General features: G+C 40.1%; 1 protein-coding gene and 1 long non-coding RNA gene across 11 annotated transcripts; one reads left to right on the forward strand and one right to left on the reverse strand.

Moving 5' to 3' along the window:
- The first annotated feature begins 18,830 nt into the window (after window positions 1-18,830).
- On the forward strand, window positions 18,831-187,800 carry KCNQ2 (potassium voltage-gated channel subfamily Q member 2). 9 transcript variants are annotated; one of them, XM_072643707.1, is made up of 17 exons: window positions 18,831-19,126; window positions 109,939-110,029; window positions 113,763-113,889; window positions 116,312-116,487; window positions 119,869-119,994; window positions 141,684-141,794; window positions 143,292-143,387; window positions 147,143-147,237; window positions 149,348-149,377; window positions 153,884-153,952; window positions 155,556-155,585; window positions 161,594-161,647; window positions 171,553-171,776; window positions 174,640-174,748; window positions 176,105-176,236; window positions 185,002-185,125; window positions 186,962-187,800. In XM_072643707.1, exons 1-17 carry the CDS (start codon window positions 18,831-18,833, stop codon window positions 187,694-187,696), a joined length of 2,625 nt encoding a protein of 874 aa, XP_072499808.1. In that variant the 3' UTR covers window positions 187,697-187,800. The 9 variants fall into 9 exon arrangements, with proteins under 9 accessions (XP_072499808.1, XP_072499791.1, XP_072499823.1 ...); XM_072643690.1 differs by lacking the exon at window positions 161,594-161,647 and adding an exon at window positions 178,753-178,848; XM_072643722.1 differs by lacking the exon at window positions 161,594-161,647.
- A 1,815-nt stretch (window positions 187,801-189,615) lies between these two features.
- Window positions 189,616-240,770, reverse strand: LOC140519843 (uncharacterized). Of its 2 annotated transcripts, XR_011972300.1 has the most exons (6): window positions 240,668-240,770; window positions 206,587-206,700; window positions 200,564-200,643; window positions 199,192-199,324; window positions 193,179-193,602; window positions 189,616-190,183 (listed from the first exon to the last, which is right to left on the reverse strand). It is a non-coding gene; the product is annotated as an uncharacterized lncRNA (long non-coding RNA). The 2 variants fall into 2 exon arrangements; XR_011972301.1 differs by lacking the exon at window positions 206,587-206,700.
- Window positions 240,771-282,356: the final 41,586 nt, after the last annotated feature.

The following is a 282,356-nucleotide window of genomic DNA, read 5'->3' on the forward strand; positions in this document are numbered from 1 at the left end:
CAGTCAAATTCCAGAACTATCAGGTCAAGGAAATACAGCCAGATAAGAAACAATTCAAATATCAAGGAGCCATAGTCAGGATTACACAGGACTTAGCAGCTTTTTACATTAAAGAATCACAGGGCCTGGAATATGATATTCTGGAAGGCAAAGGAGTTTGGATTGTAACCAAGAATCAATTACCCAACAACAATGAGCATAATCTTTTAGGGAAAAGATGGACATTCAATGAAATAGGGGACTTTCAAACTTGCCTGATGAAAGGCCCAAAGCTGAACAGAAAATCTGGTCTTTAAATTCAAGACTCAAGAAAATTATCAAAAGGTAAACTGGAAAGAAAAAAAACCTCATGGTATTCAATAAGGTTAAACTGTTCACATCCCTGCATGGGAAGATGATACCTGTAATTCTTAAGAACTGCATCTCTATTAGGGCAGTTAAAAGGAGTATCCTTAGACAGAGAGTGTGAAAATAAGTTGACTTTGATGTGATGATAAAAATATTAATTAAAGGGTGAAAAAAGGTGTATTGGGAGAAGAGTAAAGGGGAATCAGAATGGGGTAAACTATATCACATGAAGAGGCATGAAAGACCTATTACAGTAGAGGGAAAGAATAAAGGGGGTGAATATTGTTTGAACCTTACTCTCATTGAATTTGGCTCAAAGAGGGAATAACAAGCACTCAGGTAGATAGAGAAATCTGTCTTACCCTATAGAGAAGTAGGAAAGAAAAGGAGAAAGAAAAGGGAGGGTAGTTGACGGAAGGGAGGGCAGACTAGGGGAGGCGGTGGTCAGAAGCAAAACACGGTGAGGAGGAATAGGGTGAAAGGAAAGAGGAATGCAAAAAAAGGGGAAAATAGACAAAGCAGGAGTGCTATAAAATTTTTTTTATGATGAAAATATGGTGCTGATACCCAAATCATGAAGAGCCAAAGCAGAGAAAGAAATAAACCAATTTCCCTAATGAATACAGATACAAAAATTTTAAATACGATATTAGCAAAGAGATTACAACAACTTATCATGAGGATAATATACTATGATCAAGTGGTATTTATACCCACTTGCAGTACTGGTTCAGTATTAGGAAAACTATGAGCATAATTGACCACATCAATAACAAAATTAACAGAAATCATATGATTATCTCAATAGATTCAGAAAAAGCTTTTGACAAAGTACAGTGCCCATTCTCATTAAAAACACTGGAGAATATAGTAATAAATGGAGCTTTCCTTAAAATGATGAGTAGTATCTATCTAAAATCATTAGCAAACATTATCTGTAATGGGGATAAACAAGAAACCTTCCCAGTAAGATCAGGGGTGAAACAAGGATGCCCATTATCACCATGATTATTCAATATTTTACTAGAAATCTTAGCTTTAGCAATAAAGGAAGAAAAAAGAAATGGAGTGAATTAGACTAGGCAATGAGGAAACAAAGCCATCACTCTTTGCAGATTTTGTGATAGTATACTTAGAGAACCCTAGAGAATCAACTAAAAAACTACTTGAAATACATAGCAGCTTTAGCAAAGTTGCAGGATATAAAATAAAAAATCATCAGCATTTCTATATATTACCAATAAAGCTCAGTAAGAAGAGATAGAAAGAGAAATTCCATTTAAAATAACTGTAGACAATATAAAATATTTGGGAGTCTACTTGCCAAGACAAACCCAGAAACTACATAAACAAAATTAAAAAACACTTTTCACACAAATAAAGTCAAGTGGAAAAATATCAGTTGCTTATGGACAAGCTGAGCTAATACAATAAAAATGACAGTTCTATGTAAACCATTTTGCTCATTCAGTTCCATGCCAATCAAACTATCAGAATTGTTTTATAGAGCTAGAAAAAGAATAGTAAAGTTCATCTGGAAGAACAAAAAGTCAAGGCTCTCATTTCTTAATGAAAAAAATACAAAGTTAATTGACCTAGCTATACCAGATCTAAACCTCTATTATAAAGCAGCACTTATCAGAACTATTTGGTACTGGCTAAGAAATAGATTGGTGGATCAGTGGAATAGATGAGGTACACAAGGCACAATAGTCAATGAATATAGTATTCTATTGTTTTAAAAACCCAAAGATTCCAGCTTTCTGGGAGAAAGACTCACTATTTGAGAAAAACTTCTGGGAAAACTGGAAAATAGTATGGCAGAAACTAGGCATAGACCAATATCCCACACAGTATACCAAAATAGGTACATGATTTAGACATAAAGGATGATACCATAAGCAAATTAAGAGAGAAAAGAATAGTTTACCTGTTTGATATACGAAGAAGGGAAGAATTTATGACTAAAGAAGAGATAGAGAACATTATGAAATGCAAAATGAATAATTTTGATTACATTAGATTAAAAAGATTTTGCACAAACAAAGCCAATGTAACCAAGATTAGAAGGAAAGCAGAAAGATGGGAAACAATTTTTACAGCAAGTGTTTCTGATAAGGGCCTCATTTCTCAAATATATAGAGAACTGAGTCAAATTCACAAGAATGCAAGTCATTCCTCAATTGATAAATGGTCAAAGGATATGAACAGTCAGTTTTTAGGTGAAAAAATGAAAGCTATCTATAGTCATATGAAAAAATGCTCTAAATCACTATTGATTAGAGAAATGTGGATTAAAACAGCTCTGATGTACCACCTCACACCTATCAGATTGGCTAATATGACAGAAAAGGAAAATGATCAATATTGAAAATGTGGGAAAATTGGACACAAATGCATTTGTCACTGGTGTTATGAACTGATCCAACCATTCTGGAGAGCAATTTGGAACTATGCCCAAAGGGTAATAAAACCATGCAATACAATTGATACAGCAATAAATACTACTACTAAGTCTATATCCCAAAGAGATTATTAAAAAGGGGAAAACACCTACATGTATAAAAATATTTTATAGCATCTCTTTTTGTGGTGACAAAGAATTGGAAATTGAGGTGACACTCATCAATTAGGGAATGGCTGAACAAGTGGTGGTATATAAATGCGATGGAATGCTATTGTTCTATAAGAAACGATGAACAGGCAGATTTTAGAAAAACCAGGAAAGACTTACACAAACTGATGTTGAGTGAAGTGAGCAGAACCAGGAGAACATTGTACACAATAACAACCACATTGTGCAATGATCAACTATGACTGGCTTAGCTTTTCTCAGCAATATAATGATCCAAGACAATTCCAAAAGACTCACGATGGAAAATAATATCCACATCCAGAGAAAGAACTATAGAGTCTGAATGCAAATCAAAGCATACTATTTCCATTTTTTTTGGGGGGGGGGCTTTTCCCTGTTGTTCATTTCTTCTTTCACAACATGACTAATGGGGAAATATGTTTACGTGATTGCACATATATGTTGGGGAGGGAGATGGGAGACAGGAAGAAAAAACTTGAAACTCAAAATCTTATAGAAAACGAACGTTAAAAACAATCTTTACATGTAATTGGAAAAAAATAAAATACTATTTGCCAAAGAAATTATTATTAAAAAGCCCCAAAACAAAATGGACATGTTCAGTAGACAGTTGTTAACACAGAACTGAAATTCACTTGTTATATAGATTTTGGCATAATTTTCAAGGGAATAGTTTTTTAATCTCTGGGAACTGATGAGATTATCAAGACAGAATATAGAGAAAGAATAGAATCCAGAAGAGAGCATTGGGCTGGGCCTATGAATAAAAAGTAATATTGGGACATGGACAATGATCCAGCGTAGAAGACAAAGAAGGAGCAGCTAGCCAGAACAATGATGAGATAACAACGTCATTAAAGCCAGTAAGGAGATAGTATTTAGGAGGAGAGGATGGTCAAAGACTATGCAGAAATAAAAAAAAGGATGATAACTGAGAAAAATGCCATTACATCTGATAAAGAGATTGTTGTTTGTGGGAGGTGAAGAATTGGAGGCAATAAATGTACATAGTATTTTCTAGGAATTTGGTTATGAAAGGGAAGACAAGTATAGAATCAAAACTTGAGAGGGCAGCAGGGTCAAGCGAAGAGTCTTTTTTAGGGATGGGGAAAGATTTGGCCACGTTTGTAGCTAGAAGGAAACATGCCACTGTTTGAAGGTAGGTGTGTGTGTGTGTGTGTGTGTGTGTGTGTGTGTGTGTGTGTGTGTGTGTATGTGTCTGTAGTTTATGGAAGACAAAGAGAAAAAGAAGGAGCAGAGATTATTGAAGATGCATACTCCTGGAGGAGAATACTTGTTGGTATGATGTAGAGATATAGACTGCAGAGGTATGGAATTAATCCAGAAGAGAGAACCAATAGCAATGGGTGGAAGGCACAAAAAAGTAAATTTAGACTTGATGTTAGGAAAAGCTTCCTAGTAATTAGAGCTCTCTCAAAGTGGTGGGAAGTTGCTGTTCATTGGAGGTCTTCAAGTGGAAGCTGGATGACCACTTATCAGCTATATCGTAGTGGGAATTTTTTTTTTTTTATAAATGAATTGGAATAGATTTTTTTTGAGGTCCCATACAACTCAAAGATTCTGCAATTTTTTCATAATGCATAAGGAGGACCATTTGAGATAATAGGTATGGAAACATTTTGAAAGTAAAGGCTTTATTGAAAGAGAAGATATTGCAATTATTATCAATAATTATAATAATAATGTTATGCTTCTTCCTTTGATTCTGGATAAATGGCCAGAGCAGGTAAATAGAGCTATAGATACACTCCACATAGGATGAAGAAGGAGATAAATACTTTAATGACATAATGAAAATCTACTAAATGCTTTCTGTGGTGTATTTCCTTAGCTAGATTGATATTGGTTTTTTGACATGTTGTACTGGGTTTCAGCTGTCAACGTATTATCAATAGCTGAGAAATGCAAGACAACTCACTCATGGAATTAGCTGGGTTGCTGGAGGCTGGGGGGAGTGCGTTGAGAGCTCTGTTCCCTTTTAAAAGCTATAAATTAAATTTTTATTGACTTCAGTGTAAGATGTTTAAAAAAATCAATTTGTCCATCTTTTACATCTTTTCTTCACTTTCCTACTCCTTAATGAATTAGATAAACACAACTCTGACTCCTCTATAAAATCTGAGAACATTTTGCATAATGGGTGGGACCTTTATGTTTAGTTAGTAGTTTTCTGTTATCTGTTTTATAGGATCATATGAAATATAATTCTGGTTAAATGATGGAGAACCCATATTTTCTTATTTTTTTTCTCCAAGTAAAAATTCTCTGACAGGATAGTTTTATTTCCCTCATTAGGATGTAAGCTATTGTGAATAAGTATTGTTTTATATTTTGTAGCTGTATTTCTAGAGCTTAGCATTAATAGGAGCTTAATAAATTACTGCTAATTGGTTTTTATGTTTCCAGATAACACATCCTTTTCTCTGTTTTTTATTTGATGAGGGGCAAATATCATCCACTAAATTTTTTTCTGATTACTCTTTCTAATATTTGAGACTATCTTTCTGCACTCTTATAGACTATGCCATGGGGGCATAGGCTCTGGAGGATCCTATCAATCTGGAAAATACAGTTTGAATAGACTGTATGTCTGTCACATGAAGCTCAGTTAAATACAGATAAGCTTATCCTTAGAAGACTGACCACTAGGTGATAAATTCTTTGCTCATGACAACTAAAAAACTCTCCCTTTTTGAGTAATGGATGGAGGTAAGAGTTGGTGGAGGTCATACCTGCATTGATGAAGTTATGGTTATCCTGAAGCAGTGAGGATGATGACATTTGAGTTCTGAAAGCTAATATGTAGTTTTATATGAAACTGCACTGGTTTTGCACCAGTCACATGATTTTGCTGTAATTAGTGTAAATGCTAGAATTATTCTAGACTGCAAGCTAGGATGAAGTATGGGACAGTGTTTCACTAATTTTTATATGTTCCTTCTAATTGACAGAAGAGCTATACACAGAAAGTGCTCAGAAAATATTTGTTTAATTAAATATATTTTTGAAGAGAAAAAATGGATGTCAACCCAATTATCTAAAACTTTGAGATGAGACATAATAAAGGCTTAAAGGATTCCTGCCTACCTCTAATTCTGGACATAGAAATAAATTCATGAAACTCATCTACCTGATTTTTGTTTTACGACTCTCATTGTCATATCAAAACACCTATCAAAAATCATGCTGATGATGTGGAGGAGAGAGTAGAGTTATGTACACCTGAAAATTGCCTGTGGGATTATATTTTGGACATTTTTGTTCAGATCATTTGGCCACCACCTAATTTCCCCTATGCAAGACCTTATATCTTCATCCCTGGTCTCAATTTTTCATGGCTTTCTGAATTGGACTTTTATTATGGTTTTCATCATATAGATCCAGCCCTCAAATATGAATATTCAAGGGAGGAAATTGTGGAGTAATGGATGGAAAGCAGGACTGGAAGCCAGGAAAACCTAGTCAAAATTCCACTTCTGACCTATTTTGGTTGTATTACTCTAAGTCACTTAGCTTCTCAATGCCCCAGCTAACTCATTTGCATTGGTACAAGTTTTCTCATGATCACTTCCTTGAACTAGTGAAATCACAAGTCTGATTTAAAAAAAAATGCAACCTATCATGTAGATAATGCAAAACAACAAGCAATCAAAAAACTACTTCTAGTTGGCTTGAAAGTCATATTGTTACTTATAAGATTATCAAATCTCTCATTGATAAGAAAACAGCAGAGATATATTTTACTTATTCTGAAAATATATTACTTGGAGCGTATGAAAGCTAACCAGGAGTATTTTGGAGGTTGGTGGGGAATGAGAGAAAAGGAGAAAGAAAGCTGGCATTTTATTTGCAATGGATAAACAACCCACATAATTGAAAAATAAGTACTGTGCTAGATTTTTGTGGTGCTGAAGGACAGCTCCCAGGCTAAAGAAAAGGCATAATGCGGGCCCTCATGCTGTTATATATTCTGTAAACTTGACAACACACACACACACACACACACACACACACACACAAGTACAAACCTAGTGAGAAAGACTGAAACTAGACTGCTGACAAGTCATTATCTACATAAACAAATCATAGTGTCTACATAGACGTAAGGTGAAAATATAAATGATTATCTGAGTCTTTTGAAGTGACTGATTTTAAACTGAGGAATTGAAGAGCAATTAAAGACTTAACTTCCTTGAGTCACAGAAAGATGTTATGTGAATCTCTAAATATTATTCAAGTGAACATTGAATATGAAGTTTGACCTAGCTCCCAGGCTGGTATTATTTTCAAAATATTCTGTGAAGGACAGAAACAGAATCTGGGAACCCTCACATCCAGTAACAGTCAGGAGACTTGAGAAACTGGTCTGAGATTTTCAAAGGTATCAAATTAATGAGAGGGGTGTTGGCTTCTCTGAAAAACAGAACAGGCTTTCCCTGAAGAGTCAATACTAGACTTTGGAAATTAAAGACCAAATAATTCCCTAAAATTCATCTCCCCATCCAACATCAGAGGTGCATTGATGAAGAGGCACACTAGGCATCTTCAGACAGGTTCCCAACAAAGTCTAGAAGTTATTTAGAGAAAGTCAGTGCTTTGGTCTTTGTTAGCCCAGCTGCATAGAAAAATCTTCTAATTGGTTATGTATGTGCAGAAGAAGATAAAGGACCATTTTAACATCTGACACTCTTCTAGGAAATAAGATTTCTGGTTATTGACTTGGAACAAACACATTTAATTCACATGCTTTGGGACAATAACCTTTGGGTTTGCACCAGTTTGGTTTCTGGGAAGTTCTTGAGGTTTTGGTCACTTTGTGTTTTATTTTATTAGGATTTCCTTGTGAAGTTTACATTTAATTTTAATTTGATTTCTGGTCTTTGGTACTTGGGGTCTGGCATTTAAGAGAAGATGTGCCTCCCTAATTGAGAATGAATTGTTTATAGCACTTAGCAAACATTTCCATAGAAAATACATATAGTAATATAATGATTTAGATAAATATTGTTCACAGTTTTATTTGTGTACTAACTACCATTTCATGACAAATAAATTGGGTCAAGTATTAGAAATTTATATAATGTCTATAACTATACTTCTCTTTTTCACTCTTTTCTTTCTTGGTCTGTATTTATATCTGAGACTATTATACTGTGTTACTTCAGTGGTTACTACTTTCAATAGTAGCATTGATATGTTCTCATCACTTCACAGTTCCTGTCCATCTACTTCCATGAAACCTTCACAGGGGATGCACCCCAAATTATGGGACACTTCTTATATGTTTCATTTCATTGTATAAATACCAGTGGAACAAGCTAGGACTGTCCCTCATGGATAAATGACTAACTTACCTCCTTTTGTAGTTAAACATATTTTTAAAAATTTAATTTATTCATTTTCAGTTTTAGACATTCACTTCCACAAAATTTTAAATTCCAAATTTTCTCCCCATGTCCTCCCTCCCTCCACTCCAGGTAATTCTGATTACCCTTCCCTCCATTCCATCCTCCCTTCTCTTACTCTCTCTTATCCCCTTACTTTCTATTTCCTGTGGGGTAAGATAGATTTCTATACCCCATTGCCTATATATGTTATTTTGCAGTAGCATATAAAAACAATTTTTGATATTCATTTTTTAAAAAAATTCTATTTTATTTATTTTAGGTTTTCATCATTCATTTCAACAGAATTTTGAGTTCCAAATTTTCTCCCCATTTCTCCCCTCTATCCACCCCAAGCCAACATGGATTCTGATTACCCCTTCCCCCAATCTGCCCTCCCTTCTATCACACCCCTCCCTTCTCTTGTTCCCATCCCCTCTGTTTTGTTGGAGGACAAAATAGATGTCTACACCCCATTGCCTGTATACGTTATTTCCCAGTTGCATGTAAAAGCAATTTTTAACATTTGTTTTTAAAACTCTGAATTCCAACTTCTCTCCCTTTCTCCCTCCCCATCCATCCCCACTGAGAAGGCAAGCAATTTGATATGTTATACATGTGTAGTTATGCAAAAGACTTCCATAAAAGTCATGTTGTGGAAGACTATATTTCCCTCCATCCTATCCTACCCTCCATTTATTCTGTTCTCTCTTTTGACCCTATCCCTCCTCAGAAGTATTTACTTCTAATTACACCCTCCTCTCATTTGCCCTCCCGTCTATCATCCCCCCACTCCCCAATTATCCCCTTCTCCTCTACTTTCTTGTAGTGTAAGAGAATTTCAAAGCAAATTGAGTATGCATGTTATTCCCTTCTTAAGCCAAATGTAATGTAAGATTCACTTTTTCCTTCTTACTTCCTCTCTCTTCCCTTCTATTGAAAAAGCTTTTTCTTACCTCTTTTGTGTGAGAGATAACTTGCCCCATTCTATTTTTCCCTTTCTCCTCCCAATATATTCCTCTCACCCCTTAATTTTATTTTTTAGATATCATCCCTTTCTATTCAACTCACCCTGTGCCCTCTGTCTACATGTATATATCCCTCCAACTACTCTAGTACTGAGAAAAATCTCAAGAATTATAAATATTATCTTTCCATGTAGGAATGTAAACAGTTCAACTTTAGAAAGTCCTTTATGATTTCTCTTTTCTGTTTACCTTTTCATGTTTCTCTTGATTCTTGTATTTGAAAATCAAATTTTCTATGCAGCTCCGGGCTTTTCATCAAGAATGCTTGAAAGTCCTCTATTTCATTAAATGACCATTTTTTCCCTTGAAGTATTATACTCAGCTTTGCTGGGTAGGTGATTCTTGGTTTTAATCCTAGTTCCTTTGACTTCTGGGATATCATATTCTAAGCCCTGTGATCCCTTAATGTAGAAGTTGCTAGATCTTGTGTTATCCTAATTGTGTTTCCACAATACTTGAATTGTTTCTTTCTGGCTGCTTACAATATTTTATCTTTGATCTGGGAGCTCTTGAATTTGGCTACAATATTCCTAGGAGTTTTCCTTTTGGGACCTCTTTCAGGAGGGGATCAGTGGATTCTTTCAGTATTCACCCTCTGGTTCTAGAATATTAAGGGAGTTTTCCTTGATAAGTTCTTGAAAGATGATGTCTAAGCTCTTTTTTTGATCATGGCTTTCAGGTAGTCCCATAATTTTTAAATTGTCTCTCTTGGATCTAATTTCCAGGTCAGTTGTTTTTTCCAGTGAGAAAATTCACACTGTCTGCTATTTTTTCATTCCTTTGGTTTTGTTTTATAATTTCTTGATTTTTCATAAAGTCATTAGCTTCCATCTGCTCCCTTCTAATCTTTAAGGAATTAATTTTCTTTAGTGAGTTTTTGGACTGCCTTTTATGTCTGGCCATTTCTGTTTTTTAGGGCATCTATATATGTATATAGGGTTATCTTCTTTGACTTTTTGGATCTCTTTTGTCATTTGGGTTAGTCTATTTTTTACAGTGTTATTTTCTTCAGGATATTTTGGATCTCCTTTGGCAAGCAGTTGACTTATTTTTCATAATTTTCTTGCATCACTGTCATTTCTCTTCCCAATTTTTGCTTTACCTCTCCTACTTGATTTTCAAAATCCTTTTTGAGTTCTTCTATGGCCTGAGACCAATTCATATTTTTCTTGGAGGGTTTAGATGGAGGAGCTTTGACTTTGTTGTCTTCTGTTTGCATGTTTTGGTCTTCCATGTCACCAAGGTAAGATTCTCTAGTCTGATTCTTTTTGCAGTTTTTGCTCATTTCCCCAGCCATTTACTTGACTTTTGAGCTCTTTGTCAAGGTAGAGCTCTGCTTCCAGTGGGGGTCGGGAGTGTACTGTCAGCTGCTCAATTCCCCCACAATCCTAGACCTAGAGCTAGAGAAACACCTAGACCTAGAGCTGCAGAAACAGCTGCTGTCTCTGCCTCTGCTGCTGATGTGACTGCTATGGGTTCCTCAACCTCTTCTCCCTCAGCCACCCTGGGACTGGGGTTGAACCACTCCACTCTCCCATATTGGTCCCACACGTTTTTTCCACTGACCTTCCAATTTGTCCTTGGAGTTTTGGTGTCCTGAAGTCTGGAAACTGCCCCAGGTGCAAGAGATTCAGTCTTCCCAAGGCCTGCTCAGGTGCTGTCTGTGCCTGCATGACTCATACTGGATTGCTTCTTGCCCCCTACATGGCATGATAGACGCTTCCTGGTGACCTTCCAAGTTGTCTTGGGGTGGAGATTTGCTTCACTCCATCATTCTTGGGTTCTGCAGCTCCAGGATTTGTTTAGAGCCATTTTTTTTACAGGTATTTGAATGGGCTTGGGGGCAGCACTCTAGAATGTGTATGCTGTTACTCCACCATCTTGGCTCTGCCCCCTTTAACATTCATTTTTAAAGCTTTGAGTTACACATTCTCTCCCTTCCCTCCTCCCCATCCACCCTCACTGAGAAGGCAAACAATTTGATATAGGTTATACATATATAGTCATGCAAAACACTTCCATAACAGTCATGTTGGGAAAGACTGTATTTCCTTCTGTCCTGTCCTGCCCTCCACTTATTCTATTCTCTCCTTTGACTTGTCCCTCTACAAAAGTGTTTGCTTCTAATTACCCCTTCCCCCAATCTGCTGTCCCTTCTATTATACCCCCTCTCTTATCCCCTTCCCCCCTACTTTCCTGTAGGGTAAGATAAACTTCCATACACAATTGAGTGTATATATATATATATATATATATATATATATATATTATACCCTCCTGAAGCCAAATCCAGTGAAAGTAAGGCTCACTTATTCTCTTTCATCTTCCCCTTTTTCTCCATTTAAAAAATTTTTTCTTGCCTCTTTTATATGAGATGGTTTACTATATTCTGCCTCTCCTTTTCTCTTTCTCCTAGTTCATTCCTCCCAACACTCAGTTTTCCTTTTTAAATATCATTCCTTCATATTCAGATCATTCTGTGCCCCCTGCCTCTCTCTCTCTCAATATGTATGTACATATATATATGTATACCCACATGTACATATATATATATAAATGCACATACACATGTCTGTCTATCTATCTATCTATCTATCTATCTATCTATCTATCTATCTATCTATCTATCTATCTATCTATCTTCCCTCTAACTATCCTAACACTGAGAAAGGTCTCATGAGTTACAAATATCATCTTTCCATGTAGGAATATAAACAGTTCAACTTTAATAAGTCCCTTATGATTTCTATTTTCTATTTACCTTTTCATGCTTCTCTTGATTCTTGTATTTGAAAGTCAAATTTTCTATTCAACTTTGGTCTTTGCAACAAGAATGCTTCCAAGTCCTCTATTTCCTTGAAGTTCCATTTTCCCCCCTCAGGTATTATACTCAGTTTTGCTGGGTAGGTGATTCTTGGTTTCAATCCTATATCCCTTGACTTCTGGAATATTATATTTCAAGTACTCGGATCCCTTAGTATAGAAGCTGCTAAATCCTATGTTATCCTGATTGTGTTTCCACAATACTTGAATTGTTTCTGATTGCTTGTAATATTTTCTCCTTGACCTGGGAACTCTGGAATTTGGTTCCAATATTCCTAGGAGTTTTCCTTTTGGGACCTCTTTCAGGAGGTGATCAGTGGATTCTTTCCATTTCCATTTTACTTTCTGATTCTAGAATATCAGGGCAGTTTTCCTTGACAATTTCTTGAAAGATGATGTCTAGGCTCTTTTCATGATCTTGGCTTTCAGACAATCCAATAATTTTAAAATTATCTCACCTGGATCCATTTTCCAGGTCAGTAGTTTTTCCAATGAGATACTTCACATTGTGCTCTATTTTTTCATTCTTTTGGGTTTTTTAAATATAATTTCTTGATTTCTCATGAAGACATTAGCTTCCATCTGCTCCATTCTAATTTTTTGGGAATTATTTTCTTCAGTGAGCTTTTGGACCTCTTTTTCCATTTGGTCCATTCTACTTTTTAAGGCATTCATCTGCTCATTGATTTTTTGGACCTCTTTTGCCATTTGGGTTAGTCTAATTTTAAAGGTATTATTTTCTTTAGCATTTCTTTTTGGTTTCCTTTAGCAAGCTGTTGACTTATTTTTTGTGTTTTTCTTGCATTGTTGCTCATTTCTCTTCTCAATTTTTCCTCTACTTCTCTTACTTGATTTTCAAAATCCTTTTTGAGCTCTTCTATGTCCTAAGACCAATTCATATTTTTCTTGGAGGTTTTGGATGAAGGAGCTTTGACTTTGCTGTCTTCTTCTGGTTGTGTGTTTTGATCTTCCTTGTTATTAATGATGTAGGAAAATACCTCTTCACTGAGAAAGTACAAATCTATAATCTGTTTCTTTTTCCTATTTGCTCATTTCCCCAGTCAATTACTTGGCTTTTGAGTTCTTTGTTATGTGGAGGGCTCCAGAAGCAGACTCTGCTTAAGCAGTGGCTGCCATAGTCCTGGGGCTTGGACTGGGGATGGGATGGGACCACATTCCCCTCTCAGTCAGGTGAGAGACCCTTCCCACTGACCTTTGAAGCTGTCTTTTGTGTTTGTCATTTGAAAAATGTGAAAACCACAGCAACCACCAGCGATTCAGTTCCCTAAGGCCTGCTCTAGCTTGCAAACTGTGCTCTGCTCCCAGCCCTTTGTGATAGATCCTTCCTGTCATTTTTCCAGGTTGTCCTGGGCAGCAAATTTGCTTCAGTCTGTCATTTTGTGATTTCTGCTACTCTAGAATTTGTTTGAGTCATTTTTTACAGTTTTTTTGAGGGGTTTGGGGGAAGAGCTCTAGCTTTCTCCTCTGCTATCTTGGCTCCTCCCAGTTAAACATATTTCTAATGACATTCTTTTTAATACTTCTCCTGTAGAACTTTCAACTGGCAATATTCTTATAGCCTAATCATGACAACCATGTACCCCTCTATTTTCCCTTGGGTGACCTGCAAATGTAATTGTGTGACTATGTTATAATATGACCAGAAAAACATTTTTACTAAAGATATAGACCTTTACTTGAAGAATAAGCCCAGGTTCATTATTACCACTGCACCATTTCCCAATTATAGCCAGTTCTCTGTTATTTGATAAAAGATATTATTTTGTTATTGTTTTATTTAATTTAGTGATTTGGACACATTTACAGAATTTTGTTTATTAGAAGGACAATACCATAATTCAACTTAATTTAATCAGTTCAAGAAACATTTATTAAATGCTTATTTATACAAAGTGTTCTTTTAGATACAAGAGGTACAAAGCAAAAATGAAACATTTCTTACCCTCAAAGAGTTTATATTCTACTGGGAGTGAGGGAATACAACACATACACAATAAGTAAATACCAAACATATATAGAATAATATAAAGTAATTTCAGGAGGGAGAGGAGGCTAATTATTGGAGGTAACAGGAAAAGTCTTGTGGAAGAGGTGGTTACTGAGCTGTCCCATCATTTGTTGGTGACTTGGGTTCCTGAAGTTTTTCTCTGAAGAGTGAAAGCTATATGGGCCTAGAAATGGATGGGAGGATTAGCCTGGTTACACAATGAGAGTAAATTCCCAGAGTGATGGGCACCAGGTAATAATTTTCTCCCCAGTATTTTTGTGGAACAAAATATAAACAAAACATAATATAAACAAAATAAAATATAAACAAAATATAAAAACAAAAACATGGAAATGAATGAACTGTGACCCACAGAATAAGGCTGAACCTGAGACTTAAGTTTGTCTTCCATTCTTATCTTTATTCATAACTTCTTGAATGATCTTTTCTCATCTATAAAAAATCCACTAAAACTCATAAAGACCATTTACTAAGGCCTGGAGCAGTTATAGCAATAATAGAAGGCATTTGTATTTTGCTATTGTGCAGTTGTTTCAGACCCCATTTGGTGTTTTATTGGCAAAGATACTGGAGTGGTTTGTCATTTCCTTCTCCAGCTCATTTTATAGATGAGAAAACTGAGCAAACAGGGTTAAGTTTCTTGTCCAGGATCATACAACTAGTAAGTGTCTGAGGCCAGATGTGAACTTAGGTATTCCTGACTCCTGGTCCAGAATTTGTATAGCATTTTACATATATTAACTCACATTTTCACAGCAACTATGTGAAGTAGGTGCTATCATTATCCCCACTTAGTAGATAAGGAAACTAAGGCTGAGAGAAGTTAAGTGACTTGTCCAGGGTCACACAGCTAAGTTTCCGAGGCAGGATTTGAACTTAATGACTCCGCGTCTAACACTCTAAACATTGTCTGAGCCAGCTACATTTTTTTGGACCTATATCAGTGGAATGGTGGCCACACAGATGAAATCATGCATTCGTAAAGTTCTGATATTGTAAGTATAATTTCATTCAATCTATAACAAATCTACAATCAATATAATTTTTGTATTTTCTTAACCTAGTTTTTCCTTACCAATTTCAAAAACTGTTTAAAAAGAAAAATAAAACTTTATTAATAGCTTGTTTTCAATATTAAAATATAAAAAGATAAGAATAACTTTAACATTAAAAATAATACTCTAGTCAAACAGCCCATTTTCCATTTAAAAAGTGCTAAATAGTAAATCTGAGCACTTTTCTTTATAGCATAATAATTGTTTTTTTTTTTAAATTACAAACCATGAAGAAAAGGATTTTAAGGAATTCATTGTCCAGTATTCAACATGTGTACATGTGGAAACCAGGCTTTTCCATATACATGATTGTCTTGTATTATCACTTAAATGAAACTGTTCACTTGGGTGTGTGTGTCTGCTCACTGAAACTGCCCCTAAGCTTCAAGTGCTTCCAGAAAGCAAGCAGAGAATAATTTCTTCAATGAGAAAAGATAGTCTCATTGTAAGAAAGGCATCTTTCACTTATGTGCCTTTGGTTCCCTCCAAGTTGCTCAGTTTTCTCATCTGTAAAATGAGCTTTATGTAAATGGGCTTTATGAGTTTTAGATTTTTTTATAGATGAGAAAAGAAGATCATTCAAGTAGGTATGAACAAAGATAAGAATGGAAGACAAACTTAAGTCTCAGGTTCAGCCTTATACTGTGGGTCATAGTTCATTCATTTCCATGTTTTTGTTTTTATATGGTTCCGCAAAAGTACTGGGAAAAAAATCATTACCTGGTGCCCATCACTCTGGGAATTTGCTCTCATTGTTCTTGGTTTTGATCTTGGCATCAGTCTCATGTTCTCTCATAGGAACAAAATCAAAACCAGAATAGGCTTATATTGTATATGTTTGATTGGTGAAGCCACAAAATTAGGGTATCAGTAAGTGTCCAGAAACAGAAGACTGTTGGCTTTCTGTTCAACTTTCTTTAATTTTTCTTCCAATTATGGAGATGTTTGCACACTTTTGTGATAATATATAGAGACAAAAATATGTAAGTGGAAGAATAGTAACCCACAGTATAAGGCTGAATTGGAGACTGAAGAAGCATGGCTTCCATTCTTATTTCTATTCATATCTTGCTGGGTGATCTTGGTGTAAATGTGTGCCTCAGTTTCATTATCTATAAAATGGAGATAATGGAAAAAAGAATCTGAAAAGTTCCTTTTGATGCAGACTAAGAATATTCATGTAGATGGTCCATGTCCTTTTATTATTACTCAATAAAAATGCTATTATAGGTACCATATATTTGATTTTCTGAGTTCATAGGATCATAAACTTACAGCTAGCAGGAACCTTAAAAATTTTTGAACCAGTTACAGAATTTTACAGATCAGGAAACTAAGGCCCAGAGTGTTTATATGACTTGCCCCAGGTCATGCAGGTAGCTCACTTTGATAAAGATAATCCCAAGGGGACAGTTGTATTTATGTCATGTCTGTGTGACTCTGTGTTCAACAATTAATAATGATAACAGCATTTATATAGCACTTACTATGTGCCAGGCACTGTGAAAACTTCACAACAACCCTGGGAGGTAGATACTATTATTATTCCCATTTTACAGTTGAGGGAACTGAGGCAAACAGAGGTTAAGTGATTCGCACAAAGTCACACAGCTAATAAGTGTCTGAGGCTAGATTGGAACTCAGGTCTTCCTGACTTCAAGATCAGGGTGCCACCTAGATGCCTCAGCTCACCAATTTAAATCAAATATTTATTAAGTACATACCCTGCTCAAGGCACTATACTCTGCATTGAAAATACAAAGACAAAAATAAAAATCAGTCCTCAAGAAGTTTATATTCTGTGAGAGCCTGTGTATGTACGCATGTGTAGGTCTATGTGTACAATTTGGTGAGCATGTACATATTTTTAATTGCTTATATGCAAGTACATTATCTTCAGTGGAATGTTGGATTCAGTGACTTTTTAGATCCCTTCCAATTCTATGAGTTTAAAAGTCTATTTCATGCTTCTGTTCAAAACCTTGCATGTCACCCTGTCACCTTCTGAACAGAGTAAAAAAAATCCCTTAGTTTGGCATTCAAGGCTCTCCATGCTTTGGTTACAACCTACTTTATTCATCCTTATTTTTCACGGTTCCTTAAACCTCACTCTCAGCTCCAGTCAAATAGATCTAGTCACTGTTTCAGGAATCCAGCTTGTTTTCTCATCTTTGTTCAAACCATTTTTTCCGCTTAGAACGGTTTCCTCCTCTCCCCTCCCCCCTATCTTCACTAGTCAAACACTTACTCATCTTTCTAAGCATCCTCAAAAGCAGCCTTCTCCCGGAGGCTTGCCTGATCACCTCAGGTAGACGGAATCCCTGCTTTCTTCTCTAGGATCTCATAGAGCTCTTTGTTCCTTATTCACCTCTCCCTCCTGGTGCTTATCCCTCTCAGTCTTCCATTGCTGTCCCTTCTTATTTTTCTTACCTTCTCTAGGCTAGCTAAGGGCAGGGACCTAGTCTCATTGTTTGTGTTCCAGCACAGGTCTATGCACACATTTGATGTTCAGCAAATGTTTGTTAAATGACTGATTTGCTTCTAATTATCCTTGGTGAACACTGCTTCCCCTTCCTCCGCCCGCCCCCCATTCTCCGCCCCAGGCTTTCTGGGTGGTTCATTGTTCCTTGCATCCTGAAGCTCTGAAGTTCGGGTGTCTGTGTGAAGATTTTGGGGTCTTCTTGCCTCATACTGAGGATTTGGGGAGGGGTTAAGTCCTTCCTCTTCCTCCAACTGCAGGCAGACTTGGGAGAGGGTGAGGCCAGAGAATTGAGTTGTTCTTTCATTTTGGTGTATTGCGCACGCGACGCGTGGGTACGGAGGGAGGGAAGATCAGAGGGGATTTCCTAGGGGTTCCCTTTCAGGGGTCTGCCTTGATTTTCTTTCTTGAGGGACTACCCTGGACCCTTAGCTAAGGCACTCCTCCACTTCCTCAATCACTAACTCCCACTTAGGGCATAAACCCCAGACCCTCTCTCAGGGTTCCCAGCCGGGGGACATCCTCATTTTTTCTCCAACTCTTCCTCTGCCTGAGTCGCCAGGCAGGCTGGCGAAGGGTTAATTAAGGGGAGGGGGTTGGTAGGGGGCGGGAGGGGGGAGCGGATGGTGGCCGGGAGGAGCCGTGACAGCCCTGGTAGAAGCCTGAGCTGCGGGCTCCTGGTGAGTGATAGAGCAAGGGAGTGAGTGGGCTGAGCTGAGCCAAGCTGAGCGGAGCCCAGGCGATCGCAGCTTTTCCTTTCTCCCAGGCACGTTGAGAGGCTGGGGAAGCTGCCGCAGAGCCTGCCTCCGGCCCTAGAGCCCCACAACCCCCCAGCCCAGCTCTTTCTCTTGCTCTGTGCCCCAGACTAGCCATGCTAATCCCGGGCCGAAGGCTTCGGTGCTGTCCAACCTTTCCCAGCATGCGCCCCCGCTGAGGAGCCCCTTGCCCGCGCCCTTGAGCACCAAGGGCCCCCTGCCCTACGCTCCCCTTCCCTCACCCTCCCCAGCCTTGTGGGCCCTGCGCGCCCAGCCTCCCAGTGAGTTGGGGCGCAGCTCCGGGGGGCCAGGATGGTGCAGAAATCCCGCAATGGGGGAGTCTATCCGGGGCCCAGCGGAGAGAAGAAACTCAAGGTGGGCTTCGTTGGGCTGGACCCCGGGGCCCCCGACTCTACTCGGGACGGGGCGCTGCTAATCGCCGGCTCGGAGAGCAGCAAACGCGGCAGCATTCTCAGCAAGCCCCGCTCGGGCGGCGCCGGCACTGGCAAGCCCCCGAAGCGCAATGCCTTCTACCGCAAGCTGCAGAATTTCCTCTACAACGTGCTGGAGAGACCCCGCGGCTGGGCCTTCATCTATCATGCCTATGTGTGAGTAAGGGGCAGGTGGACTTTCGGGCGGGCAGGGCTGAGAGGGTGGAGGACAGCTGCGTCGTATGGTTGTGGGGCTGTCTGACCCAGGAGAGGTATCTCCAGGACCTAGTAGGAATAGAGGTGGAATGAGGAATAGAGGTATGAGTCCTGTGGTATCCATGTGAGTGCGGATGTTGGGGGTGATAAGGACAGATAGCATGTAAATGTGTTGGTGTGGTGCTGCGTGATTGTGTGTCTGCGTGATACTGGTGCGAGTGTATCTGTCGGTGAGAGCTGGTGATTGTGTGTTCGTGGGTGCTAGTGTGTGACTGTCATTCTGTATGATTGTGAATCTGTGGGTCGTACTATTTAGCTATTAAGTCCGTGTGTGATCTCTGCAATTAAAATGCAGAATCGAACAATTATCAGGATAAATCAGGCAAGAAGATTCTGCTTTGAAACAGTCCCTAGGTACCCCAGAAAACGCATCTCTGTGTTGGAGGAGATAAAGATAATGATGAAATCTGATTGTGTTGGTTGTAAGAATGCTTTTGATGCGCAAACTCAGATGTAGGTCCCAGGTCAACTCTCCCGGGTTTGGGAACTTTTACCCCTATCTTTCCTCTCTCATCCCCACCCCCATGCAACTTGGGGCTCCTTTTCCATCAATATTAATTCTGAATTTCTGCCCTCTCTCTTCATCTTCCCAGCGAAAAGAAGTGGAAATTGGTTTCTTCATATCCACTCCCCATATCCTTACCTTAGGGGTCTTCTCAGGCATTGCCCACCTGCCATTAATAGCCTATCTTCTTAATCCCTAATCTTCTTCTTCCGTTTTTCTATGGGGGTGGGGGCAGGAGCAATTCTCTCAGCTAGAACAAAGGCCCAGACATCTGGAGGAAGCTAGATTTTGGGGGGAATTTGCTTTCCCTCAGTCCTTTCTTCAGGTTAGACTTTGTTAACATAGCCCCACAGATATATCTTAGTCAAGACCCTCCCCTCCACTGGCAGCTCTGAACTGATGGCAGAGGGTATTCCCTAGCAGCAAGGTGGGCTGGGCTATCCCCTCTTTATGGAACCAGATTTCTCTCACTGGGGGCTTAAGCTAAACCTCCGTATTTGAGGGCTGCCTATTGTGTTCAAGAGGAGGGACTCAGAGATGGGGAGTCCACCTCAGTCACACTCAGGGAAACAAATGCTTATGCAGTTAACCGTTATCATTTGTCCTTCCTGAATTGTCTCCAGGAAAGGTGACTTACTGGGCAGAAGAGCTTTAATCACTATAATGCTCAGGGGATCTTAGGCAGGAAAGAAAAAAAAAACATAGATCAGAGTGTGAGAGCTGATAGAGAGGATGTGTTTGTGTTTATGTTGGGGGTGGGGGTGGGAGGTACAACAGGAGACAACTTGACTATTTTTAATAGGTTATATCACCTCCCTGGGCCTCAGTTTCTTTGCATGTCAAATGATGGCATTGGACAAAATGACCTCTAAGGTCCCTTCTAACTCTGATTCTTGTGATCATTTTTTCTTTTTTTTATCTTTTTTCCTTATTTTAAATAAAAAAGTAGAAAATGCAGTTTTCCATATTGCATCTACAGACATCCTCAGCTCAAAGCTACAAACCACATCCAAGAGTGACTGGTATTTCTGTGGCTCTGAAATTCCCCACTGTCTCAGAGCTTCTCTTGTTCCAGGGCCTGTTTTCCCAGTTAGAGTCAAATGTACATGCTCCCTTTGTGTTTATTTGCATATGAGTAGGTGCATGTATGTGTGTTTGTGCAAGTAAAGAATACAGATTCTTAATATACAGGTGTGTTTCTTGCCATCCTCTCCTGTCACTCAGGACCAATACCAAACAAGTCTGACCAGAACACAGCCATTTTGTGAGTTAAAGCATTTGAGAAAGAGAAGAGGGAAGGAGAAAGCTTTGAGTAAGCATAACTTAAACTAAGCATATACTATCTCCAGGGGGGATGAAATGGAGAAACCAAAATATAATTGATTCTCTCTCTCTCTCTCTCTCTCTCACTCTCACTTTGCTAATACTAGTATCAGAAGAGGTCTGCATAAAGCTTGTGTGGGAAGGATGAGGGGTTGAGAAGATACAGGTATGATGTGAACCCTCACAGAAGATACCACAAAGCTAGCCAAAGCCCATGGAGCTCTCAAGAGTAGTTTTGCAGAGGTTGGGGTCTGAGAAAAAATTCTTTCCCATAGATGGGATGTCAGGGGAGTTGTGGCAAATGGTTTACCTGTCTTGGGATCCCACAGGGGCTCCATTATCCATGAAAAAAAGATTTCCTCTCTGTCTTATTCTTGAATAGGTATCAGAGTTTTATAGCAGAAAATAGCAAACTGAAACAAACAGAAGGTAACATGGCTAGTTATCCCCTGACTAAATGATTAATCTGGTTACCTTCCTCATTGAATACTCTGACCAATTAAATCCCCTTGAAAAAGCATTCCATTTCATTAGGATGAATGACTCTACAGTAATGGCCTGGATATTAGTGCCAAGGGAGACACATGTATCACAAGAATGCTTTCAGTACACGACTGAATTTTGTGTCCCTGGGTTTGTTCTGGGGAGAGAGATAATTACTCTTATTTGCTTTGGGTTCTTGCCTATGGAGGAGGGGGGTAGAGAAAACTTTGAAGATGGGAAAACTTGATTTTGTGCCAGATAACTTTGGGGATATATGTCTATATAATATCTAGCGTTTATATAGTGCTTACTGTGTTCTGGGTACTGTGCTAAGTGCTCAATAAATACAATCTCATTTGGTCCTCATGAAAGCCTTGGGAGGCAAGTGCAATTACTTCCATTTTACAATCGAGCAATCGAAACTTAAGTGACTTGCCCAGGGTGGCATAGCTAATATGTGTCTAAGGCTGGATTTGAACTCAGGTCTTCCTGACTCCAGGTTCAGTACTATGTATATGTCTTTTCACGAAGAAACAAAATAAAACAAACTTATTTTATATTTGTTCTTTGTGTTCCATTTATTTGAATTTTTATCACTTGGTTTATCAAGATTCCATCTTTTCTCACAGGATCGTTGGTGTTATGTTTTCGTTAACATGACTCAGAGGGTCTTAGCTAGGCTGAGATTCTCCCTTGAGAGGATGTGTGACGATATGATTTCTCAGCAGAAAATGGTAATAGCACCGCATATTTCTGTAATGTTTGGAGGTCTGCAAAATACGTTATATACATTTACTAATTTGAGTCTCACAGCAGAGCTATGAGGTAGGCAGTGCAAATGTTATCACACCCATTTTATAGATGTGGAAACTGAAGCTCAGAGTGCTTAAGTGATTTAGTTATGGTGACATAGTTAAGAAATATCAGAGCCTAGATTTCAATCTTGCCCTCTCCTCATTCAACACTTGCTTTGTCTTCATGTGTTAGAGACAGTGTTGTGTATGGACAGTCAATTTCAACAGGCATTTCTTAAACATCTATTATGTACAAGGTATTGTACGAAGCCCTGGAAAACTAAGTTGAAAAATGACATAGTCCCCACTCTCAGTTATCTTACCTTATATTGAATAGCTTTCCCATCAGTTCCTCTTTGGAGAAAATTCAGTGTGATTCTCCAGTCTCCACAAGGGCAAGTCCTTGGCTGGGTGTTTATGCTGTGGCCACTATTGCTCTTACCCTAGGAAAGGGCCAAGAGGATAGATTCTCCATCTTCCCTAGGGAATATAACTCTGTTTTGTAGTATAGGTTGAAGTAAAGTAAGAGGAGTATCTGTGCTCAGGTTCCAAAAAAGAGGGAAGTCCCATGAAAGACTGATCTCAGTGCAGAGAAGCAGCCAGAGCCTTGTTGTTATTCAATTGTGTCCAACTCTCTATGACCCCATTTTGGGTTTTTCTGGCAAAGACACTGGAGTGGTTTGCCATTTCCCTCTCCATCTCATTTTACAGATGAAGAAACTGAGGCAAAGACTTGCCCAGGGTCATACAGGGCCTGAGGCCAAATTTGAACTCAGGAACATGGGTCTTCATGACTCTAGGCCTGGCACTCTAACCACTGCACTACCTGTTTTTGCACCCTGTGCCTGTATTTATCCTGGATTTTCTTAAGAAAATTTCTCAGCGCTGGGCCCAATACTCAATTCTGGGTAGTCATGGACATAAAGGGAGAGAAAATGCACTGTTATTTGGCGTAAATTCTAAATTTCCCATGAGTGGGTGATTTTCCTTTTGTGATCCTAGTATGAATTCCTATATTTAGGGAGCATTGGGGATTTGAAAAGATATTGGGGTTTATAGGACTGGAATTCCAATTACTAATGGTTCCTTCCTCAGTCATTTCTTCCCTTCTTCCCCATGGGCTTTATTCACATTTCTGTGACACTCAAGATGCTTGCTCAGACATATTTCATCAGCTATATGGTAGATGATGGTTTTCCTGCAACCCTAAAAAACATGTTTTGAAACTTAAAAGACTCAACCAACAGCCATACCTGGGGTAAAGGGTATCCATGGATCTGGACAGAATGGAATAATCTTTATAAGTGACATGTACATATCACTTTAAGGATTTAAAAAGCACTTTTCATATTATTCAATTTGTTTTCCTAACTGTAAGGTAGGTGCTATTATTTTCTTTATTTTACAGATGAGGAAACTGAGGCTGAGAGAGGTTAAGTAACTTGCTCATGATCACATAGCTAAGGAATATATGAGGCAGCATTTAAACTCAAATCTTCCTGATTCCAAGTCCATCACTTTATCTACTATGCTACCTAGCTATACAGGTAGCAATGATAGTTTTGTTTGCATACATGCCTATGTTGTCTCTCTGACTAGACTTTGAGCTCCTTATGGGGAAGGGGGTCCAGCAGGCACTCCATAAGTGCCAGTTGAATTGAATTTATTATAAGGCTGAAGGTTGAGTTTGCTGTGTGTTATTTGCTTCCAAGTTACCACATGAACACTGGGAAGATTATGATGTGCTTCTTCCCACTCTCATCTCATCTCTAGGAAGAGATGTTGCAGTCAGGAAATCAGAAACAAGTTGGGGATGAGGTAGTGAAAAAAGGAGGCTGTGCTCAATATCTGGGCTCAAAATGGAAGATAATAGTAAAAAGAGGGATGTCAGATAGTTTTTGTCTTCTGGGTAGCATAAACAGCTGGAAGTTCCTATCTCTTTATTGAGCATCCTCTGGATAGACCAATGTGCTTGGATGTAATGACACAGCACCTAAGATGCAAATTTCACAGGCATGAATCCTCAGCCAGCCCTCTGAGAGCAAACCCTGCTAGAGGATCTCTGTTTGTTAGTCTATAGAGAGCAAAAGCATAAGAGAGTATCTCCCCGCCATTTTCCTCTTTTCACGAGCAAAACTGAGCTGGCCTGAGCCAGGTTGGAATTCAGTGGGAATTGCAGGAAGAGTTTCTGATGATTCTGAGTATTTCTTGTGAGTCAGAGGTGAATTTCAGGCCAGTCCGAAGGTGAGGGAAAGTGTGCAGTTACTAAAATGATACATTTTAGTCATTGGAGACAAGGGACTTAAGTGTTGCGCTAGAGATCTAACCTTCTCCTTTCTTGGAATTTATTTTTTCCTTCTAAGTTTGACTTTAGGGCTGAGATACTATGGTTGGTAACTCCCCAGAGGAGTTTATAGTCTAGAGTCAGTCCTCTCTCAAACTGAATAAAGCTTCACTTTTTAGATCATTATTTGTTCAGGATGTATGTGGTGTTTGTGTATTCTGGTTGAGCTGCAGGACATTTTTGTTGTAGAAAGGAAGTACACGAACAAGCCTGACTGTGCTGGTCATGAGCTAGATTTAAAACTCTTTGTTCAGGAAGCTGAAAGTTTGGACAGCTCCAGGTCTCTTAGTCCCAGTGCATACACAGGCATTCTGCCAGTCACTATTCAGATCCCAAGCTGAAAAGGAGCGTTACCTGGAATCACACAGGCATACATAAACTCCTTCACACAGCACTGAAATAAGCAATTGGGCAGTTTAGGGCATCTTTCCTTTTCTTTCCTTTTTTGGTATGGAAAAGTATCCTTTCCTCATCCTTTCCTTTTCCTTTGTGATATCTGAAGCCATAGGCTTTAACTGAAAGAGATTACAATATGAAATTTGGTGCTTTATAATACTTCATTAAAAGCATATGAAGATAATGCTGCAGATTCTATTCCCTAACCTAGCTTTCCCGCTGCTACTCACTTCTGTTCTGAGTGTTTGCTCCTCTGCTTGTGGGACTTTTCAGATGGAAGCTTGGGTCTAAAAACACAAAACAATGTATTTCAGTACATCTAGTGCTTGTATATCATTGCTATGAAGGGGCAGCTAGGTGGCACAGTGGAATGAGGAGGAGACCTGGAGAAATGAAGACCTGAGTTCAAATTCAGCCTTAGACCTGTACTAGCTTTGTGACTTTGGACAAATTTAGTTAACTTTTGTTTGCCTCAGTTTACTCAACTGTAAAATGGAGACAATAATAACTGTCTCCCCCTCCCCAAGGTTATTGTGAGAATCAAGTGAGATAATATTTTAAAGTGCTTAGCACAATGCCTGGCACATAGTATGTACCATATAGGTGCTGGCTACTATTACTGGAATCACTATTGTACTTGTTCATTCTTGCACTAACATTTCAGGAATCTCCTTGGAGGTCTGAGATGAGTTTGGTTTTAATTCCAGTAGATAACATCACTAGTACTGTGTTGTTGCCATACAATTGTGCTCACATAACAGAAGTTCAGAAAGTCATCCTACAACTGAAAGAGAAACTATTTTGCCAGTATTAATTTATTGGCAATAGCTTGAACTGAATTGATAGTCTAGCCGTGGTAATTGGTTAATTCCAAATTGGGGGATTGCCTGAACTTCTCATGGGCTAAGCACCATTTTTATTTGTTGAGATGAAATTACATTAAATGGGATTGATGGAAAGGGCTGGAATTGATATTGAAGGGAGCCATTCATTCTTGTTGACATTTAAAGCTATAGCTGGTTTAATTTAATGAACATATAAATTGATATTTTCTATGAGGCTAGGTCAATATCACTCTTTTGAATCCATTTCACCTTCAGATTGTGTTCCAGATGTGACTCTGGGGTAACCATCTTTACCATTTGGAGAATGGTGTGTAGGAGTGTGTGTGTGTGTGTGTGTGTGTGTGTGTGTGTGTGTGTGTATGATGGCCATTGAGCCATGTTATTTAATTCAACAAATATTTATTAAGCTCTATTTGCCCAACACTGTGCTAGGCAGTGGGAAAATTTAGATAAGATGTAGCTCTTGCCCATGTGTGTTTGTGACACAAATACTGATAATAATACTTGATAAGTACATTAGATACCAAAGACAACACTTTGAGGTTTAAGAGGAAATATCATTATTGACTAAAAGAATCAGAAAAGGCTTCATGGTAGTGACTTTTGAGGTGAGCTTTAAAGGATGGCCTCCAGTGATATAAAATCACTGCTAACAGAGGCAGTTCATTTCACTTTTGATAGCCTCTTCCTAATTTTTTAATAGAATTCTTACATCTAGCTGAAATCTTGCTGAAACCAAACTCTCTACAATTTCTTTTCAGTGTTTCCAGTTCAGGTCTATGTGGCCAAGCTGAACAAATAAAATTGCTTGTCCACATGATTTCCCTTCAAATATTTTTAGTTGTTTACCCAGATCTAGTCTCTTAGCCAGGCTAATCAGTTCCAGTTTTTTCATATATGCTCATATGACATGATCTCCAGTTGTCTCATCACTATCTGGATGGGGAGAAGCTCTCATCTGGACACTTTCCAGTCTGTCAATATTTTTGCTCAAATGCAGCAATAAGAATGGGGCACAATACTCAATAATTACATCCTTTATACCCCATTCAATGAATAATACTCCAGGGGTGGTCTAATCAGGACAGAATATAGTGAGATTATTACTTTACATGTTGTAGCCATTATATATCTCTTAGTTCAGTTTAAGATCTCATTAAATTTTTTAGCTGCTATAACATACTGTCAATTCATATTGAACATATAGTCCACTAAACTTCCCCTCCCTTCCAGTTTTTATCATATGATCTAGCCATGTCTAGTCCATTTTATGTACTGGGGAAGTGGGATTTAAAAAAAATTCACTGATATGCTTTTAAATTTATCTCTATTAAATGTAATCTTATTTAATTTGACTTATCATCATAGGCTGTTGAGGCCTTTTTGACCTTGACTCCTACATTTCCCTCCTTAGCTTTTCATAATTTCAAAATTTGAAAAACGTGCCATTTTTGCTTTTATCCCAGTCATTAATAGGGGGATAAGGATAGAAACTGGGACCTGTGATTTCATTTGAATAGGAAACTTTCAGATGAGGAAAATTTATTAATGCATATCAGCACCTTCTCTATAAGTAACAATTTAGAGAGTTGACACTGAGAGGTTAAATGACTTGCCTAGGGTCACATACTCAGGGAATATGTGAGCCCAGATCTCTTTGGCTCTGAGGTCTACTCTATCCAATATCACAAGCTGCCTCTTAAACCATGAATAAAAATTAAATAGTATAAGGCTGGGACAGATCTCCAGAAAACTCTACTGGATACTTCCTTTTAAGTTGACATTGACCTGTAAATGACTACTTATTGGGATCTAGTCAATAAATTTATTCTGAATTGACTTGGCTATACTATCATCTAGCCTACCTCTCCACCTTGCTCGTAAGGATAGTCTGAGAGACCTTGTCAAAGGCTTTGTTGAAATCTAGATAAACTATTTTTGCCTGTAGTTTTCAAGAAAAGGAAATGATGTTAATATGGCATAACCTGTTTTTAGTGAAAGAGTCCTGGCATTTAATCTTTACTGTTTCTCTTTTTCTATGCTCACATTGAACTTGAAATGAGGAAGACCTCAAGAACTGCTTCAGGCCCTTGCTAGCTCTATGACCCTGGGCAAGTCATCTTTGTCAATCTCAGTTTTCTCATCTATGAAATGAAAATATTACCTAATATTACTTACCTAATAGGGTTATTGTGAGTATCAAATGAGATATATGCAACGTGGGAACTGCTGCTGCCAGTGGCTCCCTGAAGCCTGTCCTGGGTCCTGTGCCTGCCACACCATGTGGTCCACGCTGCGCTCCGCTCTGGTGCAATAGACCTTTCCTGTTGGCTTTCCAGGCTGTCTTGGGCTGAAAATCTCATTCACTCTGTTGTTTTGTGGCTTCTGCTGCTCAAGAATTTGTTTAGAGTCATTTTTTTACAGGTATTTTATGGGCTACGTGGGGGAGCTTCTACAGGTTCATCTTTTTACTCTGCCATCTTGGTTCCATCCCCCTAATTGAGATAACATATGCAAAGCACTGCAGACTTGAAGGAACTATATAAATGTTAGTTGTTATTAGTATTATTGATGATGATGATGCATTTTATATTTTTGTCAGGAATTGAAATCATTGGCAACAAGCAATCTATAATTTTAAGACTTCATTCCTTTCCCTTTTTGAAACCTGGGAGAACATTTGTCCTTCTCTAGTCGTATAGCCCTATTCTCCATAATCTTTCAAGGCTCACTTCTAGTGGTTCAGCAATCAAATTTCCTGATTCTCTCAGTACCCTGCAACATCGTTCATATAGCCAAGGAGGTGGACTTATTTAGGGTATATAGATGTTTTCTTATTGTCATTTTATGTTTCTTGGGGTTCCACTTTATAATAACAATTTTTGTTCTGAACTTTCAAGAACAAGGATTTTTTTCTTGGAAGAGAAAATAGAAACGAAATAAGAGAGGAGCAGTGTCATATTCTTTCCATCTTCTGTTATTGTCATATTATCTTCCACAAGTAACAGCCCTTTTTCTTCTTTGATTTTCCTTTTTTTACTAACATATCTTTAAAAACATTTTTTTTCTATCTGTGGTGTTCTAGTGCTATTGTGATAGGCTTATAGTGTTCTTTTGTATTCTGCACTGAGTTTCTCTGATAAGGCTCTAAACTGATTCAAATATATAAGAATAAGAACCACCTGCAACAGATAAGTGGTTCAAGGACATGAACATGTAGTTATTAAAATAAGAAAAGCTAGCTATCAATAACTCTATAAAAACACATTCCAAATTACCAATGATAGAAGTACAAAATTAAAGCAACCTTTAGTTCTATCAAGATTAATGAAGATGACAAAAAAGGAAAATGACAATTGTTGTAGGACATGTGGGAGGACAGGCACACTAATACATTGTTGGTGGAGCTGTGAACTGGAACATCAATTCTGGAAAGCAATTTGGAGGTATAACTCACCCTTTCAAGGCACTGAACTGTCCATTTCCCTTGATTCCATGATACCACCATTGGGCATTCCCTGAAAAGAATTAAAAGCAAAAAGGGAAAGGCCCAACTGATATGGACAAAATTAGTGACAGCAGGATTTTTTGTTGTAACATATAAACTGGAAAGTTTTTGAAGGTATACATTTATCTAAATCACAGGAAAACAAAGATCAGTGAAGGTATAGAAAGAAGACTACATATTGGACTATAAAGAGTGAAAGAGCTTTCCCATTGGGAGTGAGATAACTCAGCTCAGCCAAATGAGAATATTCCAGATCTCACTCAAGGAGAGTACTCTCTGAAGTCTGTAGAGCAGCAAGCTTGAAATAGGGATATGATGGAGATTTCCTGTTCCTTTCATGTTTTTCCAGAGTCTTTGTCTTCAGGAACCCAAGGGAAAGTTGGCCTTTTCCATCTTCTCTCTTGAAGCTGAAGCCAGGAGCTCTCCAAACAACTTTGATACTTGCTGAATTAAGAAGACTTAAATCTCAATGAATTGCCAAAGGTGATTTGAAGGGAACTGGTGAAGGCTGGTACTCTCTCACCTCCTCTCATCAATTCTGCCCTCCCCCACATGCAGAAAAGGGCATTCATCTCCATCAATTAGGAGACAGACCCATACTAAAGGGCTGTGGGAGAGGAATTACCCTCTAGTATGCCACCATAACAATTTTGTGATCTACATTTGTTTTGTCTCTTGCTTCTTTTCCTCCTGGTGGTCTGTAGTTTTTACTCTTCATTCATCATCAGCCTAGTGCTTCTCTCCTTCCCCCAGTTTTTTTCTGTTCTATGTATTTCCTCATAGAAGTACATCTTAATATGAAATGCTACTATATATATGTATATATATATTATATATATGCATTTTTTCTTTAACTCTCCTTTCCAACTTAAATACTTCTTGGTCAGATTTTCAAGAGCCCAGGCAAATATGTTTTTAATAATTTTCTAGTGTACTCCATTCCCTTGACTAATAGCCCATCATTCTTAGAGATTGAGCTAAGATCTTGAAACCTGAGTACATTTTTAGATTCCATCTTTATAACTAACTCTTTGTGTCCCAAACATGTCTTCCTCTTTTGAATTGCATGCTTACAGTCAGCAGCAATGATGAAAACACCGCCTTTACTATTAAGGTCTTCATTCAGTTTCTTGATCAGAATTTCATAATCCTAAGCAATACTTTCTAAGTTACTTCTGTAGATATCACTTGTCTCCATGTGAACTGCCCAAACTGGGATAGTGACCATTAAGTTCTTTTCTTGATAGTATTTTATTTTTTCTCAATTACATGTAAAGACAATTTTCAATATTCATTTTTGTAAGATTTTGAGTTCTAAATTTTTCTACCCCCCTTTCCTTCTTCCTCCCCCAAGACCGCAAACAATCTGATATAAGTTGTACATGTGCAATCATGTTAAACATATTTCCACATTAGACATGTTGTGAAAGAAGAATCAGAACAAAAGGGAAAAATCACGAGAAAGAAAAGACAAGAAAAGTGAAAATAGAATGCTTCAATCTGCATTCAGATTCCATAGTTCTTTCTTTGGATGTGGATAGCATTTTCCATCATAAGTCCTTTGGAATTTTCTTGAATCACTATATTTCTGAGAAAAGTTAAGTCTATCAAAGTTGTTTATCATACAATATTGCTGTTACTGTGTACAATGTTTTCATGGTTCTGCTTACTTCACTCAGTTTTGGTTCATGTAAGTATTTCCAGGTTTTTCTGAAATCTACTTGCTCATGATTTCGTGTAGAACAATAGTATTCCATTACATTCATATACCACAACTTGTTTAGCCATTCCCCAATTGATGGGCATCCCCTCAACCCCATTTCTTTGAGTGGCCATTAGTTTTGATAAAACTTGGAAGGTATGCCTTTGCATCCTGGATATGCCAGGAAGACAGTCAAACCTTCTATTGTTGATGTTAGGTTGACAAATAACTGTCTTGGTATACTTTAGTAGGAATTTTCCAACAATCACTGCATATCTCTTCTTCCTCTGTTATTAGATGTTTTCTCTTCTGATACAACCAGTGGAGAGATCTCATCTTTCCTTGGGGGTGAAAGTAATTGCTTTTCTCTCACAGTAGTTCAACTTCTTCTTTGGAAAAAGCTTACATACTTTCTACTTAGCTCCAAGTATTTGGTAGTCCTTCCTTTCAGTCTCTGTCACATTGCTCTACCCTCTCTTCTCCCAACATAGGCCATTATTCCCTTTTGCTTCTTTTAATTCTTTTTCTTCTTTTAGTTTTTTTAAGGAAGTGATTAATACAAAATGTGTTAAAGTTCTTAAAGAATAGAATGAGGAGTACTAAAGCTCAGGAGGAGTTTTAATTTCAATAAGGAAGTTATATGAGGAAAGTTAAGAACACCAAAATGAGCTTCTTTATATTGAGAGAAAAAGGATTATCTAAGAAGGGAAGGTGGATGTGATAATGATAACTAATGAGAAAGAGAAAATAGAGCTACTTAATTCTGATTTTGCTCTTCTTCTGCCCAGGAGAATAATCTTTGTACTAGAAAGGACAGAATATGGTGAATAGCTGCTTTGTGTGACTTCAAGTCACCTCCCCTCAATGAGTAGCCTGAAAAACCTGCTAAAGATGATGTCACTGATTTTTGAAAATTTACAGAAAACAAGATGAGTGGTACAGAACTGAGAACAGGGAACACAAGAAATGTCCCAATTGTTAAACAAGGAAGAAAATGGAGTCTTTGAACTTTAAGTTGGTGAGCTTCAATTCATGGCAAAATTCTAAAATGGTATTTACATTAAAAGGATAGTTAGTTAGCATCCAGAAAAGGAAGCAGTGATCACAAAGGCCAGCATGGCTTCATTAGGAACAAAACATTCCAGACTTTCTTCAGTATTTTTTTTTTTTGGACAGAGTCTGAGAGACCAGGGAAATACCACAGATATAGTTTACTAAGATTAACAAAGTATTTAGTCAAATTTTTCTTGTTCTTTTTGACAAGATGGAGACATATGGGCTAGAAGAGAATAAAATTAGATGGATGCAGAATTATTTGAATGACTGAACTCTAAGAATGGTCAGACCCTAATCACTTAATGTCAAATTGGGAAGAGGTATGTCTGTATACAAATACACAAAATATCATTAATAAACAAGGCTACTGTATTGGAGAGATGGGAAAACTGGTTCTAATGTGAAAGAATTCACTTAGACCTTCTCTGTAGCCATTGGGAGCTTTATTGATCCAAAAGCAGTTAGCCTGAGATTTAGGAAGGAGCTAAACAAAGGCAGTGATATAGGAAAAGCACCAGACTTACATAGGATGATTTTAGGGTTTCCTTATGGGGGTTGGAGATCTAGGGTAAGTCTTGCAAGATAACGAAAGTCTTGCATGATAAAGACAAAGTCACATGAAATGACACAAGATAGGGGAGACAAGGAAATCCTATTCCCCAGGATAGGGGAAGGACAAGGAATTTTATGGTTCAGGATAAGAAGAAGTTTTGTGGTAAGGGAAGACTTTAGGGTGCCTTCAGGTTAGAAAATAAACCAGGGGCTTCACAAAGTCAATCCTTAATATTATTTTTAACTCTTAGTGCAGTGTTTGTATCCACATCATTTCCCACTCAACCACTAGGTAGAATTCTTTCAGGGAAAAGGAGCGAAGATCATTGTCTTCAGTGGCTGCTTCCTGCTGAACAGGGGTGAGGAGTTCATTTCAGGAGCTGAGAATAGGTTGAGAATGGTCAGTTTAGGGGTGCAGAATGCAGTGCCAACTGAATCCAGGGTGGAGAGAGGCCAACCACTTGGAGTCGTCAAGGGAAGGATTGATATCTTAAAAGTTACTGTGGGAGAGAAGACATAATGTGAACCAGGAGGTTAAACAAGCACAGACCAAGTATAAGAGCGAATAAAATGACCAAAAACTGGGTCAGAGTGGGGGAAAGAAGGGAGAGAAACTGCAACCTCCAAGAGGAGGTTAGGGGGAGATATCAGGCTGCAGTGGATATCTTGTATCTGTGAAACTGCCAGTAATATCTTTTGAGTGCTCAAAGGAAAAATTCCATGCAGGATCCTCAGGGAATAGGGGGAGTGCTATGGAGAGTAAGCTAGTATCCTGGGCATAATGGTGACACACCCACACCCCACAGAGTTCCCTATTTGAATTAAGGCCTTCCACTTCCAGTCCCAAGAAAGCATGTCTAACCCTAGGCACAGGGTGGGAATTAGGAAGCAGGGGGCTAGAAACAGAAGTGGTTTAAGGTGGGGTCCAGAACACAGCATAGCTAGAAAGCATATTGGCAAGTCCCCAAGGTGAGGGGCTTCGATGCATAGTCTTCTTTGATCACTTTTCTGGCTAATCATTCCTTGCATCTTATCTCACATCTCACATCCTGCCTCCTGCTTGTTTCTCTGTCTGTCTCACCATCCACCCAAATGCTTTTGGGAGAGGGACAAAGGAACTGTCCCTGTCTGCGTGGGGGGTGGGAAACAGAGTAAAATGAGGCTGAAGCAACGTCCAGGGGATGAGGAGAGTGTGGAACAGGTATCCTCCTTGCATGGTCAAGTGCAGCATAGTCTAGGAGACACAAATCTGAGACACATTCAATATGCAGGCCCCAAATAGAAGGAGCATTAAAAGTGATGTCAGAAAAGAGGAAAAACAAAGAAAGAAACCAATAGCCCCACAATATTATTATTTATTTTTGACATGCCGGATTTTCTGATTTTGTTATTTTCTCACAAGTTTCCACTCTAATTCCAATTCCTTTTGGAGGAACAGATGCTATTGAGGATCAACGTCTATACATGTAAATATAAGTAACAACACTTTGTAGGTAGAAGCTTTCTACTCTTAAGTTCAATAGATATACCGATGAATTTACTTACACTCCAGTTACCATAAAAGACTTGGGAGGATCCATAAGTAATTAATTCAAAAAGAGTGCATATTAATAAGTTGCTTATAATAAAACATATTTGTACATGAGGTATTATTTCCACAATAGTAACAAACTTTGAATGAAGTTGACTTTTTCATTAATAAAAAAAATTCCATGTTACCTCCCTGTAAGTAAATTGCACTGAAATTCTTTTCCTCAAACTGAAGATGTTTTTGATCTAGTTTCAGTAATTAATAGAATAACAGCTAGGTGCCTCAATCAGTTGTCTCAATACTCAATTATCCTAACATTATTTTAAAACATTTAAGGACCTTATATGTAGACATATATCTAGTAACAGGCAGATGACTAGGCCAAATATCCATTTACTGGTAAGGTATAAAAAGGAATGTAATCTTAGGCTGAATAGCCCAAATCTTAAACCCACACTTTAATGTAGTAGCTCAGATGCATTCCAGCCTTAGTCTATGGGATAAAGATTCAACATTGTGTTTGTACCTTTGTTTCACAAATTTCTTTTCCCTTTGTCTGATTATTTCTTTATCATTCAGAAAGAAAGTTCTCTCACAAGGATTTAATCTTTCACATGGCTATGCAGGAGAAATAATTTACGCCAGTGAGGTATAAAATAACTACCCATTCAGATTGACCACTTGCCTTGATTAAAGAAATTTGCCATAAAAAGGAAAAGCAAGGACATGACTAGATAAAACATCACAGTTTTGCAGACACGTAGTATCAATTCCACCTCATAGCCAGACTCAGGAATATTCAAGAGGGAAACATTCCTTTTCAAAGGAGCACAATGGGGAAACTAAGCCAGGATGATCCCATCCTAGGCAGAGGCTAGGATTGTCCCCTCAGCTTTTCTAGAGGAAGATCTTCACCTGTAGTAGTCACATTTTCTCTGAGTAGCTTGTAGCATTTCTCTCAGATAGTGGATTACTGATTATTGACTATTGGATTTTTATGATCCATCAGATAACTCAAAACATAGTTCGTTATAGTCCCAAGATCTTTTATCTCAGATGGCAAGTTTCACTAATCAAAAATTTACCACGACTCACATCTCAAATTTTAAATTTGTCCTGGTGAAAAAGCCATTTACTAGAGATCATTTCTATGTATTTTCAAATTCTCACCAAAACAAGTTCCTTCTTTAGGAACTCCATCACTCAAACAAGCTCCTTAGAACTGCTGGGGCTGTACTTTTGACTAGCCTGAGGACTGCTCCTTTCCACACATATACATAGTGTACCTGCTTTAGATTTTAGCATTAAAACTATAACCAGCAAACTTACAATTTTCATGAAGTGATAACCAAATTGTTTTAGCTGTAAACACAAACAATAAACTTCAGATAACATCAATTGCATTTCCAGATCATATAAAAATTACTGACCGAAGGATGGGCTGTCTTACCAAGTGCAGACGGTGACTGGCTGGCTTCTCTATCTTGACCCATCTCCCTTCACTGTCTCCCCAGGGCTGTGGCTATGTCTAAACCTGGATACTTCCAGGCTGTAGATGCTGCCCCTTTCCTCTCCCTTCTTTTTCCATTTGGGAGAAGGTGAATTTGCACATGGGGGAAAAGGGTGAAACTCTCTTTTCTTAATCTGATCTGGCATGAGAGGTTTCAGTCATGAGATATCATCTTGACTCAAGGGAAGGGAGTGGGGTAAGAGACTGACCAGAGTTATAAGGAGGTGTTTCAAAACTCCTTAATGATTTTCAAAATTCCTTAATGATCAATGACAAAACGTCCAGAATCTGCTAAGATTCTAACTTTTCACTTTTATGTTCATCCCTCAAAAATTTAGAGTGGGGCATTGAATCTTTCAGACCAACATTCACAAGAGTGCCCTTTTTTAGGATACCTGAAGAATGAAACAATGACTGTTTCTCTGAAAGCACCTATTTAAGACTGATCCAAGGACACAACAAACCTAGGAATGAAACTTAGAAAACTCACAGTATGTTAGGATGTAATTTGTATCAGTATCAAGTTATCATGTTAAACAAATTAGCTTGCAAATGGAAATTTAGCAGGCCTTTAGAATCACACATACAAAAAGATTTTGCAAAGTATTTCTTTGTAAAAAGTATTTCTCTTTCAAAAAATGCTCACAATTAATCCCAATGCTAAAAGTGATGACTAAACTTTCATTAAATAAATTAGCTAGAAACCTTAAAGATTGGGATTTATGTAAACCAAGTTGGTGCAAATGTATTTTAAGTATCACAAATTCCCCAAATACCATAAAACCAAAAATTCTCAATAATCATAAGTTCCTAAGTACCAAAAGGTGTTTATCTTGATGAGAAAGTTTGGTTTTTTTTTCCTAAGGCAAGAATATATACCCAGTTGAACTTATCACATAAGTTTACTAGGCCTTTAAAAATTTATTCAGTAGGAATTCTATTACACAGAAGACTTTACATAAGCTTGATAAGAATTTGTGACTAGATGGTTACAGAAATTCTTGCTTTAGTTAACTTCATAATCTGATAGTACAATTCTCGATCTAACAATATCTATGTTAGAAGAGAAATTGCTTTTCTAACAACATAGGTAATACCAAATTATGCAATATAAAAAAATTCAGAAATACAACCATACCACAAGCAAATATCATGTATTTAAAACTTGAAACAGAACCAATCAGGTGACTGCAACTTGGGTGAATGAACAAATCAAATCTGGATTCATTATCACTAGTGGTAACATTTAATTTCTAAGCCCCAATACTCTCAGCACTTTAAAAGAAAAGATTGTTATCCATAAATTCATATTTTTTGCTAACTTAGAGACAATTCTCAGGGAGGTCCTGCTGAGTCCAGCTGCAAGGATTGGTTTTGGTGGCCAGCAGATCAGAGGAGAAGGGCAATCCTGTAGGCATGGGTGTGGGGACAGGCAGTATTGGGGTGCAGAGGGAAGGGAGCACCCACAGCTTTCCAAATTCTCTAGCAATGAGGATTGTACTTACCCTTCCAGATAGGGCTTTGGAAGGTGTTTTAACAAATGTTAAAACAGCCTTGTATCTATCTGCTCTAATGGGATCTGAGAGGTCAAAAGGCACCTGCAAGCCTTCCCAAGTGCTTAGAGAATGACCCCAACTGCAGGGAGAGAAAGGGTTAGGGAGAGAGGGGAGGCTTCCATACATTCCAGTCTTGACTGGAGAGGAGCTGTCGGTCCTTGTCTATTTTACCTTTGAGAGTTATCAGACTAGAAAATGCATATTACTCAGGGAGGGGAAGAAAAGGATAGGGATAGAGAGGGGGCTTACATCTAGGCAGTTTTTCTAGGCTCAGAGGCTCACTGACCCACCTCCCCCAACGTTCCCCAGGGGAGGGGAAGAACACAGGGCATAGACACCATGAAACTGGGTCACAAGGACCCGCAAAGAAAACCAGGTGCAGAGACCCACTTACCTACTTCCCCCAACATCCCATGGGGGAGGGGAAAGAACAACACAGGTAAACCAAGGTGCAGGGGGAACAACACTGGGTAAAAAGTCTGCTCCAGCAGAGCAAGGCGTCTTTTCTTTAAGTTTTGGAGACTGTGAGAAATGAGTCTAACTAACAAGCTCCCAACCATGAACAACATGCTCACCTTAAACAAAGAACAATACCTGTTGTTAAATCAGGAAAGCTTTTGTTAAGCTTTACGTCCATTCCCCCTGAATGGACGGATAGGCTCCCCAGTAAGGTTATAAGAAGACTACAACATGTTCAGAATGATGGAAGCTTCTTCTACTGGTCCGAATTTTGGACCTCCTGCGACACTGGCCATTGCCACATGACTTCATGTTTTTTTCTCTGATAGACTTTCCTTCCAACAGCTCGTCAAGCCTGTGCACAAGTTTCTGGCCTCTAACTTGACGGTGTTAGGTCACCACTCCGATCACCCAGAACTGTGGAAACGGAACTTCCTTGTTTCCCACAGAGACCATATTTCTGACTAAGCTTGTTTTGTTTAGAAACCCCCTTCACAAATTACTTTTCTAGATTATATTGAGGTCAGGCTGTGTTACAATGGAACACTAGTCACTTTTCCTTAAGTTTTTCTCCCCACTTCCCCCTCCAGCAGTCTCCAAACAGCCTCTCGTCACTTTTCTCAGAGTCCCAGGAAGAGGGGAGAAAAAAAAATATGATGCAAGGGCATCGCCTTATACGAGGGTCCATGGTCCAACTGACCACCCAGAAGTCAGTGGAGCTATAGACACGGCTGGCACTATCTGGGCACTCCAGGGGTCTCACTACTAGGGAGACAGTAGGAACAGAAAGTTCTGGGGAAGAGGACAAAGGAAAGGGTGTTTACCTCTTATCCCAGCATCTAGGAGAAGATCACTGGAGTTCAGTTGTTATTTGGACTCCCAGGTTTGGGCACCATTATGTTGAACAAAGAGAGAGATGGGAGAGCTGGTTCAAATGTGAAAGAATTCACTTAGACCTCTGTAGCCTTTGGGAGCCTTATTGATGCAAAAGCAGGGGACCTGAGATTTAGCAAGGAGTTAAACAAAGGCAGTGATATAGGAAAAGCACCAGACTTAGATAGGTTGATTTTTAGGTTTTCCTTAGGGGTTTTGGAGTAAGTCTTGTAAGATAATGAAAGTCTTACATGGTAAAGACACAGGATGAAATGACACAAGATAAGGGAGACAAGGAAATTCTCTTCCCCTGGATGGAGGAAGGACAAGGAATTTTATGGTCTAGGATAAGGGAAGTTTTGTGGTAAGGGGAGACTTTAGGGTGCCTTCAAGTTAGAAAATAAATCAGGGGCTTCACAAAGTCAATCCTTAATATTATTTTTAACTCTTAGTGCAGGGTTGTATCCACATCAACTGGATCATAGATTTAGAACTGAAAGGGATCTCATAAGGCAATAAATTCAACCCCTCATTTTATAGATGAAGAATCTGAGACCTAGAAAGGCTAAGTGACTTGTCATAGGTCACTCAGTTATTTATTGGTGTGGAACTGGGATTGGAAACCATCTAAATGAGGAAGATTTCCTCATCAGTAAAACGAAAGGGTTAGGTTAGATTGCTTAAACAATACTTTCTAGATCTAAATTTATGATCCTATAATTTTATGACCATGTAGATATATCATTGGGACTTAGTGATATGTATATATATATATTATATTATAATATATTATATATTATATATATATTCATAACTTGAATATGGTTACATAATAGATTAAAAATGTGGTAGGGGTAACATTGTATTTTAAAAAGATATACTTAAATGAGAGAATCTAGGAGTTCTATCCTTAGCTTTTATTCTTGGGTTACCACTTTAATGTTTCATAAGTTACTCACCTAGGATTCCATCTCCCATTACCCTCCCTGATATTTCATGGCTTTTGATCAGCAAACCCACTACCCTTAATTACCCCAACCAGCCAATTTCTTTGTTCTGGCTCCAGGTTTTCTGAGGGTCCATAGACAAAATAACAAAATTGATCTGATATCATCCTTTTCAGTATAAGTTGATAATAATTACTCATGTTTACTTTCTTTGAGTCATAAAATGCTTGGTATTATTGTATAAATTATTGTCCAAGTTCTGCTTACTTCACTTTGCAACAGTTCATGCATGTCTTCCTAGGTTTTTCTGAAACCATCTCTTTTCATCATTTCTCACAGCATAGTATTCCGTCACACATATTATATTATCATCACTTGTTTAGTCATTCCCCATTTCATGGGTATTCCTTCAGTTTCTAATTCCTTGTCACCATGAAAAGAGTTGCTATAAATATTCTTCTACATATGGCTCTTTTCCTCTTTCTCACATCTCTATGGAACCTAGTATTTGTATCGCTGAATCAAAGAGTGTGCACAGTTTAATAGATTTTGAGGCATAGTTCCAAATTGCTTTCCAGAATGGCTGGACCACTTCATGGTTCCACCAATAACACGTTAAAATATCTATTTTCCCATAGCCCCTCTAGCACTTGTCATTTTCCTTTTAGGAAGTACTCTATATAGATATTATCTCATTTGGGTAAAAGTGATAGACTTGTAGTCAGGAAAACCTGGGTTCACATCTGACCTCAAACTCTTACTAGCTTTGTACCACTTAATGTAACACTTTGACCCTAGGAAAGTCATCTAACCTCGTAGCCTCAGGATTTTTTATTTGTAAAATGTGGAGATTAGCCCCTACCTCAAAAACTCTTTGAGAAGATAAATAAGAACTTTAAAAGGCTATATAAATGCTAGCTATTATTATTATCAACGACTTCCATGTGGAAGGAAGTGCAAGTATGAATATTTTCATTTTGCATATGAGGTATATAACTATAGTGGCATCCTTGGTACTGCTCAACAATTCTTTCTCCTTACCCCTATTTCATCCACAACTATACCAAACCACCTTTTTTCTTCCATCACCACCAGCTGTCTTTTCCCTTTCATCATCAAAGCAGATGTGCTAGCCTCCTACTTTACAGAGAAGACTAAAGCTACTCAACAGGAATTCTTTCAGCTTTCAGCTTTCTCCCTCCATTAAAAACAACAACAAAATTTTTTAGCATTGTCATCCAACCACCTCCTTCCTTTCTTACAAAGAGATAACCCTCCTCCTCCCCAAAGCTAATAATAACATTTCCTGCATCCTTGATTCTATTCCCTCCCATGTCCTCCAGGAACTTGCTTCAGCAGCCAGTCCCTCTCTTTTATAAATTTTTAACCTATTCTTCATCACTGGCTCCTTCCTAGATGCCTGAAAATTTTCTCAGTCTGCCTTTACTTTTCTTTCATTTCCTTTCATTTTTTTTATTTTCTTTTATTCCATCTCTCTGCTTCTTTTCTCCATTAAACTTGAAAAAGTTGACAATGTATGATGGCTTTCCTTCCTCCTCGCATCAATGATGATTCCCACATCTTTATTTTCATTTTTGACCTCTCTTCTGATGTACAGATTTTCGTTTCCTATTGTCTTCATGATACCTTTACCTGGATGTCTTATCAACACTTTAAATTCAAGATGACCAGAAATGGAACTCACTATCTCCTTAAAGCTTTTCTTTGGGATCTCATTATTTATTTGTGACAACACCACTTATCTGGTTTCACGTATTTATAATTTTGGGGTTATCTCTGGCTCTTCCCTCTCCTCTCATGACTAACCAGTTACTTGAAACTGCCAGTTCCATTTTCCCATATCTCCTGAAAAAAAAAATCACCCAATGATATTAAGAAATTCCTAAAGAAGTCCCCTTCCCCCTTGAACTCTCCTGGAATCTTCGCACTTAATGTGGTTTTTCATAGCCCAAATCTGTTAATCTAGTTAATCCTCAACCTAGTCTGGCCCTCCATGGTCTGCTGTCTTCAAGTTGCCTCTGGCTGCTTCCCATCATTGATTCCCTAAAATTAGCCTAGCCTTCCACGTCTGTTACCTTCCCATTGCCACCAGCAATTTCCCACCATTAATCCTATCAGAGTCCCACTCTCTTGGTTCTCTGAGCTCTACTCACTGCAGTCCCATCAAGATCTTCTTTAGACTCCTCCTCAAGACCCTCCCTAAACTCCTCCTCCCATCACCCCAGAGTACTAGGCCACCCCCAGATCCCTCCCACACTCTTTCTGTAGATAGGATCCTTCTTGCCTCCATGAAAGTGCTCAGATTCTATATGGCCCACTCGCTAATACAAGCATCACATATGGTGAGACTTCTTAAGAGTCAACCCAGTATGGTGAATCTTAAATAAATTTTGTTTTATTGGCTGTAAGAAGGCTTGGGATGAATGCATTTAGGCAGAACCCAGTATTTTGGGGCCCCAAGCACCCCAAATCTCAATATATGGTTCCCTGACCTCAACATCCTATCTTAAATATTATAGAAGAATGTAAGCCCCTTAAAGGCAGGAATTGTTTTTATTTTTTTGTCTTTGTATCACTAGCACCTAGCACAGTCCCGTGTACACAGTAGGTGTTTAATAATTGTTAAGTTATTTTGAATTTAAAGTCTTTTACAACCACATGCCACCCTCCTTTTCCACCTCCTATTACTCCTCTCTGTGTTCTCCATATTGCATCTCAATAGGTTCATTCTGCCACTGAATACATACAGCACTTTCATACCTCAACTTTGTGTATTATTCCCTAAACCTAGAATTTTCTTTCTTCATTTTTTTCCCTGTTGCTCAGAACTCTTTCCATTATGCCATGTTGCCTCTTAATAAATGTACAAAATTGTCAGCTTCACAAGTAAAAAGCAAAAATGTTGTGATTAGAAAACGGTTCATAAAAAAATAAGAGGGAATGAGTAAATAACAAGTTAAATATAACTTAATGATGTGACACGGCAATAAAAAAGTTAATGTGATCTATGCTATGTCAATAGGTGCTCAGTGTGCAGGACCAGGGAGGGGAGAGGTTTGCTTCCTGCGGTCAGACCATATCTGAAGTAATGTGCTTAATTCTGGGCATTGGATGTTAGGAAGGAGCTTCACATTTTAGGAAGGAAGTTGATACCCTGCAATATGTCTAGAGAGGGTAACTGGAAGAGTGAGAGAACTGGAGACTGTGTAGTCCAAGAATTGGTTGAAGGTATGTTATGTTATGTTATGTTATGTTATGTTATGTTATGTTATGTTATGTTATGTTATGTATGCATGCATGTATGTATGAAGGTGGCTGGTTGGTTGTTGTCCTTTGTTCTTGAAGAGGGACAAAATGACATCACTATGCTAGAGTCAAGCTATGGTGTGTCCGATTGTGCCTGATCAGACAATACTAGCTTGTGTGAGAAATAAGCCCAGTTAACAAGCCCCCAACTATGAGAAACATGTTCACCTTAAACAAAGAACAATACTTGTGAAATCAGGAAAATTTTTATTAATTTCTATGTTCCTTTCCTCTGAATGAACAGGTAGTTCCCAAGTAAGGCTACAGGAAGACTACAATTTGTTCAGACCAATAGCAACACTTTATACTGTTTCAAAATTTGAACTTCCCACCACACCATCCGTTGGCCATGTGACTTCATGTTCTCCTCTCTGATAGGCTTTCCCTCAAACAGCTTGTCAAGCCTGCTCGCAAGTTTCTCACCTATTACCTGACCATGCTAGGTCACAACTCTGATCACTTAAAGCAGGGAGTTTTAACCCTGTGGAAACAATGCCTTCCTTTATTTTCCACACTTGAAATGTTCAACCACAGGTCAGGCACAAATAGTCCATGTGAACATTTGGGGTGGATTCTGTAAATATGTGAATTTTGAGCTGCTTAAATTCTACTTGGCTCATAGAGCACAGCACCTTCTCTGACGAGGGCACAATATGCTAAGTGATCCCGTGCCAGTGTCTCCTATGTTGCAATATCAAATCCAAAGTTCTGAAAAGAGACTTTGAGAGTGTATGTAAGTATGAAGGCATATATGGTTTAATGGGATATGTTTAGTCTAAAGAGAAGATTATGTGGGAATACAGCAGGTTTCTTCAAGAATCTGAAAGATTTATATGCAAGAAGAATTAGATTTATTCTGCTTGGTCAAGTCAGCAAGCTTTTCTTAAATACCTTTTATGTGCCAGTAACAATGGTCCCTTGAGGGTAGAACAGGAACCTATATGTGGAAGATAAGGAGAAATAGTTTTAGTCTTTATGGAAGGAAAGACTTCCCATTAAAACAGTCTAAAAGTAAAATGAGCTTCTTTGAGAAATAGCATATCCTCTGTCAATGGAGGTCTTTAGGTGAAGTTTGGATGGGTACTTGTTGGAGATATTGTAGAAGGGATTCCTGTTCAGGTGTAGGATGGACTACATGACTTTTGTGATTTCTTCCAATTCTAGATTCTCTGATTCTGTGAGAGAGAAGGCATAGTAGCAATAGTAGAGCTGAATGTTTTTTAGGATTGAGGAAACTTGAGCCTATTTGTAAGCAGATGTGAAGGAGCCAGTGGAGCCAATATCTGAAGATGTATTATTGAGGTGGTGGCTGCTGGGACAAAGAACTAAAGAAGTAAGGAATGATTGGAATCAAAGATACAGGTAGAGTGATGTCTTAGTGAAGACTAGGAACTCACTTTCTTTAGATTATTTTTGTTTTTGGGTCATTTTAGTCATGTCCAACTCTTTGTGACTCCATTTGAGGTTTTCTTGGCAGAGATATTGGAGAGGCTTGCTATTTCTCTAGTTCATTTTCACAAGCAGACCAACAAGATGAAGTGGCTTGCCCAGGGTCACATAGCTAGTAAGTGTCTGAGGTGGGATTTGAATTTATTCCAAGGCCAATACTGTATCTACTGAGTTATCTAGCTATCCTTCTTTAGATCATAGAAGATTTGAAAGAAGGTGATGGTCCATTTTGATGAATGGAGGAGGGAACCAGATCATTATGACTTCAAGCTACTTAATAAAGGAGGAAACTGGGTCATCTGCTCTAAATGTAGGCAGTAGGGAGAATGAGGAAGAAGAGAACATGAAGGCTTTGAATAGCAGATGTGGAGAGTGAGATCAAGTCAGTCTACAAGCATTTATTAAGTTCTTACTCCATGCTAGGCACTGTCCTAAGTGCTGAGCTAAACACAAAAGCACCTCTCTCGAAGAGTCTGCTTTCTAATGGAGAGATAGTATGCAAATAACAATATCTCTACAAGATACATACAGAGCAAATGGAAGATAAATTCAGAGGAAAGGGGTTGGCTGTTGAGGGGAGGGGTGGAAACAATGAACGAGGTTCTGCAGAAAATAGAATTTGAACTGAGTTTTAAAGGAAGCCAGGGAATCTCTGAGGCCAAGGTTTAGCAGCAGTTGGGCCTGACTGAGGTTGTGTGCCATAAATTTACAGTGGGTAAAAGCAATTCAGTGTTATTAAGATGGATAAAGTGCTTTATAAGAGGCATTTGCTCCAGTTAAATACCCTGAAATCTGTGGCTGAATGGTTTCCCTTGTGCTTTTCCCACCTTTTACTCCATTGTCTGTGGAGCCATATAATGATGGCGAACTGTGGCTAGAGGCCAGGCAAGAACATGATTCCTTCTTAACCCCAAATAGCTGGAATCCTATGATTTCCTATTCAACTACTGCAATTAAAAAAAATTCCTAATCCCATTTGAGGCCCCTGGTGAGCCAATTCATTTCTCTAGGAGGGATAGTGAATAGGTGTTTATAAATTTGATTGAAAGCTGTGTCTTCTGTTGGTCACATGATATTATTGAGGAAGGAATGTTGCCAAGGGTCCCATTGTCTCATTACTTCCATTAGATATGCATTAAAAAAAATTCTTCCACAACTCCAAAAAATCTTATCCTATCTCAGATTGAGAAATTTGAAATCCATTCATTCTCAAATTCTGTCAAGTTCTGAAACTCTTACCTTTTCCTCCTGGAGACAAAGAAGGATTCATATTGGTGGACACATTGGAAGATTGGTCAGAAAGATTCCTAGAAGGTTAAAAAAAACATAACAGAAACAGTGGTCCCCATGGTGACCACAGGGATGTCACTGACTCCCTATCTCAGCTGTATTTTCTGGAAAGTGCTTAGGAGTTGAGCAAGAAGATTGCTAGATGGGGTGTTTTATTAAAGACATGCAGAAAAAATTGGTTCTTATCTGGTACTCAGTTCTTTCCTACATGAACACCAAAATTCATGAAATAATTTAAAGTAAAATTGCTCTGTGATTATAAAAGATTTTCTAATCACAATGTATAATTATAGAGCAAAATAAATCTCTATAAACAATCTTAAGTATCTGCAAGGTAATAGAAAGAATAATTAACAGGTGGAAGTTTGTTTCTTGATAGTGTCACAAAAATTAGGGCAGAGAAAATTTAGTTCTCACTAGAAATCTATAGAAAATAGATGTTCTAGTCAACATTTATGAATCCTGTGATGTTTTTGGGGCTCCTCAGTTCATACAATCATAGATTTAGAGGTAGAAGTGAACTCCGAGGTCATTTACTTTTGTCTTTGTTTCCATAGTGCCCAGTATAAAGCCTGGCACACAGTAGGGCCTTTATAAATGTTTATTGATTGATGGATTGGTTAGCTTCGCACAGTTATATAAGCATCAAAACCAGGATTTGAATTCAGGTCTTCTTGTACCAGCTCCAGTATTGTCTCTCCTGCACCATACCAGGTATAGAGAAGTCCTTAGGCATTTAATATTGATAGAAGCAGTTTTAAAATAAGTCTTTTTAAACCTCTCAAACTTTGACAATTTCTGTTGGAAGCCAGTCTAAATTAGTTAAATATCTAAGTTATAGAATATTTTTGAGTAAAGTTTGTAAAGAAGGAAATGTCCACAAACAAACATTTCCCAGTTAATTCCACTGAGGCTCAGAGGCAGGGGTGATCAAGGTATATTTATAGGACCGTGAGTAAGACTAATCTCGACGGAGTATAGGGTGCCATTAGAGGTATAATGGGAGATTAGGTTCAAAAGGTAAAAGTCCGTAGAGGACTTTGAATGACTAGCAGACAAATTTCTCCTGTAGGTAATGAAGAGTAATTGAAGGTTTCTGAGTATGAAAATGACAATAACAATGCAGTAAATTAGGAAGAGTAAAATTATGTATTATGGTTATTTGCATTTGTATCTTATATTTAGCCTGTCAGTCAATCCATAAAAATTTTTAAAGTAACTACTATGTGTCAGGCACTGTGCGAGGAACTAGAAGTAGAGACAGGGAATAGTCCCTGACCTGCAGGTGCTTACATTATATTGGTGAAGATACTGTGATCTCCATGAGGTCAGTAACCATCTTTTAATCTATGTGTCCCCCCAAAAGAAAGAGTGTAGTGGGTGATGAGTGTCCTTCAGAGTTGGGAAGACTTGGGTTCAAATCCTATCCCTAAATCTTCCTGGTCTCATGTGACCTTGAGTAAAACATTTAAATCTCTCAGTACTGAGCAATTTGAAACTATGCCCAAAGGGCTGTAAAACTGCATTCCCTTTGATTCAGCAATACCACTATTAGATCTGTATCCTGAAGGGATCATAAAAAAGGGAAAAGGACCTACCTGTACAGTAATATCTATAGCGGCTCTTTTTGTGGTGGCAAAGAATTGGAAATTGAAGGGATGTCCATCAATTGGGGAATGGCTAAACAAGTTGTAGCATATGAATGTAATGGAATACTATTGAGCTATAAGAAATGACAAGCAGGGTAGATTTCAGAAAAACCTGAAAAGACTTACATGAATTGATTCAAAGTGAAGTGAGCAGAACCTGGAGAACACTGTAAACAGTATCAGCAACACTGTGCGATGATCAACTATGAATGACATAGCTCTTCTCAGGAATACATAGAAATAAGGCAATTCCAAAGGAATTTCCAAATGGAAAATGCTGTTCACATCCAGAGAAAGAACTGATGAGTCTGAATGCATATTACAGCATACTATTTTCACTTTATTTTTCATAGTTTTTCTGTTTTGGCTTGTTTCTTCTTTTACAACATGACTAATATGGAAATATGTTTTACATGATTGCACATGTATAACCTATATCAAATTGTTTGCTGTCTTAGGGAAAGGGAATTGAGGGAGGGAGAAAATTTGGAATTCAAAGTTTTTACAAAATGAATGTTAAAAATTGTTTTTGTATATAATTTGAAAAAAATACTATTTAAACCTCTCAGTACTCTAGTGCCCTGTAAATCTGTAAATTGCAGGGCATGTGCTTCAATTCATAGAAGGAATTTCTTCCTTTGGAGTTGCATCTAGCAATGGAAGCACTGCCCTTTGTATTCAATAGATGTTGCAGAGTACCTTGAAGTTGTCATGTCTGATAGAATTGAAGGGAGAGATACTGGAGTGTCAGAAAACTTGTTAAGAGAAGCATTGCAACAGTCCAGATATGAGGTAATGAAGATCTTAACTAGGATGAGGAGGGGCAGTTCCACTGGAGAAGAAAGAAGAGTTAGAATTGGCTTTCCAAAGGAAGAACTTGGGAACTAATTGAATATGGACTGAGAGGGTGAGTGAGGAACTGCAATAATTCTTAAGTTTTGAATTTGAGTGGAGGAGATATAAAATACTAATTGATATATCCCCATGACCCGCGTGCTAGAATCCTTAGAAACAGGTTATTCTTTAAAGTAATTAGAACGCTATATGGAATCTTGTTTATTCACTTGCTTAGGGAATTATTTCTTCATAGAGCTGTAGTAGGGAAACCGGTAAAAGTTTTAGGGACATGCTGCAGGTAGGAGAGAGAGATTATAACTGTGACATGCAAACATATTTATTAAACTTGCCACCAGGCAAAACCAGACACAGATGCACATGATTTATTCTTATATGTCACGATGTGACAAGTTATGGATATATCACAAATAAATATGAATTATGCTATACAAAGATTTTTTGAAGACTGAATATGTGTTTGAGTGTATGTATGAGAACCAGGTGAAATTCCATTTTCACCTGACTGAAGCCTGGCCTGTGCATTCTGACAATTTACTCTGATGGATCAGTGATCTTTTGGTGTGGGGCACTCCCTCCATTCATACCACTGAAAATCCATCCATGCCTTCTTAGAAGACCTGCCCAGCAACGCACAGGCCTTCATTTCATTCATTTAATATTTGATAAATACCACTGGGGCACTTGGGATGGATGTCTCCTATTTTCCTCTTATTCTTGATGCATGACTGTCTTATTGCCTTTTTGGTTGAATATGTCTTCAATTGTGTATGCTGCTTTTTCCATTTAAGTCATAAATGGTAATATATTGCATCCTAGTATATCCTTATCTTTTCCATTGAGTCTCCTGTAATTTTCATTCTTCTAAGAAAATGTTGCTTCATGATTAACAGTTATATAGCATCTCTAGGAAAATAATAGTTGTTAAGAAAAAAATGATGGACTTTTATGCCAGAGGGTGACTTGGAATCATGACAAACATTGGACAGTTTTCCCAAATGTAATCTAATCCTATCTCCTCCAGCTTTTTAATTTTGGGTGCAGGTCTGAGTCCATTGTCCATCTTGGCACACTAAATAGAAATGAATCCCTATGGGATGTATGTAGGAAACCCGTCCCCCCCCCCACATCAAGAAAACCTCAGATTAACATATTTTTAAAATTTATTTTGTTAAACATTTCCCAATTACATTTTAATCTGGTTTGGGACACACTTGGGAGTTTTTTGGGAGAGTTCAACACCTTTGAAATATTGCATCTGCCCAACATATATAAACACTGATAGAATAACTCAGTGAACTGACCATCCAACTATATGTTGTAATCTGAGAGAAAAGCATTCTTCATCCACTTAATTTTTGCTTTGTGGATGGTTAGGCTGATCAGTTTTAAATGAATGTAGAACTCTGAGCAGGTGCTATAGCATTTTGGGACCATGCAGTCAATACAGCATTATCTTTGAACAGCAACATCTGGCGAACTCCTTTAATGGGGATTCCACTTATATTTGGACTATCCTCCATAACAATGGCAATTAATTTTGATAACTATGTGGCTATCCATTTTACGTTTTGCTTGACATAGAAGATTATTGAGTAAATTTACCTCCATGGTACATTAATTTAACTGCTGATACTCTGAGTGCACTTTAAGAACAATTCCTTGGGGAAGAGGGAGAGAACAGAAACAAGTATTGTGCTGTAAATACCAGCTTATACAATTACATTCATAGATCATGGAAGGATAGAGTTGTGGAGTTATTTGTTGCCTCTGAGGTCTTCTAGTCCAACTCTTACACAAAGCATCAACTCTATTTGTGAAATCTCTAGCAATATTCCCAACAAGAATACACCTTCAAGATCTGCTTGAAGATTTCCAGTGATAGAAAATTCATTACTACCTAAGACCACACGTCCATTGTGGGGTAGCCCCAATTATGAGGAAATTATTCCTTACGCTGAACTTAAATCTTCCCCATCATATCTAGTTCTTTCCTTTGTGGAACAATTCTGATCTCTCTTCTCTGATCCATAAAATATCAGGAAATTATTGTACATTCTTTAAATATTTTTCTTCACTGTTTGATTAGAAGTTCCTCAGTCTCAGACCTTATGTTTGTTCATTCATCTCTCTCTCTCTCCCTCTCTCTCCCTCCCTCTCTCTCTCTCTGGCTGTCTCTGTCTCATACCTCTCTTTGTAGACACAATATCTAAGCTATGCCTTTCTCATATTAGGTTTTAAATAAATATGTAATTAATTAAATTCTCTCCACAAGGTTACTCATCTCATCTTCTTCAAATGGTCATTGTAAGGAATGATTTCTAACCCTCTTGCCATCCTAGTCACTGTCCTCCAGATGTGCTTTAGTTTGCTCGCCTTTGAATACCTTCCTTTCCTCATCTCCTTATGGTAGTCCCATAGTAGGAATGGAGATGCTGAAAGTAATCATGTCTTGGGTTCAAAATGACTGACAGGCTTGTGGAATTGTTGAGTATGCAGGCTCAGTGACAGTTCTAGAATCCCATAGAAAATGATGATCCAGCATAATGGATTGAGATGGATAATTACTCTTCTGAAGAAAAAGGAAATAGAGATTTTTCCCAGTGGTGAGGTCCCAACCATGCTTTTTTTTAATATTCCTGATATGCTCTGATATTGATTTTCATTTACTCAATTGGTTCCTTGGCTTGAAGAAAATTGCATTTTAGATTAAAAAAAAAGATTAGAGTGTGACATTCTCCCTCTCAAGATATGGGTATAATTTAAAAATATACAGACACAGCAACTGTTCCAAAGAATCCCATCAAGAGCCTTGTTGTTTCTAAAATGGCCATTAGTAGACTTTAGGTAATTGCAAGTCATCATCCTTCAGGACATATATATATGAGAGTCAGGGGCTAGGCTTGGATATAGAAAATACCGGAGATGTCTCCTGTGGCATTGAGAAGATTCTTTGCAAGATAAGGGAGGGACTGTATTTACTCAACTTAGATGCAGAGCCTCAATACTACGCTTTCTTCATTCCCACTTCATCATCTACTGCCCCTTATTCTCTGCCTCATTGCATGCTTTTCCTTGATCAATATTAGATTTTTCTGATATAGCTAAAGAAAGAGCCTATAGAGTTAGAAGATCAGATTAAAATCCCTACCTGTGAAAACTTTGGACTCAAACGTTAAATATTTATTAAGAAGCTACTATCTTCTAGGCACTGGGCTAAATGCTGGAGATAGAAAAAAAGCAAAATAGAGAGAAAAACAATCTAGTGCAGGATGTGAGGAACAACAGGCAAATAATTATGTACAAACAAGTATATACAGGATAAACTGGAAATAATCAACAGAGGGAAAACAAATAGAATGAAGGGAGATGGGGAAAAACTTCATAGAGAAAGGGGATTTTAGCTTGAACTTGAGAAGCAAGCCACCCAGGCCTTAGTTTCCTCATATGTAAAAAAAAATGAAAGCTGCAAATAGATGACTTTTCAGGTACTTTTCACCTCTAAGTCTATAATCAATATTGGTCCAAATAGAGGTTGCCTTCAAATATAGGTTCTACCCCTTAAATGGGAGCTCTTTCAAAGAACAACATACACAAACATATATACATATATTATATATATGTATGTGTGTATATGCAGGAAAATGATAGTTTGTAGACCATGTCTGAGATTTATATAAGACATATTATGGAAAACATAGCTTGTGTTTAGAGCAATGCTATATTTATTTTGTACCTACATTTTATGTCTAATGATAGAATGTAGCAACCACATCTCGTGTCTTCTACACAGGGCACTCAGTATATTTGTACAGAAGGATAATCGTGAATTGCATCAGAATGAAGGCAGCTTAGTCATTATGGATTGTACTAAGATGAGTAATATATGGAATCCTTACCCCCAGGAAACTTCATGTCTAGCTGACGAGAGAAGGCATACATGCATAAGCTAAAACACTAAGGCAACATTGATGTGCTAGTCACAAAAACGGCTACTTCAGTGCTCAGGATTATTGACTTCAACTCTTCCCTTGATGGTTATATAGTCCATTTATTCATCCCCTAAAGTGCTAGCAACATCTGGTTGGGGAGATCAGAGAAAACTTCATAAAGGCAGTGGTGGCATTTTGAGATTGGCCTTGAAGAATAGGTAGGATTTTGACAGGTCAAGATGGGAATGGGAATGGGTGCAGTGAGTAGCACATTCCAGACTGAAACTGAATGTGTAAATAAAAAGATGTTTAATATTTATACTGTCAGTTTTCTATAAAACGTGACTTTATTAAAATAATATTGATTACATTTTATGCTAAATGCCCTTATACATAAGCTAGCATCATATAGGGAAGGAACACAATGGTTATGTCAATGTTATCCTACCATATGTCCCATTCATCAAGTGATAAGTCAAAATTTGAGGCGCATAGGCTAGGGAAACTCAAGAAGAAGCTGGTATATTGGAGATATAGACCTATTAAGTAGCAAGTATCATAGATGAACATATCCCTGCTGATCCATATTTATTTTGGCTTTAATATTTTCCTGTTGTCCATGTATCTTGTAATGAATCAACTTTGCACATAGATGAAGTAGACAGTTAAACAAATGGCATGATATCTGGGTCTCCAGGAAATTTTTCTTCCTCGAAAATATTTTAAAGCAATTTTTAAATTGAAATCTTTTGCTTTTTATATTACTATATCTCCCAAAATATATACCTCCCTTCTCCTAGAGAGTAATGCCTTATAACAAAGAATAAAAAAGAAGAAAAATAGTTCAGAAAGATATCTAACACATCAAAAAATTTTTTATTATTTGTTGCACTTCCCAGTTTTCCAAAGAAGTCAGGGAGGTTTCTTCTCATATCTCTTTTTTGGGGGCAAAGCTTAGTTATTATAATCTCTTAGCACTGTTTTGATTAGTTTGTTGTCATTCTTTTCATTTATATCACTGTAGTCACTGTTTGTATTGTTTTCTTGGTTATGTTTAATTCACTTGCCATTAGTTAATATCTTCCCATGTTTCTCTGTATTTATCATATTCATCTTTTGTTTTCTGTGCAGCAATAATCAATTATAGTCATGTCCCACAACTTGAGAATTCTCCAATTGAATTGAAGGGCATATATTTTCTTTCAAGTTCTTTGCTACTACAAAAAAAATCACTATAAATATTTTGTACGTATGGGGCTTTAAAAAAAATCATTGCCCTCCCTGAGGTATATGCCTACTAGTGAGATGTCTGGGTGGAAGCCTTCCTGAAAATATTTAATCCATACTTATTGAAATTCTTTACTTGGCTCTGGTATACTGCCTTAAATAATGCCAATCAGACAATCATGTGTCATACGAGTCTCTTTTTTAAAATGCAAATATCCTTGGTTATCAGACAGTTGGAACTCTGTGACAAATTTGTTCCTTAATGTGAGTTAAGTTAAGCAGTTAATTTCCTCTTAAGAGCTAGTTGAGATCCTATGTCCTGAGAGATGGGAAATTTCATAGCAGGAATAGTTGGAAACAAGGAAGGAGAACTTTAGAACCCCATATATCATTTGAACCCTACTGTGTTCCCTTTAAGTGTTTTTTGGGTAGCTGGAGAGCAGTGAATGCTCCAGAGGTTGTGGTAAGAGGCTGCTAAGAGATAAGAAAAGTGAAGGGACACCAAAGAAGATGTAGGAGAGTGCTCAAAACAAATTTCAACATGTTGCTTAGTGGTATCACTTGTGCTGCACATGGGTTTGCATAATTGCATCTGTTTTATAAACCTGTGAGAATCAAGATACTCTCTTTGCACAGTGCCCAACAAAATGTAAGGTACAAACGAGGCTTAGAAGTGGTTGTTGGTATGATGATGCTAACTTTTTGGATGCAGTATGTCCCTGTCACTCAAATGTCACGCCTGGGTTGGCTTCTGCCTACTCTCCTCCTGAGCGTTTAGTTTATTAGGACTGTGATGCCTTTGATAGATGCTAATAAGGAAGCCTTGTTGGGGCAAAGGCTTGCAAGACTGTTGCCTAGGAAAGAACAATTGGTTCTCATCTAGACCACTTATTTAAACCTCTTATTTCAGAGACAACCTTAAAACAAAACAATGCAAAACAAAACAAAAAGTCAGACCAAATGTTCTTTCCTTTCTAATTAACATTCTAACTGGGTTATATAAGATGGTTCACTCTGAGCTGTTGCAGTGTTAATTAGCAATGAACTGAATTAATATTATGCGGAAGATAATCAACTGTTTTGATTCAAGTGGTATATAAACAGGTGCGGCAAAGTGTGTGCCAGAACAACACTGTTTCCTCTGGAGGAGTCTTTATTTTGTAAGAGACATGAAACCAATGCAGAGGAGAGTTAAAGGGTTCTTTCCCTCCTCTCTCTCCCTTTTTCTCTCTTGAGGTCTTCATTATGTTATTAAGAGATGTCATTAAGGAATTTGAGAGAAATGATGTGATTTCCCTGAAATTGATTTGAAATTCAGTTAAATTCCATCTGTACTTACTGAGCATCTGCTAAGTGCCAAGCTCTATGTTGGGCACTGTGATACAAGTGTTTAGGAACAGAGAGTGTTGGGGGCAAGGTCAAATATAGAGGCTGGGAACCTTAAAAAGATGGTTCATAGGGAGAAGACCTGAAGTTGATTTTTTTGTCAAGGTTATTTAAATTAAAAAAATTGAGTTCTGAATTCTCTCTCACTCTTCTCTTCCTCCCTCACTCACTGAAAAGGCAAAAAAACACCCATTATAAATATGTTTAATTGTGCAAAACAAATTGGCTCTGTCCAAAACAAAACAAAAAAGATGAGAAGAAAATATGCCTCAGTATTCATGCTGAGTTCATCTCTCCATCTTCATCTAGATAGAATATTTCACCATGAGGACTTTGGGATTGTGGTTGATCAGAATTCCTAGGTCTTTCGAAGTTAGTTATTTTTACGATATATCAATGAATGTATTAATTATTCTCCTGGTTCTCCTCACTTCACTTTGTATTTGTTCATACAAATCTTCCCAAACTTTTCTGAAACCATTTCCTTCATAATTACTTCTAACCCAATATTATTCCATCACATAGATAAATCATAACTTGTCAAGCCATTCCCCAGATGATGGGCATCTCCTTGATTTCCAATTCTTTACTAGTACAAAAAGAGCTGCTACAAATATTTTTGCATGTGTAGGTCCTTTTCCTCTTTAATCTCTTTGGGATATAGGTCTAGTATTACTGGGTCACAGGGAATGTTTAGTTTTAATAGTTTTTTGGGCATAGTTCTGAATTCTTTGCAGAATGGTTGAATTAGTTCATAGCTTTGCCAAAAGTTCATTAGCGTATCTGTTTTCCACAGCCCCTTCAACATTCATCTTTTCCCTTTTTTTGTCTTCCTAGCCAATCTCACAGGTATGAGGTGGTACCTTATAGTTGTTTTAATTTGCGTTTCTCTAATTATTAGTGATTTAGAGCATTTAAAATATGGCAATTGATAGTTTGGATTTATTCCTCTGAAAATTGTCTATTCATATCCTTTGACCATTTGCCAATTGGGGAATGACACATTCCTATATACTTGACTCAGTTTCCTATATATCTTAGAAATGAGACCTTTATTTGGAAAACTTGCTACAAAACTTGATTTCCTGCTTTTCTTCCAATTTTAGTTGCATAAACTTTATGTTATAAAACCTTTTTTTAATTTTGTGTAATCAAAATTATCCATTTTACCTTCTGTGAACCTCTCTCTCTCTTATATGGTCATGAATTCTTTCCCTCTCTATACATCAAACAGGTAACTTGGTCTATGCTCCATTAATTTGCATGTGATATGACTCTTTCTGCCCCAAATATATACCTCTTTTGAGCTTTTCTTGCTAAATGGTGTAAGATTTTGATCTGTATCTAGTTTTTGTCAGACTACTTTCTAGTTTTCCCAGTAATAGTTTTCAAATAGTAATTTCTTGCCCCAATAGCTGGAATTTTTGAATTTATCAAATACTAGGTTATTATGCTCATTTGTTTCTGTATGCTAAGTACCGAATTTGTTCCAATGATCAACCTCTCTGTTTCTTACTCAGTACCAAATTATTTTGATAATTACAGCTTTTTAATGTAGTTTGAGATACAGTACTGTTTCCCCTTCTTTCCCACTTTTTCATTGATTTCTTTGATATTATTGACCTTTTCCCTCCCTCCAAATGCATTTTATTATTATTTTTCTAGCTCTTTAAAGCAAACTTTTGGTAGTTTTATTGGCATGACATTAAATAAGTAAGTTAACTTAGACAGTTGTATCCTTTTTGTTTTACCTTGGCTTGCCCATAAGCAAGAAATATTTTCTCAATTATTTCAATGTCTTTATTTGCATAAAGAGTGTTTTAATTGTGTTTGTATAGCTCCTGTTTGTCTTGGTAGATAGACTCTCAAGTGTTTTATTCTGCCAGTAGTTTTTTTTCAATGGAATTTCTCTTTCTATTTCTTCTTGCTGGATTTTGTTGGTAACGTACAGAAATCTGGATGATTTGTATGGGTTCACTTTTTTAATATCCTACAACTTTATTGAAGTTGTTAACTGTTTTGATTAGTTTTTTAGCTGACTCTGTGGGATTCTCTAAGTAAGCAAACATATCTGCAAAAAGTGATTTTTCCCCCCCTTTTTGCCTACACTTATTCCTTCCATTTCTTTTTCGCATATTATTATTACAGCTAGCATTTCTAGTACAATGTTGAATAGCAGTGGTGACATGGACATCCTTGCTTCACCGCTCATCTTAATAGAGAGGCTTCTAGTTTATCCCTGTTATGGATAATGCTTACTTTTGGTTTTAGTTGGATACTAATTATCACTTTAAGGAAAACTCCATTCATTCATATGCTTTGTAGTGTTTTTTTTTTTTTAATAACAAGAATGAGTATTGTGTTTTGTCAAAAGCTCTTTCTGTTTCTATTGAGATAACCATATGACTTTTCTTGTTTTTGTTATTAACACAGTCAATTATATCTATAGTTTTCATAATATTGAACAAGTCCTGAATTCCTGGTATAAACTTAGCCTAATCACAGTGTGTGATCTTTATGATACATTGCTGTAAATATTTTATTTAAAATTTTAAAAATCAATACTCAGAGAATTGGTTTATAGTTTCCTTTCTCTGTTTTTACTCTTCTTCGTTAGGCATCAAGGCAATATTTGTTTTACATTTGCACCATATTTTGTCATAAAAGGAATTTAGTAAGATGAATTGTTATTTAAATGTTTGGTAGAATTTTCTTGTAAATCCATATGGTCTGAGGGTTTTTTCTTTGGAAATTCATTTATGCTTTGTTCATTTTCTTTTTTCTAAGGTAAATTTATTTAAATATTCTATTTCCTGTTCTGCTTACCTGGGCAATTTATATTTTTGTAAATATTCATCCATTTTACTTAGAGTGTTGGTTTTATTGTCATATAACTTGGCAAAACATCTAATAATTGCTTTCACTTCTTCATTGGTTGTAAATTTGTCTTTAAGATTTTTTATACTAGCAATTTGATTTTCTTTCTTAAAAAAAAACAAATTATCTAATGGCTTATCTCTAAAACTGTTTTTTAAATGGCTTCTATTTTGTTAATTAAAAAGGTTTTTTTGCTTTGAATTTTGTTTAACTCTCCTTTGATTTTTAGATTTTCTATTTTGGTATTTAATTGGGGATTTTTAATATATTGTTTTTTCATTTTTTTAGTTGCATGCTCAATTCATTGATCTATTCTTTTCCTCCTCTTTTATTGATGAAAGAATTTAGAGATAGAAATTTCCCTTTAAGTACTAAGACTTGTGGTTGTTGCTGGTCTTTGAGACACAAAACATTGTATGTGATTCCTCAATTATTCTGGGAAAATTGATGATGTCCAGAAATAGTGTTTTAAGTGCCTTGGAGATCATCTATTCCAGACCTCTCATTTTGTAGTTGAGGAATGAGACTCAGAGAGATTTCTCAATCTAGAGCTATTTTCACTCTGTTGCATAACACTTCAGAATATCATTAAGGGAGACTGCTATGGAAAGGCTTTATCTGGTTTGGTTCCTGTCCTTAGAAAGATGGCACTAGGTTATAGAATGCTGTAGGTTGTGACCTTGGTCCTAAGTAGGCTGTTCAGGCCTTGATGAATGGCTGATATTATGATCCAGGGGGAAAGTAAAGGAGGAGGAAGCAATAGAGGCATAGATGGAATTTTTTTCTGGACTAAAATCCATTGTTCTTTGGAGAGGGTGGAGATGGAGTGGGGAGGGAAGGGGACTTGGAACTTGATGAATTTTATTCAATAAATCTCAGACTCAGCATGTTTCCCCCTGAAGAGTTCCCCAGAGCTATTGCCAGAGAAGGCAACTAGCAACTGTTAACTCTGTCAACATGATGCTGCTGCCTTTAAAGTCACTAAAAGTCTAAAGTCACATAACAGGGAGATTTGGGGAAAAGGATGTTGTGTTTTTAGGGTTCAATGATTATTCTTTTATCTATACTAAGGATGGATGTACTTTGATGTTTTAATGGATGCATAAACACAATGGTGTGGGCACTCTTTTCCCTGATGTAGGTCATTGAAGTGGATCAATCCACCTATACTGTCTTTCCCTTTTTACCTTGTTTGTATTATCCCATAAATCCTTTGTAGAAAATTTACCGAAGTGTTAGAGGCCTTCTAAATTATGCATCTCTATGTGCCAGGCATTTACTTTGTTAGGCACTTACGATACAAAGATAAAAAAATGCCCTAAAAATGCCCCTTTCTTCAAGATGCTTACATTCTATTACAGTGTAACCTATATAAACTTTGAGGATCCTTATCTTAACTTCTACTCAAACTAATGAGACAGTTCCCGAGGGGAAAAGTTAGTTACAGCTCATCCTCAGGGTTCTAGGTGTACCTCTAAGGGTCAGTGGGACTTTTTCTGATATTATTAACTTGAGCCTCAATTCTAGTGTGTTTTCTCCAATGTTAACTGTAGGTGATTTGTGCTCAGTATCATTTAGCTAATTAACATCAATGAGCTTTTACAACAGGATGCTTAATGAAAAGAAATAGCAAGAATAAACATTTTAAAACATTTATTCTCCCAACATTTTTTGGGGGGGGCCACTCCCCTATACCACCTCAGTCCCTGAAGTATAGACTCAATCTTATAGTGGTCATTTCAAAGCATTTCCCTTACAAGGTTCTCTTTCTAATGAGGCATAGCCAATGGATGAATTGCTGTCAGTCTTCCTTGGCTGTATTTAATCTATTTCTTTGTTGGTACTTTGCTCTTCACTGGGCTTGGCTGTCTGAAAACTCTTGCATGGGCTCTTTCTCTTCATCTAGTGATTTACTCTTGTAAGTTTTCAAAGATCACAATATTCCAATAATCCTTCACCTAATGGCAAGGAAGAACAAATTCAGTGGGGTAACTCAGATGTTCGTGGTCACAGTTAACATGTTTGCCTGGGTGTGAACGGCCACTGAAGTTGCTCCTCACTCAGAGATTTACAGCATATTTTCCTCACTTGAATCAGATAGACAGAAAAAAGATGTGCATATGTGCATAGTGTGTGTGTGTGTGTGTGTGTGTGTGTGTAGATGTCCCTGTGAAACTCTTTTGTATGCCTCTCTTCCAGTGTAACCATCAATCAAAGAGACCCTTCTTTACTACTAGGTAGTTGGACCCAAAGTCATTATGATACCAGCACATGGTTCGAATCAGAAAGAGTCCTCTTCATTCTGAGTCATCAGGAACTTCCCAAAGCAGGCTTCCCAAAGGCATATGCTCAGGACTCATTGACCAGGCTCCTGTTACAGGAGAAAACAATGCATATGCTAAAGATTAAATGCAAAATCTATGCGGATAGAAACAAAGCAATTTTTTTTTTGTGGGAAGAGAGTCTTAGAAATTGGCATGATAAGGTAAGACTTCTTGCAGAAGGTGGCATCTGAGCTGAACGTAAAGAAATCTAGGGATTCTCACCCCCCTCTTAATAGTATTTTATTTTTTTTCCAATTGCAGGCAAAGATAGTTTTCAACAATTGCTTTTATAACATTTTGAGTTCCAAGTATTTTCCTCCATCCTTCCCCTCCCCCTCCCCCATATGGCATACAATCTGATACAGTATCTCTCTTTATATATATATGTATGTATGTCATATTAAACATATTTCCACATTAGTCATGTTGTGAAAGAAGAATCAGAACAAAAGGGAAAAATCACAAGAAAAAACAAACAAAAAAACACAACAAAAAAAGAGAAAATAGTATGCTTTGATCTGCAGTCAGACTTCATAGTTCTTTCTCTGGATTGGATAACATTTTCCAGCACAAGTCCCTTGGAATTGTCTTAGATGATTGCATTGCTGAAAAGACAAGTAGTCTATCAAAGTTGGTCATCGCACAATGCTGCTCTTACTGTGTGCAGTATTCTCCTAGTTTTGCTCACTTCACTCAGCTTTAGTTCATGTAAGTGTTTCTAGGTTTTTCTGAAATATGCCTGCTCATCATTGCTTATAGAACAATAGTGTTCCATTACATTCACATACCACAACTTGTTCAGTTATTCCCCAATTGATGGGCCTCCCCTCAATTTCTAATTCTTTGCCACCATGGAAAGAGCTTCAATAAATATTTTTGTATATATGGGTCCTTTTCCCTTTTTTATAATCTCTTTGGGATACAGACCTCAAAGTGGTATTGCTGGATCAAAGGGTATGCACATTTCTATATCCCTTTGGATACAGTTCCAAATTGCTCTCCAGAATGGATGGATCAGTTCACAACTCCACCAACAATGCATTACTATTCCAATTTTCCCACATCTCCAGTATTTATCATTTGCTTTTTCTGTCATATTAACCAATTTGATAGGTGTGAGGTAGTAACTCAGACTTTTTTAAATTTGCATTTTTCTAATCAGTAGTGAGAAATTTGGGGATTTTATAAGAGAGAGGTGAGGAAAGAAGACATGGGTGATGTGAGGTAAAATATAATATATGGGGGACAGCAAGTAGGTCAGGTTGGCTGGGACACAGAATGAATTAATCAAGAAGAGCAATAAGCCTAAAAGATAAATTAAGGACAGATAGTGAGGGGTTTCAAATATCCAATAGAAAAGTTTTTATTTTATGCTAGAGCTAATAGAGAGCTACCAGAATTTCTTGAGCAGAGGAGTGACATGGTCAGACTAATGCTTTAGGAATATTACTTTGACTGTGAGCGATGGATGGGACAGGGGAAGGACTAGAGATAAGTAGAACAATTAGGAGACCATTGCACTAGTCCAGGTAGAATGTGATGAGGGACTGAATCAGGGTTGTGGCTGTGTGAACAGAAAGATGAGGACAGTTGTGAGATATATTGTAGAAGCAGAATTAACAAGACTTATAAACTGGTTGGATATAGGGTTAAGGGAGAGGAAGAGGGAAGAGGCAAGGATGACTTGGAGATTATGTGATTGGAAGAGTGGTGGTGGCACCTTTGACAAACATAGAGAAGTTAGGAAGAAGAGAGGGTTTGGTATGTTTTAATATTTTGTAGATGTCAGTGTAGCCTTTAGGTTATCATATTTCCTCTGCTTCTTAGTGTATTATTGACCCACCTCCTTTTACATTTATATATGTCCTTGATGATGGCTTTTCTAATATTTCTCATGCACAAGTCATCATGGGTGACATAGTGCAGTATTTTATGCCCATCATGTGTTTTTATGATCATTTTTAGATTAACAACCATGATGCTAAGACTAGGACAAGGGGAAAATGGACTTGGTGCTGTGTGAGAGGGATTCAGGTAAGACTAAGTCAGGAATTCCTAAAAAGAGTTGCCATTGTAGTATCTCTTTTTAAAATAATCAGGAAATGTGAAAAAGGACCCATATATACAAAAATATTTATTGAAGCTCTTTCCATGGTGGCAAAGAATTGGAAATTGAGGGGAGGCCCATCAATTGGGGAATAACTGAACAAGTTGTGGTATGTGAATGCCTGAAGATGGAGAGCAGAGTAAATGACCTACTGTTCTGTGAGCAGACTTTTATTGTTTATGGCTAGATGAGTCTATCTGATCCAGGCTGAGGATTGAAGTCAAGATAGAGAAAGAGAGAAGAATGTTATTTTGATAAGATGATTGTCTCTATAAAGCTTTTATTCTTTGGTGCCCACTGGTTTCTTCCTTTCTTTTATCCTTCTGTTCCCCTTCCCCACTTCTCTCTCTCTTCCCCATCCCTCCTTTGCCCTCTATTTCCTTTCTTCTTTTCACTTTTCCTCATTTCCCCCTCTCTCATTTTGCCTCCCCTTTCCCTTTCTCCTTGTCTCCCATTTTCTTCCTGTCTTTCTCTCCCCTTCCTCCCTTCTACTTTCTCTCCACTCTTATGCTCTCCTTCCCTCCCCTCTCTGTTTCATTCTCCTTCTCCTTATCTGCCCCCCTCCCTCACACATTCCTTCTTTCATATCCTCTCTCCCTCAGTTTCTCCACCAAACACATCTCTGGGAGCTTTCAGACAAGGGAAGTCAAATCATCTCCTGTCAGCACTGAAAGTATTGGTATTATAGAAATTATATTGAAAGTATATGGCTTAGGTATTTGATTGATAACTATTGATTTATAGCTATAAGAGAAGAAAGTGACATTTTGCTTCATTTTGATGTAACACTTTTATTGATATATTTTGTATTTACATCACTTTCATTTCTCAACATATACCTCTTCTTCTCTCATATGGAAAAACATCTATTAAACAAAGAATAAACAAGATAGAAAAATAGTTCAGCAAAATAAATAATAGTAATAGCCTTGAAACATCAATTTAAAGATTGCAAACCATTTAAATCCATTCTCATTTGATCCTCACAGGAGCTTTATGCGATTGGGATCATTATTATCATGTGGAAACTGAGACTAAGAAAGTTGAAAAGACTTGCTCCAGGTCACATCTGGTTTCAAACTCGGATCTTCCTGACTTCAAATCCAACACTCTGTCTACCATACCCTTAAAAGTCAGTTAGTCAGCAAGCATATATTACATGTTTACTATGTGTCAGGCGTGTGCTAAACTCTGGGGATACTAAGAAACACACACACACACACACACACACGCACACACACAAAACCCAACCAAACAGATAAACCCCACAACAAAATCCAAAACAAAACCAAAATGACCCATAGTACCTTCTTATAAAGAGCTCACATGTTAGTGGGGGAACCAACATATAAATAACGAGTTACATACAAAATATATACATAGTAGAGGAAAGGTCATATGAAAGGCAAACCTCGGAAGCCCGCCTGCAAAAAGTGGGCTTTGAACTGAGCCTTGAAGGAAGTAAAGAAAACTCAAAAGGCAGAGTTTAGTGGGCAGAACATTCCATGTGTGGGGGATAGCCAGTGCAAATATATGGGGTCAGGAGATGGAGTGCTGCTTTTGAGGAACTACACGCAGGGTAGTGTGGCTGGGTCACGGAGTGGGTGGAGGGGAGTAAAGTGTAAGAAGAGTGAAAGGATAGGAAGGGGCCAGGTCATTAAGAGCTTTAAATGTCAGACAGAGTTTTTATTTGATCCTGGAGGTAATAGAGAGCTACTGGAGCTCATCAAGAAGGGGAGGCTGGCATGGTCAAACCAATCACCTTGGAGGCTGAACTGAGGAGAGATTGGCAGAGGAGAGACTTTTGAAGCAGGAAGGGGAGAAAGTAGGCTATTGCAATAGCCCAAGTGAGAGTTGATGGATACCTGCTCTGGGGCTGTGACTGTACGAACAGAGAGAAGAGGATACACATGAGATACTGTGAAAGCCAATATAGCAAAATTTGTGAGTGGATTGGATATGTGGGGTGAATTAGAGTAAAGAATTGAGGATGATGCTGATATAGGCCTGTTTGTTTGGGAGGAAGGTGGTAGACTCCACAGTAATAGACAAGTTTGGAAGGTGAGGAGATTTTAGGGGAAAGATAATGAATTCTGAATTGAGCATGTTGAATTTAAGATGGGATCTTTGAGATTTCCAAGAGGCAGTTGGAGTTTCATGACTGTAGCTCAGGAAAGAGAAATTATGGTTGGATATATAAATCCGAAAATCATTTGCATACATATAATAAGTGAACCCTCTGAGATGATGAGATTTCCAAGTGAGATAATGTAGAGTTAAAAGACAAGGGAGTCCAAGTCAGAGTCTTAGGAGACACTGATGATTTGTGAATGTTGCATGAATGAAGAACCAGCAAAGGAGACTAAGAATAATAGATTAGACAGAGGAGAACCAGGAGATAGTAATGTCATGAGAATCTCCAGAGAAGAATGTCCAGGAGGAGAGGGTGATCTACAGTGTTGAATGTTTTAGAGAAGTCAAGAAGAATCATATTTGAGAAAAGACCATTGGATTTGTCAAGTAAGAGATCGTTTGACATCATATGTTCCACATCTCTGCTCCTGCACCTCTGCAAAGAAGGAAGAGAGATACATTTGTTCTTCATTGTCAAATTCGGTCATTACAATTGCACAGAATTCAGTTTTGATTTTTCAATATTGTTTTTCTTTCTGTTTACATTGATATAAATATGTAGCAATATTGAATGTTGTTTTTCCTACTTCTTATTTCCCTTTGTCTTAGTTCATGTCATTCAATACTTCCCTGTATCTTTAATATTCATAGTTTCTTATGTTGCAGTAATATTCTATCACATTCATGTGCCACAATATGTTTGGCCATCCACTAATTGATGGACATCCACTTTGTTTCCAGTGTTTTGCTGTTAAAAAGTGTTGCTACAAATATTTTGGAATTTATATCATTGACCTCCTTAGGATAGATGCTTAGACGTGGAATTAGAGTGATATTGAAAGAAACAATTGCAAAGTGGGCAGAATTTAAAAAAATTTAAAATCTAAACAAGTAATTCAGTATTCTTACTTTCTAGAAAAACTCCTTCTTGGATTATGACTAAGTATGTAGCATTCTTGGTTGTGGCCCAAATAATGGTATAAAATTTCCCAAAATAGAATTTGGAATGAATTCTTACCATCTATTCAAATTTCCAAACAATGTCCTTCTGTTTTGGGGCACAATCCTGAGGGCAGTTTTGGTGGGACAGCTCTTCATCCATGAGAGCATGGTGTAGTGGTAGGGAAACTTCCTGCTCAATGTAAGGTCATTGAGTAATAGATTTAGATCTAGAAGGGGATACAAATATAAACACAAGCTAGCAAGATACTCCGTACTAACAAGGAATTTACATTCTAGTAGGGGGACTGGAAAATAGGGGTTAGGGATGAAGGGAGAGAGACAGGGGGCACTGAAAAGGAGATGGAAAAATCTAGAAAATGAGGAGTAAAGTTAGGAGTGAAGTGAACATAGTCTAAATACCTTAAGATGTGGTGGTCTGTGCCAGAGGCTCACCAATCAACAGGATGGTCCACAAGGAGTCATCTGGTCTTGACTTGAAGAACTATAGGGAGGTAGTTTACTCTTTATTCCTATTAGAATAGTATTATCAAAGCTAAATCTCATAAAGCTGATAAAGAATACTTAAGGCCAACAAATGTATTTTTTAAGCTATGTTAGGGAAAAGAGGAGGATCAAGCTGGAATAGGACCACTGCTTAAAGTGGATGGAATCATGATAAAGGATAATGGAGATAAATGATAGAACTATTTCATTCTAATTTTACTTTTTTTTTCTCTGCCAAGAAGAAAATACCTTTGGTTTGGAAAAAACAGAACAAGGACAAATAGAATGGGCAGAGCTCCATGATGAGTCAAGAGATAGGAAGAGGGTACATCACTGATCTTGATGAATTGTCACCAAGGCCAGATGAACTGTATCCTAGGCTTTTGAAGGAGATGGAATTACCCAATTATTTAGACAGTGACCTTTGAAAGACCATAAAGAATGGAAGACATGCATTAGTGCTAGGAAAGAGCATGGTACAATGGCAAGAGCTCTGACTTTAGAGTGACAGGATCTCAGTTCAAATCCCAGGTCTGCCACATGCTATCTGTGTGACTTTGGACAAGTCTTGTCCCCTCACTCACCTTTAGTTTCCTCATGTATATAATAAAGAGATTGGCCTACATGATGTCTATGGTCACTTTCAGTTTTATACCTGATGAGAAAAAGGCAAATAAGGAAGAGAGCAGAGTCTGTCATCTATAAGCCATTTAGCTCGATTTCCATGCTTAGCCCTTTGCTGTTAACTGACTGGACAAAGGCTTAGTTGGACTTGTTCCCAAATTTGTAAGTGACGGAAATCTTGGGGTAATGTTCAACATTTTTAATTCAAGATACAAATATATATTGATAGGTTAGACAGGGGTGGGGAAACCTGTAGCCTCAAGTGTGGCCCTTTGACTAAATCCAAACTTCATTGAACAAATCCCCTTAATAAAAAGATTTGTTCTGTAAAACTTGGACTCAGTCAGAAGGCTGAACCTAAGGACCTAGAAGGCCACATGTGGCCTCGAGGTCACAGGTTTCTCATCTCTGGGTTGGAACATTGGGCCTAATGAAATAATATGCAATTTAACAGTCTTCATCTTAGGTTCAAAAAATCAAGTCCAAATACATGATGGGCAAGATGTGACTAAACAGCAGCTTATCTACATAAAATTTAATGGACTTCAAGCTCAATATGAGTCAGTAATATGATGTGGCAGCTAACATAACTCATGTGATCTTAGAGGGCATTAAGAATGGCAGAGCCTCCCAAGCTAGGGAATTGATGGTCTTGATACCCTCTACTCTAGTCAGTCAACATTTGGAATATTTTGTTCAGTCCCGGGTACTGTATTTTAGCGAGGACATTGCTAGTCTGAAGAGCTTCCAGAAAGATGGGGTGAGGATGCCTTGAGATAATGCCATATGACGATCAACAGAAAGACCTAGGTCTGTTTCATCTGGAGAAGACTTAGGGGGACATGATAGCTATCTTCAGGTATTTGAAAGGCTATCACAAGGAGGAGTGACTAAATTTTTTTTCTACTTGGTCCTAGAGAGTAGAAGTAGGAGTAATAAGTAGAAGTTGCAAACAAGCATATTTAGGCCTAATGAAAGAAAAAAAACCCACTTCCTAACAATTGAAGCTGACCAGAAGAAACTCAGGAGATACTGAGTTCCTTCTCATTGGAAGCCATCGAGAAAAGGCAGAATGATGATGTGTCAGGTGTGTAGCAGAGGGGACTTATGTTCACTTTTGTATAGGTTAGATTAGATGGTCTCAGAGCTTCTTTTCAGTTCTGTGATTCTATTCTCCAGTATTCTTAGGGGATGAGATGTGTATATGCATGTGTATATGTGTATGTTTTGTGTAGTATTAACATGTGTGTTTCAGTTAGAGCTGGAGATAATTGCATTTCTGTAGGATAGTTGTAAAGAGAGCACTTTTTCTGATGGTCATTCCTCACTCTGGGGGGAATGCATATTTTGTGGAATTTACAGATTTTCTGGTACAAAATAGGGAGTATTGGCAGTAAAGGTATTTTTATCTCCATTTTACAGATAACACAGATTATATCAGGGGTGGGGATCCTGCAACCTCAAGACCACATGTGACATTCTAGGTTCTTAGGTGTGTCTTTTTGACTGAGTCCAAGCTTTACAGAACAAATCTTTTTATTAAGGGGATTTGTTCTGTGGAGTTTGGATTCAGTCAAAGGGCCACACTTGAGGACCTAGAGGGCCACATGTGGCCTTGAGGCTGCAGGTTCCCCACCACTGGATTAAATCCTAGGTCACACAGCCAGGTCATTGATAAAATAAGGATAATAATAATGATGATAGCCAGCATTTATATAGTGCCTTAAGGCTTACAAAGGACTTTGTGTATGTTATTTCATTTGGTCCTCGCAATCACTCTATGAGGTAGGTGCTATTATATTTCCGTTTTATAGATTATAAAATTGAGACTCAGAGAGGCTGGGTGATGTACCTGGGGACATATAGCTATTCAAGAGGCTAGATTTGAGTTCAAGTTTTCTGGACTGCAAGCCCAACATACTATCCACTATATCACCTAGCTGCCTGGTGATGAAACTGGGACCACCTATGTCACAGAGGGCTTGAGGAAAGTTAGGAAAGGATTTGGGAGCAGTGGGAAGTCCCTCAGGAAGCTAGCTCCATGTACTGGGAGGCAACAAGTATTTGTTGATTCCAGCACAGACATTTTCTCATCCTTTTTTTTTTTGTGCTTTTCTTTATGTGATTTCATTGTGGATTGAGCGCTCCCTCCTGCATAAACTCCTTCCATCAATGTTGCTTGGCAACTTCATTACAAATTATGGTTTTTTAGAGAGTTCCCTGTTTTTGTTTTATGTACCTTAAAATAACCACACCAGGTGGCTGGAGTTCAGAATAAAGAGCAGGCAAGTCTACCTTCAAGGGGGTCCTAGTTAAAAGAAGACAAGGCAGAACACATGGAGCTTCAATCTAAAGGAGCACACTATGCTTAGATAAAGAATAGTTTAAGCTGTATGGCAAGAGGGACTGTTTTCTAAATTTTTCTTGCTTGATATGGCAAAAAACAAAAATGAAACAAAAAACCTTTCCATAAATGGATAGGAGACAGTAGCCTGTTGTAATGGATAGAGTGTTGGATTTGGAATCAGGAAGATCGGAGTTCAAATCTTATCTTTGAAATTTATTAGCTGTATGACCATGAGCAAGTCTCTGAGCCTCAGTTTCCTCATCTGTAAAATGAGGGGTTGGACTCTATGATCTCTAAGGCCCTTTCTAGCTTTGTTCTATGATGCCATGATAAAAAATACCAAAATTAATTTTAGTTGATCACAATTTAATTTAAATTGATCAAATTTAATTGATCACAAATAAAGAAATGTCATGTGACCTTAGGTTGCCTTCAAAGCAAGTGAGATGATTGCCTCACTGCACTCTGTCCTGGTCAAATCACATTTGAAATACTGTTTAGTGGCAAAATTTGTTAGTGGATTGAATATGTAGGGTGAATTTCCAGAGGGATACCAGTATAGTGAAGGAACTTATGATCATGTCATAGACATTAGAGCAATCTTGGAGAAAAGAACACTGGTGGGATGATCCCATACTTTCAACTATTGCCTCTATTCAAATAATAGTCAAAATAACAATAGCTAATATTTATGTAGAGCTTATTGTGTGTACTAATACTTTACAATTATTATCTCACTTGATCCTCACAATAACCCTGGCAGGTGTGTGTTATTATCATCTCCAATTTATAATTGGAGAAATTGAGGCAGGCAGAAGTGAAATGACTTGCCCTGGGTCACCAAGCTAGTGTCTGAGACCAAATTTGAACTCCGATCTTCCTGATTCCAGGCTCAGCATTTTATCTACTGTGCCACCTAAGTCCCAAACTCTTTTTTGAGCTCCAGAACTGCTCTCTACTTATCTCCAAGAATAACTACCTTTTCAATTGTAACATGAAACAGTAGGACTAGATGGGTTCTAAGTTTTCTTCCACCCCCATATCTAAGTGTGGAGCTTCAGACTCAACATGTTCAAATGTGATCTTCTTTTATCTCCCCCAACATTTTCTTCCTCTCTAGGCTTTACCACTTTGTTCAAGCTGAAAGCTTGGCTACCATCTTTGAGGCTTTCCTCTTCTTCAGTTATCGCATCTAATCAGTTACTATGTCCTATTGATTCTACCTTAGCAATATATTTCCCATCTCTCTCTTCTTTCAGTTCTCAATGTCAGCATTCCATTACAGGATTTCATGATGACTCATCCACCTCCCTTCATTCTCTCCCTATTCCAATTTATCCTTCATCCTTCCCCCAAACCAATCTTCCTTAAGTGGAGACCTGGACCTGCTGTTACTCTTTTGCTAAACAGGGAGCCGCTGATGATTTTTGCCTAATGAGTCAAGTTCAGGGTCTTTTCATAAGATCAAGGATTTAGAATTGGAAAGGCCTTTGGATATCATCTAGCCCAAACTCATTTTGCAGTTGAGGAAAATGACACCCACAAAGACGAAGTGACCTTTCCAAGGTCACAAGGTAGAAATGGGTATCCTTAGACTACATATTTAGGGATCTTTCTACTCTCCCACATTGCCTTGGCCTAGCATTCATGACCTTCTGCCATCAAGTATCACCCTACTTTTCTACTTTTAATCTCATGATACTTCTATTTATGTATTCTATTCTCTACGTCAACTAGATTGCTCTCTACCCTAAAAGAGGGAGCTTTCCTGACTCTGTGCATTTGCTTGTGCTTTCCCCAAACCTAGAATACCCTCCTTGTGTCTTTTTGTCTGATGAATTTCTTCTAGTCCTTTAAAGGATCATTTCACATGCTACCTCCTCTGTGAAGTCTTTTCTGATACCTCTTAGTTAATAACTCTTCCTTGTATCTCCCCAGTCACTTTGATTTGCACTTCTTGCAGTTGTCTCACATTCTTTTGTATTTAGAGCTTTCTGTGTATGGGTCATATCATACCAGACTGGTAGTATGGTACAGTGTAAAGAGCATTGTGTTTGAAGTCAGAGGACATGAATTCAGATCAAATTGTATGACTAGGCAAATCACTTAACCTCTCTGTTTCCTCCTGTGAAATGAGGAGATTGTACTGAATAGAATTTGTGGTCCCTTCCAGCTCTTAATTTATGATTCATGAGGGTAGGTGGCAGGGACTATATCTAGTCCAAATTTTGTATTTCCTTTGGCACATCCATTGTATACTGGGAGCCCTTAATGATTGCATGGGCAATTGCATTATGTAGGGTTGCTTCCTGCATCTAATTGAATGACTTTTATGCAGAAGAGGGATTTTAATCCTCTTGTATGTGTCCACACGGCAGAACTAGAACCAGGAAGCTTCTGTTCTAATTTCATGTGAGAGAGAAGTTTCTAATAATTGGAGCTGTGGTCAGGGGAATAGACTGCCTTCGGAGGGAGTGAGTTTCCCATCAATGGTAAAGTTCTAGGAGATTATGGATGATTATGTCAGGGATGCTGTAGAGGAAACTCCTTCACTGCATGGAAGTTTGTACTAAAAATTACCTCCAAGCTCCTCTCAGCCGAGAAAGTCCTTGACTAGTTTTTGTCGTGAGATAGGAATGGATTGAATGCTCTGGGGATATCCTACCTGGAAGAGCCTGCTTCTTTATTCAGCACTTCTGGCCTTGTTGCGGAGGGCTGTGAGGAGTGGGGGAGGAAGGACCTTAATGGGAGAGCAAATTAGCACCATTTGGAAAGTCACTGATGCCAAGGATTTTTAGCTTGGGAGGTGCTAAGTCATGAAAATGTGTGCCGGGGAAAATAGCCCTTTAGCTCTTTGCTGAGTGAGATAATTTTTGCTTGTTGCTATTAAGGGGGATGGAAATCTCTTCTGGTTATGGTCATTCCCCACACCACTCCTTTATTTTCCCTTCCTCCATCCATTAGTATCAATGACCTAGACTCAAGGGGATGAGTTCCTACCCAGTTTGATTTTACCATAGACTCTGTGATAACAGGTTTCTAAGTAATGAATGGGTGTGAGGTGAGATGTCCCTTGAGAATATTGGCTATTGGTGGATTTTCTGAGGTGGTGGCATAGGGTCCTATTCTTTTTTTGTCCTTTTTAAGGGGCCCTGGGAAGATTTGAGGAAGTTGTGACCTGATTTACTTCAATCTAGTTTGTGTAAGTATATAGGATCTTACCCTCCAGCTCTCATTTGGTTGTGGCCACCTCTGCTATCCTCTCCTCTCCTCTCTTTCATCAGCCTCTGTTGAGGCTTCTGAGGCTAAAGATTTAGGATACCCTTGGTGCTTTGGTTCCCTTGAGCTGGAGGAGGAAGGTGAGAGACATTTGTAGATAATTTGGAAATGGTTTTGCTCCTTTGGTTTTGTTTTCCTAGAGCCTGGAGCTAGTTCATAGCCACAGGACATCTTCACCTCCTACCTGAATCTTGGGTAACTTTTCCTAGGAAAATGCCCACCAGGGTCCAATGGCTATGCAGCATGGCATACATCATCAGATATTTTTGAGATAGTTATTAGTTTTGCTGAATGTTTTTCTCGTTTTCTTTTTTGTAAGAAGGGATTCTAGATAGGAGGAGGCAGGGTAAGGATAAAGAAGGAAATGGAGGAGATATAACAACAAGAACCATCAATAAAAAATCTAATAAAAAAGGATTCAGGTTGAAAGAACATGAGAATCACCACATTTGATCAGCCCCAATCACCAAGAACTACTTTCTATATAAAACATTTCCTAATTCTTCCCAACTGCTAGTGTCCTCTAGTCCCAAACGATGGTGCATTTTATTCTGCATAGAATATATATATACATATTGTCTTCCCTCCTTCCCCCCTGCCCCCATAGAACATAAGCCCCTTGAGAGCAGGAACTACCTAATTTTCATAGTGCAGTGACAGGCAATAAGAGGAGCTGAATAAATGTTTGCTTTCTTGATTTAATTTCAAGGTTTTAAAATTGTGGACATTGAGAAGGAAGCTCAGAAGTCATCTAGTAAAACCCACTTTATAGAAAAGGAAAACTGAAGCCCAGAAAGGGAAGTGACTTACACAAGATCACACAGATAAGCCAGGGTCAGAGCTGTCTGGAACTGAAACCTTTTAAACCAAAGCTCTTTTCACCTCACTCTATTTCCTCTCTGTCTTTAATAAAGGAAGCCTGACTCTATATACACTTTCCCAGGAGAGTATTTCTGATCACCTCATCTCATGGCAAACAACAAGCTTCCTGAAGTGTGAGGAAAAGGGCACTCCTGGGTTTGTTTCCCCTACAGTGGAGCAATTTCTTCCATCTCATCTTTAGACATAGGAGGTCTGGGATAAGGCACTGATGTTCTGTGTTCCTGGGGATTCCTATTTGAAATCACTGGACAAAAGCAATTTGAGTCAGTATGCATCTAGGAAGGATGATGAGAGGATCAGTCTGGAGCATGGGAATTTTCCCAGACATCAAAGATACCATAGTGGGTGGGTGAGTTTGTGGTCCTGGGCAGCCTTCAAGATGCTGAATGTTGAATAGTAGGGGAAGTTGGGCATCAAGAATGGTGGGGTGTGAAAGTCACATTTTGTCCACTATGCTGGGCCCTCAGGGAACAGTGCTTTGGTATTTCCATTAGATTTTTGTTTTGTAAGGGAACTTGGAGATGCTGGCAGGGTTCTTTTTTTTTTTTTCCAGAAGTACCTTTTTTGCGACTATAACTCAGACAGCCCCATTTATCTTCCTGAGTTCTGGCCTCTGGCCTAGATCTTCCAGATGCAGGGACATATTTATAGAGTCAGTCAATGTCTTCATTCAGTAGTCATGCTGAGGTTATCATGTGTGTGAAGGCTGGGCATTGGGAAGAGGAGGGGGGAGCTTGAACATGGACAGGTTGAGACCTTTCAGTGAGAAGGTCATTCCCTTCAGCCCAAGGTCATCCCTCTTCTCTCTCTCATCCCAGAGTAACTTTGGATGTAGTCTTTTCTTGAGCAATAAGGGGGCCTTCACAAAGAGGCAGCATCTCTGAGAGGAAAGAGGATTGACCCTGAAGTTGGGTCACTTGGGTTCAAATCCTGCTTCTGACAGTCTGCTCAACTTTGTGACTAGGGGCAAGTCATTTAGTTTTCTGAGCCTCAGCTTCCTTATTTGTAAAATGGAGATAATAATACTTGTGCTAACTATTTTCCAGGAGCATTGTGAGGAAAGTGCTTTGTAAACCATAAATGTTTCATAAATGGAAGATGATATTAGTAGATATTTTAAAGCCTTTTCCTTTGGTCTTAATTTGCACATTACAGAGAGCTGAGGAAGTAAGAAGTTTATGTGAGGAGGGATTATTTCTCCTCATCCATTCTTTCTTTCTCTCACAGATTTCTGCCTTCCATCCTGCCCTTCATTTTTACAGCTTGGCACCTTTCCCCTACCCAATTCTTGGTGAGGAGGAAGCACAATGGTCTTTGTAGGTCTGTGTTCTGATTCATGTGAGTGACACTGAACCAACTTCTCCCCCTGTCCCACTATGAAATATATTGTTCTTCTCACCAAGACCAGAGTCCCAGAAGTACCATTTTGAAAAAGGAATTGCATTTGCATTTTCTGCCCGAAGGACATGGTTGAGAGATGAGACTGCTCTTAGATGATTGAATGTGGCACCCAGGAGTCCAGTTCTGAGGACAGAAGTCTATTAGATTTGGCCGAATGAAATTCCAAATCAGCAGCACAAACTGTCAGACCTGATGAACTTGGAAGAATGAGTGGCTTTTGCTTGCTTGAGTGTTCACTGCTGTTCTGTATCAGGAGAGCTATGGGTCATCCTCCTTCAGTCAGTCTTTGTCTTATCAAGAGTGGGAGGGGAAAGGGGGAGTGAGGTATTTACTCATTGTGCCCCAGCTTCCCTACATGCAGCTTATAATATATTCCCTAAATGTGTGGATGGGATTTACTTTCTTATCTCCCACAGGTAACCTAGCTAATCACCAGGGTCCAGGGAGTAAAATTATCAAAGCCCAGGAGAAGTAACTGGCTAATGGGAATATCAAAGTTACATGCCAGTGAGATGAAGCCAGATTCTGGCATGAACTGAATGCCAAGAACCTGACTCCAGAACTAACCAAGCAGAGAATTAATCTTCTAGTGAAGCACGGTAGAAATTGTCTTGGGAAAGGAAAGCAGGAATGGGGTTAGAGTGACTGAGGTCTTGAAATCCTCTACTAGAACCTGCAACCTCATTAGGATGGAAAACATTGAATAGCCCTGGTTCTAAGCCTTTCCAATAAGCCTACAAAACTCCTAAGCAGGACAAAAGAACACGAAGTTCAAGTGGAAAATAACAATGCTGGAAGGCTGTTTCTCTCTCTCTCTGGTGTCTCCACTAATTATTATTAGAAGTATTGAAGAAATGAAATATTATCATCATTAATGACTATTATTTTGCAGAGCAGTGAAGGAACAGTGTTGCCTTTGTTGCTGTCACTTTAAAAATGCTTCATTAAGACCTTACTTTTTCTAAAAAGTTTTATGGATGCCCTTTGTTTATATGTCCTATTCATTTTCCACTCTCAAGGCCTCCCCCCAAGATTTAACCTAAGTTGTGACAAAGAAAAAAGATCAGACAAAGGCATCAGATACGGAAACTCTGAATGATGCTGTGTGTGCTCTTCTGGGTTACTATCACTTCTCTAGGACCTTCATTGGTTTTTCCATTACTCAGAATTCAAGTTTCCTTTCGGTACTTTTGTTCATTTACATTGTTGTAGTGCTGATGTATATTGTTCTTTTGACTTTGGTTATTTTGATCTGCATCAGTTCATACAAATCTTCACCTGTTTCTCAGAATTCTTTACCTTCGTTACTCTTTATTGTACAATGGCATTCCATTAAATTTTATAGGCTTTTTTTGTGCTGATGGTGGTAGTGTTTTTGTTTTAGTCATTTGTTCCCTGTTTGATGGGCATGCATTTTATTTCTAGTTCTTTATTACCACATGGGGCTTCAATAAATATTTTATCATATGCTAGACCTTGGTTTCTATTTTTTATTTCCTTGGGGTGTATGTCCTCTTTTGGGAGGAAGCTTAGTCAATCAGTCAGTCGTTTAGTTAATAAACATTTATGAAGTACTTACTCTGTTCCAGCCACTGTGCTAAAAAGTCAGTCCTTATTCTCAAGGAACTGACAGTCAAATTCAGGAAACAATGTACATACAACATAACTATCTTGTATAAACAAACTATATGCAGGATAAATGGGAAAACCCGAGAAATTAAGAAGAGGAGATGAGGAGGGAGAGCATTCCATACATGGTATCAGCCAGTGAAAAAGTCTAGAGTCAGGTGAGGGGAGTCTCTTATTTGAGGAAATAAGAAGGAGGCCAGTGTCACTGGTCATGAAAGGGTTTGAATTCAAAATAAACAATTTTATATTTGATTCTGGAGATGATAGGGAGCCAATGGAATTTATTAAAGCAGGGAAAGGGAATAAACATTTCTATAGTTCCTATTGTTGTTGTTGTTGTGTTCATCCTTCATTACCGAAGAAGACCATGCCATCAGAGAAATAATGACATGACTTGCACTTGACTTTGTTCTGAGTGAGGGAGGGCTGTGCAGGTCACCAGTGTCACTTCTCCTCCAGAGCCATCTGGATCCAGTGACCACATATTCATTAGGATGACTGAAGATGGCCCAGGATGCAATAAGAGACCTTGCCCCTTTAGGCCAAGGTCTATTCAGTGAATAGGCCTGTTGAAGAAATTGTCAGAGGATGGCCCCTTTAATGAGACAAAGAAAAATTACTAAATCAGGCTGAGAGGGAAACAGCAACAGTTACTATTGATAATCACTTTTAATTGAGAGGGGTCCAGAAAACAGCCCTTTAAGTGGAGCTTGGTTGTGCCAAGCACTGTGCTAAGTGCTTGTACAGATGTTATCTTATTTGACCTGCCCTACAACCCTGTGAGGAAGGTACTATTATTATCCCCATTTTACAGTTGAGAAAACTGAGGTAAGCAGAGTTTAAGTGTCTCACAGCAAGTAAATTTTAAAGACTGGATTTGAATTCAGTCCATCTTGACTCCAGGCTTAACACTCTATCAACTGTACCACCAGTAGTCTCTGCATATATTTATAAGGTAGGAGATATGATTAAACCTGTACTTTAGGAAGACCACTTTGACTGAATGAGGGATGGACTGGAAGTGGGGAGAAATTTGTGGCAGGAAGACCAACCACTGGAGGACTGTCCAGGTGTGTAGAAATGAGAGCCTGCTCCCAGGTCATGCTAGTATTGCAGAGAAGTATTTGCAGATTTTTCAAAGATAAGATAAACAGGCATTGGCAGCAGATTGGATCTGGGGGGTGAGAGAGAGTGAGGAGTGGAGAATGACATATGCTTAGGTTTTGTGCCTGGATGGCTTAATAAATTAGTTAAATTTAGATTCAAGAAGAATTTGAATCTAACCTTAGACCTTTCTGCTGTGTGACCTTGGGTAAATTGCTTAACCTCATTCAACTTCAATTTTCTTATCTATAAAATAGGAGTAATAGCACCAGTTTCCAAAGTTGTGAGGACTAAATAAGATAATATATGCCTTGGAAACTTAAGAGTCCTATATAAATGTTAGCTTCTGACTACTTAATGGGCTTTCTGGGTTGCAGGGGACAGATAAGTTTATTCATTTCTTGCACAATTCTAAACTGAAATGCAGAAAGATTAGATCATTTCACAATTTCTCTAATAATGAATTTTCCTACTCCTTCTCTGCCATGACCCATTTAAAAAAAGTTTTATCAATATCTTTTTAATATCCTGGTGATCTTCTTATCGCTACCACATATTCCTTTATAACAAATATGAAGAGTTAAGCAAAAACCAACAAAATAACCACATCAGGCAGATTATGCGACATCTTATACAGGACTTCAAATTCCATGGGAGAGAAGTGTTTAATCCGTTTGTTTCTGGGACCAGCACTGGCCATTGCATTTATTCAGTGATTAGTTGCCTTTTAATTTTGTTTCTATTTATATTTTGTAATTTGTACATTATGCATCAGTTCATGCAAATCTTCTCATTTTTCTCTAAGTTCATCATAATTGAACTAATGAAGGCATATGCTATCCACATTCTGGCAGAGAGACTATGAACTTAAGATGCAGAGTAAGACATACATTTTTTGCAGAGGGCCAGTATGGGAATTTGTTTTACTTGGCAGTATATTTGTTACAAGGACTTTGTTTTTATTTTTGTGGAGGTGGAGGGGAGAGATGAAAAAGAGAGAAGGGATAGGGTTGCCCCCTCCCCACAAAAAAAAGACGAACCATAGACAGCTTTGAAAGTTGCATTTATTATTTATTTAAAAAGAAAAACAAGCTCTACATCTTGGAGACTAACAGTTTCAAGTACATTCCTCTTCTGTTTTACAGTGTATGTGGAAATAATGATTTCTTAGGGGTTTGTTAAATTTAGGATAAAAAAATTAAGTGAAAATGTAATAAAAATAAATTCCTTATAATTATTTCTTAAGATGATTTTTATCTGTGTGGTTATATTCACATAGCACAATTTGCTCAGTCATTCTCCAACTCATGGGCACCCACAACATTTCCAGCTTTTTGCTAATGCATACAAGCTCTTTATAAACTTTAGAGCAATACATAGTTATGAGCTATTGTTACCAGTGGTATTATTGTTAGCTTGTTCTCATCTTTTTTGGTTACTCTTACTAGTAATACTACTAGTACCACAAAAATTTCTGCTATAAATATTTTGGCATATTTGGGACCTTTCTTTTTACCTTTGACCCCTGTGGGGTATATGCCTAGTAATGGAGTCAAAAGGTATAAACATTTTAGTGACTTTTAGCAAATAATTCCAAATTGTTTTCCAAAACAGACCAATCCACAGTTCCAGGAATAGCATATTAGTATGCCTATCTTGCCACATTCCCTCCAACATTGACTATTGACTCATATTTATTGTCAACTTGATGGATATGAGGTGAAACTTAATAGTTATTTAAATTTTTATTTCTCTTATCAGTGAATTGGAACATGTCCCCCATTTGGTTGTTAATAGTTTGCACTTTTTTGGAAAATTTTGTAGCCTTTGATAGCCTATTATTTGGTGATTTTCTCATGAAGACTTTAATACTTTAAACAATTGAAATTCAAACTTGTCACTTGAGTACAGTGGAAAGAAAGGGAATTGATTCTGTCTAAAAATACAATGGTTTGTCTCAAGAGGTGAGATCAATCGAGATCAATCTTCATGGTGAGATCAATCAATCTTCCAATAGTGACTGCGTGATCAGTAGGGGATGTTATGAAGAGGGAATCCTGCTCAGGGACAGGGTAGACTACATGCTCTCTGAGGTACTTTGCAAGTGTTCAAATTCTGTGCTTTTTTTGGGGGAAAAAAGGACAGAGATGAGCTACTGTACATTCAAAGAGGTAGCCTACATTCTCAGGTGGCAGCAGAAGGGGCATGATTGCAGAGAGGATCTATCTAGGCCACATCACATCAGGAGTGAAGAGGATACTTCTCTATAAGGGAAAAATTTGGGAAAATTAGACGAGAAATCATAGAATGTCATGATGATGGAGAAAGATTTTGAGAGATGCGGACCGCATGGCTTTGCTTGTGACCCCCCAGATAACAAGGTATATAGCCAGAGTGAGGATGACTCCTGAATGAGAATCCAAGACAGAATCATAGATAGCAGAGGTAGAATAGACAATCTCAAGTTCAAAGCTTTTATTTTACAGATCAGAAAACAACAACAGAAACATGAGAATGGAACTTGACTTTTGAGGTCACTCAGTAGACTAGTTGTAGAGTTGGGACTAGGCCCCAAGTCTTTCCTGCCAGAATTAGTAGATTTGAGAAGGAGCATTGTCTACTTTCCTCTTATAATAGTGGAAATTGGCAGCTAATCAAAATGAAGAGAGGAAAAAGCAGGAAAGGAAGCATTCATTAGCATATGTTAAATGCTTATTATACACAAGGCATTGTGGTGGGTGTGAGAGATACAAATAAAAAATGTGAATTAGTCTCTGCCCTTAGCATTCTACCAGATAAATATGTGGTACAGTGGGTAGAACACTGGGCCTGAGGTCAGAAAAACCTGAATTTATATCTGCTCCCAGAAACTTATTAGCTATGTGAGCCTGGGTAAGCCATTCTGCCTCTACCTTTTCTGCCTCAGTTTTCTCAAATGTAAAATGGAGGCATTAGGACCTACTTCCTGAGGTTGTTGTGAGGATCAAATAAGATAATATTTGTAAATAGCTTAGCACAGTGGCTAGTACATAGTAAACACTATGTAGATGCTCATCTTATTATAGCATGCAAGCATGCCCATCTAGGGCACATGAGTGCATCATGTATATGTACACATCTGGAGCACACATGTATATCACATATAGACATGTGTCATGTATATACACACACCCTGAGGCATACCAATGTATCATGTATACATACATACATAATCTCACCAAGGACACGCACATTTGTCATGTATTTATACTCAAGGAATATGTATTCATCAAACACACATATATCTAGATCTAGGGTACTTTTGTGTTATCTTATGTACACATACATTCAAGGTATAAACACAAAAATGCACACATGTGTTAATAATATACATGCACATCCAGGGACCTCAAGCTATCCAGTATACATTTATACTCAGGACACACATGTATTGTGTTATATACACAAATACCTATAACACATTTTCATCATATAAACACTCAGGTAACATATTATGTATGCATACCCAGGGTACTCATGTACATTATACAATACATATATTTGTATACCTCACACTCTACATTCATGCAATACAACATGTCCTGAAAGTCTTAATGCAGTTTAAAGCTTTAATAACTTAAAATTGAATTAAGCCTTTTAGGTCAAATTATGTATACAAACATATATACATAACTGGGATTTACAGTGCCTCATGTGTATACACATACACATATGGAGCATCCACATCTTTATCATGCCCACATACCCAGTGTATGTGTACAGTACATGATACAATATATGAATAATATATTTGTACTATACAGGTGGGCATGTGGAAGATGTATACGCTGAGTATTTAAACACACCCACAAAACCTTCCAAATTCTGTCTTGTAAGCTTGGAGATAACTTAGTCTAAAGGCCAGTGGATTCCATGATGGGTGCCATATCATAATGGAAGGGACTTCAAAGCTATTTCAATGGCTTCTACTTCAGAGACTTTGGAATCCCACAACTGGCTGGCCCTTGTGACCTCTTGAGGACATGGAAATTGAACCCCATGGGAGCATGCTCAGTATTGGTAATAGCCAATGTCTGGGTTATTTTGTGAATATTCAGGCCTTCATGAACCCCAGCTTTCTGGTGGTATTTTTGTCCCTTTTGGGTTTTCCAAACCAATCCCATTACATTCCAACACATCTTTCCTGTCCCCATACTTTCTTCTTTTTCTTTGTTTCTCTTCATCAATTCATCAATATTTTCTTAGCTGGGACCTAGATCATGTTATTCAAACTATATTAGCATTCACCCTCCAAGGAAGGTGGTGAGTCTCTATCTGCTCTAGGGTTTTGACATCTTCAGGAAATTCATCCTCCTGTTGTATAAAGCCATTTCTTTTTTATTCCATAGTCTTCTCAAAATAACTCTCACCAAGCACCAGCCTTGGGATACCCCCCCCCCCCCCGCCCAATCCTGATTGTCTGTGATCCTTTCCTCAGCCTAGGCTGATTGCTGTGTTAAAAGAAAAATAGTTATTGATGTTAACTGACACCCAAGGACTACTAATGCTCAAGGATTTACTTACTAATATAATTCCTTGAGAGCTTTTGCTTGCAACTAGAAGAGAATTTCTGAGCCCTATCTTTGCCTTCCTTATTGCGACAGCCCCCAAGTATCTTAGCTGTCTCTTCAGACAGCTTCAGCTTCTCTTGTGATGGAAGGTTTGGGCAGTAGCAGTTTGAGATGTAGATCTCCTTGGCAACTAGCACTCTGTGAAACATTCTGAAGTTGATTTCATTATCATAATTAGTCCTAAGAGTACTTTGTCTTGAAAATTCTAGGCTTCTTTCATCATGACAGACATCTCTTGGCTATTTCTCTTACTTTCACAGTCTACTCAGATAATTCCTGAGTGGTGCCAGAGGACGGGAACAGTTTTTTTCTTTAATTTAGTTTCCATTATTTGGCAGTGCCTGTTCTTGGGAGAGTTGGTTAATGTTGATAACAGTTCAGGATATTGGATAGGGAAGTGACCCAGTACTCACTCTTTTGAGTTTGACACAGCCTTGCAACTAAGTATCTGAAATTTATCAGCATGCGTATTTTTGTAGCACCCAGGCCTCTTCATGGAAGATACTGTAGTTGGACAAGCTCAGGGCAAAAGAACTCAAGAGGTTGTTTATTGAAATTAACATCAGAGGTTCCATTCATATCCAGTGGGTGCAGGGAAGGTATGTAAGCTCATTTTGCACAATTTTCGGTGCTTGGACAACCCTTGCACAAGTACAATGTGGTGGGCAATAGAAACGGAGTAGTGGTTGTCAGATAAGAAGAATCCCAAGCAGCTCTGTCATGGGTTTTCCTGTTCTGTTTTTCTTGGTGGTGGTTGTCTGGAAAGTAGTCAGTTTGAAATTCATATAATCTAGTATGGGGTCTACAAATGGATAGCTCAGTCGATAGAGTGCTGGGTCTGGAGTCAGGAAGACTTGAATTTAAATCCAGGACAAGAAAAAAAACTTGCTGTCTGCCTCAATTTCCTAAACTGTAAAATAGGGATAATAATAGTATCTACCTCCAAGGATTGTTGTGAGGATCAAATAGGATAATATTTATAAAGTGCTTAGCACAGAACAAGGCCTGGTACAAAGCAGGCGCTTAATAAATACTCATTCCTTTCCCCTCTTTACCCTAGTATTTGGGAGCCTAGACATAGCATCTGAGAGGAGGGTGGAATGGTGATGGCATGTTTTGCAGGTCAGGTTTAGAGCGATGTATCTGATCCATCGTGACTGAATTCAATTTCTTATCCCTAGGAAAGATTTCTCAGTGGTGGACCCTCTTTGTGCCTATCCAAGAAGGTGATACATAAGTAGGAAATGAGTGAATTTGGTGTTTCTCTATTTCTACTGCTCCAGTAAGACTTGCTGTTCTGCTAGGGCAGATAGTAGGAGCTAATTTCTCATCTTCATTTGACTTGATTGTCCATTACAGCCATGTCCTTGATGAATCGATTGCTTTTTCTTTATGCTTTGGTTGATATTATTAGATCAAGGTCTTAGATATGACTCATGATGGAGATGTTGGCTCAGCTCTCTGTAAAATGGGGTGAGACAAGTGAAGTTAAACAGAGCTGTTTTCTGTGTTGTCCCCAATGCACACTTTTCCAACCCTTTTGTTCTCTCTCCTGCTATAGAGAAGGAAAGTGAGGGAGATCGTTCCATTTGCTCAACAGCTGACAAGTTGTCTAAATCTGTCGCAAGCATGAAAGATGAATGACAAAAAAAATCTGATAAGAAAAGAAAGCTCAAAAAGGAAAGAAAAAAAGAAGACACTGTTATGACCTTGTTTCCTAAATGCTCACAACAATTGTTGTTCCTGAGTAACTGAAGGTGTCTCACCCACTTGGGAAGGTGGGATAGAAAAACAAATATTCAGTTTTGTTCCCTCTTGGCCCTTGGTAGGTTGCATTCTGGGCAATTTATTCTTTGGAACTGTAAGAGAATGACTCTCACAGATACATAAAATGTTAGAGCTGGAAGGAGCCTTAGAAAGCCTTAGGACAGTCTTTTCTTTTTATAGTGGAAGAAGTTGAGGCCTGGAAAGAAGAAATGACTTGCCCAAAGTAATGTAGGCTCAATTACAGAGCTTGAATGGAACTGAGGTCTTCTGTCTTCTGACTTTAGCTCACTTGGCACTGTCTCATAGTACCATACAGTACCTTTAGGTACCATTCTTACATTCTACCCAGAGACAGAATTTTTGTTTTGGATGAAATAGGAGCTTTATTGAATATTTGCTTAAATTTTCAGCCAAGGTATGAGCCATGACCAACATGGGTGGGTTATTTAGCCCCTCTCATCACCATAAATTGAACTGGATAAGGGGACCAGAAGGGTAAAGGCCAAGCGTGTCACAGTCTAAGATGCCTCTCAAGTCAGAGGCTGTACCCCATTGCAGATTAGGGTTCAATCCCCTGATTAGAAGAGACATGACCCTTAGCTATCACTATAGGTTAGAGATTGTCCAAAAGGACAGGTGGATAACATGATAGAGGAGAGAACTTCTTCTACCATTCTGTAGGTGGGCATTAAATAGATAGATAGATAAATTGATAGACAGATGGACAGACAGACAGATAGATAGGAAGTACTAGGACCAGGACTGACCGCTGATGCTGGTGAGGAGTAATTTCTATTGTTTTGTGAAAAATTAATTCTGTGCTGAGAGAACAGGAAATCTGGCTTCATCTCCGTTAAGACAGTAGGTGAGAGGAAGTGAGTAGGAACTGTCATCCACAAAAATAGCTCCAATTCAGCCTGGAAAATATCTCCTTCTCCAGAAACCAAACAGAAAAGTCCTTATTGACCGTACTAATGGAGGGAGGCCAATAGCATGGACAATACCCATACGGCAGATGATTTAAATAGTCTGTACTGATTGACTATGGAATGTTTTATGATATTTTTTTCTTTTTTAAAAATATATTTGGCTTAACCTAATGGTAAAACTGGCCTGCATTTCCAGAGCCCATGTGAAATAAGTAATAGTATTCCAAGTGGCAGTAGAAATTCTTTCAGTGATTTGTGGATATTCTGTAAAGCAGAAAAAAAATGAGCGGTTGCTGTATCTCCAGTTGTGTACATCTTATGAGATGCTTTTTGCTCCCCTTCTCTTCAAACTTACGTCTATTACTTCCTCTTCCCTTGCCTTGTTCTCCCAACCATCACTGAGTATTTTATAGAGCATTGGGTATACTGTGCTCTGACTTAAAAGGTTTCTAAGGCAGGGCCTTGCTTGATCTTCTGAAAGTTCCCCTTCCTCAAATAAGAGGTTTAAGGGACCCTTAATGAAGGAATATCCTCCTTGTTGCTGTTCCTCTTACAAGAATGCCTCCAGGGACAGCAGACACCAGTTTCTCTGATGACTAGGGAAGTGTTTCTCTTGGCATTGAGGCCCTTAATGAGTAAGTGAAATAAGAGAACGCATCATCAGACAACCCGAGGAATTAGAAATGTTAGGCACATTAGATGCCTGAAAATAGATACGATTTTGTCCATAATTCAGTTAATTGAATAACTGAACTAATGCGCAAAGGAAATGAATTGTAGTCTTGAAATATTATTCTTTATTTGGGCGGGGGAAGGTGAAGGAGAAGAAGCATCTTAGGCAAAGACTGATGCAAAGTGCTTGTATTCTTTTTTCTTCATTGTTCTGAAAGGGGGGAATCCCTTCATTTAGGGTCAGATGGAAGGAGCCTGTCTTTGACAACTCACATTTCTATAGATCTTTAAGGTTTCCAAAGGGCTTTCCTCACAAAGCCCTATTAGGTTATGGACATGACCTCCATTTTGCACTGGAAATGGAGGCTCAGATCAGTAAAGTGATTTGTCTCAGGTCACACAGTAGTAAGTTTTGGAATCTTGATTGTGGACTCTTTCCAATGCATCACATGCCCCAAAATTTGAAGTTTCATATCACAGGCATTCTCAGAAAATTGGTATCATGCAGGAAAACAGTTGCTTCTACAACTGGAAACACCTACCTTCACATTTCTCCCCTCCTTAGGTTGCTCCTATGAAGCCAAAGCAAGTGTGGGCTGATAGAGTTTTCTCTTTCCCAGCTATGTCCATCCTCCTCCATCCTTAGCACAAGACATCCTCGCAGCCGGTAGCAATCTGGGACCAATCTGTCTCTAATATTTGAAAAAAAATTGTAACATTTAAAAGACATTTTTGTCTTCACACAGTGATTGCCACCAGTTATTGATGGTTGGGAGAAGGGATCCAGAGACTAGAAATACATTTGAGTAGAGAGTCATTGGAAAAGTGAACTAATCAATCAATCACTGAGGTTTAATGAAGGATGACTAGATGAAGGCAGGAGTCACTCTTCCACTAATGCAAGGGATAGGGAGAAGAAGATAAGAAGCATCTTTTACTGAGTTCTGGGGCACTATTTCTTAATATTCAGAGAATAGCTCAGGAATTTTTGCATAGATGACAATCTTTTCTTCTTCAAGCTTTGATGTTATCACTGCCAGGAAGCGTTAGCTCATTGATTGTGTCACAGTTAAATTTTTGCTTAAAACTTCAATTGAGAGTGTTTTCTGGAAAATGCTCAGAAATGCCTGGCCAGAGAGCCTGGAGGAGGGGGAGGGGAAGATGGTGATGGTAAAACAGATGGAGCTCAGCTTCTCTGGGCCTAAATGAGATTGAGTAAGTGAGTGGCAGAGAGCACAGCATTTCTGGACTTGGAATCAGGAAGACTGATTTCACTTCTCTCAGTCACAGTTTACTTATCCATAAAATGGGGATAATAGCGTCATAAGATTATCGTGAGGATTAAATGAGACAATCTACTTAAAAGTACTTTGTAATTCTTAAAGTACTATATAATGCTATTTATTATTAATGATCATTATCATCATTTTTATCTTTAAATATTTGAAGGGACTGCCATGTGGACAAGGCATTAGTCTTGTTTTTCTTGGCACTAGAGGGCAGTACTAGGATCAAGCAGTGAGGTAGTGAGGTAGATATTGCCTCAGTGTAAGGGAGGGGATGGTATGGGAAGGAGGTAGCTAATTGGTAGTGGACAGAGCACTGGGCTTGGAGTCAGGAAGACTTATTTTCCCAAGTTCAAATCTGCCCTTAGACACTTACTAACTGTGTAACTCTGGGTGAGTTACTTAACCCTATTTGCCACAGTTTCCCCATCTGTAAAAAGAACTGGAGAAGGAAATAGCAACCACTCCAGTATCTTTGCCAAGAAAAACTCATAATAACATTTTGAAGGATGGGAGGCAGCCAAATAACAACAGTCAAGGGAAAAAAATAACTAGAATTGTCTAAAAAGGGGATAGATTACCTGTCTTAGTGGATACTAAGTTCTTCATTATTAGAAGTTTTCAGACAAAAGCTAGATGACTGCTTGTGCTGGAGGTGAGTGGGTAGAGATGCTATAGGGATGATTTCTGTCTATCTTGGATTGCCTGACACCTGAGGTCCCTTCTAGCTCTGAGATTATGGTTCTGCAAATGTTATGGGAGACTGTGAAAACAAAAGCAACCATCTCCACTTTCATTCTTGTTAAATCTGTCAGAGACACAGCATTAATTAAATATACAAGCATCTGACCAGCAGAGTTCCTCCTCTAGCTATACCATAAAAGACTTTTTCACCAAGGGAGTTAAATTCATTTTTATAGTAATTATGAATCAAAAGATAAAGCCCCTAGCTGTGATTAAAAAAAATCATAGTTTCAGCTAGGGCTTTTCGTAATTGCTAGACAAAGATCATTGTTAATGTTGACATAGACCCTTGGAGATGTCTCCTCAAAACTACTGTCTTTAAAAACCCCTTCTTTCAGTTTGATCAACGATAAAAGAAACAGCTCTTCATGTGATTCACAGCCATAGCTATCCTTGGGCCAACCACCACCCACTCCCTCTAATGATGGACCAATAGATTCTGCCTTCTTTGGGGAGTTACATTCCCTGTTTTGATAAAATGTTTTATTCCAGGGAGACTGATATAAACTTCATTTAAGAGAGAAGGCATTGTACTATAAATTCTTAAATTTTACAACACAACTGAGCTATCAGGGCTATGTACTTCCACACTGCCATCTAAGTGGACTCTCCAAATTCTTCTTGCTGTTACCTCTTCTTTTCTGTCTTGTTTCCTTATTAAGATGGCTTCGAAAGTCCCTAAAATAAAGGATGAAGGAAAACTGAATCAGAATTTAGTGAGAGTTGAGTAGTGATATCTTGATTTCCCTTCAATACCTGGGAATTAAATTATTCTAGGTACTTGAGTTTTCTGGATATTTAAGGGTTTAAGTTTAGACATAATTTCTTTTTTTATGTTTGAATAGAACTTTTTCTTAATTGTCTCATGCATCTCTTTGATTAAAATTTTTTTACCGATAATTTTTGTTTTACACTGCCTAGGTTTTCTCCTACATGTCCTTGACTTTTTAAACAGAAGTTGGTTTTATTTTTTGTTTTATTTTATTTTTTTTGTTTTTTACTGAACGTGTGTTTTCTTTGGTATGGGGAATGCCCAGTGAGGATATTTCCTCTTCCAATGCACATCAGCACAGTTTATAGAATTAAGTTATTACCTGGGGACACTCAGAGACAAAGGGTCTCTATATGTCAGAACTGGGACTTGAACTCTGATTTTTCTATCCATTCTCTTATCAGCTCTCTACGCTCTCTACGCAGAAGATAGAGAACTTTCTTTAAACTTTTCCTAATGACTCAGGGGCATCATTAAAGACATCTGGGATTGTTGGGTGCTATAATATGCTGATGCCCTTAGGGGTTGCTGAGCTATGGAGGTTTCTTTAGCCCAAACACTAAATGCCTCCAGGCTGCTGTGCTTTTAAAAAAAAGTGTCTGCTTTTGAAGTTTTTCTTAGTCCTTCCTTGCTGTGGTCCGAGTAGTTGCCTGTAGAAGTTTATGACCCCCTTTTATATTTCATGGAGGTGTGCTCTGTGGGTCTTCCTGAAAACTGGGGCCCCTTCCTACTCCTGGTTCAGGTTTGTTTTTGTCAGTTTGTCATATCTGACTCTTCATGATGCCATTTGCGATTTTCTTGGCTAAAATACTGGAGTGGTTTGCTATTTCCTTCTCTAGCTCCTTTTGCAGATGAGGAAACTGAGAGAAAAACAGGGTTAAGTGACTTGAAAGGCACATAGCTAATAAATGTTCAAGATCAGATTCGAACTCAGGTCCTCCTGCCTCCAAGGTCGGCACCCTATCCACTGTGCCACCTAGCTGCCCTTCTGGTTCAGTGAGAGGCAGTCATAATTATATAAATCATAGCTCTACCATCACAGTGTATACTTTCCGTCATATAATCTATAAACATTTATTAAGTATCTCCTACGTATGTGCCAGGCACCGTGCTGATAAAGCACTGGGGATACAAAGAAAGGTAAAACACAGTTCCTGCTCTCAAGGAGCTCACAGTCTAATGGGTGAGACCACATTGAAAAACAATAAATATATGCAAACAAGCTATACACAGGAGAAGTTGGAATAATCAACAGAGGGAAGGCGCTAGGACTAAGGGAGGTCAGGAAAGTTTTCCTGTAGGTAGGATTTTAACTGAGATGGGAAGAAATCCAGGAAAGCCAGGAGGCACAAAGAATTCCAGGCCTGGGGGACAATCAGTGAAAATGTCCAGAGTGTCTTGTTCAAGGAACAACAAAGAGGCTTAGTGTCATTGGACAGCAGGCTACAAGTACTGCCTCCATCTCCCCCTCTTCAGACTGGCCAAGGAGTTTCATAATTGATTTCTGTCCAGATGATATTTATCTTGGGCAATAACTAATCAAGAAGTATATTTGTCTGTCTCGAATAAAGCCTTTATTCTGAAAAAGAAAATGAAACCATATTCATCGTGTTGTTTCTCAACAGAAACACTTGGCATTTGAATTAAAAATACTCACTTTTGTCCCATACTACTGTGACATTTAAAAACTCAGAGAGACATAGTTTCTGGGTAATTTATTATTTTATTAATAAGGCTAGCATGTTTTTAACAAAAGAGGTCAATGGCACTCTTGAATGCCAAAGACCTCTCTTGTTGGTGGGCTCACAGTTTATATGCCCTGGGTAGAACGAGTGTTTCTAGGGATAGCAATCAACTCTAATTGGGTAACAGTTAATGAGAGAATGAATATTATGAGAGGTGGGTTATATTCCAATGAGGCTCTTGAGGTAGTGATGCTGAGCATATCTTGGTCAAAGAGACTTATCAATTTCGATGTTATCAATCTGAGAAAAAGAAAAATCCACAGTTCCCCAGACCTATCTCAGTAAACACAATGAACAGGAATCCACCCATTCATCTTAACTTAGAATTTATTTTACTGATTTGATTAGCACTTAAACTAGGTAAGTCTTTAAGCAAGATTTCTCACCCTGGTTGATTTCTGGATGAGGAAGTAGAAAAGGGTAAAAACTTTGATTATAAATAAATAGCTATTAATACAAGAGAGGAAATAATCATTTCTCTCACCCCCAAATTGTAAGACAACTAATGAAATAAATCTCAATAAAAATGAAGGGAGGCAGGGTGGTACAAGGTGTAAGAAAATGAGCAAAGTAGGAGAAGCCAGGTTATGGAGGTCTTTGAATGGTGGAGGATTTTGTAATTAATCCTGGAGGTGATAGGGAGCTGCTGGAGTTTATTGAGTAGAAAGAAGGCTAACATGATTGGACCTCTACTTTTGGAAAATCCCTTTGGCATCTAACTGTAGGATGAAGTGGAGTGGGTGGAGACTTGTGACAGGGCGACCAATGAGCAGGCTGTTGCCATAGTCCAGGTGGGAAGTAACGAAGCCTGCATCAGCTGTGGTGGCAGGGTCAGAGAAATTGCAAAATATCGAATCAAGACAGAATGGCTAGGTAATTCATCCAGAAAAAATAAATGGGTATTAGCATTATTTTTAGTCTCCTGTCCCTCATCCAGAAATGGGTACAACTTCTAGTAAATTCTTTTGGTGGAAAATAACCTTCTTAAAGCATTTTATAAACATTAAAAGTACCAAATAAATGTTAACTCTTGTGATTAATTCATGTTGTTACTATTATCTTCCACTGAAAAACTCACATGACCCATGATCAAAGCTTGTCTTAGTCAGTGGATGATGGAGATAAGGTGAAGATGTGTGGCTGTGGATTGTGTCTTGGCTCTGGCCCCAGGTTTCTAGTCCCTTTCATGTAGAATGGATTTCTTGGGAACTTTCCCTCCATCATCTCTTTAGCCTGAATGTTGTGAGTGTAAGCCCCAATGCTGCATCCCATGCTCTGCTGGCTGACTGCATCCCTGGCTTTAGGCTGCTCCTGATCTCTCTGTGGTATTTGGAATACCCTCTACAGCCCTGGGATTCTCCATGACCATGGGTCATGCTGCCATCATCCCGCCTCCTCGTGGCCTTATCTGTCCTTTTCTTGTCTTCTTCTGAGGCCAAGCCTCCAGATACAATCCCTTTAACCAGGCATAAGGCTCATAGGATTCTGTTGCCTTCAGAATTCTCCCAATGAACAACAATATTGGCAGTGAAATCAGGAAGGATTCAGTCATTGAGCCCATTCCAAGCCCATAACTCCTAGTTTTTGTGCACGGGAAGCATAAATAACCTTTGATTAAGGATCTGGGGTAGGAGTGGGTAAAGGGCATATATTTTAGTGCTTTGTGACATCTCTATTGGGTGCTCATCAGCCCATTTTGCTTTCTTCCAGGTTTTGTGCTGAGTTCTGGATAAGTCAGATTAGCTTTTCTCATCTCATTTTTGGTATTTTCGTTTGTTCTTTCCCTTTCCCTGAGTATCCTCCAAATAAATGAAGCATAACTATAGTTAGGTTCTGTGGTCTCTATGGACTATGTTTTCAGCTATCTCTGGAATAGCCTCTCTGCCCCACCCCCATCGGTTATTCTTTTTGAAACATGAGCCGTTCTAAGTTTCCTCCATCTGACTTTGATGCAGAGATAGATTCTGGGTCCTTGGGTCTTGGCAAAGATACTCTCTTGATCAGTAACTGAGACAGAAGAAAATACAATTAAACGGAGGATTTATGAACATAAGGCACATTAGATGTCTGGGCATTTTTTCCAGGGCTCAGTTAATTGAATAAATTGTCTAATGAGCAAAGGAAATTAATTGTGGTTTTGAAATGTTGTTATTTTGGGGTGTGTTTGTGTTTGCGTGTGTGTGCACGTGTGTTTTCTGTGCCAGCGACTAAACGATGACTGTCTCTTTGTTATCTGTTATTATTCACTCAGAATAAAGCTCTGGGGACAGCAGAAACATTGGTGGGTCAAATATCAGCCTCTGTAAGCCATTACATTAGTAATAATAACGTTACCTCATATTTGGATGACACTTAACAATTTAAAAGGTGCTTTTCATGCAGCTTCTACTTTGATCTTGACACTGTCAATAAGTCCGTCAGTAGTCAATAAATATTTATTCAGCACCTACTATGTGCGAGGCACTGTGCTAAGAGCCTTCTCTGTGTGAAATATTGGTGGGTTGAAGCAGAATTTAGAGTCAGGAAGACTTGCATTCAGATGTGACCTCTGAGCCTCAGCTTTCTCATCCGTAAAATGGTCAGTACCTGGAATACTTCACTGTGCTGTTGGGGAGCTTAGATATGTTAATGCACACAAAACACTTTGTAATCTTTAATGTGTCATACAAACCACAGGATCATAGCTTTAGAGCAGGAAGGGAGGTCAGATGTCATGCCATCCAACCCCTTTAGAATCAGAAATGGAGTCCCCAGATGGTCAAATTACATGTTGTTCAGTTGTGTCCAGCTGAATTACTTGCCTAGCATCAAATAACTAATAAGAGACAGAGCTGAGATTTGAACACAGATCCCCTAACCCAAGTTCAGCATGTTTCTCACTGTTATGAATTATAGTTATTATGATTATATCTTATCATTATCATTATTAATATTAATAATCATTCAGTTGTTAGTCATAGTTTGCACCCCACTGAGGATATTTAGGTATTTGCCCACAGAGGGAGATGCTAACTCTGGTGTATCCTTGAGTAAGAACCATGGAAAACACTTCTATGGATTGATTTGTACAGACTTGACATAGATTTTCCAGGTTCATGCTGTCCAATAGAATCTGTGATTCTACTGTGGAAGTTGTGTTCCTGGTCCTAAAGCACCCTTTCAATCCAGCATGAGCTTCCCTCTATCCCCCCATCCCATCCCATCCCATCCCATCCTTCTTATGGAGCTAGGATATGTCAGGTTAACTTCTAAGCCTGAGGCTTAGACCTGCGTGTGAATTTACTGATGTCTATAGTTTCTGATGCCACCTGCAATGGGTGTAGCTTTGAGGTATCTTCTCACAGAAGTCTGGTGACATTGGTGGGGCAGTGAGGAAAGGCAGTCCTTGCTCTCCTTTCCTTCCTTCCTTCCTTCCTTCCTTCCTTCCTTCCTTCCTTCCTTCCTTCCTTCCTTCCTTCCTTCCTTCCTTCCTTCCTTCCTTCCTTGTTGATGTTAAGTGACTTTCCCAGGGTCACACAACTAATAAATGTTTGAGGCTAAATTTAAACTCAGATCATCCTGACTCCTGGGCCAGTGCTCTATCCACTGCACCACCTAGCTGCCCCTCTTGCTGTTTGTATTGGAAGAACTAATCTGTGTCCACATGCCCATTTTTTTGTGGCTTCTTTTTGTTTGTCTGGCTAAGTCACTCAGCCTTTCTAGGCCTCAGTTTTCTCATCTGTAAAATGAAGGACTTGGACTACATGGTTTTTAAATTTCTTTCAAACTAAATCTATAGTGCTATGTTTGTCTGGTAGATGTGTGTCTGGCTCTTCAGGCTTCAGGTGAATACTTAGGGACAAAAACTTATGTTTTAAAATTTGGAAAAATTATGCTAAAAAATTCATCATGTAATTTCCTTTACCCTTACCCAATTTTTAGTTTTGACTCAAAACCTAAAAAAAAAAAAAAAGGAATGGCTTCTATGTAGGCAAATTCAGACTGAGTCAGTATCTTTAATTTGCAAAAAGATCCCAGCCAAATTCATTTCACAGGGCCTTGCTTCCTACAGCCCAGCCTTCTGTTCTCCCAAGTCATTTTTTTGGACAAATTGTCTGTGTTTAAGTCTCTATAATAGTGGGACCATAGTGATAACTCCCAGTCCATTCCTTGAAAAACTGGACCCCCAAACCGCTGGGCAGAAAAGATGGCAGAAAAACCACAAGGGAGATGCAGGGGCTTACTGTGACATCTTTTTTTAGCTCATATCCAAGCCTTCCTGGCCCCACAGAGGGACTGGACATATTAACTGAGCCTCATAAGACTGAGGAATTAGATCATTTAGATGTGTGTGCCTGTTAGTGAAGGAGAAGTGTGTAAGAGATCTCAAGCCTCAGGACCTTTAAGCTAAGTCCTGGAAACATAGAAGAGTAGGCTTTGTGTTGGCATGTCTGAGCATCAGGCAACTCGTGTGTATCTACAGATATGCTGGTCTTGTAAAGGGAACGGAAGTCTGAGTGAGCCCAGAAACCTTGCAATATATGACCCGTTTCTCTACCTGCTGACCTCAGACTCCAGAGCTCTGGTGTGTGAAGAGTTGTCCCTGTTGGTTTTAATGAGCCCTTTAATTGGATGGGAAAAACATGTTCAGGCTTATGGGAAAACATCTGAATAAATGTCCACTTCGAAAAATTGCAACAGTAGAGAGACAAAATCCTTGTGGCCCTCCTGCAGGTGACCATGACCAGCAGCCCTCCTTTTGCCACTCCTGAAAAAGGCCAGGGAGAATTGCTGACTTCACTGGGCAAAGTGCTTGGGGGAGCTCAGGCTGGTTAAGAATCAGAAGACACGTAGCCAGAGCTTGTGTACTGTTCCAGGACTCTTAGGAGAAATGGAAATAAAGAGGGGAAGGAGATAACAGGCATAGGGGAGGAACATAAAAGGCTGAACATGTGTGCAGGCATCTTAACATGGTGCAAAGAGTTTCATAATAGGAAAAACCCCCGCCACCCACACAATGTAATGGTCTGTTTATGGTTGTGGCTGGAGCCCAGTGTGAATCATTCCCTAGTGATCTGCTGATCATGCTACCGTGAACATGCATTTCCCATCTCTTCCAAGCTCTGCAGAAATCATATTCAGGGAGGAGGGAAATCCTGAGCATTCATCAGGAGGGCCAACCTGCCAGGAGAGGCCTGGCTGAGCTAGAACAGGGCTGGGGAATGTAGCCAAAGCCCAAACCCAGAAACCTTGGGCTGTGTGGGGGCAGTGCAGAGGAAGAAGTACTCTCAGGCTTGTATCACCTATTCACACAAGCAAGGGAAAGAAACATCCAGGAAAGAGTGGAACCGACTGAAGGGCAATTTAATTCAATTTAGTTGCTGAAACATCAAATATCTACCATTTGCAAAGCATTGTGCTAGGTACTGAGGATATAAAACTAATAAAAATCTACAATTCTACAACAAAGTATGTAGACAAAGGTTGATAGACCATTTTTTAAGCACTTGCTATATGCTGGGGATGTTCAGAGAGGACTAGAACTTCTGGTATAAGGGCTGCTCATCCATCTTTGGTGTCCACCTGTCACCCAACTCTCACCTGTGGCTCCAAGAAGATGTAGCATACACAGTGGCCACACCTTGGTAAAAGTCTTCAGCAGATGGGTTAAATCATGAAAGGTAGGTATCCAACCTGTCAGTGAGTCGGGGGAATGTCCACCTCAAGCATGTAAAGATTCCCCTTGCCAGAATATGGGGATGAGAACAATTTGTTCCCATAGCTATGAAGGCAGCTGAAGCAGGTGCTGTGGAGCACCTAGAGCTTGATCAGACATTGAAGATGCCAAGGTTATCCACCACATTCTAGACTATAACTAGTCATCTTGACTTTTCTCCTTCCACTGGACTTCAGTGACTGTGGAAGAGAAAGTGAGGCTGACAACTTTGTGTAACTCTGCCTCACTTAAATCCAATTCACTCACAAGCAAAGAATTCCTCATGATGTCATTGGTCCTCTTCGAGAGCAAAGGAGGCACAGCAGCTATGTGTTGGGCACAAAATAATACAAAGTCATTTTAAGATGAAAGGGAGAGAAGTAATTGAGGGGCTCAGGGACCATAAGAATGAGGAAAGGCCTCATGTAGGATGGAGCACCTGAGAGATACTTTGAAGGAAGCTGGAGATCCTATGAAGAGACAATGGATTACAGACATAGGGACCCATTAGTCCCTCTCAAGGTAAAGTCACTTCTTCGCAGAGCTAACTGACCCTGGGCTCCTGTCCAGGCATCTAAGGCATGGCTGCTGTCTCCTGCAATTCAGGAAAAGGCCAACAGAGGCAAGAGGTCCTTTTAGATGTCCCCCTAGAAAAGCCCTGCACGTTATTAAGTCTTCTGTGTGTACTTCCTGGCAGAGTAAGTTCTCGGATTTTCAGAGGGAAGATATGTGTGTTCAGAGGATGGTAGAACTGAAAAGGTCTTAGACAACATCTACTCCAACCTTCTCATTTAGATCGATGAGAAAACTGGTGCTCAGGTAATGGAAATTTCTTTCCCAAGGCCATAATATCATAGGATTTAGAGATGGAAGAGATCTCCAAGATAATTTAGCCTGGTCCTTTTATTTTGTAGATAAGAAAATGGAAGTATAGGGAGGTTAAATGATTTCTCCAAATTCACAAAAGTAGTAGGAGGAAGAGGTAAGATTTGAAGCCAGGTGTACAGATTCCAAATCTAGGACTTTTCCATGGATGCATGTCACTTGATCACTTTGCAGGAGCCAGTATGATAACACAAGTCTAGATTTAGAGCTGGATGTAATCACACGGTTATAGACTTAGATCTAAAAAGGACCTTTGAAGTCATCTAATACAACCATCTCATTTTACAGATGAGGAAACAGACTCAGGGAGATTAAATGACTTTGCCCAAGGTTACATGAGTAGTAAGTGATAGAACTGGGAAGCGGGTCCTCTGACTCCAATCCTGTGCTTTTTCTATCACATTATAATGCTTTCCTCTCCCATGTTCCTCCTCTACTATGCTGACATAGATTTCTATCATTGGTCCATCTACATAGAAAGACTATCAAGAACTGTCTGTCTGAAGGCCATTTAAGTATGGCAGTGAAGGTTCTATAATAAGACATTTGATTGTTAGGAAATTAGCAGTGATTAATACCTTAGGCCCTGACAGTGTAACTCATGCCCACAGAGATAATCTGGCAGGATTAAAATTAAGAAGTGACCTTTTAGCTATTGAGATAAATTATGCCCAAAGGCCTAAATTTCTTGAAGGTTTAATGGCATCACATAGTGTTAGTGTTACAGAGATCTTAAGGATTCTTTAGTTTAATCTCCTCACAGTTGAGGGAACTGAAACCCACAATAGAAATGAGTCAGCAGTTAACTGCTTCTCCCTCCCTAACTGTCCTTAAGGAAGTCTTCTCTGATAATGACACATATAGAATAAAGCAAATCCATTTGGTAATACACATTTGTGTGTGTTTGCCCAGGTGAAGACCCCTCCAGAGGAGACCAATGAAACCCTGGTCCTTGGACAGGGCTAGTAAACTTGCAGACTATTGCTGCCGTTTTTTCTCATGGCCCAGATAGTCTTTTCATTGATGCCATGGCTCTGAACTATTTGGATTCAGCAACTTATAGCCCTTAGGGCTGTGTGGTTGTTGGGATTTCAGGCATGAGCAGTGGGCCCCAAATAATACTGTCTATCCCTGCTCCTGAACTGACAAAGGCACAGGTGATATGTGGAGTGTTTCTGCTAATAAACTGTGAAAAGGTTGAAATCTCCTGGCTGAAGCTACAAAAAGCCAGAGAGGAAAGCTGCTTTGCCACTTCATTTGGTCTTTTTGAGTCTTTGAAATGATCTGTAAATGATCTGATTTCTCCCTGCTCTCCTTTCAGCTTAGCTCCTAGCTAGCTTAAGGCCTTCTCTTTCAGACCTTGACTCATCATCAGATGGCGGGACTGCACTGACTGTGATTCTCTTTTCATCTTTCTATCACCCTCACTACCTTGCTGCATGAACCCTCCCTCTCAGAGTGAAATAATCATAATTGGAAGGGTCCCATTCTGAGCTGTCCCTCAACCTTGGGGCAGAAGGAACATTTTGAGCTTCTCCTACAGCAAAGATGAATGAGAGGCATCACTGACATCTAATGAATAGAGGACCAACTTTGGGAATGTTACTGCTAATAATAATAGTAGTTAACATTTACGAAGCACTTTAATATTTACAGAATACTTTACATATATTATCTTCTTTGATCCTCAGTAACAAAAACCCTGTGAAACAGGTGCTATTGTTATCTCTCTTTGACCAATGGAATCATGAGGGTGATGTCTTCACTTGTCGGTGAATCGGAATGAAGTGGGGCAGAACTGTGCTAAGTCCTCAGCCTCACTCTCTCCTCCAGAGTCATGGAAGTCCAGTGACAAGACAGAGTTCAACATGACTGACTGTGGTCCAAGATGCAGTGGGTGACCTTGGCCTTTCTAAATTCAAGTCTTTCTCAAGTCTCAGTTTGTCTGAGGTCATGCCAATTCAATGACTAACAGATAGGTAAGAGTTTAGACAAAAGATAACCCAATTTCCCATCACAAAGATATCAGTCTGGGAGAGGAAGACCCTTAGAGTTTCTGACCAAAACAGAAAACAATTACTCTTTCTGGCAGAGTATGTTTTGGCTTTTCAGAGGATGTATATGAAATATCAAGCTGTTGTTTTTTTTTTTTAATTATGAATAGGTCTACTTTTCTGTGCTTTACTTTATTTTATTTTTTGACTCTTCCTCCCCTTCCCCCGAGGTACAATTAAGTATGGATATACACACGTATATACATATACATAGATATCCATAAACATACACATATACACATATATACACTCATACGCATAATATATATGTAAGACCACATTATGCTTATTTCCACTTACCATTTGTTTCTCTGTAGGTATATAACATCTTCCTTCATAAGTCCAAGTCTTCCCATATTTTTCTAAATCTACCAGTTCATCATTTCCTACACCACGACAATATTCTGACCTAATTGGATTCTATCAGGGAGATTGTCAATGAGAGTTTTCTACTGAATTTTTCTGCATTCCTTCTAGTCTTGGCTATATAGGTATTTATATGGGAAAATTTAAATTTAAAATAATCAAAATTATCCATTTTATACTTCAATACTGCTCTTACCACATTATAGGTTTAAAGTCTGATGCTACCGAATCTAGTTCCTTCACATCTTTTCCCCCTGGTTTCCTTGAAATTCCTGACCTTCTGCTCTTCCAAATGAACTCTGTAACAATTTTTTTCTGACTCAGTAAGATAATTTTTAACAATTTAATTGGAATTGTTTTACATAAATAGATTAGTTAGGTAAAATTATCTTTTTTATTATATTAGCTTTGCCTGTCCATGCACAACAAATATTATTTTGGTTATTCAGCTCTCACTTTGTATAAAAGGTGTTTTGTGTTTATATTTGTATAGTTCCCGCACCTGTTTTGCCAGGTATTCTCTCATTTTTTCATATTGTCTGTTTTATATGATCTAAACTATTGATTAATATCACTAACATGTAGTATAGTTTCCTTACTTTTCTCTTTTGATTAAATCTGATTTTAGCTTTAACTTTGTCTGAGATCATGATTACTAGTCCTGCTTTTTTACAGAATAAATTCTACTCATGATCTTTATTTTATGTTTGTGTATGTTTCTCATTTTTGTAGCATTTCCTAAAAGCAACATATTGTTGGATTCAAAATTTTAAGTTTTTGGCTTTTCAGAGGATAGATGTATATGAAATATCAATCTTTTTTTTTTTTTTTAAATTATGCATAGGTCTACTGTAAGTTCCCATTTTATAGGTAAGTTCATCCCATTCACATTCTAAACCATAATTACTTGTTGTATATTTTCCTCCTTTCTATTTTGCTTACTATCTTTTTCACCCTATTCCTATCCTTCCTCACTCCTCTACTTAACTTTTATCCCCTACCTCCTATTCCTTAACCTATCCCCTTCCAAAGATGCTTCCCTTATTCTCTCCCTCCACCCTATCCTTTTACCCTCTTATTTTTTTTATACCCTTCTAAATATATAAATGTTGTTCCCTCTTTATCCCCTTCCCATTAATCTACATAACCTTTTATTACCCCTATCTTGTCCTATTCTCTATCCCTTCCTTATCTCTCCCTCATCCCTTTGTCCTCTTATTTCTTTCTGAATTTAGAAGACCTTTATACCCTTACATATGTATGTATTGTTCCCTCTTTAACCTATTCCTGATGAGGGTAGAGTTACAGAAGTACCCACCCTCCTCCCCCATCTAATTCGTCTGTTTCAGTTCTTCCTCTTGCACCTCATTTGTATGAGATAATTACTCTTTTTGTAATTATTAATTTTAATTATTAATGTTTGTAATTTTGCTACATTATTTTGCTTTTTAGAATCACATCATATTCAGTTTTACTCCCACGCTTTTGAACTATCCAATTACTGATGACAATCTTGGACATGGTTTACATTTCCACATATACAAAGTAAACAGTTTGTCCTTGAGTCCCTTGTAATCAGTCTTTGAAGTTTACCTTATTTTTCTCTTGGATCTTGTATGTCACATTTTCTATTTAGTTCTGGTCTTTTTGCAATAAAATTCTGGAAGTCTGTCAATTTATTGAATGTCCAGTTTTTTCATTCAGGATTATAATGAACTTTTCTGGGTATGATATTTTCAGCCATACCCCAGTTCTTTTGCTCTTCAGTATATAGTGTTCTAAGACCTGCAGTCTTTTAGTATAGCTCTTGCTGGGTTTTAGGTAATTCTAATTGTGGCTCCATCATATTTGAATTGATTTTTTCTTGTTGCTCATACTATTTTCTCTTTAAATGGGGGTTTCAGTGTTTGGCTATGATATCCCTGTAGGTTTTCCTCTAAGCATTTCTTTCAGGTGGTGATTGGTAGATTCTTTTTTTCTATTTCTACTTTCCCCTCTTGTTTTTTAGCATTTTAGGATAATTTCTTTAATTATTTCTTGTATTATTATGTCAAAATTCTTTGACAAAATTCTGTTTTCTCTTCTTGATCTGTTCTCTAGATCAGTTGTTTTTCTTATGTTTCACATTCTCTTCCATTTTTTCATTCTTTCTCTTTTGTTCATTATTTCTTTTTCTCATAACTTCACTGACTTCCCCTTACTCAGTTCTAATTTTCAGGGAGTCATTTTCTTCTGTAAGATTCTGAATCTTCTTTATAATTGGTTGACTTTCTTTTCATAATCTTTTTTTTTCTTGAATTGTTCTTACTTTAAAATTATTTCCCTCTCAATCTCTCTCATTTGATTTTTGAAATGTCTTTTGAGTTCTTCTGTGAATTCTTTTTGGTCAGGTGACCATTTGATATTACTCTTTGGGGTAAGGAGGTTTTCTTTGCTTCAGTGTCCTCCTCTGAAGATGAATCCTGGTCTTCTCTATTTCCATAGTAACTATTTATGGTTTATCCCTTTCTCCTTTACCTGCTCATTAAAAATTTTTTTTAGTAGTTTATTATTATAATCAGTTCTAATCTTGGGGCATGGGGGATGGTGACTTTAACCTCAGGTCTTTCTTACTGTTCTTTTTTGAGCTTTGTCTTGGGCTCAGCCTCTACACTCCTTTCCCCCTGCAAGCCACAACTAGATCCCCACTATGCTGGAAATGCTCTTGTTCCCTGAGAACCCTATAGTGGTTATAACCTTCAGTTCTCTCCTCTGGCCTGGAATGGAGACCAAGAACTTGGCTCTCTTGTAAGTGTCCACAGCCAGCAGCATCCCTGCCTCACTGCTTCTGCACTCACTGGACATGTGCTGGTTTCTTCTTGCCCAGGACTGCATCTTGGTGGCACAGCTGGGTCATGCATCCCTTGTCAGCAGACAATCTTCCCCTCCTCAAACCCCTGACTCCCTATACTGTCCAGGAAGTGAAAATTCTTGTGGCTGAATTTGAGGCTACTTCCCAATCCAGCTGCCCCCAGGGCTCACCACTTGCTGTTTCAGTGGACCTAGCCTGGAGGTGTTTTTACTTCACTCAGACCAAATCTCCATCCTGGGATCTTCAGATTTTCTCCACTTGCCCCAGGAGAATCACTGTTTTACCTCAACTCTTGTTTATTTTTGCCACTCTGTATTGACACCAATGTGCTATTTTATCTTGTTTGTGGAGGAAATCTGAAAAACCTGAAATTTTCTGACCTGCTCTGTCATGTTCCCTGAATCCTTGAGATACAATCTGTATAAGTAGAGAGAATTTTCCCACTGGGAATTCCCCATTCACCAAAACAATCAACACAGATTTTTTTAAAGCTCTTGCTATGTGCCAGGTGCTGTCCTAGGTGTCCTAGGGGATACAATGACAAAAAATTCAATTCAATTTAATAAATATATATTAAACACCTACATTTCCTGCCTCCAAGGAGCTTACATTCTGTGGAGGAGAAATAACATGTATACTTGTAAGTAGAGAGTCAGTAAACATTTATTAAGTGCCTACCATATGCCAGGCACTGTGCAAAGTGCTCGGGATACAAAAGGAGAGAAGATATACAAAGTTAAAATGAGATATTTTCTGAGGGGCTTACACCTGGTGAGATCACGTAGGATCTCATGCAATAGGTGGTGTTTGAGCAGAACTTGGAAGAAAGCTATGATTTTAAGGGACACAGGTAAGGTGAAGGTGCTTTTGGAGAATGGGAAACTACCTTACAAAAGCCTGGAACTGAAAAGATGAAATGTCATGTGAGGAACAGCACATGGGTTCATATCCATGAAATCATTGGTTGAGATCAAAATCAACCTATGAAACAAAAAGGGATAGTAACTTTTTAAATAGTGGGTGGTGTATGCATGTGATATAGACTGTCTGCAGCTTGAGAAACAGGGAAACTAAACTGTCCCTAATGAAGAACCCACATCCTTGGCCCTTTCATCACCAGGCTTTAACTTCCAGAGCTACAACCTTTTCTCTGTGACATTTCAGAGACATCTTCTGCCCTAGTGCTTCACCCTTGAAAATGTCACATGGAGGAAAGCTGACTGTGACATATGCCACGATTGTTCCCCATCTCCACAGGCTGCGTGTTGTGGTAGAAAGAATCAGAGGAAGGACCTAGGCTCCAGTATTGGCTGTGTCATCCTCAGTTTTCTCATTTGTATAATGAGATGGAATGAACTAAGTGATCTATAAGATCCCTTCCAGGTTTAAACATGATACTGTGATCTTTGCTTCTGCCATTTCCTCTCCCTGGAATAGCCCTCTCTGTTCCTTTCTAAATCCTACTTTCAAATTAATCGAGTTTTATTAAATGCCTACCATGTGCTAGGTACTATGCTAAGGCATTAGGATGCAAATATGAATAAATACTCATCCTTCAAAACCCAGTTCACATGATCCCCCTTCCTTGAGGTCCAGGCCATGGAAGATTTGGTACAAAGAACAGGAGATGCTAAATCTGGAGAAGATAAGGCTGCTGAGGGGAGAGGGGATAGGGGAACAGTAATGCAGGGGTCAGATTCAAGAGTGTGAAAGAATTCACTTAGAAGACATTCTCTTTAGCCATCTAGAACTTTTATTTATATGAAAAAACACAAACCTCTTAGCAAAAACCTAGTTGAGGCCTTGATATTTGGGGAAACTAGGATATATAGAGATTTCCAAATGATGATGCAGTTTTAGAGTTTTTATGGGGGTTAAAGATTAAGGAAAGGACAAGAAAGGATTTTATGACATAGGCTGAGCTTAAAATTTTCTGACCTACTAATCCATGCTCCCAGGATCCTTGAGATATCAACCTGTATAAGTAGAGAGAGTTTTCCCACTGGGAATTCCTCATTCGACAAAACTATCAACAAAGTTGATAGTTTTAAGTTCCTGTTATGTGCCAGACACTGTCCTAGGTGCTGGAGACACAATGACAAAAATTAAATTCAGTTTAATAAAGATGATAGCACCTGTATCATGGTGCTATTTTGAGGATCCAATGAGATAGCATAGGCAAAGGGCTTTGCAAATTTCAAAACTGTATGTATTATTAAGGAAGGAAACAAACATTTATGAAGTGCTAGGTGCCAGCGCTGTGCTAATCACTTTACAAATAATATTTCATTCTATCTTTACAACAATCCAGGGAAGTAGGCACTATTATTATCCCCATTTTACAGGTAAAGAAATTGAGACAAAAAGAGGCTAAATGACTTGCCCTAAGTCACCCAGCTATTGAGTACCTAAGACCACATTTGAACTCAGGTCTTCCTGACTTCAGACCCAGTATCCTATCCAGAAAACCATGTAGATGCTTCAAAACGGAATGACTTATCTTAAAAGGTAGTAAGCTCCCTGTCCCTGGAGGTCTTCAAACAGTGACTGATTTCTTGTCTGGGATGTTATGAGAAGGGCAGAATTCCTGCTTAGGTGTGTATGGTCAAGACTAGATGACCTCTGAGGTTCTGGTATTCTGTCAGTCTACAATAATCTCTCCCTCTTCCTAGAGGATCATTATTTAACACTGGTGCTTGGCAGTGTTTACTTCTTAGGATGCCTTTATTTTCTGTCTGGTATTATTCTATATTTCATGTATGAGTCTTGCTTTTGAAAAAACAAACAAACACCTATGAGCTCCTGGAGAGTAGGGGGCCATACCTTTTCCTCCTCTTGTATCTCTCAGCATCTACTGTCTTCACTGAGTAGAGTTTAATTCTTTAATTTCCTCCCAATCCCTAGAGTAAAACAGTAAGATTGATTGTGGGAAAGCTGAGTGAGCATTTGAGAGAATCCCACATTCCTGCTGCTGCTGTCCCTGGGCTGTCCCATGGCTGAGTCTCTCTCTCTCCTTTGTGGGTGGTTTGGTGTTTACAGCCCCAGGGGGAATTCAGAGTGAATGAGCCTGCCATCTGGGCTTTGTTCTTCCTCAGCCTGTTCCTGCGCAGCGGCACCAGCCTGAAGCTTTCACCAGCCCTCAGTTAACCTGGTTATTTCTCCCTAATCTGTCATGCCTAACAGCATCATCACTGATGGATTTCAGATTGAGTTCTCTATTACACACTGACGTTTCCCAGAATTCTGGCCACAAGGGCTCTTCATCGGAGGATGTTACTCAGGAAATTAGGTTGACTGTTGCCAGCCCACTTGGACCCAGACATATTCTTCCTCCCCTCCTCACCCACTCCCCCGCCACTCCAGCTCTCCCCTTTGCCTTTTCCATCGTACGATTGATGGATCAGGAAAATTAAAACTGGCTTCACATTTCTCTCTCAAGATCACAATCTTTTCCTTTCCCCATTATAGCTGGGATTAAAGGAACTTCTTTTTGTAGAAGCTTCAGTTGATAATCAGTCACTACTAATGATCTCCTTTGTGACCAGCAGCCTGTTATAATATATTGAGTTCTGGATTTGGAGTACAAGGCCTAAATTCAAACTCTTCCTCTGGTCATAGGACAGTTATTTAACTCCTTACTGTCCCTAAGGCAATTCTTCAAGATTGAGAGAGCTTTCACACTAGGAATTCTTGACATAGATGAAATATTTATCTGGTATTCCCCCCACCCCACCCCACTCCCTCCTTCAAAGCATTTTGGGTTTGACAAATACTTTGCCATATTTTTACTTAGAAATTTTCCTAATTCTTTAAGCTATGTTGGGTGAGAGGAAGAGAGAGGCTTAAACGACATTTTCTTTTCTGGGTCACATGGCAAAGTTTCAACCTAAATGGCTAGCCCTGAGTGCCTAGTCATTTCTTGAATACAATTAGCTGTGTTCAATAAGGATTAACTGGATTGTACTGAAGGTAATACTTATTCCCCTTGGGGATTTGTGGGGAGAGTTTTGTTATTGGAGCAACTTTTCCTTCCTGCCTGAAATACAGGAATAGGCATTGCACTTTACCCTGAGGAGCTAAGCTGCTCAGTTTCCTCTTGAGTAGAATGGGATAGCTGAAGTGACTTCTTTTTAAATTTTATTCTTTTATATTTTTATGGTGTTTTTTGGAGGCAATCAAAGTTAAGTGATTTGCCCAGGGTCACACAGCTAGTCTGAGGATGGATTTGATTCCTGACTCCAGGATTGGTGTCCTATCCACTGCACCACCTAGCTGCCCTTGCTTCTTCCTAAAGTTCCTTTTGGTTCTGACATTCCATGATTCTATGAGATAACATTCACTAGACATTTCTGTGGGTAACTTACTCCAATGATCCCCAGAACGTGGTTTGCTCAAGTTGTATTAAAAGAGTACTGGTAGAAAAGTCTTGCTATGGCAAGTCACTACCTTCTCTGGCCTTGGATTCTTAATGTAAAATGAAGGGGTTGGACCAAATTGTCACTGATGTACTTCTCAGTTCTAGATCTCTTGATTGTACTATTGGATATTTTCCGAGATTTCTTCTAGTTGAAAAGTTTGGGACATTTTAGTAAATACAGTGACAAATTGGAACTTTTTCATAGGAAGGTGACAGGCCTCAAAATTGATCCACTAAATAATAACTGATATTTACGTAGAAATTTAAAGTTTGCAAACCTCTGTTGAGCCTTGTGATAACCTTGTGAGTATGTATATAATGGGAATTATTCTCATTTCACAGCTGAGGACACTGACTCACTAACCAAAAACCATAACCTGCTGCTCTTTGATTGAAGGGATGGGGGATGTTTAGATTGGAGGAGGGAACATTTAGGGGTATATGCTAGCTGACTTCAAGTATTTGTGGCTCTTATATGGAAGGGGGATGAGATTTGTTCTGCTTGGCTCCAGAAGGCAGAACCAAGAAGAGTGGGCAGATAGTGCAGAGAAGATTTTGGCTTGATGCAAGAAAAAAACTTCCTAACAATTAGAGTGGAATGGATTGTCTCAGGAGATAATCTTGTACCTGCTCCTATCTTGCCTCAATAGTTCTATGTGTGGGTGCCTTGGCTCTGAGCTCCTTGAAGGAAGAGAGTGTGTCTTCTCTTGTCTTCCTTCCAAGCATCTTATACAGGGCTTGGTACATTCATTGAATGTTAGGGTTTTGATTTCAATAAAATTCCCATAAGGAAAGACTGAATCATAAAGAAGACAGGAACCGTAAAGAAAAGTTTGAATTGAGACAACTTGGAATTTCTGGAGATGAATCAGAAGAACATTCAGTCCTTTGGCACTTCTGGAGAAGAACCAATTTGGTGTCCTGGGCCACTGTGGTGAATGCTCAGTAATCTTCTCTTTGGATGATTCAGTTTAGGCTGGATGATCCTTTGCTGTCATGAGAGGTAGTGCAGGGAAGTCAATCTGAATCACTTTACTATTGATAGATAAGGAAGACCCATACAGGTAACTCTTGTGGAAGGATATATTTGAATAGCAATTTGCAATGCCTTTTAGATAAGCTGCTATTTGGAAACTCTTCACACCACAGAAAATCAAGTAGTGTTGGTCCACAAATATTTAAGTGCTTACAACATTCTGGGCACTTTGCTAAGTGTCGAAGACACAGAGAAAAACAAAAATATGGCCCTTGTCATTAAGGAGTTCACGTTCTAAACATGAAAATAGCCATGCACTACAAGATATATACAGTGTAAAAACTACATAATTTCAGAGGGAAGGCACTAAGCAGTGTGTGTATATTGGGGTGGGGTATGCACAAAAAGCCTCTTAGCAAAAGGTGAGATTTGGGCTGAGTCTTGAAGGAAGTTAGGAGACCTAGATGATGAGGGAGAAGTTTTCAAGCATGAGGGATAGCCAGTTAAAATGCATAGTTTTCACTACTAGATCTGTATCCCAGACCTAGTGAAAAGGACCTATTATGATGGCAAAGCACTGGAAATTGAAGGGATGCCCATCAACTGGGGAATGGCTGAATGACTTACATGAACTGATGGAAAGTGAAGTGAGCAGAACCAGGAGAATATTGTACATAGTATCAGAAACATCGGGTAATGATGAACTATGAGTGACAACTTTTCCCAACAATATAGTGATCTGAGATAATTCCAAAGGACTCATGAGGAAAAATGCTATTCACATCCAGAAAGAATTGATGGAGTCTGACTGCAGATCGAAGCACGCTATTTTCTTTATTTTTTCATGCTTTTTTTCTTTTGGTCTGTTTTTTCTTTTACAACATGACTCTAATATAGAACTATGTTTTATGTGGTTTCACATATATAACCTGTATTAAACTGCTTACTGTGTTAGGAAAAGGGGAGGTGAGGAAGGGAGAAAATTTTGAACTCAAAATTTTTAAAAATGGATGTTAAAATTTGTCTTTACATGTAATTGAAAAAAAAAAAGACCAAAAGCCATTAAAATAAAGTCAGATCTAAAGAAAAAAAAACCTGCATGGTTTTGGGGGTGGAATGTTGTTTGGGAGGAAGAGTAAGAAGGCCAGTGTCTATGCTTAGAGCTGTAAAGATTAGAAAGGTAAGAAGCAGCCAAGTTGTGAAGAGCTTTACAACTAAATAGAGGGTTTTTTAATGTGAGCATCAGGTGCTGAGCATTTTCTTCCCAAATGTGGAGGAGTCTTTGGCACAGGGGCAGAGGAGGGAGTGGGGAGAAGGATGGAGGAATTGGGGAAATTGCAGTAGACTATATACAACCTTCCTCCCCATAGGCTCTTTCCTTCCCCAGACAGCCACTGTGGCACTCTGACGCAGGACGCTAATCGGTGATCACGCTCTCTCAGAACTGGTTGCTTTTCCAAACTGAGCCAATTAATTCCACATCTGCCCTCTGTAAATCACCAGCCTGGTAAAGGGGTGGAGCCTGAGTGAAGGCAATTGACTATGACTGGAGAATCTTTCTCACAAGCAAGCTCAGATCTTCTGCTCTCTTCTGGAGCAGGGGATAATCTGTGAGACATAGTTAAATAGAACAGTTTAAGGGAAGAAGAAGACAAAGAAATAGTTGGGGGGAGGCAGAAGATCTGGGGTCTAGTCCCTGGCCTGTCACTAACCAGCTTTGAGCATTTCTGTTCTATTGGCCTCAGTTTCCCCATCTGTAAAATAAAAGAGTTGGATTAAATGATCTCTAAGACCCCTGGATATCCAGAATTTAGGAGAAGAGAAAATAGATTTTAGTTGCAGCAGGAGAGATTGGGTGAGGTATAAGGAAGAATTCACTAAGAGATAAGGAGGCATTTGTTGGTATAGTGGATAGAGTTTGGGGTGTCAAGTCAGGAAGACCTGAGTTCAAACACTTACTGACTATGGGCAAGTCACTTAACCTCTGCTTGCTTCAGTTTTCTCATCTGTAAAATGGGGATAATAATAGCACCTACTCCCCAGGGTTGTTGTGAGGCTAAAACAGATATTTGTAAAGTGTTTTACAAACCTTAAAGCACTATGTTAGCTATTCTTATTATTATGCATAGAATAAAATGCATAGAATTAGAAAGAATATAATTATATTGAAATTAAATTCTCGATTTTTAAAAAAATTAAGTTCATGGACCCCAGGTTAAAATCCTTTGCTATAAGGGAACTGATTGGCCATAAGGTTGTAGCTTTAGAGGTAGCAGGGACCTCAAAAGTCATCTGAAAGGTCCAAACCTTTCATTTTGGAAATGGAATGATCATGGAGATGGGAAGTAGAAGAGTCAGGAGTTAAAACTAGGTTCTCTAGGACCTGGAAATCCAGCAGTATCTTACACACACACACACACACACACACACACACACACACACACACACACACACACACACACACACACTGTCAGTGTGTGATCATAGAATCTCTTCTTCCAAAAGGAGAGGACTGGAGTGATATTATCTTTCCATCAATCTCGCCCTTTAACAAATTAAAAAATGCTCATGTTTGTCTGCCAGGGAAGGGACTAGAGAGGACATATTCCTGTCTGGTGCAGGATTGCTTCTGTAAGCCAAAAAGTCTGTTAATAGGCATCCCTCCTGCCACCTCACAGAGATTTGTTTTGTTTTGCTCCGTGCAGACCCAGGTGTAGACTGCTTGCTGTCATGCTCCACTTTAAGCAAACCCAAATCAGCAGTCATCTGTGATGTCAAGACCTCTGTTCAGTACAGACTCATACAGTCTGAGCCAAAGGGACTGTATGTGTGCAGGATTTAGAGCTGAAAAGGATACTTTGAGATCTTGTAGTCTTACCCCTTCATTTTACAGAAAGGGAAATTGAGACTCAGGGAAGTTAAAGTACTTGTTCAGTCACATAGGCAGTAGGGCACAGAACAGGGATTTGAATTCTGGTACTCTTAACTAAAAATTTCATGCTCTTTCCACAACACTACAAGTTTAGAGAGAATCTTGTCCAGTGCTCTCAATTTACTGATGAGAAAACTGGAGTCCAGAGAGGGAGACTGACTTGCCCAAGGTCATTCAGGTTGATTAGTTAGTCCAGAACTCAAGCCCAGTTCTACCGACTCCAAGTCCAATACAGTCCCTGCTTCAATGAGCTAACAATTTTAACCAGGGAGACAGTTTTTTCAGTCAAAGAAACCCAAATTGTGCAGTGGCATTTGCAGGTCATGTCCCAGATTGAGCGACCTTTCTCTCTTTGTTCAGGTTCTTGCTGGTTTTCTCCTGCCTGGTGCTGTCAGTCTTTTCCACCATCAAGGAATATGAGAAGAGTTCAGAAGGTGCCCTCTACATCTTGGTGAGTCACAAACTTTGGTCAGGTGTACATGGGCAGAGAACGTGGCTAGGTTTGGAGACATGCTCTCAATGAGAGAGAGTAAATGAAGGTTCCCACTATTGCTGGGGATTTGGGGAAATGAGATTGCTGAGAACCCTTCTAGTGAGAAGCCAAGGTGCCTCCTGATCAGCATCAAGAAAGCACCATATTTGATGACCTGAATCATTGTGGGATTGGTTTGCTTTTTGTTTCATCTCAACTGATGTAGAAAAGCCTCAGACCACAAACCTCAAATAACAAGCGTTCATGGAACCTCAGAGAATTCTTTAGTTACTTTATTTGTGTAAAGTTTGTTTTCCCCATAATGTCCTAAGGTTCCTGAGGGCAAGGATCTTGCCTTCTTCCTAATTCCCTCAACATTAGTGCCTCCTTTTCAAAAATTCCATTATAATTGTTTTCCGTATACTTTTTTGTGAACATGTTTCTCTGATAGATCTGAACTCCTTGAGGGCAGGAAACATCTCATTCTCATCTTTGTAGCTCCAATGCCTAGCACTATGTATGGCAAGGAGTAGATGTTAAAAAAGTGCTTGTGGATTTCTTGGTTTCCTTCCCCCATATTTCTCACAATACTTATGACAGAGATGGGCATAAAAGAGGTCCTAAGTAAATATTTATTATGATTGACATTATTAATAATAACAGCTCACATTTCCGTAGCATTTCATAACTTACAAGGAACTTTCCTCAAAATTGTCTTATGAGTTAAGTAGTAAAATCTTACCACCATGATACAAATAAGACACCAAGACAGAGGAGTTAAGGCACAAAAATTATACTTAAAAAGCAACTTGATGATTATAAAGCAAAGTGTCCTAGATACAGTAAAACCCTAGCAATATGACTTACAATATCATAGCACTGAATCCTGGGTACAATATACGGTTGTTTCATACATGTGTTTCATACCGTATTGCTTTCTGTGGCAATTGGCCTAGAAGGTGGGTCCAATTTATGTTGCTTGAGGCATACATTATAATAGGGTTATCTCTGACTCCTTATGCTAGTGTTAAAACAAGATTATCTCTGCCTGTTTCCCATGACCAGTGTTAAAACAAGGTTATCCTTCTTCTCCAGTACTAGTATTACAATGGAATTATATCTATCTTGACACCAGCATCATCGCAGGATAATGGCTGCTCCCTGACACTAGTGTTAAAATGGGGTTACCTCTGTCCTCTGATACTAGCTTTAAAATGGGGCTATCCCTATCCCTATCCCTTAATGTCAAAGGGACTACCTTATTTCTACCATAGTATGATGCAGACAGTGTAGGCATCTTGTCCCTATAGTGGCATGAACTCTGGAGCCTAGAATCAAAATTCTGCAGTCATTACCATTGCATTAACCATTATCTTCAATTCCTCACCTCAAATTGGGCCCTCTGCAGGTCCCACCCCCAAACTTAGTTGTTCATGACTAGATCCTTGGAAGAGCTAGGAATGCCTTTGACATATGCTTGTTAGCAATTTGGGGTGGGGGGAGGGGTGAGAGAACGTGGTTGTGCAGAGGAAAACTCTGAGTCAGGCTGAGCTGGCTGGGCCCCAGCAACAGAGCAGAGAGAGGAGGGCTGTCATGGTAACCAAAATTTAATTGTGTGTTTTTTTTAATTTCAGATAAAGCAAAAAATGAAAAGCTCTTAGGTAAGGGAGGAATAGGTTCAGAAAGGAGGTTTAATAAGCCTTCCTCTCATGGGCTCAGAGAACATCCAGTCTTTTCTCTGATGAATTACTTTCTGTGAAATGGTTGAATTTGGAGCTCATGAAAGGGAAAAGAGTAAGGAGTCCAGTTGGGAGGGCAGTTTTGTGGGATCCCAGGACCTTTCCTTTGCCCTATTGCTCACTTAAGCTGGAACCTACCAGTCCTTTATCCCCTCTTATCATCCACACCCTATTTCCCACTAGAGGCCCACAGGTTGTGCCCATAAGCCAAGGAGAAGCCAAATGAACCAGCCTAATTGTTCATTCCCACAGCTTACTTCAATGCCTCTGCTCCTGGTTGGAGTGTCCTGGTATTTCATTTTCCAGTAAATCTCGCTTGTTCCATCTGTTTATACAGAAAGAGGAGAAGGATTGGGGAGAGAGGCGTGACACGGAAGGCTTAGGACCCAGAGTTTTATTTTGGTAGAAATATGAAAACCTGGGATTTTCAGATGTACTTCTAGATAGGTCAGGTGCTCTGTGGGATGGGGACAACAGGCATATAGTAGTTATTAAATGTCTACTGTATGCCAGGAACTGTATGAGGTCTTGGGGACACAAAGACAGAACAGATTTGGTCCTGCCCCCAAGAGGCCCATATTTTATCAGGAAAGACAATGCTTAAGACATCTATCAAATAAAAACAATGCAGACTTTTTTTTGAGAAGTGCTAGCTATGTTTGGCACAAGCTGATCGATGGACTTGCATCTTTGTTTGAGCCTAGGAGAGCTGTTGTGAAGATTCAGGGTGACATTTGCTGGGGAACTGGGGGGTCATTGCTAATATGTGCTGCTTGTTGTGTGTGATTGTCTGGTTCCAGTGCAGGAGGGGAGTGAGCCCTAGTGGTCACTATGTGTCAAGGTAGGCCCCAAGCAGGGGGATTTCCCAAATTGCTAATGGACGCTATGGCCTCAGCTCTGCTTTCTGTTCACAGTGACACTGATGATTTGCTCTGACATCCAGGTATGTTGAAGGACACCAGGCTCACCTTTGATCTTTGGTGCCTGGTGTCATTCAGAGAATAAAATTTCCATAAGCACAGTTCCTAGGCTGTTAGGTTCTCTTAGTTACATTTTCTAATTCTGTTTATATGCCTTAAGGGGAAAATCATGACAAGGCAGTGAGAATGGCACTGACTGGTGAAAAATCCAAGCTTGTTTCCAAAAAAAGTGGGAAGTAAGAAACTGGAGCTCTGGGGAAGCTCAGTGCCACCTTGGGTACATCCAGGATTGGGGGTGGGAGAGATAGTTTATAGGTTATATCATAAGAATGCAGCATCTTCTCTGAGAGAACTTTGAGAGCCAGTGAATTAGCCTGTCTATGTGAAATGTTTGGAGAGATTGGCTCAGATGATTTTTTTAATAGCAGGGTTTCATTTCAAACTATCAGCTGTCCTGCATGAATGAATGAATGAAAACACATTTATTAATTACTTTCAAGGTGGCAGTATCTGGGCATGCTTGTCAGGAGACATGGGGTTCTCAGGTCAGAGGGTGGGATTTGTCAGCATCTGGTTCAGCTTCCACTCTGCCCCTTGTGAGACTGTTCAGCACCCTTTCTATAACAGAAATTGAGAAGTTTTGTATCCAGTTCCCATGCAGATTCTGGCCTCATGGGATCATACTTCCCTTGATGCTCCATTTATTTGTGGGGACCTAACGCCTTCCTTCATGGCCAAGCGGAGCAGGGCACATACTAAGATTCTTTTGTTGATGCCTTCAGTGGATCTGAAACCAGAGAGCATTTAATCTGATGCAGATTCAATTTCATGCAAACATTTTTTTTTCTGGTTTCAGCTTGATGATTCTAGGTTTCAATAATTCAGAACCCTTAAAATGATACAGTTTTTATCAAGGTAGCATATAACTTCCTCATCTTGGTGAAGGGATTCCTTGCCTTAGGGCAGAGGTCAAGGGCTTCAGGTATTTCACAGCTGCTTGCTTCAGAGGGCAGAGAAGCATCCAGCAGGCATTGTGTGTGGCTTTCCTTTCAGGAAATCGTCACCATAGTGGTTTTTGGAGTGGAGTACTTTGTGAGGATCTGGGCTGCAGGTTGCTGCTGTCGCTACCGGGGCTGGAGGGGAAGACTGAAGTTTGCAAGAAAACCCTTCTGTGTCATCGGTAAGGACTTCCCCAGCGGGGCAACCCCTGGGGAGCAGGGAAGACCTTGAGATGGGGGTAGCATGTGGGGGCTGATAGCTGCAAAAAGAATGACAACCTCCCCTTCCTCCTCCAACCCACATCCTGTCAGGCAAGGAACTGACATTTCTTGCAAGGAAGACTAAATTCCCTAATTGACATGAATTATTCTTTGTTCTTGGTGAGGGGATGGCATGGAGAGGAACAAAACACAGGAAAGAATCTCTGTATTGGGATCTGGGCACCCCTAGCTTTGGATGAGTCAGTCAGCCATATGCAGAGGTAGACAAGCAACAGGACCATTCAGAGCTAGAAATCCAGACCCCCTTGGAGAGACATTTGTGGGTAGGACCAGGGCAGAGTTAACTTGCATCTATGATCAGTATAACAAACAAATAAATGAAAACAGCAATGACACTGGGAACTTGTCTTGCACGGATTTGAAGGGTAGAGATGACAGGATCTTAGCTTTAGAGCCAGAAGAGACCTTCAAGGTCATTGAGTTCAACACCCTCATTTTATAGAAGAAGAATGGAAACCAAGAGAAATTAAATGACTCACTCTGGGTCTTACAGGGGCAGTTAGGTGGGCTGTGGATAGAGCACTGGGCTTGGAATCAGGAAGACTCATTTTTATGAGTTCAAATCCAGACTCAGATTGGTGTGTGACCAGGGGCAAGTCACTTAGCCCTGTTTGCCTCAGTTTCCTCATCTGTAAGATGGGCTGGAGAAAGAAATGACAAACCTCTTCAGTATCCTTACCAAGAAAACTCTGAATGGGATCACAGAGTGGGACATGAGTGAAACAACTAAACAACAACGTCAATAAAACTGAGTCATACAACTTATATGTGTCTGAGGCAGGGGTTAAGCCCAGGTTTTCCTGACTCTAAGTCTAGCTTTCTATCCACTGTCCCATAGAATTCCACACAGAGACCTCTGGAAGCATCTACTTGGGAGGATGTTTAAAAAAATTTTTTTTACCATTAACAAGCGTTTTTTTCTCCCCTCTCTTCCTCTCCCCTCCTGATGAAAGAAAGAAAAAGAAACCCCTTGTAACAAGCATGCATAACCCAACAAAATAAATTGTCACATTGGCCATGTAAAAAGTGTATATATGTCATTCTATACTTCTAGTCCATCACTGGGAGGTGGTAGCATCCTTCATCATCAGTTCTCTGGAATTGTGGTTGGTCATCGCATTAATCAGAGTTCTTCATTTTTATAGTGTTTTTATAGTATAAATTGTTCTCCTGGTTCTGCTCACCTTATTCTGTTTTAGTTCATATAAGTCTTCCCAGGTTTCTCTGAAACCAGTCCCTTTCACCATTTCTTACATATTCCATTACATTCCTATACAATGATTTATTTAGCCTTTCCCTAATTGATGGACATGTCCTTTGTTTCTAGTTCTTTGCCACTGCAAAAAGAGTTGCTCTAAATGTTTTTGTACAGAATGATATTGTCCCTCTTCGAGATTTCTTGGGGATGTGACCTAGAAGTGCTATTGCTGGGTCAAAGGGTATGCACTGTTTAGTAATTTTTTGGCCGTTGTTCCCAACTGCTTTCCAGAATGGCTGCACTGGACTCTTTAAGGCATGATCTTGGATCGGAACCAACCATTGGAAGGTGTGGTTCTATGCACAAGTTAGAAGACCTGGGTCAAATTCTGACCCTGCCACTTTCTAATGTAATATGAAGAAGTAATTTCCCCTCTGTGGGCCTCAGTTTCCTTATCTATCAAATGAAGGAGTTTGAATAATTGACCTTAAAAGTTCCTTCCAGTTTTAAGTCTATGAAGATGAATGATTTTGAGCAGCCCTAGACTTTTATCTGAATTTAGTCAGGAACATCACATCTACATGTGAGGTTCGTCTGGAGTGAATTTGGAGTCACTAAAGCTTGGGGATTTCTTTCTGATTAAAAGTCATAGAAAAATATGATAAAAATAATAAAAACAAATAACTTCTTGGAGCATTAAATCCAGCAGATGGCAACTCTGAGATAGAACCCCCCTCCCCCTCAGTGATTCCCAATGTTTGAAAAGTTTTCCATAGATATTTTATTTTCTAGATTTAGAAGCAGAAGAGACCTTAGGAGAAATTTAGTCCATCCCCTTCGTTTTACAGATGAGGAAACTGAAGCCCAGGCAGTTTATGACTTTCACCAAGGTCCTCTCAGTAGTAAATGACAATAGTAGTATTTGAACTTAGGTCCTTTGACTTCAGAGCCAGTGATCTATGGACTATACAATACTACCCACTTCTGCTTGGGGCCTCTATCCCGCCAAGCTATCATGGAGGGGAACGATGGTACTCCCTTCTCAAAGGATTTGACCCAAGCCCATGAAAGCAGAAGGGACAGATAGCACTTCATCTTACAGATAGTCTTTATCTCTTGCATAGACATCATGGTGCTGATAGCCTCAATTGCTGTGTTGGCTGCGGGATCCCAGGGCAATGTGTTCGCTACTTCAGCCCTTCGAAGTTTGAGATTTTTGCAGATTTTGAGGATGATTCGAATGGATCGAAGAGGAGGCACCTGGAAACTCCTTGGTTCAGTAGTGTATGCACATAGCAAGGTAAGTCCTGAAACAGCTGAAAACTATCTTAGGAGACCATGCTCTGATTCTCCTGAGTATTCAGAGCCCATTCAGTGATCATTCTTCCTCCCCAGAAAAGAAACAGATTAAACACCATGTTCATCACATTTAAATTATTTCTTATACTGAGGATTATTTTGGCAGCTCTAAGTACCTTGGCTATAATTAGTAGTTCTTCTCATTTGTCCTCGTGTTGGACAGCATTTCCATTGTGCCCAGTCTATTGCCAGCCAAGATAAGGAGGAAGAGAGCCTGCTGGATGGAGGGTTCTCAGGTTGTGTTGGCCACTTATTCTATCCTCAAATCAGATTTTCTTTGCTCTTCCATTCACTATCCCTCTTTTACATCTGCCCAAGAATGGAGAATCATTATTAAAATGTACCAACAAGGTATCTTCTGTTTCCTCCTCTACTTGTTCATAGTCTTGTCAAACATCATAGAACTTGTTAACTCTGTTAACCCCGAATCTCAGATTGATGATGACTGTCCTTTCCAGTAGACTTTAACCACTAGAATGGGAGCCATGTCTGAAGTAGTCTCTCTGTCTCTCTCTATCTTTCTGTCTGTCTCTCTGGTGGGGGAGAGCTGGATAGAAGCTATTGGTGACTCTAAAGTGACCAAAGTGTTATGATCCAGTGGAGTCAGTGTGGTGGAACACAAGGAAGTTAGGACTGGAGGGGAGTTAGGGGATCTGGGTTCTATTCCCTGCTCTGCTGCCAAGACCTTGGACAAGTTGCTTCCTTTCTCTGATCCCCTGTTCCCTTACCCTGATGAACTCTAAGGCCATTTCTACCTCTGTAATTTTGATATTTTAGGATGACGGCTGGATTCACTGGATCTGGAGATTCTGTGGAATCACAAAGAGAACTCAGAGACCATTTAATCCAATCCATGAGAATCTCCTTTGCTTGAAGACCTCCAGTGAAGGGGAGCCCCCAGCCTCTTGAGGCTGCCCATTCCCCTCTGGGGCAGCTCCAGTAGTTAGGAAGTTTTTCCTTCCATCAAGCCATAAACCTCATTCTTTGTAACTCCCCCTCCCCCATTACTTGTACGTTTATCTTGTGGGGAAAAGTAGAACAAGTTTTTTTTCACACAAGAATCCTTTGATGAACATTTATTAAATGGTTTCCTTGTGTTGGGCACTGTACTGAGTACTGGGTATGCAAAGAAAGACCAAACACTCCCTGTCCCAAGGAAATCACATTCTAATTCTTGGAGACAGCTGCCATGTCCCTTCTTGTCTCTCAAGTCAAACCTGTTCCTGACTGGTAATTGGAGGTGGACAGCCTCAAAATATACTCCTTTATAATCAGCTTGGCCTCAGGACCAACCTCTGCTTTGACCACCCGGCAAAACCAGGGACTTGGATGGCAGTGACTTGTCCAAGGTCACACAATTAGTGTCAGAGGCAGGATGCAAGCATGGGTTTTCCTTTTGGCTCCATGTAAAGTACAGTTATAATTAAAGTACAGTGTTTCTCTCTGTAGTTCATTGTATAGCATGTTACTTCTATGGCCAAATCGGCCTTCCTACATATGGCATCATCTCCCATCTCTGTGCTTTTGTGCTGGCTGTCTCCCATATGTATAAACTCTTTCCTTTTCTCTGTCTCATGGAATCTCTGTCTTCTTTCTAGACACAGATCATGTACTACCTTCTACATGAACCTTTTTTCCTGCTACCCCCAACTGCGAGTGGCATTTCTTCCTAACTGCCTTACAGTTAGGGATTTTAAAATTTATTTGTATTTCTTCCCTGTACATTTATTCTGTATATACTTCTATATGTACTCTTTTGTACTATTAGAATGTAAGTAAGCTCCTTGGGAGTAGAGATTGTTTCATTCGTTGTATTTGTATGTATATCCAACACCTAGTACCATACCTGGCACATAGTAGGTGCTTGATAAATAATTGATTTGGGCTTGTGGGTGGTGAGAGCCCTGTACTTCACTATAGCTCAGTGAATAACTGTGATTCTGTGGATAGATAGGGTTATGTAGCATCTGCCTTTGTGGCTACTTATATTTTATTTGTCCTTGGAGGTGATTTTGAAACCTGAAACTTGAATAGAATACTGTCTGCAAAGTCATTTTTAACTGATATTCCATTAACTTCCCTATCAACCCTCACAAATTAAAATATATTAAAGGCAGAAATGGATATTTATTTTAAAAAAGCAAGCAAACAATTATTTCCTCTTAAATAATCTAATTACATTTCCTCTTAAATTATATATATATATGTATATATCTGTGTGTGTGTGTGTGTGTGTGTGTGTGTATGTATGTATGTATGTATGTTTTTTTTTCTATCCACTGTGCCACCTAGAGGCAGCTAGATGGCATATGGATTGAATGAATGCTGGACCTACAATCAGGATGACCTGAGTTCCAGTACTGCCTCTGATGTTATGACCTTGGGCAAGCTGCTTAACTAACCATTGTCTGCCTCAGTTTCCTTATCTGTACATTGAGGATAATAATAGCATCCACCTCACAGAGTTATGAAGATAAGATGAAATAGAATTTATAAAGTGTGTTGTAAATCTTGAAGCATTATATAAATGCTATTCTATCCAGGATTACCTTTCTACAGGGTACATTTGGAAAGAGTGCAAATGTTCCATTTGGAGGATTTGTCTTTGATGCCTGGATCTTCCACTCACTACTGGGTGACCTTGAGCAAGTCACCTAACCTCTATGGGAACTCCCTTTTCTTATCTGTAAAATGACAGGAGCTAGACTACACAACCCTTCTAGCTATAGATCTGTGACTTGGAGATCCTAAGAGAAGTCTGAATTTGAATGTGAAAGCCCTCAACCTTTTGAAACAAACCAGTGTGAAGTTACTTGGAAAAGGACGAGAATAGAAAAGCAGAGACCAATAGCTTGAATTTGTTCCAAGGCATGTAAATAGGAAAACCTGGGCCCAGTTTTGGATGATAGTTCCACAGCTCTTGCTGTATATTTAGATATCCCAGCAGGGTATAGGGGGTAAAATCCCAAGGGTCTTTCCTGCCTTTTCCTGGCAGGAAGCCAAGACCATTGTTATAAGTCCTGAGGCTAATCTGGCAGGTGTTCATCCATGTGTCCCTGGGAGTGAAGCTGCTTCTTCTATTGGTCTATGCCAGCCTGTGGAGTGCTATGAAAGGTGTCCTGTGGGCCAGCAAGCAATTGGATAACAGCTTCCCACAGGGTGTTCCCTGGCAGAACACACAGGATCGCATGGCAAAGGTTGTCTTTTCTCGTCTTCTCCCCAGATGGACTATTTGAATCTGCTCATTAATTGGAAAGACTCAGCAAAAAGCAGCTGTCATGTGACACCCAGGTTATAATTTTGCGTATCCTCTTTCTTGCAGGAGCTGGTCACTGCCTGGTATATCGGTTTTCTCTGCCTCATTCTGGCCTCCTTCTTGGTGTACTTGGCAGAGAAAGGTGAAAATGATCACTTCGACACCTATGCAGATGCGCTCTGGTGGGGCCTGGTGAGTCAGTAATTTTGCCCTCAGTGAGTACTTTGGAGACGGCAGTCAGCTCAAAGAAAAGAAGGCTTGTGTATGTGCAACACATGGCCCGGTGCCCTTGGCTCTCACACACTGACTAGGTTCAATCCTGGGGTCTACCAGGGCCAGGGAGGTAGTGTAGTGGAAAAAGTGCTGGGCCTGGAGTCAAGAAAACCTGAATTTAAATCCGATATCAGGTACATACTAGCTGTGTGACCTTGGGCAAGTCATTTGACTTCTATCTGCCTCAGTTTCCTCAACTGTAAAATGAGGATAATAACAGCATCTCCCTCATAGGATTGTTGTGAGGATCAAATAAGACAATGTTTATAAAGCACTTTGTACAGTGCCTGGCACATAGTAAGTACTATGTAAATGCCATTATTTTTATTATTATTCCCCCCAATATCATCCTCTCTTTGGTTCATTACTGTACCCAGAGTTGTTGTGTTATATCCAGACCTGTGATTTCATTGGTGTAGGAAACTCTTGACAAGGAAACTCCTCTTACCAGTGTAGATTGGTAGCATTTTGGCTACTTAGAGTTATAAGGACCCAAAAGCTTAAATGATTTGCCCAGAGTCACATAGCCAAGATGTGTCCAAGTCAGGACTTGAAACCACGTCTTCCTGAGTGAGAATCTGATATCATGCTGACCAGAGTTTATTCTGAGAAAAAATCTCAGAATGTAACTTGTATCTGTCCATTCATAGATATGAATGAGTGTCCTCATTTTCTATACTAATATGCTATATAACTATCCATCTACCGGGTAAACAACAACTTTCAATCCATCTAATTGAAAATACAGAAAATGCAAAAAACTCACAGGAGCCCTTAAATAAATGCATAAAACACAAGGATTCACAGTAACCTCAAAACATTCATTATAATGCACATCCCACTCTGGTGAATCCATATTGCATAAACTTTCCATTCTCATAGCACCATTTTTGATTTAGATTTCTCCTTGTGAGGGAAAACACTTGGAGTTGCTAGATAGGCAAGCTCCCTTCCTACCAGACTCATACCATGTGAATAATGCATTGTAATAGTGGAGTGCAAAATCCAATGCTCCAGCATTTCTGTTTGTCCCTTGATTCTGTGTCACCCAGTACTTGAGGATCATTTCCACAATCATCTTCCTTCTCCAATGTGTGCGATACCAAAGAAATTCCCCTTCATTTAATAGATGATTTGACCCCTGAGCCCTTGAACTTGGCAGTGCCCCCCCCTGAAGCAACCCCTAAGTCTGGCATTGTCCACACCCTACCTCCAGCCTCATATCTTGCTTGAAGGCTAGATTCTAGGAATGAACTGTCCATGAAATTCCTTTTCTCTTCTCATGTTCTAATTATTTCTCTGGATTCTGAGACTCTTAAACTTAAGATAGCTAGAGAAGCAACTCTCAGGAACTTTTACAACTTGACCATGTGGCTCCCCTCTTCTCTACTGGATGATCATGGTCGCCATATGCCCAAGTCATGCTGTTACCTCTCCAGGCCTCAGGCCAGGAAATCCACATTGTACCGAAACTTTCCTCTTCAGCCATGTGGGTGAGCAAGTACATGTGTTTCTGCCTCATTCCCACTATGAACAATCCCTTTGGAGGGATCACTCCTAAGTCCAATTCTGTTATTAGCTCTGCTGTGTTTTCAGAAGAAAGAGAAAAAGAATGGCCCAAAGGACTTGTATGGTTCATTTTCTATGCCAGATTGAAGGAGTAGAAGTTGGAGACAGGGGAATGACTTCTTCCATGGCAATTAGTCTCATAAAAGGGGTGATCCAACTCCTTCATTTTGGGGGCAATGCCATTAGTGAAGCCCATCCTCCAGGAAGCACTAAAGTGTTTGCCCATACATTCAATATGAGGATTCAATCAAAATAAAATATAAAAAGTCATGTCACACTCTAAGATCATCAAATTGAATGGGGAACTCCCATGACCAACCACCTCCTTTACACATGTTTAATGTTGTGATAAATATGATGCATTTTCTTCTCTGACATCACCTTCCTCTCCTCATACCTTCTAAGTGAAATTGTATCATTAACTATAATATATATGTCCTTTAGAAAAGAGTCTGTAGATCAATCCCTCTTTAATCTCTGGGCAGACCAAGGAAGTCTTCCTGGAGATTACTTTTTGGTCAGCCACTGGCTATGATAGTGAAGAACCATTCTGAAACTTTCTTAAAGTGGGTATATACAAGGAAAAGAGAAAAGCAAGGGTTTCTTTGGGGTCAATTTTATTTTTCCTTGTTGCTTATGAGATGTGCCAGCTGTTTGGGCATGTAAGGATATGAGTGAAAGAATGAATAATGTGATTTGAACCTTTGAGATTCTAGTGTTTTCCTGACAGGAGATAAATTATGTTATTATTTAATACATGTTTGTTGACTGGTTGACCAATTACTTGCTCATTTTTCTATTCTCTTAAGAACTTTACATGTATTCTAATACAACAGGGTAGCCCATGAAAGATAGGAAGTATACCATTTTAGAAAAGCAGCTAGAAGTATGTTATATAATCAGACTCCAGCATATTTGGAACAGAGTTCTGCAGATACTTCTGTACACTGCCAGGATCCTGGGACTATTGACTGCCAGCATCCCTTGGGAAAGCCTGAGAGAATAAGGAAGGTTTTAGGTCTTATTAAGTATGCAGCTGTCACTGACCTTATGACAGTTATTACCACCCACTGATGTACTTGAACGGCGAGGTGATCCAGTGGATAGAGTCCTGAGCCTGGAGTCAAGAGACTTATCTTCCTGAGTTCAAATCCGGTCTTAGGCACTTACTAGCTGTGTGACCCTAGGCAAGTCACTTAACCTGTTTGCTTCAGTTTCCTCATCTGTAAAAGGAGCTGGAGAACAAAATGGCAAACCACCCCAGGATCCTTGCTAAGAATATCACAAATGGGGTCACCAAGAGTTGGACATGACTAAAAATGACTGAACAACAAACTTTGATGTACTCTCACCTTAGACCTCAGATAATTTATAGTCCAGCTTAATTCATAAAACTTTCAAGCCCACTCTCTCAGTTGAGGACCTTGCTTCATGTTTCTCTGAAAGAATAAACATTTGATGAGAGCACTCTCTTTGCCCCCATTCTACATATCAAAACCATTGATTAACATAATCCACCCTTGTCTCCTTTACTCCATTTTCAGACCCTTGACACTCACTAGCTGTGTGACCTTGGGCAAGTCACTTAAACCCAATTGCCTCATCCTGGGTCATCTCCAGTCATCCTGATGAATATCTGGTCACTGGATTCAGATGGCTCTGGAGGAGTGAGGCTGGTGACCTGCACAGCCTTCTCTCACTCAAAACAAAGTCAGGTGCAAGTCATGTCATTATTTCTCTGATGGCGTGGTCTTCTTCGGTAATGAAGGATGAACACACACATCCCATTCTCTGAGGAAGAGGTGGCCCTTCTTGCTAAGGATTATCCTCTCTGCTTTTACTCTTGATTCCATTTTCTCCCATTGTCTGACTGTCCTGGCCATTTCTATTTCTAATCTTTAATTTCCCTTTACACATTGTCTTTTGCCCTGCTGCCTTTGAATATGCCTGGGTCTCCTCCATCCTTAAATAACCCCTCACTTTACCCTACCATGCCCTGGTGTAATGTTAATTAGAGTTAAAGATCTTTCCTGCCCATTAATAGGCATCACCTATTAAGGGAAACTTTTTGTTAATTTCAACGAGGTACTGGGTCAGGAGAGTCATGATGCCCTCTGGCTCTGAAAAGGGCATATGTACTCTGAGATGAGGTTTTGCTTTGGGGGCTTACAAGGAGCTTCATGTGCCAGATGAGATTCTGGGTAGCCATTAAGGAGATGTGCCCTCCCCCCCTGCCTTTGAAAACCCAGATATTGGTGCTTCTCTCTCTGGTAACTCTGTATGTATGTCATGGTCAGACGACTGGATCCATCCGTTGATCTGTAATGTATATATTGCTTACGGTCAGGCAGTTAGAAGCCCTGTCTGTTGATCTTTATTTCTCTGCTTGTATTTTCTCTGTTGGTGAATGTAATGAAAGTGATTGCTGATCCCTCAAAAGTTGCTTTCATTTTAGAAAAGCAGATCTGAGAACCTGTGCAGCAGACCCTGCTGTGTATGTCAGGGTGCTTGCTGTTATACCTGGTAACTTTGGAAAGTACAATTTCAGTTGAGTGACAAGGTTGGAAGCTAGATTCAAGGCAATGATCAGTGAGTGAGAAGAGAGGCAGTGGAGACAATGAGTGCAGACAACTTTTTCTGGGAATTTAGTTGTGAAAGAGAGAAGGTGTACAGGGCAATAGCCTGAGGGGATGGTAGGGTCAAGTCCCATGGCTTTTTTCCAGTCCTTATCCTTCTTTACCTCTCTATCACATTTGACATTCTTGATACTTTCCTCCTGATACTCTCTCCTCTGGTTTTCATTTTACTGCCCTATCTCTTGGTTCTCCTGCTACCTTGCCGACTATTTCTTAATCTTCTCTGCTGGATGATCATCCATAGCCTGCCTTCCTGCTGTGACCCTCTTTTTTTCTTTCTTTACACTATTTCATTAGTTCACTTTTGATGAATAAATTAATTTCCAGGGATCAGTTATCTTTGTAGAGAGGATTTCCAGCCACATCAGTCACCATCATGAACTAAGTCCCCCCTTAACAACTATCTATTGCACATTTCAAATTGGATGTCTCATAGATGTCTCAGACTTAACATGTCCATAGCAGAACTCATCATCTTTCTCCTCAAACCCATGCATCTTCCTAACTTTCTGATTTCCGGATAGGGCACTGCCATTCTCCTAACCACCTGGGTCCAAAACCACAGAATCATCCTTAATACCATATTCTCCTTTATCTTGTATGTCCAGTTAGTTGCCAAATCTCATCAGTTCTATCTCCATTGTACCTCTCAATCTGTCCCCTTCTCTCCAGTCATATGGCCACCACCCCATTTCAGGCCCTCAGCTCCATTTTATCTGGACTATTATTATAACTTCCTTATTGGCCCGTCCATCCTATATACAGCATGTTCCTAAAACCCTAGTCTGACCATGTCACTCCTTGCTTTATTGCATCTGGGACAAATACAGACTCTTCTATTGGGCATTTAAAACTTTCCACAGCCAGACTATAGCCTATTTTCTGGGTTTATTGCCCATTAATCCTCTTTCATGCATTCTGCATACACCAGTCAAACTGGCCTATAGGCTATTCCCCAGCTCCCATCTTGGTACCACTGCACAACCTGTTCCCATGCTGAGATTGGATTCTTTTCTCACCTTCTCTGTTTAGAACCCCCAGCTTCCTGCACAACTCAGCTCAAATGTCACCTCCTACATGGTACCTTTGCTATTCCCTACCCCCGAGCTATTAGTCTCCCCTCTTCAAGTTACCTTGCATTTACTTTGTGTATATGTGTGTGTGTGTGTGTGTGTGTGTGTGTGTGTGTTCTCCCTCTGCTGGCCCCTCCCTGTAGAATGCAGGACCTTTGAAGGCAAAGATCATCCTCCTCCTCCTCCTCCTCCTCCTCCTCATCATCATCATCATCATCATGTCTTTTTATCCTTAATGAGTGCACATTACATGCTTGGGACACAAAATACAGGGGGATACAATTCCAGACATATCAGAACAACCCCCCCAGATCATCAGACGCCCCAGAGCCACAGCTCTCAGTCACAACCTCCTCTGGGCCACATAGTTGGCAAACCTGGGCCCTGCATCTTCTTATCGACAAACAGTAGCTTCCAAGTGGAAGAGAGGCAGGTGCTCTTGATGGGTCTCTTGAGAATGGCTATTGGTTTCCTGCCTCATCAACCAATTGACTTCACTTCCTGTGTGATATACAAACACTCCGCAGTGTTCTATGACTCTAGGAAAGGATTATTAGGGGAGGAGGATAGACTTAGATCTGAAAAGAACCTTGAAGGCTTTTTAGTCCAACTCCTCATTTTACAAATAAGAGAACTGAGGCTAAATGACTTGATAAAGGTATTAAGCACATGAGGGAGATGGATTTGGAGTCTTTTGACTCTAGCACAAAGTGGGCAATGATAACTGTCCCTTGCTCATTGAGTAATTGCTGTTGATAGTGTCTGTAGGTGAGGCAGTGACTAGTCTATGTTACCGAGTGGTTTCAAGCTCAAATGGAAACAGATTCCTATAGTACTCACATTGACTTAGAAAACCACAGATTAATATTATCTATATCGTACCATATTTTTATTCATTTTGATAAACATTTCCAAATTACATATTAATGTGGTTACTTATTACTAGGAATTTTGTCAGCCATTTTTAGACTATGGGTCTGGAGTTTGATACCTCCTGGATCCATAATTTTTTAAATTTTTTAAAATTATTTTATTTGTTTTCAGTGTTCTACAATCACTTCCATGTATCTTAGATTTTCCCCCTCCTTTCCCCCCTTCCCCACTACCTCTCCACTCCCTCCCTGAGACAGCATACAGTTTTGTATAGGTTCTCTGCATACATTCCTATTAAATACATTTTCACCTTAGTCATGTTGCATAGAAGAATTAAAATGAATGGGAGAAATCATAAAACAAACCACAACATAACACAAAAGAAAATGATCTGCTATATTCTGCGATTGAATTCCATATCTCTGGATGTGGAAGGCATTTTGCCATAAGAGACCATGGGAAATTTTTTTAACTCCTTGCATTGCAATGAAGTTCTAAGACTACCAGAAAATATCCTTGCATACTGTGGTTGTTGCTATATATAAAGTTCTCCTGGTTCTTCTCCTTTCACTCAGCATCAGTTCATATAAGTCTTTCCAGGACTCTCTGAAGTCTTCCTTTTCATCATTTCTTATAGCATAATAATATTCCATTGCATTCATATGCCACAATTTATTCAGTCATTCCCCAATTGATGGGCAGCCCCTTGATTTCCAGTTTTTGGACACCACAAAGAATGCTGCTATAAATATTTTTGTACATGTGGGACCCTTTCCCATTTTTATGATCTTGGGGATACAGTCCTAGGAGCAGTATTGCTGGGTCAAAGGGTATGCACCTTTTTGTTGCCCTTTGGGCATAGTTCCAAATTGCTCTGCAGAATGGTTGGATCAGCTCACAGCTCCACCAACAATGAATACCAGTGTTCCAACTCTTCCACATCTTCTCCAACATTTATCATCATCCTGTTTTGTCATGTTAGTCAATCTGATATGTGTGATGTGGTATCTCAGAGTTGTTTTGATTTGCATCTCTCTAATCAATAGTGATTTAGAACATTTTTTCATATGTCTATAGATAGTTTTAATTTCTTCCTTTGAAAACTGCCTGTTCATATTCTTTGACCATTTATCAATTGGGGAATGACTTGTATTCTTGTACATTTGACTCAGTTCTCTATGTATTTTAGAAATGAGGCCTCTATCACAGACAGTAGTTGCAAAAATTCTTTCCCAGTTTTCTGCTTCTCTCCTAATCTTGCTTACATTGGGTTTGTTTGTGCAAAAACTTTTCAATTTAATGTAATCAAAATTTGGATCTATAATTTTTAAAAGAGCTGGTCAGACAAAGTAGACTTAGGCCCAAGTGGTAGCTGAATTGAAATAAACCTTGGTAGGAACAGGGTAAGTATTGTACCTCAAGCCTAGGAAATGAAAACACAGTAGTCCATGTGGATGGAGCTCACTCTTCCTAAAGATGAAGAAGGATCCTAAACTGATGAGGAGTCTGGGTTCCAAAAGGTCCCATGTGATCTGCAATAGTTTGTGGTGTGTTTTTCATTCAGTTTTCCTATTTGGTTTTTTTGGAAGTTATTTTGTAAATTTATTTTTAGTTTTCAACATTCATTTCCACAAAATTTTGAGTTCCAAATTTTCTCCCCATCTCTCCCCTCTGTCCACCCCAAGACAGCATGCATTCTGATTATCCCTTCTCCCAATCTGCCCTCCTTTTTATGGCACCCCTCCCTTCTCCTATACCCATCTCCTCTATTTTCTTGGAGGACAAGATAGTTTTCAATACCCCAATGCCTATATATCTTATGTCCCAGTTGCATGTAAATACAATTTTTAACATTCATTTTTAAAACTTTGAGTTCCAACTTCTCTCCCGTTTTCCCTCCCCCCCATCCCTACTGAGAAGGTGAGCAATTCGATATGTGCTATACATGTGTAGTTATGCAAAAGACTTCCATAAAAGTCATGTTGTGGAAAACTAACTTTATTTCCCTCCATCCTACCCTGCTCTCCCCATTTATTCTATTCTCTCCTTTGACCCTATCCCTCCTCAAAAGTATTTACTTCTAATTACTCCTTCCTCCCATTTGCCTTCCCTTCTATCATCCCCCTATGCCCCCATTATCCCCTTCTCCCCTACTTTCGTGTAGTGTAAGATAGAGTTTCATAACAAATTGAGTATACATGTTATTCCCTCCTTAAGCCAAATGTGATGAGAGTAAGCTTAACTTTTCCCTCTCCCCTCTTTTCCCTTCCATTGAAAAAGCTTTTTCTTACTTCTTTTATGTGAGAGATAATTTGCCTCATTCTATTTTTCCCTTTTTCCTCCCAATATATTCCTCTCTCACCCCTTAATTTTATTTTTTAGATATCATCCCTTCCTATTCAACTCATCCTGTGCCCTCTGTCTATGTGTATATAATCCCTTCAACTACCCTAATACTGAGAAAAGTCTCAAGAGTTATAAATATTATCTTTCCATGTAGGAATGTAAACAGTTGAACTTTAGTAAGTTCCTTATGATTTCTATTTTCTGTTTACCTTTTCATATTTCTCTTGATTCTTGTGTTTGAAAATCAAATTTTCTATTCAGCTCTGTCATCAAGAACACTTGAAAGTTCTCTATTTCATTGAATTGCTATTTTTTTCCCCTGAGGTATTATACTCGGTTTTGCTGGGAAGGTGATTCTTTGTTTTGATCCTAGTTCCTTTGACTTCTGGAATATATTCCAAGCCCTGTGATCCCTTACTGTAGAAGCTGCTATATCTTGTGTTATCCTGATTGTATTTCCACAATACTCGAATTGTTTCTTTCTGGCTGCTTGCAATATTTTCTTCTTGACCTGGGAGCTCTGGAATTTGACTACAATATTCTTAAGAGTTTTCCTTTGGAATCTGTTTCAGGAGATGATCAGTATGTTCTTTCAATATTTATTTTGCCCTCTGCTTCTAGAATATCAGGGCAGTTTGATAATTTCTTTTTTTAAAAAAATTTTTTTAATTTAATTTTTAACATTCATTTTCACAAAATTTTGGGTTCCAAATTTTCTCCCCATTTCTCCCCTCCCCCACCCCAAAACACCGAACATTCTAATCACCACTATCACCAATCTGCCCTCTCTTCTAACATCCCTCCCTTCCCTTACCCCATCTTCTCTTTTGTCCTGTAGGGCAAGATAACTTTCTATACCCCATTACCTGTATTTCTTATTTCCTAGTAGCAAGAACAGTACTCAACAGTTGTTCCTAAAACTTTGAGTTCCAACTTCTCTTCATCCCTCCCTCCCCACCCATTCCCTTTGGGAAGGCAAGCAATTCAATATATGCCATATCTGTGTAGTTTTGCAAATGACTTCCATAATAGTCATGTTGTGTAAGACTCACTATATTTCCCTCCATCCTATCCTGCCCCCCATTGCTTCTATTATCTCTTTTGATCCTGTCCCTCCCCATGAGTGTTGACTTCAAATTGCTCCCTCCTCCCCATGCCCTCCCTTCCATCATCCCCCCAACCCTGCTTATCCCCTTCTCCCCCACTTTCCTGTATTGTAAGATAGGTTTTCATACCAAAATGAGTGTGCATTTTATTCCTTCCCTTAGTCGAATGTGATGAGAGTAAACTTCATGTTTTTCTCTCACCTCCCCTCTTTTTCCCTCCACTAAAAAGTCTTTTGCTTGCCTCTTTTATGAGAGATAATTTGCCCCATTCCATTTCTCCCTTTCTCCTCCCAATATATTTCTCTCTCACTGCTTAATTTCATTTTTTTAAGATATGATCCCATCCTATTCCATTCACTCTGTGCTCTCTGTCTCTGCATGTGTGTGAGTGTGTGTGTGTGTGTGTGTGTGTGTGTGTGTGTGTGTGTGTGTATGATCCCACCAACTACCCAGATACTGAAAAGTTTGAAGAGTTGCAAATATTGTCTTTCTATATAGGAATGTAAACAGTTCAACTTTAGTAAGTCCCTTATGACTTCTCTTTGCTGTTTACCTTTTCATGCTTCTCTTTATTCTTGTGTTTGAAAGTCAAATTTTCTTTTCAGCTCTGGTCTTTTCATCAAGAATGCTTGAAAGTCCTCTATTTCATTGAAAGACCAATTTTTCCCCTGAAGTATTATACTCAGTTTTGCTGGGTAGGTGATTCTTGGTTTTAGTCCTAGTTCCTTTGACTTCTGGAACATCATATTCCATGCTCTTCTATCCCTTAATGTAGAAGCTGCTAGGTCTTGTGTTATCCTGATTGTATTTCCACAGTACTTGAATTGTTTCTTTCTAGCTGCTTGCAATATTTTCTCCTTGACCCGGGAACTCTGGAATTTGGCCACAATGTTCCTTGAAGTTTCTCTTTTTGGATCTCTTTCAGGTGGTGATCAGTGGATTCCTTGAATACTTATTTTGCCCTCTGGTTCTAGAATCTCAGGGCAGTTTTCCTTGATAATTTCATGAAAGATGATGTCTGGGCTCTTTTTTTGATCATGGCTTTCAGGGAGTCCCATAATTTTTAAATTGTCTCTCCTGGATCTATTTTCCAGGTCAGTTGTTTTTCCCATGAGATATTTCACATTATCTTCCATTTTGTCATTCTTTTGGTTTTGTTTTGTGATTTCTTGGTTTCTCATAAAGTCATTAGCCTCCATCTGTTCCATTCTAATTTTGAAAGAACTATTTTCTTCAGTGAGCTTTTGAACCTCCTTTTCCATTTGGCTAATTCTGCTTTTGAAAGCCTTCTTCTCCTCATTGGCTTTTTGAACCTCTTTTGCCAATTGAGTTAGCCTATTTTTCAAGGTGTTATTTTCTTCAGCATTTTTTGGGTCTCCTTTATCAAGGTGTTGACCTGGTTTTCATGCTTTGCTTGCATGTCTCTCATTTGTCTTCCCAGTTTTTCCTCCACCTCTCTAACTTGTTTTTCAAAATCCTTTTTGAGCTCTTCCATGGCCTGAGCCCATTGAATATTTATTTTGGATGTCTGGGATACAGAACCCTTGAATTCTATGTCTTTCCCTGATGGTAAGCATTGTTCTTCCTCATCCAAAAGGATGGGAGCAGATATTTGTTCACCAAGAAAGTAACCTTCTATGGTCTTATTTTTTTTCCCTTTTCTGGGCATTTTCCCAGCCAGTTACTTGACTTCTGAGTTTCCTTTCCACACCCTCCTCGACACCAGATCCGCCCAGCTAGTGCTTGGGGGCTGAGATTCAAATGCTGCTCCCCAGCCTCAGGGCTTTCGGCAAGGGCGGGGCTGCTAATCAGTGTGAGATTAAGTTTAGGAGCTCAGGTGGGGGCAGGGCCACCTCACAGAGCTTAGTTCCCTCAGGGGGTTTATGCAGAGACCTTCAACAATGGATCCAGGCTCCTGCCTGCTTTGGGAGCCCCTGTCTGCTGCAGCCTCTGCTGCTGCCTCCCGAGGGGGCTTGAGTCATAGGGACACCCCCCTCCCCTCTCAGTGAGCCAAAAAGACTTTCTCACTGATCTTTGGCACCTGTGGGTGGAGGGACCTGCACGGCTGCTGGAGATTCTGTCCCTGAAGGCTGCTCGGATCTGCTCCCCTCAGGTGCCGTGGCCAAGGCAGGGCTGGGCTCTGCTCTGGGTCCAGTGTGCGACGGACCCTTGGTGTTGGTTTTTCACGTCTCTCTGGAACAGAAATCTCCTCCACTCCGTTGTCCTTTGGCTTCTGCTGCTCCAGAAATTGTTGGGAGTTCTTCTTTACAGGTATTTTATGGGTTGTGGGTTCAGAGCTAGCATATGTGTGTCTTTCTACTCCGCCATCTTGGCTCTTCCCTCCTTGATAATTTCTTGAAAGATGATGTCTAGGCTCTTTTTTTGAGCATGTCTTTCAAGTGGTCCCATAATTTTTAAATTATCTATCTTGGATCTGTTTTCCAGGTCAGTCGTTTTTCCAATGAGATACTTCACATTGTCTGCTATTTTTTCATTCCTTTGGTTTTGTTTTATAACTTCTTGATTTTTCATTAAGTCATTAGCTTCCATCTATTCCATTCTAATCTTTAAAGAATTTTTTTCTTCAGTGAGCCTTTGGACCTCCTTTTCCATCTGGCTAATTCTGCTTTTTAGGGCATTCTTCTCTTCATTGTTTTTTTGGATCTCTTTTTTCATTTGGGTTAGTGTATTTTTTATAGTGTTATTTTCTTCAGCAGTTTTTTGGATCTCCTTTAGTGTGAAGTTGACTCATTTTTCATAATTTTATTGCATCACTCTCATTTCTCTTCCCAATTTTTGCTCTACTTCTCTTACTTGATTTTCAAAATCCTTTTTGAGTTTTTCTATGGCCTGAGAGCAATTCGTATTTTTCTTAGAGGCTTTGGATGGAGGAGCTTTGACTTTGTTGTCTTCTGTTTGCATGTTTTGGTCTTCCTTGTCACCAAGGTAAGATTCTCTAGTCTGATTCTTTTAGCAGTTTTTGCTCATTTCCCCAGACATTTACTCGACTTCTGAGCTCTTTGTCAATAAATGTTTACTTGACTTTTACTTGACATTTGAGCTCTTTGTCAAGGTAGAGCTCTGCTTCCAGTGGGGGTAGGGGGTGTACTGTCAGCTGCTCAATTCCCCCACATCTGTGGACCTAGAGCTCCAGAAACAGCTGCTGTCTCTGCCTCTGCTGCTGCTGATGTGACTGCTGTGGGTTCCTCAGCCCCTTCCCTCTCAGCTGCCCTGGGGCTGGGGCCTGACCACTCCACTTTCCCACACTGGTGCCACAGGCTTTTTCCACTGACCTTCCAATTTTTCCTTGGTGTTTTGGGGTCCTGAAGTCTGGAAACTGCCACAGGTGTGAGAGATTCAGTCTCCCCAAGGCCTGCTCAGGTCTTATCTGTGCCTGTGCAGCCCATGCTGGTCTGCACCCTGACCCCTGCATGGTGCGATAGATACTTCTTGGCGACCTTCCAGGTTGTATTGGCCTGAAGATTTCCTTCTCTCTGTCATTCTGTGGATTCTGCAGCCCCAGAATTTGTTTAGAGCCATTTTTTACAGGTATTTTGCTGGGTTTGGGGGCAACGCTCTAGAAAGTAGAGGCTTTTACTCTGCCATCTTGGCTCCACCCCCCTTGAGCTCAGTTATCCTATTTGTTGTCTCATTCTTATATAACCTTACTGTCTTTTCAAGAACTCATTAGATTGTTGATCAGGCTGCCTCTAACAAGGTTTTTTGCAATCTTTTCCAAGCAATTAGTACAAGGTGACCAAAGTATATGTTTTTTTCCCCTATTCACTCTCCTTCCCATTGAGGCTATAAGCAGCTAATTAATTTGATTTTTCCTATAAGCCCAGTCTCTAATGCTGAGCTGCCACTTCCAAAATTTCTGAGGAGATCCTTCGCTTTTGGAGGGAAGGGATGGTTAACTTAAGGTGTCAGAGATGACCTAAGCAAATATATTTGAAATTTAAACAAGTATTTTGTTCACTTCTTCTACTATTGGCTTCATTTCCCCCCATGTATTTCTTTTTTTTTTTAGTTGAGTATTTTATTTTCCCCTCAATTACATGTAAAAACCATTTTCAACATTTCAACTGAGTTCTGAATTCTCTCCCTTCCTCCCCATTTCCCTCATTGAGAAGGCAACCAATTTGATCTAGGTTTTACCATGTGTTTCTTGAAAGGCAGCTTGGCAGAGTGGTCAGCCTCAGAGTCAGTAAGACCTGGGTGGAAATCACACCTCTGAAATATGCTGGCTGTGTGCCTTAAACTCTAAGTTAGCCTCAGTTTTCTAGTTTGTAAAATGAGGGGATCTGACTCAATGACCTCTAAGATTCCTTCCAATTTTAAATCTATGATCTTATGATAAGTCATTTAACCTCTTAGTGCCTCAGGCAACTCTGAGACTAAGCTGAAAAACAAACCCTGCTCTATATAAGGGAAAAAAGTTCCCCACCCCATTGAAATTCCAGATCCAGTACCAAAAACACTAACAAAGTCTATTCCTATCCTGAAGTAGAGGACAGAGGACTCTTTGGAAGGCATTCTCAGTGATGGGAATCCATGGAGTGGTGGCACTGGTGCTGGCAGAGAGTTCTGACAAAACCAGAAATGGACTCAGGAATCAGGAGACCTGGGTTTTAATCCTGACTCCACCAGTGGCTAGCTGTTTGACCCTAGATCATCTAAACTCTTTATTCATTAGTTTTGCCACCCCTAGAGGAGAATATTAAAACCTAGCCCATGGAGTTCATTGCAATTTTAATTGAATTCAGTAAACATTTATTGAATGTCCTCATTGAGCTGGGCACGGTGTGGGTTCCCAAGATTAACAACACATTTCTTGCCTTCAGGAAGTGCATAGCCTCATAGGTAGGAATGATAAGACATGGACATATCCAATAACAGTATAAGGCAAGATGTAATCAGTGCTACAGAAAGGGTATTGGATTGAGGGACTTCAGAGGAGTAAGAGGTCACTTTGGGCAGAGATTGGTCAGAGGATGTGATGTCCAAATAAGAGGCAATGTAGTGTCAGAGATGGTTGTTGACTTTCTTCCAGATCTCATTCTATAATCTCTGGAGATGATAGATGTGAAATCATTCGTTGAAAGAGATAAAAGAGTTTATTACTAAATCCTAGTAGCTACAGCTATTTGATATATTTGAAAAGCTGGAAAACTGAGGGAAACAAGTTGTTTTTAGTGCTTGGTCTCAAATGTACCAAGAGCACCAACTCTAAGCCCTGTAAAAGTCAGGAGAAAAAAAGCAATGTGTTTCCCACTCCCTGCCCCCCAAATAAAACTTACCTAAAGTGCTTGGTGGTTTTTGAATTTTACCACTTGAAGTTATAATTATGTAAAATATAGTCATTAGTTCCAGCGCAATGGAAATATGTGGTGCAAATCTGAATAATGCAACCACTTCAAGTGCATTGGTCACAGGATCATAGCTGTACCCATCTCCCAGGCTGGACCACTGGGTTTTCTGATGTTCCTACTTTACTGGTATGGCAGCAACCATGTTTACTTTCACATTTGTAATATCATATCATTTATGGAATAACTTTATATGAGAGATAGGTTGGTCTCAGTGTGCCCACTGAATATATTGGGAAACTGAGGCCTAGGGCTTCCTGACCAGTGGTTTAGCTGGAAATCTTGTTATGCTAGATATCCAGGTGTGTCATGATCTATCCATCAGACTGTACTGCCACCTTGTGTGTAAATAGCTGCTCATCCTTTGAATAAACCTCTTCACATTCAAGGCTCTCCTCAATTTTGCCCCAACTTACCTTTCATTTTCACAAAATTTTGGGTTACAAATTTTCTCCCCTTTTCTCCCCTCCCCCCCCAAACGCCAAGCATTCTAATTGCCCCTATGACCAATCTGCTCTCTCTTCTATCATCCCTCTCTGCCCTTGTCTCTGTCTTCTCTTTTGTCCTGTAGGGCCAGATAGCTTTCTATACCCCTTTACCTGTATTTCTTATTTCCTAGTGGTAAGAACATTACAGTTGATCCTAACACTTTGAGTTCCAACTTCTTTAGCTCCCTCCCTCTCCACCCCTTCCCTTTGGAAGGCAAGCAATTCAATATAGGCCAAATCTGTGTAGTTTTGCAAATGACTTCCATAATAGTTGTGTTGTATAGGACTAACTATATTTCCCTCCATCCTATCCTGTCCCCCATTACTTCTATTCTCTTTTGATCCTATCCCTCCCCATGAGTGTTGACCTCAAATTGCACTCTCCTCCCCATGCCCTCCCTTCTATCATCCCCCCCCACTCTGCTTATCCCCTTATCCTCCACTTTCCTGTATTGTAAGATAGGTTTTCATACCAAAATGAGTAGGCATTTTATTCTTTCCTTTAGTGGAATGTGATGAGAGTAGACTTCATGTTTTTCTCTCACCTCCCCTCTTTATCCCTCCACTAATGAGTCTTTTGCTTGCCTCTTTTATGAGAGATAATTTGCCCCCTTCAATTCTCCCTTTCTCCTCCCAATATCTTTCTCTCTCACTGCTTGATTTCATTTTTTTTTAAGATATGATCCCATCCTCTTCAATTCACTCTGTGCACTCTGTCTCTATGTGTGTGTGCGTGTGTGCATGTGTGTGTGTGTAATCCCACCCGGTACCCAGATACTGAAATGTTTCAAGAGTTACAAATATTGTCTTTCCATGTAGGAATGTAAACAGTTCAACTTTAGTAAGTCCCTTATGACTTCTCTTTGCTGTTCACCTTTTCATGGTTCTCTTCATTCTTGTGTTTGGAAGTCAAATTTTCTTTTCAGCTCTGGTCTTTTCATCAAGAATGCTTGAAAATCCTCTATTTCATTGAAAGACCAATTTTTCCCCTGAAGTATTATACTCAGTTTTGCTGGGTAGGTGATTCTTGGTTTTAGTCCTAGTTCCTTTGACTTCTGGAATATCCTATTCCATGCCCTTCGATCCCTTAATGTAGAAGCTGCTAGATCTTGTGTTATCCTGATTGTATTTCCACAATACTTGAATTGTTTCTTTCTAGCTGCTTGCAATATTTTCTCTTTCACCTGGGAGTTCTGGAATTTGGCCACAATGTTCCTAGGAGTTTCTCTTTTTGGATCTCTTTCAGGCGGTGTTCTGTGGATTCCTTGAATATTTATTTTGCCCTCTGGTTCTAGAATCTCAGGGCAGTTTTCATTGATAATTTCATGAAAGATGATGTCTAGGCTCTTCTTTTGATCATGGCTTTCAGGTAGTCCCATAATTTTTAAATTGTCTCTCCTGGATCTATTTTCAAGGTCAGTTGTTTTTCCAATGAGATATTTCACATTATCTTCCATTTTTCCATTCCTCTGGCTTTGTTCTGTGATTTCTTGCTTTCTCATAAAGTCCTTAGCCTCCATCTGTGCCATTCTAATTTTGAAAGAACTATTTTCTTCAGTGAGCTTTTGAATCTCCTTTTCCATTTGGCTAATTCTGCTTTTGAAAGCATTCTTCTCCTCATTGGCTTTTTGAACCTCTTTTGCCAATTGAGTTAGGCTAGTTTTCAAGGTGTTATTTTCTTCAACATTTTTTTGGGTCTCCTTTAGCAGGGAGCTGATTTGCTGTTCATGCTTTGACTTCATGTCTCTCATTTCTCTTCCCAGCTTTTCCTCCACCTCTCTAACTTGATTTTCAAAATTCTTTTTAAGCTCTTCCATGGCCTGAGCCCATTGAGTGGGCTGGGACACAGAAGCCTTGATTTCTGTGTCTTTGCCTGATGGTAAGCATTGTTCTTCCTCATCAGAAAGGAAGGGAGGAAATGCCTGTTCACCAAGAAAGTAACCTTCTATAGTCTTATTTCTTTTCCCTTTTCTGGGCATTTTCCCAGCCAGTGACTTGACCTCTGAATATTTTCCTCACACCCACCTCACCTCCTGATCCTCCCAGCCAGTGTTTGGGGTCTGAGATTCAAATGCTGCTTCCAGCCTCAGGGCTTTGGGCGGGGGCAGGGCTGCTATTCAGTGTGAGATTAAATTCAGATGCTCAGGTGAGGGCAGGGCTGCCTCTCAGGCTCAGTTCCCTCAGGGAGTTTATGCACAGACCTTCAACAATGGATCCAGGCTCCTGCCTGCTTGGAGAGCCCTGGTCTGCCGCTGTCCCTCAGCTTCTGTCTCCCGAGGGGGCCCGAGCCATGGGGGCACCCCACTCCCCCCTCGACCGGCCAAAGGGACTCTCTCACTGACCCCCATCACCTGTGGGTGGAGGTACTTGTGCGGCCGCTGGAGATCCCGTCCCTGAAGCCCACTCGGATCTGTTCCTCTCGGTGCCGCAGCCACGTCAGGGCTGTACTCAGCTCCCAGTCCCGGCGCCCAGTCCGCAGCACGAAGGACCTTTTAGGAGAGGTTTGCAGGTCTCTCCGGAACAGAAATCTCCCTCGCTCCAATGTTCTGTGGCCTCTGGGTGCAGAATTCGCCGTGAGTTACTTCTTTGTAGTTGTTCTATGGGTTGTGGGTTCGGAGCTATGTGTATGTGCGTCTTTCTACTACGCCATCTTGGCTCCGCCTCCCCAACTTACCTTTCAAATATAATTGATCACTATATTCCCATGATATTTTTTAGCCTCCATCAAACTGGCTTATTCTTTGTGCTCTGTCCCATCATAAATATGCTCACTCCTTCTCTGAATGCATTTTTTCATACTTATCTAAGTCCTACTTCTTTAAAGTCTAATTAAATCACACTCTTTTGTGAAGTTTTCCTGACTGCCCTCAGCGTAAAATGATATTTTGTTCTTTTATCTTTTTTTGGAGGCAATGGTTGAGGGGGGAGTTAAGTGACTTGCTCACAGTCACACAGCTAGTAAGTTCTGAGGTTGGATTTGAACTCTGGACCTCCTGACTCTAGGGTCAACATTCTAACTACTGTGCCATCTAGCTGTCCCAATAATCTTTTCTTCTTGAGAATTCCTGCAGCACTTATTGTTTGAGCAATGTTAGATCCTGTTATTTTGTATTGAAAGTTACTTTTTACGTATTTCCTCTGCCTCTCCTAATCAGCCTCCCTGAAGGCAGGGGATGTGTGTCATACCAAGACAGAGCATTAATTCTAGGCCATAGATTCCACTTGGAAGGTACCATCTGTCTCCTCTTCTCTGCCTCTCAGATTCCTCATCATCTGTCCAAGTTCACTTTACCAGGGCTGGGTACCTCTTCCTAATCAAAGCTTTCTCTGATTCCCTGGTGATTAGTGATTTCTTCTTTCTCCAGTGACCTCACATCGAACTTAACTGTGTCAGTGCAGCTATGAGGTGCAGTGAATAAAGTGATGGACTTGGAAACAGAAGAACTGGTTTCAAATCCTACCTTAGACATCATTTAACCTCAGTTTCCTTATCTATCAAATGGGGATAGTAATAATACCTTCCTCCTAGGGTTGTTGATTAAATGAGATAACCTATGGAAAGTACTCTGTAAACCTTAAAACACTCTACTGGATGTCAGATGTGAGAAAGGAGATTAGGAGAGGAGTTAGGGATGGACAAATAGAACTTAGAATCAACAGCCCAGTCATAGTAATTGAACTCAAGGCAACTGATAATCACCAAGTGAAATAGTATAGAGGAAGAAGAGATGGGGCTCAGGACAGGGCCTCAGGGCAAGTCTGACCAGGATGAAGATCCAGCAAGGGAGACTGAAAAGGAATGGTCTGACAGGAGAAGAGCCAGGAGAGAACAGTTTCACAAAAATGTAGAGAGAAGAAATTAGAAAAGTGAAGAAAGATTGACAAATCCAATTGGCAGTGTCAGAGGCTACAGAGAGATCAAGAAGGATAAGGACTGAAAAACGGCTATTAGATTCACCACCTACGAGATTGTTGGTAACTTCGTTAGGAATTGTTTTAGTTAAATGATTAAGTCAGAAGCTAGACTGCAGAGAAGACAAGAGTGAGAAGGAAGGAAATGGAAGTACCTATGTAGATGACCCCCCTCAAATCTGGCCATGAAAGGGAGGATACACATGCATACTCACACACACATATGTAAGATGACTGCCAGTAGGGATAGATGGATCAAGTGAGGGGTTTTTTGTTGAGAATTGGGGAGGTACGGGCATGTTTGTAGCAGGGCAGAAGCATCAATTAGGGTGACATTGAAGATTAGTGAGAATGGGGATGCTAGTGGGATCAATCTGCTAGAGAAGATGGAATCACTTATGAGCATAGAAGAGGTTGACTTGGCAAGGAGAAAGGCCACATCTTCCTGTGAAAGAAAGGTGCAGGAGAAGATAGTAGCAAAAGGCATCTGTGTGATGTGAGATGAGAAGAAGATGGAGGAAGCTCTCACTAAATAGCTTCGATTTTGGGGGTGAAATAAGGCAAAGTTCTTTGGTGTGGGGGTGAAGGGAGTGGAAGCTATGGGACACTTGAGGAGCGATGAAAAGGTTTGGAAAAAGTTTCTGTGGTGATTAATAATAATAGCTAGCCCTTATATAGCATTGTAAGGACTATAAAATATTATACCTCTGTTATCTCATTTGATTTTCACAACAACCCTGCAAGGTAAGTGCTGTTATCCCTATTTTATAGGTGAGGAAATGGAGGTCGAGAGGTAAAGTGACCCCAGGTGACATAGCTGGTATCTCATTCAGAATCTGAACTCAGGTCTTCCTGAATCTAAATTCAGTGGTATTCCACCAGCTGCCTATTAGCCCATCTGTGTGTATGTACACACACATATGCACATACACGCACACACCCCAGAGATTGAGTTGGTCATATATAGACGTAGCCTTAGTTGCAAATTCTTCAGATAAAAGCACCCAAACTTAATTTGAAAGTGCAGTTGTTGATGCTGCCTCTCTGTTCTCTCAGGTGTGAAATGAGATGGATTCATTTATAATTCATTTGCCTGATGGGCCATGTAGGGAAGATGGATGGCATTTTTAGAAAACATTCAGTGTGATTGTTGCAGAGGCTGGAAGAGAACATCAGTGATGCTCATTGCATGACTGGGGGCTCTGCAGACTTTCTGACATCCTCTCTTTCCTATCTCATTGTATGCCACAGTTTTAAGGTGTGTGTGTGCGTGTGTGTGTGTGTGTGTGTGTGATGTGTGTGTGTGCTTCTATCCTATGGGGACAGATGCCTAGGGCATCTAAACAATTTGAGTTCCTTTCTGTAATCTGGAAGGTTGGTGTGCTTTCAATGAGACCCTGTTTGAATATTTGGTGTGTTTTTTTTTTTTTAATGTGAAACAAGAGCAGGTGTTTGTGTTACTGAGAAATTCTTTTTTCCCATTTTATTTTTAAAAATATGAACTGAGCAAACACCAAATGAAACTAATATTTCTATGTGCAGTATAGAAGAGGAGAGGATTGTATATGAAGCTGCAAATCTCATTGAGTGATTTACAAATATTATCTCATTTAATCCTCATAACAACTTTGTGGGGTAGGTGTCATTATTATCCTCATTTATAGTTGCGGAAACTGAGACAAACAGAAGTTAAGTGACTTGCCCAGAGTCACACAGTTATTAAGTGCCTGAGGCTGGATTTGAACTCCTCTTTTCCTAACTCTAGGCCCAATGCTCCATATAGGTCCTTTCATGAAAAATGAAAACAAAATTTAGAGCACTGCTCTACCCCACCTTGGAGTGGGAGGGACCTTTGTATCCTTCTACCCTTCCTACCCATTGGAAAAAAAAAGAAAAATAATCTTTGTAATATATATGCCTAGTCAACCAAAACCAATTCCATGTTATCAGGGTCCAGAAACACGTCTCATTCTGCACTTTGAATACATTGCCTCTCTGTTAAGAGGGACAGCATATTTTATCATGAGTCCTTTCAAGTCTTGGCTGATCAAAGTTGTTTGCTTTACGTTGTTGTTTTTATTATATATCTTGTTCTCCCAAGCTCTGCTCACTTTCCTCTGTGTCAGTTCATGCAAGTCATATCTGCTGGGAAAATTTTCCTGTTCTTAATTTGATATCATGTTTAGCAAATAGCCCTGTAGAAACAAGTTTGAGTGCCTGATCCTTGTTGTTCCAGATTACTTTGACTACCATTGGGTATGGTGATAAGTACCCCCAGACGTGGAACGGACGACTGTTGGCTGCTACTTTCACTCTCATTGGAGTCTCCTTCTTTGCTCTCCCTGCTGTAAGTCACTTGCCTTTGCAAGAGGGCACTCTGAGCTTCTTCCATAGGATAAACCTCCATACAAGGCCATGGGACATGTCCATCATTGCTTTATACCTTCATGATGATTGATTGGGAGATATAGAAACTGGTTTCCAGACCTTAGATAGCAGGAAGCTGTAGTACTTTGTAGGATGAAGCTTGGGTGAATGTGATTTCTATTCCTGTCAGTTACATTTCTCACCATCCTGAGGAGATGCAGAAGCACCCCTCAGATCTGGCCCTGAACAGTTATCTGTGCTATAGTTAGTTTTACAAATTATCTTGACTCAAATAGATGAGAGAAGGTAGTTTCATCAAAGTTAGACTATTCATTTAGGAGAAGGCTGCAGTCCTCTGCTTCCTGACAAGGTCATCAAGATAACCTTTGATTCTTAAAGTCTATTCCAGCAGAGACCAAGTCCTGGAAGGTCCTACCAAGCTGGAAAGGCTTTAGCATAAAGCCTTGTAAACTTGATTGTAAACTATGGGTCTATAGTTTAAGGATCAGCCCAATTAAAATTGCTGTGGCTCATTGTTAGACAACTGAGCACAATTTGCTGAGTTAGTGGATAGGGAACACAACTTAGAGCCAGGATGATCAGGATTCAAATGAAAACTCCTCCTGGGTGTCCCTGGACAAGTCACTTAACCTTTCTGTGACTCAGTGTCCTCATCTGTAAAACAAGGAAGTTGGACTTGGTCTGTAAGGTCTTGTCTAACTCTAAGTCTATGATCTTATGAAGATTGTCAGAAACATCCCAGATAGGGAATGTTTTCTGCTTTGATGGAGTAAGACCCATCTTTATGGAATCATGAATCCTTGAAGTAAGTACAAAAAAAAATTTTTTTTTTCCACTGAACCACAGTTCAACTCCCACCTTAACCAGGTTCTCTGTGGAAAGTAGTGAGTGGGAAGGAGTGGGGAGCCTGTGATTTTGTCAATGTGGGGGAACTTAATGGTGTGGAAACTCCTTCCATCAATACAGAATCAATACAGAATGGTGTGTTGTCTGTAACTTACAGACAACTTAAAGAGTTGACTGGGAATATTAGGAGACTAAATAACTTGTGGTCACACAGGTTGTATATGTCATTAGTAGATTTGAATCCAGGTCTTTATGACTCTAAGGTCAATCTCTATCCACTGAATAATGTTGCCTTTCAAATGAGAATGTAGAGAGCTGAAAAGTTCAACTGAACTTCTTAATGTCATTTTACAGACTGCAAATTATCAAAATTTTAAAGGTTTTTTTTGTTGAGCCATCTTTTTGATCTAGTAATTTTCTATTATTTTAGAAGTTATTTTAGAATGAAGCATTATATTGAGGAGTTCTGATGAAGGAGATGAAGGTGGAAAATTGGGGCATTTTTGAGACTGTAGGATGCATGTTGAGCTACTAGGAGGGCAAATCAGACATAGGAATTGTGAGAGAGCTCTCCTAATTTACCCCATGGTGATACATCTCTGAATTTCAGGGAATTTTAGGTTCGGGGTTTGCTCTGAAGGTCCAAGAACAGCATCGTCAGAAGCACTTTGAGAAGAGGCGAAATCCTGCAGCCGGCCTGATTCAGGTATTGCCAGGGTTCCTAGAGTCTTGGGATGAATGAAAGGAACAAAGAGACACCAGCTCTTTAAATTGTCAGAAACCTTAGGATGGGATCCCTCTGGTAGTAGCATAGCAGAGGGGTGGTGTAACACCCAGAGTGCTACCCTTGGAATTAGGAAGACTTTAGTTTGAATTCTGTTTCAGACAGCTATTTACTAGTTATGTGATCTGGGCAAATCTCTTTGTTCCCTCAGCTTTGGTTTCCTAATCTGTAAACTGGGGAATACAAAACCTATCTTAGATGGTTGTTGTGAGGATTAGATAGCATATGGAAAGCACTTTGCAAGCACTAAACTGCCATATAAATTCTGGACCTGTAATTTCCTCAGTGTAGGGAAGTTCCTGGTGAGTAAATGCCTACCCCTGTAGATTTGACAGTTTATTGTTTTGGAGAGTTGCCTGAGGTACAGAAGTGTAAGTGACTTGCCCGGCATGGCATGGTCAGTCTGTTGCAGAGGTGACTCCAGGGCTAGTTTGCTGTCCACTACCAAACACGATCTCTGTACTTTGGTATTAGCAGTATAAATAATAAGAAGCAGCATTTATATATCACTTTGAGGTTTGTAAAGTCCTGTACATTTATGTTATTTCATTTGATCTTCACAGCAACCTCATGAGGAAGGTCTGTTCCCATTTTGTAGATGAGTAAATTGGGGTGAGAGAGATTAAGTGATAGTGTCTAATGTGGGATTTGAACACAAGTCTTCCTGTCTCCAAGTCCAGTACTCTATCCAGTAGTCTCTTAAAAGAGAGACATGGATTTCTTGAGCTAGAATCTTGCTCCGAGCTCCCTTAGGGGGAATGAACTTTCCCCACCAGTAGAGTTGGAAATAAGGTGGCCTTAGATTGACAAAGAAAATGCGTCCAAATGCTATGATACTTTGAAGTGAAATCAGTATCCCCAAGATAGAAAGAGTTCATTGAATTATGTTGCTTTCATCTGGATTTGAGCCTGGTTCCTAGAGAGAGGAAATGGAAACATGTCATATAGTATACAACAGCCTTCTGCTCTTAAAAACTTTTCAAGTTGTGTGCTTCCTCCTTGGAAGCCAGGCTAAGCCTGCCCTGGTCACTCCCAACTCTCACCTTTCCCCTTTAAACGTGGTTCTACTACAAAGAACACATTCTAGTTTAAGGTGGCTACCCAGCCTGCTTTCATAGGGACTGGTATATCCTCGTGTTGCTTTAGTGCCCTGAGGCCAGCAAGATCTGGTACTGTCTGGGAAGAGGGTGAAAGTTCACAAAGGCACCTGGTTCAGAGTCATGAATTACTTTTTGATGGAGATGGGTAGGTAAATGAAGGGCTCACTGTGAAAATTCCAGATGAAGGTAGGAGAGGATATGTTTCCTTATTTCTAATCTCTCTCCCATGTGGGGATTTAGAGTTGTTTTGACATAATTCAAGGTGGGAATAGATTGGACCAAGGGTCTGAGGATGGGAGACTGGCCAATGGTATTTTGGGGGAGTGTGTGGAAGGTGCTAGACAGCATAGGGGAGGAGCTGCCTTAAAATAAATTATAAAAATCATTTCATGAATTCTGACAGATGCCTTAAGTAGATCTGTAAAAATTCAGGCAGATTTAATGACTGTACAGTGCAAACAGAATCAAGTCAGTTGTGTTTTGCTTGACTTGGTTTTGTACAAATGAGATGAAGTTTATATAGAAATTTTCCTGAGACCTGGGGTATTGGTAATGTAGACAGATGTCTACACCAAGGAATCCTGAACACTAGAAGTGGAAAGGTTGGCATATTTTGCTTAGTACCTTTATCCAGAATGTTCTCCTCTTTCTCCTATACCAATAGCTGTCTTAGATGGGACAAAGTGAAGGAGAGTTTAAGTTGACCCTCATTTCCCCACTTGAGGGAATTGCATTGAATTGAAGTCAGTGAGTCTGTCTGCTGAGTTCTGTTCTAGGCAATGGGGTAGCATGCCTAGATATGAAGGTAAGAGGTTGTCCCTGACCTCCAGGAACTCACAGTCTAATTGAAGAAATAGAACTTCTTCATACAAAATGGAGAATGATATAAGGCACAGTATAACCAGGGGTCAAAATATGGCACACAATCTGACTACTAAGGATGGTCAGGGATGGAATGGATCATTAAGACTGGAGTAGCCAGGGAAGGCTCCTTGGACAAGGTAGGACTTAAGGTGACCCCTGAATGATGAGTAGGTTTTGGATAGGGAGAGAAGTGAAGTGAAAGAGAGAGAATTCTAGGCATATGTAGGGCGAAAGGCTGAGCACAAGACATTAATCCCAATGAACTGATCTAGAAGTTGCTCCTCAGCTCCTTTGACAACTTGGAAGGGGGCAGGAGCACACTACTTTTCAGTCTTCTTACTCTTGCATCTTCCCTCTCCCTCATCCCAATGTGCTCTTTGATACCGTAACCCTGGCATTGTTCCTATTCCTCAAATAAGACACTCCATTGCCAGATTCTGGGTATTTTCAATGTCTGTCTCCCATGCATTGAATATTCTCCTTCCTCTTCTCTGCCATCTAATTTCTGGCTTCGTTAAAGTCCCTGTTAAAAGCCCATCTTCTACAGGAAGCCTTTCCCAATCCCTCTTCACTCTAATGCCTTCCCTCCGTTAATTACCTCCAATTTGTATCATCCTCTATTCCATTAGACTCTGAACTTTTTGAGAGAAGGGACAATCTGCTGCTTTTCTTTGTTTCCCCAAATCCTTAGTGCATAGTAGGTGCTTACTAAGTTTTTATTGACTGAGTGACTAACTGGTGTTGGCAAGACTTTCTTATTTGCAGTCAATAGAGAAAAGTCAATGCCATTTCTTTTGCTATGTGCAAGGAGTTTGCCCTGGCCTGCACTGGACTTAAAATAATGATAATAGCTGATGTTTACAGAAAACTGTAAGGCTCATAAAGCATTTGGAACACATTATCCCATTTAATCCTTACAAGATGCTTGTGAGGGAGATGATGCAAGTTGTTATACTATTTCTAATTATACAGATTATATTATTATCATATTCATTCTAAAGGTGAGGAGTCTGGGACCATTCTTATTGTCACACAGCTAATCAGTCAACAAGCATTTATTAAGCACTTACTGTGTGCTAAGCACTGAGAATAAAAAGGAAGACAAACCCAGGCAAGGAGTTTAAATTTTAATGGGGGAGACAGTGTGCAAACAACTACATATATGAATACAAGGTGTATAAAGTGTAAATGAGAAGTAATCTTAGAGGGGAAAGCACCTAGAGGAAGGTGAAGAAATAAGGAAAAGCCTCTTGTAGCAGGTTGAATTTGTGATGAGTCCTGAAGGAAGTCAGAAGGCAGAGGTGAGCAGGGAGAGCATTCCAGGCATGGGAAAAAATATCTGGTGAAAAATATCTGGTGAAAAATATCAGCTAGGGAGTGTCGCATTTGAGAAAGAAAGCCAATGTTGCTGGACTATAGGGTCCCACGAGTAGGTATTAGAAGTGGGATTGGAACCTGCTCTAATGATTTGAGATCCAATGTTCCATGACTCCATGATGCCTCTTTATTAGGAGAGCCAGATGGTAGTCCTGGTTCTACCAGTAACTAACCATGTGCCATTGGGCAAGTCCAGTCACTTCTCTGGCACTCTGCTTGTCTGTAAAATTAAGGGATAGGACTAGCTTTCACATTCTCTGATGTGCGATCTATCTGTGACCTAAGATGTTTGGCTTACGACTGTCTTTTCTCTGTGCTCCATTCCCTTGGCCGCAGTCTGCTTGGAGATTCTATGCCACCAACCTCTCTCGGACAGACCTTCACTCAACCTGGCAATACTATGAGCGCACAGTCACCGTCCCCATGTACAGGTACCACCGTTAAATCCTGTTTTTGTTGCCCTTCTGCCATAGGGAGCGAAAGTCCTGGGAAGCTTTTCACCCCCAGGTGATTTGTAACTATGGTCCTTAGACAGCCTCCTTGTGGTGTTACCTTGTTTTATAATTTGTCCTTAACTCTGTTATTTTGCTTCTGTTTTTATTTTTATTTTCATTAAAAAGTGTATATGTTTAAGATTCTCTGTTTAAGTTCCATGGTATTAATTTTGTTCTTTGCTTATATTGTCGCAGTTGTTTTCACCTTTATTTCTCTGCCCCCGTTTTTTTGTTGTTGTTGTTTTCTTTACTGTTAGTTGCGTTGTGTTATGGGCTGCTCCGGCAGCATGAGAAGAAAGATTCCCCCTCTCCCCAGAGAGCTGCCCTGGAATGGAGGTAATGTTCCTCAGCCTAGTCCATGTTGGTGCTGAATTGTGTTCTCTGCCACATGTGTGAACTGCCCACTCTGGGCCTTTTGCCTCTTGACCCTTTTACCCTCCCCCGTCAAAGGGGGTCTCTCTTTGCCCAATCTGGGGTTGTGGTGGGAGGGCCTCTATAGAGATGGACTGGCTTTAGAAACAGGTTTCTTCCTTTTCTTACAATTCCCTCTCAAAGAGGGGGAGACTGCTAGGGTGCTGGGGAGAACTCCCTTGACTACTACATACAAGGATCAATGAGACCATCTTGTGTCTTGGGTTTGAGCCCATATGTGCTTGGAGTCTGAAATGTACTCAGAAAGAATTTTATACCAGGATGGACCCCAGGCTAGCATTCTTAAATGGAAAACACAGGCATAGACACCAGACAGACAGACAGATACGCGCGCGCACACACACACACACACACACACACACACACACACACACACACACACACACACACACACACTCTCACATACACACACACCCTCCAGAAGAGGATTGTTCAGAGCAGAAAGAGGAAGAAAAAAGGTAGAAGAAATTTAACAATACCTCTGAATTTTGAATTATTAAATCCAATAATACCAGCAGGTCACCTAGTTGAACTTCCTGGAAAATTACCAGAAACTATATCTCTCTCATCTATTCTGACTCCGGCAGCACCATTAGTCTCAGAGTAGGTTCTATTTCTTTGGGGGGGAGATGATGGTATTCCTTGAGGAATCCAAACGGTAGTTCTTGGTACCCACCATTCACTCTCCTATCCCTAAGCTGACTTGGAGCAGTGTTCATTTGGATTGACTGCAGGATTGGTATAGACACATCATTGTAATTTCTCTGCACCTAAACCCCAAAGCAACTGGTGAGTAAATGGCTTAAAGTGATCAAATGTGTTCCTTGGATTAGCAAGAAGTTCTCAAACATCCTATGTCTCCCTGGAGCTTATTTCTGTGGTGTTTCACTGCTAGTTTAGCCTGAAAACAGGGTGTGTACAAATATTTGTGGGGATGCCCTGACTTGAGAAATGAGTGGTAAGATTCCTAGAAGCTCCATTTCTATAAAGTATGGGTGTGAATTTTGAATTATTAGACTCAATGATACTCGCAGGCCACCCAGTTGAGCACCCTGGAAAGGAACGAAAGAAAGGGGAGAAGGATCTATTAAAAGCAGTTTCCACAATTCTTTTGACTCTTTCTTTTCCCATGAGGGTTAGGGTCCCAGGGTCCAATGTCCCCTGGAAGGTAGCTCTTCTTTCATTAGGCAACAGGAACTCATCATATCAAGAACCTGGGCCCTTTGGACTGCAGTTTACTGCCTCCAGCTGCGTAGGTGTCTGCGGTTACCCCATGGACTAACTCCTTTGTTCTGTTCTTTCCCCCCTTCCCACTTTCCCCGACTTTCTTCTTCTTATTCCATTCTCTTTCTTTCCCTTTCACTCCCCATTTCTCTCTCCCTCCCTCTTTCCTTTCTCTCTTCCTTCTCTTTCTTTCTCTTTCCCTTTCTTTCTCTTTCTTTCTTTCTTCTTTCCTTCCTTCCTTCCTTCCTTCCTTCCTTCCTTCCTTCCTTCCTTCCTTCCTTCCTTCCTTCCTTCCTTCCTTCCTTCCTTCCTTCCTTCCTTCCTTCCTTCCTCTCTCTCTCTCTCTTTCTTTCTTTCTCTGTCTCTTTTGGTGTGAAAACACTTGAAAAAGCTCGCAAACACAAACTTACGGGGCCTCCAGGTATGAAGTGCATGTGAATCAGAAAGCTGTGTGTGGTGTTATTTCTTGTTCTTCGTTTGGGATTATAACAATTTGAGGCTTTTGAAAGAAAAACCAAAACAAACCACTGCAAAAAGGAGCGAGGGCCAACCCCCCACTAACAGCCTGCAGAGCTAATTCCATGCAGCTTCATAAACCCCTCCTTGTGGTTTGGCACAAGTGTTGAGAGAATTCACGGTGGAATGAAGGAAAATGGGGGTAATTGTGGTTTGCTCAGCCTCCGTGATAACAGCCACAGATCACACACACCTTAGACTGGATGTGCAAAGAACCTCCTCTTCCATGACTCTTCACATTTCTTTCTGCTCCTTCCTGAACCATGGCTTATTCTCCTTTGATTTATATTCCTGTTTCTTAATCTTTCTCTGCTTCTCCTTGTCTTATCTCCTTGACTTTTCTCCTTGGCTTATCCTCTCCCATTGCTCTCTCCTTCTGATGTCTATTCCCATCCTTTCTTCCTATTTCCATTTCTCAGCCCCTCATTGTTTTGTTAGCTGCTGCCTGTCCTCCTGGTTATAGACTGCTCCATGGAACAGAGGCCAATTCCCCAGGACTCCTACCCTAAATTATGAAGAAAGTCGGAGGATTTGCCTTCCCTCCAAAGCTAAACTACTGTAGTAGAAACTGAAAACATAAAACTGAAATATTTGTTCGTCCTTGCTTCCCCTAGAAATGCATATCAGCACTGACTTCTGGATAGCCTGCTGGTGTGGGAGGTGGGAACTAGGTTTATACCTAGCTATTGTGGGCAGAGGGAATTCCATGCTTTGATGTACAAAGTTCTCTGTGTGCCTAGGAGGATTGATGATGAACATATTGAGAACTCTGGGAAAGTCAGGCCTCATAGTGCCAGGCCTTGCAAGTTATAAATACAATGACTAAAATAGCAAATATCTTATTACATGGTAGGACCACATTCTAAGGGGCACAGAGGCCAAAGGAGCCTAAAGGATTACTCATTTCAGAAAATGGATGCTTGATCTTGCTATGGCAACCTGGGGCTTGAGGCCCCAGAACCTTTGTATAGAGGTGGAAAAGCTAGGGAAGAGAGACTCATGTTTTTTTCTCCCAGATGGGAGTTGGTGTCATTTTAGGCTCATAGGGTGAACAATTCTCCTGACCTGGAAGATGGGTTTTAGTTTACCTCTGGTCACATGCCTGACCTGACTCAGTGGTATTAGTGACCAACAAAGCCATCTTCTTCACCTGTGCTGGATAGTGATATGGCATGGGAAATTCTGTTGGAAAAGCCTGAAGTTGTCTCATAATAGCCCAGCCCCTTTTATCAGAATTAAAAGTAAAGCTCAACGTGAACCAGACTCGTCATGATGGGGACACAGATGGATTTTCTCAGCCTTTGGTCTGAGTAGTCATGCACAGCCTATCCACTGCCTGCTGACCAAAGCTAAGATACCTCTGATGCCTGTGAGATTTTGGTCTTGGGTGATAAAGTCTCCAATAAATCTCTCAAGCTGTTGAGGTATCTGTGTGTTATCCCTGTGCTATCTCTAAAACATGAAAACAGCAACCCTCTTAGATGCCCCAGATGCGCGCTGTGGCTACCTTGGGAGACCTCATTGGCCTTGTCAAATGGAGTTGGCTGTCCCACTGCCCACTGGACCCTTACTACTCATTCTCTTTCCTTTGGGTATGATACCCTCAACTTTCCATCCCTGCCCTCTCCACCCTCCCCAGTTCCTTGAATTCCTCATTGCTCTTTCATCCACCATAAGACATGATCCATTTAGGAAACACTCAGGACTTTCCTGACAAGTGATGGTGTGTGTATGTGTCTGTGTGTGTGTGCGTTCGCATGTGTGTTGCACATGCTATTGCCTCTCCTCCCTTGACCCTTCTCTTTTGTGATGGTGATCTATCTGTGTCTCAGGCATGACTTTCCTCTGACCTTGGCTCTGAGGTGCTTATGTATTGTGTTTTCTAACCCAGTGTATGTGTGTATGTATGTGTGTGTGTGTGTGTGTGTGTGTGTGTGTGTGTGTGTGTGTGTGTGTGTTGTGAGCATGTGAATGTGTGTGTGGGAGACCGACTTGTCTCTTGCTCTTTTTCCCATCTGTGGTGAATGCTTATGGTTGGTGTCGGGGAACTGGGGAGGAGTGGGATTGAGGGAGATCGGGAGAACAGGCTGTAGGTCTGGGCCTGTATAATGAACAGACAGGGAAGGATGAAGCAGACTCTGCAGCTGGGCTCACCCTCTTCTGTGGCAGCCATGCGGCTGAACCCTCAGCATGAGCTGTCCCTCTAACCGTCGTGGCCAGGCCTTCCTGCTTCTAACCCTAAATCCCTCCTCTAGCTGGAGCTCACCTCCCTCTGCAAGGAAAGGGACCCTTCAGGGAAGAGAGAGAGAAAGCCCAGTTAGCATGTGGGGGTCGAGGCATGGGGCATTAGAAACTAGTCTGGGAAGAGGCCAAGCCTGAAATAGAATGAGGATAAGTGGCTGCTGGCTTGGGCCACTTAGCTCCTTGGTCTCTGTGTCTGGGTTGGCATGTTTGGAGAATGGCTCAGGCAATATCAGTGTGAACTTCTTGGAGACCTTCCTAGGGAGAGCCCTGACTTAGGGACTGCTCTTATCACACGAGAGAGGAGAAGCAATTAGAATCTCAAGGGATACTGTGGAGCCTGAGTTTTCACCATTGCTCCCATGATGCTTGCAAAGTGTGCATTATTCTCTGGCTTCAAGGGAGGGCATCTGGCAAATCCAGAATATTATCCAACCTTTTCAGTGAAAGGGCAATAATATGAAGGGCAGAGCGGTACAGCAGAAAAGGTGTAAGTTTTGAAGTCGAAGGACCTAGGTTTAAATCCTAGCCCTCCCATTTGCTCCTTGTGGGCCAATCACTTCAGGTCCCTGGGTCTGTTTCCTCAACAATAAAAAGAAGACAGTGGGATAGGATGATGCCCAAGGTCTCTTGAAGTCCTTCATATATGATCCTAAGCTTCTAGGGGCTAGGTTTTTCCTTTCAGGGTTAAGAAGTCAAACTTTTGGCAACCCCTTGCTCTACAACTGTCAGCTATTGAAATTGTGCATTAGGTAAAGTGCTAGCCTTGGAGTCAGAAACCTGAATTCAAATTCTGACTCAGACACTTATTATTTGTGTTACGCTCTCTAAACTTCAGTTTTTTGCTCTGTAAAATGGGGATAATAATAGCACCTACCTCGCAGGGTTGTTGTAAGAATGAAACAAAGTGACGTCCATAAAGCAAACCTTAACATAGGGCTATGTAAATGCTAGTTATTATCATCAATGCAAGAATAAAACATAGAGCAGCTGTTCATGAGAAGAGGTCCCTGTTAAAGGGACAGCTTTACCAAACAAATTACTGAGTGATTCCAATTCAAATTGCCCTCTTGGAAGCTAAAATTGTTGTCACTTCTGTCCTAAAACTGAAACCACCAGTGAAATAAGAGGAAGGACAGAGACAATAGGATATTTAATTCTCATCTGCTGCTGCCAGTCCTATTTTTCTATTTTCTACATTTTCACTGGGGCCAGCAGGTTTCCAAAGACAGAATTTTTTTAAGTTTTTTTTGTTTTTTTTGTTTTTTTTATGAGACACCTCTGGTCCTTCTTTCTCTGCCTTTGGGATCTTCTCTTTCAGCAGCCAGCTTTTCCAAGACACTCCTGTCTTCCATGGTGCCCTAGACCACCACAAGTACCCAAGTTTAGACAAGCCCCGTCTGACCATCACTTAAGAAAAAGAAGTCATCCTTGACTTTTGTGTCTCCTCAGACTTCTCAATCAATTAAGCATCCTCATTCCCAATGTTGATAGCATATATTGCCCCGCTCTGCATTTCTGTAGCTACCACTACCCTAATTCTGGTTCTTTCCCCTTCATGTCTGATATGTCCAATAGCCTCCTAAATGTTTATTTCCCACTTTCAATCTTTCCCTCTTCTATCTATTCTAGACATACATAGTCTGGTTACTTTTTTCTAAACGCTGATTTTTTTTCATGTCGCTTCCCTGCTTAAATCCTTCCTTGGCTCCCCTGTGATAAGTCAGAGCAGTGTAATGGAAGAACCCTGAAGTAGAAGTCAGAAGATGTAGTTTCCAATCTTATCTCTCCTGCTAACTTGCTGTGTGCCTGTGGGTAATTCACAATTCCTTTGGGTCTCAGTTTGTTCATCTGTAAAATGATGGTGTTGGACGATGTGTGAGGTTTCTTCCAAAGTTTTAACTTTTTGTTAATCCTCTGAAAACAGATTGGTGGGGAGCACAGAAGGGTATTGCTCCCCAGAAGGTTAGGGTTAGGACCATAAAATGAGGTCTCTCTCTCTCTCTTCTGCTAATGTCAAGACCATTTTAGGGTGGCTCTTGAGCATTTAAGTCAAACTCCCCATTTTTAAAGCTGATACTAATGGGAGAAATAGAAGAAAGGTTCTTTTGAGAGATACTTGACTGCTCTGATTAGAAACCTAACTCTTCTCTTCTTTTTTATACTCCAGACTGATTCCACCTCTCAACCAACTGGAACTTCTCCGAAACCTGAAGAGCAAATCTGGACTCACTTTCAGGTCAGCAGCCAGGTGGCTAAGACTCTGGGGAAAATTGTTTCATGAGATCTCTGGTTCTTTGTGCCTGTATCTGTCTCTTTCCCACTGCTCCTCCCTGTCTGTGCTCTCTGTAGGTCTTCATGTGTCTGGATTTCCTCACAATTAGTCCTTTATTCATGATTTTTTTTCTTCCAACCTTACTACAATACAACCCCCTCTTCATTTAGTCTTCTGTGAGTATCTTAAAAGGAAGATGGCTCTGCAAGAGTTGGCATAGGGTGAGTTAGATAGTTCCTGAGGCTCCTTATCCTAGGATTCTATTATTTGCTTGTTCATAGCATCTGTTTGGAAAGTTTTTCTTTTGAGAAATTGGCTTTACGGAAGTCAGAGGACCAGGGAGAATGTTAGAATGTGAACTCTGCCTTAGGCTGGCATGACAGATTTTTTGACCACCTGTTTTGTGGGCTTTTGACTTCCAGCACCCTTCTTTACCAAGCTATGGATGACACCACTGTAGGCGATTTCATTAAGACGTTTAAATTAGGCTGCTTGGTTCTGCCCGTTGCTCCAGTAACTCGAGGCGTTGCCTTAATTGAGGAGTCAGTTCAGTTTAGCTGTGGGGACAAGAAGGCAGTAGCTAATGACATAGAACATTAGCCTCTCTTCTACTCTGAGGCTACCTATAGACAGAAGTGTGGCTTTGGGGATTCATTTTTGTATGGTTTCCCCATGTGTTTATATTCCCTTGTGTTGTGCATTCTTGGGGAAAAAATATATATACTGAGCTACGGGGCAAGCTGCTTACAGCTGCTTAGGCAGAAAGTGCCCCCAAATCTGAGCAGGGACAAGCAGTGACAATTTGTGTGACAAGGTCAGTGGTAGTTGTGTCTTTGACACCCCTTCTGTCCCTGACAGCCCTTCCCTTTCTCTCAGATGTGCCTGGGTCTGAGTTCCAGGGAGCCTGTGTGGGCCCCCAGCATAAGATGATCAACTCATCTAGATTTTTTTCTGGGGGTCTGTGGTTTGGGGTGGGGGTTTTACTGTGAAGGAAAATGAAGGTGACCTGGATTAGTCTGCGAAGCAGGAGTACTAACCTCCCATCTCCAGGTTTGTATCTTAGCACTTCATAGCCTTGGCTGAAGCATGAGCTAGTTTGGGGTGCTGGGCAGGTTGAGTGGAGAAATCTGGCAATGAATGGGTGATTGCTGAGTTGAATAGCCGTATAAAAGCTATTTCTCATATCTCCCTCATGAACACATTTGAATTGGGTAGGATTGGCAGAGAAGAAGCCAAGACCAGTTTCTTCCTTTTAGGCCTTATCCTACCCTATGGGAAAATGTCGGAATTGGAGTGAGCAGGACTCCTCCCATCTCCTGCATAAGAAACAGGGTTGGGTTTTTGGATAAAGTGTCTTTTTAATCTCTTGTTGGGAAGGCAAAGAAAAAGCACTCATCTCAGTTGACTCCCTCAGAATGAAATACCAGGGGGGCGGGCCTACACAGTCCAGAGTTGCCTTCTTCAGGAGGGCTCATTAATTGTTGGGTGGAAATTGCCATTTGTTATACAAGTTTTGTACCCTTTGTACTGATCACATCTACTAACTCACTGTTGCTTCTGTTTAAAGGAAAGAACCTCAGCCTGAGCCATCGCCAAGGTCTGTATACCTCCTGCCTTCCCATGCTCTATTTGGTATACTGCTCTGTTTGTGTGTGTATTTATATATCTACCTTTAGCCCTCTTTTCCGTCTGTGGTGTATTCAGCCAAAGGGAGCTGAGTACCCTGGGCAGAACAAGCTCTGTGTGTGCGCTTCTCACTGTGCAGTCTGTGGGTGTCTGTGTGACTGTGCCTGTGTGTCTGTCTGTCTGTATCACATGCACAATGGTGATGTTGGTCCTTAAATCACTTTTCCTTTGTTTTGACTGTTTCTCCTCAATGTATTCTGGAATTATTTTGTGGCTCTGTGGATGGGGGCCTCTGGGGACAGCTGATGGCAGATTGCACATTGTTTTTCAGGGTCACCTCTCCCACCCCCTTGTAGTAAAGAGGCTTCTGATCTAGCCTGTTACTATACATGACCCTAAGGCAGAGCTTTTCTTTAAGACCTCACCCCATTCTTAATATACATCTATATCTAGATATAGATATGTATCTATAGCTATATATTTAGACCAGAGTGAGATTGCACAGTTAGTCTAGGCCTTAGCCAACTAAAGTCAAGCTAGGACTTGATGTTCTAGGCAGTGTCCCTTTCCCTTCTCCTGACCAGTGGGTAGGTGGGTGTAGGACCAGAGTAATCAGTAGCTTCTGTTCCAGGGGCCATGAGGTCTGTGCCCTGGGGAGAAATCTTTGCTCAGCATAATTGGCAAAGGATCCTACAAAGACTCAAGAGTGTCTTCACAGTGGACTGAGAAAACCTGTCTGCCACTGTTTAAGGCACGATACTAGAATGAGTTTTTCAAATTTTCATTTTTGCCTGTCCAAATCAGGGAGTGACTGGTTGGAGGCCCCAGGGACTTTCTTCCAGTGTGATTTATCAACCCTGCCTCCCCATTCCTCAACAAAATTCAACCACAGACTCAGAATGCCTGTAGAAATTTTGAGCCAAATGCTCTGTCAGCTAGGGAATCCCCTGTTTCTTCTTGTAGACACAGACCACTTTTTGAGGAACTCTTTAGATACTGAATTTGGCTGTTTCTCTCTCGTGCCCCCTAGTCTAAAAGAGTCAGTGAAAGGCAGTATATATGACAAAAGGAAAGGAAAATACTTTTATACTCTCTAGGGCCCAAATTTCCTCATCTACACAATGAAGAAGTCCAACTGGACAATATCTGTGGCTCTTTCTAGCTTTGACATTGCAAGGTTCTGTGTAATTTGGGCTGCTAGAGGTTGCCTGATCATGGCAGGGTGTGAGGCTTCGTAGGAAAGCCTTGGCAGAAGACCCATGGCTAAGAAAAGAGAGCAATAACAAAATTTCTTTTGTTCCCCTCAGTATGAAAAATGAGGACAATTTTTCAAACAGACTGTAGGGCTGTACCCTCTCTTACTTGAGTCTTTTTTCCCTTATTTGAGCTTATATGTGCAGCCATAGTCTCCAAAGTGCTCAGTCCACAAGCTGCTAAATAATGCCGGTCACCAAGATCATGTTTTCATAGTTGAGTTGTGGTTCAACAGCAGAGCCAGATCATCAGACACTCCTGCCTCAGTCAGCTTCTGTAAGAATGTGAGGTGTGGCTCCACACATGTGAGGTCTGATGTTGGCTTTAGGGGCTTAGGAGGAAAGAATTAGGCCCAATTCTCCATGCTAACCTGCCCTTCCCCGCCCCATACTTCCTGCACAACTGATGGTCCATTGGGGAAGACTGTTTCTCAGCCATGGCTGGCTGAGAAAAGGGGAAGGACATTGTGGTCCTCTCAGTGATCAGATTTAGCTGAGAATGAATACAAACCCTGCCCTTGGGTGCTATCCCTATGTACTTTTCAGGTTCCTTCTGTGTGGAGTCAGATCTTTCCTTTCATCTAGTTCAACTCTGTTGCCTTAGTATACTCTCTCCTCTCCCCTAGTCTCTCCCACCTGACCCCATGGTCTTGTGTTGTAAGAATGATCATGAGGTGTCCAAATGGCCTCTGGGCTATTCAGGATTGTGTTGCTTGTTACAGTGACTTGCTATTTTCTACTCCAAGTAGTTTCTAGACAGTCTCTTTGTTTCTCTCCCCCACCCCCAATTTGGAATATATCACCTCCCCTCACCCCAAATGCTTCTAATTATTGTCATTACCCTTTTCTGGGTCTCTCTGACTTCTGCTCTGTCCTCTTTGAGATGAGGTGGCTCTCACTGAAGGCAGGATTAAAGGTGAGGACATACCACTGGCTCCTGTGATGACATACTGTAATGTGCTCTGTATGATTCTTTCCTTTCCCCTCCCACTCCGCCTTTTTCTTCATTCCCAGCATAGCCCAGCCTCTTTCCCATGTGTTTTTCCATGAGATGCATCCTCCCTGGCCTCCAGTACTTTGTAAATTCAAAACATTGATGCTGGAATGTTTTAGAAATTTACTCAAACCTTTCCCTGTAGATTTCCAAGCCTAGTCCACTTAGGAGTCCCAAGGTTTTTTAAGAAAAGGCAGACAGTTGAGGTTGGCCTAAGTCCAGGATAATGGTAGTGGAGAGGTTAGTTTCTCTAGATGAAAGCAAAGAGGTAAGTGCCACACCTGATTTTTAGGGTACTGGTGCCCTGAAACTGATAGTGATTTGGTTTTGCCATGTTTGACTAGTGCCTCATCCCATATTTAGTGGAGGTCTTTATCTTATGCTTTTCTGAACAGCATTCTCCTGAGTGTGTGCAATTTCCATTAATTAGCTGTCTGATGGAAATGAGTTCCTGGTTTCCCTAAATAACATAAATCAGCCCTAATGACTGGGATTCTGATGTCACGAGTGCTGGTTGTTCACAAAGTGTCAGATTTGTTGCTAATTGATCATGGTACCCTTCATAGTGAGATGTTATGGAAACCCTCCTTCATGGTTGCCTTTTTGCTTCCTGGAAATAGGTGACATTCTGTACATCCCTCTTCCAGAACTCTGCTCGATACCCAGAACCACCCTCCGTTCCTAGCAGGTGCTCAGATAGATGGCATTGTTGTTCCAGGCAGGGAAATGAAACGTAAATGTCTGTCATCCTTTAGGATGGTTCTGATGATTAATTCTCCTTGCTTTCTTTCACAGTCTATTGGGGCTTGGTTCTCCTAGCTCCATGAGGAACTTGTATTTTTTTATAGCTGCAAGTTAGCTATCTTTTTGCTCCCTTTGGGCAGATAGACTTGTGGAGACAATTCCTGGTAGTTTCCTCTGCCCCACAGTCCGACCTGAGTGAGCCCTGGAATTGTAACCATCTATGCAGAAGCTATGCTTATATTTCCAAATCCAACTATGCCAGATTGTGGCATAAAATAAATTGACTGGCCTTTGAAAAGGTAGGAGATGTTACATACAAAAAAATTCAACTTGTCACAATAAAATTCTATTTCCTGGACACAAATAGGTGCCCTTTTGAACTGTATAATGCTGAGAATATTCACTTGTGATTTTGGTCACTTGAGGTCGTGATGACCCCAGGATTATGCTGTGAAATTTATGGCAAGTCTCCATTTCTTGTGATAACGGTTAAGTTTGCAAAAATTCAAAAGATTAGAAAAGGCTAGTTTTGCGATATCTATATTTATAAAACTAAATAGATAAAGTTTTTCTAATGTCCTGGAGATCCAGTTCCCCTCATATCACCGTGGCTATGGCCTGAGGTCTCAGAGGGCCTGCCTGGCTTCTGGTGCCCTTCGTTGAGAACTGGTGGAATGCTCTGACTTTGTGCTTCATTTTATTTCATCCCATCTCATTTCCTGCTGACTCATGTATTTGTGCTTGGGACTGGGGAGGTAAGGAATCTCTACCTTTGCCCATATACTGGGCACTTCACCTCTTTCTCCTTTCATGTGCATTTCCCACCCTTCCACAGCCCTCTGGCAGCACTGCCCTGAGGAAGTGGAGCCTAGGTGTTTGAGTCATGTTTCTGTGCTGTCTGGTCTCGGCAGAGAGTCTGTGTAGGCATTACTGTGCCACCCTCATGCAGGCCTCAAGAACCCACCCAGAGGGGGCAGGCTATAAACTGCTCTGGGGCTGTGCAAAGAGCTCCCTTTGGCTGATCTGAACAGGTGACAGATCAGAATGGGGAAGTGGGATGTAAAGAAGGACTGCTTGCCAACCCAAGCGTGGTCCTTTTGCACTATTCTCCATGAAGCAGAGACTTGGCCCTCAGCGTCATGAATGGTGTGCAATGATTCACCATGCTGACCTTCTCTCCTACTTACTTTTGCTGTTCTCTGAAAACACCAAATCTTCAGAACTATTGAGAATGGTTCTTGGGTAAAACACTGGCTGTAAAACAACAGTACAGGATAAAACAAGTGATGAGATCTGACTATTATTAGTCAAAATCTATATGCTGGTTGCCATATTGACATAGTACTCACTCAAAGGAACCTTTGCCTTGGAGCTCATGGTAACTTACATAGATGCTGTAGACCTGGGCTGACATAGGAGAAACCCTCCCTGCAAGGAGCTAACTTCCTCTTCTCCAGCAAAAGAAGCCATCTAGGGCATCCATGTGACCATGTGATAGATGGAAGGAGCAGATTTTGGGGATCTTAATATATCTCTGTTAAAGGGATCATGTTAATTATTAAACTTATAGTTTAATTGAATTTCAGGCTGTTAAACATACCCAAATTAAAGTTCAAATGCTTTAGCAAGGGAAATTTTGTTCTTGTTGTTAGTAATCTGTCTGTTAAAAAACAATTAGACAAAAAAATGTGGGTTTGGGTTAAATCTTAACTTTGATGATCTCAGCTTCTGGTGCTGAGATGGGGGCATCTGAAAATGTGGTTAGTACCTCCTCCATCAGAGAGGAACATGTGGCAAAGACAGACCTTTGCCAATAAGGAAGCATGGTATACTGTTCAGAGGTTCTTAAATTTTAAAGAGGGTACTTTAGATCTCAGTGTACTAGTCAACTTGTGCCCATACCAGGGCCTGTTCAGCGGAAGTGGATAAACATCTTGGGCCTTTAGAGGGAGGGAGAGAGGTGGATTGTACTGCAACGTGGGCTAAATTCCTTGAAGCAACAAGTTATGTCTGCAAAGTCCTCTATGACCCAGGTGACATGTACGTGGCCTTCCAAGCTCAAACTGGAATCAGGTTTGGTTTCTCTGCATTAAAGCTATTATTAGTTTGAGAAGTCACCCAATGACACCTCCACCATTGCCTCCTGAATAATACTGAGTTTCACTTGAGTTTCAGCTTCATCTAATTGTCTTGGCACACCTATAAAAAGTGGTAGCTGTTCCACAACAGGGGAGGCCTGGCTTGGGGAATGTCAGATGGCGTGAGAGGCCAAGGTGAAATTAATGTCAGACTCCTTTGGCCGGATCTGTGAAGCTTTGTTGGTGTGTTAACCAGTCAATAAAGCTGAATTGCACTTTTCCCCTTTCTTCCCCAAAACGTTTGAGCTTCAAACGAAGGAACCTCTGAGTTCTCCCTTCCTTAGCTCTGTGGCTTTGCAGGATTTGTGGCATTCTCAAACAGTTTTTGACAAAGCCCAATCCCAAGTATTATTTTTTGTCAGCATGAAAATAGCAAAAAATAATACATAAGTTAAAAGAAATGTTTACTTGAACTCTGACTTTAGAGAGAAAAAAATGTATATATAAACTTTTGGGAAAAAAGAGACTTTTTTTCCAAGTAGGCAGAAGAATTGATCTGAAGTCCCCCTTACTACATTTACTGAAGCTGGTTGCTGCCCCAAGTCAGTAAATGGTAAGATGAAGGGACTTTCTCAGTGATGCTGGACTGGAGGCTGAGCAGTGCCCTCTATTCAGTCTTTGAATTGATTGGGTTGTTTTTTTCTTCCTTTTTCTTTCCTTTCTTCTTTTTTTTCCTTTTAAACAAATTGAAGCCTGCACCCGGGGAGCTGCTCAGTACAGATTCCGCTATAAGCCTGGCCCTTAAAAGGATGGCGTTTAATTCTCTTTTGATGCATCTACAAACCAGAATGAAAGTGTCCTGTTTGGCGTTGGCTTCCCGAACTAATTTGTGCTCTCCCCTCATTTCCAGTAAAAGCAAACCGTGCAAAGAGTCTCTGTGTGGATGCTGCTCTGGAAACTCTAGGTACCACGGGAAATGCGTCGCACGGACTAACCCACTGCTGCACGGCCCATTCTCTCTGCCCTGCTCCTCTCTGTTCTAAATACTGCCCTGCTTAATAGAGGTACTAGATGTAGGGGGAGGGAAGACTTTGGAGAGCATTCTCCAGCCATCCATCAGCTTCTATTGGGATTATGACCCATAGCCACCCTCCTGGCCATCCTACTCTCTAGCCTGGATCAATTCTTAAGCAATGTCCTAAGCAAAGCTTCAGCATTGCAGGATGGAAAATTTCTATTCATTTTGGTGGTGGCAAAGATGAGGAAAGATGAGATGCTTTTCTTACTTTCCAGAGCTGGAAAAAAAACCAAATTTAAAATTAAAAGGAAAAGTTGTGTGCTGGTTTCTCTGAAAGCTCAAAAGTAAACCTTCCCGGGTGAGTGGATCCTACACTGTTCGTTTTCGGTGAGGTCTGACAATCTAGAACCTCTACTATGCAGTTAGACTAATGTGTAAGCAGCCTACATCAACCAAAAGGATGCCTCTTCGCTGTGTGTGTTGGGGAGGAGCTTCTGAGAAGCTCAGGGTGGTCCCAAGCCACACAGAGAAGGAGTGTTAGATACTCCTCCCTCCATCCTCCCTCTCCTGGCCCCCAGGCCAGTTTCAGTGTCCCCCTATGTAGACTGGACAAGATGGTGGGAAAAAGCCCCAAACAACTCCCCAAATTCCTTATGAACTTGTGCTTCTTGACAATCTGTCTAAGGAGCATAAGACTTTTCCATGTCTTCTATTTCTTTTTCTATTGTCTTGGTATGTGACTATGTCTATCATTTTCCTGCTTGCCCAGAACTTTCTTCCCCACCCTTCTGGACCCTTCCTTCTCCAACCTCTTCCTCCCCCAAAAGTGGAGCACGGAAAAATGTAGGCGGCCAACTCTGTCCTTTGGGGTTGGATGACTGGTCCTCTCATCGCCTGCATGCTGTCAGTGCTGATGCCCAAAGGGACCTGTGCTGAGTGTGTGTGCGTGGGGAAATGCAGTGAGACCAGGGACTCAGGGGGGCAGCATGCTTGTGAAATGGCATCCTGCATGTGAAATTGAATCCATCTGACATCCTCAGTTCCACCAGCCTTTGTACAGGGACCATGAACTCCTAGTGAGATTGGGAGTATACTTCCCTCATCCCATTCCTTTCTTTCTACTGCCTACTCAGATGAGGTGGCAAGAGCGATGGGATTGTAGATGCCTCCAAGGTATCACCAAGGGTCATGTCTGCTAGGGAAGCAGAGACAGAACTTGGAACTTGTAGGAGGCTTTGGAAACAGACAAAACCTTCTCTTGTTGGGATAAAGGCCACTGTGACATAGGAGTATATGACTCTTAAGGAACTTAAGTGTAAAAAGCAAGGTCAATAATTCAGGAACAGCACAAACTGAATCTCTGACGTCGCTTCTACCCCAGAGCTAATTGCAAGAATCTTTTTCTTCGAAATTCCACATTATAATAATAATAGCTAGTATTTATATACGCTTTAATATTTGCAAAGTTCTTTACTTGTGTTATCCTATTTGAACCTCACGACAATCCTGTGAGGTTGCTGCTAATGTTATTTCCATTTTACAGATGAGGAAACTGAGACTGAGAGGTAAAGTAGTTTGTCCAGAGTCACACAGTTGCTAAATGCCTGAGGCAGGATTCAGACCCAGGCCTTCCTTACTGCAAATTCACCATTCTGTTCATTATACCCAATTACTTTCAGTTCCCTGAGCCTTCCTTGAATCTGTTTCTGACTTTTTCCTCCATTTTTCTCTTCCTTGGGTGCTCTTGTTCAGGACCCATCTCCCTTTTCTTGGCTGTGGGAATGTATCTTGTATTCCTTTTGGGGTTCTCCTGGCCTTTTGCTGTCCTTTCACTGGACAATCAGTCCAGTGTTTCTAACCTTCCAAGCAAAATCAGACACAATAATACTTTCAGTTAATTTAGTTCTTTTCTTTAACTGGATTCTGCAGGATTAATTTCTTGCATACTCCCTAATATCTCACATTTTGGTCTTGGTCTTTGTTTTTGACACTTCTGACTAGTGGAGATACATATTTAGCAGTCCTTGCAAGCTGGGTGCTCTCTTTTCAAGAAACCAGTATTGAGGTGCTCCCAAGTTGTGGTTAGAAGGACACAGGTACCTGGGTGGTATAGAATTTAAAGGACAGGCTGAATTCCTGCCTTCAAGGAGCCTAAAGTCAAAGAAAATTCAGGTGTGCTTGAGAGAAATAAATAAGCGCACCTGGCTATTGAAGGAGTAATGGTAATGGATCCACGGTCATTGGGATTGAGTTAGTGGTAGTATACTTGCTAAGTGATGCAGGCAGTCATGGATAAGATGCAATATCTGGAGCACTGGGGATAGTGGCATCTACTTATTTTTGGATTTCCTTAGGAAAACTCCCATGGGAAGAGATGACTTCAAATTAATCATGATGGCCATCTGACTCTTATAGCTTCTGAGGAATCGTAAAAAGTTGTCCTGAAGAACTCTCTGATTCCAGCTCTCAAAGGCCCCATCTAGGACTTCATACACAGCTTTGGAGAGATGAGAGGAGAGTAGCAATCTGAAGGAAAATAAGAATATAAATTATATGGAGCCTTTATCATTTGAAATCTGTACATTTGAAATATTGGAGCTTAGAAATCTTGTAGGCACTAATTTCTAGTAAACACCAACTGCTTCCCACAATGTCAGGGATTTTGGTACAAATGAAAAGTTTAATATTTTCCCATCATCCAAACTCTCTATCTTCTCTCCCATTCTTCCTAGAGTCGTAGACTTTCTCAGTTGTAAGGGACCCCAGGTGTCATCTAGTCCAACCTGTACCTGAATGGGAATCTCCCCTGCAGCATCCCTGATCAGTGGTCATTTCTTTGCTTTGAGATCTACATTGACAAGAAAGTCCCTCCCTACTGAACAGCCAATTCCAATTGTGAACAATTCTCATTGCTGGAAAGTTTTACCATGGATTAGACTGAAATCTGTCTCCATGTCACATCCACCTATCTGTTCTAATTCAGCTTTTGGGGGCAGAATATTTTTATTCTCTCTTGCGTAGTAGTTCTTCAAATATTTCAAGATCTTTTCTCCTATAGGGTATCTCCATTTGCCCTCAGTTGATGACCAGATAGCATGTTCTGAGTCCCTTCATCATCCTGATCACCTTCTTCTCCCTTGCAGTGACACTGGTCTCCTTGCTATTCTTAACACAATACACTCTGGGTCCCAACTCTGAGAATTTTAATTGGCTGTGACCAATGCCTGAAAATCCTTCTGTCCTTATCACTGCCTTTTGGGTTTCCTGGCTTCCTTCAAATCTTAGCTAAAGTTTCACTTTCTTCAAGAAATCTTTTCTGATTCTTCTTAATGCCAATACCTTGTCTCTGTTGATTATTTCCAATTTATCCAGTATATTACTTGTCTCCCCCATTAAATTGTAGTCTCCTTATGGGCAGGGACAGTCTTTTTTCTTTTATCAGTATCCCCAGTATTTAGTACAGTGTCTGGCATGTAATAATGCATTTAGTTGTAATTCATCCTAAGTGCATTAATTTCGGGGGCCTGCCATGTCTTACTGATGATTCCGATTGATCCTATAATCCATCAAAATCATGTCCCAGCTTTTTTAACATGAATTTTTTTCTATCTCTGCTGTACTTGCACAGCTCATTAAAAAAACCCCTCAAGTTCAAGACTTTATATTTATCCCAATTAAATTTCATCTTTATTTGACATGGCTTATCACTCCACCCTTTTGAGATATTTTTGGATCCCAACTCTGTTATACAATGTATTAACCATCCCTCCCAGTTTTGAGTCATCCACAAAATGAGATAAGCATTTTATCTTTGTCTCTCTGTAAGTCATTGATAAAAATTTGAATAGGACAGGGCCAAAGAGAGAGGCCAACCAGCACCCAATCAATCAATCAACAAGTACTCATTTAGTAAGCACTAGGTGCCAAATACAGTGCTAGGAATATGAAGACAAAAACGAAACAGTCCCTGACTTCAGGGAACTTACATTCCATGTACTACGTGTGCATAGAATATATACAACATAAATACAACTTAATTTGCAGAAGGAGGGCATTAAAATCTGAGTGAATTCACAAAGGTTTAATGTGGAAAAATAGTGTTTGAGTTGAGTCTTAAAGAAAACGGAGGATTCTAAGAGATTGAGTTGAGGAAGGAGTGCATCCCAGGTGGGGTGGATGACCAATACAAAGGATTAGAACTAGAGATGGTGTCGGACCAGCCAGAAGGTCAGTTGACTGAAACTTAGAGGGTAGGAAGAGGAGTAATGCATAATAAGTCTAGAAAGATTAGTTGGATGAAAGACATATGGAAATGTGTCTTCAGACTGTGAGGGCCTTTAAACATCAAACAATTTATATTTTATTCCAGAGGCCCTGGGGAGCTCTTGGAATTTATTGAGGAAAAGAATGACAAAGTCAGACCAATGCAGCTGTGTGTCTTCCCCCTAATTCCCCTCCCCGCCATTGGAACTGATAGATTCCTGTTTATTCCCTGGTTTTTTTATTCAATCAGATTCAAGCTCACCTAACAGTACTATTTATTATTATCTAGCGGGCATCTCTCCATCTTGTCCATGAGGATATTTCACCATACTTTTGACAAAAGCCTTGTTGAAAAAGAATGATACTCTCTGCCTGCCACTCTTGATTCAAAGGAAGAGCTGCCAGATCCTCATTTCAGTCAAAGCTCAGAGAAATCCATCACCAGGCTCAAGCTGACCCCAGACTTTTCCTAAAAGTAAAAGCAGGAGATTCTCTATATCCTCCAGTATTCACAGGAGCCCAGAACAGTGAGACCTGATTCCCCACACCAATGGATAGAAACAGCTGCATTTGTTCCTATCACTGTGTGTGCACATTAACATAGCAGGACTGATACTTTATTAACTCCCTGACAGGAGTCAGTATGTAGGCAGCCTTGGGCTGTTCGGCTTGTTTCTGGAGCAGGTGCAGTGAGGGATGGCTCAATTTAAGTGTCTTCTGCAGCCTCCCCTGGCAACAAGGCTTAGCTGTCATTCTTCATTCTTGCCAGTTAAGTTGCCTTGAGTCACTTCATTACTTGGAAGTAAGGAGCATTAAACTCCAAGTGTTTCTTTCTCTCTTCTCTAATCTGAGTCTGCTTGACTCTGAAGGACCTCTCTGATTCATTTCCATATGTCCTTCATTCAGCCATGTGTAAATGTACAGTTTTCTGCCCCACAGATCCCACTACATATCTTGCCTGGCAGAATCGGTGCTGCCAACACAGTCCAAGCCTGCTGGCAGCCCGTGGGCTGGTTCTAACAGCCCACATCAGCTTCGTTCTCTCAGCAGAGTAATTGCTAATCTTATCGCTGCAGAACTAAGGCATTTCTTAATTGCTGAGTGACTCCAGTGTCATATTTCTGCCTGGAAACTTAGACTTCAGAGGGCATGGTGATTGGACTTTGGACCATCGGTAGCAGCAGCATCCTCTAGGGATGTTTTAGTTAGTGATAATTTGAAAACCCATTTTATTGTGGTTACTATTTCCCTTGGATAATTACATTTCTGGTGTCTCTTTGAAGAGCAGGCAGCATGGTATAGTGGATAGAGAGATAATATTGAAATCTAGAAGGCCTGGATTCAAATCCTGCCTCTGACACTACTTGTAGGATCCTGGGCAACTTATTTACCCTTTTCCAACCTCAGACAATTCTCTGGGACTATAATTTATGCATAGGTTGTGATCATCATTGATGGAAGAGATTCCCGGAGCAACAAAATTTTATGTGCTTTATATATTGATATCTTCTTGAAAATAACATGCAACTCATCGCCTTTCTGAGGACAGAGGGTACATTAAAGTGAAAGATAAGAGTGCTTTAGTGTTTCTTGCAGAACCTGAGGTACCATATTCCTTGGGAACCCCATGGATCCTACATAGACTGAGGCCTGCCAAAATGAACAGTTGAGCAACTGAGGTAAAGTAGCTAAGTGGTTGGTGAGATATAGACACTCTTTTGAAATCCCTTTGCTCCTTCCTGAAAGTCCAGTGCAGATACAGTACAGGGATCTTAGTGTAAGTAGAAGGTATATTGGCCTCTATTTGTTGATTCAAAGAGATGTGACAGAGGGGTTTGTCTTGAGAACAAAGCACCAGTCACAGAGAGTAGATGTCTGTGAGCTTGCCATGCCCGATTGTTCTAACCTCTATCCAGAGCTTTGTCTGTATCTATCTGACCTTCCAGCTTATCTGCCTCCTCCAATTTCCATTGGATAACACTGGTAGACATGAATGGAAGGATGGATCAGGAAAATTCACATGCCAGTCTTCTGAGCATAAAAATACTTCTCCTTGAGTGAGACATTGGTTTCCCTTGATTCTCTTTAGGAAGACTTCCACCACACTCTAGCCTTCTCCCAGTTTTCCTGGGCAAGTGGTCCACTTTTCAGATTTTCTGGACTCCTGGCATTCCAACTGCTTCTCTGTTTTTTCTTGTCTTTCTGTGCCGCCTTTCTGAGCCTACTAATTGTGAAGCTAATACATCATAGCTGCATACACTGCCAGCTGGATTAGGAGCAGAGGGAGGGGGAGGTGGTGAGAAGGGAATCAAACACTTGACTTGTAGCCAAGCTGTAAACTAGATCAGCAAGACAACTTCATTGCTTCTGGTTTTAGTGGTCTGAGTTTTTAGTTTGTTTTGCAAATCCATAATTTTTGAGTAAATTAGAACAAAATGGACCAAAATTTCTGACAATGATTACTGTGCTGGGATTTCTAATACCATTTTATATAGAGGATAATTTGGTTGACTTACAAGGTAGGATCATCTTGTATTTTATCTAAGAAAGCTTACTTAGCAATGTATGAAAAAGACCTCTGCAGAAGGTGACATCCCTCACAAGGAATTGCCCCATAGGCTTCCTATAAACTAGGAGGGCTTCCTGAAACTTTTGTGTGGCAGTCTGGTGAAGTCTACGGACCCCTTCTCAGAACAGGTATTTTAAGTACATAAAATAGAACACATAGGATTACAAACGAAATCAATTATATGGAAATGTAGTCATCAAAATATTTTCTAAAAAAAAATCTCAATAAACTCCTAGTTAAGAAAACCAGAATAGAAAGTGGTACTTGAGTAGGACCTAAGATGGTACCATGATAAGGTCCCATTGCACAAGATTACTTTTCTTCCTGGGTCTCTGCACCAACAAAAGGAGCCACTTCTTTTGTGGGATAGATCATTGGAGTGTCTTATTTTTAAATCTCCTGTCTTAGCAGTCTTTCCATACACAAACGTAGGTGGCAAAATCCACCCTGCCACATGTAGAAGAAGGCCTTTGTTAATATCTTTTAGAGATGATCCCAGAGACACTGTACTCCCCTCTGCATGGCCTTCCTGCTGGGTGAGAAAATGCGTTTAGATTTGCTGAGTGTCTATGTCCTTTGGTTTTCTTTGTTCCATCCCTTTGCCTACTCCCCTTCCCTGTGCCCCCCCAGCCTGAAGCTATGTCTTTCCCTGCAGAGAGATTGTGTCTGAATGTAGATTCTAAATTTTTTCTATCCAGAAAATTGCATGGGGCTGAGGGTGGGGACTGGGAACACACATTAACGTGGTGTACTTATTGTAAAGCTTCCCAGTGCTGAAGGTATTATAAAGTTGCTTTTGAAATCTCACCAAGACCAGCAGGACCTAGAAGAGACATATCCCCCTATTCTTGAGTCAAGAGTTGCAGTGATCAATTAGAGTTCATCCTTTATGACTTCAGCGTGTGTTTTCCCCTGCTTCATCTTCTTCCCCTTGCTGCTGCAGAAAAATCAGCTGTGAGTGAATTGGGGGTGTCCCAGTCATCACCATGGCAACTGAGCAATGAGAGAAAAGACAGTGGATTCAGAGAAGCTCAGACACAATCTCAGATGATGGGAACCAAAGAGCCCATTTTCCCCCCAAAACAAAATTGCATTATCTTGAAGATAATGTTGCCCTAGCAGCAAGTTGATTGATTTTAACTCCAGATGATTGAGGGGGGGGGGGGGGAAGAAGCTGACTGATCCTTGTAAAGGGGTACCTGTTTCCAAAATTGGGAAGGGAAGCCTTGCCCTTAAATATATAGAAGGCCAACTTTAGCTATCTTCTATGTAGGTCAGATCCTATTACAGAAGATCTTTTTATAACCCAAGGATGTCTGAACCCCAAGTGACAGCTCCCATTATTTCAGACAAACTCACAAAGAGGACATTTTGAGTCCTTAAAAGAACTGGGGTAGTTTGCTTTAGTGGATTTGACCTCTTTCCCTCTTCGGGCAAAGGAGCTTCTATGATAGGAATCATGTTGCCCATCCATAGTGAGTATGGCCCCTACATTTTGGCCAAGAGTCCTGCTTCTTTCAGACTTTGGTACTGCATGCCAGTCCCTGAACCTGGCTGACCAAGGCTACGGATGCTTCTGTGCTAAATGATTCTCAGCTCTCTGAGTCATAGGCCTCCTAGGAGTGGTCAAGCTGCCATGCATTTCTCCTTTGTCAGTCTGAAAGAACCGAGGCAGGGACCTGGCCAAATGAGGAGGCACGATCCTAAATGGTCCAAGTTAAATGTCATGTACCACCCTCCCCGACCCCCATCCAAGGACATGGACCAAACACATGCATTTATTGCTGAAGTATGGGTATCGAATCCTATCAAGTTGCATACTTATTCTTCCGTAGACTCAGTCATCTATAATTAATCTCTCACCTGTTGGAGAGCAGGGGTCTGCTTTGGACTTTGGCTTAAGCTGAGTTGGGGGTGGGTGAAAAGAGGAGACAAGGTGGGTGTTAGGAAAAGTTTCAGTAAAGAACATCTGGGTGCAAATGGGGTAAATGATAGATTAGCCCCAAGAATTAGAAAAAAGTCTTTTAGGGAAAGGACGCATATTTTCTTTCTTTCTTTTCCTTCCTTTTCCTTTCCTTTTACCTTTTCTTTCCTTTCCTTTCCTTTCCTTTCCTTTCCTTTCCTTTCCTTTCCTTTCCTTTCCTTTCCTTTCCTTTCCTTTCCTTTCCTTTCCTTTCCTTTCCTTTCCTTTCCTTTCCTTTCCTTTCCCTTTCCTTTCTTTCCTCTCCTCTCCTCTCTTCTCTTTTCCTCTCCACTACTTTTTCCTCTCCTCTCCTCCCTCCCTTCCTTATTTCTTCTTTCCTTTCCCTCCCTCCCTTCCTCCCTTTCTTTCCTCCTCTCCTTTTTCCTTCCTTCTTTTCTTCCCTCCTTCCTTCTTCTCCTCTTTCTCTCTTCCTTTAGTCTTTTCTTTCCTTCCTCTCTCCCTCTTTTCTCTCTCTTGATCTACTTTTGACTAACATTATCTGATTGTGCCAAGTTACTTTTCTTAGTGGGTGCTCAGGGAGGTGGTAGCAGTGGGAACATGAGGACAGGTAAGGAAGAGACTTCTGATGTCTTTGGGTGACAGCACAAAAGTGATTTAAGGATTCACAAACATCACTAGTCACTCCATGGGCCTCACTCTGCTGTCTTCACCTGAGCCGGACTCTTGACTTGGGAACGGACCAGGTCAAGCCTGTGGACTCAAGCCTGTTTCACATCCTCCTGAGAATGGAGGGCATTTCTTTTTCAGCCTTCTTCATTGAGCCAATTTTTCTCTGAACTAACTCCCTTCCCCACTTTGCTTTTTCAATTCCTTCTTGTGGAAGCTGTTCTGAACTGGTCATTTTCTGCCTTCCCATTTTTTAGTTTTATACTTTCGTTCTCCAGCCTGAGTCTCTCTTCCATTGAGTTGAGGCGATGTCAGTCATAAGCACTTGAAAGAAAGCCTGTGTGTTCTTTCTGGAGTGACTTCTCTTGCTGTTTTTCTGTATGTGTGTGTGTCTGTCTGTCTGTTCCTGTTGGTTTTTCACTTGAACAGTCAGAAGGTCAGTTTGAAAGATCGTGTCTTCTCCAGTCCCCGAGGCGTTGGTGCCAAGGGGAAAAGTTCTCCGCAGGCCCAGACTGTCCGGAGGTCACCCAGTGCGGACCAGAGCATTGAGGACAGCCCAAGCAAAGTGCCCAAAAGCTGGAGTTTTGGGGATCGAAACCGAGCTCGACAAGCATTCCGGATCAAAGGTGCAGCCTCAAGGCAGAACTCAGAAGGTGAGACCAAGTGGATTAGGCTGTGTCTTCAGTTTGTGTGATTCTTAAGGCTCAGATCTTTGCAAAGGTAAAAGAATGCGTTTGGGAGGTAGAAGACTCCAAGCAACACCTGGAGCTGCCATTGATAAATCGTGTTATCTTTTGTGGGCTATAACTTCTGTGGCCTCACTGTGGCCAGGTGATGACCCAGTGTTGACTTGCAAACCAGTGAAGCATTCATATAGGAGTTAAAGTCATAATATTATATTGAGGTCACAGAAGAGGTGGAGAGTGGGTGAGGGCACCAAGTTCTGATCTGTGAGGAAGGCCAGGCAGTTCCCTACTATAACTCCAGGTCTCAAGAATGCCTACACTACCATCAACATTGTATTCCATGAATAGATCACATCTTTTCTTGCTTTCAAGTTTATTGACAATCAGTGCCTACTCTGTTTGATGTCTTGCTTAACAGATATATCAAATTCATTTATTTACTACATATGTTGAGGTTTGGGGTGCTGGAGACTCCAAAATACTGACATGACGGGTCCTGCTTGAATGAATTCAACACAAGCCTTCTTAAAGCCAAAGAAAAACAAAGTTTATTAAAGATTCACCATGGTGGGTTGACTCTTAAGGAGCCTATCCATTTGTGAGGCTTGTATTAATAAGTGGGCCAGATAGAATCTCAGCTAGACAGAGGCTGAGCTGGATTGAATCTGAGCGCCTTCATGGAGGTGAGATGGACCTTAAATATAGAAAAAGACTGATGGAAGAATCCAGGTGTCACCAAGTAGTCTGGGGGCCCCAGGGATGGTCTTGATAGGGGAAAGCCAGCCTGGAATGTAGAACAAGTCCAGGGAGGATCCAGATGGGAGTGGCTGGTAGTCCAGACAATAAGACCCTGATAAGATCAAGGATCAAAGGCAGGGAGCACCCAGGCTGGACAACCTGGACCTTAAGAGAATGCTAAATCAAGTAAGGGGAATCCAAGGAGCCCCCCAATACCAGGCTTTCTGGGGCCCTTCAGACAAATGGGACCAAAACCCTCCCAGTCCAAGGGACAAAGGTCTCTGCTTGGGCTCATACCCCATCACATAGACTGAGAAATCTTTTGAAACCCAGATGCTTAATCACCTCCCCTAGTCTGAGGAAAGGCAGAGAGAGGCAAACCTTATGTTGATCAGCAAGACCTGAATTTCAGGGAGTAGTTAAGTAGAAAAGCAAGATGGAGAGATTGGATAGAGTCACACCTCCAAAGTGAGATCATTACTTGTTACAATAAGTCTTGAATTCCTCAAGAGCTAGCTCTCTCTCTTCTTCTCCCTCTCTCCTTCTCCCTCCCTCGTCCCTCTTTCTCTCTCCCCCCCCACCTCTCATGTGTGTGAATGTATTTATAGTGTATATATGTATATAGTATATATATATGTATACTTTGTTCAGTCATTTCAGTCATGTCTGATACTATGTGACCCCATTTGATGTTTTCTTGGCAAAGTTACTGGAGTGGTTTTGCCATTTTCTTTTCTAACTCATTTTACAGATGAGGAAACTGAGGCAAACTGGGTTAAGTGACTTGCCCAAGGTCACATATCTAGCTAGCAAGTGTCTCAAGCTGGATTTGAACTCAAGTTTTTCTGACTCCAGGTCCAGAGCTCTATTCACTTATCTGCCTTTGGATGCCTCTGTTTGATACCGATGCTCTTCACATACAGGGTGGAAAGAGCGTTCATTGGTGTAACAGAATGAACATCTAGCTTAGAGTTAAATGTCCTGGATTCACATTCAGATCTTCCCATAGAAGTTATGTGACTGCAGGCAAGTCATCCAGCCACTTGGAGCCTTAGTTTCCTCCTCTGTAAAATGGGTATAATAATCCTTATTTTTGCCCACTTTGGTCAGTCAATCAAATAGAGTTTGTTAAGGGTCTACTATGTTCTAGGCATTGAACTAGGCATGGGAATATGAATGCAAAAGGGAGAAGAATGCCACCTCACAGTGCATGTATTCTACTACAGAGAGACATTATGTTCACAGATGAGCAAATAAAGACAATACATACAAAATAAATGCCCAGTGGGAGTCAGCACTAACCACCTCATGAATTAGTAAAACCCGCCTGAAGGGGGTAGAGATGTCAATTGAGAGAACCAATATGTTCCCAGAGAAGAAATAGAAGATAGCTCCCACCTCCCTTTGCAGAGGTTGGGCAGCTGCCAGTGTAGAACATAGAATGTATTTGAAGGCTTTTTGGATCAGTTTTGCTGATTTTTTTCCCTTTTCCTCTTTTTCTTTAAAAATATTATTATTTTTTAATGTGGGATGGCTTTCTGGGAGGGGGAAGAAATTTTAGAGATAGAAAAAGCCAAAATGATCAATAAAAAAATTTTTTTTATAAAGAAAGAACATTGTCTCCATAGTCTAGGTGCAAGGTAGTGAGAGCCTAAATTAGGGGTGTTGATATGTCAGAGAAATGGATGTATACCAGAGATATTATGAAGTAGAAATGAAAAGATTTGGCGACAGATTGAAAATGTCCAGTGGATGATAATGAGCACTCAAGAATGGCTCTGAGCTTGAGGGCCTGGGTGACTGGGAAGATGGTGATATCCTTGGTAGTGCTTAGATGCTCAGAAGAGGCCTCAGAAGGGCCATATCAGGACTTGTACACTAACTGGGCTCTTGCAGTCATTACAGAGACACAATTATAAGTGACTGATGGCAATGGGATGTTCCTGCCATTGTCCCAGGCATCCCCGAATAGCTTAGTGTGGCTATGACTGTGTTCCTCCTCTATGTACACCATTCTATTGTCTGGGTCTCTGTGACCATCTTCAGATACCATAATGGCAGCTAATTCACAGCCAGTGTTTCTTTCACCTAGAAGCAAGTCTCCCAGGAGAGGACATTGTGGATGACAACAAAAGCTGCAATTGTGAGTTTGTGACGGAAGATTTGACTCCAGGCCTGAAAGTTAGCATCAGGGCAGTGTGGTAAGAATCCCAATGCCCAAGCCAAGAAAGGGGAGGGGAGGGGAGATGGGGAAGCATTTTTCTTCACCAGTAGATTTCACAGGGAGTGGGAAGAAGTGAAAAGGGAGAGACTCAAGAGTTTTCTGCTATAGATTCCATCTGTTGTTTACTGACACATTTCCCTAGGTTGCCCTGCCTGTATAATAATAATTAATAATAATAATAGCTAACATTAGTATAGTTCCTAATGTGTGTCAGGCACTATGCTAAATGCTTTACAGTTATCTTATTTGATCCTCAAAATAACTCTGGGAGATAGGTGCTATTATCTCCATTTTACAGGTGAAGAAACTGAGTTAAACAATGGTAAGATGACTTGCCCAGGTCATACAGCTAGTGTCAGAGGCCAGAGTTGAAGTCCAGTCTTCCTGACTCTCAGCCTGGTGCTCTATCCACTGTTCTACCTAGTTGCCCCATATGCTCCTGTATACACAGGCCTTTGAAGAACTAAACTTTGATATATTTTTGCTGCAAAAAATAAGCATGAGGGATCATAATAAACACCAAGGGTGCCTAATCCATTTCTGATGTTCCTGTTTGCTTTGTGTTTCTTGGCATAGAGGGAAAGAAAGAGGGAGGGAACTTCAAAGTTCTGAAACTAGGGCATTAGGGGTTCTTATAAGGTACCTGGGAGAGCAGAAGGTCCAGAAGTTATTCAAACAAGCAAATATCTACCTTCGGCAGATGTGTGAAGTGTATCCTCAGGGACCTGTTTCAGATATCCTCCACCATCACATGTTGGGGACTTAATGTGTACCCCTCTCCTGAAGGATTTGTCATACTTATTAAAAGAGAGTCAATGGTAAAAGAATGGATTTGGGAGGCAGAAGACTCCAGGCAGCCCTTGGTGCTCCCATGGATAATCTGTGTTATCTTTTGTGGGTTAGAACCTCTCCCGACTTGAACTTCTTCATCTGTAAAATGGACATAACATTCCCTATGCTGGCTAACTCAGAGGTGTTGTAAGGTGAAATGGGAAAGGGCTTTGAAAAGTGTTAAGTTCTGAATTGGTGTGGCATATTATTGTTACACCTTTCTACAATGAGATGGTAATTGCATGGCACAGATAAGAAATGTAGAAGGATTTAGCAGAAGGACAGATTGATGTGGTCTGGAGTTGTTCAAGGCTGACTGCTTCATTGTGCACGAGTTCTCACTCCTTTGAGAAGGGAGGTAAGAGGCGTACTGGAGGTGCAGGGCAGGGCTGGGCACAGGGTCTCCACAATAGAGTGCCGAAAAGCATGATCTGTATTTAGTTAGTGATGGCTTCTACTGGTCTGGAGTTAGTTCTAAGGCCCTTTTGGTCTTTTCCTTCAGTGTCATGCGCTTCCTTGTCTCCAAACGGAAGTTCAAGGAGAGCCTGAGGCCCTATGATGTGATGGATGTCATTGAGCAGTACTCAGCTGGACATCTGGACATGTTATCCAGGATTAAAAACCTTCAGTCCAGGCAAGACCCTCTTCTGGCTTTGGTTCTGTCATGGGGGGGTGGGGTGGGGGGTGAGAGCTTGGTTCTTTTGTTTTGGGTTTTTTAATCTTTTTACCAAATCCCAGGGGAAAACTCATGGTTTCTTCACTAAGGTAAGGTGGATTCATAGCTGTGCCTGATGGGGTGGGGTTATCTCACCGCTAACTTTTCTCACTGGCTCCATATTAATAGATAGGAAAGGGACCAGAGAGAAGGCACTAGATTGAGTTCACCCAGCCTCTTGTGTGCTTATGCTGAATCTCTCTCTCTCTCTCTCTCTCTCTCTCTCTCTCTCTCTCTCTCTCTCTCTCTCTTTCTCCTGTCTCTCTCTGTCTTTTTCTTCCCTCTCTCCTTCCCCCCTCCCTCTCCCCCTTTCTGTATTACTCTGTCTCTACCCTTTCTCCCCCTTCCTTCTCTTTCTCTTCTAACCTTTTTTATCCTGCTTTTCCCCCTATTTTCTCTTTTCCCATCCTCTTTCTTTCTCTAACTCTCTTGCCCTGTTCTTTACTCTCTCCCTTCCCCCCTTTCTGTCTCTCTTTCCCTACTTTCTCCCCTTCTTTCTTTTTCTCTCCTGACCTCTTTCACTCTGTCTCTCCTCCACTTTCTCTCTTCCCACCTTCTTTCTTTCTTTTACTCTCCTAGCCTATTCTTGTGCTCTCTCTCTCTCTCTCTCTCTCTCTCTCTCTCTCTCTCTCTCTCTCTCTCTCTCTCTCTCTCTCTCTCTCTCTCTCTCTCTCTCTCTCTCTCTCCTCTCTCTCTTCTTCCTTGGTTCAGGCTTATGTACAGATGGAGGGAGGGCTGAGCAAATTTATTGAATGATGTGACCAGAGAGATTCTTGTGTGTCCACCTGGTGGTAGACACACTACATGGCACCTTCTTTCCTTCCAGAACAGAGTGGGTAGGCCCTCTCTTCCCCAACCCCTGTCTCCTCCCTGATGGAGGTGACTTCAGAGGTGATCACTTCATAGTAGTGGGGATGGGGCACAAAGCACAGGGAAGATGCTCCAGGTTTGGCTCTAACACTAAAAGAAAGCTTACCTCTTTCTTTTGATCAGAAAGAGCTAACTAGCCCAAGTGCTTCAGTGCACATATATCTGTATACACAAAAGCCAGGCTTTTCACTAGTTAGTGTGGATGTGAGTGTGTGTATGCATGAGTGTATGTGCACGTGTGTGTGTGCACGCATTCATGTGCACATGTGTGTTGCAGATAAGGAGGAAAACTGTCATTTCTGTTGAAGTTCAATTAAACAGATGTCCTTGCAAGTTCAAGGGTACATGACCTCCTGGGAGTTTTTTATATTTTTCTTCCCTATCTGTTTTCCTTTAGGCCTCCCTCTAGAGGCCCGGTGCTTGGTTTCCAGGCTTCCATACTTTAGGTCTGGGAAGGTATTCATGGGGAAGAGAACTGAGATATTTCTTCAGTGGTCCTTGTTCAGTTCCTCTGCTATAAGGAAAGAAGGTCTCATTCCTGAAAAGAGTTCCATTCTGGTGCTAGCTGGTCTTCTGTGGGTTTCCTCTGAGGCCTGGGAAGGAAGGAAAAAAGGTCTTTTGGCTATATTTAAACATAGGATATTGCTTTTATGGGATAGCCAAGGCTGGTAGCCAAGGATGATAGTCACTTCCTTTTTGCTGAGTTTTGGGGGTAACTTCTATTGTACAAATCCATCAAATGAGATAACATGTGTAAAATACTTTGCAAACTATCAAGTGCTACATAATGCTTGCTGCTGTTATTATTACTGTTATCATTATTAATTTAATACTTGGTATTCCTATTTGGAACTGGCTACCTTCTTGGAGGTGGGCTAGGTTATGTGAGCAGGGGTGGGCACTCTGTAGGAAATAGAAACTTCATCAGAAGGAGCCTCTGGGGAAATTCCCATCTACCCTCCTTGCCAAACTCACACTCACTGCCACCGCTGTTATGTCTTTCTTTGTGTCTCTGTGTTGAACTGTGGTGTTTCTACTGTGTCTCTGTCCCTCCTCTCTTCTCTCCTTTTTCTCACTATGGTTGTGTTTTATTTACCAGGCTCTCTCGTCTTAAGTTTTCCTTTTAACTTCATTCTCTGGAGGAAAAAAAAAAGGAGCTCAGGATATTTTCTGTCATCTTGATAATACTGAGGCTGTAGGTTATTCTGTAGCCAACATCCTTGCTGGTATATTGCCACATACATGCAAATATATTCCAGTGGGGACTGCATGCTGCTTACAGCACATGCTGTATTGGAGCAGTGATGCTGTGTGGATGCCTGGCTCCCCGAGTTAAATGCTTTGCTTGAACTTGAGGAAAGATTTGTCAAATCAGAGGACAAGCAAATATTTCATCAACTGTTTTGAGTGGAATATAATGTATATTTTTCCAAAGGGGGAACATCTGTTGTTTTTTTTTTTTTTTAGTTATTCCTTATGTTTCTGCAACTTTCCAACCAACTCTGTTCCACATGTTGCTTCATTATGCATTTTGCTGGTGTCTTTTTTCTTATTTACTTTGCCAGGATAGATATGATTGTGGGTCCCCCACCCCCTTCAACTCCCCGGCATAAGAAGTATCCAACCAAAGGACCCAAAGAATCGCCCCAATACTCGCCTAGGTTAGGACACAGCTCAAGGGCCTCTTTCTCTGGGTTTGTTCATTTGTTAAATGGCAAACCTCTTTTACACCAGACCACATGACGGCATTTAACTCTCAGTATGATTCTGGCATGCTTTATTGAAATGACTAGGGTAGCCTGGATTATGCCTTTGTCTATGACTAGGTCAAACGTAGGCTTCTATGTGACCTCGATCTCCCTGAAAAAGCAACCATAGGCCAACAGTCATGTTCTTTCTCCCCAGTTTTCAGCACTTATTATGTAGGAGAAGATGCTACCCTTGGATCTGAAGTGAGCCCTTCAGGGGCCACTATCTTCTCTCTGACCGGGCACTCTGAGGAAACCAGAAGGTCCTCACACACTGTCACCCCCCACTCCAGAACTGTCATCTTGTTCAAATTGAAGGGGAAAACGTACCTGTCATCAAATGAGGAATTTGCTGCGATGCAGAGAGAGAACGCATGCCAAAATATTTAGGTAGCTTATGCTCTCAGACCTCACCCCTTCACTGACTCTGAATTATACCCATAGGTATAATTCTTTTTCCTTTCTTTTCCTCCTCATAGGCAGGCAAACTGCAGCTGTGCTTGTTCTCATGTGGTGGATAGGCCAGAAGCCAGGGACTTTTGTTGGACTTCCTCGAACTCTACAAACTTAGGAGTGACCCTGGGAGTTACTTCCATTCTTTCATAGAATTAGGCAAAATGAGCATATACCCATGCACAAGATTGTTCTAACTGAATTTGGTAAAGACAACCATGTAAAATTCAGCCTGGCATAGTGGATAGAGTTATGACCTTGGAATTTGAAAGACCTGATCTCAAGTTCTGCCTCTGATATGTATTGACTGTGATCTTGGGCAAGTCACTGGCCTCCCCTGCCTCAGACAACTCCTTAAGAATAAGGTATAGATGAGCTGTTGATCTGTATTGGTGGAGGGAGTTTCCACACACCTTTTACCGATGAGATCACACTTCTAGAACAGAAAAAAAATACAATGAAGTTATTTTTCTTCTTCTCTCCTTTTTATTTTGATTGCATGTGTGCCTACATGCTAACAACTAAATCACTGGGGCTGTATGTTTCACTCTTTGGTCAGGTGTTTTGATTTGCAAGTCTCTACAGCTGAAGTGCAGGGCTGGATTGAGGTCAACACCTTGGCAATTCAGGAAAAGGAAGTTTTCCCCTAAGTAATTCTGGCTCCCTCCCTCCCCTGCTCCAGCTTCATGCTGAGATCATCCATATCACTGTCCTAGCCCTCCACAGGACTGTGACCATTTTTAAAGGCTTTTTGGTAGCACAGAGAGCAGAAGCCTGAGGGGATAGGTCTTTTTCAGGGATGTCTGGACAAGAGAGGAAGGTGAGAGCTCTAGTTAGCTTTAACCAAGGAAGCCTGCCCAGGATTGTAGAGAAATCAGCTTAGAAACACATTCCAGGCAGTCCCCTGAAAGGTTTGATGCTTAGGCCCCATTCCTTTCTCAGTCAGGGCTGGAAAAATGCCAGTCATCTGAGAAACATGAAAGGTGCCAAATTTTGAGTAAATCAACCTCTTTCTTAACTTTCCCACCCCAACCCAACACCACACTGGATATTGAATTCTTAGGAATTCTTAGGCCCTTCAAAGATCTAACTTAATTCCCAGGAATTTAAATTTGGTCCATTGTTAGGCATTTTCCTCATAAGAAATGAGGTTCCTCCTGTGGAGTAAAATAAATGAGTAGATTGAAAATGACAAACTTGTAAACCCCACAGGCAAGGAGATCATCTCAGTGCCTTCTTTCTCAAGCAGAGCCTGCATTTGGTATTCACTGTGTGAAGGAGTAAGTCATTCCTGGGCTCATGAAGTAAGGCCAGGTCTAGAGGAGTGGGTGGAGCAGCAGGAAGCTCCTCTTTTCCCTCTTGGCTTCAGGGCCTGGTGCCAGAGTCCTCATGTTGAATTTGCCCGCATACTAGGAACCCTGAGGCATTGGCACTGTTGTGGACATGGAGAAAGAATAATCTCTGTAACCTCGTTAACTGCTCAGTTGGAATCAGAATGAAGAGATCCCATTATAGATTCATCCTGGCTAGGGTTCTGTGTCTGCAGAATGGGCAATAGATATAGTTTTCCTTTTAAAAAAATAACAAAAATAAAAAAAAAAGGTAGGTTAAAAAAGCCAGTCATGTGGTATGGGTGAAGGGGGTTTAGCTTCAGTGCTTGAATTGTGTATAAGAACTAAAAAGACTGAAATATTTCTCTATTTCCCTACCTCATTTTCCTCATTCAAGCTGTTTAACATCTGACGTCTGCTTTGAGCCAGAGGGAGCCTTGGGCCCCTTCGTGCATGAACTGTGAGCATGGAGCCCAGTGGAGCATGAGAGAACTCACACTATGGCTGATGCAAGACTTTTCCTTTTTCTGTTTCATTCAACAGAAAGAAAGACAAAAATATCCTCCAATTCTCCCATCTCTACCCCTGCCCTAGTTGAACCTGCAGTTGGGCTAACATACGATTATATGGCTCAGGGGCCCACCTGACCTGTCTGTGCTCGGCGTATTAAGAAATGCAGTGATCACATCAATATCCCTGCATTTCCCACCCACCCCCCCAAATAGGGACTGAATATCTCATCGTTTTCTCTCTAAAAAGGAATCATCCTTTTTCTGCCCACACTCTACAGATGGATTTACTGAGAGCAAAGATGAAGTCTTATATATTAAACCCAGAAAGAGAGAGAGCATCAGGTCATGTCTAGAATTCAGGTCGTATCTCACTGACACAATTTGATTAGCCTCTGATTATAGACCTTTGCCCAGTGCTATTTGCCTGTATTTCCTGTTCTGTAGTTCAGAGTGAGTTGGAGAAGCCCAGGAACAGCAGGGGATTTGCAGCTCAGATGTCAAGAAAGCTGGTCTCGTTGTACTGGGAGACATTTCCATCCATCTGCCTGTGCTGAACTAGGGCCTGCCCAACAAATTCTGGGATTTTTATATTGGTGAAAAGTCCTAAAATTCACGATGTGTGCCCACACTGACCCCTTGCCCCCCTATATAACAGCCACTCTAAGGAGGGCTTCACCAATGAGGCTACACCTGCAACTAACACTGGCTGGATTGCTCTGAACAGCTAGGCAATCTGAAAACCAGTCATGACAGGTGTGTGTGTGTGTGTGTGTGTGTGTGTGTGTGTGTGTGTGTGTGTGTGTGTGTGTGTGTGTGTGTTTCATTGACTCAACCAGTAGAATCAACTAAACTGATGGAATTGCATGGGCCTTTAGTCTCCCCCAAAATTCCCAAGTTCCTGCAGGAAGCTTATTCAGATCTTGCAGTTCTACAGGTTTAGGGTATGTGTTATTACTCTTTCAAAGAGGGGAGCAAAAACGTACTCTCTAGGACCTTGTCGCAGGTGGACTCACTTATGCCGAGACTGCAAAAATATAAACAACGTGCCAGCAACCTGTAACTGGCTTCTTTCTAATGCAGATGACACCAGAGCCATGTTAGGGGATGCTTTTACTATAGGCTGATACCACATGCCCCCTGCAGGTAAATTGGAAGCCTACTCTGTTCCTGGAAGAGTAAAGGAAGCAGCTCTATGTCTTTTCCTTGCCAAAAGAGAGTTTGTCCTGTCTCTCTCTGAGTGACTTTCAGACACACACACACACACACACACACACACACACTCCAAGGCAAGGAAGACAGCCCCCTTCTGTCACTGGCAATGGGCTTGTCTTGTCTCTTTTCTTTGATATGTGCATTGGATGGGTTTCTGTGCTGGTCTGTGTCTGTCCTCTTTCCCTTTCCCCATACTGGTGCATGGAGCCATAACTCCTACAGCATACCCAGCATCTTTTGTTCTGCTCAAGACACTTAACTCTGTTTCAACCACACTCCCAGGCCTTACCAATCACACTTAGTGGCACATTATGCTGGAGTAAAACAAAGGAGTTAAAAAGGGGTGGGAATTGTTCATGATAGAGAGAGGGGAAGAGAAGGACCGAGATACTTACTGGGGGAAGACCTGTTGCCTCATAGTCTTCAGACCAGGGATTGATGAATTTGATCATATATATGGATTGAGAACTGATAATATAACAGGTGTTTCAGGGGCTGCCCAACCTTGCATATGGAACAGGTTTTTTCCATATTATTTAGATATGAGAGACAACATGGCACAATGGGTACCAAGCTGTTCTTGGAAAGACCAGGGTTCAGGTCCTGCTTTGGGGACAAGTCCCTTAACTTCCCAATGCTCCATGCTCTCTAAGACCATAAATTGCAGAGAAGGTGCTGAACTGCACTGGTCAAAGGAGCTTCCTTGCTGGGACTTCCTCATACTGGAGAAATCTCAGATCTAGCCCCTATCTCTTATCCCTATTTCAGCAACATTGTCAAAGCAGAAGGAAAGAGTGAGGCACAGAATGGAAAAAGCAAACTGAACTAGGAGCCACCAGTTTTGAATTCAAATCCAAGTTCTTACCTGTGTGGTGTTAGGTCACCTGAGATCTTTCAGACTCAGTTTCCTCATTTGAGATAGTTAAGTGATGAAGTAGATAGAGTGGTGGACTTAGGATAAGGAAGACGAGTCAAATCTGATTTCAGATATTGCATAGCTACGTGACCCTGGGCAAGTCTGCTATCAGCCTCAGGTTTCTCATTTGTAAAGTAGGTATAATAATAGCAGCCACCTTCCAGTGTAGTTGTGAGAATAAAATGAGATAACATTTGTAAGATGCTTTGCAAACATTAAAGCAATATATGCATGTATACATGCAACTCAGCTTCTCCTCCCTTCCTCTTTCCTCCCCTCCCCTTCCCTCCCCTCCCCTCCCCTTCCCTCTCCTCTCCTCTCTTGGGTACCATGCCCTTACCTGAGGGTATTCTGCCCAAAGGAAGGTAAATTTTGATGACTGAAACCTACCTAGCCATCTTGGGGTGGCTAGACTTCTTTCTTAAACACCAAGCCTTAAACCCAATTCATTCTGGCTCTCATTGATTGGCCAACAATAGGTCCCTGCCCAAGCACCACTTAATGGTTATTTTTTGGGCCCTGATGGCTCAGAGTGAATGTAAATAGTAATTATTTCTTCTTCTGCCTGCAACCCTGAGGGTCTTCCCCTCCCAGTTTGATTTGTTTTTTCATTAAAGGGGCCATCCCTTGACTCATTTCTTAAACAGGCCTAATCACTCAATGGGCATTGCCTCACCCAAGGTGAGAACTCAGAAGACCCTAGCTTAAAAAGACCAGAGTCAATCGCTGCATCCTGGGTCATCTCCAGTTGTCCTTATCTATATCTGGTCACTGGACCCAGGTGGCTGGGGAGGAGAGAGTAAGGTTGGTGACTTTGCACAGCTCTCCCTCACTCAAATCCAGTTCAGTTGCAAGTCATGGTATCATTTTCCTGATGTTATGGTGTGGTGTGGGGTGGGGGGACAAATCATGCAACCACAACATGTATACATACATGTATATGTATACATTTGTTGTTGATTTTCTTATTAGACTGGGAGAGCAAAGCATCACCCTAATAGGGTTGCTGTAGAATGTATGAGACAAACTGTAAGGTGCTATTAATGTTTTCATTGGCATCGTAATCTAACAGCACTTGAAGGGGGGGGGGGGGCGATAAAGTAGAGATAGGAAGAGAAAAAAAGGAAAGAAATAAAAAGGGAAGGAGAAATTAGGGAACCAAGTCAGGGACTTAATGTCTTAAGAGTTAAGTAACACCCTGGCCAAAAGGATCTGTGGTGATCTGGGCAGGGGGTAGGGGTACTAAGTGAGCAGTCTCCCTGAGCCAGCTTGTTGTATATATGACCCCCAAAGGTCAAACATCTCTCCTGGTTTGAGAAGAGTAAATGCAAATTGGTGGATTGAAATGAAAATGAAAATTTTCTTCATTTTACTCCTTGTTAATGTGCCATATTCCATTTGACTGAGAAAAATAAAATGAAACCACAATATTATTTCAAAATACAATTATGAGACCAATGCTTGTTGGCTTCTAATCTAGTATTGAGCTGCTTTCTGAAAACTTTGTCTAGTTTTGAGGTCACCCATGATTGAGGAGCTGTTGCTTTGACTAGAAGGGGAGAGGAGAGGACCTTTGAAGCCTTGTTTGCCACAAACTCATGGGTTTGTGTGTGTTTGTGGGGGGGATTTCTATTGCTGGTAGAGTGGACCAGATTGTTGGACGCGGCCCGGCAATAACTGACAAGGATCGTACGAAGGGGCCAGCCGAAGGGGAGCTGCCTGAAGACCCCAGTATGATGGGCCGCCTTGGGAAAGTGGAGAAACAGGTATGCGGTTCACCAAATCACTGGGCAGAAGTTGCTAATTTTAAAAACTAGGATTTGTGGTCATTATTTCTCTTTAGATAACAGCCTAGTTTGATAGCGATTCTTTAGGACAATGCAATACTCTCCAGGAGGACTTTTCTATGAAATGCAGCTCTTTAGATAGGTTTCATATTGATGGGATGATTTCAGGAATGTTCACCAGCTCCACACTTTTCACCTGGTCCTAAGGGACTCACTGTAGGACTATTCCTTGAGCACTGCTATTCTACTTCAGAGATAATTGTCAACTCCTTCAAAATGGTTTTGGCCAAGTAAGAGATATTAGGATATTATGGAAGTGGATCCTAATCTTCATCCCACCCCATCTATTTTATCTCTGCAGCCTGAGGATTCCAGATCTCAGATGCCATTTGGTCTTGTGACCAATTTCATTGTAATCGGCTTTAGTGCACATAAATCAATAAACCTTTATTAAGAGCTTATTATATTATATATTAATATATATTATACATATGTATTATATATATTATTATTATACTATGACAAGTACTGTCCTAAGAGTTGGAGATACAAAGAAAATGCAAAACCAAGCCCTGCCTGGGTACATAATGGGTGCTTTGGAAATACTTATTGATTGATAGATTATCTCTTAAGTTCAGAGATGTACCATGATGTAGTGGAAAGAATCCAAGGATATGAGTCTTAATTCCAGCTCTGATATATTTTAGCCATGTGCCTCTGGGCAAAGGTGATTTATTTCGCAGTATCTCAGTTTCCTTTCATATAAAATAGGAATAATGATACTTTTGCAGCCTACTTCGCAGGCTTGTTTGGAGTCAGGTGCTTTATAAAGCACTACAAGTAAGTTACTGCTGCTGATATCATTGCTTTAGCAATTTTTTTGCAAAGAGATAAAGGTTCATTCCATTAGTTAAGGATTCACTCAACCTGCACAGAATGAATAGTATTGTTTTGGTTCCAGACTAAACAGGAAACATAGTCCTGGACAGGGTCAAAAGAGAGAGCAGAAGCAATGGGGGGCAGGATAGGATGGAGGGAAATATAGTGAGTCTTACACAACACGACTATTATGGAAGTCATTTGCAAAACTACACACATATGGCCTGTATTGAATTGCTTGCCTTCTCAAAGGGAATGGGAGGGGAGGGAGGGATGAAGAGAAGTTGGAAGTCAAAGTTTTAGGAACAACTGTTGAGTATTGTTCTTGCATACAACTAGGAAATGAGAAATACAGGTAATGGGGTAAAGAAAGTTATCTTGCCCTACAGGACAAAAGAGAAGATGGGGCTAAGGGAAGGGAGGGTAGTAAGAAGGGAGGGGAGATTGGTGATAGGGGTAATTAGAATGCTCAGCGTTTTGGGGTGGGGGAGGGGAGAAATGGGGAGAAAATTTGGAACCCAAAATTTTGTGGAAATGAATGTTGAAAACTTAAATAAATAAATTTAAATAAGAAAAAAAGGAAACATGGTCCTGGCCATCACAGAGTTGACTGTAAAAAGCGGAGACAGTACAGTTGAACCTGTAATCATTAGAAAGATATTTGCATAATTTGTTATTTTGGAAGAGGAAGGGATGTCCCTGGGGTTATATTTACAGGATTACAAAGTATAGAATGGGTTGACCCCAAAAGCATTTCTGGAGGAGGTGGGCTGTGATTTAAAAGAACGGAAAGGTGGAATTTGCTGGGTATGCTAGATTTTTATGCTTTTTTGTTTATACCTGAGCCTAGGTGAGGACTGCCCTCTGTCTTCTACTATGAGAACTTCACTTTGTCTTTTGGTTAAACCGACTTGATGTTGGTATAAACATTTTTAGGTTCTCTCCATGGAAAAAAAGTTGGACTTCCTGGTCAACATTTACATGCAGCGAATGGGCATCCCTCCAACAGAAACTGAAGCCTACTTTGGTTCCAAGGAACCAGAACCTGCCCCTCCCTACCATAGCCCAGAGGAGAGCCGGGAGCACATCGACAAGAATGGCTGTATCATCAAGATCATCCGCTCTACCAGCTCCATGGGGCAAAAGAATTTCTCTGCCCCTCCAGCCCCTGCCATGCCTTCTAACACATGCCCCCCATCCACTTCATGGCAGCACCAAGCCTATCAGCGACAGAGCCATGGGTCCTCACCTGTGGGAGATAATGGCTCTTTAGTCCGAATCCCCCCACCACCATCCCATGAGCGGTCCCTGTCCGCCTACAGTGGGGGTAACCGAGCTAGTATGGAGTTCCTCCGTAATGAGGACATGACTGCCAAGCACCATGAGAGTGCCTTGAGGGACAGTGACACCTCAATCTCTATCCCCTCTGTGGACCATGAGGAACTGGAGCGTTCCTTCAGTGGCTTTAGCATTTCCCAGTCCAAGGAGAACTTAGACATGCTGAACAGTTGCTATGCAGCCGTGGCCCCTTGTGCAAAAATCAGACCCTACATTGCAGAAGGGGAATCGGACACTGATTCTGACCTTTGCACACCCTGTGGCCCCCCACCACGGTCAGCCACTGGGGAGGGCCCCTTCAGTGACATGGGCTGGTCAGGCCCTCGAAAATGAAGCACTTGATACCCAACCAGCTGTTGGTTCACATTGTCTACATGTTGAACTCTTTTCCAGGGGACTGACCACCAAGAATTTGTGTTTCAGAAACTCACTTAGCTCTGGGACACTCTCTAATAGCTGTGTTGAGTGCATAGGGTGGGGGAGGGTTGGGGAGGGTGGTGAGGTTGGGACAGAGGCTGGCTCAGCAACCCTCTTCCTTGCATAAGGGTCAGTTGGGTAATATTACCCATAGGAGACTGGATCAATTTTGTCTTGTCTTTCTGGGTGCACTATTTAAGGGAGGGGTGTGAAACCGTGTCTTGATACAGGGTAGAAGAGTGGAGTTTCTTGGTATCAGCCAACCAAGGTTTTATAAAAAAACATCATTTTATTATAAGGTAATAATTGTCCCATGGGTAGAAGTTTATTTATTACCTCTGGGATGCTCTGTGATGACAAAGCGAATACACAATCCCCACTGTCTTGTACCACAGGTTGAGTGTTTTTTGACAGAAGTGGCAGATTTTTAAATGGACTCAAAACTTTTTAGTTCAGCATTCATCAGTGGGGGAGTGGGGGCTGTGTGATGACAATGAGATGTGGGAGACCCTTGGAGGTGGCTCTGTAAGTGGATTGGTCATGGTTTTTGGACCTTTGGTCGGAGAACTCGTGCAGCTGAAAAATGTGAGTGGTTTAGGAAAATTGGGAGAAAAGGCCAGAACTGTGAGTCAGCGGTGATCCAAGAGAGATCTAAGAATTTTAGAAAATGGATTTAGGAGTTACATTTAAATCATGTATTATACTAAATTGGATAACCTCTTTTGTCTTTCTGCTTCCAAATAGTACAGGCTCTTTAGGGTATGACTATGTATTGATGGGTTACTGACTTGAGTTTTTCTATATGGATCTTACCCGTGCCCTGTAGAGAGTTTGGCAGCAAAAGGAAGTGTGGGGAAGGCAGGCAGATAAGTGGAGAGGGTGAATTTGGAAGACTTATTTTTTAAATGTAGCTCCCCAGGGGGTGGCTTTTTGGACATATTCATGGTTGTGTCTGGAAGTGTTTATCCTTCACTGACACACTGAAAAAGTTGGCTTCCCTTATGCCATAACTCAGATTCCCTTTGACTCTTTGCCTTTGTGAAATGTTCCTCTTCTTACGATCTTGAAGCAGGGAGGGAATCTTCTTTCCTTATTCTCTTGAGAACAAGTCTACCAAACTGCCAGTTGGCTTCTCTCCCCATTTGTCTCTTCCTTCCTGAAGCAGAATTAATGCTATGCCTATGTTCAGAACCTCTGAGAGAGCTGGGGAAAGGTAGGAGTATCACTGAGACAGGTTTCACTGGGGACCAAAACAAAGCCACAAAGTGATCTTTTTACTCCCTTAATATCCACTGAATTAGCTTTCCAGGTAGGGGACAGGGAGGAGATGGTAAGGAAAGAGAGGTGAGGAATAATGGCACCAGACTTTGACATACTTGCTTAGAATTGCCGTGCCACTCTATCCTTTCAACTAAAGTATTCTATCCCTGGGATCATGGGGTCTTCTTAAAGGCTAAAGTTATGGGCACCTTTGAGCCCTGGCCTGGACTTTCCATTCATCAATTAATCCTCCAGCGGCATGCAGATGAGATATCAATAAATAAGAATTCAGAGGATAAGATTCGAAGGCCATTTCAGTCCTGTTGGGAATAAAAGTCCCTGTTCTTGTAAAGACATGTTTAACCCTTTGGGACAGATTCTCTCCCCAGGGACTGTCTTTCTTTTGCTATGCTGATTTGGCATAGAAAAAAAGACAAAGAATGTGTAAGTAGCCAAGTTTGGGTTTTGGCTTTAAAAGTTATAATATGACTTGGATATGAGAGGACATTTCTGAATATGGAAACCTAGAGCTCTCTGAAGAAATGTCAGGAAAATCTATTGTGTTTACAACCAACTTCATGTTTTAGTTTAGCTAGTGACCATTTTTGTAATTTATTGGGATTATGTGTCTGAGCAAGATAACCAATCTGCAGGGTACTTGAGGGATCTCTCCCACATTCCACGGAGTAGGTTCTGAAGGGCACTCCACGGACAATAGCTTTGTAATTTGGCACAGGCTATAAGGACGGTGGGCTCTTCTTGTCTTGTTCTTTCTCCATGGATACTTAGAGAGGACTCCATGTCATTAGCAGCTGTGACATGATAAGCAACACAGGAAGTTCTTTAAAGGATTAGGATATCCTTGATCCTTATCCTTTGTCCCTCACTGAAATACAATCTCCCTGATTCTCCCCTTTACCTAGCTTTATCACACAGTGAAGAAACCACATTGGAAAGCCAACCCAATGGGAGCTCTTTCTTAATTTCTTATCTTGGACTTGAAAACAAAACAAAATGCAGATGATCAGAGGGAAGAGCAGCTTTTCTTTTCTTTCTCTTCTCTCTCTGTATGTAGGGAGGAATACAGACTTGTCATTTCTTCCCTTTGTTTGGTAAAGGGCTGCCCAGCTTTTGTAGCTGATCCTGCAACATGAAATAGGGATATTTGGTGCTTTACTGTACCTATGATATCCTAGATGTGGGTACTCTATCCAGTAATACAGATGACAACCCTTCCATGCCTGTCCATCCTATGCAAATCTTGCCCATGTCCACTTAGAAACTGTCATGGAGGGAGGAGCACCCAATGTGCTGGAGGTCTTTCTCTAGATCTCCTGAGAGCCATGGTGCCACCAAAGCTGATCACCAAGCACTTGGGCTGTGCATCAGTTCTCCCTCACTCTGTGTTACCAGTCCATCTTCTTTTGTCTCCCTCCCCTCCAGCTATACATCTCTCTGGTGGCATCCTTATCACTTAAAGTATATATCCTATTTCAACTTTCATAAATGGAAAGATAAAATAGATGAAAGACAGAAAGATGAAATACATTTTAAATGATGAGAAATTTGCTTCAGAACAAAAAAGTCCTCCTTATGGATTTTCCTCAGTTTTGGTTAATTAAAGACCATCCATCCATCCGTCGTCTAAATATTGTATTTGGGAATGTCTGTTCTGGAGTTAAAGTTAATGATCTCTTTAAAGAGAAAGTTTTCAAGAAGTATTATGGAAAACTGAGCATTTAACAAAGGCTTCATATTTATTCTCTTTGAATTGTGTGGGGATATGGTTTAGGATGAATGTGGCTGCTTAAGGACTGTGGTGCTTCAAGGTGAAGCCTCTGCCTCAACAGACTGGTTAATATTGGGTTCAATAATCTTCTACCTTCAAAAGTCATGCAGAGACTATATATTGTATCTTTACTATATCTTTAAGAGAGGCAATGGAATCTTGGGGTCACACAAAAATAATTTCCTTCCATGGGCTAAGACTGTGGGATAGTCCCACTTTTGAGTTATCTGTGTGCCCAGGGGGGTTGATGAAACAACTAATTTCCTTTTCAAACATTTTTCAGGAAATATGCTAAAATGTAGACTTCCCCCCTTCAAAATATCCTCTTTAAATCAGTTGAGTTGAACTAGAGCACCCATCCTGATGGACTTTCTTAATGTTAGAGTACATAGTGCATGCTCATTGCCAGATAAAAATTTTATTTCTAATTTTGGCTTCTTGCTTCTGGCACAAAAGCATGTCCTTTGAAAGCAACTCCTGGAGGATAGCTCCATTTCCCTTGTTTTGGGGAGGTATTAGGCAGAAAGGGATAATTAAGCTCTACTTGAAACAGCAAGTTTCAACTTCTCTAGTTAGTCTTCATGCCTCACTCCTCCCCTTACATCCCACAAGAATGGCCAGGGCTTGTACACCAACAGGCCCTTTCATCCAGTAACTTGTTCCTGTTCACCATTTTTTTGCCAAGTGGAGCTGGCCTAACTACCTCTCCCACACTTCTGTGACTGTTCTTCTGCTGGTTCTATGGGACTGTAAGGTAAATGGAGTTATTCCTCTCTCTCTCCCTTCTCTAAACTACGCCCAGCCAGAGCTCAGCTGCAGGCCTGCCCCACAAGCCAGATGTGCCAGCTGAAATTATTCCAATGAAGGGAATAATACTGGAATGGCCTGCCCCAGGGATCAATCCAGAGGGAAATACTTTGGGGGAGAAACTTAACCCTTGCCACCAAAGTTGGTCACTAGAAACTGTGGCCTTCAGGGTCTGGACCAAAGACTAAATTTTTTATTAACCTGTGATTTATCATATTTTATTCTACCAACTCAAGAACCTTCAAGGACTAATGGCTATATTTGATAATTAAATTTAATTTGAAAGGGTATTTTGCTTGTCTCTTCATGAAGCCTTATGGAGCTACCCTTGACTTGAGTGAACATGGATTGGTTGCATTCTCTCTGGCTTTATCATCTTCTAAGAAAATTCTCTCTTGGATCAATTGTGACTTGCACCGATATCTCCCTACTCACACCCTCCCTTATCAGAGCCACCATGTGGAAGTTCTCAGTGGACTAAAGTAAATTCCTTGCCAGCAGAATCCTTAAAATGAAGCAGGAGATTTTCATGCAAATTATTTAGGACAATTGGGAATACTGTTTGTCCCCAAGAATGACATTTTCCTTTATCAGCAAAAGCTAACTGGGAGCCAATGGCTTTCTTTGGGTCATGATGATTGGAGTGGGGACAGCCCTTCACATTGGAAACAGATCACATGCACCAGCCAGTACAGACATCAGTGAAAGCACTTTAGCATGGGTAAATATAGTCCCAGATTGGACTTTTTTGAATGATAGAACTAATTTATTATTTTTTTCCAAAGCCTCACAGGAGTAATTTGGTCTCACTGAAATAGCTATTTAAGACCAGAGCACATGCTAGCCCTGTGACAGTCTAGGATTTCTCTGCATTGTCCTAGGGTAGGCATTATTTCTCCAGGAGGTTTCGAAATATAATTAGTATACATATATATATATGCGTAACTATTCTTCCTGGGTGTGTATCTGTAACCAACATTTCATTTGCACACTCTTGCTTGCCTTAGACTGATTGCTTCTAGAGGAGAGAAATACTCAGCATTTTGAACACTATTAACCAAGCTCATATTATAGATCTTGGCCAGAGCCAATCACTTGCAGCTAGCTCCTTTTCAGTGATCCAGGGAGAAGAGAAAAGTATATTTTACATATTTGAATGACTTTTCCAACCTATCTCACTCTCAGTTTTGCTTATGCATGCCATTGGAAATGGGTAGAGATAACAGTTTTTGGCATCTATATCTTCTCTTTCAAAGTGCTGTAGATTTTTAAAATGGTAAATGAAAACATCAGTCATGCTTCCCCTAGTAATGCAGAGCTCTGATAGCTCAATGCCCTTTTTTTATAGGTAGCATTGAAGCAACTAGTTTCAGATGCATGAACACACAAATATGGGTTTTATTACATGGAACAAAGCTTGTCTAGTATGTGTTCAACTGAAGTGATTGCTACCTATACTTCAATGAATGAATGGGGGAATAATTTTATCTAATTTTTAATAAAAATCTAATAATTTTTATCAAATAGTTTTTATCTACTCACCACATTGTAGCAGATAGAGAAATGATGTCCAAATGCCAAGCAGCTTTTTTCACCAAGGATAAACCAAGGGCTTATAGACTTAGATTGTGGCAAGAATGGATGGAGGTTAGACTCTCATGGTTCAGAACATCCTGCATCATTTTAGCAAGGGCAGGGTTTGAAGTCTTTTTGTCCAAGAGGTTTTTTAATCCTTTCGCTATAGCTCTTTCTGGGATGTTTTGATGTGATGCTTGCTAGGGAATACTGATTGATTGTAGTTAGGGAAATGAGTTAGGGTCCTCTCAAGCACCTCTGGCTCCAGAATGTTATCTAGCAGCTCCTTCATTTAGCTTTTTTTAGCTATTTAGGTTAAAGTACTTCAATGCTGTGGTCTTGCCTTAGACCAGTCATGTTTTTGCACTGAGCTCAGCAGTCATCAAATCTCCTGCAAAGATATGAAAGTAAGGGGTGAGAGGGGGAGCTAAGCTTCCATTCCAGATTCTTTGTGGCATTGAAATGGGTTCTTATTTTCTCCTCACACATACTAAGCATGTGAGAATGAATGAGTGTGAGATGTCTCCAGTGTGTGAGTGTGTGAATGTTTGTTTGTGTCTCAGTAAAAGATTACTTGTGTCTCTTGGTGCATGCGTGTGTAGAAACAAGTGAGAGAATCATATCTGCAGTTCAAAAAGGCAATGAGGAAATATATGAAGCAAAATATTAAAGAGAGAGTGCTATTTGCCTATGCTAGGTCCTTATGCTGCACCTCTGCCATGGGAGGAGGGGGAGGCGGCCTACTACACCCAGCATTGTGCAGGGACAAGTCCCTAAAGCCCTGCTTGGGCCGAGATTCGCACCAGGCTTTGAATAATGCATGAGTGCTCTGAATGAGCATGAGAGCCTCCACAGAGGACAATGGAAACCCTGTGGTGACATATTCTATTCTTCCTGTTTCTTGTTTGCAGCCCATGGTCCAGTCCCTGAGCTGGTAAGAGGAGGCTGGAGGCAAGTCTGTGCAAGAGCTGATTTGTAGGAAGGTTTCCCAGAAACCAGAGCCAGAATAGAGCATTTGTAGGCCCTAGGCAATGTTTGAAAATTTTGCATCCTGTTTGTATTACTATCCACCAGAGCCTTTGAGTTGTCACTCTAATAATACAAGTGACATCACCAAATAAATACCTATAATCCACAGAGAACAGTATTTTATATGTGCATTTATAAAAGATGATATATTTAAAAGTGACCCTCTTTGTGCCTCTGCATGTTGCATCTTTAGCAGCTCTCTATTTTGCCTGTTTATCCATGTTCAGAAAGCAATTTCAGGCCTCGGAGCTCCCCTGGCAAGGAGTGATTGGAGCTGGTGTCAGTTCTCACCATCAGTGAGTGAAAAGCACTTTTAGGACAACTTGTTTGGAGTCTCAGAATTTTCTTCGAGACCTCCCATGCCCCAGTTTACCATCCCTTATGGAGGCCGCGTGTGGATTGTAGTGAATCTTCTGTGGTAGAGGTGGAACACTGCCATACTCTTGCCTGAGGACAGCACAGGCCTACCTTTTTTATAACTTGTGAATTTGTACATCCTTGATGTATTCTGTTCTTTGTATTTATGTATTTAAAGCCCACTCACCCACTTCTACCACTGCATATGGAGCAAACCAAGCAGAGACTAAAAACTAAGGCAAAACCTAGAAGTTTGAAGTATTTAAAAAGCCCTTTTTCCTGTTCTGTTCCAACACGTTATTCATTTATCTACTGCATAGATATATTAACATCAGCAAAACAGATAATGAAAATAGCCATTTGAGTGTCTGGTAAGTTCTGTGAGTCAACAGTAGGACATCCTAAAATGAGCTGGCGCAGTCTTAGGCAGTTTTAAGAGATGCAGAGTGTCCTGAATGGGGGAGGTGATTTTCCTGCTTGTATTTGGCCCTCCACATTTCAGGTGTGGTGTCCCATTTTGGGAAAGGACATTGATAAGCTGAAATGCATGAGAGGAGGGTAATGAAAGTAGTGAATAGATCCCAAACCATGCCGTATGAGCATCAGTTGAAAGAATTAGGGATATTTAAGCTAGAAGAAAGAAGGAAGAAAGAAGAAAGAGGAGGAATGTGCTAATTTTCCCCAAATATTTGAAGTGTAGTTGGATGGAAGAAGGTTTAGAATCATTCTGCTTGACCCCAGAGGGCAGAACTAAAAGCGTTGGGTCTTCTGAAGGTATTCAAGTAGACACTAGAAAAACCACTTTTTGGGGATGCTGTAGAGGAATATCTGCTCTTGGATGTGGTTATACAAGGTGTCCTCTGAGGTCCCTTTCAAACTGTGAGATTCTGTGATTTTCTGATTCTGTGACTACGAAACTGATATCCACATGCTGAAGGAGTCCCATGCCAACTGAGTGCATCAGAATGGAAGGCTCTTGTGTGCCACTGGTGCCACGTTTGCCCATTTATCCTTCACTGCTGGAATCCTTCCCCCAGGGTAGAATTTTCTGTAAGTAAAATAGTAGATATTTCTTATCTAGGTAACTTCTCCCCTTCATTCTAAATCCCTCTCCTAATCTCTTCTGTACAAATATTCTTAGAGCTCAGAGCTCATGTCTGATGGTCTGATGAGTCAGTGTTCATTTCAGGGTAACTTTGCCTTATCCTCCCTAATTACTGATGGGGCCGTCATTCTGTAATTGGGTCAGAGTGTCATTCAGAGAAATGGTGTAAACGTAAGTATGTGAAGGAGATATGAAGGAGCTTCAGTAGCAATCCATTTTGTGTGTGTGTGTGTGTGTGTGTGTGTGTGTGTGTGTGTGTGTGTGTGTGTGTGTGTGTGTGTGTGTGTGTGTAGGCCTAAGCTGTAAGCTAATTAAGGCTAATTGGGGTATTGTGACTTGATCTCTGGTGAATTAGAAGCTGTGTAGTAATACTAAGCCACATTGTATACAGTATCCTGACTCCTCCTCTTAGGGAAAAAATGCCAGTGGTCATGTAGCTGGATTATAAAAGTTTGATTCTTCTGGGTCACTCATAGGTAATTGTGACATACTGACCTTCCAAATTTGGGAGCTCTGGGCATGTACTATGATTCTAAGTTAGAGCCCAGCCTTTTGCTTGGGGACTAGGAGGCTGAGAAGTCTTTGTATCTCTTTTTTAATTCCAGTACCACTTGTAAGGTTAGAACTGAGTTAACAAGAATTGGGAGAGGACAGTGCTGGGAGCACCTTATTCATTTCATGTCCATCCATTCAAACTACTATCTAAGTAAAAGAGAATAGGATCCTCCAGCTCTAAGCATTCACATGCACATAATAGAGCATCAAATTTCATAAAAGAATAAAATGGCTTGGGATTTTAGGGTCATTCATATTTCATATAATGTGTATAAATATATATATATATGTGTGAGTCTGTGTGTTCATGTGTGACTATGCCAAATGTCTTTATAATATTGTGCGCTGGATGTGTTTGTACCTGCATGAGTATGTGTTGTATGTGTGACTGTGTCTTGCATGAATATGCATCTGTCTTTGACTGTAACTGAATACTATGTGTGTTGGAATACATGTGTTACTGCTGGGTATGTTTATGTCCTGGGTGTTTGCATCTGTATTTGTGTGTCTGTGTATGCTAAAGATATTTGTATGTGTCTGACTGCATGTGGTGATTATGTGTTTGTATCTATGTTTGACTATGTATGACTGAGTAGTGAGTTGATGTGTGACAGTGTTGTGCATGTGCTAATGGCTGAATGTGACTGTATGTGTTGAGCATGTATGAGTGTTTGTGTGTCTATGTGTGCTGAGTGTGATTAGGTGTGACTGTGTGTGTGCTGAATGTGTGTTTGTATCTCTGTGCTACTATGAGTGCTAAAAGCCTGTATGGGATCGTTTGCTGAATATATGAGTTGACGTCTACGTGATTGTATGGTGACTGTGATTATGCCTACCTTTTTGATTACATGTGCCAACCCAACTATAAAATGATCAAGTGAGGAAAGACATTGTCAATCCAATCCCTTTGTCAAGACTCCTTCTTGTCCCTTCCACTGCCTCTGCCTGTCTCTTGATACTTTTACATGTTCCTGTTTTTAACCATCTGCCAGTCAATCAACAAAGGACTGTCTCCTTAAGGCTCCAGTACATAGTATTTTGAGTGAAATATAAGAAAAATGAGAAGTCTTGCTTCTTGGTCCTTGAATTTATAGGCTAGCTGGGGAGACAGGAGACATGCCTGAGACAACCTAACATTTCAAAATAGCATATCAGCAAGTGCATCTTAAAGTCACAAGAAATGAGGTTAAGTATGCCAAGGGGACTCAGAGATCTGAGCAGGATGGATAAATTAGGAGAAATCTTGAAGGTGGTAGTTTTGAACTGGGTTTTTAAAGAAGTGGGTGATATAAATTATTCTTATGTGTTCTATTCTCTCACCATGAGATAAGTGGTAGCTACATTCTACTAATTCAAAGATGCTTCATTCTTGTCTTCTCAGTGAAGTTTTCCTATGATGGCTTCTTGTGAAGTTGGAGTTAGCATAGCTGGTTCTGGGAGGAAGGTTCAGGAACCAGATGAACAGAGGCTAAAAATTGCTGCCCTCGGACTGATCCAAATTACATAAGAAACAATGATCTCAAGGATCTGACCTGTGGTTTGGCTTTTCAAGTATGTGCCAAAGGGAATCATAAGAAATCTCCAGTGCATTAAGATCATCCTCCCTTTTTTAAGTCACAAAAGTGGGGTTTAAAAGTGGGATCAGATAGAGATATCTCAGTAAGGCCCTTAGAAGCTCTCCCACTGCCCCTAGTTTGGGGTTTGGCTTTGATGCAGGAAGGGAACTTTGGGCTTGTCCAATCCTGCCAGTGAGTGAGTGATGCCAGGGAGCCATGAGACGTCACTAGGGAAGAATTCTTCCTTTGAGGTCCTGTGGAGGTGTGCATGCCATGTAACAAAAATCCCTCCATTTTGGGGAGAAGAGAAAATGTTTTAAAGTTGCCAAGTATTTAATATGTTTCTTTCTACTTCATGTAATTTTTCACGAGGCTGTACAGACATTTGGACAAATTGCCTTAATGTGCTTTAGCGGAAACTCTCTCAACTGCCACCATATGGAGAGTGGACATCATTGTCTAAGTGGGCCCCTCCAAGCCCCAAAGAGGTCAGGTTTCCCAAATGCTGACTTATTCACCAGCAGGCTCTGACCAGTGATCTGGGCCTGCTATGGGGGGTGGGACAGGGTGGTGGTTAGTGAAAGAAGGCCAAGCCCAGCAAATTGGGGGAGCAGGGGTGGGCTGACCCCTAGGTCCTTGCAATGTATCCGATTCCACATGAGGAACAAATGTTCCACTGAGCCAGCCTCTGGTTCCTTCCTATCTTCTATCAAGTCTGTAAGTTCACATTTACTTAATAAAAACAGAGGCAGATCAGAATAATGGGCTTGCCCTGCAGTGACTTTAAACCTCTTTGGATGGACCTTAATCTACAGGTCATAAGGAGATTTTTCTAGTCTTTCTCTCTCTCTCTTACACACATAATTGCACAAGCACACTTTGACACATGCTGTGATACACACACACACTCATGGCTGTTCTTACACACACTCCCACTCACACACACACACACACACACACACACACACACACACACACACACACACACACACTCCCACACTCACTTTTCAATGTCCTAAATCCCACTTGTACTCCCCAGTGAACATTAACATTTGGTTGTCTTTTGGCCAGCAAAGACGGGCTGCTTTGCTTCCTCTCATTTGCTCTGTTGCCTTGGCTGTTTTGCACTTTTGTTTGTGCTCCAAAGAATATTTCATAATGCCTTCGGTACTGATGTACACCTTGAAACATTTTGTATGTATTGGATGGTTCACACTTCTCTTGTAAAATAGCAACTAGACTTTTTGTGAATGTGTTCTTTCCTCTGTAAATTTCCCCTTCTGCCTTTGTGCACTGTACATTTTATAGGGGTAGATGCCCAGGGAATGAACTCTAGTTTTCTAATGGAATAGTAAAGATATTAAATCATATAACTCACTGATTGCCACTAGAATGCGATGTAGCCCAGACTTTTTTCTCCATGGACATTTTCAGCATGAGATATCCTGTACATTCATGTGGAAGGCTACAACATCTTCAGGGAAGCACTTTGTGTGATACTTGGGGAAATCCTGCCATCACAGAGAAAGGGGGATGGTTTTAGACAAGGATCCAAGTGGACCATGTGCATTTTAGTAAAATGCTGGTGATTCAACCTGCTGAGCAGTATTTCGCACTTGTTATGACTACGATCATTATTTTCTATTTTGTTTCTCCTTGGGTCACTGATTTCTTGAAACATATGAGCGTCATTAATATCCAGCTAGTGCTTTGAGATTTGCAAAGTGCTTTACAGATATTATCTCATTTAATCTTCACAGCAGCCTTGTAAGGTAGGTGCTATTGTTATCTCTACTTTTACAGGTGAGGAAATTGAGGCAGAGAAGCTTGCTAGCCAGGGTCAGATAACTAGCAATAGGCTGGGTCAGGATTTGAATTATCCACTGTGCCACCTAGCTGCTTCCATCTCACATCTGATGCAGAAGTGAGGACACTCAGTGGGATGCTTTCTGGCATTCTGGGATAGTCCCAAGAGCTTTCAGAAGCTTGGATTCTTGAGTTATAAGAACATTTTTTTTTTCTCTTAATGTATTTCTTCCTGCTTAACATGCACACTGTCAGCCTGGATTCAGCCCAATAGAACCAATAATGGACAAAACATGAGATCTGAAGTCAGATGACCTGCTTTGAATCTTGCCCTGCTGTTTATTGCCTGTGTGACCCTGAGTGAGCCCCTCTGAGTCTCAGTTTCCTCACCTGAAAAATGAGAGGGTTGAACCAGAGGATCACATCTAAAACCAATAATCCTACATGCATTGTTTTCCCAAAGTAAAGTTCATCTGATGGGACCAGGAAAAGTATAATCCACTAACTATAATATGGAAATGATAAAGAAAAAAATGTCATTGCTCTTTTTAAAAACCTTCTTAACTTGCCACTGAATGTCCGTGACAGTGCTCAATATTAATGTGACCTTACTCCAGATCTCACTGGACAAAATTCAGTTCTTGTTCTTCAGCGATCATTTGCATTCCTTAGAAAACAGTGTCCCCTCCAGTGTTCCCCCACTCTACTCCCAAGCCAGCCAGGTGAGGAGTGGTGGCTGGAGGTCAAAGGGTACTATCGTTTTCCTGACCATTCTAATCACTATTCCACCTCCCTGCCCTCAACCCCAAAACTCAATCTACATTTGATGGAGCTTTAGCTAAACACCCTGAAGAATGAATGGCATCTCACTGCTCAAGTTGCTCTGTGCCTAATTGTTCAGAGAGAATTTTTTTTTAATTTTGAAATTGGATTTTGATCCTTACCTGGCAATCAGGAAAGCTATTCTCATGTTCCCATTCAGCTCCTCTGTATCTCCCTGAGTACTTTGCTGCAGAGAAAGAAGCTAAAAAGGATTCAATCCCTCACAAAAGGGCTACAATTTGGGCAGATTGAACCTCTCATTGTCTTAGTGAGAGGTTAACCTTAATTCAGGGATCAGACCTCATTCATATGGCTTCACCTGTTCTATCCCGATCTTACCTTGTGATTAATCATCATAACATTTTCCGTTCCTAATTATGATTCCTACTGCTGCCTCTTCACAGCTCAGATCTCTGGGGACACCTGATTGGAGCCCCAGGGAAGGGAAAAATCTATACATTCCTTCTCCAATTTCTCCTCTCTGCTTTTGGAAATGACTGATGAAAGGGGAAGAGTGGTAAATGTAATAAGTTGGAGGATTATGTGTTAGAATTTGAGCTGTGCTGCTGGTCTTAGAAAGCCCAGAGGCTGAATCCAGTTACATCTGCTTAACACCTGAGGATGACATTTATAAAATACCAAGAGACAGAGAAACACTATGGAGAGAGACACAGACATAGAGAAACTGGATATGAAGGGGAAAAAGATTTAGTGAAAGAGACAAAACCAGAGAGAAGGAGATAGGATAAAGAAGACAGATAGAGAGATAGAAATAAAAGGGAATAGTCATAGACAGAACTGGATAGGAGGGAACAAGCAGAGAGGAAGGACATGATGAGAAACGAAGACAGGTACAATTCAGTTCAACAGGTATTTATGAAACATCTCCTCTGTGTCAGGCACTGTGCTGCATGCTGAGGAACATGTGTGGGTCAGAGACCACCGACTCAAATGACAATCAGAGACTTTTCAAGGTAGAAGCAAAGCAGCAAGATTTTATCACGATCTCACAAGAAAGGGCATCTCCTCTCTGATAAGTAATCAGGAGAGTGAGGCGCTTGCAGAAGGCAAGAACAAAGGTTATATAGTCCTAACTCAGAAATTCCCCACCCTCCCTGTGGGTTGTTACTCCTGTTGGCTGGGAGGCAGGCTCACAATCTAAACTCGGCAATTTACCTTAGAAATAAGGAGCAAGGAAGCAGTAAAACAACCAATGCAAAGCTAACACAATGCTCATAACCTTATTTGGCATGCAGTATGCTGAGGTGGCACTACAAGGGGGGGGGGGGTTAAGTTTCAAGTTTCTTCAAGGTCACATAATTTCTGAGAGATAGAAACTTAGGCCTAACTACCTACTAGAAGCCTATTGTCAAGTACTGAAAAGTCTTCACTGACTCTTTTTCATTCAAACGTAAAGACAAAACCCAAAACCAAATGGTCTTAACCAAAAAGGAACACAGAAATTCACAGAAATAGTGGCAGATAGAATCACAGAAAGAGACTTAAGAATGACGACAAAATAGTGAAAGGCCCAGAGGTGAAACTGAAGAAATGAGAAGGCAGCATGAGAGAAAAACAGAGAGAAGGAAAGAAATACATGCTTGGGGACACTTCTCTCTTCCCCAATAAGGACCAAAAAAAAAAAAAAAAAGGGACTTCCATTTGCTCAGCCTGGCTTTGCATCCCACAAGGGAAAATAGGGCATTTATGAGGGGAATTGGGAGTTCACTTGGCAAATTCAAGTTTGGAGGAGGGATCGGGGAGGGCCTTGGAGATGAGATTGTCATTCTCAATTCAGAGTCTGCTAAAACCCGGAACTGTGAGCAACCCAATGATCTTGGTCAGGGACAACTTCAAGCTTAAGGATTCTTCTCATGAGCTCATTAAAATGAAGCCTCCACAGATGATCAGTGCAAATTCCCCTTCTCCCCCGCACCAAACCCCTGCTAATGAATCAAACATGAGTTAATGAGAGTTTAACACAATTTCTAGAGGCTAAAACACCTTCCTTCTCTACCTGTAGAAAAGAGCCTGAAATTTGAATTGTTAATGACTTCCTGTTTTTTCACTGTATTATCAATATAAAGCAATCTATGTTTTGATTTGGGGGTGGGAGAGAAGTAGGGAGCAGTAATCTGTTTTCTATTGATCTCTCTGTTTCTCTGTCTCTTTCTGTCTGTTTCTGTGTCTCTGTCTTTCTCTTTCTCTGAATCTCTGTCTCTGTTTCTCTGTCTCTCTCTGTTTCTCTTTCTCTGTCTGTGTCTGTGTCTCTTTCTTTCTCTCTAGTTTGATGCCGCTTCTCTCCAAGTGCTTTGTTACCCCTGCCTTAAGCCAAGTTCAGGAGAAACTTAGTTTAATACCAGCTCCCTATTGCCCACAGTCAAGTTCAAACCCCTTTAGCTAGCTCTTGAGGCTTTTTAGAGTCTGTCACTGTCCTACTTTGCCAACCTAGTCTCATATTTCTTCCCTATATGAACTCTATATTCTAGCCAAACAGGACTACTCTCTCCCATCCTCCCAGCTCCCTGCACTCTAGCATCTCTGCTACTCATTTCCCTAGAATAGTAATATTTTTCTGTCCTCTACTTTTGTCATTTGTTGAGTTGCTGCCCACTGAAATGTTTCACCTTCCAGGAAGTCTTCCCTGATTCTCTCCCCTTGCTCCCTCAGTTCATATTGATTTTCATGTCTATGTCTTATCTTTCTATTAGACTCCACAGGGGAAAGTCACTTCCCTTAGCTAAACACTGCTACCTCTCAAGGTCAGTGTTTCACACACAATAGAGATTTAATAATAATAGCCAGCATTTATGTAGCACTTAAAAATACTTGATCTCACCATATCACCCAGGATGGAAGTACAAGGGCTACTCACAGGACCAATCCCACTACAAATGGCCATGAGGGCTTTGACAAATTCTATCTTTGATTCTCCGTAGACAACCTAATGGTCTTCTGCTCCTGGGGGTTCACCATATTAACACTGAATTTAGTGCCAAAGCATGATTGGCTTAGCCCACCACATAGTAGAACTCTGGAATGCAAGAGATTTTCCAGCCTTGGCCTCCCTGATAGCTGGGATTCCAGACATATGCTGCCATACCTGGCTACATAGCCAGGTAGAAAAAGTCTATATTTGAAGTTCTTTTGTGAACCTCACAATAACCTCATGAAGTAGATACTATCATTATTCCAGTTTTACTATTTATTATACAGATGAGGAAATGGAGGCTTTAGAGGTTAAATGACTTGGCCAAGTCTCATGATTGTCTGAAGTTGGATTTGAACTTGGGTCTTCCTGACTCTAGGATTTATTGAATAGTGCTTGAGTATGCATGCAGATGCCAGAGCAAAGGCACTGAGGGAGTCATTAGATGGAGGTTAGAAAGAGAAAAGTCTAGATTAGTGGGAAATGGCTTACCATGAGTCATCTAGGTAGAATAATGCTTTGTGGTGACAAACTCAAATAGAAATGGAAGCCACCAAACCAAACATAAAGATCCCTGTGGGACACATGTTGACTTAGTTTTAAAATGTAATATCACCTATGGTTTATTGTATTTTTATCTAATTTGTTAAATATTTCCCAATTACATTTTAATCTGGTTTGGGCCACACTTGGGAGTAATGTGGACTATATGCGGCCTGCTGGGCTTGTGCTTGTCACCTCTGGAGTAGAGAATAGGATGATGGACTTGGACTGGGTTCCAATTCAGAGTCAGATTCATAGATGTATAAACCTAATAATTCTCAGCCTCAGTTTCCATGTCTGTAAGAAGAGGATGGTAATAGATATAGCATCTAGAAAGACAATACATATAATTACCTTGAAAACTTTAAAATACCATGTAAACATCATCAATTATTATCATCATTAAACACCAAAAACTTAGACCCTAAAAGAAGTCAGTTCCATTCCAAGTGGTCTGCGGGGAGCCCGCATACTTATTTCAGGGAGGCTGCCATTGCTCAAAATATGTTTGAAGTCTTTCTGAGATTGGCCTTCAGAGTCATTACACAAGCCACATGAGGAAATCAATCTCATGACTTGATGGCTACACTTCTGGTTGATCTCCAATGGGGATTCTCTACCATGATTCCCCTCTCTGACTTACTCCCTTGACTTTATTCCTAAACATATCTGACAGTTTGAAAAAAATTCAGTTACTTTCTTATTTGGCAAAGCTTTACTGTCTTTGAGTATACTTGTAAAATAGATTCTTGAGGGGTTTATGGGCAATCTCCCCAAGATTGTTATTCCCTAAGATACTACTTGGAAATACTCTACATTGGCTTAGCCCTGGTCCCACTGGAAACTCCTGCTTAGTTCTATCCATGAACACTCACTGATATCTCAATCATAATAAAGAAAACATATTCCTTAGATTAAAAAGTAAAACATAGTAATATTTAAAAACACAGCAAATGTAGGTAGCCTTTGTAGCCTATGTACCAGCTCTACCCTAGCATGGACCAGGTTCAGTCTTGGGAGTAGCTTCAAAATATTACGCTCCATTTGGCTTCCATAGCCACCACCTAGGGTTTACTTGGTGATATCCCAAGGTCAAGATTTTTCACTATCCTCTCCCCCAACCTCATTTGAACATTCAGATGATTGGAGGGGCAAGAATCTAGGGAACTATCTCAAAGCAACTCAATCCAGAGGAGATGTATTAGGGGGAGATAGTCCTTGCCTATCACCACAGAAACACCATTGCCTTCAAGACCTGGAAGCCAATTCTGCACTATATAGATTTCATTGAGCTGGCCCAGATCTCATCTCTAAGGCCTAGGAGGAGAAGACACTGCAGGTGCCTTTCCTGTGTCTTATCTGTGCCCTCCCACCCACTGGCTCACATCCCACCTGGAAGGTCTAGCATAAGTAGATGCCAGGGGTTCCCCCAATCCTGCCTCATCATGCTAGTCCCCCAGTCATCTAAGATGGATTTTGAAGGGTCCAACAGGAGCAGGCACTGTGGGAAACCTATCCCCTTTTCCACCTCTTGGCTGGACATTAATCCCTCTACTTCTACCCCTGCAGTAAAGAATACAGAGCCCTTGCTCTACTTGCTAGATGGGCATGACCACTTACATGGCTTGGATGAATAGATAATCAGCATATCATAATTTGTCTGGACTTTATTATACAATATGCTATAATATCTTTCAGACCCATAGGAATCTGAACTGCCAATTCATCCTACGGACCCTTGGACCAAAGTCAAAACATCAAACCTACAACTGAATTCTCCTATATGTGTTGTCTCCATCAATCAGAATGTTAGCTCCTTGAGAATAGGGACTGTATCACTTCTCTGTATGTATTCCAAGTGCTTGCACAGTGCTTGGCATGTAGTAAGTACTTAATATATGTTTACACTCATTCATTCATTCCTCCCAAGTAGGTGGTGGAAGATCTGGAAGAACACAAAACTATGCTGGGTCTTTGGTTCAGGCATCAGCAGGAGTGATGGGACCTTCTGGTGCTACATCAGCACTCACTATGCAATGTTGTCAGAAGAGGAAGAGCAACCTTAAAGTCCTCCCACTCCCAGCAGGATGTAGCAACCCACAGCATGCCATTGCTAGTTCCCCTTGCTTCCTCCTCTCTTTTCTTGCCTTTTCCCCATTCTGGCTCATCAAGCACCATTCCTCTTTCATTAAGGAAAAAAATATACTTAAATAAGAATCCAAATTTGTTCTGACTGGCAACAACCCTGTTGGAATGTGTATTCAACCACACACTGGGATGATTTCAAGGGAGATAACGTTCATTTGGATATTAAAGTGCTGATTTCTGCTGAACAGCTAATCCCATGACCACATATAAATATGCCTTACATTTCACATCCTGTGTGTGTGCATGCATATGTTCCTATGTGCATGGGTTTATATGTATGTGTGTGTATATATGTGTGTGTGTGTGTGTGTGTGTGTGTATTCATGAACATCTGGATGGTAGGTGAGTATCAAGTAAGCTAGAGATGGTCTTTTGATACTGAAAAAGTTTCAGTCTATCTGCCAGTCTCAGATTTGATCTTCTACAGGATTGAGGTTTGGGGGAAGGGAAGGATATCTATTTATAGAAAATTATTCTCTTAGGAGCACAGGGTGCTAGAAAGCAGTGAATACAACACATAATTACCTCCTCCTCATCAGATAGGCTGAGTTTCCAGAGACATCAGACCAGAGAGAATTTCCAAACATGGCTCCCATGTCCACGCTGTTGGAGAGACATGCTGATGTGAAGGATAGGCATCTGAACCAATAACAAGAGGCCATGGGAATTAGAACTTGAAAGTACCTTAAAATTATTGATTCCAGCCCCCTTATTGTATAGATAAGCAGATTGAAGCCCCCATTGGTGGAGTGACTTGCTCAAGGTCACATAGATGTAAGTGGTAGAGCTGGTACTCCAATCCAAAGTGACTCCAAATCTAGAATTGCTTGTGCATAACTGATTGGCTAAGGGCCACTGTCTGATCTGCATTAGGCTGAGTGCCTTTTTAGTTGGCTGATCAAAACAGAGTACCAAGGTAGGGAGCAGCCACAGAAGTTTTAATAGGCAGGGTAGTCCCAGAGAAAGTGTTGACTTTCACTAGATCAATGAAAAGCTTCTGGAGGAAGTGGGAATTTCAGAAGCAATTCAAATAACAGAAGGGATGCAGTTGGGAGGATTAGAGAAAGCAAGGATACTGGGTCTTCCATAAATGCAGTGTGACTTTAAGAATGGGAGTGAGTTTTTCAACAAGCTTTTATTCATTTCTTTCTATGTCACTTTGAGAAGATTACTTCCTTCCTCTGGGCATCAATGTCCTCTTCTGTAAAATGGAGGGCATGGGAGGGATCAGAAAGAGGAGGTGTAATAGATAACCTATTAACATCCCTTCCAGCTCTAAAATTCTAAGATTTATGATCTAAATGTGTTGTCAGAGGCATGTTGTTAGCTCAGAGTGTCAAACATGTGGCCTGTGGGAAACCCATGAAACCCACAACACTCCCAAGTGTTCCTGACCTAGATTAAAATTTAATTGGGAAATATTTAACAAAATAAATAAAAATGCAATAAGCACAGGTACTATTACATTACAAAACTGAGTCAATATGTGGCCCGCAGAGATCCTTATTTATGGCTTAGTGGTCCCTATTACTTTTTGAATTTGATATCACTGATATAGTTGAAAAATCAACAAACATTTATTAAGCACCACTATGTGCCAGTCATTGAACAAAGTGTTAAGAATACAAAGAAAGTCAAAAAACAGGTCCTATCTTTGGTAAAGTCTTATTCTAATGAAGGAGACAACATGGAAATAATTAGGCACATATGTAATATCATGTGGGTGGAAGGCAGTCTGAAAGGATAAGATATTAGAAGCTTGAGGAAATGGGAAAGGCTTCCTGCAGGAGGGAGAGCTCAGACCTGAGTTTTGAGGCTGAAGGGAGACAGGCAGAGCATCCCAGGCGTGGAAGAAAGTCAATGCCCAGGGACATAGAGGGCAGATAGAGGGTTATGCTAGAAGAACTGCAGGTAGGCCTATATAAAGTGGACCAAGATATAATAAGAATGGAAAGATATGAAGGCACCAGGTTATGAAGACATTTAAATGCCCAATAGAAGACTTTATAATGAATCCTGGAAGAACAAGCGAATCACTGGAGCACACTGAGCAGGGTGTTGATATGGTCAGTCAACATGAATTCATTAATCACTGGAAAGACAAACTTTAGAAGTAAGACAGTTCCTGCTCTCAATGAACTTATATTCTAATGGTTGTGTGTGTGTGTGTGGGAAATAATACATAAAAGAGAACTGAAAAGTGATGGGTAGGGGAAAGCTTGAGGGTAATGGGCTGAAAATGGTAGAGTGAAAAGTAGCCCCAGCAGAAGAATGAAGGATGGTCATCCTGTAATCCTCCTCAAAATGGAGGCCCCAGGAAGAACTCACCAATTGGTGAGGGAGCTTCATGGATGGAGAATGTTCCAGAATTAGGCCACAGGTGCTGAGGAAAGTTCCAGAGTGAAAATGCATCTGAGGCATGGTGAGAAGCAGAAGCAGAAGAAGCAAAGAATGGCTGGCCTGGGTCACTCCCCAAAGTGGAGGTCAGGCATACTCTTTAGAAACATCTCCTTGTAAGTTGAGTAGAGGACAGTTTGGAGTGGGAAGAGATTTGAAACAAAGAAAACAGTTAGAAAACACTACAGCAGTAGTCCAGGAAAGAGGTGAGGAGGGACTGACGTTCTAAGGTTGTGGTTATAGGAATGGAGAAAGGGGACTTTATACAAGAGATACTGTAAAGATAGAAATGACAAGATTTGGCAGTGGCACAGATATATGACATGAGTGTGGATGAGGAATAAAGGCTGATATCATGGTTGCAAGTCTGGGTGACTAGAGGGTTGGTGATATCTTTGACAGCAATCAGGAAGTTTGGAAGTGGAGGGTATTGGGGAAAAAACTATAATGAATTCTGATTTAGACAGGTTGAGTTTGAGATGCCTAGGGAGTGTTAAGTTCATGACTTCTAAGAGGCAGTTGGAGATCTGTGACTATAGCCTAGGAGAGGAATTACAGCTAGAGATACAGATCTCAGAATTATCTGCAGAGATATGATAACTGAACCTACTGGGAGTAGATGAGATCATTGAGTAAGGCATATGGAGAGAAAAAAAAGAGACACTGGGATAGACCTTTGTGTGATGTCCAAAGGTAGAGAGCATGACATGGATGAAGAAGCCCCAAAGGACACTGAGAAGGGACCAGATAGAAAATAAGAGAAACAGGAGAGAATGGTATCATCAAAATGTAGAGAATAAAATACAGGAGAAGAAAGTGATGAAAAGGAATCATGAAGAATCAATATTGAGAAAAGACCACTGGATTTGTCAGTTGTTATAAAGAATGAGCCCAGACTCAGTTCTGAAGACTGGTGTCTCAAAGTTTCTTTATTAGAAAGGGTGAAGGGTGTTCACCTTTGATTCTTGAGAAGCAGACACATCCCCATAGTAAAGGGAGAGTGTGTATCAATACAAAAGAGAGAACAAGCTTTATAGGGTTAATAATTCTAACTCCTTCCTTCTGGATCAGTGTAATCCTTCCGGGTTACACTCTTTCTCATATATCCCTTATTTATTTCCCATTCACATGTATTTCTTCCCGCATCATATATCGCATGATGCTCTAATGAGGCTCTAATTTTATGCAGAGGTCCTAGGTGGAGGATATATGGCAAGAAGCCTTTGACTGACTGGAATCCCTTCCACCTCAGTCCTCTATAATAGGTCTAGAGGTGACTCTGGGCAACTTAGTAGATAGAACCAGAAATTATTGTGGCCACTCTGGCGATCAGTCTTCTGATGCTGAGTCTTTAATGAAGCAGCTTCTCAGAGAGTAGACACATAGTCTATTTGAAAGCCTGTGCCTAAAGACAGTTAATGTTCATAAGCATAACTACGGAATAAAGAGCCCAGGGTCACCTCCAGGCCAAAATTAGGCATTGGAGGAGTATGGCGACATTGTAGTCAGAAGAATGGCACTGACTACTATAGTATGTGCTTCTTAGTCTTAATATATTAACTGAAAGTGTTTGATCAGATTATCTCTGAATTTCCTTCCATCTGTAAATCCTGTGATCCTACTATGCTAGGTGAGGTGCCCAAGACCGATGTCAGTTTCCTATGTACCACAAGATGGCAGTGCTACCCCAGAAGAGACTAACCATGTGCTGTCCTAAAAGCTGCTGCAGGGTGCTTCTGGCTCCTGCGTGGGAAAGGAGTCGAAGTCTGTAGCTACGATGACTCCTCTCTATGCTCCCTCATAAGAGACTTCTAGCTGGAAGGGAACTTTGAGGTGACCTACTCCAATCCCCTTCATTTTACAGATGAGGATGAAAGAGTTTGTGATTTGCCCAAGCAGGGTTCATATGCTGATCCTCTGACTCTGTGACTCTTCCCCATGATAAACACTCAAGTTCAACCTGTACTGAATGGTCAGTGGAGTCTTTTGAAAATTAATATTTCAATCAATAAGCATTTATTTTCTTTCCCTCTCACTTCTCTTTTCCCCCATGAAAAGAAAAAAAAATGCATGTGTGTGTTGGGTGTGTGTGTGTGTGTGTGTGTGTGTGTGTGTGTGTGTGTGTACACATACATTTCATCACCTCTCTGTCAAGAGATGTGTAACACTCTTTATTATTGGTCCTCTGAAATCTTAATGAATCAAAATACAAATTACTTGGGGCGGGCGTGGGGGGAACATTGAGTCTCAGGGAACCAAGCTTTGACTATGCTATATCTTTAGGATGAAGGAACTCAGAAGGGGAAATGGAAGCAAAAAAACAGTCTGTCTTAGGCCAGTCTCGATTTTGCATCTCTGATCTAGCTTGTATTTTTTCCAATTCTAGAGTGATTGGAAGGAGGATACTAACATGATACCCACTGTATCACAGGACTTGAGGCAGCTTCTTGTTTTTGCATAGCCCATTTATCCATTTAAAATACACCTTGTTATCTTCTCTGTCCTCTTGTAGCTGGTTCATCTTATAAAGCCCCCAATTTTCCTTTCTCAGAAAGCTTTTCTTGAATAGCTTCATCCCTCTTGGATCACTTCTCATCCCCAGAGGGTCCTCAAGATCAATGAACTCAGTCATACCACTTCACTTTTATTTATGCCACTGTGTCTACTTGCCTTATGGAACCAATATAATCTGTGCTATTCTTGTATCTAGTGCTTGGGTCTGGAAGTAGGAATGCTCAATGGTCCTGCATTCCAAAGGGAGAAAATTCCCTCCATAGTTTTGGTGGATACAAGAGCAACTGGTTGGAGAGGCATTTCAGTAAGGGTATTTTTATGGGTCAAGAGAGTAGGAGAGGAAGTTGGTATATGAATTGGTGGTAGATGAAGGGACCCTATCATTTGAAGTGTAGCTTGGTGGAGCAGAGATTAAGTTGTGTGCTTTCTGGGGTGGTTAGGATTGGAGGAGTAAGGTGGAAGAAATACATCCATGAAATTTGCAGCATGTCTATCCTTCCTTGCATCATCATTGTGGCATACATGGGGTTATTCATGGGTTCTAGCCTCTGTCCAAGTCATGTCTCAAGTTAATGTAGAGCACTGCTAGCTCCCTCTCACCCAAATTGTACATAGGAGTATGAGGAACAAGTAAGAGAAAAACTGGACTGTCAGACTAAGTTTAGGATAACCTATCTGAATTATATCAGCTGGTATCACTAGGCATCCATAACTTGGGCAACTCAACACTAAACCTGTAATACGTGCCACAGGGGATGTGGATCCTTTCATCTTGGTTTTCACATGTTTCTTCCCTCATCTCTACCTTCTCGTATCTACTAAAGTGTGGGATTACACAAAGAAGGTCCAGTAAGTGTTAGGTAAAGAATGAGCAGCTTGAATAATCCACTAAAAGCATATTTAGTGCCTGGAAAATAGAGAATTGACTCCATCAGTCACTGCATTCTCTTTTGCTATATGTATATTCAATTTTTGTAAATTGTCTCATGTTTAAATTGCCTGCGTGGGAACTTACCAATTAAAAGGATCCCAAATGAAAGAATATTTTTGTAAAGCAATCATGTTTTTGTAAAGGAGATTTTCACTCTCCCTTATCTTGTTTGTAAATCTGGATTTTTCGTGTGAAAGGGGAGACTGGCTTAAAGTAAGGATAAGCTGAAATGGAAATTAATCATTTTCCTTCAAAGTTGCTATGTGCCGGGGACGAAGGCTCTCTGGAGGAAAGGTAGAGTCTCCAGTTTTCCTTTAGTCCTCTTTGTTCTCACCCCCACCCCCACTCCTGACCTCTCTCAATTCCTACCAAGGGCAATTGAAAGAGACTGGAACACCATTTTGCTTTCATGCTATGATTTATTCATAGTATTCCTTGTATTATTTAAAGCTTTGGAGAAGGGCCTTTGGGTTTTATTCAACACAGACCAGAGGACAAGCCACTTTCTGCTGTTGCCTGATTTTATTACTCATTTCCACTTGGCTAACACTGCCCACATACCAGATGACTGGACTGGCAAAGGGGGAGGAGCTAAAACCAGTGGGGCTGGTAATTCCATGGAGAGTAAGTTTCATAGGAGAGGGTACATGCTAGAACTCTCTGTCTTGCTTATACTTGGAAACATGACCCCAATAGCCAATCGGCACTTGAGAATCCACTATGCAAGATAAGATGGAGTAAATGAAAAAAAAAAATCCCTGCGCCCAAAAAACTCACTGTCTAGTTGGAGGGAAAAAGATACACATGGAGCAAACAGAGAGCAAAAGAAAGGCTGTGTGCCACATGTCAGGCTCTGGGTTGGGAGACCTGAATTCTAGTCTTTCTCTGCCATTGACTAGCTGTGTGATCTTGAACAAGTCATTTCCTCTCTATGGGCTTTGGTTTCCTCATCTACAAGGAGATAATCCACTTTAGATAATCTTTCAGTTCCCTTCTAGTTTTGACATTCTACACTCACAGAATTTCTGAGTTAGAAAAGACCGCAATCACCATCTAATACAACCCATATTTGAAAGGAATCCCTACCATAATATACCTGACAAGTGATCATCCAGCCTCTGAAGAATTCCAAGGAGGGGAATCCACAGTCTTTTGGGTTAACTCATTATCTTTTTGGATAACTAGCTGTAAGAAATTTTTTCCTTTATGTTAAGTCAATATTCTCTTCCTTGTTGTGCCTTCTGGAACCAACAGAAAAAATACAGTTCCTTTTCCATATGGGAGCTCTGAGAAGGCTTCTATCAGGCATAAATTTTCGTAGAATGTATGCCAACACACCCAAGCACATCAGACCACTCCTTAAGCACATCCATACTACCGGGTCACCCCTAAGCTCATTTATTACTACCTTGAGACCAAAAGGGGGTAATTCAAGTTGACTGAGTAATGAAGCCAAGGAATTTGCTTATGCCACTATGTCCAAAGAGTAAGACAAGTAAGAAACCTGATTGGAAATGGGGGTAAGGGAATGAAGAAGAAGTGATAAGTCAATGTACTGTTTGTCAGATACAATATGGAGGAAATTGACCAAAGAACAGGTGCAATAGAGTTCATCTCCTTTGGAGGCACCATTCTTTTATAGTGTCAGTGTATTAGCTGCTTCCCTTCTCTACTTAGGTTCAATCAGTGGATGAATGAAAAAGCATTTTAAGTGGCTAATTCTAGCCAGGCATTACGCTAAGTGTTGGAGATAATTTTTTTAAAAAAGGATTCCCTTTCTTCAAAGAGCTCATATTCTGTAATGAGAGACAACACATATAGGGCAAATGGATTTGGGGCTGGCAAATCAGAAACATAGTGAATAAAGCCATGGGGCAGTTGGCAACATCTTTTCCAGAAGCAATTTTACTATTGATTTGATTATATTCCCAGAACAAGAACTGGATGGCACTTGTAGTGGTGGCATGTGTGTAGTGATAGGACATATGGCAAAGTAGATGACTAGATGAGTTGTGAAAAATGTCCTGGATTTCCTGGGTATAGAGGCAGTGAGGTCATCCCTGGTGTGGAGATGAAGTAACCTTCTCCTGGTCAAAAAGTCAGCATGTATCAGTGGCAGAACTCGTGATATTGGTCATACTGCTTAAAATTTCTGGCTTCACCTATAAAATGAAGCTATTAGACTAGATAGATGGCTTCCAAGGTCCCTTCCAATTCTAGGCTTTGTTTTTTTTAACTCTCTCAGAGATCATGGAGTCCAGCATGATCTCTGGGGGTTTAATGTTGAGAATGTATGTTCTATGTGGAGAGAAGGGAGGCAGAGACAGAGTGAATGGAAAGGTGCCTCAGCATGTTTGACTGGTTGGGATGGTGCCATTATAGACTTGAACATTAAACAGTCTAAGAGTTCTGAGAAGAAAAATATCAGCATGGTTTATAATCAAGGAGGGCTTAATCGAATCATATAGTGCTAGGGTTGACTGTCCTGCCATATGCATCTTAGAATACTATTTGAGGGTTCTAAGAGGTTAGGGTAATATCACTAGGAATGTTTGCATCTGGGGCAAGTATTGTAAAACATATGCGGTGCAAATGTCACTAAGAATTTTTTCCTTTTCTGTTTCAATTGGGGTAGACACCATGATAACATGGGGCTGCTGCTGGGAAGATTGTCCACCCTGTCTACCACCCCACCTTATAGGTATCAGGACATTTGATAGCTTCCTATTTAAAATAAGTATTCTTGATTATGAAGAGGCAGTAAACTGGAAGTAAGAAGACCTGGATCTTAGTTCTGTCTCCAATACATACCAACTGTGTGACTATAAGTAAATAACTTACCTCCACACTGGGAATTATCTATGAAGATGAGATCTTAGGTCCAGATCCAGCCCCCTGACCCCACTCTAATTATTTGTAATTTAGAGCTAAAGTCAGCTGTTACTTTACATTTTGTATCAAAAACTTGACTACTGGGATGTGTGTGAATGTATGTGTCTGTGTGTGTGTCGTGTGTGTGTGTGTGTGTGTGTGTGTGTGTGTGTGTGTGTGTGTGTGTGTGTGTGTAGGCTAGGGAGGAGTCTAGAGGGAAAGAGTGGTAACCCTTACATTGAACAGATAGGTGCATTTTGGAGAGGGGGTTGAAAGAGAATTTAAAGTAACCTAGTCAAACTCTCAAAAGTATCATGGTAGAGCTGAAAGAGACTCTAGAGATCACCTAGTCTGACTTCTTGATTTTACAAAGGAGCAAACTGCGGCTACAGAGAGGGGAGATGATCTCAAGGTCACAGAGGAAGGCTCTTTCCTCTGCCAGAATTTGAGATTGAGCTGAGGTAGTATCAGGTGTCACCTAAACCCAATCTCATAGGTTCATGGACTGTTGGAGCCTGGTTGATTGGTTGTTGCTCTTTGTTCTTGAAGAGGACCAAAATGATGTCACTATGTTGGAGTCAAAGTACAATGAGATCAACTGTGGCTGATCAGATGAGTATGAGCACAGAGAATACTCTACCACAGGTTGGTCACAAATAGTCCACATGAACATTTGGGGTAGAAATGTCTCTAAATTTGCACATCTTCTGTTTCTTTTGAGCTGCTGCAGTTTTGCTTCACTCATAGAGCATAGCACTTTCTTTGATGCAGATGTGCCATGGCAGGGTAGTTATTTGCCAGAATCTCCCACGTCATGGAATTGATTCTAATTGGAGCTGGATTGGAACTGGCAGGGACCTTCGGGATCACCTTGTCCAACCCCGACACTTTACAGAGAAAGACACCCAGAGTTAGTGTCAGAACAGGAACAAACATTCCATTTTCCTGAGAATGTCTTGTGTTTTCAGTCAGGTTGTTGAAATTTGATCTTCTTTGTGGCATGGTGACAAAAGGTCCTGGAGCCATTGACTTTTGTAGAGCATTGGTCCCTGGTGTCACAACTCAAGTTAAACAACTTAGAAGAAAATGGAGTGGGGGTGGGCAGCTTTATTCCTTCTAGATGCATTCTAGCCATCAACCCAGACATCCCTTCACTTATGGGCAAAGTTTAAGTAATCTGGGAGAACAAAGCTTCAGGGTGAAGAAAAGGCCTAGACATGAGTGAAGTAGAAGCGTTCCCAGAAATGGCTTTGATTCTAGCTCTCCTTGCTGCCTTGCTGTGCTTTGTATTTCCTCCCTTCCACCCTCCTCCCTTTCTGCTGTGGAGGACTATGTTCAGAAACTGCAGAGAATTCCTGCTGGGAGAAGTATTTTCTCCTTCCTCGGGCAGTCTGAGCTCTACAAGGCTCTGCATCCCTAAAGTGCTCCCTCTTAAGAGTGATCCCTTCAATAGAACTTTCAGCCTTCCCTTTCTGGCTAGCACCTGAGTTCAGAGCACTGGGAAAGTTTGAGATGTTCAAGAGGGCAACAAGTTAGGGGCAAATCAGAGCCCCAGGATCAATGAAGCAGGGGAATCCTCAGGAATACAAGGGCCTCCTGAAGGGGTCTCTTCTCCTGCCCTACCTTTCTGCCCTCCTCCCACTGTCCTCTTCACATCCCCCCACATTCCCTACCACCACTCAAGAATGGAATCCTACACAAGACAGAATTGATATCCTGAGCAGCTCCCTCTCCTGGGACCACTTATGTTGACACTGTGGGGTTTGGATTCCTGGGCCAGTCCAGGACCAGAGCAGAGCTTGAGTTCAGCTAGCCTAGGCCTCTCACTAAAGATAATAGTAACAAGATGATGTTCTATCAGTGAATGTCTGTTCCCATTTTTTTACCATCCTTTTAATCTCTCACCAGCAGCCATAGATCTTCAGGTTCCAACCCATTCTGATACCCGGCCTTGCACATATCTTCTTCCACTGAGAAACATAATTACTTGTCAATGGCCATTTGAATTTCCCTCCCTAGGACAAATGTTCTTGTCCTTGGCCAAAGCCTTAGTAGCCCTCCTGTAGTTATGATTCTAAAATTGGGAAGAATACTAAACTGAAAATCAGAGGACCCAGATTTGAATCCTACCTCCTCTAATTAGTAACTGTATGACCCTAGACAAGTCACTTAACTGCTCTGTCCTAGACAACACTCAGCCTATAAATTTCAGAAAAGTTGCTGATAGGATTTAAGGGAGTTTCTATGTTAGGAACACCTTACTCTGATGAAATCACAGGTTTGAACTGACTCCTCTCACCTTCCCACTGCTCAAATGCTTGACCTAACTTCCTCACACTGTTAAGATTGAAATAAACTATATCTATCTGCAAACACACACATATATACATACATACACAAATATGTGTGTATGTATGTGTGTGTGGCCATATCCTATGTCCTCAATCTTATACTTTGGGCTTACACAGACAGGTTCAATCTTGGGGGCTTTACATAAATCACACTTTGCTTTGTCACTTAGACAGAATTTTCCAGAGGAAACTCAGAATTTGCTTTTTGCTCCCTTTCAGGTTCTCTCCCCCACACCTCCCGAATATCAGAATATGGCTCCTATTTAATTTTCTAGAGATATGGGTAAAAGAGCCCTCATCTATGCAAGCACTAAGGCTAACTATGTATTATATAGAAGAAAGCCTTTATTTCACCCCATAGAGACACATGATGAAAAACACAAAGGATTAGTAGGAGACCATGAACAAATAAGAGAATCTCCCTTTCTCTGGTGAGTCCCATCTTCTCCATCCCTTCCAACCCCTCACCACCAAGTGTCACCCTGTTATTGAGACAATCTTGGAGGACTTAGGATGGCTACAGACTTGATTCCTCCCATTCTCCTGAGTATTTTACAATAGTGACCCAGTAAAACAACCTGGTATACCAGAACTTAATCAATCATCTTCTGTGAGGTATTAATGTGTCAATACAAGTAACCACATCAAGGGTGGTATCAAACCCCATCATGGCAGATATGATCAAAGTTCCAAATGAGGTGTCAGTGGGCATGTTCGTATTTTTCAAGGAGCCATAATCAAAGTTCTAAACAAAAGATTTATCCTTCAACCTCATTAAATTGCTTATAGTATTTACTCCCTCTATAGTATAGAATGCCATCTATAGAAACATATGGCATACATCTGGCATACACCTCTCAAATGGAGAAATAAGTACACCCTTTAAGATCATGGGACATTTTTTAGATCATTTTTTAGATACTTTGATTTCAGCTGTTATTATAGAAGAATACTGACTGAGTCTGAGTCCTTGCTAGGAAGCTGGATTCAGTGACCTGCAAGGTTCCTTTAGGTTGTACATCTACGATTATATATCTAGTGAGATTTACATACCTCATCTGCTCGTAATAGGCACTGAGCGCTATGATAAACTGAGAAGTAGAAGACATGTCAGCTCAAATCTGTACATCATTGTGGTTAATGGTAGAAGGAGGGATATGAACTGGATTAATAAATTTGCTAATAATTGTTCTCTCACGGGGAGTCTTCAAGCAGGAGTTGGGTGAATGCTTGTGTATGTTAGAGAAAGGGTTCTTCTTGGTTATTTTTTTGGCCTAGATGCCTGGGAAGTTACTCATAACCCTAAAATTTGATATTTCTGATTCAGTTTAGGGATTTTAGATCAGTTGGCTCTTTTGGTGTAAAGCAATCTGCAAGTAAACATTTACAAGCAACATCTTCTACTGTCCCCTTCGTATATCACAGGTACATAATCTCACATCATTTGTAATATGCTATTCATTGAAATTCATGGGAAAATTAAAGATGGATAAAATTGTAGAGCTAAAGTGCAAAGCATGCTGAGGTCATGGAGAGGGAGCTGGTCTTGGAGTAAGGAAGACATAGATTCAAGTTCCCACCTCTGATATTCCCATCTTGGACCCTCGGCAAGTCATTAATTTCTCAGTACCTTCAGGCAACTGTCTGTAACTTGAGTTCCAAGGCACACTGGTATGGGACTCTCTCTTCATTGGTGGAGATCAATGCCCTGAGTCTGTGTGAGTGAGGGGTGAAGCAGAGTTGTTGAGAGTGGGCAAGAGGAGAAGTTTACTCTCTTTTGCTCAGGAGATTCTGCTTCAGGCTTCCAGCTTCAAGAGAGAAGATGGATGATGCCAGTCCTACTTTGGGTTGTTGAAGGAAAAGATTGGGAAGAAGATGACATGAGAGGAGGTAACAGTCTGTGTCATGTCCCTATCCCCACCTTGCTACACTAGAGACTTCAGGGTACTTCCCCTTTGGTGAGATCTGGGATTCTTTCTCTTGGTTGAGCTGAGTTACCTAGCTTTCAATGGGAGAACTCCTTCACTCTGCATTATCTGGCATATATTCTCCTATGCCTGCGTTTCTGATTTCTGTTTGTTCTCAACTTGGATAAATGAGTTCTTTTGACATTTACTATGTTTGCTCTTTGTAGAAGAGGTATTTGATAAGAAGGGAGTCAAGCCTTGGAAATGATGCATGCCTTCTCTTCAATAATAAGCAGCAATTGAATGTTCAGCATGAACCTGAAAATTACATCTCCTAGACTAACAATATTTAAGGGGACAAAGAGATATAATTCTCCTTCCTCTCTCTGATGAGAACATAGTGGCCAAGCTTCTGGACCCAATCTCCTGCTTCCCTTCCTGGAAGGAATTAAAGTCTCCCTTGAAGAAGGAAAGGGAGAGAAAAGGCTAGAGATGTCTATTCTGCCTCGCTGAGTCATGCAATGATATCCCCATGCCATATGTGGGGGGAAAGCTCCTCTCTATATGTCTAACAATGAAAGTTGCAGAAAGGTGCTGACCTTCAGAAAGGTGGTAGAGAAAGTCCCTCACATGGAGTTCCCTATGCTGGTTTTAGCAATCAAATTCTTTTTGTAGATGGGGATACTAAGGCCCAGAAAAGGAATGGGATTTACCCAAGGTCGCATAATAAAGCTACGGTCAAGACAAAACTACAACCCAGATGTCCTGACTCCTAATTCACTATGTTACAGCTGTCTTCTTATTTAAGTAAAACTGAAAGCCAGAAAGATTTGGGTGATTCATTGCTTAGCCAAGGTTCAAACCAATGAGACTATAAAAGGCTCCTTAATGGGAACTCTGATGCAGATTTCCAGAACTTTTCATATGCTTTTCTCTCCAACCGCCTGAACAGTGTGAAAAATGCTCCTAATCAGTACAACCTTCCTTGGTCATCAGCCATCAGCATTTCCATTGATTGTTAAATATGTGAATATCTGTGAAGGTTTCTTGTCACAACAGCATAAAGAGCAACACATCTGCCAGGAAGCAAACAGGAGTTTTTACATATAGAACAAAAAAACTTATACCAGAGCCTTGTTCACAAAGGTTATGGAAATAATTAGATGATCTCCAAAAACTAAGCTCCCAGAAAGGATAGTTATGGATGCACAGCAATGATTTTTTTTTTTTAAGATCAGTCACTCAAACCACACATTTGAAAAAAAGATTCTTCAGCTTTTCCTTACCAGCTGGGGCATCTCTTAAATTAATGGCATAATGTTTATCGCAGCCACCATGTTTTATATGTTCTTTGAAATGTCTCTCACATTCATCCCTTCTCCTAACTGGCAACAGCCCACCTACATAACTCCCCCACCTCCCATCTCTCCCTCTACAACTCATCCTGCCCACTATAGTTAGACTAATTTTCCTAATCTACCACTTTTTACTGTGTCATGTCCTTGGCCCCAAATCTCCAATGGCTATTCATGAGATTCAAGGCAAAGGTCTGGTATTCAAGATCATCTGCAGTCTGACCTTAGCTTCCATAATTTCCCCCCATTTATTCTTTGTCCTAGGCAGTCCATTGTCTTCACTCTTGGTTTCCTCAAGGGGTGAGAAGTTAAGTAGATGGAAAGGAGGGGAAAGAAAAGATATTCAAACTGGGAGAAGATCATAACCAAGGACTCAGAGACTCGAGTTTGGAGCACAGTAAGGAGCCTAGCTTAACTAGAGTGGAGAGTATGCACTAGACAGCAGTAGGAGATGCAATGAGATAGTTAGGATAAGATCAGATGATTCACTATCTCCCTTGATTCTTGACTTTCGGATTCAATTCAATATAAAAAACATTTATGGAGCATCAACTACATGCAAGGCTTTGAGCTGGGTGCTAGGGACATAAAAATGGAAAAAAAAATGAGAAGTCTCTGCCTTTGAGGGGTTTAGGAGAATACAGACATGTATACAAAAGACTGAGGTAAAATGAGAAAAGAACAAAGGTAAAGTGCCATAAAGAGGGAGAGATCACTGTCAACTGGGGCATCAAAGAAAAGGTCAGGGAGGAAGGGCAACTGAGTTGGACCTAGAAGATGAAGGACTGGAGCATGTGGAGATGAGGGAGAGGTGTTGGTTTTCTATTCCAATCACAGGGAGATGGAATAAAGCACAGACATAAAATAAAAATGGAGAAAGGAGACTAGTCCAGTTTGGTTATAATATAGAATAGGTACAGGGAAATAGGATGAGGTACAGTTGGCCAGGTAGGTTGGAGCCAGACTGTGGAAAGACTTGAATGCCAGTTTTAAAAGTTTCAAGTTTATTTGGTAAAACAGAGAAGGTCTTTGAGTAGTGGACATGATCATGTTGGTTTATTAGGAAGACCATCCTAGCAGCAATAGGAAGGCTAAAGTGGAGAAAGGACTGGTAGGATGCATGAAGATTTGTTAGATTAGATGAAGTTTGGTGAGAAGAGGTGAATGCTTGAACTAGAACCCAGGATAGTTGCAGTGGGTTCTCTGAAGTACAGAGAAAAGTTATGAGAGATATCAGAAGTAGAGAATTTGGTAATTGAGTGCATGTGTGGATGAAGGACAGGGAAGACCAAAAGATGAATCTGAAATCCAGGACAAACTATGATGCTATAAGCAGCATTTAAACAGTTGCCATTTAGATCCAGTTGGCACGTCTAGCTAAAGAATCTAAGAGGTAGAAAGGACCTGAGAGGTCATCTTGCATAACCTTTCACCTACTATAAGAATTTTATCTATTTATTCAATGACTGATGGTCATTGTAACTTTGTTGTTGGGCAGTTTTCAATTATATCCAACTCTTTGAGACCCCATTTGGGTTTTTTAAAATTAATTTATTGAACTTTTAACTTTCATTTTCACAAAATTTTGGGTTCCAAATTTTCTCCCCTTTTGTCCCCTCTCCCCACCCCAAAACACCGAGCATTCTAATTATCCTTATCACCAATCTGCTCTCTCTTCTATCATCCCTCTCTGCCCTTGTCTCCATCTTCTCTTTTGTCCTATAAGGCCAAATAACTTTCTATACACCTTTACCTGTATTTCTTATTTCCTAGTGGCAAGAACAGTACTCGACAGTTGTTCCTAAAACTTTGAGTTCCAACTTGTCTTCCTCCTTCCCTCCCCACCCCTTCCCTTTGGAAGGCAAGCAATTCAATATAGGCCAAATCTGTGTAGTTTTGCAAATGACTTCCATAATAGTCGTGTTGTATAAGACTAACTATATTTCCCTCCTCCTATCCTGTCCCCCATTACTTCTATTCTCTCTTTTGATCCTGTCCCTCCCCATGAGTGTTGACCTCAAATTGCTCCCTCCTCCCCATGCCCTCCCTTCTATCCTTCCCCCCACCCTGCTTATCCCCTTAACCCCCACTTTCCTGCATTGTACGATAGGTTTTCATACCAAAATGAGTGTGCATTTTATTCCTTCCTTTAGTGGAATGTGATGAGAGTAAACTTCATGTTTTTCTCTCACCTCCCCTCTTTTTCCCTCCACTAATAAGTCTTTTGCTTGCCTCTTTTATGAGAGATAGTTTGCCCCATTCCATTTCTCCCTTTCTCCTCCCAATATATTTCTCTCTCACTGCTTGATTTCATTTTTTTAAGATATGATCCCATCCTCTTCAATTCACTCTGTGCACTCTGTCTCTATGTGTGTGTGCATGTGCGTGTGCATGTGTGTGTATGTAATCCCACCCAGTACCCAGATACTGAATAGTTTCAAGAGTTACAAATATTGTCTTTCCATGTAGGAATGTAAACAGTTCAACTTTAGTAAGTCCCTTATGACTTCTCTTTGCTGTTTACCTTTTCATGCTTCTCTTCATTCTTGTGTTTGAAAGTCAAATTTTCTTCTCAGCTCTGGTCTTTTCATCAAGAATGCTTGAAAGTCCTCTATTTCATTGAAAGACCAATTTTTCCCCTGAAGTATTATACTCAGTTTTGCTGGGTAGGTGATTCTTGGTTTTAGTCCTAGTTCCTTTGACTTCTGGAATACCCTATTCCATGCCCTTCGATCCCTAAATGTAGAAGCTGCTAAATCTTGTGTTATCCTGATTGTATTTCCACAATACTTGATTGTTTCTTTCTAGCTGCTTGCAATATTCTCTCCTTGACCAGGGAACTCTGGAATTTGGCCACAATGTTCCTAGGAGTTTCTTTTTTTGGATCTCTTTCAGGTGGTGATCAGTGGATTCCTTGAATACTTATTTTGCCCTCTGATTCCAGAATCTCAGGGCAGTTTTCCTTGATAATTTCATGAAAGATGATGTCTAGTCTCTTTTTTTGATCATGGCTTTCAGGTAGTCCCATAATTTTTAAATTGTCTCTCCTGGATCTATTTTCCAGGTCAGTTGTTTTTCCCATGAGATATTTCACATTATCTTTCATTTTGTCATTCTTTTGGTTTTGTTTTGTGATTTCTTGGTTTCTCATAAAGTCATTAGCCTCCATCTGTTCCATTCTAATTTTGAAAGAACTATTTTCTTCAGTGAGCTTTTGAATCTCCTTTTCCATTTGGCTAATTCTGCTTTTGAAAGCATTCTTCTCCTCATTGGCTTTTTGAACCTCTTTTGCCAATTGAGTTAGCCTATTTTTCAAGGTGTTATTTTCTTCAGCATTTTTTTGGGTCTCCTTTAGCAGGGTGCTGACCTGCTGTTCATGCTTTGACTTCATGTCTCTCATTTGTCTTCCCAGTTTTTCCTCCACCTCTCTAACTTGATTTTCAAAATCCTTTTTGAGCTCTTCCATGGCCTGAGCCCATTGAGTGGGCTGGGATACAGAACCCTTGAATTCTATGTCTTTCCCTGATGGTAAGCATTGTTCTTCCTCATCAGAAAGGAAGGGAGGAAATGCCTGTTCACCAAGAAAGTAACCTTCTATAGTCTTATTTCTTTTCCCTTTTCTGGGCATTTTCCCAGCCAGTGACTTGACTTCTGAATATTCTCTTCACACCCACTTTGCCTCTGGATCCTCCCAGCCAGTGCTTGGGGTCTGAGATTCAAATGCTGCTTCCCAGCCTCAGGGCTTTGGGCAGGGGCAGGGCTGCTATTCAGTGTGAGATCAAGTTCAGGTACGCAAGTAGGGGCAGGGCTGCCTCACGGGCTCAGTTCCCTCAGGGGGTTTATGCAGAGACCTTCAACAATGGATCCCGGCTCCTGCCTGCTTGGGGACCCCCAGTCTGCTCCTGCTTCTGCTGCTGCCTCCCAAGGGGGCCCGAGCCACGGGGACACCCCACTCCCCTGTTGGCCACCCAAAAAGACTCTCTCACTGACCCTTGTCACCTGTGGGTGGAGGGACCCGCACGGCCACTGGAGATTCTGTCCCTGAAGCCTGCTCGGATCTGCTCCCCTCAGGTGCCATGGCCAAGGTAGGGCTGGGCTGGGCTCCCAGTCTGGGATGCGACGGACCTTTCGCGTCAGGTCTGTCTGGAACAGAAATCTCTTACACTCCGTTGTTCTGTGGCTTCTCCTGCTCCAGAATTTGTTGCTCCAGAATCTTTTTTACAGATATTTTATGGGCAGTGGGTTTGGAGCTAGCGTATCTGAGTCTTTCTATTCCATCATCTTGGCTCTGCCCCCCATTTGGGGTTTTCTTGGCAAAGATACTGGAGTTATTTGCCATTTCCTTCTTCAGCTCGTTTTATAGATGATGAAATAGAATTAATTGACATACCTAGGGTAACACAGCTAGTAAGTGTCTGAAGTCAGATTTGAAATCAGGAAGTGGAGTCTTCCTGACTCCAGACCAGCTCTCCATCCTGCCTATGGAATATCTATGCTGCTTATGGAAACTTTAATCTGTTATTTTTTTTAAATTTAATTTTATCATTATTATTATTTAATGTTTTATAATCATTGCCATAAAATTAAGATTTTATCTCCCCCCCAAGCCTATCCCTCACTACCCCCCTCCCTCCCCATGACAGCATACAATTCTGTATAGATTCTACATATACTTTCCTATTGAGTACATTTTCACTATAGTCATGCTATGTAGTTGAACTAAAATAAATGGAAGAAATCGTATAACAAATCAAAACCTGATACACAAAAAAACACACACACACAAACATGATCTACTACATTCTGTGAATGACTTCCATATTTCTTTCTCTGAGTGTGGAAGGCATTTTGCCTTAGAAAACCACCATTGGGATTTTTTTTAAAAAATAAGTTCTTGTGTTATTGCAAAATTCCAAGTCTACCAGAAAAAACTCTCGCACACTCGTTGCTGTGCACAAAGTTCTCCTGGTTCTGCTATTTTTTCCAACCAGGGTTGTTCACATCACCTTAGGTAGCCTGATAGCTCCCTAGTCCCTGGGGTTCACTATGTTGTTGCTGGAGGTATTATGACTACTCAATCAGCTTTAGCCCTACTACAATTCAGCAGAAGGGACCACAAGCATATACCATCATGCCCATTGATTTTGACCCATCTTTTTCATCTTTCCAGATGACAGTGATACTCCTCAAAACAAAACTTCAAGATAGGTACAGCTATTTTGTTATCTTACATATGAAGAAAGTGAGATTCTGAGAGGTTAAAACAATTTGCTCATAGTCACATATCTAATAAATTCTGGTAGTGGGATTTAAAATTAAGACTCTCCTAATTCCAAGCCCAGCATACTTTCCACTACAGCTCACTACCCAGGCCATTATGAATGGTAATTCAATCCTCTACTATACAAATCTTGGAAGGAGGGCATACACTTTTGCGCAGGAGATGCCTGCCACTACTCAGTTACTGTTACTTTCTTAGAAAGTGATTCTGTCAGGGTCAGTGAGAGCTGTCCAGCAGCATCCACTTGAAGAGAGATTGAAAGGCAGGGCTGATCTCATGCAGTCAAACATAAAAACACAGACATGAATACAGGAAACTAAGGGCTGAAAATTTTGTAAGATCTGTGCAAAACTCAGACCTTCCATATTATTTTGGTATTGGTCCCTTTAGCCTGATCTCCAGACAACATATGTTCATTTCCTCCTTGGACTATTTGATCTTGGATCTAACCCTATCTTCTCTTCCATATTACCTTTTGTCTTTACTAATCACAATGGGGGCAGCTAGGTGGTGCAGTGGATAGAGCACCAGTGCAGGAGTCAAGAGGACCTGAGTTCAAATTTCACCTTAGTCACTTGACTCTCACTAGCTATGTGACCTTGGGCAAGTCACTTAACCCCAGTTGCCTCATCCTGGGTCATCTCCAGTTAACCTGATGAATATCTGGTCACTGGATTCAGATGACTCTGGAGGAGAAGTGAGGCTGGTGACCTGCACAGCCCTCCTTTACTCAAAACAAAGTTGCGTGCAAGTCATGTCATTATTTCTCTGATGGCATGGTCTTCTTTGGCAACGAAGGACAAACACACACACACTAATCACAACATATGTCCAGAAGTTGTCTTTCTCTTCATACAACTGATTTCTCAATCTTCTATCCTCTCTGTTACAGTCTTTCTTCACTTCCAGGCTTGGTAGCCTTCAGCCTGTACCACACTTCACCTAGTTTCAAATGATGGCAGCCTGCACCATGCTTCACCTAGCTTCAGGTGATGGCAGGTGTTTTTTTCAGCAGCAGGCACTCATGGGCATAGGCGGTGCTGGGAGGTGCAGAAGTCCACTTTATCCTGATCTCATCCATAGTACTTTTTTTTAGGTCACAGAAGCTATGGGGAAGACCTGAGATTTGTCCTTGGTCTGGCCTGCTGTGATGGCTTCTTCTGCCACCAGAGGAGGCTTGTCTCAGAGCTGTCTCTCGTTATTTGTCATCTTTGTTGATGACCTGTGCTTGCTATACTGTAGCATTCCAAGTACCTACCAGTTCTCCTTTCTGTATTAAAGCCCTAGTCTGCTTCTTTCCTCCTGACTCCATGCCCAAGACAGGTAGCTTGAAATAGCAGCTCAGCCCACATTTGCACAGCCAGCCTGAGTGAGGCAGCTGCAGGCAGTGGGACTCACTCTTTGACATTCAGAGCTGCTAATTTTTCATACAAGTGGTTGGGTTGACATTTGCATTGGAATAGATTTACATTAACTCCATCCTTGCTTTAATGAGCTGAATCCTCTGTGCTACTCAAAAGTGAGAGGGAGTCTGCTCTAAATCTTAGAAATGCCAACCATTAAAATAACTGTTGGCAAATTGTATTAGCCATATTGTTTCTTTTTAACATGAGAGGATCTTATTGACCACTTAGGGTCTTAAGTTTATCTCACACAGTGATAACCGTCACTTTATAAAAATCAGTGATAATGATGAGTAGTAGTGATGATGATGATGATGATGATGCACACAATCACTGGGGCTACTGAATGGTAAACCACTGATATCTGGATTTAAAGAGGGGATGGTACAGTTGACTTATGGCAGCCAATAGAGATTCCAAGGTCTTCTACTACCTCCTTTCACACTAAACCTTTGAAAATACCTTTCCTGTTACTTGCAAACAGTTGTTGTTATCATTGTTGTTCAGTTGTATCCTTCTCTTTGTGAACCCATTTGAGTTTTTCTTGGCAAAAGTGGTTATAGTGGCTATAGTGGTTTGCCATTTTTTTCTTCGGCTCACTTTACATATGAGGAAACTGAGGCAAGAAAGGTTAAATGACTCACCCAGGGTCACACAGCTACTAAGTGTCTGAGGTCAGATTTGAACTCAGAAAGATGAGTCTTTCTGACTCTGTGCCCTGTACTCTACTGTGCCACCTAGCAGCCTTACCTATAAGCTACAACCTGTTATACTATTTTCAGCATTGCATTTTTAGTATTCTTCCTCTTCCCCAGGATGTCTCACCCATCTCTTCTCTTTCCTATAATTCAAAGTTCAATTTAAGTCCAACTTCTTCCAAGAAGCTTTCACTGACTGCTTTGCCCCCAGACTAGACTTCCTCTAAAGCATTAATTATCCAACATTTAACATTTGCATTTAATATAATATATATGCACACATATCACAATATGATACACATATCTATGTATTACACAAAGTAAGTGCTACATATAATCTACATAGTACCTGCTACACATAATCACACATGGGTCACACTAAATATGTATGTTTGTAGATATGTAGATATTTTTATACATGTTACAAATAATAAATTACTACCATTCGTATAGCACTTTAAAGTTTGCAAAGTGCAAACTTTACCCCTATTTTGCAGATGAGAAAATTGAGTCAGGCAGAGGTTAAGTGACTTACTTAAGGTCACACAGTCAGAAAATATCTGAGGCTAAATTTGTATTCATGTCTTCTTACCTCCAGCTCCAACACCATCAACTGCTTAGCACATATGATGTTATTATACTGTTCACATTTTGTGCATATGCTCCACATACATAGTATATATTGAACATATGCTGCAAATGCTCTAATTTAGTATATATGCCATGCGTAGCATAATATAGTAACAGCATATTTGCCACATAGGAGACTACAAGTTAGCTGCTGATAACCAGAGCAGCTTCAAATAGAATAATTCTTTCTCTCTCCTAGAAACTTTTTAATGAATCTTTAGCAGGAAAACATATGCTTCAATAGTACACTTAACATATGTTACATATATGCATAATGCTTGCATATAGCATGTACACTACATATGTATATATATGTTCCTATACATAGAAATACTACCTAGAATATGTCTATGTGCTAAGCAGTAAAAATGACAGATACTCAATATAACATAGGCTACATATGATATATACAAGATTGCACATACTGTTTTACATTGTTCTCTGACTGTCATCTATGTAAGTCATGTTTCTAAGACAAGATTCTCCAAAAGCAGAAACAGCATTTCCTTCCCCTGTCTGTCTCCCTCACAACATCTAGTACAGGGCTAGTTTACTGTATAGTGGCTGCCAAATGAAGACTTGGCTTGTCTAGACTTTGTCTAGTTAACTAGGTTGCCCATGTACATTTCATTTCAACTCTGACCTCTGTGCTTTTGCCCAAATGTTCAAGACTTCGAATCCCTCTGCACTTATGCCTCTGGTTTGTTCTATAGTTTCTCATGATCAGGGGTGTGGACTGGCTCTTGAGAACCAAATGTTAAATTTTCGTTGTGTATTTTGGAATTTGATAATAGCAACAAATGTGGTTTGATTTATTGTTTAAATTTTTTTAAACATAAAAACTGATGGAGAAAATGTTAATAATGCAGATAAAACTTTAAAGTACATTGAGCATATATTTTCCCACTCCACCCTCATCCCAGATTTAACAGCATACTTAACATTTAACAGCATACTTCAGAGGTCACAACCCATATATGTTGCCTTGTAAGAGATGTAAAAGCACATCATGTCAGAGATGAAAGGACCCTTTAAGGTCATCCTGTTGAATCACCTAGCTAAAAATCACAATTTTAAGAGGAACCTGAAGTCCTAAGAAGTTATGCGATTTATTCAAGGTCACACAGCCATTACAGGTGGCAGAGCTGAGCTTTTCTGATCCCCAAGTTCAGGGTTCTTCACACTAAGCAATATTGCCCTAGGTACTTTCCTGTTCACAGGATCATAGCATCCTAACCTGAGAGTGAGAAGGGGCCTCACTTTGTTTCCCCACCTAAACTATGAACTCTTTGAGGGCAGAGCTGTGTTCTCTCATTTCTTTTCATCTCCCATTGAGCCTAGTCTTTGCAAGGTGGGAGAATAATGCATGCTTATTACTTTTAATTGAATTGAATTGAACTCTTTGCCAAGCTTTGTGCTCCAGTAAATTGCAAAGGGAAGTGGAAGAGGGGAGAGAAAATGATTCTATGACTTTGCTTGATGATGAATCAATTTCAATCTGTAAGAGGGAAGATGAGATTTCACAATTAGGTGCCTCTTCTGACATTGTGATTTACAAAGAGCTTTTGTGTTTTGAAATTAACATTTTCATTCTGACTCCCTCTTCTCTCCCTTCTTAGTTCAATCCCCAAGGTCTAATCCAGTTGGTGACTCCATGTCCAAACCTGGGTGGCTTGGATTTATGAAATCAAAGAACCATAAAATGTCAGAGAGAGAGCTAGAAGGGATGCTTGAAATCATCTTTGACTGTATCTTTCATTCTCTTCTCCCCATCCCTATCCTATGAGTTTTCATGTCTTGTCAATCCCACCTACACAATATTTCTGGCATCACTCCCTTTCTTTTTACCATAGTTCTGGCCTTTACTGTCTTTTACCTGGACTGTTGAAATACCAACCTAATTGGTCTCCTTTTCTCCAGTCTCTTCCCTTTCTAATTCATCTTCTACACAGCTGTCAGACTGATATTTCCCAAACACCTTTCTGACCATGCTATTCCTCCCCCAGTCAAAATCTTCAGTTTGACATATAAAGACCTTTGCAATATAATTGCCACCTACTTTTCTAATCTTACTTTATATTTCCTTTCATGTACTCATCCTTCCAGCCAAATTGGTTCACTAGGTTGTCCTTGAAAATTTCATCCCATCTTTTTCTTCTGTGCCTTTGTTCAAGTGGTCTCCCATGTCTAAAATGTGCCCCTTCCTTATTTTAACCCTGTAGAATCACTAGCTTCCTTCAAAGTACCACTCAAGTGCTACCTCCTACATGATATTTTTCTTGACCTCCTTAGTTATTAGCATTTTCTCTGTCTGAAATTATTTTAATTTATATCCACCCATATGTATATATGTTTTGTCTGCTGGTAGATATAAGTTCCTTTAGGAAGGGATTCTTTTTTGTCTGTGTACATTCCATCCCCTAACAATGCCTTTACCCATGGTAGCCATAATAAATTTTTTGTTGAATTGAATTATGATAATAATGACAGCTAGCATTTATATACAGCTTTGTAATTTGCAAAATGCTTACCATATTGCTTCATTGAATCCTCATGATAACTCTATAAAGTAGGCATTGCCATCCTCCCAATTCAACAGATGAAGAAATTAAGACAGAGAAATTAAGTGACTTGCCTACGGTTATACAACTAGAAATCAAGTCATGAAGGCAAGATTTGAACTCAGGTCTTCCTGACTCCAACTCCAGCACTCCTAGCCGCCCCCTTATCTAGTTTAATCCCTTCTATTCCCTACATTTTGTCGTTAATGAGAGACCCAGAAAATAGAAGAGGGAGAGCATATATGAAAAGCTTTGTTGATTTCATTGTTTTGCCTAGGGTTTATGATGGTTTTAACCTAGTTGACTTCTCAGAACCTTTTGGGATCAGTGGGAATTTCTGAGTGAGAGACTGGTGAGCCCTGCTCAAGGGAAACCTGTCAGTCCTATCCTCATGACTGATGGCAAATCATATAGACAAGCAGGAGTTCTTGGTCCAGAACACTGAACCATCCAAAAATTACTCACAAATAAAACGTTTGATGGAGCCTGGGCCCTCTGTGGGTGGTGTCTCCATGCTCCTAACCTCTACCTCTCTCACACACTGTCAGATCAGAGTCACCCTTTAAAAGTGTTCCAGAGCCAATCAGTAAACACTGAAGATGCGAAATTGGAAGGAAAACACTATACTAACTTTTCAAAGTAACAAATGACATTGTCATATCTTCTGACTTTAGGAGGTAATAATAGACTCATGGGCGCTATTCTTCTAAAATGTTTTTATTGATATTTTTTGCTTTTGTAAGCCTCATCATAATTTCTCTCAATATCCATTATTCTCCCAGGGAGTCTTCTCCTATAACAAAGAGTATTTTTAAAGATTAAAAAAAACTTTACTAATTAATACATTGAAAAAATCATAATATAAGCACAACGTTCAATATTTGTACATGTCACATCTCTTGCAAAGAAGGGTAGCAGGAGTACCTCTTTGTATCTTTTTTTTGGAACCATCCCTATTTTTTACAATTTTATAACATTCACTTTTGATTTGTGTTTGTAAGTGGTTGTTCCATTTATATTGTTGTAATCGCTGTGTATATTATATTCTTTACTTAATTCATTCTGCATTAGATCTTTACATGCTTCTCTGAATTCATCACATTCATCACTTATTTATAGCACTAGAATATTTTATTACATCCATGTGCCACAATTTGTTTAACTTTTTCCCAGTGGATAGACATGTACTTTTTCACCCCCAATTCTATCACAAAAAGAGTTGCAATAAATAATTTGGTGTACATGGGGACGTTCTTCTTTTCAATTAGGCTTACTTGAGGTCTAAACCTAGTCTTTCAATGAAACAGTATGGACATTTTAGTCACTTTATTTATATAATTCCAAGTTGCTTTCCAAAATGATTCTACTGATCACAGCTTTTTCAACCTACGTGAGTGTACCTATTTTCCCACAACCTCTCCCCATGGAGTATTCCCACCTTTTGTCCCATTAGCCAATTTGTAGGGTATGAGAAAAAGCCCCAGGATTGTTCTGATTTGTATTTTACCTATTATTAGTGATTTGGAATAACTTTTCATATGACAGTTTATAGTTTTCAATTCTTTAGAGAGCTATTTGTTGTTCATATCTTTTGATCACTTATCTGTGGGGAATTAATTTAGCATTTTTACACACATGCACACACACAAATACACGCTATTAGTTGTTTTATATCTTGGATTCCAAATGCTTATTAAAGAAAATTAAACAAAGATTTCTTCTCATTTGGCATTTATTTGTGCATTTATTTTGTACGTACAAGAGCTTTTCAGTTCCAAGTAATCAGAATTATCTATTTTATCTTCTGTGATTGCCTGTATCCCTTGTTTGGTTAAGAATACATCTCCGACTTGTAACTGTGAGAGGCATGATGTGATACTCTTCTAATTGAAATGGTATGCTTTTTATGATTAAGATCATGTATTATTCACTTTGAATGCATTGTGGATCTACTAAAGGAGAATCAGGAGCAGGTAGGTAGGAGGAGAAGCAGAACAGGGAAGTATCTCAAAAACCTAGAAGAGAGTATCAAAGAGAAAAAGGTGATCAACACTGTCAGAGGCTGCTGAGAGGTCAAGGAGAATTAGGATTGAGAAAAGCCCACTAGGTTTGACACTGGATTTTTGGTAACTTTGAAGAGAGCAGTTCAGGTGGAATGATGAAGTTAAAAGATGGATTGCAATGGTTAAGAATAGATTGAGAGGAAAGAAAGGGAAGGCACCTATGGTAGACAGGCTTCCTAGAGTATAATCCCCAAAGGCAGAAGATATAGGATGATAGTGGGGGTAGGGGAATTTTTCAAGGATAGGGGAGACATGAGCATGTTTTTAGGCAGTAGGGGAGGAGCCAAAAGACAGGAAGAGACTGAAGATAAGTGACAAAGTAGGGATGACAGAGCAGACCATCTGTTGGAGGAAAAAGGATAGAATGGGATCCCTTGTGCAGGCAGAAAGAGGGGTTAGCCTTGGTAAAGAGTAAGGCTACACCTTTGCGTAAGATGAGATGAAAGAAAAGATAGTGTAGAAGGCATTTGAGTAATGCGAGATGAAGAAGAAGGGATAAGACACAGTTTAAAGTGAATGGCCTCAACTTTTTCTGTAAAATTTCAGGAAAGGTTCTTAGCTGAGAGGGTGGGGGTAGGGGAAGCCACAGGAGCCTTGAAGAGGCATGAAAACATTTGGAAGAGCAGCTTTGTAGAGTGGGCTAAGAAGCTGATAAAGAATGTATAGAAGCATATAAATTTGTAGTGGACCTAGTTGGAACTGTTGCATGATTTTCTTCACTTTCATTGAGAGGACATGCATAGGAATAAAGTTAGGTGGTGGTAGGAGTGATCCAAGACTAAGACTTGGCAGGGCCCAATCAGTAACATGATAAGAGGGTCAAGAGAAAGGGACAGTGTAGAATTTGACTCATTTACCAAGGGTTCAAAATGGGAGAAATAGAAAATTGTGACTGGTGCAGAGGGGATAGCCTGAGAGAGAGCTGAGAGATCAAGGGATTTGGAGATCATGGAATAAAGAGTTGGGCTTGATAAGGGAAAAGGGAGGAAAGGGTGGAAAGCCAAGAGATTATGGTCAGAAAAGAGAATTTCAGAATTCTTAAAGAGGGAGGTAGTGTATTTGTGGGTAATGGCAAGGTCACCATCTTTATGTGATTGAAGTGGGATAGAGAAGTAGGTTAAGGAGCTGAGTGATTAGGGTACTTGAGAGAGAGTCAATAAATGTGTTGAAGCCCCCTAAGATAAAGGTGAGAGATGGGGAAGAGAGAAAAATTCTGAGCCAGGGACTCCTTGAAGAAGGAAGAGGAGTAGCCTAGGGCTCTATAAACAACAGCTACCAGGATTTTGATTAAGAGGTAGATATAGATTGCATGAATCTCAAAGGGGAAGATGGAAGTAGGAGAGCCAGGAACTAGTTGTCAGGAGCAAGGATTTCTCCAACTTTCCTGTCTTGATCAGTGAATGAGTAAAAATGCAGCCAGTATTGGAAAGTATTGTCAGGGAGGCTGTGTCAGCAGGGGGAAGCCATGTCTCAGTGATTGCTATAAGATGGGAGGAGTGGGAGAGCAAAAGATTTAGGATGAAGGCAAGTTTGTGGCTTATAGAATAGGCATAGCAGAATGTAAAATGGAAGGAGTAGGTGGGATTTGATTGGGATTTTTGAGTGAGAGGGTTGAGGGGGATAGAATATGGAATCATTTGGAGGGGGAAGGGGATGTGATTTGGATGATGACATCCTAGGGTTTAGAATCACTAGCATGTAAAGGATACGACCAGAGATGAGTATGTTCATAGAACATACCACTCCTCCTCCCAGAGAAGGCTATACTTAGATTGAGTAGGAGAGAAGTACAGCAGGAAATGAAAGCCACACAGTCAGTTTCTTCAGTCTACTTTTCTAAGAATTTTGTCCAAAAAAGCAAAAAAGCTGAAGTTATTTTGTATGACCCATTTTTAATGAATCCATTACTTGTTCCCTATATAAATACTCAAACACAATTTAAATAATAATTCTATACTTTTTTGGCTAGGAAATAAAGTTAAATCCTTTGTCCTATAGTTCAAGGAAACCATACATTTGCCCATTTCCTGTTCTGCCACACTTCTCTAGTTTTCAATGCCTTTTAAAGATCACTGACAACAACCAGAGTTAAAATATAGGTAAAAAAGTATACAAGTCAAATTGGTAGGTAAGGTAAAGATGAGAAGAATAGGTAACATATATATATAGCTCAAGGTCCAAATTCCCAAGGAACTTGATAATCCAGAAAGATGGGATGTATCTAATGAGGTGACATTTAAGAATGATAAATTTAAAATCCTAGACTTGAGTTAAAAAAAAACACTTTCACTAATATAGGGTAGAGGAGAAGTAAGAAGTCAGTATGCGTGAAAAAGATATCAGAGTCTTAGTGGACTGTGAGCTAGCTATGAGCCCACATTTTAGGAAATCTTAAGAACTGGGCTACATTAAGAGATACAGTATCTCTAGAATGATGGAAATACTAGTTCTTTTGTACTCTTCCTTTGTCAGTATTCATCTGGAGTAGTATGTTCAGCTCTGGATGCCACAATGTAGGAAGAACATTTATAAATACAAGAAAAGTGCAATCTGGAAGGTGAGGGAACTTGAAACTATACTACAGAATATGAGAAATTGTTGAAAGAATTGGGAATGTTTAGCCTGGAGAAAAGTCACACATGGAAAGACATAACAGTTATTTTTACATATTTAAAGGGTTTTCATGTGAAAGAGACATTTCTAAGGGGCAGAAATAGCATTCAGTTGGGAGAAATAATAGAGGTGGGTTTCAGCTGAAAAACTTCCAAACAATTAGCACTCTCCAATTGTCAAATGAGCTACCAGAAGAAAAGACAACCTTCTCTTCACTGAAAATCTTTAAAGAGAGGATGCATGTCCACTTTTAAAGGAGATTTCTGTTCAGATATAAGTTGGAATGGATTCAGTTCAATCCAACAAATATTTGTTATGTTTAAGGCACTATAATAGGTACCAGGGATTCAAGAAAGTAAATTAAATAGTCCCTGCCACCAACTTGCTTAAATTCTACTAAGGACCTTTGAGGTCACTTTCTACTTTATGAGGCTCAGCACTCACAGCCACAAGTTTTCCAGTTCCTGAAGATATAGTTTGGTACTGGTGATTTTTACTCACTAAGGACAACTAAAAGAAGACGCTGTCTTTCCACCCATCATACCCTCTTCCATCCCAGAGAAACTGAATTCCTGGCTATCATCATTCAAACCATCTTCCCCATCTCCTACTGCTTGACCTATTATTTGTATTCCCCCTCAACCAAGCTTCACCCCTCAACATCCCAATGAAAAGCTACCCATCTCTTCTGTTGTGCTCTTTGGAATGCCTGTTCCATATGTAACAAATTTGCTTCCATCTTAAACCTTTTCCTTTCCCACTCTTCATTTTCTTGCACTCACTGAGACCTGGTTGCTCTCTGATGATGCAACTTACCTGGTCATGATTTCCAGTACTTGTACTCCTATTCCCCTCCTATCTCTTTCCCCATATACCCACTGGCCAAGGTGGGAAACTTGGAAAAGTCTTTGCTTCCCATTGTCACTACCAGGCTCTTGACCTTCATCATTCAGTGATCTTGCCTCTTTTGAGATTCATACAATCTGTATTTATCATACAGTTGAGATTCTAGTACCTGTAAACTACTGACTCCCAAGATATTTTCCTTCCTTCCTTAATGAGCTCCATGCCTATCTTGCAGTCTTTCTCCTCAACTTCTGTCTTGAAACTAGGGAATCTCAAAGTACATATTGATAACTCTCTTGAAACATTTTAAGCTCCCATTTCTTCAACTTACTAATTTCTTATAACTAACTCCTCCACTCTACCTCCGCTACACACAGAGATGATCAAACTGCTGTTGCCCACAAGTATTCCACTTCCATGTTCATAAATTCTGAAGTTTTCTTATGTTATCATATCTGGCTTTATTGTGTCTCTTCTTAAAATCCTTCAACTGCTCCCTAACTTCGTAACATATTTAGGCTAAACCTTGTTTCTTTTTTACTCAGGAACCCTGAGAGTCTTCCCCTCCCAGTTTGATTTTTTTTATTAAAATGGTCATCCCTTGATGTAACCTTGAGTAACTTAAAGAAGCCTATTCATTGAATGGGTGTATCTCACTCAAAGTAAGATTGTGATAAGACCTAAGCCTGAAAGGGCCAGGGTCTCACATTGCCTCTTGGGCCATTTCCAGTCATCCACTGGACCCAGACAGCTCAAGAGAAGAATGTGAGGTTGGTCAACTTGTACAGTCCTCCCTAACACAAATCAAAACTTCAAGTCATGCCATCATCTTGATGTCATGGTCCTCTTCAAGAATGAAGGACAAACACAAGTGACTATTCGATCAACTGACAAGTATTTGTTGTGTTTTTATTATGTATTAGGATTAGGTGTGATGGAAAATACAGAGATTACTATCCTGTTACAAATGCATGGGGTAATAGAAATATATGTCTTCAACTATATAGAAACCTGGGTAGCTATGTGACACAGTAGATAGAATGCTGAACTTGGAATCAGGAAGAGTTTTCTTGAGTTCAAAGCTGGCTTCAGACATTTACAAGCTGCATGGCCCTGGGCAAGTAACTTAATCCTGTTTGCGTCAGTTTTTCATCTGTAAAATGTGCTGGAGAAGGAAATGACACATTACTCTACTGTCTTTGCTAAGAAAATCTCGAATGGAGTCATGAAAAGTTGGACGTGATTCATATAACTGAACAGCAATATGGACATGTGCTGGAGCTTTTACTTAGCTAAAAACAGAATAGTTGATAAATTTTTGACTTACTTTGCCAATAATTTCATTCTTCAAAACGTAAAGATGAGTAAGGCAGCATGGAATATTGACTTGTTATGACCCTGGAGTCAGGAAGACTTAGATTTCAATCTTGCCTCAGACATTTACTCGTTGTGTAACCACTAGCAAGTCATTTAACCTTCATGAGCCTCAGTTCCTTTACTTATAAAATGGGAATAATAATAGCACCTACCTCATAGGCTTGTTGCGAAGGCTAAACAAGATAATATATGTAAAGTATTTGCAAACCATAAAGAGCTATTAAAATGTCAACTATAGGAGAGATCAGTAGCACAGTGGCTAGAGTATTGGATCCGGAATCAGAAAGATCTGGTTGAGATCTGACTCACATATTATCTTACTGGTTGTGTGGCCCTGAACAATCATTGGCCTCAATTTCCTTAATTCTGATGTATGGAAAATAATAGTGCTTGCCTCACAGGGTTGTTATGAAGAACACATGAAATAATAGATATAAAGTGATTGGCAAACCTTAAACTGGTAGATAAATGCAAACTATTGTTAATGACAAGGAGAAACTGGCTGCTGAGGTGGCAGTGATAGGAACACCAAAAGGGAGAATCCATGAAGGAGAGGAGCCTTGGATTTGGCATCGGGAGCCTTAGGTTCAAATCCCCGTTATTCGACCTTTGTGAGCCTGGATGAATTAATTAATTTCTCTGGGTCTCACTCTCCTCATCCATGGAATATGAGTTGGACTAGATGACCTCCAAAGTGCTTTCCAGTACTAAGTCTATAATCTTATGATTAAAAATAAAAAGAGGAAAAAAAGTCATTATTTGATGTACACCCTAGATTTGGAAAGAGATGATTTCAGAATTCATAGATATGATCATGTTAGAAACCAACTCTGTCATTCATACTCCATGCTCTAGATATCCATGTGCTCTGCACACAGAAGTTCCACCACCCTTCCTTCCTTGCAGATACCATAGGGATGTAGGCAGGCTATATAAGACAAAATGTGGTCAATTTCCTCACGATGGACTTAAAACTGGAAGTGTAGAACAGAGGGGGTACTAACTAGAACTAAGACCCCAACCTCACCCCTACCACACCTGCTTACTTACACCTCTCCACCAGGCTTCCAAAGTTCTGATAGTTTCTCTGCTTCTTTACTTTAAAATCCATCATTCTCTCTTTCAAATGGTCTGTTTTGTGAATCTTAAGCTTCAAAGTGTGGGGTTCATATTTAAACCAGTCTATGTCAATTCTTGGATGGATTTGTTGAGGCTTGTGGTTCACATCTATCTTATCTGCTAGAGGCTATGTAGTCTGCAGTAGGTTGAATCCTGGACTATGAATCAAGAATACTTGCTTCTGGGAGGCCTCCACTCCTCCATATCAGGTGTGTGGTCTCTGAATTTCCCATCACACCTTGCACAGAATAGATCCTCAGTAATTATTGATCCTTAATTGTTGATTGATTGGCTAGTAGATTAGCTAGGTGAAGATGAGGCCTTGAAATCCAAGTAGGTTTAGATTGAGTGCATTAGGTCATAGGGAGCAATTGAAAGTTTTTAAGAAGAGAAGGGACATAGTGAAAGCAATATTTAAGGAAAATTAGTCTGGTGCTCTTATGAGTCTTGACTCTTTTTGAAAGTACATCTTTTTCTTTTCTTCCTGTAACTCAGATGATTTCTTTTCAAAGAATTACAATCCAATTGAAAATTCCCATAGACCTCCTCCAGCCACCTTTCAAAGGACTATGATGAACCAGGCACAAATGTAGTAAATGAGAGGACTAAATGTGACCCCAAATTGGGAATCATGATCAGTAATCTAGTTATGTGTAGTTATCTGGGTCCAGCAGACTGCCAGTCATGGAGGCCTTAGCCTTTGTGAATAGGCCTCCCTGCCTGGAGAAAGCTTGATCCTTCCCATCAAACCACAGGGCATTAAGATTGACCTCCAATGAATACTCATCAAAAGAGCTCCCATTATCTCTGGCCTCCAGCTTCTAGCTATCAGGCTGCTGCTTCTCTGACTTTCTTCTCATAGCTCTTCCTTCTTCCCCCCTCTCAGACCTCTGGTTATTCACACCTTAGGTCTTTGCAAGGCAGCTAGAGAAGATGCATAGGATTTTTAAACTGACTTTCAAATCCTTTAAAAGAGAAAATGACTAATTTACAGGAAAGGGATAGGCAAGCATCTGGGGCCTCTAGTATAAGCATTGCAGCTCAGAGTGCTGTTAATTTCTAGGTTACTGTTTGTAACAAACCAGTGACATTCTAGACATAATTCCAGTTTTAAAATTACTTTGATGTTGTTAGCTACAGTTATAAATTTGTTTAGATTAGTCATAAAATTATTTAATGTTACTAGCTATAGAAATTCTGACAGTGTTGAGTGATATCCTCTCTGTTTAAGGCTTGTGTCCCTCCTAAGAAAAAGACTTTTTTCAAGTTGACCAACAGTAATAGAATATATTTGCATAAGATTTTAAGGTTTGCAAAACACTTTCTCCACATGAGCTCTGTGAAGTAGGCACCAGAGTATTATCAGCACCATTTTACAAATGAGAAAATTGAGTTTCTGTGAGGTTTATGGAATCACACAGTAAGCATAACATCTGGGAAATTAAGCCAAGTCTTCCAAGTCTGAATCCTGTACTATCCACTAGCCATAACTGGGGCAAAGTGACTGGATCTTTGTTCCAGGGAAACACATTTGGAGGATGTTGATCCCACTTGTAGTCCTTCAGCAATGTTAAAACAAGAGAGTTGAACTCTTGGTCACAAGAATAATTAGTTTAAATAGGAAGCTACTATTCTTGATGGTGGGCTGGGCTGAGCTCCTCCTCCATCCCTGACTGCTCCCACCCCTACCTTTGCCAGGTTTAGGATCATGCATCAGCAGTGTTCTTGTCCCTAGTGTCCTGAATCTTCATCTCCCCAGTAAGGTGTGTCCTCCTCTTGTGCCACTTTCGCAACTGTGGTTTGTAGGACTGACACGATAGCAGAAATGTCTATGGTTATGCTCTCTATTATGATACTCTGCCTCTCTATGACAAAATATAGTAAAGTCATATCAGACATGCAGACATAAATTCAACAATACATGGGTGGGGGGGAGAGAAAGAGAGATAAAAAGAGGGGGGAGGGAGAGAGAAAGGGAGAGGAAAGAGGGAGACAGAGAGAGACAAATGGGAGGGGAGAGAAAGAGATTCACAGAGATAGAAAAGAGAGAGAGAAAGAGAGAGAGAGAGAGAGAGAGAGAGATTCCATTAGTCTTTCTACTTGCTCTTGCCATAGTGAGGATGAGACACATGAATCTTTTGTTCCCTCAGTCAGTGCCTCTCAGTGTGAGAATCTGTCTCTGCCTCTCCCACTTCCTCAGCAGGAGGTAGATGGAGTGCCAGCGGAGGACCAGATAATTCTGAGTATGTGCAATTATCATTTTACACTCTGGTTTTAGAACCCAGCTCTTACATTTGATAAAACTCCACTATAGCTGAGTAATACCAGCATTTGTGCTTTTGCTTATGTGGGTGCGTTATCTATCTGGAAGCATCATTAAAATAATACTGCCATTATCAGCAACTTGGTATCTCTGTTCCCTATCCCTGTGACTTCCCAAGCCAAATCACCCTTCCCTGGCTACTGCTCCCCTGTATGTGCTATCTCTTCCCATTAGAATATAAATTCCTTGAGGGCAAAGACCTTCTCTTTTTTGTATTTGCATCCCACATAGAGCAATGTGCTTGGCATATGGGAAGCACTTAAAGATTCATTCATTAATTCATCTCCTAAATTCATATTGAAGTTTTTCAACACCTGTTTCTCCATGAGTTATTTGGCCAAAAAGCCTTATTAACTGGTCAGTGTTCTACTGATGAGCTAAGCTGGTCCTCAGATGATGGACATCCAATTGATACTTGATCACATGCAAAAGCTTTCCAATTTATTCTCTACTGGAAGAGTCTGAGAATCCAGGATCACTTATATGATGTGGTGGAAGAGGAAGATGTTTTGAAGAATATTTGGAGAAAAATGCAGTTTTCTTGTAAGTAGTAACACAAAGTGCAGTGTGGCATACTAAATAGGGAACTTGCCTTGAAGGCAGGAAGACCTGGGTTTGAGTCCCATCTTTGACACGTACTTTTGACCCTGTAGAAGTTGCTTAATCTGTCATTGTTTTAGGGCAACTCTCAAAAACTGTGAATTGAAGATGGAGGCCACATTGGTAAAGCTTCTTCAACTTTGGCTCTTGGATTCCCTATAACAATAAATCATGAGTCAGTTCCATTCCCAAATTAAAACACAAGCTGCCAAACTTCATTGGCAAAGGGAGGTTATCCATCAGGATTTGCCTGGGCCAGTGAAATCACTGCTCTCCTTCCATAACTCACCCCACCCCATTTCCACAAATGAAAAACCAACCAAGTGCTATCAAGTAAAGGTTACCTTGGCTCTCCTTTAATGAATAATTATGCCCAATGCATATTAATTAGATTCCAAATGGCTTTTGCTGAAGTGGTAAAAAATACTAGAAGACAATTTGTTTTCTTCCAATTTTGCAGAATGGGGAAGAAGCTCTGAGATGACCCAGTTCAACCAAACCTGAATAATATGTTCCTTTACAGCATGTTAGACATAATGTCTTCCAGCCTTTCCTTGAAGACCTCTAATGAGGCTTTCGCTCCTTCCTAATGCAGCTCATTCTACTCTTGGACAATTCAAACCATGTGGAAGTTTTTCCTTACAGCAAATTGTTTCCTTGTGACTTCTACTCATCACTCCTAGGTCTACCTCCTGCAGCCATGCAGAGTAATTCAAATGCCTCTTCCACACAATGGCCTTTGAAATCCTTGAAGACAGCTACCATGTTACGTTACCAGACTAAGCATCTCCAGCTTCTTCAGACCATCTTTGTGCTATGTGACTTTGAAATCTTTCACCATTCTGGTCTTACTCCTCTGAACTTTCTCCAGCTTATTGATATAATTCCCTCAATATGGTTCCCAGGACTGAACATAACACTCCAGTGGTGCCTTAACAAGAGCAGAGTATAGTGGGAACACCACCTCCCTAGCTTTGAACCAGTAGTCTAAAATTTTCCCCAAATTTGTTTATCTTATTCATTTTTTAGAAGCACCTTTTGTTAAAAAAAAAACCACCAAAATTATGAAGCCAATTTCTAGAAAAGTTTGTGTCTGAATTAATACAAATTATGAATCAGTTGGGCAGAAATTAATAAGGCTAAAGGAATTCTCTGTCTTTGTTGTTTTTCATCCTTCGTTTTCAGAGGACAAATGTGTCAGTTCCCTGACCTACTTTGATGCCAACTAGAACTTTTATGGGCAAAGAAGTGATCTAGCATGCTTGATGTCTCAAGGAATATCATAGTAACTGATATTTACGCAGTGTAGTGCATACGTAGTTTTGTTCAATTCTCACTAAATCATCTTAAGTTAGTGCTATGATTATTTCCATTTTATATTTGAGGAAACTCAGGTTTAGAGAGGTTAAGCATCCCAGAGGCATCTTAAACTCAACATGCGTAAAACAAAATTAATTATCTTTCCCCCAACCCTTTCCTCTTTCAAACTTGTCTTTTTCTCTGTAATACACTATTACCCTTTAAGTTTCCCAGGTTTGAAACCTCAGCATTATCCTTGACTCTCTACCATCCCTCATCCCACATACCTAATCAGTTGCCAAATCTTGTCATTTCTGTCCCCAGAAAATGTTTCTTACCTCCAAACCCTTTTCTTCATTCACATCGCCACCACCCTAGTTCAATTGCTCACAATCTTTTGTGTAGACTATTACCACTTCCGAATTGGCCTCTCTGACTCATCTCTGCCCATTCTGATATATCTTCTGCACAGCTGCCAAAGACATTTTCCTTCAGTGCAGATATTATTGTTCACCTACTCAACAAAGTCCAATGGCTTCTTATCTCCAGGATCAAGTATAACCTCCACTGTTTGGCTTTTGAACCTTTGACATTTTGGTTGCAATCTATTTCTGTTGTTGTTCAGTCATTTCAGTTGTGTCCAACTTCATGATCCCATTTGAGGTTTTCTTGGCAAAGATGTTGGAGTCATTTCCTTCTCCAGTTCATTTTATAGATGAGAAACTGAGGCAGACACAAGTAAGTGATTTGCCCAGGGTCACACAGCTAGTAAGTATCTGAGGCCAGATTTGAACTCAGGAAGATAAGTTTTACTGATGTCAGGTCCAGCACTCTATCCACTGTGCCACCTACCTGCTCCAATCTATCTTTGTAACCTCATTATATATTATCCCATTTCATATACTCTATGATCTAGCCAAAGTTGTATTCTCCCTGTTCGTCACACATGCTGCTTCATCTGTCTTTGCACTGGCTGTCTTCTATGACTGGGATGCATTTCATTCTCACCCCTGCCTTATAGAATCCCTCACTGTTTTCAACACTCAAATCAAGTACCACCTTCTGGACAAAACCTTTCTTGCTGGGGCAGCTAGGTGGTGCAGTGCATAGTGAGCTGATTGTGGAGCCAAAAAGAACCAGTTTTAAATCTGGCTTCAGAAATTTGCTAGCTGTGTGGCCCTGGGCAAGTATTTAACCTATACGTCAGTTTTCTGCACTGTAAAATGAAGATAATTATAGTATTTACCTTAGTTGTGAGGATCAAATTAGAAAACATTTCTAAAACATTTAGTACAGTGTCTAGCACATAGTAGAAACTTAATGAATGTTTGTTTCCTGCCTCTTCCCCTAATTACCTGGTATTCCTTTTTTATATATTTATTCCATTTTTGCTTATAGCTATATGTGTTATTTCCTCCAAGAAGCCTTGAAAGCAGGGTTTGCTTCACTTTTGTCTTTGAATTCCCAGCACCTTGCACTTACTAAATAAATGCTTGCTGATTGATTACATTACTTACCCATGATCATATGGCTAGCAAGTGTCAGACATAGGACTCAAACACACATCTGCCCAACTCCAAGTCTGGCATTCTTTCCATAATGACATGCTGCCTCTCAACAGGAGAACAGGCTTTCTGGGCATCTATTTCCCCATGAGCAGTGCTGCTCAAACCCTGAAAAGACATCTTCTGTCTGAGTTTCTACTTGAAAATTCAAGGGATTGCTCCATACTCCCTACAGACAAGTTTGACATTTCATCTGGAAATGCTGGTTCCCATTCTCCACTATGTTTGAGCCCATGGCAAATATTGTCAATTTGCTCAAGGTCTGAACTTGAAGCCTTGCTCCAACCAAAGCCTGGGTAGGGAAGAAACTTTGTGTGTATGTGCCCTGTATGTCTTAGCTTATTAACCAAGTCTAGGGAAGACTCTGGTCTGCCCTTTTCATGGAAGTTCACCAATCATTGACTGCCAATGCTCAGAGAAGGGAAGACTAATTTTGTGTCACTGCTAAAGGCAAATATCCAGGATAGAGAGGACAGCACAAGAGTCAATGGAGTGAACTATGATTCACAAATGTCAGGGCACATGGAAACTAGTTCAGGACTAGGACAGTAAGACATGAAGGAGGGAGAGGAGGACATACTCCAGAAGGCCTGCCTCATGTTGAGACCTTAAGATTGCACCATCTTTGGATTCTGGCCTCTGGAATACTCCTCTGCTCAAGTATCCATTCAATGGCTTCTATTTCCTGTTCTCATATCAGATAAAATTATGAAACCTCATTTCAAGTATTTTGTTAGTGTCAGAGATGATACTCTAATGGTCTTTGAATGGAAAGATGATGCTTCTGACCTACTGCAACAAAGATATAAGATCTGATATGTTTCTAGGTGTGGGTATGAGCTGCACTGCGCCATCCATACTTCTTCCCCTATTGACCCTCTGTCCAAGGATGCAGATTTGTGAGATAGTGGGAGTTAGGGTGTTTTCTGTATCTAAGATTAGGAATCGGTCTATGACTGGTGTTAATGGTTAGTCTATGGCTAAGACAGTATGTATCTATGAACAATTTAGGGCTTAGGAACAAACAAAGATACTCAAACCTCATATAGTTCAAACCCTGGACTGTGGCCTAATTGGCTATATTCCCTGACCACTGATTTGTGGCTGCATTAACCTGAAGTTTGGGCAAACCACAGGTACCAGAGGTTTGGGTTCAGATAAACAAACATTTCCCCTGCACCTTAAATGAAATATGACCCAAAAACTTCAAAGACACAATCCTTTCAATTTTGTCTGTTGTGTTCCTGGATCAGGTTTCCTATCCTCCCTAACTGTTCATTCAGGTCATGCTGACAAAGCCTAAGGCAATGGTCCATTTTTAGTGATTATATTTCAGTACAGAATAAGGTATCACTTTGCACATAGGAATACATTCCTCACAGTGCTTTTGAGACTTCAATCGTATCTCCAAACTCCCTGGGAAGATAACAGTCCTATACATTCCTATTCTGGTGATAATGGGACAGAGAATATCCAAGTTACTTATCTAAGGACATGCACACAGAAGTAAGGAAGTCAAAAGATCAAAGGATCATAACTTTGGAACTGGAAGAACTCCTCATTTTATAAATGTGAAAATTGAGACCTAGAGAGATAAAATGACTTGGCCACGGTGGCACATCAGGGAAGTTGCTGATGCAGAATTTGAATTTAGGTTTCCATGACTCCAAATCCAGTCATCTATCTACTACAATCAGAACTTGGTTGTTTCATCACTTGCCTATCACAAGACTTTCCATAGAACATCCACAACACAGATAAGCAAAACATAGGCATACTGAGTAAGTCATCAAAGGAACGAGACTCCATAAAGTCACACTATCTTGCTGCAAAGAGACCCTATTGGGCTATCTGGATCTTTCTCTGGGCAAGGAAATTCATTCCACAAGTATAATAAGAGGCACAGTTTCAAACCAATAGGCCAGGTCTCTGTGTCTCCCTGCTTTTATATTCTCTCTATAGTTATGATCAAAGTGGGAGAGAGGCTGGTCCCCTAGGTAGGAATATTGGCAGCAGTTGCTGTCTTTCTGTCCCACAGATCAGCTGATACATGATATGCACAAATAGTCAGCAAAGGGTATTTTCTTGATTTTTAATAAACTTGAATATTTCAAATTAGAATGATCCTAGGAAATCTGGGCCATGAGGTAACTCTACCTAGGGCTATCCTAATGAGGAGAGGATAGATAGTACAAGGTCATGGAGAAAGAGTAAACAGGGTATGGAGGGCAGAGGCTGGAGAAATGTATGAAAAGTGACTCTTAGAAGAAGATGATGATTTGCACATAGCAGGTGCTTAATAATGTTTATTGAATTGATCCAAGGGAAAGAATTCTTTTACTGCATTAAGATAGGTATGGTGTCCAAAAAGAGAAAAGTATCAGTCCTGCTGTCTCCAACACTGGTCAGACCATATCCATTGTATTGAGCTTAGTTCTGGACAACATTGTAGGAAGGATGTTGATAAGCTAGAGAATATTAGAAGCGGTATAAATTAGGCACTTGGCTGGGGCAGCTAAGGAAGTGGGAAATTGTCAGAGACTGCAGACTACACAACTTTTGTTTTCAGTTTTCGTCTCTCTGGTACAAAGCTGAAAATTACTCTGGGGTAGGTGGAGAGATGAAGGTGATGGCCACTTCTGTGAGTCCAATTTCTTGCCTTAAGCTCTAGGGCTTTGTCAGAAAAAGTTTCATGCCAGAGAAGAGATGCAAAGATATGAAGCACTGCTTCTGTCTCTGTCCCAAGTGCTGAAAGTCTCAATTTGTCCTTCATGTCTTGTACCAGTTCAGACCTTAGCTCTGGTCAGGACATTGCTGCAAGCAGCAGCTGACTGAAACAGATGTTAAGACAACCAAGTCTCCAGGCACCAGCTGCCATGGACCATTTTCCAGAAGCTCTGCAGTTGCATCTACTGCTGCAGTAGACTGAGTCAGGTAGACACCAACAGGTAATGTGTGTGTGTGTGTGTCTGTGTGTGTGTGTGTGTGTGAGAGAGAGAGAGAGAGAGAGAGAGAGAGAGAGAGAGAGAGACTGCAAGTTTTTTTCTCTTTCTGTAGACCCATTCAAACTGTACCGCAGAACCATGGACATGTATAGAAAATAATATGAGAAATGTCGATCTTGCTTAATTTCCTCATTTTACAAAAGAGCAAACAAGAAAAGTCAAAGTACTTGCCTGAGAGAGTTCAGGAGACTTGCTCAAGGACACATGAGTCAGTAGCAAACAATCAAAAAACCTCTGAGTTGGAAGGGACATCAGAAGCAATCTAGTCCAATCTACAACTGAATTGTAAACTTTTCTACAAGATAATCCTATATAAAAGTTACCCTACCCCTCCTTGAAAACCTCAGCAAAGGGGAACCCATCACCTCCTATACCCATGTAGACAGCTCCAATTGTCAGGAAGATTTTCTTTACATCAGGCCAAAAATTGGATTCTCTTCAATGTCAACACTTTGCTTCTAGTTCTTCTTTTTAGGGCCAAACAAAACCAATTGAAACCCTCTTTCACAGGAGAAGCCTAAAAATACTTGAAGACACCCATCATACCTCCACCACTCTTCTCCACCCTTAAAGAACAACATCCTTACCTTCAAGGTCATCTAATCCAACCCTCTCATTTTACAAAGGAAAAACTGAAGCCCAGAGAAATTAAATCACTTTATCAAGGTCACACAGGTGGCAGATGTGGGTTTCTAATTCAGTTCCTCTGATCCTGAGTTCAGTGTTCTTTTTATTGCAGCCCACTGCCTTTCTTTAATCCACCTGTATGTGAGATGGTCTCTAATTTTTCCATCATCCTTCTCCTCCTCCTCTTATGGATGTGCTCCAGTTTGTTAATGCTCTTCCTAAAATGTGGTGCCCAGACCTGAGCTCAATATTTCACATCTGACCAAGGTTGGAAACATCAGGAGAGTCACTTCTCTCTTTCTGGAAACTATTGTCAATTAATGTAGTCTAAGATCAGAGCAGTTTGGTTTTTTCCTGGTGTTCAGAGATAGTCTGGCTCTTCTTGCTGCATCAGGCTGCACTACTCAGATTTCCCTGCAGTTCATGGAAGATGTAAGATGGTTAATTCAGAAGGACTTTCTTTCAGCTCATTGACTCTCATTTTACCACATGCTTTGCCTATTGGATGCAGAGTAAATTGCAGTATTTTTTCCATCTGATTTCCCTACTGTCTTTTGTGAAGCCTTATCTTTCCTTCTGCTTCATAAAATGGAAGACTTGGGTAAACTTCCCTTGTTAGTTCAGTGGGGGTTGGGCCCGAGGCTGTGGGGGATGAATGAGGAATCGCTGGGTTGGAGTCAGAGCCAGGGCAGATGTACACAAAGAAGAAGGAATTTTTTAAAAAGAGCAAAGTCAACACCTAATCAGGGAACCTGTGATGACAAACTTTCCCCAAATTAGGCATCAGAAAAGCTCTATCTCCTGAATTGGTACAAGGAGGAGGGATATCTTTAGCCTTTCTGTCATTTGAGGATTGAAGGGACAATTGGGTTCTTTGAAGAAGTGAAAATGGATTTTATTTTCTCCAGGCAGCTAGAAATGACCTGGTAAATATTTTATGCATTTTTATTTGGTTTAGGAACAACTGTGTAAATCAGAAAGCCCTGCCCACAACTGGCAATGTGGGGGATGGAAATTCACTGCGCACTTTTAAAGGAGAGACATGGGCTGAATACCAATTGCTGGTCCCAGGCTGGACCACAAAGTCTGCTGAGGAATGTTAAACAGGCTTTTCCCATCCTATCCTCCCCTTCCTGGGTTACAGTTGACTGAGCCTTGGGCAGCAGGGCAAGTATTAATAATAGCTGGCATCCACATAGTGCTTTACTTAGCTTTACAAGGTGCTTTATCTCATTTGATCCCCCTGACAAACCTGACTTCATGACTTCATGGTCATGATTTCATTTTACAAATGAGGGAACCAAGCCTTAGAGAAATCAAATGACTTGCCTGGGGTCACACAGCTAATAATTCTTTAATGTAGGATTTGAATCTAGGTCTTCCTGATTCCAAGTCTACCCCTCAGTCTACTATGTTATACTTCCTCTATGAATAGAGAAAGACTCTCCATTCTAATAGCTGTTTTCAAAATGTCAGTTGCTTGTCCCACCACTTATTCCTAACTGTCATCTTTCTACTGCATCCAGCAAACTAAATTGTCACAAACAGTGGTTCAAAAGGAAATTCTTATACCTGTGACCTTGTGACCTTGGGTCAGATTTTTAACCTCTTTGGTTTCCAGTTTCTTTATCTCTAAAATGATTCAATAATCTCTAGGGTTCCTTCTAGTTCAAAATCCTTTGAGATATGAGATGTGAGCTTTATGCAAATACATATTTGAACAAGTTACCAGATTTCCTTTTATCTGGGGCCATGCTGACCTTCTCCCTGAAAATAGAACAAGGCACCTGTTTGTACTCTTTAATAATATCTAGCCAAATTCTAAACACAGAACAGCAATAAGATCCATTCATTTCTGAGACAGACAAGTTTTTTTCCTTGGAAAGGGAGTGGAATTTATCTTTTGACCTTCAGAATTCATTCAGAAATATAGGTATATCTGCCTTTGTTAAGTACAATAATTCCCTCATTTTAAATTTCAATATTTTCATGGATTTTTGAACCCTTTGGCAGTTAGGGGTGTTCAATGGATAGAACACTGGATCTACAATCAAGAAGACAAGTTAAAATCCAGCCTCACACATTATTATCTGTGTTACCGTGGTCAAGTCACTTAACCTTTGTCTAATTCAGTTTCCTCAATTGTAAAATGAAGGTGATAATAGCACATACCTCCTAGGGCTGTTGTGAGGATCAAAGGAGATATTTGTAAAAAGCTTAGTATAATGCTTTGCACATAGTAGGTGCTTAATAAATGTTTACTTCCTACCTCTCTTCCTTTGACATGAGTAGTACTTCCACTAGTGTAAATTTCAACCCATGTGTACTTTCTCTACCTTTGTGATGTTTGTCCATGTTCTCTCAAAAATCATATACAGAAGATATGCCCTATTTATTGAAAGACTTTTTCTGATTCTTTTCATATTTCATGGATACACTTGCATTATACTTCTGTTAATCTTTCTGGTTGATATTTTCTCTTTAAAAAAGTGGTACAGTGGATAGAATATTGATTAGATTTGGAGTCAGAAAGACCTGAGTTCAAGTCTTACCTCAGACATTTACTAGCTGTGACCTTGTCAAGGCATTTAACCTTGGTTTGCCTCATTTTCCTCATATGTAAAATGAGGATCATAATAGTACATACCTCCCAAGGTTGTTGTGAGGATAAAATGAGATATTTGTAAAGCACTTTCCAAACCTAAAAGCATTATAAAATACTAGCTACTACTATTTTTGTTGATGACTTTTTAAAAACTTTTCTGTTACTTCCCAATGACTTTTCTCCCATGCCTTCCCTCAAAGGAATTAGTTAACTAAAAGAAATCACCATACTGTCTATTTCTGATAATACATGCTTAATTGCATACCTATAATCTATGATCCCTCTTCTGAAGGAAGAGAGGCAGGTTTCACCTTCAGTCCTCTGAAATTAGATTGTCCTTTATTTTTGCTCTGTGACTGATCCACCTCCTTTTCTGGTCATACATTTTCTCAAGGAATATCTTTTATATCACTTCTCATATTCAGTTCTTTATTGGCAATACGTTGCAGCCTTGTTGCATTCACTGTAGATTTTTACATTTCCCTTTAGGTCACTCATGATTAATTTTTCTGAGATCTTTCTGAGATGGCACCCGATTCAGAGTTGTGTAATACTTCTGGGAAAATGTTGTTATAAAGATGGAATTTATAGTAGGGACTGTCCCAGGATCACAGAAAGTCCTGTTCAATTTCTCAAATGTGATACTGCTCAATATGCTCCCTTTGTTTTATGTTGGACCCAACTTATCACTTTTGTACAGGACCGACCCAAGATGTATGTACTGATGGCCTTATTCAATGCTCAGCCTATCCAAATTCATGTCATTATGCAGACAATAAATATTTTTCATTCACTTCATTCAATATAGATTGTTAAATCAATTTCTTTTGAGTGATTATAGATCTCACTGAGTAGCCTTTATAGTATTCTGGAGCTTGCTATAATCATCATAATATTATGAAAGATAGGATCATCAAGGAAATGTTGTAATTTTTAGATAACTCTTACATTTGGACTTTGATTAAGACACCTTCTGTGCCATTGACATACATGTATCACAAACATATTTCTCCCTATTTCATGATATCCGTATATGAACTCTTAGAAAATGATATAAAATTACTCTTAGCATGCATCTGCTATAGAATTTTGTATGAATTTAACATATGCATGTAAAATATCTTGTTTCAGGAAGACCTCCCAAGGCTGCATGTAGCTCCACTAAGTCAGATACTTTTCCCTCATCAGTTAATTATTTAAAATATCAAGTTCTTATATTTTCCACCCAGCTCAGTCAACTGAGAAAAATGTGAGTATGTGACATACAGCATAAAATAACCTGTGAAAGCCTTTGTTTCCTTCTTATGAGTTCATGAAGGATGTCTTTGGTGAGTGTATAGACTATTCTCATTAAGATTTTGTAGAGATGAGAAAGTAGACTTATGGATTAGTAGGTCTTTAGTCACTTTTACAGAGTAACAATAGAGTCCATTATCTTTTCTCATTCTTTTGCAACTTTTTTTAAAAAAGAAACTTGAAAATCAATCCTTGAGTACCTTTTAAAATTGTTTCAACTCTAAAATCACAAATCTTCTCTATATATTGGGATAGGTTTAACCACTCTTTGCAATTTTGATGTTACTCTGATATTTCTTCAGAGGAGATACAACCCTCAACATAGAAATCACTAGATACCCAACTTCACCTTGTCTGAGAATCCAGGAGATTGGATGGCCATACAATGGAATTGGGGAATGCCCTGCCAAATGGTAAGAAGTTAGAGAGAATATTAGATTTGGAGATAGAAGACCAATATTCAAATCTTGGATGGGCCACATCACACTATGAAACACATCTTCTTAGGGCTGCAATTTCCTCATCTTCAAAATGAATGGGCTAATACAGATCAGAGATTTTTTTATGGTTTTTAAGTTCTTTTTGTTATTTGAAATAACAAGCATCTGCTCTTTCTCTCTTTCCCATTCCCTCTCAACTAGAAAAAAGAAAAGAAAAACAAATCCCTGACACAAATAATAGTTAAACAAAACATATTTCTACATTGACCACGTCTAAAATAAGTGTCCTACTTTATATCAGCAGTCCATCACCATCATCATCACCACTCTAGGAAGTGGGCACCATTCCAAATCATCAGTCCTCTGGGACTGCTGTTGATACCTGCACTGATCAGAATTCTTAAGTCTTTCAAAATTGTCCATTTTAATAATGTTGTTATAGTATAAATTGTTCTTTAGGTTTTGCTTACTTCATTCTGCATCAACTCAAAATGAGATTCCAGTGACACCTACTCCTCCTGTTCCTTTTCTTTTTCCTTGCTTGTATAGGCTTTCATGTTCATCCCACACCAATTATGTGAGGTAAGTTCCCCTCCTATTCAGCCTCTTTTCTTCCCTAGTATATCCTCTCCCTCTTGTATTTTCTATTATTCTTTTAAGATAATCAAATTGTAGCAAAGATCACTTCCAGGCCCTCCATCTTGACTCTTTCCATGACTCCAACTGACACCATAGTCCTTGGGAGATACTTTTGCCATTTTTATTCCCCTTTAGAGTGCAAATATTTCATCCTTTTACAGTCTTTTCCAAGTACTCATTTGTATTTATCTTCTTATGTTTCTGTTTACTACTGCATTTGTATTTCAAAGTTTTTACCAGAGTCTTTTTATCAGGAATGCTTGGTAGTCTCATATTTCACTAAAAGTCAATTTCCCCCCATAGTATTATATTTAATTTTCTGGGTAAGTTACTTTTTGGCTGTAAACCTTTATTTTTTCCTTTTTGCTTTCTAATGATATAGAATTTACTGTGCTTTCTAATGACATATAATGATAGCTGCCAATCTTGTGTGATCCTGAATGTGATTCCTTGGTGCTTAAACTTTCTTCCTGCCCACTTGCAGTATTTTTCCTTTGATCTTTAAGCTCTGGATTTTTGCTATGAAATTGTTACAAGTTTTCATATAGAAGTTTCTTTTTAGGAAGTGGACAATGAGTTCTTTGTATTTTCACTTTGTTCTCCGGTTCTAAGATCATATGATGAATGAATCAATGAAATGAATTAAAAGGCATTTTTAAAAGTTATTACTATGTTCTGGGCACTGAGAATTGGGGATATCAATGCAAACCAGCCAGATAGCCCCTGCCCTAAAGGAGTTTACATTCTAATTAGGTTAAATAAAATAAAAAAAATGAAGAATCTGATTGGTGGAAGGGCAAAATAGAATGACTGTGATGAGATAAAGTAATTTCAAAGTTCATGAACATGGAAGTGGAACGTTTGTGAGTGATGGCAAGATTATCTCTATATGTAGCCAAGATGGAAGGGAGAAGTGGCTCATGGGAAATGAGTAAATTGAGGGACTGAGTGTTTGAAAGGATATCGGTAAATATGCTGAAGTTCTCTAAAACGAGATAAAAAGTGGTGTTTAATAAATTTTTATTGACTTACTGACTGACTGAGTTGGAGTAGAAAGAAAGAAAAATGATCCAGGCACTGAATTCATTGAGGAAGCAAGGGGAGTGGTAGATTACAGCTACCAGAATCTTGACAAGGTGATAAATAATGACTGAATGAACCTCAAAGTGTTAGTGGTAAAGAGAGGACCTAGAAGTGACAATGGGTAGGACACATTCTGACTTCCCTATCTTGACGCCCTTATTCATGGAGTATGGATGAAAGCATGACCAGCACTGGAAAAGGTGGTCCTGAATGCTATTGTCATTATGAGGGAGCCAATTTCAGAGGATGCCAGAAGATGGAGGGAGCAATAAGGGGGAAAGTATAAGCTGAAAGTAAGCTTGTTACCTATGAAAAATACATTCCAGAGACCAGAGTAGAAGGAGTGGATAGATCTAAAGTGGGACACCGTGGGGAGATATTGGTGAAGGGAGGGAATGGACACTGGAGGATAGGTTATAGGATTTGTACAATAGCTAGGGGTAGAGATTCACTGGGCGGGGGGCAGGGTATGACATGGTTGCAGAGAAGTTCATTGAGGAAGGCAGATAATTAGACTATTCAGGTCCCTCAGTGTTCAGCCTTGTGTCAGATGATGTGCTGTGTGGCCTGACTTTCAGAAGGCAAGAACAAGTAAGAGTACAGCACAAGGAGGTCTAGACAGGAGAAAGAGCTGATATTTCAAGGTGGATCTGATTCAGGCTCAACCACCAGAGAGCCCTAAAAAAGGTACTGGACAAAGATAGAGGTCAAAGGCTTGAGACCTAGGTTTATACAAAGTTTCCTGAGAATTTAGGAGTAAGTAGGCCATAGAAAGGTGGGTTGGATTCACATGATATGGGTAAAGAATAAACTTAGATGAATCCAGAATCTCACTGATGAAGCCATTTCTTTCAGTGAAGCAGATTGCAACCTATTTGTGTCTAACTATCTCATATTATAGTCATCCATTTCTTCTCTCAAATTTGCTACAGGAAGGTCCTTCTAATGTTTGGAGGGCAAATTCCTTGCTTTTCTTGGAATTGTGAGGGTAACAGTGGTCCTGTCTACTGGTTGTGCCTTACTCTAACATTGTGAATGTTTCTGATCACAAATTTCTTCAATGAGATCCTTTACTTTGGTTCTTTTTCATGGCTCCTTATTTGTTATGTCACAGCCTACTGATACTAACCATGTGTCTTTTCATTGTCCTCTCAGTAACCCTCATTTTTAATTCTTCAGACATTACAGTTTTTCACAATAATGAAAGCAGAACTTTTGATATTGAAAATTGTACCTTTGTTTCTGGTTAAAGTTTGGTGTTAGAAGCCAATGTCACAATATTGCAGAGTACAAGAAGTAAAGGAAAGTAGAAGGAGTAGAAAGGTAGGAAGGGGCCAGGTTCTAAAAGGATTTAAACTCTTCAGACAGAGGAGTTTATATTTTATCCTGAAGGCAATAGGGAGCCATTGGAGTTGATTGAATGGAGGGATGTCTCTTCATACTTGGCTAAATTGGTGTTCAGAAAGCAGACTTACCTGTTACCCAGGCCTATACTTGGAGGATGTTGTGAGGACCAAGTGAGACAGTATATGTAAAGTGCTTTGAACTCCTTTAAGTGCTACATCAATGCTAACTATTATAGCTATGGCTATTAGGTCTTTTATAATGAAGGCTAAACATTCTCAGTTCCTTCAACCATTCCTAGTATGGCATATTTTATATCCCAGAAGCAGGCTGTGGATATTTGTTTGGATATTCTTCTACTTCTTAATGTCTTCTCTAAAAAGTAGCATCCAGAAATGAACACAATATTCTGAATGTGTTATTACTAGGATAAAACAGCATTATTATCTCAGTGTTCTGTCCACCATGCTTCTCTTCACATAGCTTATGGTAGAGAGGCAGCCTGGTGTACCTGACAATGGATTGGCCTTGAAGTCAAGAAGATATAAGCTCAAGACTTGCCTCTGACATATAATAGCTGTGTGATCATGAGCAAGGCCTGTAGTTTCTCAGTGCCCAGGACAACTCTCTAAGTTACGGATAAATTGATGATCTCCATTGGTGGGAAGAATTTCCTCACTAGGAGTTCTCCATATTTTATGGAATAATAGGTCCAAAACAACAACCAAAGATTCATGTTAGCCATTTTCCCCTACCATGCCATGCCATGGATGTATATTGAGCAGTTATTCCACTCCAATTCCCAGGTATTTTTCATGTGAACTACTGTCTCCTCTATCCTCAATTTATAAGATTGAATTTTCAACCTAAATAAAGAACTTTACATTTATTCTCATTAAATTCCATCTTATGTTATTTGGCCCATTTTCTATTCTGTCAAGGACTTATAGGTCCTGAACTTATCCTCCAGTGGGACAACTATCCTGCCTAGCTTTGGTCATTTGCAAATCTAATTTGTAAATTTGCAAATCTAATTGGCAAATCTAACAAACATGCTATGTATACAGTAAGCTCCACAAAGGTAAGGACTATGTCTAAAAATGGAGAGTGCTGTTCAGTTGTTTCATATATGACTCTTTCCTGCCAAAGACACTGGAGTGGCTTGCCATTCTTTCTCCTTTTCATTTTACAGATGAGAAAACCAAGACAAACAGAGTTCAGTGACTTGCTTAGGGTCACACAAGCTAAATAAGCATCTAAGGCCATACAAATTTGAACTCAGGAAGATGAGTCTTCCTGACTTCAGGCCTGGTGTTTTATCCACTAAGCCATATTTCTAAATGGAGTAATTATAATTAATATCAATTAATGTAATAATTAATAAATACAAACTTGTTGAATTTTTAAAAAATATTTAAACTATGCAAGTTTTTTCCAAGTCACTGATAGAGGGAAGGTTGGAGTCAGAGTATAGGGCCCCTCTGCTCCCAGCAGTATGCTCCTTCAAAACAATTCAAATCAACAAGCATTTATTAAGCACTTACTAGTGCTCATAAGTGTCCTGAGGGCTAGGGATAAAAAGGCAAAAACAGTCACTATCTTCAAGATGCTTATATTGTAATGGAGAAGAAAATACAAACAGCTATGGACTTTCAAGGCATATACAAAATAAACTGGAGGTCGTTTTGGAAGGAAATTAATTTCAGTAGCATTGGGGGAACCTAAAAAGGTTTTGTATGTCTTCTGCATTATTGATTTGCAAAGGGTTCCAAAGCAACTAGCAAAGAGTCTTCAGCCATCCAGGGACTTGATTTGTCCCAACTGGTATGGAATGGTGAGCTTTTTTACAGTGGAGCTGAGTGAGTGCTGCAAAAGATCTGCCAGCAGGTGGCACTGTTATAGCACAAGGCTTGGACCTTGCTTCCTCTACCATTCAAGGAATCACCACTTCTTTGACATGGATGGGATAAGCAGAACAGAAAGGGGATTGGCCAGATAATGCACCAACATCCTTACTGGAGAATTGCTGCATGTTAAATTGAGCCAACCCAATGGGGCATGGCTCAATAACTGCAGAGCAAGCACTGAAATGGGAATAAGAAGTGTGAGAGCCTCCTCCCTCTTTCCCCTACCCCGGAGCTCACTTCCCTTCCTCTTGCTCTTGTAATTTCTCAGTCCTTGGCCAACCGCCTAGGCCTATAAAGCTCTCTCTGCAGGCAGAGGTTTTGTGAGGCTGGTTAAAAGTTAACAGCCTCTTTCTGAAATGACACAGAGCAAATGCATTTCTTCACAGATGATCAACCAAGCAAAAAAATCTATTAGTGAAAATTTATCTCATAATACAAAGCTGAACACAAGTTGCTTTTCAGACCAAATCCTTAATTGTGGTTCTTATCTCAAGATGATTTTTGGCTTAAATAGCCTTGGGCTTTGGACCTCCTGAATAGCAAAGGCAAGTAATGACACCCAATTCTAGTTATCTCGGTGCTCTGAATTCTTATGGGAAAACCTTTCTTTTGGGGCCTGCCCTGCTCATCTTCTGTCCCTACTCACCCTTATCTATAATTTCTTCTGGGTCAAAGGATAAAGCAAGGACCTATAGCTCTTAGAATATCTTAGAAAGAGTGCCTCTTTCAATGGACTGTGTGTGACTCCTGATGAATCTTTCTGGCTCCAATGCATTCTCCACTAAGCCTCTAAAGTCTCCTTGCTCAGTCTCTTACTCCAGGAAAGGGAAATCATGGGAGCTGTCCACTGAACAGTACTGACTTATTGTTTGGCCTGAATAGCTCCCCCCTTTTCTCATCTCTTCCCCCATTTCCCCTGCCCCAAACTAAAATATGCTTAGGTAGGGGCATTTTTTCATTTTCTAAGATGAAATATTTGAGTGGTCATATAATATAATAAACACAACAGAACATCAGGTGGGATTGATAAACAGAGTGAGAGGGAGAAAGTAGAGGAGTGGAAAGGGAGGCTTAAACTGCAGGAACAATTTAAAATAAGCAGAAAATTCAAGGCTAAAGAGGATATGAAGGGAATTGAAACAGCGCTATTTGGCATTGAGATTATGGCCCAGTGATTTCTGTGCATTGTACAAAAGAAACTCTAGCTGTGTCTTTTCCCACCCCCAGTTCCAAGGTAGAGTCTTACTTAACTTCCCCAGGGTGGTAGACTGAGGTGAAAATGGTCATTTGTGGTGTTTTTACATTGAAATCCTTTGGGATATGAAGGCATGAAGTACAAATTTCCTTTATTTCTGTGTTTACCTTCCTGAATTAGCTTTTTCTTTATCTTTGGAGAATGTTTATGACAAATAGAGGGAAGGCATTTGGCCCCAAAGAGGGCAGTTGGGAAGGGGTCACAATAATGAAAAAGCAGTTATGTGGCACAGTGGATAGAGTACTGGGCTTGGAGTAAGGAAGACTCATCTTCCTGCGTTTGCACCTGGCCTCAGACACTTAGTAGTTGTATGACCCATGGCAACTCACTTAACCCTGTTTGCCTCAGTTTCCTCATATCTAAAATGAGCTGGAGAAAGAAATGGCAAATAACTCCAGTATTTTTGCCAAGAAAACTCCAAACAGATGTCACAGAGTCAGAAATGAATGAAAAACAACTGAACAACAAACTAATAAAATAGAGGCAAAGTGAATATCAATATTTTTATACAGTAAGGAGATGGTGAAATTCCCCAAACAGGCAACTGACAGACCCTTAGAGCTCTATAGTTGGAGGGTGCCTGGTCATCAACTAAATCAAAGGAAATGTTATTCTGAATTAGAGGTAGCCATCCCTCCCCACCCCCCAAAGGCTCCCTTCCTCTTCCCTGTCACTCAAAGAAAGCTAACTTTGTTAGGCTAGGATATGAAAAGCTCAACTTAGTTAACATTTTGAAATCCTATCTTGCCCTGCTCTAAAATGGACCTGTTGTACTTTGGAGAACTAGAGAGATAAAGCATGTGTCAGGCACTTGCTATCTGCCAGGCACTATGCTAAGCACTACGAACACAAAATAAACAAAAAGAAAGAAGACTCCTTCCCCCAATATTCTTCTAATGGTAGAAGACAAACCATAAAAAAAAAAAAAGGTGAAAAGGAAAGGGCAAGATCCAGAAGGAGTCACTGGTGAACCACTTCAGAATGAACATAAATGGTATGGGTATTTTCTCAAATGAAGACTCAGGGACAAATTCACTGGTGAGAAGAGGAGACTGTGAATACTTTATTACTCCAAATTCAATCAACAAAACATTTATTAACTACCTTTTCTATGCCAAGCACTGCATTAAATGCTCAAAATACAAAGAGAAATAAAAATGTAGTCTCCACCTTCAAGGAGCTCACACTCTAATGGGAGAAACAATATGCAAATAACTGTACATAAAAGATACATATCATATAAGTGGAAGGAAATCTCACAGGGAAGGGCCTGAGATGACTAAAAAGGCCTTCCTCATTTGCAGTAGGTGGAATTTGACCTGTCTTTTAAAATTAATAAGCATTTATTTTCTCTCACTCCCCCAATCCCCTTTCCCACTGAGGCAGATAAGTGGCACATTGGGTTAGAATGCTTGACCTGAAGCCAAGAAGAACCAAGTTCACATACTATTTAAGGCACTTGCTAGAGAAAAGTCACTTAACCACTCTGTGCCTCAGTACTTTATCTGTAAATGAAGAAAATAAAAGCACCTACATTCTAGAGTTGTTGTAAAGGTAAAATGAGATAATATTTGTAAAACATTTTGCAAACTTTAAAGTACTATACAAATGCTGGGTTAAAAAAATAACAGAAAATGCAAACTCTCCCAGGCAAAGGAAATTCTCACAATGGCCCCATACAAAAATATGTGTCACCTCTCTGGCAGGAAGATGGCAATATTCTTCTTCCCGTGTATTTTAGAGTCATAGCTGGTCATCGTGCTAATCAGAGTTCTTGAAGGAAAACAAAGAAGTTAGGAGTCAAAGGTGAGGAGGGAGAGTTTTCCAGGAATGGGTGACAGCCAAAGCAAATGCATGGAATCCAGAGATGAAGTGGTTTGTGCTTGGAATGGCAAGTAGACCAGCACCGCTGGATCACAGATCATGTTGTTCAGTTGTTTTTCAGTCATATCTGACTCTTTGTGACCCCAGTTGGCGTTTTCTTCGCCAATATATTGGATGGTTGTCATTCCTTCTCTAGCTCATTTTACAGATGAGGAAACTGACAAGCAGTGTTAAGTGACTTGTCCAAGATCACATAGCTGGGAAGTGTTTGAGGCCAGATTTGAACTCGTGAAGATGAGTCTTCCTGATTCTAAGCCTGGTGCTCTGTGTGCAATGGAGCCACCTAGGGGCCTGTAACGCATAAGAAAACTAGAAAGGTCAGAAGCGGCCAGGCTGTAAATGACTTTACTTACCAAACAGACTGGTTGGAAACTTGATCTTGGAAGTAATAAGGGGCTACTGGAGTTTATTGAGCAGGGCATAACAAGACCAGACCTAGATTTTAGAAAAAATCATTTTGGAAGCTCAATAGATGTTCTGTTTAAGATGCCTATGGGATATCTAGTATCAGATGTTTTAAGTGCACTTAATAATTTGGGACTAGAGTTCAGGAGAGAGACAAAGGCTGTATATACTGGTCTGGGAATCATCTGCATAGAGATGATCACTGAATCCCTGGGAGCTGATAAAATTACAAAGTGGTGCAATATAGAGTGAGAAGAGAAGGGAGTCCAGAACAGGATACTGGGAGACACTCAAGCTTAGTGCATTTGACCTGGTTGAAGATCCAGCAAAGGAAAATAAGAGTGGCCAGATAGGTAGGAGAAGGAGCATGAGAAATGAGGGTCACAAAAAAACAAAAAACAAAACAAACTAGACAGGACTCACTGAAAGAAGAGAGTATCCAGGAAGAGTATGATCAACACTATAAAGGCTTGATGAGAGATCAAGAAGGATAAAGATTGATAAAAGGCCATTAAGATTTAATGATTAAAAGATCATTGGTAACTTTGGAAAGAGTTTCAATTGAATGGTAGGATCAGAAGCAATATTGCATAGAATTTAGAAGGACACAAGGGGAGAGCAAGTGTAGATTGATTTCTCAAAGAATTTAGTCATTAAGAGGAAAGACATAGAATGATGGCAATTGGGGATGATAGGATTGGATTAGGATGGTGACACATGAGAGCATATTTGTAGGCAGCAGAGAAGGAACCATTGGATAGGGAGAGACTGAAGATTAGAGAGATAGTGTGTGGGAACCACAGTGGGGTAACCTGTTGGAGGAGAAGAGATTAAGGATACTTGTCAAGGGGTTTGCTTGATAAACAGAAGGGCTATCTCTTCACATGAGGCAGGGGTGAAGGAGGAAATAGTGAGAGAAGATGCATGATATTAGATAGAGAAAGAAAGAAAAGCTCTTGGTAAATAGGCTTAATTATTTGGCAAAGTGTGAGACAAGATATTTGGGTGAAAGGGTGGGAATGTGTTTAATGAAGACTGAGCAGGATTGAAAGACTTGGCATAGTTACTGTGTTGAGTAAAATAGCAAATCGGTTGAGGAGGTATAAAAGCATTGCCTTGCTGCAGTAAGGACTCACTTGAGATTATGTAAAATTAATTTGTAGCAGGTTCGGCATAGAATCAGCACTTTCCTCTAACTCCTCCCCTTCCTAAACTTTCGTATTACTGTCAAGAACATGATCATTTCCCTAGTCATCTGGGCTTGCAACCTCAGTGTCATCCTTGACTCTTCACTCAAACTTACCATACATATCAAATCTGTTATCAAATTTTATTTTTGTGATTTTCTTCAATTCTATTCATCAGCATGTGAATAGTAGCAAAGAAGGCAGAGTAATGAGAAGTGTTAGTAATCCAAGGTTGGAATTTGGCAAAATGTAATCAGACATAGAATAGGGGCAGGGGTGTAGTGTTTGGGAGTAAGGAACACTGTAGAATTGAACTGATTTACTAAAAGGTCAAAATGGGGAAGAGAGGAAAATATATTTAGCACAAAGGTGATATTCTGAGAAATAAATGGGGGTGCAGAATTTAGAGGTGATCAGGGTGAGGACAAAGAATGGGTTTAGGGGTCATTAGCCACAAGCAATAATGAATGCAATGATAACAGATTATGATCAGAATTCATAAATGTGAGAATGGGACACTTCGGTTGGTGGCAAGATGAAGCATATTACCATTTCTGTGATTTTATTGGGATGGGCACTTCCCTCCCAGATGCAGATTTTAAACCTTCCATATTTTGGCACTGACTGTATACCTCTGTGGCCAAAACAGTTCATTATCTAGTGGTCAACTTTTTGGTGAGAAGTTAAATGAAACACTTAGCTAAACTGGTCCTTTGATGACAACCTACAGCCCACTGCCTAGCCCATACTCAAAGCCTTTCCAGGATGCCAGGACTTACCAGAGCTTGTACTCCATCAGTATGACTTCTAAGAAGTCAGGGTCACTTTTGCATTATTGTTGACTAAGAACTATAAGAAGGGGAAGGGAAAGCTATCATCCTATTACTACTGAAAGAATACTGTATGGAGTAGGGAATCACCTACTCCACTTTGTAGTTCACTGACCGTGACAAACTTCACAGTGACTTCCCTGCCTTGGAACACCTGCTGTGAGCTCTGCTCCTTCCCCATCACCTGTTGGATTTAATATCCTGCCCCAGCAAGGTCTCTGCTTTGCTACCCTTTCCCCCCAGCAGGGTTCTTCCCTCCAGGCCTTGCTGATTGCCCTTAATCACCAGCAATCGACAACCTCCAAATCCTTCCCTACCCCTCCTCTTAGTGAAAGAGGGAAACAAATATTAAGAATAAATGAATAAATAACAGTCTGTTTACCTTCTGTCTGTATTTTAGATGTTTTTATTCAGTAGAAAGTTAATAAAATGCTATGTTCTTAGAAAACTGTTCTCAAAAATACACAGCGTTCCTTAATTCTTTGATGTATTATATGTGTATATATGTATATGTATGTATGTATGTGTGTGTATGTGTATACTGAAGACCTATTAAGTGCAGAATACTGTTTTACTCTATGCTGTTAGGAGTACAGTAGTATAGAATCATATATTTAGCGCTGGAAGGAGCTTTAGATGTTATCTGATTCAACCCCTTGATTTTGTGGGTGAGGAAACTGAGGACCAAAGAAGTTAAATGATTTATCCAAAGTCACACAGGTGGTCACCGGAAGAAGCAGGGCTCAAATCTAGGTGATTTGATTCCAGATTCAGTTATCTCTTGCTTGTACCTCAGGAGGCTTTCACCTCAGTGAGTTTACAGGGTACTGATGAGATAAGACTTATGTGCATAAAAGTTTAAGTATCAGTAAGAGAGCAAAGAAAAGGGGAGAATATGCCTAAGAGATGAATGGTAGAGAGTACAAAGGTCATTAAATCTGAGGAGGGTGAACTGGCAGTGGACTGGAGTGACACAAGGAGCTTTCATGTAAGAGCAAGACCTGAGTTGCACATTGAAGGATTGGGATAGGTGGGGATCAGGATTTTGTGAGGGAGAGCAGGTAACAAAACAAGAAAAGCTGTAGAAAGGTAGAGTTGTGGAAATATGCTAGTGAATAGTGAAGAGATCCAATAGTACAAAGAAACCTAAATGTTACAATGAAGAAAATAGGAAAACAGGATTATGTTGTTCATTAAATATATTCCAACATTACCATGAGAGTATCCATAGGCCTTCAGAATTAGTACAATAGACCTCTCAAAAATGTTCTCCTGCATAGTGTGACAACTTACAAAGGGTCTTTGTAATAGTTAAAGCTATTCAAGAGCCATTTGCAAGAGGTGGGAGTTGGTGGAGCTTGCAGCCCATTGGGAATGGTCTAGATCTATATTTAATTTAATATAAAATAGCTGGGGTTGTTTAACTAAAATATAATTTATTTGATCTGGTAACTTGATGTACTATAAGCCTAAAATCAGAGCAAATTAAAATGTGCTATGTATATACTCTATGTGTAACATCCATATCAGACTATAATTTCCCTTTATTTTGTGATATTGAAACTCAATCTTCCTAGGCAGCCTCATTGTGAATCACCAAGCACAGCGGTGATATTACAGCCCAGGAGATATAAATGAGGCAGGATTACTCCTGATAGTAGGCACTCTATAAATAGTTGTTGAATTGAAATGAAAATGCACCTAGAATCAGGACCTTGGATAGCTCCTTACTCTGTGTCTGTCAGAGCTCAGCCTAAACAGCTGGCAGTATCTTCTTTTAACCTTGCTACACATCATTCTGTGTTCTACAGATCATAGTCATCTAGTGTTAGAACTGGAAGGGCCCTTATCAGTCACCTAGTCATAGAAATGTAGATCTCAAGCTGGTAAGGAGTAAAGAGACCACCCAGTGCAGTCCCCTAATTTTATAAATGAGGGAATTGAGGCCCTGAAAGATTAGGTGACTTATTCAAATACTCACACCTAATAAATGACAAACCCTAATTTTTTACTCATATTCTTTGACTCCAGATGTATTACTTTCCTCCAGTAAATCATATACCACCGTCTTCAATCTCAGACCTGCGAGTCTGTGTTCTCAAGAGCTGGGTGAAGACATCCTTAGGGGATTGTGATACCTGGACTTTCTTCACTACCATTTGGTAACTTTTAACTAAAAGGTGTAGGGGTATAAGAATAGGACAAGTCATGTGTGTGTGTTTGTGTGTGTGTATGTGTATATGTGTATTTTAGATACATCCACTTCTTGTAATATGTGCATACTTGGAGCCTGGAGTTGTATATATGTAGATGAGCTGCTGAATGGTAGGGTAAAGACCCTATTCCTCAAAAAAATTAAAAATCCTATCCCTGCCTTTGAGAATGTGCCACAGGTTACATTGATACTATTGCTCTGGGCGTCACAGATACTGTTGAGCATAACGCTAACTTGAAGTAAATAGTTACCTGCAATAACTTTTATTATCTTATTTAAATGGACTAGCCTTGAAATACTTTTTGGATTGTGTTCCTGCTATGTCTTTGCTCCTTTTATTGTAAATTACTGATCTCTGTCCCCTCCCTTTTTAGTACCATTGAAAATGAATAACTTCATCCAAAATTAAGTTTGATTTTTAAAATCATATTTCAAATGGTGCTTTTGTTGTTGGTGACTCTTCATGACCCCATTTTGGAGTTTTCTTGGTAAAGATACCAGAGTGATTTGACATTTCTTTCTCTAGCTTATTTCATAGATGATGAAACTGAGGGTTAAATGACTTACCCAGAATCATACAATTAGTAAATATCTGAAGTGAAATTTGAACTCGGGTCTTCCTGACTCTATCCACTACACTAGCTACTTACAAAATGTTGCTACTATTGTCCAAATACATACATACATACATACATACATACGTACATACGTACATATATATATATATGTGGAAAGGACTTCCAGAGTCAAACAAAATCCTCTTTGTATTATATTTATTTTGTATTTGTTATATCACTATATGAATATTGAATTAGCTTTATCATGAAAGAGACATTTCTATTTCTTCACATTATACGACTCTATTGACCTTTTCCTTCTTCCTCTCCCTGCCCACCACATCCAGAGTGAAGCCTTATGATTATCACTGTCTCTAAAAGACTATGTACTGCGTAGCTTCTCCAGATTTAATGCAGCTACTCTCTTAGAGGTTGAACATTTGCAGGATGTAAGCTTTAAAAAGTGAAGTAACTTCAATCACAAAAGGAAAAACAGGCAAAAAAAAAAATACTCAGTAGTTGCCAATGTAAATTAGCTGCCTCAGAAATGACACAGGCACTGAAAGAAATCATAATGCTATTCCATGCCTGAGGTCAGAAATCTGACCCAATTCCCCCAACTATTCTCAGCCACCCCCAGTTACAATTCTGGTACATGGGACTGAGATAATAGCCCCTGTTACCATGCTGTGTAATTAGAGAGCTGTCTCTTCCAGCTGAACCTAATGGATACTGAAGGTAGGCTCGTGAGTGTGTGTGTGTGTGTGTGTGTGTGTGTGTGTGTGTGCTTTCTACAGGCACACTCTGCATTAGCCTCAATGCAATAGCTAAAGAAATTCCTATGCCTTCCTCATGCAAAAAAAGCCTACATCCAATACAAATGTGCTTAACTTGGATTCTGTTTTCCTGTTTCTCACTGTTACTTGGCTCACACTAGAATATGACTAGAGATACGGCTTTGTAAATGTTAATTTGGCCAACAAAAGCTCCCAACTCTGATCATCCACAGGAAAGCGAAGAAACGTAGCCCACAAGATCCTATCGTGTACACACATCCCCCCTTCATTGCCGTCTTATAGTTTTATGCTTTCCTCTGGATCCTGTCTACTCTGTCTCTTGCCTCCTCTACCTCTGGACAATGCAAGGATAATAACGATAACAAAAATAACAACTCATATTTCTGTAACATGTTGAGGCTTATACAATGTTTTCACAGCAACCCTGTGAGGCAGATAGTGCAAGTGAAGGTTCATTGATAATTAGAGCTGGGAGGGACCATAAAAGTCACTTTCCTTAATAAGACATACAGGCAATGGAGTACAGAAATCTATCTTTTCCTACAAGAAAATAGAGGGGAAGGGGATAAGAGAAGAGGGGATGTGATAGAAGGCAGGGCAGATAGGGAGAAGGGGTAATCAGAATGCATGCTGTCTCGGGGTGGGAGAGGGGAGAGGTAGGGAGAAAATCTGGAACTCAAAATCTTGTGGAAATGTCTGATAAAAACTAAAAACAAATTGACTAATTTTTAAAAATCAAATATTGAAAAATCCCTTTCCTTATTTTGCAGATGAGGAAACTGAGGCTTAGAGAGGTCTAATGACTTGTCCCATGGCCCTTCAGTGAATTAGTGACTGATCCAGAGCTAGAAACCAGGTCTCATTTCTTGCCCAGAATTACTTCTACTCCAACACCTTGTTTCCCCTCACTTTGCAGAACAGAACCATAAACCAACAAAATCAGAGGAACATAAGAGACATTCAGTGGTTTGGTTGCTAAGCATTGGCAAGGCCAGCATGTTCCCCTAGTGGTAGATAGAACCCCATGACAAATGTATAAGCATTAGGGATGGTTCCTACGTGCTGCTCATTTCTTAGTGTCTATTAGTACATCACTGGTTAACACACCCCTGGCTAAGTTCATCCTATTTTCATTGCATCAAGGAACACCAGGGTGCCTACTTCAGTCTTAAAATCAATATTTGAAAGACAGGAAGGAGGCTACTGGCCTCAGTTATTTTAGGCATTTAAAGCCCCTCACAATCTGATTAGAGTTTATGTTTTTAAACTAATTTCCCTTACTGTCTCTCAGAAATGCTATGTCTCAGACAAGTTGGCCAGTTTGTTTCACAACATTCCATCCCCTCTTCCTGTGCTTTTTGTATAGATTATCCCTTCCCCAAAAGCCTAGAATGTCCTCCATTCTGTCTCCAGGAATCTCTAGCATCACTGTAGGCTCAGCTGAAGTGTCATTTCCTAGCAGAAGACTTTTCAAGTCCCTTGCTGTTAGATAACACTCTTACCTCCCTTTTCACCCTCCTCCCTCCCATCACTTAGTTTTTATGTTGTGTTTGCTTATTTCAAAGCAGCTACATAGTACAGTGGATGGAGCACTGGGCCTAGAGTTGGAAGAACTGAAATCAAATCCAGCCTTAGACACTTATAAGGTATATGGCCCTGGGCAAGTCACTTAATTGCTGTTTGCCTCAATTTCCTTAAATGTAAAATTGGAATAATTTATTCTATTTTTATTTTTAATATATAGTTTATTTTTCAGTTCTTAACATTCACTTCCACAGGAATTTGAATTCAAATTTTCTCCCCATCTCTCCTCACCCCCACCCCATGACAGCATGCACCCCATCTACTCCTTCCTCCAGTCTGTCCTCTCTTCTGTTACCTACCCTTCTTCCACCCCCTTCTCCTCTATTTTCCTGTAGGGCAAAATAGATTTCTATACTCAATTGCTTGTATAGCTTAATTTCCAGTTGCATGCTAGAACAATTTTTAACACTCATTCTTAAAGCTTTGAGTTCCATATTCTCTCCCCCCCCTCCCCACCCACCCTCACTGAGAAAACAAACAATTCAGTATAGATCATACATGTGTAATGATGTGAAGCACTTCCCTAATATTTATGTTGTAAAAGACTAACCACATTTCCCTCTGTCCTATCCTGCCCTTTATGTATTTCATTCTCTCCCTTGACCTGTCCTCCCATAATAATGTTTGCTTCTGATTATCTGTTTCCCCGATTTGCTGTCCCTTCTACTATCTTCCCTCTCCCTTGCCTTTCTGTAGGGTAAAATAGATTTCCATATCCAACTGAGTGTGTGTTATTCCCTCCTTAAGCCAAATCCCATGAGAGTCAGGTTCAATTATTTCCTTTCATCAACCTTTCTTCCCCTCCATTATAAAAGCTCTTTCTTCCCTCTTTTACTTGAAATGATTTGCTACATTCCATCTCTCCCTTTCTCTGACTTCTAGTACATTCCATTCAACAATAAATTTTATTTTTTTAGGTATTCACCCTTCATATTCAGCTCATTCTGTGCCCTCTATCTATGTGTGTGTGTGTGTGTGTGTGTATATATATATGTGTATATATACACATACATACATACATACACACATACACCTATGTACATATACATGCCTACACATATATAATATTCACATACATACATACCCATACACATCTACATATATATATATGTATATATATATATATATATATGTATATATATATATATTCCCTCTAACTACCCTAATACTGATAAAGGTCTGATGAGTTACAAATAACATCTTTCCATGTAGAAATGTAAACAGTTCAGCTTTAATGAGTTCCTTAAGGTTTCTCTTTACTCTTTACCCTTTTCATGTTTCTCTTGATTCTTGTATTTGAAAGTCAAATTTTCTATTCATCTCTGGTTTTTTCAACAAGAATACTTGGAAATTCTCTATTTCGTTGAAATTCCATTTCTCCCCCTGAAGTATTATATTCAATTTTTCTGGGTAGGTGATTCTTGGTTTTAATCCTAGTTCCTTTGACCTCTGGAATATCATATTACAAGCCTTTCGATCCCTCAGTGTAGAAGTTACTAAATCTTGTGTTATCCTGATTGCATTTCCACAATACTTGAATTGTTTCTTTCTGGCTGCTTGTAATATTTTCTCCTTAACCTGGGAACTCCATAATTTGGCTACACTATTCCTAGGAGTTATCCTTTTGGTATCTCTTTAAGGAGGTGATTGATGAATTCTTTCCATTTCTATTTTACTCTCTGGGTCTAGAATATTAGGGCAGTTTTCCTTGATAATTTCTTGGAAGATGATGTCTAGACTCTTTTTTTGATCATGGTTTTCAGGTAGACTAATAATTTTTAAATGATCTCTCCTGGATCTGTTTTCCAGGTCAGTTGTTTTTCCAATGAGATATTTCACATTGTCTTCTATTTTTTCATTCTTTTGGTTTTGTTTTATAATTTCTTGGTTTCTCATAAAGTCATTAGCTTCCATCTGCTCCATTCTAATTTTTAAAGAACCATTTTCTTCAGTGAACTTTTGAACCTCCTTTTCCATTTGGCAAATTCTGCTTTTTAAAGCATTCTTCTCCTCATTGACTTTTTGGACCTCTTTTGCCATTTGGGTCAGTCTGTTTTTAAAAGTGTTATTTTCTTCAGCATTTTTGGGCATCTCCTTTAGCAAGCTGTTGACTCATTTTTCATGATTTTCTTGTATTGCTCTCATTTCTTTTCCCAATTTTTCCTCCATTTCTATTACTTGATTTTCAAAATCCTTTTTGAGCTCTTCGATGGCCTGAGACCGTTGCATATTTTATTCGGAGGTTTTGCATGTAGAAGCCTTGACTTTGATGTATTCCTCTGATGGTATGCTTTGTTCTTTCCACATCTGAAAGGGTAGAAGAGAATACTTGTTCACCAAGAAAGTAACCTTCTACAGTCTTATTTTTCCCCTTCTGGGGCATTTTCTCAGCCAGTTACTTGACTTCTAAGTCCTTTGTTAAGTGGAGGGTATACTCTAGGGACCTGTAAGTTCTTACTTCTTTCAAGGTGGCACAATCAAGGGAGAGGAATTTACTCCTCTCCTGGTCTTCGCTGGTCTGTGAACAACCACAAGCACTCTTCTGCCCTGAAACTGTGAGTAGGATTCCCTTTTCAGAGCTTCAACCATCTCCACCATGCCAGTGCTCTTCCTCAACCCAGAACTGACCCTCAGAACTGAGACCCAGCTCAGCCACTCAATTGCCCCAGGGTCTTTAGGCTGAGGGCCAAAAGTGGATGCCTGGGGCCAGGGCCAGAGGGCACTCCCCTTTCACCTAGGTGAAAGAGCTTTCTTACTGACCTTTGAAGCTGTCTTTGATATTTGTGGGTTGAGAAATCTGAGAACCAAAGCTGATCTCTGTGATTCTATACCCTGAAGCCTGTTCCAGTCCTGTCAGTGCCATGCAGCACAGCCAAAGTTGGGCTGTGCTCAGCTGTGAACCCAGTGTGATAGACCTTTCCTGTTAGCCTTCCAGGCTGTCTTGGGCTGGAAATCTCTTTCACTTTGTCATTTTGTGGTTTCTGCTGCTGTAGAATTTGTTTAGAGTCATTTTTACAGGTATTTTATGGGCTACGGGGGGAGAGCTAGAGTAGGTCCATCTTTCTACTCTGCCATCTTGCCCCTGCCCCCCATAAAATTGGAATACTTAGGTATCAGCCTCCCCGGGTTGTCATGAGCATCAAATAAAATAATATTATTAAAGCATTTAGTACAGGATCTGGAACATAGTAGGCATTTAATAAATGCTTGTTTCCTTCCTTATTTGTGTAGACATTGCTTTCAAGGATTGAGGCTGTTTTTATTTTTGTCTTTACACCCCCAAGGCCTCAGATAGTGCCTTGTCCATAGTAAGGACTTAATAAATGCTTGTTGAATTGGACATTGGATCAGTGACCCATCTATCTTGCAAAGTGATGAGCACTGATTTTCTGTGGAAAGAACCTTATCCTGATACCTGGTGCATGGATCAGACCAAAAAGGAAAAGCCATGTCAGCCTTATTATACTTCTTTGATGTTTATTATCACTGTTTAACAAATGAAGAAACTAGACTCCAAGAGGTTAATTAATCTGTCCATGGTCACTCATTTAGTAAAGGCCTAGTGGGAAGTATTTTCCACCCCTCCTTTGGTGCAGTGGGTCTGTGGGGGTGAAGAAAATTTTGAAGACAATTAGTCACTAATTTCACCTGAGAGGGTCTAAGGAGATAGGGAAGCGGCAGCCATTCCCAAGTACAACAAGGTGTTGCAAGAGCATTGGCCCCAGATCCGTGAACTAGGCAGCCAATGGACACTCAGCTTTCTCTCTCACAAAATAATACTACCTGTTAAAGGATCAGGTCCATGAGGGAGAGTGAGTTAAAAGGGCATATTGTTCCTTTTCCTTTGGGTGTTTAGGGGCTTGAGAAAAGAACAAGGAGAATCAATGCAGCTTAGTGAATAGTGAGCTTTCCTCAGAGTCAAGAAGATCTGGGTTCAAGTCCTGCCCCTGTCATACTGGTTGTGTGATCCTGAGCAAATCTCTTAATCTACCAGACCCTCTTCATTCTCTTCCTCAGATAATTGAAGACTGTCAGTTGCAGAGAAAATGCCTATATCCTTAGGTACAGGAAGTTTCTCATGGAGAGCTCCCCACACCAATGGAATCACAAGCCTGCTTCAAAAAATAAAAAGGAAAAAAAATCCCAAATAAAATAAAATATGTTGTGTCTATGTACAAAACAATCTGAAAAAAGACCAGATGAATACGATCAAATTATTTCAAAATATTTTGGTGTAACTGATTACTGGAATAAAACTGTATTCTTCCCCGCCTCCCCCCCCAAGCTAGTTTCTGTGTGTACAGTCATTGCTGCAGAGTCTATAGGCATACTCCTCCCTACACCCCTGCATTTAACTCTCCAACTATTCAACAGCAGCTTACAGGCTGAAATGTTAAAGAAAATGGAATTCATGTTCTAGTGGATGAAATAAGGAAAATAGGGACTAGCAAAGACTTTTTGATGTACAGGGGATCTCAGGATCTAAATAAAAGACTCCTTCAGATGTTGTTACTGTCTTTTTAAAATCAGTTTTGTTAGGTCTTCTTATGCTCTAAAACACAAATCATTGTGCCCTGTGGATTTGGAATTATATCTTACACTACATGTGTTCTCTTTGTCTGCTTCCCTTCCTCTTTCTTCCCTCTCTTCCTTACCCTCCCTTCTGTTCTCTCCTTTTGTCACTCACTCCCCATATTCTGTCTTTTCTTCCTGTCCTCTGTCCATTTATTTCTCTTTCCCTTCCTTTCCCCCTTTTCCTTTCTTTCCCCCTTTTTTGTCCTTCCCCAATCATTCTTTCTCCCTCTCTCTCTTTCTGTCTGTCCTTATTTCCTCCCTTTTCCCTTCTTCCCTACTCACTCTTTGCCTCCCTCTATTTCTGTGTTTCCCTCCCCACATTTCTCTCTCTATTATGGTGACTTTCTGTTCTTTCTCCCCTTTGTGGATACATTCCAGTTTTCAGACATTATTCTGGAATCATTTCAATGAGAATAAACACTTATTTTCTCTCTCTGGTTGTATTGTTAATATATTTTTGCTTAATTTAAAGATCTTTCCTACCCATTAATAGGCTCATGTGACCTCCTGAAATCACTTGAAAGCCTAACTCACACATGGGGATAAGAGCTTGCTGAACAGTGGAAAAGGAAGGGTGGAGCAGAGCTGGGAGGAAATTGATGAGAGAAGTTAGGGTGGAAGAGAGAAGACACAGGCAGGCACAGCTGGTCTTGTGAGTGTTTGCTTGTGGGAGGGCCCTAGCAGGGGGGGAAGTCTTGGGAATGGCATTATTCCCTGCAGTGCTAATGTGTATTGATGTCTTGGTTACTATAATGGATTTGACTTTCTGGTGTTGGGATTTGGCTTTCTGGTATCTTAATAAATGTTTTTCTTCTGCCTTCCATATGGAGAGTCTGTTATGCTTTGTGATTCAGAACTACGCTGGCATGTTCATAGTCACCCGTCAGCGTTGTGAATATTACCTTGGAGATACACTGGTCTGTCCCACAAAGAAGTACTGCTATTTCAAAGGGGGTAAATTAAGGAAGATTGCTTCAGAAAGGGCCTTGATGTAAATTGAGATTTCTGTAAATTAGAATGACTTTTAGATAACGCAAGAGTATGTGAATGCTCATATACCTCTCTTTCAGTAATGATGTGTAATCACCCATCAACAAGCATTCATTAAGTGTTCACTATGTGTCAGACGCTATTCTAGGCTCTGAGGACACAACTACCCCAAAATGAAACAATCACTGCTCCTAAGGTGCTTACATTCTGTGGAGACAACTTATACATACACAAGTATATACAGAATAAATACACCTTAAATACAGTTTGTATTTAAGGTACATGGGAAAGATTTCCTGTAGAAAGTGACATTTGAGGAGCATCTTGAAGGAAGTAAGGAATTGTTGTGACTGAGTTGTGGAGGAAATGCATTCTAGGCATGGGAGACAGCTTGTTCAAAGACACAAAGATGAAAAATGCAGTGTCCTGTGTCAGGAACAGAAGAAAAAGTCACTGGACCACAGAAAGTAGAAAAACAAGATAAAGTATAACAAGACTGGAAAGATAGGTTGGGTAATGAAGGTCACTAAAAGTCAGGCAAAAGAATTTTTATTTAATCTTAGAGGCAAACTTGGAGTTTAACAGGTAGGAAGTTAACATGGTTAAATCTGTACTGGAGGAAATTCACTTAAAGGATTAGAGTAAGGAAAGACTAGAGGAGAGGGAATCAATTAGAAGACCACTGCAATAATCCATGGGAAAAGGTGATGAAGTCTTGAACTAAGGTGGTTTCTGTGTAAGTAGAGGGAAGGGAGAAGAAATGAGAGATGTCATTGAAGTATAAACTGCTAAATGTGGCAAATTATTGGATAGGTGGTATGAGCCAGAGTGAATCATGGAGAGTAATGTCAAATTTATAAACCTGAAAGGCAGGAAGAATGGTGGTGCTCTTGACAAAACTAGGAAAACTTGGTAGAAGAATTGATTTTGGGGGAAGATAATGAGAACCACATTGGACATGCTGAGTTTTAGCTTTGTCTAAGACTCAATTTGCAATGTCAAAAAAGCAGTTGGTAATGAGGAGTTCAAGAAAATTTGAGATTGGTTACATAGATTTGTGAGAAGATAATCCAATCTTTGGGAGCTGATGAGGAGAGAGAGAGAGAGAGAGAGAGAGAGAGAGAGAGAGAGAGAGAGAGAGAGAGAGAGAGAGAGAGAGAGAGAGAGAGAGGAGGGAAAAGAGAGCCTAGGATAGAGCATCAGAATATAGCCACAGTTAGGGGACATTGTATGGATGGTAAGTCAGTAATGGAAGCTGAGAAAGAGTGGTCAAACCAACAGGAAAACCAAGAAAGAGCAATGTAGCAAAAACGAAAAGGAAAAACAATATAGGAGGAATGTGTGGTTAATGGTATCAAATATGGGTAAGAAGGATGAGAGGTAAGGAAGTATTTAGAAGTGTAGGAACTGGAGGTAACAATGAGAATGACAAATAGGTTTAGGATGGATAAAGCATAGGGAGAGATGGAATGATAGGAAGAAATGGTCAGATAAAGAAATATCCAAGTTATTTTTTTTAATCACGGAAATGGAACACTTGTAGGTGATGATAAAATCCAGGGTGTAGCCATTCCTGTGAATGGCTGGGGTGGAATGGAGAAGCAGGTGTAGAACGAAAAGAGATTGATTGAGGAACTGTAAGGTTAAAATGTTTGAGAGAATTTTTACATGATTTTTGAAGTTCTCTAGTATAAGAATAGGCATTAGAGAGGAGTGAAAGTGATTCAGATACCGAGTTTCCTAAGAAAGGTGCAAGAATGACTAGAAAGTCAATATATAGCAACCATCATGATTTATATTAGGTAAGAAACGTTAATAGAGTACAATTCAAAGAAGGAAAGGTTGTTGAGTGATGGAGGCAAAGGGAGGGTATGGAAGTAGAATTATAGAGTGAAAAATATTCTGACTCCCCCTCCAGGATTGGTACGACTGGGGAGGCAGAGTGATATTAGAGGACAGTCAGTACTGAGGAGTATGGTCAGGTATGCAGTGTCATATGGGGGAAGCCATGTCTCTGTGAATACAAATAGAAGGAAAGAATATGAAAAGAAATACATACATGTATATGTTTCATTATGTAATGAAAATGTCAAAGGTCATAATGGAAGAGGTGGACAGAATTGGAGTAGAACATGGAAGGGAAAGGGTTGAAGAGGATGAGGATAAGAAAATGTGAGGTGAGGATTGCGGGTAATTTACTCCTAGGCAGCAAAGAGTAAGCTCAGGGCTTAAGCAAAAGTTAGTGGCAGTTGGTTAGCTACAGGGTTGCAGATGGTGGAAGATAAATTAGAATTCCCAGTGACTTTGCCCATGGCAGGGCAGTGATATGCGTAAGACCAGGGATTGTGGGGTGTTGGACTAGGGGCTGGGGGCTGGGGGCAGGGCCTTGCTCCTCAGAGTGAAAATAAAGCTAAGGAGTTAGGCCCATTTCAGAGGTCTGAAAAATGAGAAAAGAAGTGCCCCCCCAATATACAAAAGGCCACTAAATCTAAATAAGGGACTTCCCCAGAAGTTAGAAAAAAGGTAATAAATATCACCCACTGAAGTTGAAAGTGCAAGGAATCAAGGCAAAATGAATATAATTAGATGTCTGTGTCCAGCCAATAGTTCGTTGTAAACGATGAGCTACAAATTTGGCTACTAATCCCCGATGTGATGATTTGTAAATTTGCTTGATAAAACTAAGATGCCTTCCAAATATCATTAAAAATTATAACTAAGCATAGACAAGCTGTGATTTGATTAAATAGATGAGGTCTCATTATAATGGCAAATATTTTTGATGGCTGAGAAATAATATTAAAAAAAGAAAAGTTAGATATGAAAAAATAGTAAGACTAATCAGAAAGGAAGCATTGAACAGTGTACAGAGAGTTGACCTAGGAGTTAGGAGACACAAGTTAAAGTCCTGTCACTGAAGTAGCTATGTGACAAGGGAAAGTCACTTAGCCTCTCGATGGCCCAAGGAAACTCTATAAGACTACAAACTACAAATGAGTGAGTTTTTACACAGTCACAAAATCCAAATGTCAAAAGGGAAAAAAAAGTACTTCAAGGTCTAAAATGTACTTTCCTTACAACTGTTAGGTAGGTAATACAAGTATTATTATTTCCATTTTATAGATGAGGCAACTGAGGCCCAGAAAAGCTAAATGATCCGCTCATGGTCACAGAGCCAAAATACCTCAAAGCCAGTACCTGGACTTGATCCTAACCCTCTTGACACTTAATCATGGTTCTTTCCCTACTTTTTCGCTATGTGTCTAGCATTGTCCAAGGGGGAATTTCCCTGGAGCAGTGAGTAGAACTGGAAGTTTTATTTACTTGACTTGAATATTCACTTAAGAAAAATCAATGTACTTTTTCTGCTCACTAAAGGTCCTGATCTGTGATGTGGTCTTCTGAGTGGATTTGCCCATCAGGGGGTTATGTCCTACGCAAATGCCCATACTGTTTCTCCTGCAAAACATGATTTTTATCATAAATTAATAAACTGACGTCCTGGTTCATAAGTCAGTCTCAAATGAGTTTGGTTAGTGTGACTAGGGGGCTGAGAGTCTGATCCCCTCTGGATGGACTGATACAATGGAGTTTTTGATCTTGAGAAGACAATGCTCTGACCTTGGACCACCAAAGTATGGATCAACATTTAATAGTCAGCAGGTTTAATGATCTTAGTTACAAGAAATTGTTTTGTGAAATGTGCTTACTTCCTATTCTCCATTGCCAAGAAATAGTGAATTCCTTCAGTCCACTTTCAAAATGAAAAATCGTTAGATTTATAGCTGCTCCCTATGGGAAGACAGAATTAGGGACCACAGTAACCAGCATTCTGATAAATGACTGCCACTTAGTTAATGAATTAGTTCTGACAAGTGGTTATTATCCCCTAAAGTAAACACTCCACAAAAAGGGAGAATGAGAGGTGGTCAGAGATAATGGATATTGTTTCTTTCTTCAAAGGTACCATAAACCAATGTAACTCTTGTATCAGAGATTCTTTCATAACATGAAGGGTACTGCAGTCATGCTTTAGGTAGATTTCCCACCTCTGTCTGTCTTTTTTAATACCACTCATCCAAATAGCCTGGGAATTTCATTACCACTTAATATTCTGTGACCAACATGTTTGGCTCTTCTTCAGGTACAGACGATTAAAGAGCCTCTAAGGTTTTCCAAAGTAGGAGATTCTGTGAATTTTCCTCATAAGTACAAGGTTCACAAGACTCAAAGAATGAATAGATTTATGTGGTGAAGTAGATAGAGTGCTGGACCTAGAATCAGGAAGACATCTCTCTGAGTTCCAAACCAGCCTCAGACACTAACTGTGCGATCCTGGGTAAGTCACTTAACCTTATTTGCCTCAGTTTCCTCATTTCTAAAGTGAGCTGGACAAGGAAATGGTAAACTATGGCAGTATCTTTGTCAAGAAAACCACACATGGGGTCATGGAGAGTTGGATATGACTGAAAAACTTCTGGACAACAACAATAACAAATAGAAGCCATCCATATTGAACTTTGTTGGAAATATCATCTCCCTTCACATAAGCAAATTGTCCCCTCAGAGAGCTGAATAGTTTCAGTCACTTCCAGTTACGTCCAGGGTGGGGTTCCACCAGATTCTCACTGTAGTGTGTCCCCTAATGAAATTGGCATTCACTCATCCCATTGTGCTTCTAGTTTCCTTTGTAGCATAGCTAGTCAACTTCCTCCAGTCCTCTGCAGCTCCCAGAAGATAGTGTTGATTCTGAACCGTGTCATATCCCCCAATGTTTCTTTGAAGTTCTCTGCTGACCGTATTCCTGCCAATACAAAGTGTACTACATGTTAAAATGTAGCTCCAAACTATGGTGCCTCCATTTGAAGCCTTTCCTTATACCACAATAGCCATAATCTTAAGCTTCACGTGAGAATTATCCTAGGGTTCAAGAATATCTTTCTCCATGCAATGTTCAATTCACCTACATTCCCAATATCACATTAAGTCATGCTCTGGTGTCTTCACCCCCACCCCCAGCATCTGCAAATTGTCATTTTCCACATATTCAGAGGCTCAGAAGACCTCCCTGTTTCTCCTCCCTGATCTCCCTGTTTCAATTAACCATTTGGGATGAGGGACAATTTTTCAGGGTTATTACAAGTACATAGAATTGCTTCCTCCTAACTCCAAGGGAATGGGACTAGATGGCACCCAGAAGAGTCAAGCATTAGAGCTACTGCCCCCATCCAGATAGCCTAGGATTTCCACAGGGAATTTCTATAAATCTATCTATTTTCCATCTAGAAACTGAACAAAGAGACAAAAAGAGTTCATTGCTTCTTGGTGATGGAGGATGAAAATCAAACAAATTTCATAAAGCAATCTCTTGTATAGAAGATAGCTAACTAGAAACCTGGTGACTATTTAAGGTTGAACTTCATGAACTTTCTTACCTTGATGATCCAGGGTCAGAGTCTGAACTTCTCAAGTTTAGAAACTCAATTTTAATAGCTGATAGAATGGAGATTAGTCCATTTTATTTAAATATTTATTTTATAATAAATAAATAATTTATAATAAATAATTATGAAAAATAAAAAATTAGTGTATTTACTAGCCTAGCATTACACCAGCAATAGAAAATCTTAGTCTCTGCTATATTCCCCTCAAAGCCCAAAATTTGCAATTGCTACAAATTATATGAGGAATATATAAATGTTTACACTGATTGCATGAATTTACACAGATATAAAAATACAGCATCATACTTAGGTAATTGACATAATATAACCCTTACATGCACCATAAGAGAAAAGTACTATTTTTTTATTATCCTTTCTAGGATTCAGGTTTTTTTTGCCCTGTGCCAGTAGGTAGAGAATCACACAACTGGAAGGAACATCAGAGATTATCTCATTCAATTCATAAATGAAAAAAGAATATCTTCTATATTTGATAAAGGATTATCCAGCCTTTGCTCAAAGAAATCCATAAGGGGAACTTGCACTTCCTGAGATATCCCATTTCACTTTTGGAAGGTTCTAATTGTAAAGAAATTTTAATTTGTTTCTTTGTACCTTCTATCTAGCGCTCTTAGTTTGACCCTCCGTTCTTCCCTTCTTTTTCCAAGTAGCAACCCAAATATTTTAATGGAATATTGCTGTGCTATAAGAAGTGATGAGCAGGAAGATTTAAGAAAAACTTGGAAAGAATTATATGAACTGATTCAAAATGAAATAAGCATAACCAAGAGAATATTATACACAGCACCAACAATACTGTATGATGATCAACTGTGAATGACTTAGCTATTTTCAGCAATACAATGTTCCAAGACAATTCTAAAGGACTCATGATGAAAAATGACATACATCTCCAGAGAAAGAACTGGTGAAGTCTGAATACAGATGAAATCATATTATTTTTTCACTTTCGGTATTTTTTCTTTTTTTTCTCCTTTGGGTCTGTATCTTCCTTCACAACATGAAAGGGCCAGGATCTCACATAGCATCCTGGGCAATCTCCAGCTGTCTTGAATATCAGGTCACTGGACCCAGAAGGCTCAGAAGGAGAAAGTGAGATTGGTGACCTTGCGCAGCCCTTACTCATTTAAATCAAAGTCAACGGCAAGTCATGTCAACATCTTGATGCCATGGTCCTCTTTGAGAATGAAGAACAAACACAACAGCAACAATATGGTCATATGTTTTGCATGACTGAACATGTATATAATCTATATTGCATTGATTACTATCTCAGGGAGTGGGAAGGTGAGGGAGGGAGAGAACTCATAATTTTTCAAAAGATGAGAGTTAAAATTATCTTTGCCTGTAGCTAGTGAAAAATAAAGTAACAAATAAGAAAAAAGAAAAAAATTATTTTTTCAAAATTTAGAGTTCCAAATTTTCTCCCTCCTTCCCTCTCATTCCCCTCCTAGAGAAGGCAAGCCATTCAATAGTGTCTACACATGTGTGGTTAAACAAAATATTTCCATATTGCCCATGTTGCAAAAGAAAGTACAGACTCAAAAAAAACCCCCAACACCCAAGGATAATAAAGTTTAAAATGTATGCTTCAATCAGCATTCAGACTCCATCAGTTCTTTCTCTGGAGATGGGGAGCATTTTTCATCATAAGTCCTTCAGAATTGTTTTGAATCATTATATTGCTGAGAATGGTTAAATCATTCACAGTTGATCATCTTATAATATTGGAGTTACTATTTACAATGTTCTGGTTCTGCTCATTTTACTTTGAATCAGTTCATGTAAGTTTCCCCAGGTTTTTCTGAAAGCATCCTGCTTGTCATTTATTTTTTATTTTATTTTTTCTTAATTACATGTAAACAGAAATTTTGGCATTCAGTTTTTGAAATTATTTTTATTATTTTAAATTATCTCCATCCTTCCCCTCCCCTTTCCTTGAGAATGTAAACCATTCGACATGTGCAGTCATGGAAGACATTTCCATATTAACTAGGTATGAAAGAAAATGCAGACAAAAAACCCAACAACGTAAGAATAATAAAGTTTAAAAAGTATACTTCACTCTGCATTCAAACTTGAGTTCAAATTCTGACTCGGCCATTTACTAGATGTGACACTGTGTGTAATGCTTTCTTAGCCTCATTTTGAGACAGAGAGAGAGAGAGAGAGAGAGAGAGAGAGAGAGAGAGAGAGAGAGAGAGAGAGAGAGAATATCCCTGGTAATCTTGGAGAGAGCAGTTTCAGTTGAGTACTGAGGTCAAAAGCCTGATTGAAAAAGATTGAGGAGTGAGTGAAAGGAGAGAAAGTGGAAGCAGCAAGCACAGGCAACTTTTTCAAGATATTTGGCAGAGAAAGATAGAGAGAAGAGATATAGGATGAGAGCTTGAGGGGTTAGTAATTTTTTTAAGGATGGGGAGACTTGAGAGTGTTTTAAGGCAACAGGGAAGGAATCGATTGATAGGGAAAAGTCAAAAATTCTTAAGAGGGGAGGGATGATTGAAGATGCAATCTGGTAGAGAGACAGGAGGGGATAAGATCAAGTACATGTTTAGAGTGGTTGACCCTTGTCAAGGAGAAGGGCCATGTCCTTTTCAGAGAAAGGGAGAAAGGAGGAAAAGAGTAGAAAATTATATCAAGGAATTTTGAGATTAAGAGAATGGGAGAAGGAGGTAGCTCATTTCAAATGACCTCTGCTTTTTTTTTCAGTAAAGAGACAAAGTCCTAAGGTGAGAGAGGGAGAAGAGAGTATGGGGACTTTAGGAGGGGAGAGAAGTTTGGAATAGTTTCTGAGGGGACTGAGATAAGGAAATCAATTAGGGAGGAACAGAAGGACTGGCTTGATACAGTGATGGACCAGTTGACAACATGAATTTATAATGTACTCACTTGTCATAGTTA

Source organism: Notamacropus eugenii, chromosome 1 (genome assembly GCF_028372415.1).
Source record: "Notamacropus eugenii isolate mMacEug1 chromosome 1, mMacEug1.pri_v2, whole genome shotgun sequence".
Taxonomy (NCBI): Eukaryota; Metazoa; Chordata; class Mammalia; order Diprotodontia; family Macropodidae; genus Notamacropus; species Notamacropus eugenii.

Coding starts and splice junctions, on each gene's coding strand:
- KCNQ2 (XM_072643690.1), top strand. CDS start 18,831: ATGGTGCAGAAATCCCGCAATGGGGGAGTCTATCCGGGGCCCAGCGGA. Junction 171,777..174,639: donor CTCAAGGCAGAACTCAGAAG/GTGAGACCAAGT, acceptor TCTTTCACCTAG/AAGCAAGTCTCCCAGGAGAG. Junction 176,237..178,752: donor ATTAAAAACCTTCAGTCCAG/GCAAGACCCTCT, acceptor TTACTTTGCCAG/GATAGATATGATTGTGGGTC.